Source organism: Hippocampus guttulatus, chromosome 7 (assembly GCF_054856545.1).
Source record: "Hippocampus guttulatus isolate MCC_2025c chromosome 7, RoL_Hgut_1.0, whole genome shotgun sequence".
Lineage (NCBI taxonomy): Eukaryota > Metazoa > Chordata > Actinopteri > Syngnathiformes > Syngnathidae > Hippocampus > Hippocampus guttulatus.
Window position 1 is genome coordinate 16,415,001 of NC_141267.1, and position 231,800 is coordinate 16,646,800.

Consider the following 231,800-nt stretch of genomic DNA (forward strand, 5'->3'; position numbering starts at 1 on the left):
AATGTACGGCTGCCTTGCTCAATTCTGCTGTAAGACATATATGCATTGGTGATTCAGTGGTAGAATTCTCGCCTGCCACGCGGGAGGCCTGGGTTCGATTCCCGGCCAATGCAAATACAGCTTTTTTTCCTCGTTCTTGAAGGGAAAAAAATTGCAAAATGCAATGCAGGCTGCTTGGTGACCAGATAACTACCAGTATGAAACAAAGCGTATGCATTGGTGGTTCAGTGGTAGAATTCTTGCCTGCCATGCGGGAGGCCCGGGTTTGATTCCCGGTCAATGCAAATATAGCCTTTTTTCCTCGTTCTTGCAAGGAAAAAAAAATTTGCAAATGCAATGCAGGCTACTTTGTGACCAGATAACTACCAGTGAGAATCAATGCGTATGCATTGGTGGTTCAGTGGTAGAATTCTTGCCTGCCACGCGGGAGGCCTGGGTTCGATTCCCGGCCAATGCAAATACAGCTTTTTTTCCTCGTTCTTGAAGGGAAAAAAATTGCAAAATGCAATGCAGGCTGCTTGGTGACCAGATAACTACCAGTGAGAATCAATGCGTATGCATTGGTGGTTCAGTGGTAGAATTCTCACCTGCCACGTGGGGGGCCCGTGTTTGATTCCCGGCCAATGCAAATGTAGCTTTTTCCTTTCTCCTTATTCAAACAGGGGGGTGGGGGGCGAATTCAAGCGTGACGCGGGCTACTTCATGACCAGATAACTACTGGTGTGAAACTAAGGGTAAGCATTGGTATTTCGGTGGTAGAATTCTCGCCTGCCAAGCTGGAGGCCTGGGTTCGATGGATGTATGTGGAAATTTTGCTAAATTTCAGGTTACAGAGTCAGCTGTGACACTCCGCTCACTCAGTCTCTATGTATTACGCTGCTCTGTGGCGAACCACCAGGAGCTGTCATGCTTAATTCTATCTTTCCTCACTCTCATGTGTGCTAGACTGAGCGTGTAAGCATTGGTGGTTCTGTGATAGAATTCTTACCAGCCATGCAGGAGGCCCGGGTTTCATTCCAAGCCAATGCATGTCCGACTTTAGCTTTCTGATTTAGCTCTGACACTCTCCTTTCTGGGTCGGTATATCTCAGCGTGCACATCGGAAGGAGCTAAATCTGGGGTGGAACTGATTATTGACATTCCATGTGTTTCAATGAAGTGAGTTGATTTGAGATACAAATTTGTCGGTAAGTATGGTTGTTTGTATATGTTTTTGGCTGGTGACCAGGTCACCTTGTCAATTGGGATTGGCTCCAGAAACCCTGTGGTCCTAATGAGGATAAACAGTACTGAAAACGGATGCATGGATAGATGGATGGAATAACTCCCCACCTTCGCACAAATTAAAAATGATGCGCGCACACATGCATATTTGGAAGAAGCAGGTGGGATCGTAGATGTATTCTTTTTTTTTAATGTATTTGATTCAGCTGATCTGGGGGCTGCAGGCAGAAATTTTTAAAAGTGCTGCTGCTGCTATTCCCAGAAATCCAACACCAGAGCCCCCACAACAACCCCTGCAACATTGGCAAAGAAGTCATAGAGAGAGGGAGGAGCTATTAATTGAGTGCTCCAGAATATACCAGTGAAAGTGATATTGCAATGGGGATGTGATGCTGTGAATTCTGAGAAGTTGGCAGGTTCCCAGCCCAGATTAGGGCAGCTTTACATGAGTGTGGCTAAAGCAGCGTGACGGCATCATTGCTGAAGCGACACTGATATCAAAAGGATGGATTGGACGCAGAGGCAGTCAGAGACAAACATACCGATTACCGTGACTGCTGCATACAGACTTACTGACTCATGGTTGGCCGTGAGGAGTAATATAAAAGACAGAGACTCAAGAAATATGTAAATAAGAGTAATATTGCCCAGATTTATACCTCTAAATTAGTTTTTTATGCCTGGCACATATTTTTTAAAAAATATGTAAAGCAATCATAATCATGACTTTTGCCGAAAGTATTTTTCGATTCATATAACTTGACTGAAAGGAGGCTTTCTATTTTCTGTAGAAAATTTCAATTTAATATCCTTTGAATTTTTTTAATTAGGCTTTTAGATTTGTGCCTATTGACCGGAACTACTGAATTAGCTAATTAATTAGAAATATTTAACATCATTGTTATATGTAGTCACTTTCTGTGTTTAGCAAACAGACATACAGTAGTTATATCGCGTTTTTTTGGTTGATATTTTGACGTTATAGCGTTATTAAAATGTGGATTAGATCGCCAAATACCCACCGAAGGCCCATGTCCAAAACTCACTGCCTGCCACTGATTCATTGGTTAGATAGATAGATAGATAGATGGATAGATGGATAGATAGATAATCTGATCTGTTTATCTTGAAAAATGACCACTCGTGTCCTACCTGTGTCACCCTGTTGCACACACGTTAGCCTCGCTGAACAAAAGTCAGGGCGGTCAGTCGACTGAGTATCAAACGACACGTTGACGGTTGAAATACTCCAAATCGTATTTCTCTACATTGACGCCCCATTCTTTCCAAACATATTCCATTGTATTCCATCGCTTGCTCAGAACACACCGCACGGCCCGGAAACACCAGCGTTCACCAGTTGCGGAAAGCATGCCTTTTTTTTTAAACCGGAACAAGTGACGTCCCTTCACGTCACTCAGCGCGAACTCCACTGCATAATCCAATGCCATGGACCACCCCCTTCTGATTAGAAATACTAAAAAGTTAAATAATAGCAACCAATCGTTGAAGCATTGGTGGTTCAGTGGTAGAATTCTCGCCTGCCACGCGGGAGGCCCGGGTTCGATTCCCGGCCAATGCAACGTTATCTTTTGCAACTTTTTGGTGTCAAACTCAGCTGCGAGACCCTTTGTATTTTCAACCTCTCAAGTGAGACTGTCCTACTCAAAATGCTATCATCGTTCTTGCAAAAAAATTGTTCTCACTTGCCCCGAGGGATGTCGGGATTCGATTCGCGGCCAATGCAGACGCAACATATGGTCGGTTTTCTCATGCTTGCACGAAAACGGCAGGCAGATTTATGACTACAAAACAGCTGATTAATACTTCCATGTATGCATTGGTGGTTCAGTGGTAGAATTCTCGCCTGCCACGCGGGAGGCCCGGGTTTGATTCCCGGCCAATGCATGTTCAATTTTTGCCTTTTTTCCTCGTTCTTGCAAAAGGAAGAAAAAAAAATCGAATGCGGGAGAGGCAACTTTGTGACCACATAACTACCAGTGCGAAACAATGTGTATGAACTGATGCTTTGGTGGTAGAATTCAGGTGTCCTGGGTTCGATTCCTGTTCTCTGCAAATGTTTTATTTTTGTTCATTTTAGCTGACCAAGTCAACTGTGAATCGTTTCTTTTTGGTGTATGTGTGGCCAAGACGTGCACGTCATAAGGAGAATAACTTGAGGCTGGTTTTCTTAACGAAAAAAAAAGTGGGGTTTTCTTCACGAAAAAAAGTGTTGTTTTTTTCCAGTGTGGTAGGACTTCTGCAAAAACTTGATTAAGGGCTGTGCATTATGGACCCTGGTGAAAGGGTTTCCATCCATCCATTTTCTAATCCGCTTATCCTCACACGGGTCAAAGGGGTGCTGGAGTCTAGCCCAGCTGTCTTCGGGCCGTAGGCTGGGTCCACCCTGAACTGGCTTGCCAGCCAATCTCAGTGAAAGGCTTTCCAATGGTTTTATGTGACAACTTGTGAGGCTTTCTTCAGGTTTTGTTTGGCGATCAATCCTTTGTTTATCCTTCATCCCGAGCAGAGGACGAAGTGAAAAGAAAAATAAGAAGCGAAACATGAATGATAGATTAGAACGTCTTTTCACAATGAGTGTTGTGTTGTTGCTGTTGTTGTTGTTGTCAGGATACCTATTAGAGTACAGGTGTCAAAGTGAAGGCCCGGGGGCCAGATCCGGCCCGCCACATCATTTTATGTGGCCCGCGGGAGCAAATCATGTGTGTCAACTTTCATGGTCCTTGTTGAAATCTGTACCGAAATGTCAAATTGTCATGGGCAAGAACTAACATGAGATTTTACATTGGCCCTCTACGGGAAGCCGTAACTCCGAAGTGGCCAGTGACAAAAAAATGAGTTTGACACCCCAGTATTAGAGTCTAATGAGATGAAATCGGTGATAGTAACAGCTGAGGACCAATCACCTCTTTGCTTTTCAGCGGACCCTTTATAAATAGTGTTCACAAATAGCGTCTTTCAGAAAGCAGATGAATAAATGCCAATTCTGTCCTCGAGGGCCATTTGTCCCACAACACACCTCAACCTGAAAGTCCTTTGAACAAATAAATAAACAAACACATTTTACAAATAACATAACTTCAATTCCAAAAAGAAAATATACGGCTCTTCCATTCCTTCCACCAAGCTAGCGGAAGAGCGATGCTCGGTAGCCTTGCCACCAGCCGACAAGCTTGTAAATAGAGGGTATGAAATTTAAAAAGGAAAAAAAAAAAAAGAAAAGGTAAACGCCGCTTTTGCCTCGCCTTCATAAGTGAGACCTCAACCTTAATCAGCAATTTCACGGCTCTGGCTCCTGGTGGCTTTAGCCAGCACTTTCACGGTCCGGGTACAAGTGCAGTAAACGTTCAAGACAAGCAATCGATGCTTTGGCAGAGTACCGCTGTGCATCCTGCTACTTTATTTGTCAAAATTGCTTTTTTTTTTATTTTTAAAACACAAACCTGTATAAATGAAGAAAAAAAAACAAGCTTTAAAAGAAAGCGGTGGCTGTTGAACACATGTTCTATTCCCTTGCTATAAATATTCACCCCCAAAGAAATTTGTTGTCTCCTTTGACACGAAAATGGCTGCTATTGCCGCAGTGTGAGATGGAAGAGGTTCATTCCTTAAAGCGATGTTTATGACCATTTTCAACCCCAAAACGTCTGATGAACATCATAGGAAAATTGTAGCCATTTTGCCTGTCGGTGTGAAAGACACTTTTCAAAGCCCTCACCTGAAGTCAAGATGGTAGTCTTCCCATTTGATAATTTCATGACGACACGTTATTCGACGCAGGAATTTAGTGGGAAATCATATAGTGAGCATTAGCGGCATTGGCCTCATTAGTCATTTCAGAGTCGATTGCTGCCCTTTTGTGGATTGGCTAATCAACTTGGTAATAGCTTGCTGCCATGCGTGGAAATCTACTCGAATCTGAATGGATGCGATTCGCTTCATCCCAACTCCCGTCGTTGCCACGGTAACGACAAACAATAGGCCCCATAAATCAGGGAGGATGGGTAAGTAATGAATGACTCATTTGCTTTTTAGCCGCCTACTTCATAGCCACAGATTGTTTGAAAGGATTTCGCTATTTTTAACACTTCCAAGTGTCCGGTGCATGCACCACATAGACAGATCCGCATGCTAAATTCATTCATTCATTCAAATTGTCCGTTTTAAATGAAGAGGAACGTGACGCTTCTTCAACGGTCCAAGACGGGCGGCAAATCACCAGCACTGAGGTGACAGCTAAGCGACAGCACTGAACGTTTGAAAGCTCACCAGCGATTTTATAAGAGCGTACGTGTCGGCTTGACATCTCAGTGCCCTCCCCAACAAAAAAGCGAACATTTAAATGTGAAATCTGATACTCTGAATGCCTGAAAGAAAGAAATCAGTTCAAAGAAACTCCTGACTACCATCTTTTGAGTTTTAGAAGGAGACTTCTAAAGGAAGTCTATTTCTGTCCTGGGCGTTAAGTGCTTGGAAAAATAGTGAATAGCCGTCAGAAAAAAAGGGGGAAAAAGGCACTTCATTAGGATGAGGGGCATTAAAGGAGTGAGTGGAAAATGAGATAAAAGACGGACATTAATGAGGAAAATGCGGACGCTTAGGCAGGGCATACGTTTGCTGACAAGGACAAAGGGAAATATGTTAATACCAGCTCATTATGGTCTCTTTCGGTGTCATAGCGCATCATAATTGTGTTGATTAAGTATTCAGTGGAGTTTGTTAATGTCACATCCAGCTCGCCTTGATGAAGCTTGAACTGAAAAATATACTTGGATATCATGGAGGATGTTTCTGCTTTAAAAGGGAACATATTGTTAAAAAAAACGGACCTTTTAATATCTTGTATACAAATAGCTGGGTCTGGGAAGTGCCTTCCCAAGTGTGAACTTATGCAATCTTTAATTTCAGGACCCCTGTGCTATGTGATTTAAAAGAAAATACACTGCCTGACTTGTAAAATAACAAGTCGGGCATCTTAACAGTCAATAATTTTGGTCAAATAAAGTCAACTTGATGTACTTCAAGTCTTAAAAGTAAGAGTATTTGTAATATATCCATCCATCCATTTTCCGAACTAGGGTCGCGGGGGGTGCTGGAGCCTATCCCAGCCGTCTTCGGGGACACCCTGAATCAGTTGCCAGCCAATCGCAGGGCACACAGAGACGAACAACCATTCACGCCCACACTCACACCTAGGGACAATTTAGAGCGTCCAATCAGCCTGCCATGCATGTTTTTGGAACGTGGGAGGAAACCGGAGCACCCGGAGAAAACCCACGCAGGCCCGGGGGGAACATGCAAACTCCACACAGGGAGGCCGGAGCTGGAATTGAACCCGGTACCTCTGCACTGTGAAGCCGACGTGCTAACCACTGGACTACCGGGCCGCCCTATTTGTAATATATATAGTATATATTTATTTTAATTTGATTTCTAATTGTAAAATAGGCTCCAGCACCCCCCACAACCCTTGTGCGGATAAAGCAGATCAGAAAATGGATGCATGGAATTGTAATTCGAAAGACTGGTGCATGAAGTCAAAAAGCACATCAATATTACTATTCACAATACGAATCTCAAAACAAGCTGTGTGCTGGAGTGGCTGATAACCATCAGAGCTTTTCCAGCACACGTTTTCATCTGCAAATGTCTCTGTCTTTGTCCTTTGTATTTGATAGGTTGACATGAAAGGAAAGCAGAATAGTGCCACTCTACATTTGGCCAGTAGATGGCAGTATTACAATTTATACATGTCTATCAAGACTAAATAAATATTGTGCAAAAGCAACGTAATTCTTGAGAAGTGACAAATCCGGGTCAAGATATCTTTCAAATTAAATTCTAATGTGGCCAAATGACACTGTTTGATCTCTGTAACTGAATTCATGACCTGTAGATATCTCAATCTGGAAATACCGATATTCTAATCGGTTGCAGTTCAGGCATTATGGCAACTATTTCATCTGATTTTATTTGCAGTAGCGAGTGAAGAAGATGGTTAAGCTATACATTGTACTCTGTTACCTTGCAAGACTGCTTTTGAATGAGGCAACGACTGCGTGTCTTTGTGTGTGTAATGCCCCGTGCCTCCAGCTGTGTCAGGGTGCAGGTGGATTACAAAAGAATCAGGATGGACCAGGAATAAGACAAAGAAGCAGCCAAGGGCTTTTAGATGCTCTCGTGAGAGCTCAGTGCAATGCCGATCAATCTATGTGAGGGGGACGGGGGCAGGGGGAAGACAAAATAACTCTTCGAATTCGATGCTTTGCTGTGTCTGGTGAAAAGTGAAGCAAATGTCTCAAGCCTTCAAAAATGAACTGGGGATGAAAAATAATACTCCTCTCCTCACTGCTATTCCCAATCCCCAAATCTGAATGAGATTTTTGAGGGCCAGATGATTCTCTGAGGAAAGACGCAATCTCACTAATCACATTTATTTCCCCATTAACCCGACCACAAAATCGGTACACCAGAAAACGGGAATGAAAAAGCTGAAAATACAATTGAACCTTCTCTTTTACTGGCCTGAGCAAAATCAAATAAAATAACATCGTAGGAGAAACATTTATTTGATAAACACTTCTTATACATTTGTCAGCCGACATACTTCTGATTTAAGATTAATCTGAAAATATATCAGAGAACCTTAAATCAAATCAATGAAGAGATTGCATTGCACTGCCCTATTTGAAAAAGAAATGAATTAAAAATATTTTAAAATGTGTGTGTGTATATACAGTATGTGTGTATATATACAGTATATACATATATATATATATATATATATATATACACACACGCACACACACGCACACACACATTAACGATGAATATGGATAGCATATGATGTGCAGCGGAACCTTCAAGAAAACCTGCGCAAACTATGCCAACAAGAGTAAAGTTCAGCAGGCAGCAAAAGAAATGATGAACTTTGCGTGAGTGTTTTGTTTTTTTCTCTTTTTTTTAATGGTTGCACTTACCCCAAGCCTGCCAGAGGCAACGTCGATCAGGTGTGTCGAGCATGTTAGCCGCTAGTGATAGCGCCAAGTTGGTTAAGACATGAGGAAGTTGTCCATGTGGCGGGGCTTATTTGTGACTGGCGGTATGTCCTTGTATGCGACACCGCCCTGTTCCAAACTTTCACTGTTGCGACAAAAAGTAACTGGGTAGCTTGGCGAAGAAATTCAGCCAATTTTTTCGTGCATGGTAAATGCACCCCTTTCATGCACCCCGTAACCTGATAACATGATAAGTTGTCACTGTAGTTACCACTGTCCCCTGAAAGGGTTAAAACAATGTCCATACTGTTTTCATGATAGAGGCAGTTAGAGGTTTTTTTCAACCTTTACGTCCATGTTTTTTTCCGATTCATGGATTCAACGACAGGTTAATCAATCATTAAAATCATCGCACTTTGCAGCCCTAGTTGACTCTTTAAACATTTTTGACAAAGAAATGAGGCAGCAATTGAGAAGAAAAATCATGGTCATAAGGGGAGGAGTCAATTTAAAAGAAGTCTTTGCCCAGGATAGAATATCTTGATTTCCTGCAGATAAATTTGTGTCCAGAAATAGATGCGAGTATGCATCATTATGGTGGCCTGCATTGCCATGAATTGATGATGACGCGGCAAAGGCAGGCAAAGCTGTTTCCTCTTAAAATACATCAACAATAGTGACAGGTGGCCTGTCGCCCAACCCTCTCGGGAAGCGTTCCACTTCAAGAGATCGTAAGGCACAGTTGTACTTTTGCGTGTACGAGTGTCTTCACAGAAGTAGATGGGTGATGAAGCTCAATAAACAGCAAAAAAAAAAATGTGATGGAAAGTGAGGGGATAAAAATAGAGATGAAACGCATCCCTGAAAGCTGTGGATGATCACACTCGACCGCAACGCATCATTGTGATAAAACAGTTGGGTATGGTCTTTGGGTGGCGAGGCAGGGGGCCTCAAAGACATCCAAGAGCCCTTAAAGGCGAGCAACGACAGGGTGGTGGCGGATAAGGTTGCCATTTAGAGAGGAAAGTGCAACGACAATACAGATAGACAGATAGATGCACTGTCGAGAGGCAATGATGCTTAGGAGAAGCCATGTGAGGGAAATGTCAAGAGGAAAAAAATGGGAGATAAAGTTAACAACCAGCATTGTGTATAAAATAAAATAAAATACTTCAGCTCATCGTTCGAATCTCACAACCGGCTAACAAGATGACCAGTCAGATAGGCACGGGCTGATAGATAGATGTCACCCATCTTAGTTTCTGAATGAATTCTTACGTTAATGATTGTGATGCGTCCAGAACCTGAGGAAGCAAAGCTGTCCCAAACCATATTTACTTTACAGTCACAAATGGGATGAGGTTGTGCGCCCCTTCCAAACTTCCTCCGTGGTTTCCTCCATTGTGCCCTCCAATGAAAGCTAAATGTTTTACCGATTGCGAATTTGACGCTTATGATCGCTCCTAGGGAGAGTAGCAGCAGATCTGCACTTTGTCCATCTACAGACAATCTGCCTTACCACAGACTGATGAATGGCACGTTTTTTTAAATGCGTTTGTGACAGTTCTTAATTGTAGTTATTTTGAGAGTTCATATTGGAATATATATGTGTGTGTGTGTGTGTGTGTGTGTGTGTGTGTGTGTGTGTGTGTGTGTGTGTGTGTGTGTGTGTGTGTGTGTGTGTGAGTGAGAGACCCCTTGTGGACAGCTGATAAGACCCCCCTAACCCGGTTCAGAGTCTTCACAGGAGAATCAATTTAAGTCACTTTTTACGTGCGCAGCTTTTAGAAGCTTCGTTTTCAGCTTCACCTATCAACATAGATAAGAGTGTACACGCACACACTCACACATGCGCACAGGCGCGCGCATACCCCCCACTCCACACACACAGACGTTTTTGTGCAAGTGTAGCGATAGTGAAGGGCTCAGGTGGTCTCGGCGAAGTTGATTTTTGGCGAGGGCCGGGCTGCCGGTGCACTCAATCATATGCTGATTGATGAGCGCAGCAGCCTGGATGAATTAATGAGGCATGGGGAGGATGAGGCGGAGGTGGCAAGAGGCAGCCAATCAGAGGGGCTTCTTAAGGGCCTCCTCAGCTGGCGACAAACTGTGACAAAGCGTCGCTCATCAATCACGCCAAAGATGCTCTCTGCCACGCGCATACCCCCACCCCCCTTCTCTGCCTTACCTCTCAGCCTCATCCACACTGGGTTCACGTGAGGTAGCGAGCTGACTTGTTTATCCCCACACTAGCCTTGTTGTCGTTCTCGTCTGGGTCGAAGACGGAATATTCCGCATCCAGAGAATGTTTCATTGTGTTCGACCCCGTAATAAGTCTAGATTTACACTGTAGGACAAAAGTACACAATTCCGATTGAACTGCCCGTCGACTTTCGACTTTAAGTTCAGCGTTAGCTTAAGGCTAACACATATTGGGAAATACCATAGAGATGGACTAATGAGGCATAACGGTGCAGCAACACTTGTGGACAGACGCTATAACGACACTCAGTGGGCATATATTCTTTAGCATTTGCGAAAGCAGGTACTAGTACTGCAGTTACTGAGTCACATACATACACATACAAATTACTACTTTCATGGTGAATAGTAGAGTAGTACTTGGCATCAAGGAAGTATGTTGAAGTGGTACATCACGACTTGTCCAAGAGCATTGTATGTAGGGGATTTTACAGTGATAAGAGTATGGGGCGGGGCCTCATGTTCTCTGAGTGAAGAGATTTTGATCCATTCTGAAAATGTACTCCCACTCTGGTGGCCGGGGAGGCGATTGTACTTCATAACGTTTAAATGGGATTCAATTAGAGGGGAAAAAAAATCTGACTGTGTAAAAATCACTCCACAAATTTTACTATGTAGGTGTATTTCTAGGTGTGTCAATGTGTAAGCGTGTGTTTGTGCTGTAGGTGTGCGGTCGAGTGTGTAGGTTTGTGCATGTGAGTGTATGTGTGTGTCGGTGTGAGTCAGTGTGTGTGCTTGTGTGTGTAGAGGTGAAGGGGTTGTGTCAGAAAATGAGATGTGTTAGAGAGAAGTGCTGAAGAGAATCGGTAGGCAGCGGGTAAAGAGCAACATGCAGCACGCAGGCATCGCAAGGCGATAAGAGAAGAGCCTGAATGACTGATGCGAGACAATTAGAGTGAAAGGACAAATGGGAGAATCATGAAAGAAGCCAGAATAAAAAAAAAAAGAAAAGAAAAAGGGGGGCAAGAGCGGGAGGTGGTGAAATGATCGAGCAGCAGCGGAGGCGGGAGAGAAGCTCAGATCTTAATCGTCATGATTGAAAAAGTAGCCAGAGAGAGCGGAGAGGGGAGGAAATCAAATCAGTTTGCTTCCTGTCGAGCACAGAAGCAAATGGAGGACATGTGCAGGACGCCAGATAGCGCTGCTATTCGGCTACTTGCGCCGAGGAAGCCATATTTTCATTTATGTGGGCGGGGTCTATGTGCCACAATTTTTAATATATGTTATGGTGCATAAGTCTTCGAGGACACCAGAGTCTTTCTGATACTAACACAGTCCAGGACACTTTGTGAACCGGCCTGTGAGCATCTAAGCGGCGTTCCCCAACCTTTATTGAACCAAGGCATATCTTTTTAAACTCGAAAAATCCCAACACAGAAATTGTCACCAAGAGTTTCAAAAGTGAAATAATGACAAAATCGTCTCAATTTTTCACTCACAAATTTAAATGGACAGTGTGTGAAAATGTGTTGATTCTTTCAATGTTCATGATTTCCAAAACCCACTTTTGACCCTTTCAGGGACAGCGGTTACGACAGTGGACAGTTTATCACGTTATCACTTAACAGGGTGCATGAAAGGGTTAATTTCAATAGTATGCAAAAAAAGATCCATCCATTATCTGATCTGCTTATCCTCATGAGGGCCGTGGGCGTGCTGGAGCCTATCCCAGCTATCTTTGGGGAGTAGGCAGGTTGAACTGGTTGCCATCCAATCGCAGGATGTTCACATCAATGTCACTTTTTTAAAAAATGTAAATGGAGGTGAAGTAATCGCAAATTATATTGCATAGGATGTCCCTCCCCTAGAGGAGGCTGCCATGTTTTGAGGCCATCTTTCTGCTATGGATACCTGAAGGAGACTAACGTAGCCAGCGTCATTCCTCAACATGAGGACGAGAGGATGTGTAACAAAGATCCACGATCCTCACCCAACAACAACAACAGGTTTTAAGCAAACAACAAAATAACTACGTACTGTGATTTCCCCCCCCCCCCCCCCAGTGCAAAGGGCACGCTTGCATAAAAACTACCATTCAAGGTTGACACAAAACTGCTTAACAAGAAACCAACATTAAGTGCAACAAGCCATTTTGTCCATTTTTCCCCCTGAAAAATCAACTCACTCAAAATGTGAATATTATTGCCGTACTATGTTTGTCCTGCATATAATTCCAAAAATTACCGAAAAGTATTTGGCCTACTCATGTTGTAGCATTGGGCAGTGGCCCCTTGTGGGCGATATTCATGCAAACAATAACCCCAGCTGCATGTTTAATGGTCAAACATGAGCTTGTACAACAGCGCTGAGACCCGTCATCAATAAACTTTAATGCATGTACAGACACAAGGAGCGAATTATGCGGACGTATTGGGTGTGCTTGCGCATTAACACTGAGGGAGATCAATCAACACTGGCGCACTGCATCAATAACTCGCGACAAATGCGCATTAAGGACATGAATTACACACACACACACAGTGTCAGTGATGATTTGCTGCGCTGCGATTAATGTGAGCATGTGTGTGTGCGTGTGTGGGTCGCAGCATGAATTATAGAGCTTGGAAGAAGCCTTGTGGCAGAGTGATGGCAAGGAACCATATCTGACAACCAAATGGACATCACAGAAGGAGTTATAAAGCAGTCTGGTTTGTCCCGGCCAATCAGTGAAGAGAGGTCATTCTAAAAATTGCAAAGCCCATCAATGCTGCTCTTCATTGTGGCCCTTTAGGATTTGTATCGAGTACCCTTGGTTTCTGAGTTCTAGCTTTCAACTTCAGTTTGAGCCTGTCATGATTCGGTTTAGGGACCAACAGGTGGCACTGTAGGGCTCCCCCGGCAGCTGCACACCTGTTGGTCATAACTAATTAGGGCTTTAAAAGGACTCCCAGCCCGAACACTCAGTGTCGGGTCATTGTTGCTTCTTGCTACTGTCATGTGTGTTGCTGTTTGCTCTTAGTTTCTGTTATGTTTAGTTCATTGTTATGTTTTAGCTTTAGTCATGGTTTTTGTTTGATACTTTGGACTTTGTTTGTTTTGGATGTAGTTTTCTTTGTTTTAAATACAATTCTTCAAATACACCCTGCTCCTCCCTCCTGCCTGCTTTTTGGGGTCCACCACCACCTCGCAAACGTGACAGAGCCTTCCTGTGTGAAGTTTGCATATCCTCTCTGCACTTCCTCCCATCATTCAAAAAAAGGTTTAGTGAAGACTCAAAATTGACCTTGAGGGTCATTTTGTGTCACGTCCCCTGTGATTGGCTGGTGGCCAGTACTTGGTGTCCAGACATTCACTAGGATAGCCTCCAGCTGCCATGTGAGCCCGAAAAGCAAAATGGGACAGACAGAAAGACAATGCTCCACACCTCTTGCGTGGAAGCCAGCGTGACGAGGCGACTGCCCGCTTCTGTTGTTCCCCTTTCACAGCGGGAGCTGGAAGAGTCCCTTTTGATATTTGCCAACACTGGCCACCTCCCCTCATGATTCACTCGCAGCCCCTCATCCACAACATCCGGCGTGTGCTGCTGCTGCTTTCATCGGCGTCTCCACCCCTCACTGAGCTCCAAGCTCCCCTGTGATTGCTGTGTCCTTGCAAGTCTCTGGCGCGCACGCATAGGCGCAACGCGCGCACACACAATGACGGACATGCTCTCCTATCACACAGCTGAGTGGAGGGATGAAGCTGCTCCCTTGCGGGTTGAATAAGGTGAGAATATTTGATCACAAGGATGGACACATGCAGCGGAGTACGTAGAGATCACAGCTGCGATGCTGGTGACATGTGGAGAACCGCCCACTGGTCTTCAGAGATGATCATTGATTGATTTTGGTTCATTAAATAAATGGATTTGAAGAAGCGGACTTGACGTTGGTGTGACGGTGGTTGACTTGCAAGGGGTTTAGCAAGAAACTATAAAGTGATTAAAATTAATTTTTTATTTTGGTCCTTTAACGCTGATGATGATAGATTATAAATCTTTTAGGTTTCTGCTTTTCTCCTGGTACTCCAGCTTGCTCCCTCATTCCAAATTGCACTGAAATATCGCAGATCACAAATGAAAGCAAAGTGTGGAGAGTCACTGTCTCAGTCAATAGGGCGATCACTTACTGTATTACTTCTTGACATATTTACACTCTCCTTATTTTTGCCCATTGACTGTTTATTTTTTGTGGACAATCCCTTTTTCCTTGACAATCACACCATGCTTCGATGTTTGTCCAATGGTGTGAATGTGTATGTCAATGGCTGTTTTCTTTCTTATGGGATAGATTCCAACAGGGCTATAGAAAATCGATGGATGGTTGCTCCTGCAATTTTCTGGCAACCAGTCCAGTGCGTACCTCGCCTCTCGCCCAAAATCAGCTGGGATAGGTTCCAGCTCACTGATGACCCTAATGAGGACAACCACTATAGAAAATAGATGAATTGATGGATGGCTTTGGAAAAGGAGTGTGCACGAATAGAATATTTTTTGAGGCATTAAACCCTACTAGCCCTCACATAAATGTGAACCATGTTAATTTTAAATACATAAATAAAGAAACAAAAAAATGATATTCTCTTGTTTTAATTCTACTTGGCAAGTCACAGTGTCAGTGGTGAGCTATTTTTAGAACAGAATGTGAGCTACTCATGTTGACCTTCGGGCTCACGATTTGCATCGTTTTTTTGTTGTTTTTTTAGAACACTGCATATTTATCAATCAATTTATCAAATCTCTCTTTTCCCTAACTTCCCTCCATCCCACCTCCTCTTCCCTGTGTAACTGCTCACCCCTCCCCTCTCTGCTCACCAAAAAAGTCACTACTAGTTAAAGACACTATTCCCAATTATTGTAATCTTGACTTTTAAAACGATGGTAAAACCTCAAACTGGTCATCAGCATGTATGACTCCAGTTTTACACCAAAGCATGGAAGTGTTTGAATGGTGATGTGTTTCATGTTTTTATTACCTTACGCTACGTTTATTTTTAGTCTAATGATAACGAGCGCTACAAAAAAAAAAATGCATGTAAGGCACATGGCCCTAATCCTTCGTAACATCATTCTGATGTAGGTCATGTTTAATTTTATTTTTAGAATATTAAAAGAAAAAAACGGGCCCCGGGGCCACTCTGCTGTGCAATGAAGTGTGCAGTGGTGTACAGCTGCTAAATGTTCAACCAACATATGCCCGCTTTTGGCTCCATCTGTTGACCCAGGTCCTAACCGAGGGGACTTCGACTCACCGATTTCGCAGCTCTCCCCGGTGAATCCCTGCGGGCAGTAGCAGCTATAGCCGTCGCCCTCCTGCAGGCAGCTCCCTCCGTGGAGGCATGGGTTGGTCTGGCACGGGTTGCTCTCAACTGCGAACGAAGAGAGTGCATAATTCATTCCATGACAAAGAAAGAGCATTACGGGAGCGCCCGGAAATGTTGACAAACTGCGACGGCAAATGAGGCGAAAGCCTGTCTCTTTTCCGACTGTCTGCCAGATGTTTGGCGCGTCACACCTCTTTTTATTGCAACGGATGCTCATCAAACTCCCGAGTGAGGTCACGTCTGACAAATGTGCCGAAGCCCTCGTAAAAGAGCTGATCACCACACATTCGTATATGCAGTATGTACTTCTTCTGACAGATTACTGCTGCGTGGGCAAGGTAATAAACATCATTTATGGAGATAAGTCCAGGCCCGTTTGGGGAAAAAGCCTTTTAATGGACGATGACATCGTAATTATTGCACTATTGAATATGGTGCAAATAAAGAGGTGATGATTCACAATTTGATTATGGTGGACGTTTTGCAGGTTGAGCAATAATGAAGATAATAATATATATATTTTTTTTTTAATCCACCCATTATCGGTTTGGTATATTCTTTCAGGTGATACTTGTGTAAAAGTATCTTTGTATCATAACAGAAAATAGCATTGTAGAATGTAGAGTCACCTTGTGGAATACAGTATTACTTGAGTATTGAGGTATCTCACACTAAGTGCATTTGAGTATTGGATTTAAAAGTATTTTAGAAAAGTGAATGGTTAACAGTGTTTAACTGTAGTTTTATTAATTTCAATAGTATTTTTATTTAGTTTAGCTTAGTTTCGTAGTGAGGTTCCGTGTTGGCTAATCAGCGACATTAGCTAGCACATGTTAGCATGGCCGTCACCTGAAATATGTGCCTCTAAAAATAGCATGTAAATCTGTAAGTTAACATTAGAAAAGAAAATACTGTATAAACATGAAACATAGAGTGAGGCGGCGGAGGTGCACGTGCCAAACATGTGGATTGAGAGGCTTTTTGATTGACAGTCGTCAGGCCCACAGTTAGCAAACAACCATCCCATATAGACTACGGCCAACACAATCAGCACTATTCTTCCACTTTGTATTCTGCCGTTTAGGCATTTATTCAAGACAAAATTTGATTTTATTTTGTAGTCCCTAATCGTGTCACAAAGACAGTGAGGAGACTTTCAAGATTCCCACCATAACCAACATTTTCCTTGATTTAACACATGCTGGTAAATGTAAGATCCATTCGAGTAAATGCAGATCCAATTTGACCTAGAACATATCCAGTAAAAAAAAAAAAAAAGAAGGAAAGTAAGGGGATTTTAATTGCTGTCAAATGTCAAAACGACTTAAATTTGACCCAAACAATACGGAGGAGTTAATAATAGAAGCCCTTGCAGTACACCACGAGGAGCGGAGTTCCCCTGAAAGCTTGCCTGCCATGAATGTTAATGGCAACCCACACACGGCCGCATGCACGCGCACACAGATTTTACAGCAGATTATGTTCAATTTCCTGCAAGACGACACGCGAGACTCCCGCGACAGGCTGCCAGCCTCTCGTTCTAGTGCATACTAGAGCGCGACGTAAGTCGCACGCTGAATGGCGGAGAGCATCATCCATCACTGGAAGGTTAATGACATATGTCGAGAGAAGACAGCGTGATCTTCCGCCGAGGGGCGTTAATGTCAGGTCATGGCGCTCGGGCCTCAAATGTTTCTCCAGTCAGGAACATTTTAGGGGCCCCTTCATCCCTCAAATTAGTGAGCGGGAATCGAAGGATGCTTTCCAAATCACAGAATCGACTCATGCTCGGGAGCCTTGGGGCGGACATGCGGAAAATGTTTCATTTGTCGGAGAAAGCTTAGTGACATCAAAATGCTTTTAATGCAGGTGCTTTTCTCTCCAATCCGGAGTTGCGAGCTCTTGCAGAGAAGATTAAAATTGCATGTGTGTAACTAAGTTTAAAAAAAACAAAACAATGGGAGCCAGCTGAATTAAACCGTTTTTCTCTCAAAGTACAACTAAACTGCTCCCCACCCCCATCCGAAAAAAATAAAATCACATAAAAAATATCCTTAAAGCAACCTGCAAGATTTCCAAGCACTTCCTGGCACAGTTATCTGCACTGCAGTGCTGTTAAAGATAAGTGGTTTATCTCAGCATGCTTGTACGGGAAAAGCTCCACAACACGTTTTAATCACAGCTCAAGTGGACACGCTATTTATCTGCATTCATCCAGCACATGCTGGAGACCTCACTTAACCACACGACACATTTAAAGCTATTAAAGCATTTGACAAGGACAGAAATAGCAGGTGTGTGCTTAATGTTTGTGATCAGTGTCTCGTTTCCCCCTTAATGTTGTGAGTAGGGTTGCAACTAATGATTATTTAAAAATTGATGAATTTGTTGATTAATCAATGAATTAAAAAAGATTTTTTTTTCAATTTCCATCCATTATTTCGAATGAAACAAACAAATTAATTATGTTTCCGTGACTGGTTTGGTCTGACAGGCAAAATCATTGATCATTGTTTTCCAAAGTAAAAGCAAATGTTTTCACCACAAAGGTAATTATTGTGCTGTCATGGAGGACAAGAAAATCTGGAGAACATTTACTGTTAAGAAGCGGAGATACCAAGGATTTGGACCATTAAAAAGAAAGTATCAAAATGATTAATTGATTATTTAAACTGGTTATCAATTATTTGTTGATAAATCACTTAATTGCTGCATCTCTAGTTGTGAGTGTATTTACATTGCAAGGACTTCTTGTCATCTAATTCAAGTCACTTCCTGTAGTGGTGTTGCAGCGCCACTTCAGGCCTGACATGTAACTACAGCTATGGAGCATTTTTATGGGCATGCGCCTAGTTTTTGAAACAATTCACTTTTGACAGGAAAGACTGTTTCCATGTGGTTGTGGCGATGTGAAATCCCTAAACTGAAGCCCTACAGAACATGAATTTTACCCTCCAGAGCAGATACTTTCGAGAACACCAAAAAGAACAAAAACAATTGCCATGATTCAGATATGCGGTGATTTTTAAACTAGATTCTACAAATTAAATTCACTGCCAGCCATTCTAAAGCATTTTGACTTTGTTAAGAGTCACATGATATGATGTTCAATGATTATATATAAACCGAATATGCAAAATGGTGCATCACTGCCATCTACTGGTGGTTGTGCATCAGTAAAGTGGTTTCCAAACTTGAAATTTACAGTGGAGCAGCATCACACACTCAGACCTATCCCAGTTGACATACATTATTGACAAGTACAATACTTGGGGGAAAGGTTTGCTAAGATGCAATGCAAACTTAACACAAGGAAGGCCTGAGTTGAGATTTGAACCCAGAACCTCAAAACTGTGAGGCCGAGTTGCTAGCCACCGACCACCATCCATCGTGCTGCTGAGTACAATAGAACCAGAAATGGAGCTAAGGGAATTTGAAAAGCATGTAAACGATCAGTACAATATGAGCAACACAATGAATTAAAAATCAATTACACACACAATGTGAAACAAATGCGATCCATAGCGAGGGGCGACAGAACGAGTCGCGCTTTGTGCGCCATTTGCCCATGCGTCATGCGTACATTCTCAAGGGCTGTGTTCTGTATTCTGCAGCGCACTTTTGTGTTTTTGTGGCTCGAATTAAGTGAGGAAATCGCAAGTCGAGAGATGCCAGCCAGGCGAGGGACAGTAAAGCCGTCGAGGGAGCCACGCAATCGTACATTTCTGCCTCGCTTAAAGCTTCTAGCTTATGATTAATTACACACTGCTCTTAAAATAGGACGGCCAGTCCATTGCTACTTTTCACTCTTGCTCTTTGCGGCGGGCAAAAATAGTGGGCTGGAAGCTGAAATATAAAGTGGACATATATTCCCACAACCTACGAAAGCAGTGTGTTCCACAGCTCGAAAGCTGTCGCCATCCCAGGTTTCTTCTAAGCCGTTCAGTGGGGAGATTAGCGACGAGTTGGCCTGCATATGGAAGCTAATGCATGAAATCGGGATTTAGAACCGACCGTGAAAGTGGATTGCCGGAGAAGGAATGCTGAGCAATGGATGTATATATAACGGAAAAGCAATGCGGATGTCGCATAAATGGAACACCCCACGAGTTGAACCAGGTGCCGTTTGAACGACGTTGTGGGGAAAATAAAATGCCTTAAAAGTCAAGCAATACCGACCATAATTGCGATGTCAAGAAATCTTTTTGTCTGTTTTTTATAGACGTCTTTCGATTGTGTTTTTAGTCTTGTGATGACAACCATGGAACAGGACATTGAAACTACATAGGAACGGGCCTGTCTGCTCAGAAAATACACTTTAACCCATTCCCGCACCCTGTAACCTGATAACATGATAAGCTGTCCACTGACGTAACCGCTGTCCCTGAAAGGGTTAATAATGATCCATTTCAGACACAAATTCATTTGAGCAAGCAGGGAAATTTAAGGAAAAATTCCAGCAGTATTGATAAGATGCCACTAGTGGTGGTATTTTTCAGCCAACACCCTCCTCTGGTCTTCAAAGGTAAGTAGTTTTACTGTATCTTAGTCTATTATAAGTCAGTTTACTGCTTTTGACACTCGTAGGACACTGAAAAATCATTAGCCTTGAATAGCACAACTGCCCAGGTCATGTAAACTTTGCAAAATATTTGATATTTGCAGCTCTAAACTCAATACAAATCAAAAACGCAGATCATGACACACGTGAGGAAAAAAAAATTGTAGATATTGTTTTAAACACAATGTTCTCAGATACCATTTTCCGTACATGCTTTTTGGTCGTTTTGTAGCGATATGTTTTTCTTTTCTTTTTTTTTTTTTGTTACTCGTGCTTATCAGGCACCATGTGGCTGTAGTCGTACTCAGTGAACCTTGTAATAGCTTTGCAGAGACTGAGATCATGACTTGGCCCATTCAAGAGTCCCCCCCTCCCCCTCCCGCTTGCCTCCTCTGTAGGTTAGACCCTGATAACCCGAGTCTGGCATTGAGAAGCTAATCCTGAAGTGCGATGCAGCAGAGCGCAGGGGGAACAATGCAGAGCCGCTGCCACTTTAATAGAGCCCTCATGGCCATCGTCATGGCCGCCACGATTCAGTGGGTGAAATATTGGTGAAGTCACATGCATGGCCGACATGTGTTTGTGCACTCGGGTTGACAGGAAAGCGATAGAGAGAGAGAGACAGAGGTGAGGATGAGTCGACGTAATACATCAGTGACGTGATGTGGGAAAATTAGTATTGCGGTGCCTTGAGGGTAGGGCCGAGAGCGATTTTGAAAAAAATAATTACGAATGAATGATTTTTCCCTCAATATTGCGATTGCGACTGAATATGCAATTATTTTTCTGTGGTCCTCTTGCAATTTATTTGGTATGTGATAAGTCAAATTACAACAATCTCAGCTCCCCAGTACAGCAGTAATGTTAGTCTTTCTTCATAGAAGATAAAGAATGTATGCCTGGGGGGGTATTGTTATATTATCTGTCTGCACATGTTGTTCCACTGTTTGTGTTCAACTAGGCGTTGTTTAAAGGGTGATAACATTGCGACGCAGATGCTATTTGTTAGCCTATCGACGGCATTTCCCATTATGTGTTCCCATTAAGCTATAGTAGAAGTGTAATGAGTGTGAATTTTCTCTCTTTGGTCCTGATCCCCCACAAGTAGCCAGGGTCTACGGTTATGTATTTGAAATGCAAACACATGAATTGAATTTTTAACTTCCAAGGCTCTTTTTGTCGGATTTCTGAGTCAAATTCTGATGAGAACGCAAGTGTTCTAGCAGGTTCGGCCACACAGTACAGGCTACAAATATTGTTGTTCGAGACGAGATGTCTCTGACAGGCTGGGAGTGATGAGCGCTGCAGGGGGAGACAGTTTCTATTTCTGTGTGTGTACGTGTGTGTGTGTGAGACGACAAACACACACCTGTTTGTGTGTGTTTGTTCAGGCGTAAAACAACAACATTGCGTGCAACATCCACAATCTCTTGGTCCACATCATAATACATTACAGGGCAAACACTGGAAAAATTGAAATGAATGCCAAATTCGCTGTTGACGGTGCTCATCACAGTTTACATTCACAGGTGAATGGTTGACTCATCTTGACACACAGTAATAATAAACGCAAAACATACAGTAAAAAAAAGAGGTTTCTGACAGCAGAAAGAAGAGATCTGTTGTTACACCTGACATGTCCCAGGTTTTCCTAACTCAATGGAATTATCTCGGTTTTCGCACCGCCAAGGATACATCTTAGCTCGTCATCACTCACATGCCGCCCGACTTGTTCTGCTTCTTCTTTCCTTGTGCCTTTTGCGCTCATTTCCAGGCTGTTTTATTTTTAATAATCTGACCATTTTCGGCACGCACGTCAGGAAGAAGGTTAAAAAAAGATCTGTGTGCGGATAAAAGTCCACCATGGGCCATCAACTATTCATAAGGGGGACTTATAGCAGGGAGCACGCATTGTTGCATGTCAAGTGTGATATTCAAAATAGAGTAGGCACTGTATGATGTGTTCATTTCATGTGACACGTAATGTGAGCATGTGTAGCGGTGGTGTACAACAGAGCACTGTTTCGAGTCACTTTTAAGAAGCGAGACAACGTGGCCACAAATGTACATACTGTACCATGGTGGAGCGACCGTCTTGTCAGTCTACTTAGTACACTACAATCTGGAGTCCATTTTTTTTCCTCATAGGTACACTTTTTTTTTTTTTGTGAATGGATAATGCGACTGCCAAATACTCATGTGTGGGTGTGGAAAGTTTTCATCACTGGGTTGGTTTTTAGCATTAAATGGATCAAATGCCATATACTGCCCATGGCACTAAGTTACCAACAGCAGGTATACAGATCTACTTAATGTTGTGGCCAATTGATCAACACGTTTTTGCCTTCCAACCGAAAAGCAGGGCAGCAAAATCTTTGCATAAACGGGAACAATTCAATTAACTGTGTCTGTATGTATTAACGTGGTCCAGCAGCGTTTGGATGATATCATCGTGTAAATGTAATGCATTTGTTTTGGCGAAGAAAATCATTTCCTCTGCAAACACAAAACGTCTTATCCGGCTTTTCGACGCATTTCCGCTGTTTATTTGCAGCCTCCACTTTCATAAGTGGGATTAACAAAGCCGCTTAAAGGGATGACATCATATGGAAGCAAAAATTCATCACCAAAGTTGTTCTTGTTCGTTTCATAGCTCCCAAACAAAAAGAACGCACGGACTCCTTGAACTTGTGCAAATGCATGTTTTCCCTTGATGCATTATAAAAAAAGAAAAAAAAAAAGAAAATACAGTCTTACATCTGAATAAGAAAGCACAGATTGGGGATTTCATAGTCCCTCGCCTGCCTGCATGCTTCCCCCTCTGTGGGTAAAAGAAAAATCAAGCATTTTCTCTGACAGGCAAACGGCATGAATAAGAGGAACAAGCTCGTGGGCATTTTGCTTGGAGACCTGCTTTAAAACTCGACAAAGAACTCCACACGACCTCTCACAGACCGCCGCCTTCCAGGAGAAACAACTTGCTTCTCGAAAGTCCCTTGAGGGTGCTGCCGCAATTTGCAAACATGTCTCTATTCTCACCGGGATGTAATTTATACCTTGGTGGCACACACCCCTCGAGACCTCACCTCCCGCTGGAGACTGATCAGGTGGGTGGGTGTCCCACGCGACCTGCATGAGGAGGGCCCTCGCCCATGCAGCGTGAGGCGCTGTGACGGATGCTCGGAGCCGAACGCCACCGCCAATGCTGCTGCATTGGGGCCCGGTGGGAAAAGCACAGCGGGATGCGTGTGTTCATCCCTCGGAAATCCGAGCTGCTAATCTCCGGAGCACGGGGACATGAATTTGAGTCAATTGTGCCTTAAAGTGTGACGTGTGTACATGTATTTGACAACAATAGATCATGACGGAGATGTTGCTTAAGAAGTCATCCATGCCACATTTCCACAAATAGTGGTGGGCCGTTTCTTTACTCAACCACAGATTAGGGGGAGGCATTTAAAAGACAGGAGGATTTTTCTATAGCCGCCAAACTTTCGAGTGATATAATGTGACATAAGTAGGGATGCATCGGAATGAAAATTCCTGAACAAAAGCGAAAACCGAAAGAGAGGAAACCAATGCCGAAAACTGAAACAAATTATATATCCATCCATCCATCCATTTTCTGATCAACTTTGCCCTCACAAGGGTCGCGGGGCAGTAGCCTATCCCAGCCATCTTCCGGCAGTAGGCGGGGGACACCCTGAACCGGTTGCCAGCCAATCGCAGGGCAAACACAGACGAACAGCCATCTGCACTCACACTCACACTGAGGGACAATTTAGAGTGTTCCATTAACCTACCATGCATGTTTTTGGAATGTGGGAGGAAACCTGAGTACCCGGAGAAAACCCACGCAGGCCCGGGGAGAACATGCAAACTCCTGCACCTCTGCACTGTGAGGTCGATGTGCTAACCGCTGGAGCACAGGGCCGCTCAAATTTATATATATATGCACACACACAAACAAGCGAAGGAAAAAAATACGCACCTGCTGTCATTCAATAAAATCCACAGTTTCGGTAATTCCTCGATATTTTTAGTTTGAATCTACACATTTCGAAGAAATTAGTCAAATATCTCGCCAAAACGTCAGCATTATTGTTGACGTGCCTCCGTAGGTGATGCTGTTTTGGCTAGCAAAGTAATTCAGCTGGGATTCTAGAAGACTGGGTCCACAATGATGTGCACATCCATATTTAGCTTTCAGAGGAGCAACGTAGTCTCGGAGGAACTGTTCTTAAAAGCTCCAAACCATGAAACTCATCAATGATTATCAAGCTTGCAAATTTGTTTGACGGTTGCATCATACTTTTTTTTTTCTTGAAAAGTATGCACCCTTGGAGGAAGGGGTTATTGTGCAAAGTTGGAAAAAGGAAACGCAAATGACTTCGCCGTAATGTTGAACAATATGTGAGCATGAGACCCACATTTCCAACAAGAGAAATACATAATTAAATGCTCTGTTGTGCGAGTGGGGGAAACAGCATGCAGCATCTGTTGTGTGACTGAATTCAACACAGTTTGTGTGCTCCCGAAAGATCTTTTTGAGAGCTGCGTGAGATGAAAAAGTCTCCATAAAAACACAACAACGGAAAAAAAATTGTTTTCCGTTTCAAGCGACGACGGGAGGGGAATGCGGGAGCAGTAAGGATCAGGAGAGTCAGTCATTAGTCTGCCTTAATAGGACATCTGGGTGGTTCCGTCTGCAAAGTAAAACACAACAGCTTGTGACGGGCCTCCAGAGGACCAATAATCAAGTTGTGTTGTGACAGCAGAGATAATAAGACACCTTTATAACATCATAAACATACTCGTTTGAGGCAGCTTTCCGATCGGCTTGCATCTGTATTTGTAAATTCACTTTTAGAGGCCGATTTGGCGTTTCCTAATACATGGCTGTTGAGTTTTTAATCGTCTCTTCAAGAATAAATTAACATTTTCTTTAACTGGAATGTCAATGAGGCCGCTGATTACACTTATTTATGCGGTTGAAAAGCCCTGACTGAATTATTTAGTGATCGTGTGGTTTTGCTTTTATCCTTTTATCGCACTTTTGCAAATATTTGCCTTGTAACAAATCCTGATGAGTTAGTTTAAGCAGAGGGAGTTAATTTCCTCCACAGATGACAGATGTTGCTGAAGTAACAGAAAAGTCAAGTGGGATCGGGATGGTTTGAAATGAAAGGGTATACAGTTTGATATAATCTGAACAATTTCATTTTTGCTGCATATATATATATATATATATATATACACACACACACACACACTGGGGCGGCCCGGTAGTCGAGTGGTTAGCACGTCGACTTCACAGAGCAGAGGCCTTCCTGTGTGGAGTTTGCATGTTCTCTCCGGGCCTGCGTGGGATTCCTCCGGGTCCTCCGGTTTCCTCCCACATTCCAAAAACATGCATGACAGGCTGATTGAACGCTCCATATTGTCCCTCGGTATGAGTCTGAGCGCGGATGTTTGTTTGTTTCTGTGTGCCCTGTGATTGGCTGGCAACCGGTTCAAGGTGTCCCCCGCCTACTGCCTGAAGACAGCTGGGATAGGCTCCAGCACCCCCCACGACCCTAGTGAGGATAAAGCGGTTCGGAAAATGAATGAATGAATGAATATATACACTGAAGCAAAGCTGCAGTGTGAGCACGGATGAGTGTTAGCTAACGGTGTTAGCTAATGATAAGTATTGATACGTATGAATAGCCAACTGCTGATGATGAAGTGCTGCATCCATGAGTGAAAATACAATGCATGACCCCCCCCACCCCCTCGTTGGTCCTGCATATTGATTTTGGAGCAAGTGCAGGATGGTGGCTCGGTGGCCCCCTCTCTCTCTCTCTCTCTACTTTTATTTATATACTATAGTACGATATATAAAGTGAGTGTGTTCAGCCAGTGAGGCAGTTTTAGAGGCCCATAAGAGTGAGTTCTCCTCTGTGCATTTAAGCGCCTCCTCGACACTCTTTTCCCGCCTCATTAATTCACGACTTCGTGCGTACAAAGAGTCAGTGCGCAGTCAGCACGGAAGAGTTTGCGCCTGTGCTTTATGCCTCTTGGCAAAGGACTTCCTTAAATAAGCAGTAATAGTGTTTGATATCGTTAGCCTAATAGCATAACTGCCGACCGGACTTTCTGTCTCGGTCTAAATGAAAAATACCAATGCGCTTGCCTGCATGGTAATTCTTTTTCTCTGTATGTCTGGGTAGATTCTCAATAATTCAGGTCAGGGTAATGCCCATAGGTTCAATCAAGGGAAATTGACTTCTTTTGGAAGGGGATGTGTTTAATATATATACAATTATTGTTTTAAACTGTTTCCATGCCGGTTGTCAACATGTCTGCATGAAAGTGAATCGCCCCCTGATCACCAGAGTGGCAGGTCAGCACCCTTTTTATGAACGGACCCTGTAGATCTATTCAAGTACAGTATTTTGGTTCAACTACTTTTATTGTATTTATGGCATACAGAATTGAAAGAAAAACATGCTTTCCGTTCTAAGCGTGCTATATTTCTCCTCATGGATTTCACTGACATTCACAAGTCTTCGGAAAATTCCATGTTCCGTGATTTTCAGCAAGACTCAGAATTAAATGAATCATAACTCTTTAGTGTTTGTGCATTTATTGCCAGGTCATGGTAGGTGTTTCTGGATGGAAGAATGCATATAGGTTTTGAGAGAAAAGTGGTCAAGCCCAGGTAAGTTTAAAAAAAAAAAAAAGGGGGGGGGGGGGCTTAAGCGCAAGCGGAAGAATACAGCCCATAAGGATTGACTGCTTTGAGTTGCAGCTGTGTTCAAGCGGCAGACCAAAACATGATCCACACCAAAAGACCCAAAGAGCAAAAAAAAAAAAAAAAGACACGGGGGTCATGGCCGATGAAAGTCGGCAGAAAAGAGAAAAATATGAGTGTCAGAAAGGGATGGGGGCAGACAAATCAATTGGCTTCTCTGAGCTGGCGGATAAACCCGAAACATCCATCCGCGGAAACACTGGTAATAAGCCACTCTGGCTTGCCCCTGATTCCATTTATCTTCACCCCTTCATGCCAAACCCCGGCACATTTCAACCTTTCTCTGCGCCTGAATTTAACTCGCCAATTTGTTTGAGGGCTATTGATGTAGCTGGGCGCCTGGTTCTTCTTGGAAAAGGACAAAAGTCTTGAAGGCTTCCACTGAAGCGGGATATAAGCAACTTCCGAGAACGCGTTGAGTTTTTATGTGTGCGTATGCTGGAGGTCAGACTGACAAGCAATGAGAAGGTAACCCCAAATTATGACGGAGGGCAAAAGCAGTGTAACAAAATCGCGGAAAGGAACACGAGTCAAGAAAGAAAGACGTGAAGACAGAAAGTGGCCCTTGGTTTCAACAAAACAAAACAAACAAACATAAGACAAGGCTACGATTATTGATTACTGTGAAGTTTAAATACGCCCACTTACAGTATAACCCCTTAGAGCACACACCAGCGGTAACCTCTCTCCTATTCACTTCTTTTTTTCCATCTCGAGCTGTCCTCCCCCGCTGCCCTTTTCTTCTTCTTCTTGTAATCTCCTCTGCGGTACACCTGACAACTACAAAAGGTTACCGCGACGCGAGGGGTTTTAGTCTTGGAATTGTCCGACGAGAGCCGTCTATTCAAATGTCCTCCTATCAGAGACGGGGAATTATACCAGGGAAGGTGCTGATGGAAAAATGTACCCAACTAGGTGTCAAAAATGAATCGATTAATCGACAACTAACGCATTGGCAATCGACAACTGCTTTAATAATTGAGGAATCATTTAAGGCCATTGTTGACCATGACATTTTCCAAATCTTCTGATTTCAGCCTCGTCAACATTTCTGATTTCTGTCGTCCTCCATTAAGCAGACTGATTATCGTTTGTGTTGAATCAAAGGTATGACATTTACAAGCCATGCCCCGCCTTCTCACAGTATTTTCTATTTTCATTTTATGCTTGCAAATTTTTTTTTCTTTTGCTGCTGAAATATGTTTACAATGTGTTTGAAAAGCGCGTTTTCATAAGGGAAAGTGAGCTGAAAACCATGTCACCTCTTTTGTATGTAATTGTATTCGCTTTCAAAAAGCAAGTAATGCTTTTTATTATTATGTCTTATGATGACGCCACATGTGATTTTGCCAAGCCAATCGACAAAGAACCCCCCCCCCCCCCCCAAAAACAGTCCAACGCGCCACGTAATGGCTTGAACTCAGAAAACAGTGGGCAGAAGGCAATGCTCCAAGAAATTTTCAATTAAAAACACATTGCGGCTGAAAATTACACAGACGGCGCCGTGAGAAATGATTTTAATTTTCTCTCTTTGCCGCCACGGTGGCGCGCCCATCAGCTATCAGCGAAATCAATGACAACATGCTGTGACAAACAAGCGCGACCGCCAGTGGGGCGAAAGATAGAGAGAGAGGGGCGGCCGATGTCTGTTTGGCGGGCGCTCAACAAAAGCGAGGGAATGAATGAAAAACAATTACAAACGGAGGCGGCGGTGCAGTCAATTATGAGGCCCATCTTGTAAGATTGTGTCTACATTGATTTGTTGGGGGGATCTTTTGTTTCGCCCACAGTCCACCTAATTGCACTCACGCCGACCTTCTAATTACTCGACTAAGACCTGGATGCTCCCACCTCACTGTCATCTGGACTGATTCAGACAAAAGGATTTGATTTAGCATCCATCATTTATTTTAGAAGCAGCACATTGGACTTGTCCGACTCGCAGTTCTGAGGTTTGAGGTTCGAATCTTGGCTTCGGCCTGCCTGTGTGGAGTTTGCTCGGTATTGCTATGATACAACATGACCTATTTTCTGGACAGCCAGTTACGAGATTGTCGAGCCACTACCATGTGGGTGACGTAAACCACTGTTGGTTGCTCGTTCATTGAGCAGATTTGCATCCAAAAGAACCCTTTCACACTGGCCGTCTTCAACTGGCATTTTTACAGTTTTTGTCCTGCGTGAACGATATACCGAGGTTGAAGTCGCCCCAGGATTATGTAAGCTTCCAACATAATATCAGGTGGAATATATAGCGGTACATTTAACATCGAGCCCGCAGTGGTGACAATTTAGTGCTCATTAGATCAAGACTGGTGGTTGACTGGTTCGTGCGTCGGACTCACAGTGCAGAGGTGCAGGGTTCGATTCCGGCTGTGGCCTCTCTGTGTGGAATTTTCATGTTCTCCACCTGCCTGCGTGGGTTTTGTCCGGGTACTCCGGTTTCCTCCAACATTCCATAAACATGCATGGCAGGCTGATTGAACACTAAATTGTCCTTAGGTGTGTTTGTGAGCGCAAATGGTTGTTCATCTATGTGTGCCCTATGATTGGCTGGCAACCAGTTCAGGGTGTCCCCTGCCTACTACCCGAAGACAGCTGGGATAGGCTCCAGCACCCTAGCGACCCTTGTGAGGATAAGCAGGTCCGAAAATGGATGGATGGATGTATAGATCAAGACTGAACTGCAAACCCAAGTGCCACCGGGACTCTTGTATGTTGCCTCAGAAAAGCAACTGTTTGTGACTCCCACTGAGCTGCAGACGATCGAACGAATCCTGACTGATTATTATAATCACTCGTAGGCATAATGACGACAACAAGCGTGAACATACCTGGCGGGACAAAAGCCCAGTTGGGTACCAGGACACCAAAAGGGTGTTTTGCGCCTTTGCTGTCTGTCACCGTCGGAGTCTTGTGGTCTTCAAACTTCGGACTGGATCCCTTGGAAGGTATCCAATGACTTCCAAACACAAAGGACTCTGACACTGCTAACCTGGACTCCACTTCTGTAACAGCATCTTTTGAGTCTGACACAGCACTCGTCAACTGACTGGCGGTTGTTGTTGAGAAGTTGCCTTCCGCGTTGCTCATGGTCTCCTCTATCCATGAGACAGAAATGGATGGCTCCTGCGCAGAGTAGCTTTTTGAGGAAAGCTCAGTGGTGACCGCTGCGGTTGCAGGGTCTGTGCTTGGAGTGTCTGTGGTTGTCAGAAAATGTGCCGTGGTGATCTCCGTGGTGGTTAGCACATCCATCAAGGACTCTGGTGTGGAAGTGACCAACTTGGCTGCGCCGCGACCAGGCTTTATTCCCGCACCTTTCCTTTGCTTCTTAATAACGGGAGTGAAGCCGCCATTAGAGCCGCTTTCTCCTCTTTGTGACAAAGAAGAAGCAGACGAGAGGTTGTCAGCAGGCCGGTGAACGTAGATGATCTCACCCCTGGCCTCCTCGGCTGTTTGAGGCAAGGTGGCGGTGGTTGGTTGCGCCACGAGCTGCCACCGGGATGACGTAGTGAGTTCGGCCACAGTCACAAGTTCACTCTGGCTTTGGTGCAGTGAAGGCTCGGATTCTGGACTGCTGGGAACGGTATTAGCAAAGTTACTAAGAAAACTATTCCCCTCACTGCTCCCCTCCACTTCCTTTTTCTGATCCGTCCCAGTTGCGGTGGTCGTTTGTGCCTGATCTCCAACTTGGTCCCTCCCCTCACCAGAATAATTTTCTACTGTGTCCTGGCGAAAAGAGTCAGGCAGGGTGATTATCTCAAGGAGTCCCGATTTGGCTTCCAGAGGATCCCAAGTGGGACTTCTGGCAACATTCCTTGGAAAGCCTACTCTGAAGCGCCGTAATGACTTGATGGGCCACGCTGGACCTCCTTTGGGAAACTTGACCCGTTCATTAGGACTTGTATGACTTTCAGGGTCCACTGCAGTTATCCCTATAGGGAACACAAAGTGAGAGTATTTAATTTGATTGCATTACCAGGGGGTGGGTAGTTGTGGGCTGCCTTTAATTTCATGGATGTGGAATTAGCAATTAAACCTTAAGACCGTCTTACACGGTCACTGAACAGTACAGGAAGCACAGCGTTTTTGTGTGAACTGCGATGCAATCACGATCTGGAGCAGTTTTTGTTACAGATGCCCAACAATCAAACCCCATTTGCCACCACAACCTTTGGGAAGTACATACACTTCAGATATTGATTGGTGTGTGATCAAGAGACTTCAGCAATTCAAATGGTGATAAAAGCAGCACAAGACAGCCTGAGGAAAGTGTCAATAATAAGCACCTGGAAAACACATTGGCTGAGGCGGGCGAATTGCTCGCGCCCAGAAGCAAATTTAAGAGATGTATATTTTAATCATCTCACACTTGCGCAGACTATCATTGTAACTATTGGAGGAAACGTGATTGCCATGTTTGCTAACTGCGAGCCAATCTTTTTCTTTTGCCTTGTCCTCCTCCTGTCCACTTTCCTCAATCGCTCTAATGTTGGACAAGAATGATAGTCCTGGTTCTAAAATGCGGCACAAGACAGACTGAGGAAAGCACACAAAAGCAGGGAGGCACACTGGCCGAGGCAGGCGAGTGGCTTGTGGCGAAGCAGACGATTCAGCTCCTGGCAAGCAACTGTCAAGGAGAACTCGCTCGCTCTTCCTCCTTCAAGATGTCCTATTGGGGAGCGAACAGACCTTACTGTTAAGCGGCAGGAAATGCTCAAAGTAGCAACATCTGTATACCCGGGAATAAACACAGAGGCTTTTGAAGCATATTTTAATCACATCAAACCGTCCATCCAAATTCTATAAAGCTTATCCTGTTCAGAGATGCGAGGAGCTGGAGCCTATCCAAGCTGACTAAGGACGAAAGGCAGACTACACCTTGGTGTGGCTGCCAGTTAGTCACAAGGTCCATATAGCGAGAGAGAGAGACAACCATTCGCTCTCACACTTTCACTGAGTGGCAACTGACTCCGCACCATTAGTGACCCTCACATAAAACGGACCTGAGAACTGAGAAATGCACGTGTGATCTCTAGCGACTCCCGTGCCTCCATGTTTTCCTGATTCCGGCTGTTTCTTCTTGAAAAGTAGTTGTCGATACAACAAAAAATGTTTGGCAATAAAACACTATATGCTCAATATCAACAATATGAAGTGGAGGCAGAGACGCATGTGTGAGTGTCAGCAACTCTACTACCTGGATTTTGACCCGATCCTAGCCCCTTTCCGCAATCAGGGCCAGAATGATATCGGCAGCTTCAAACTGTTTACTGCCAGTTGAAGTGTCAAAGTAAACATCAAACAAGGAGTGAATGTTGTGTATTTAAAAAAACTAAATACATAGGCCCTAATTTCAGTTTATCCTTTTGCTAAAAATGAAAAAAAATGGTTTAATACTTTTCATTCGATTTAATTTTGTTATCACTGTATGTTTTTATAAAGTACCGTATTATAAGGATTTTATTTGTATGGAAGATGAATCACAAGTGTGGACTGCAGGCAAACCTCCTGCCTTCATTTTGTACAAACCGCTTCCCTCAGTCTCTAACAGAACAATAGCACTAGTGCAAATAACAAAAACAGTTTTTTCAGTAAAACATGCGCCCAACTCAGCTCTAATGATGAGAAATGCAACCGTTCAAGCTCAGTCTACAGTATCAGAGGAAAGGCTCAGGTTTCTCACAGTAATAAAAGAGCTTCTAATGTACTGAGTCTCTCAAGTACTCTCTGTAGTCTTTAAACGTGGCTGCGCTGGAGCAGGACAAAACATTAGCATGCAACTGGGAGACATGTTTTTGTATATTTTCACCTAATTCACAAGCAGTAGGCAGGCATCGCTGGACACATTTTAGTGTACAATTTGGGGCCTTTGGTTCCCACATAAAATATATATTTATAAAGAAAAGCAACAGTGCAGAGGGGATGTATTCAAAGTCATTTCACACTTCTCGGTTTCTTTCTTCCGGATTGTTTACGTGAAACAACTTCTTGCGCTTTGCAGTTGTGGCAAGAGAAGCGATAAGTGAAACGTCTCAGTTCTCATTTATTGAGACCCAAGAGGTCCCCCAGTAGCTTATCTGCTCTTGGGCTTAAAGTAGACACTCGGTCATCAATAATTCATCCTGTCAGCATTTGTGACTCATGGCTGCTTTGTGTTTATTTAGGCCAGTTATGTTATTGAGAGGACCCGGTTAGGTCATCGCTTATCGAATGTGTAAACGTCTATAGAACAGATTACTACCAGAGGGAGAACATACACAAATACTGTACGCATGAAATATTAAAAGGTAAAATGTATTATTCAAACGCTGTTGCCTGACGCTTAAGCGAGGTCCGCGATCGTGGGAATCGTTTCCATAGGAGGCAGGCAAATCTAATTGCCGCTTATACTTTTACGACGCCCACGGATGTACAAAAAAACCCCGCACATTAATTAGGATTAATCATCCAGTAATAGTCCATGTCGTTCATTCAATGAAACGGTTACTATAACATGAGACCCACCAATATGACATTTTTTCTGCTATATGACTTTACATCCTTATTTTGTTGGACAATGACTATTAAAATGATACAAACCCTTAAAAAATTCTTCATGATGTTTTTCTTGATAAATGGTTATTGGTTAAATTTTAGCTGGAAATGACATGAGAATGAGGCTCCAAGAAGGGAAATATTTTGAGAAATATCCATTTGTGTTGTTTTTAGATAAGTAAAATGTTTTCATTTTACTTATCTAAAAACAACATCAAAATGGTCCATATTCTTAAACTTATGAGAGAATTTAGACGTGACGTACCCCTTTTGGACCATTTAGGTTCTGCTGAATTCGAGGTTAAAAGATTTTGACCAACTGTGAGGTGTACCTGGCAAACAAAAAACATTACTGGAAAATGCTGCAAAACAAACCCCCAGTGACTCCGCTTCAGTGGCACAAGAATCCCTTCCAGAGTCGGGCAGAGGTAATATTAAACTAGAGGGTGACAATCCGAGAGACAGACGGGAAAGAAGTTGTGCGGTGAACAACACCGCCACCCATCTGCAGGTATGACATTTCATAATAAATATATATACTGTATATATATAAATAAAGGTTAGGCGGGGAAGTTATTGCAAGGCTCTGTGAATCGTGTCAGGAGCATCTACGCTGCCTGTCAGCTCTTCTGTCACATCAATTTGGTTCTCCCGGTGGCCTTGCTGGAAACATCGCGAAGGGGGTACGTGTTTCTTTGACGGACGCTCAGGACTCCACTGCAGAGCTCAATTCAATTTGTTTATTTGCGCATTACATCTTACGTCTTTAAATCTGATGTTGTCCACTAAGTGCATGAAAACAGTCATAGTGGTCATGCATAGCCCGCATTTATGTTTTGTGTTTCAGTACCTTCTTCCGCACGATAAGGCACTTTGGAGTATAAGGCGCACCTTCTATGAATGGCCTATTTTAAAACTGTTTTCATGTATAGGGTGCACCGCATTATAAGGCGCACAGAATAGAAGCTACAATAGTGGCTGAGGTTGCATTATGCATCCACTAGATGGAGCTACGCTAAAGGGAATATAATACAATACAATACAGCTTTATCTAGCGCTTTCACAACCGCTGCAGCTGTAACAAAGCACTTTACAGAACATTTAAAATACTACGTCCAAGAAATCAGAATATTGAGCCATATGTATAAGTCGCACTGTCAGCTTTTGAGAAATGTGAATGTTTTCAGGTGTGCCTTACAGCATCACAATCACACTTTGAAAAAAAAAAAATCGGTAAATTTCTTTTTCAATGTTAAAAAAATATGATGGAAGAAACAAAAAACCTAAGTAGGACAGAGTCATGCACTGACGTCTTTCGTCCAAACTTGAAGTAAAGAAATTCAGTTTATCTGCAGTATCTAATTCCAGCAGAACACCTTCAATCAAAGACATACAGTAGAGGCAAATAAATAAAAAAGCTCTTACCATGATTGGCAAATTTGCCCTCCTGCTGTGTGGTGGACTCAATTTTCCTGCCGTTTTGGACTGCGGACAGTGCAGGAAAGAGCGGCATCTCCTCTTTCTCCTGCTCAGACAGACCATCCTCAGCGCTCTGTAATCCACTGGCATGGAGAAGCCTGGAGGGAGAATCGTGACTCCCGTGCTCCGTGATGGCGTTGTCGCTGCCGCCCTTGTTTTCACTGGCTTGTGAGCTCAAAGTCTGGCTCCTGTTGGAGATTTGGGCCATCCCGCTACCAGCCCAGTACTTGAAAGGCTTCATTAGCGTGTTAACAAAGTCAGTCAGCATGCTTTTACTGGTGTGAGGCTGAGAGGTGGTCGAGGCCGCTGATGGGAGAGTGTCAAAAGAAGCATCTACTTCCTCTTGGGCCGAACCTCCGTGGCTCTCCTGCTCCGTTGGAGCATTGCTGGTTTTCATTTCGTCGGGTTCAGCTGGGCGGGATCGACCGGTCGGGGCGCCGTCTTGTTGGTTATCCCAACCCTGCAAGGGACTCAAGTGGATGACGACGTGCTCGTCAGAGATGTCGGAGGAGTCTTTTGTGATAGCTTCGTTCAGGTCCGTCAGATCGGTCCGAATAGCCGTCTTGGGTAATGGGGCGCCCATTTGGGTACGGCTGAGTGGGGAGCCGGTCTGTGCAGCTGGGATTTTGGCGTGGAGGGGAGCAAGGGCCTCTGCGGCTTGTACATCTGCAGGCTGATGGGCTAAAAACACACAAGGACATTTTCAATCATAGAGTAGAAAGGTTTTCATTGAAATTGCATAGCTATTATTTTATACTGTATGAAGTGAGTTCGTGAGGCAGAGAACGGTATGCCTCACCTCATCTCACGTTTTTGTTAAATCTGCGGTTTATGCAATCAGCAAGACTAAATATGTAACACAAACATCAGCCTGACGAAATTTGGAGTGCAAAAGGCTGATAAAATGTCATTGGCAACATGAAAATATCATTTGTAGGAATGTGTGACAATTAAAAAATCATTATTAGTTAGTTGAATGGTTGTAATTGTTGTATTCTTTGACTTCATTTCTTGTCTCAATTTTAATTCCCTTCCTCTTGCGTATCATCACGCTGTTTCCATAGCGTTGTTCAGGGTAAAGTGTCAACAAGGGAGTTAGCCGCATAGCTTGGCCTGTGCCTGTAAAAACGCAGTCGGTTATTAAGGCCAAAATTGACATTTTCATCTCCTTTCAGCTTTCTGGAGAACATAATTTGTTTCAATCCTTCATATTGGAAAGATGATGATCTACGTGCTCGTGTTTGACAAATGTACTGCAGCTCTTTTCCCAAGCTGCTGTTGTTGTTTTTCACTTAAAATTAATTGTTATTCACAAGCCTTTTGATGTGACACCTTGGAATAGAAAGTGTCAATCATTCTTACTTGGTTGTGGAATTAAAAACAATCTCATAGAATGGTGCATTCGTATGCAAACGTGTTTTTTTTTCGTATGGCAAACAGCAAAAAGTTGCGCAAAATGACAAATGGATATACGTTTTGCCATTGTAAATATTAACCCTTTCATGCACCATGCACCCTGATAACATGATAAGCTGTCCACTGTCGTAACGGCTGTCGGGTTAAAAATATTTAGACACTTCTGATGGAAGAAAACGAACCAAGGCGATTAATTAAACAAAAAAACATAGTATGCATCATTTTATATAATTATAATTTTAATTAATTTGATTATTTTATTTTCTTTGATCAAATATTTCATTAATTTGATTAGGATCAAATTAAGAAAAATTAAACATTAGAATGCATTTTATCATTAAATTTAACTGTTTTGCATATTTGACAACCACATTTTATCTTTTGTTTTACTTGTTTTAACTTTATGCCCATCGGTGTGTTTTAAAAAATGCCCAACCACTGAATAGGGCCTTTTTTTTAGTGTGTCATTGAGAACATAGATAAGAATAATAATTTCACTGCACTAATTAATTGGTTGTTGTTACTGCAGACAACAAAGCCACTCGGTTTACAGGCATGTGGTGCTTGTCGAACGCAAGAGCCACAAGCCTCTTCCCTGTCGCTTAAGGTAAATCACACAGACACTGTGTGAATACCTTGGTAGCAGTAAGCGTCAAACATGGCCGTGGTGTCGGGGAAGCCGGTCCGATTAGGGTTGCTGTAGACCGTTCGCACGCCGGGCTCGTCCCCCCCGCAGTTCCTCCGTGGGACGTTGATGGGGTAGCGCACACTGCCGTCAGCCAGCCAGCCCGGGTCGCACTGGTCCAGACCGGCCTGCCAGGCCAGGTACAGCTGGCCCACAGTGGCCAGCTGGGCTCCCAGCGAATGGCAATGGGTGGAGGCCGTGGCTAGATTCAGTTTCTCTTCCACGGTGGAGTGGAACACTTCACCTGGGTGGGAGAAACAGACAGCTCAGTTTACTAATAGCAGAGTTTCATAAAGGGCTGGGGCTCGAAACGTGTGACGGTTCCATTTCATGAGGCATAATTCATATTTGTAATGTGGTGTATAGCTGGAGTTTACTGTCAAACTAAACATAAAACAAAAGAGAATGACACATTTTAAACAAAAATAACTGCCCATAATTCGGCAAGTACAAAGTATAATGAAGATGCAGCACAATTTCCATTGTAATGAAGCAAAAAATGCGACAAAAATGCTTGATTTCTTTCCATTTATTTACGGAATTGATTTATGGTTTTATTTAGTTCAATATTATCGAGTGCAATTTTCCTAAAAAAAAAAAATAAAACACATGACAAACTTTTTTTCCTGGGAGACTGGACTATCATTTTTCCATTGTTTTCAGTGAGAGACGAGTATTTTAAGTTATGAAAGTGGTGACGAAATCAATTAAACTTGTATGCCAAGGAACGACTGTAATATGAGTAAAGAGAGCCACTTGAAATAATTCACACAGTCAAAAAAATCTGCAGCACGCTTGACGATACCGCACAAAATCTAGACAGTAAAATTACTCAAATGTGATAATTCCTTGCAAGTTAATAATGATTACTAATACTACCACGTTGCATAACAGAAATAAATACAACATCGAAACAATCCGCAAAGTTAAGAAATTCGGCCTGAACAGGCTTATATGTGCATACATGTAATAGTCTTATTTTGTAGGTGATCACAGTGTTCGCCAGTTTAATGGTGATAATTGCAGCCACTGCACAATAGAAGTAAATAGAATGACTAGAAATGACCCAGAGTAAAAAAAAAATAGTCCGCAGCTCTCAAGGGCATATACGTGTGCACAATGTTGATGTCGCCACCACAGTGCACAACTGAAAAAAAACAGAGCCACTCGAAATAATCCACATAATCAGACCGGGCCAATGGGGACTAAAACTCAAAGGAAGGACCTTGTCTCTTCCAGGCTCCCACCTTGTAGCCGCTTGGCAAAGCAGTAGACATCAAACAGCTCGTCCGGGAACCTATTGCCATAGTTACGGATGCCGGGTGAGTCGTCACGATCGCCATAGCAACCAGGCCGAGGTGACTGGATTGGATACCTGCAGCACGCAGCAAGAGGTGGTTATACAAAACAGACAGTGAGGTCAATTCTTCAATTCCTGCTATGAACTGAAAATATTTGCATTGGCAAGTGACAGCGAATGAAGTGACAAAGAGAGTAAGATTAAATATTTCATAGTCGTTGAGTGTTGACACCACCAAACTATTGCACTTTTCACCAGGCTTTCATTTTATTTTGGTGAGTATACTTCCTTCAGTCTACTCTTTAGCATGTAAATTGTATGCTCCATAGGGTTTGAGTCTGGGGATTTACTCGGCCAGTCAAAAACTCTGGAGCCTATCCCAGCCGATTTGGGCAGTAGGCCGGGGACACCCTGAACCGGTTTGCCAGCCAATCGCAGGGCACACACAGAGACAAACAACCATCCGCGCTCACACTCACACCTGGGGACAATTTACAGTGTTCAATCAGCCTGCCATGCGTGTTTTTGGAATGTGGGAGGAAACCGGAGTACCTGTGGAAAACCCACGCAGGAGAACATGCAAATTACACACAGGAAGGCCGGTGCTGGAATCGAACCCGGTACCTCCAAACTGTGAGGTCAATGCGGCAACCAGTGGATCCCCTCGCTCTCAAGACTTGCCGATCAATATTTTGTTTGACTTGAAACATATTTTTTCAAATTATTCTGCTCTATTGAGGATTTCAATATTCGGAAAGAGTGTCTCCTTTCAGGATAAATTAATTTCATGTTCTCCTCGGACTTTAACCCTTTCAGGGACAGCGGTTACCACAGTGGACAGCTTATCATGTTATGAGGTTAGAGGGTGCATGAAAGGGTTAATCATATTTTATTTACTAATTAACGTAAGAAAGAAAATGAAATCTCCCTGTGGGGAAAAAAAAATCTCCCAATAGTGTTTCTAAACACAATTCAAACTCAAGGGAGGCGAATGTGGGAAGTCAGTGAGAGGTTAAAAGCATTCTCAATTCCTCCAGTGCTTTGGTTATCCATATTTGGGTGCCAGCATTAGCTGTTGTTTCACATGGGGATGATTAAAAGATTCTGCTTGAGCGCCGAAAATACATTACATGCGGTGCACACACGAGCACACACGACAGGACTTTTTCAAACACTAAGTTCTTGGGAGTCGTCTCCCTCCCCAGCCCCCTCCAGCTGATGAATCAATGGCAGCCTCGCTATTAATTGGACACTTGGCTGATGTTCACTTTGAGTCTCCTCAATGCGGACCAATTAGCCGTGTCCCCAGTGGAAACAAGGGAGTAAAAGGGAGGGCAGCGGAAGAAAAAAAAAAGAAAAAAAAGAAAACCCTGCCAGCGAGACAACCGCAGTAAAGTGTAATTAATACGAAAATATGAGCCCGGTCGACTTCGGACACATGTCATGCCGACCAGTTGGAATGACTGCCAGTGGGTACCGTTGCTCAAATGCACGTAACGCAAACACGCCATTAGATGCGATCATGGAGCATTTATATATTATTATATAAGAGACCCACCGTACGGTCTGGTCCGACAGCCACCCGGCGTCACAGTTCTCGTAGCCGTCGGCAAAGGCCGCCTGCAGCTGACCCGGCGTGGCGATGGCTGCCGAGTTCTCAGCGCACACCCTCTTGGCGTCAGCGAAAGACAGGGCGTAACGGTCGGGGGGAGCGCGGTAATGAAAGAGCACGCCTGGAGCGGAGGGAGACGAGAGAAGTCAACCTTGGAGCATTCAAACATGAGCACGTACAAGCAGTGTAAACATAAAGCCACATGGATGTCATCGTCACGCACCGACACGTCCATCTGTGCGGTCGCTGGAGAATATTTGCATCAGAAGGCGACTTCTGAAAACAAACAATTTCCCCTTCCAACAGGGTTCCACTCTCTTTTGTTTTTGTTTTTTTTCTCAAAATAAAGTAATAGCACAGTGTGGCCGATGCCCTCAATTTTTGCTCTGGACTAATAACATTTGTATTTGGAACGGAGAGACTTAACCAGATTAACCATACAGAGACAGTGGTTACGATAGCGGACATCTGAGTCTCAACTTTGTAAGATAAAAATGCAGAGTTTAAGTCTGGAGACTGACTTGACCCTGATGAACTGCCCTGTCGTTTTGGCAGTGTGTTTAGCGTCTGTCACAATCCATCCTGGATGCTCTCCGACTGTGGTGGAATTTTCCACTCTGCCACCTGGCCACACTTGAGCTCATTAGCCAACCAGCCACACCTGCAGCGCCCAGATGAAGGTTGTTATCCATCCAAAATCGTCTTCGTGTCATGTCTGACTTTACAGTGTTAGTTTCTGGACTGAGTACCCGGTTCCGACCTTGGTTGTTTTTGGTTATTGCCTCTGACCTTGTAAAAGACCTGCTTTCAGTTTGCCTTTACACTCCGGATCCATCTGGCCTGCTTTCTACCTGCCTTTGTCTTTGTCGGCTGGCTCGGAAAAAGCACTCCTGCCAGGGGACTAGATTATTGTTTGGGTGTTTGCCGTTGCATGGGAATCATGTGTGTGTATGTGTCTGTGTGTCTGTGTGCAACTAAATCTCCAATGGTGCCAAGCATTCTCGTTGAGATCTATTGGGACCTGCCGATCGCCATGAAAATGTGATTCTGCCAATTGGGCATGGTGAGCTAGTGGTTAGCACGTCTATCTGACGCTTTTGAGGTTCAGGATTCGAATCTCCTCCCACATTCCAAAAGCATATACAGTATTCAGGTTGACTTAAGGGGCGGCCCGGTGGTCCAGTGGTTAGCGCGTCGACTTCACAGTGCAGAGGTTGCCATTTGGTTAGTTTGTATTCAGTGGTTTAGAATTCTTTGAGTTCATATATTTTTTTCCAGGAACTCTTAAGTGGAGATGGTGTTTGCTCATTGTAATTAGGAACACAGTAAGTCTTAATTCCCGCAGCTGTGTATGCTAGCAAGCCGTACATTTCATTTAAATGAGAAAGAAATAGCTTTCCATCACCTCCGATATTTGCTTGCCACACACGCAGCTCTGCTCCCGTTACGATCGACATGAAACCAGTGGGTGACGGGTTACTAACACGACTACTTTATCGGGGAGAGTGACACAGATCCATGTGATACGGAGAGTTGGGTGCCGCCGAGTCCATTAGCACTCCATTCTGTGTCTGAAAGTGCTGTCCTTTTGCAGAAATATTGAGGCTGTCCAAACAGAGATACAATCCAACTGTGTGCTTGAGCCAGGGAAATTGCGCTCTCACACATCATCATATTCTTCTGGGAGAAGAAACAGCAAGGGGCCATTCCGGAGTAGAGCCACAGTGCACTATGAATGTCGACTGTGAACACTTCCTGGCCCTCCAGAGTAATAAAATATATTCTATACACTGTAGCTCTCATCGGGTTTATAACTTATGTCCCTCCATACACAATTATATTTTCAAGTGACTGTTTCTCCAGCATAATGGAATCTCTCCTGACAAAAATGTGGATCCACAGCCTGTAGAGTGAATTCCAAAGCAACATTGCCTCAAATTGTCGGTCTACTTTAGCATCAGAAGCCCAAGGGCAGTGGCAGAAGCTTCTCTAAAATATTTAAGGGGTGCTCTTAATGTTGCATGCAAATTCACGATAATTTTGAACCATGCATGGATTGGGCATAGAAATGAACATGTTACATGTCATTTAAACATGCATTGACTTTAACTGTTTAACTCTCAGTCAACATACACGCTAGCGCTCCACATTTTTTGTCAGAAACTAACTCCTATTTTGAAACAAAAAAGTGGAGAATCTCACAACTCATCATCATTGATTATGAAACAATAACGAGACGTCCGTTTCTGCCCTGCCCCACATAAACGCTGCCCTGTGCGGCTGCATGTACTGCACATAACAAAAACCGCTATGGAACTCACAGTTAAATGATCAAACTGCCAAGCAAGGGTCCTTGAAACATTTTCCTTAAACCTGTTCTAACAGACGTGTGCACAAAATTTCATATTGATCGACAACCCAGGTAACTGGAGGCATTTCTATTTATTTTATTTTTTTTTAATTTGGGGGGGGAAAAGTCATACATTTTCACTAGGATCCACACACATTCCATTTTTTTCACATTTGACAAGAAATTGAGACAAGAGATCAGCATTATTTCAGTATAGACACTTTTTGTGACATTTTGCTTTGATGCAGTGCTGTGAGAACATAAAATATGTGCCTTGGCTCAATAGAGGTTGGGAAACAATACCCCTGTCAATTAGAACACTATTTCAGTCAAGGCTGCCGATTCTCTGGTTAAACCAGTTCCCCTGCATCACCACGAGGGACTCAAACAATCAATAGCGCCATGTCTAAGAGACATACAATTGACTCGAAAATACGTGCACTGAGAATCTAAGCAGGAGATTGTGAGTAAGGCGGCCTATGAGAAATTAAAGAAGGACTATCAAAGGAAGGGAGTTCTATCATTTTGAATGGAATCTGGAGTAAGATCCTTGTGCGTTAATATGTTATCGATATAGCCAAGCGGTCTAAATAATGCCGAATGGTACATTTAAAAAAACAAGCGTTTAACTCGCGAAGAGTAGCCTGACGGCCATTTATGACCAATCCCCACAGACGGCAACTCTTCGCTCGCCATGTAATTGGCTTCCGTCTGAGTTACTGGTGCTCGAAGCTCGCTAATCAACTGTTCGACAGAGGTGGGATGTAAAAAGAGAACATTCTCATATTTCCTTAGCAACGTACGCAGCAGGTGACGCTCAGGAGAAAAGGGTGGCAAAGGAGGAAAAGAACGTTTAGGCCCTGAAAAAGATTGGCTACCAAAAGGTGAAAACCCAAACTTCAATCTCATAAGATTAAAACCCAAAAGTGAATTTGCCATAACTGGTACTTTATTCTTGAAAACAAGCAACTATTTAATTTCTGTGGTGTTTGTACAATGGGTGAAAATACCCAATATATTATATACTTTCCATGGCCCCAAAATAAATAAATAAATAAAGATGTGATGGAGTGGTGTCGCCGTAAGTGAAACGGGATGAAACAGGGCAAAATGTCGTTCATTTTTTGGCTGGTTTGTCCTGCAGACGTGATGATATTCGCTTCTCGCAATCTAAAACAGTCATGAGTGTAATTATGGTATTATGCGATTGCACAAATGTGAAATGATGCAATGTTTTCCTCCCATTAAGAAGACACCTCGCTTAGTCTACACTATTTGATAATAGCCTGGTCTCTGTTGGCTTTCAGTTTCATTTCATGCATGAACATGGTCGGCTCAAGGAATGATTTTTAATGGGTTCAAGTTCCCTCACCTTTATTTCCCTCATTGTGGTGCTATGCCGACCGTAAACAAGCTCGAGTGTAATGACCGGATTAGCACGACACGTCATTAATATTCATCGTGGCAGACCTCGGGTGCAAAAGGGGCAGGCGCACACAACCAAAGAGCAGAGTGTTAATTTGCAATAATAATTACTGGGGGCCAAAAAGCGGCGCACTTGAATGATGGTTAAATGATGTAATTACGGTGGACGTCACCGCTCATCATATCATAAACGGCATAAAACACAATGGAAGATCATAAAAAACAGGCCAGTGTGGCGGACTGTGTTTTAATACCGTCCCATTATGTGTTATATTTAAGACAGAGCCGTGATTAAATTGTAAAATCCCTGTTTCTACTCCATCAACTTTTCTCCTTAAATTTTACGTCCGTGGGTATGGCATTCCACAAATTCTGCCTAGCAACTGGCACATTCTGATAAATGCACCACATGCTATGAGTAATAATCCATTTCCTCCAGCATTTGTTGTAAAATGAATTATGGCTGAGCTGGAACCTATCCCAGCTAACTTTCGGCGAGTTGCAGGATACACCCTGGACTGCTTGCCAGCTAATGAATGTGCACACTCTTCCCATTTGCGTCCACCACTATGGGATGGGCCATTTTGAAATTTTACTGAACCTCAAATGCAAAGTCCTCACAGGAAGGCTGGAGCCGTGATTCAAACCTGGAACCTTAAAACTGTGAGGCCAACATCCTCCCCGTCATTCCACTGTGTTGTCGATCAATGGCATTGACAAATTCTACCAAGCAGATGCTAGCATAAATATCCCGTTGTCGGAGAACCTTGCCAGAAAACATTTGACCTTGAGTAATCGGGTACGAATTTCTGAAACAGGACACAATGGCATGAAAAAAGGAAATGAAATGACAATAAGCCCCACTGAAAGTACTCACCAGTCAGACGCATAATGACATCACAATAAATTATGTTTTATGTTCACCGGTTGTATGCCACTTTTACGTTTTTACATCACACTGACCTGTGACCTCCAGCGGGACAGTGTCTCGCTCATCGTTAATGCCCATCACAACTTCACAGCGGTACAGGCCGGAGTCACTGGATCGCAAGCCTGTCAGAGCCAGACTGGCATTGTATCGGTTATCGCTGTAACCAGGCAGCGATACCCGACCTTGAAAAGCCTTTTTCACCTGGCCGAGGAGAGATAATATGGATTAATCAAATCTCAAAATGCCGATTGGATCTTCTGTGTTAAGCATACCTTGACTACATTGTCTTTGGCCACCAGGATCGACTGCTCTTTCCGCGAGCCGTCCGAGCCTTGCTGACCCCACACCTTGGACCATTTGACGCGGGGAGGCTCGTGGGACGGAATGGCGCCAGGGCGCAGGGAGAAGAGGCAGGGGAGCACCACTGTCTTGGACATCTCCTCGCTGATGCTGTGATAGGTCACTTTATGCATGCTCACCAGAGGGTCGGCATCACTTAAGCCTGAGTAGGAGAAGAAAGATACCCTGCATTTACTCAACTACAAAATGGATGGCATCTATTAGAAGGGGGGACCACGTTTGCTCTGAATAAACTACATGAAAGGGGGCCACTTGTTGTGCGACCCCTTACGAAACAAAAATATTTGGCAATATATTGGAAGATATCACGCAATACATGAAGTAATATATTGTCAAATATGAGATTTTGTATTTATATTTTCTAAAATACTTCAACATATGCATAGACCATATATGTGTATATATATCGATAAATATATGAAAAAAGTGTTGCAATTGAGGCCAAAAAGGGCTCGATATTTATATTTGACAACATATTGCAATATATAATCATATATATATATATATATATATATATATATATATATATATATATATATATATACTGTATATATATATATACTGTATATATAAAACATAATCTGAAAGTAGGAAACATAAATGTTTTGAAGTGTATTTCTTTCCTTTTATTGTTCAATGTCTAGAGTTCTCATGCTAAAATAAATACAATAAGTGTATAAAATAGTGTATCCTTTGAAGAAAATACAATGATGACAAAAAAAATAGTATTACACAACACACACATTAATTTTGGGAGTCTACAAAATTGGCAAGTACTAAAACAGATATTTTCAATTCTCCACACTGGATCTTGGATATAACGCGTATTTTTGAGTTTAGGTAACTTGGAATGTTGACTTGAGGTACCGCGTATTTTTGACTTCAGGTAACTTGAAATGTTGAGTTTGTAACGTGTACGGGTAACGGGCTTTCCTACTTTTTCTCCCTTCCTTCCTCACCACCTAGCCACCAACCATATTGAGAAAAAACTGAAATGTTGAGAAGAAAAAACTTTCAGAGAGGATGATGGAAAAAGGCGAGAATAGCTCTTGTGAAATGGCAGACGGTGTGGTAAGAGTGACTTTGCGGCAAATTACTGTGCATGCGCACACACACACACACACACACGCACACATACGGACAAACACACACAGAAAGCACATCTTTAGGCGTCTATATCGCCCTGGCTGCTGTCTCTCTATTTGCTTCGAACCCCTTGAGGATGAGGCACTGATCTTTGTTTACCACACACTAACATTTGTACCCCCTTCCTCTTAAACACAGCCATCGACAAACGCGCAATAAAGAGCCGTCCTGGAAGATAGCAGATTTGGAGCCAACTCAGGAAACAAAGACAGGTGTATTCCTTTTCCAACTGAGCTGCATCAATAACCTTTAATTCTTCTGCCAGATGCTTGTCAGCTCTCACCTTATACTCACATAACTAACTTTGCGGGGAGCCAAACAAACTTTTCAATGTCACTCACATTCCACTTGTGCGCGCCATACGGATGTTTATCTCCAGCCTGGCAAGCTGTGAGCTGCACAGCCAAAATCCAATGAAATTAATTTGCAAATTCCCTCCAGAAATCAGTAAATTACATGGTGGGTGAGGAGAAAACAAAAAAAACGCGGCACTCTTCCTCAGCAGTGATTAACATAAACTAGCGGGGGTGCGTATTGCTAGTGTTATAAATCTGCATTTAGATGGAAAAGTTATCACGAGCCATAATGCCTCAAGAGACCGGCGTGTTGTCTCAGTGACAAAAGCAAGAAAAGGGCATAATTAGGAAAAAAAAATCTGTGTTACATTTTAAATGTTAACGGGAGCTCTTGCGACCCTTCAAATGCACCAGGATCGGCACGGTCAACGTGTGACTCAGCTGCTCTTAGTGTGGCGTAGCCGCATACTTCGGCGAGTCATCACCGGTGGACCCATCTGTCTCGGTGTTGGTCGTCTTTGGAATTATTAAGCGACGCGTAGGAGCCCTTACGTGTCTTGCGCAGACGCAAGGTCCAAATGGCATTTTAACAGCCGCGGGAGCGCAATTACACCCAATGTCTTGTTTTTCCCATCTGTGATTTTCACCCCAGAACAGCCAACTGCATCCTCTCCTTCTGTTTCAGATCTACACCAGGCCCGAAACTGTTTACATGCCATTCAATTCTGGAAATTTTTAGCTGCCTCGATGCTATTGGTGAATTGTCAGGAAATGACAGCCAATATGATAAAAACAAATGTGAATCTCAGACACATTATGTGGCACTTAATTGGGGTGTAATTTATTGGGTGCTTGAACTCACCATATCTATTTTAATATAATATAATACAATATTAATAGACAGATTGGCATTCATTCATTAATTTCAGAAGTCTTTTCTCACAGGAATTTTGGGGGATTTCTACAAAAAAAAAGATTTGATGTTATGCTACTATGTCTCTAGTTGGCTGCCGTCTGCAAAGTATGAGATGCAAGTGAAATTTGTACTTTGTCAAAAAATATATAATAATAATAATAATAATAATAATAATGCCATGTAAATCAAATTTAAAGACTTCAACAGTTTTTGCCACACTTTTTGCTGCAGTTAAATGGACATTGTGCTGCTCCTTCGGCTATATTATAAGTATGTGGAAATGGTCTCAGCTCCTCAGTAAGATGCAATAATATTAATCTTTCTTTGCAGAGGGTAAAGAATATAGTGTAAAGCTGTGAGTATTACTATTGTCTGTGTTGCTCCACCGTTAGTGTTCAAATATCCACCGATTAATGGGTTATAACGACACAACACCTTTGTTATTTGTTTGCCCGTCTGTAGCCTATTCCCATTGTATGTTAGCATTAAGATCGTGGACCTGTATAATGTAATGTCGTGTCTCGCTGCATTGCGGATGCTTTCGTCGCATGCACACATTGAACATAGACACGAGGCACGCCAACATCCAGATCGTCGGTGACCTAGCGTGAGTGCACATTCACATTGACATCGACATGCTCTGCAGGGTGGACGTCACGCAGGGCTTGGGTTAAAAAAAAGGATGCAGGCGTGACATTTTCTCATGTAAAAATAAAAATAAATAAATAAACGTTCGTTTCACCTCTCGCAACCTGCCAAGTAGCATACGTTCTCCGAGCATCTTTGGGAGCTTTTCAAGTCCCAGCCACAGACTGATTAAAAGGTCTGTCTGCAGCTCTCTTGAATGTTGGTGCATCGTAGCGACTCAAAGGGAGGTTGCTGCCACCGTTTGCGCCGTCTGAGGCGAGACGATGAAGTTCAAATCTTGTGCGGTGCGCAGTCAACACTTCAAAATCATAAACACGGATAAACATCCTAAACATGCCCTTGCAACCTCATTGCAAATTTGGAGTCACATTTCCTCCAAGCAGCACAGTTTGCAATGCTTTACCATCGCACCAGTTTTAGACCCACCCAAAATAAATAAATAAATAAATCATAAGAAGTGGATACAGAGGTTATTTATTTGATTCCTGTCATCTAGTGGAAGAACATTTAATCTTTCTGTCTGTTACTATTCCACTGGCATCGGTCGATAAACAAACATACATTGAAAGGGAAATCAAGTCAAACGTTTTCTTCACAATAATACGTTCAATGGAGTCTCACTCATCTAAACACGGCATTCTGATTAATATTTTTTTGGTGGAATATGAATTAAGCAGTAAAATCTACCTGGTTTTATTCACCTGTTTTCCGAGGTTTGTCATGTGACGTTGGCAAGCTGAGCCGTGATCGGTTGTTACCCTGAGCAACTGTGATGTCATTTTCGGTTGACAGCAAGTGGCAAAATAGCCACCCCTTGAGATGGATACAAACCGGTGCAGTTTACTGTTGAATTCATATTCCACAAATGCAATATGAATCAGAATGCCGTGTTTAGACGAGTGGAGGTGTGAAGAAAATGTTTGACTTCTGCTTTAAGCAAGAAATTACCCAGTAACCTTTCTTACATATCCCCGATTAGCATTTATGATTCTAAACCGTCCCCTGGCAAACTGAGCTGAGTGGAACAAATATTTGTGCCGCCATATCTGGCCTGAGCTGGGTTTCGTATGACGGCACAAGCACAACACAGCCAATTTTGCCAAGGATCTCAATATAATTCCAGAGACCCCTCACCCCAAAAATGAACAGAAAATAGTTCACTTGGCACATACGTCTCCTCTGTTTGTGTTACACCGTGTGCGGTGGCATATACCGAACCACCTGGCAGATTTAACCGGAGGCTTTCCAAGAGTTGTGTTCTCATCACCCCCTCTGCCCGGGACTCTGAGACTCGACTCTGAGTGCCAACAAGTCTGTTTCTTTTTCAATGCAAGCAAGGAAACAAACACATTGGAAGCCGTGGAGAGCACGGAGAAGTAAGGCAAACACCCAAAGCAGGTAGTGCAAGTAGACTAAAGCACGACTCTAAGGTAGGCTTTACAAAACATCGGGCGGGGCCATTTTGGGATAGTTTTTATTCTGTGTGTGTGTGTGTGTGATTGACAGAATTCAATACTGTTAACCACTCATTTATACAATCCCGAGATGACTATATTGTGGACATGCATTTTTTTTCTCAAGGTCCGACTGTAATTCCATGATATGTACGATACTGAAGTGGAAAGAGTCGATAAAGGCTACAATGGCATCCAAGGGCGTTGAAATGATTTCTGAGCTGCCGACCTGTGGCCATGAAAAGATGCAAAAGCTGTTAAATGCGAGGAAAGCAAAAATAAATAAATAAATAAAAATAAATGAAACATTAAAACTGTGTTGATTAATTGAGGAAAAGTGAAGTGATTGTTGTTTTTTTAATCAAGTATGAATTGAGGGAAAACAATTCAGTTCTTCACATTCTCAACAGAAAATGTAATAATACTGCCAAGCATGTAGAAAAAGAATTCATATTACTGCAGCTTACTGTGTCACTTAGTTGTGAATTTTATTATTGTTTATGTCAATATTACATTGGTGGCTGTGTCACGCACAATAGAAAGAGCACAATGTCAATCGGCATTGAAGCATGAAATCGGGGATGCACAAACTGTTTAGTTTTTTTCATTGTACTTAATTGTGTTATTCATGCGTTTTATACATTATCATGCTGTCCAGTGCTATTTTTCATATTTAATAAACATGTTGTTTTTTGGAGGGGTGTCTTTTTTAGGTAGCCTGAGTGCATTTATAGCATTTCTATTCATCACAATCAGGAAACTCGATTTGGGGATATGCATGACTTAAGTTCCCGCTGAATATGACAATTTTGCGACAAATAATGCAGTTTGTCAGTTTGTACTTTTCAAGTTTGGGTACTGAGCTGAAAAAAAGTTTGGTAATCTCTGCTGTGCATGATAAACGGATGCAAACAGACACGCAAGCTGACAGGCAGCAAAAATGATCCGACAGCTGAGATAAGCATTGCAACTCTAGCTTTATCAAGAGTAAAACAGTGTGCCACAGAAGCGCAAAAAAAAACCCCTCCTTCTTGAGTTGCTGACAAAATGAGCGGATTAAAATTGTACATTAAAAAAAAAAATCAAATCAAAGATTAAAAAGAAGGATGTGACCATGCTGCTTCTCTCTTTGAAGCTCTAAGCCGTCTAACTCGCAGGAAAAACCCCGTCTGAGCGGCGGGAAAGCCATGATGGGTTTTTATTATTGGAGCGAAATGGACCAGGAGACAGAAATGTCGAGATTAACTGCGGTTGTTTCCTTGACGCTAATTGTTAAGCCAACGACGGCAACCAGGCGATTACGACTGACGGGCTCTGTCGATGCCGTGACTGATGCTGGTTCGCGCGTGCAGCCAAGGCGGCTAATTCCTTGTTCCGAGATGGACACGACTCTGAGACAATGAACTGATTTGTTTGGGTGAATAAATGAAGGACGGAGTTATAAAATCACCATTATTATTATTATTTTAACCAAGAAATCATTATTGCTTGATCAATTGAGTGTGCCTCTGCCTTGGATGCAAATAAATGAATGTGAGACTCCGCAAACCTGTTTCTGTCATGTTCTCTGTGTGTTTGTTTTGTTTCAGCCCCAACTGGAGTGAAGGGCGTTTCCCTCCAGCAGGCACACCTGTTCCTTATTCTAATGAAGCCTGTTCAAGTATTTAAGGACTGCCATGCTCCCAAATCCTCGTCGGATTATTGTCCTTGCTCGCTCTACTGCTTCAAGTGTTTTTTTCTAGATCTTCTTGTTCATGTTTAGAATTTGGTTTTGTAAGTATTTTTGTGATGGCGATTTTTGCCGATTTTGGTTACGCCTGCTTGGACTCTTCTTTCCGGTTTTGTTGTTTTGCAAGTGCTTCCTGTTCATGATTCATTTTCCTGGATTTTTGGTGCCAGCCATTTTTGTTTTCACTTGACGGTCATTCCTTTTTCCTTAAATAAATATTTTTGGTTCCGTATTTTATTTGTGTCTACATAGGTGGGATCCCATCACCATTCAGTTTGTCCACAAACTGTGTCAGTTTTTCTTTTTATTTAGCTCGTTGCTTTTTTTAATCACACAGAAAGGTGTTGATATTACAGAAGTACGTTAATGCTCTGCATTTAAAAATGAAACGACAACCTATAGTATTAGTACCGGTACTTTTGCGCATTCAGCCAAAAAGATGTTACATGTGTGACTGCTTCAAGCTGTTTTAAGTCATTGCTGTAAAAAATATGGTGGATCTGCAGGTGGAAAGAGCCAGACAAGAGTGTACTTTCGTCAGCCACCATAGCCACAGTCTCTGCCGTCTGCAGTTTAATCCACAATATGTTCCAACTCCAAGTGGCAGTTGAAGCGCCAAAATGTTCATCAAATCCATCAGAGTTTGTGTTCCCCAACAAACTTCACAATCACGATTCCGTTGTTTTTTTTAATGCAACGATTGGAAAAAAAAATTGCATTTTTTTTTCAATGCGATTAAGTTGACTGATTCAAATATGAATGAATGTATGTCGCATGCTAACTTTAAAATGAAGTTTCCATTTTAAAGTGTTGACTTAATTCCTGATGGGTCAATTTGCTTATCTTGGATATTGCACACCTGTTCACTGTGTTATTTGATATTGTTTTACATTTGTTGTACTCTTGAGTAAAAAAAAAAAAAGTACTACTAATGCTCATCTTCGGATATATGATACGATGTGTGAAAAAAAAACCATTTTGTGTGGTTCAACAAAGTCGGAGTTGGGTGAAGTTGGATTTGTACTCACCGTGGCTGACAGCATGAAGAAGCAGCAGGAGGGCCAGCAAGTTCTGCAGTCCACACGGAGGCATCACGTCGCACGTCCTGCCAGGCCTGACGGCAGGAAAAGAAAGAAATGCGTGAGATCTACAGTCTTTGAACGTGTTGGCCCAAATGTCTCCGGAGTGACAGCTGTCACTTCATTTGTCATGGTGATTCACGGTTTCCTTGCTCAAGCGTACTTCGAAGCCCTTTTCAAGGCTCCGTTGGTTATTATGAGGCTTGAAAAGGAGGGGCAGCGAGAACAGACTCAGCTGGCTGCAACTGTCATGTTTCATCTCTCTCAAGTGTCACTGGAACTATAGGCCATTATCTTTATACTTCAGAGGACAAGTAGCTCCCATTTGGATAGTGACAGCTCACTCTTAACGACTTTTAAAGCCTCGTTTTGCTTTTGTCGTTCCCCATGTATTCCTAATCAGGACCAGTGGGTGGATGGAACATACTCAAGCATGCAGTATCTCCCTTATAATTATTATTATTATCTTAAACATGTAAGAAATATTTCATGCCCCAAGGCACGTACAAACGTTTTTAGCGTGGACATCAAACAACTGGCGGATTTTCGCTATTCACAGCAGGGATCAGCTCCTCTGCCTCGGAAATTAAGTTCAGTGCGTTATGAAATGTTGCAAAGGAAATAGTGAATTTGAACGTTTGCCTTGTGGTTTTGTTGCCTGGTGTTGATAGACGCGAGGAACACTCCGCAGGAATGCATATTTGGTGAGCAATGAGCCAACATGGGAAGGTTTGACGACTGAAATTTCTTTGGTGTCCAGATCATTGCGTCAAAACCAACAAGATAAAACCTGCGACATTTCTGAACAAAAACATGATTTACACAGCCGCAAGGCGGGTATCAGCAAGAGTAACAAGCAGATAAGGGCCCGGGAGGCAAATCCAACATGATGCGTGGGTGTGGATGTGTGTCAGAGTGTGCGCAGAGCAGCAAGCGCATATACTGTCACATTATACAGTAACACTACATGGCCACATACAGTAGCTATTTATCTGGCAGGCTGGCAGGAGCAGGCGGCGGTGAAGGCGCGGAGAAGTTAAGTAACTGTCAAATTGTGTTCAGGTCTGATGCACATGCACACACGCACGCGGTGACTCGGTGCATTGAAATACTTAAAAGGGCATGAAGGGTTTTATATGGAGCATAAAAATATGCTCAACGCCCCCAAACAACATGGAAGTTTGTATGCAAGACAAGCTCGGTGTGCATCTGAGGATGTGTTTTTCTTTGTCTTTTTTGGGTGATGGCACCAGAGGAGACGTGGCGGAAGTGGAATGGAATTTATCGTAATACAAGAAATGTGTGTGGATGCTAATTAAGCTGTCATTAAGGCCAGTGATTCACAACCACTTAGGTGAAATTGGATCATTTCCCATGGCGGAAAATTATCCGCCTTCAACTGATTGCTGCAATTGTTTCCTACAAACAACGTCTATATTTGTTCATCTATCCGTGATGTATAGTGACAGGCAGAACTGTGAGGCCACTAGATGGGAAATCGTACAACTCATCATAAATCATCTTTCCCCATTGAAATGAGTGGAAATGTCATTAATCCGTTGCAGCCTCCAAAACAAAACAACAAATATTGTTGTAGTGTTTTTTTGCATAAGAAAAATATCACTTTATAACATTGGATTTACATACAGTAATGACAATGTATGGAATTTATTAAACAGAATGTTTTGGCTGCCGCTGCTCAACCCGTATTGTTTTGTGTTTTTTGTTATTGTAAAGTGTCCTTGGGTGTCTTGAAAGGCGCTTATAAATAAAATCTATTATTATTATTATTATTAAAGAAATGAACCAGGTTTTACCACATTTTTGCATCACTTCTGTGGACATTGTGCTGCAGTGTATGAGACTTGGGACACAAGGGGGCAGTATACTACAGAAATGTTGATGTATTATACATGACGACTACCTCAACTGCTGAATAGGGAATGTTCTGGTAGTTGTATTTTATTGTCATTTTATTATTAGGGCCCAAGCGCAAAACTGGAATTTCTTCATTTCTCATGATTATTATTTTTACTACATTTAACAGTAGTTCGACAACAAAACTGTACTTAACAGACTCCAAAACTTACCGAATTCCACCAGCAGGCATATTCTAGAAAAATTACTTTGTTTATGGTTCACGGACCAAACCCTTCCAAAAGTCATTCAATATCTCTCCCACGATTGTCATACAATATTTAATTTGTTTATTTGCCACGGCTCATGTACAGTAAAAAAACAAAACAAAAAAAACCTCAAGAGCAAAGACGCTTTCTAGTAAATTATAGCGTTGTAGCTAACTTCCATACCAAATTAAGAAAGAAAATGATGAAAGCGTAGAAAAGCTGCATTAAAACACATTAGGAGTGGCAAACTGGTTACACATTTACAATATAGATGAAATTCACCCTTTCATGCACTAACAATGACAATTTGTAATCTGATGACATGATCCATTCACCCATAATCTGGTTTGTGTTATTATCAGGGGCTTCATTTTCTTTTACACTAGAATGAAAGAGAAGCTCAATTAACAAGATTTCTGTGCAGCAACGGTTCAGTTGATAAGGATTTTAGAGACAGTTTGATTGATTCATTCCCAAATTGGAACAACTCGCTTCACCGCGGTATCGACATACAGTTCTTCATCAATAAATTCTCCCCCGAGAAGTTTAAGGTCTCCCCTTAATCTTACGTTTGGATCAATCTGGTATGAAAGAATCCCATGTTCTTACTCATGAATCATCAAATAATCTCCTTGACACTGTGAAAAACGGTGTCGAAAATCAACCGAAAAGAATGGAGAGCCAACTCCATTTCCCCCTTCCTCTTTCATAACGATATCATCCATAGAATCAAATCATATCAAGGCACACATGGAATAGATATAAAGGGGCTCCAGCAATCTGGGTATCCATTGTGTATATAAGATGATATATGTGTCCCCAAAGCCACAGGACAGCGACCAAATGAGGTGAATGAAGTCAGGCCTGGACGGCCGAGGGGTCTCTGAGCATAAATAATGAATGTGGGCTCTCCGGGGAGATGCTTTGGGCCCGAGGGCGGGAGGAGAGAGAGTGAGGGCGGATTTGGCGCGTGGGACGGCGGCGAGACTGGACACTGATAGCCCGTGTCAGTTACAGCTGTGTAGGTCCGCTTACATGTGCATGTAAGGACGCAAATGCTGACTTCATCACGACTATCTGCGCAGGCCCCAGTGGAGCCATTGTCTATCCATAAGTATGTTCTATGCAGCCCCATTTGTCGAAACACCTCATTCTGATTAATATTCCATTGGTGGAATATTGAGTTGAGCATTAAAATCCACCCATTTTTGTTCATCTCAGGGGTCGGCCATTTTGCCACATGCTGTTGACTGAAAATGATATCACAGTTGCTCCGGGGCTCAAGTAACGATCAATCATGGATGAGCTTCAGAAAACAGGTGAGCCGTGATTGGTTGTTTCCTGAGCTATCAGCAACTCCATCCATTTATCTATCCATTTTCTGATCCGCTTTATCCTCACAAGGGTCACTGGGGTGCTGGAGCATATCCCAGCTGTCTTCGGGCAGTAGGCAGGGGACACCCTGAACCGGTTGCCAGCCAGTCGCAGGGCACAGAGAGACGAACAACCATCCGCGCTCACACTCGCACTTCGGGACAATTTGGAGTGTTCAATCAGCCTGCCATGCATAGATGGCCCGCGAGATGGCTAATAAGTGGCGGATTTTGGTGCTTCACTCATATTCCACACACATAACATGAATTCGAATACCGTGTTCATTTTAAAGTGAACATCTAAAGGCTCTGAGATGGCCTGGGAGGGAGTGCAGCATTCAGATTAAAACAAATTAATTTGGCATCAACCCCACCGCGGTGTTTGGAGGATGAAAAATGAGAGGATGACCCAAAGAAAATCATCCCCCCAGAGTCAATCTTGGAAGACATCCCATCGAGGAGACAAGGATCAACAGATCAGCGAGGAGCGACAAACGCTTGGAGAAATGAGATGGGCGTGTCCAAATGATATTCAAGCTGTTTGTTTTACGGTTAAATGACTACAAATTGCCCCTTAAATCCTTGAAAACTAAAATACAAACACTATAAGAAAACAATCAGGGAGCAGGATAAGCTGCTCTGCTGATTGTTAGGAAAGCTAATTATGTCATTATCCTGAAAGTTTTCTTTGAAGTGAAATAAGCAGAGCAATTTTACTGCTGGTGCTTTGGACTGTTGTTTCCACTATGCTTGATCATTGAGTTTGCACAGTGATGACATGTTTTGCCTCCTCGCCACAAACCCTCAAATCTCTCTGAAAACAAATGAGCTGCAACAAATGAACCTGCACTCCACTGCCACTTAATGATTACTTAAAGCCCCAGAGGATAATCAAAACTATTGTGCCTTCCATATAGGACTCGTGCACTTAAAAAAAAAAAAACTCTTATCTGTGTGGATTCCTGATAATAGCAATCTGTTTTGTTTTGCACTTTAGCCAAAGCCTCTGTTTAAAAAAAAATCCCAAACATTTTATTTGTACCTCACAAGTGAAAATACTGCAATTACAACCCAGTTTTACAACGCCAGTCAGAGGCCAAGTGGAGCAGCCTGCGCAACACCCACGTGCAAAATGATGCGTCTCGTCCATTAAGTATGAGCCCTGCCACAGTTTGGCTTCAGCCACCGGTGCTTCTACTCAACCGGCAGGGTAACGAGCTCGTATATAAGTCTAAAAACAAATACACAGCAGACTGTGAGAAGTGTCCTCGATCACCCACGCACTTATATCTGGTGTTAAATGGTTACCTGTCACCTAATTAATTACGCGGTGCCAGTCGCCGATCTCTTTAAGTTCCCGGTGGTCGTACCGAATGTTCACAGACCAAATGTTGCATAAATAAGTGATTAAATATGACGAAAAGAGAAGCGAAGAGGTTAGCTGTGGGCCAACGTACATAGTTGTGCCTGCTAGCATGAATGCGACGTGGCTATCATTAGCGGTACCATAATACGAAACCAAAGTACAAGACACAGACACTGCGATGCAAAAGCGTATATTTCGAGCTTTACATTTCGTGTGTGTGTGTGCGCGTCGGTTTATGCTTGTGTGAATGGACATACATTTGTTTATCATATGTAGAATGTAGGGGCAGCCTGGTGGCCGAGTGGTTAGCGTGTCGACCTCACAGTGCAGAGGTGCAGGGTTCGATTCCAGCTCTGGCCTTCTTGTGTGGAGTTTGCATGTTCTTGCATGAAATTTGGTTACATTGCGTGTGTGTACATGGACACAAATTTTAAGGCTGGGACATTTACTAATGTCAAAACTACAAACAGTGTTAGCACAATTCTTGTGATGTGAGAGCATGAACATTTTTGGGGCAGTACAGATCCCACAGAAGCATTGGGTATCGTCAACTTGGTTGGACAAGGTAATGACTTTTGTTCCATTTAAAACTGCGAGCTCCTGGAGGACACAGCCTTTGAATAGCAGAAGGTCATTTCCAGGACAATGCATTCCACGCAGGCAAGCGCTATCATTATTTTACGATTCGGTGCTGCTGTGATATCTCCAGTGAGAAAATGTCAAAAGATTCACAGGAGGTCAAAATCATTAGGAGGCGCGGGAATGTGTTGTTTATGATTGAATGCCAACAAGAGCAAAGCCAATTCCGGCTCCACTCACGCGCCCGCTCTTCAACGTCCATAATTTTTTGCCTCTCGTGATGTTTCGTCGCGTGTGCGCTTGGATGGGAAAACAAGGTCTTTTAGGCATTCAAATCAATTTCACTCTCACTCATTTTAGAAATCTACTTTTTATTTCTTTACTTTGCTTTTGAATGCCTTTAAATCTTTAGTTTGGATTCGTGTTTAATTAACTGTTGTCAGTGCACGCTGTTTTAATAATTGTTGCAAAGCTACTTTTGTTCTCTTTGCTTTGCATTTAAATGTCTTTATGTGTAAATGTTTTGAGGCCTTGTGCTTTTGGTTGTGTGAAGCACATTGAGTTGCCTTATGTATGAAATGTGCTTTATAAATAAAAACGCCTTGCCTTGCCTCGTCTTTCCTTGACACTAATTTGTCCCTTCTTGCTGTGTTGAAAGCAATCATCATGGTCCAGATGAAACTTTCATGCGGCGCACCAGAAAGAGGTCACAGTGTCAACTCCTAGGGTAGTTTCAGAGCCATAACAGAACATCAAACACGGGTTTGTATCACGTCTGTCGGTCTGTTTTGTTTTCAGCCCCAGCCGGAGTGAAGGGCGTTTCCCTCCGGCAGGCACACCTGTTCCGCTGCCTCGTCTCTTGTCGGATTATTGACCTTGCTCGCTCTTGTGCTGCAAGTGTTGTATTCTAAACCTCTCTATCTTTCATAGTCACTCTTGTTTTGTCAGTGAACTTTGTATTTTCATCATTCCTTTTTAGCCATCTTGATCTTTGGTTTCGCATTATTGGACTTGTGATATTTCGTTTGTGTGTTCTCATGTAGCTTGTCTTTGCAAGCGCTTTTATGTTTTTTCCTGGCATCCTTGTGACCAGGAATTTCGGTTTGTAAATTGTCGGTGCGCTTTTCTGTAATAAATATTTTGATCGCACTTTGTCTGAAGCTGCATTTTTGGAATCCAAAACACTATTTGGTTCGGTTAGGAACCTGACAGTGTGAGGGTACGACACTTACTCCTTCTACCCTATTGCATTGACAAGTATTTTGTACATCACTCCAAGATGGAGTTGACGCGGCAATTTTACAGAAGTATGATGACAATACTTGTTTGTAAGGATATGATATACAAGTGTAGTATATCAGCTGATACTCCTCTCACCCTGTTGTGTTGAAAGCACTGTCGTTTTCCAACCGTTATTTCATGTCACGATAACGTAACGTGGCGGAAATTGCTACTTTTGCTTGGTTTGTGTGAACGGCCCAGCAGACAAATGCAGGATCTCACAGCTCTAATGCAGCATTTTGTATGGAGTCGGTTTTAAAGAAGCTAATGACGCAGACGTTTGGATGGCTTTTGTGGATGTTTTCCATCAGCGTAACTGCATTGTATCGCTTTCCAAGATTAAGGATACGGGATTTGAATAGAAGTGGAAAGCTGCTGTTTGTTGCAATGAGCTGCCTCTCAGCCAAATGTGAAACCAGAAAAGGACGCGATGAAAGAGGACCACGCGATGCTGAGCGGGCTGCTTCCAACAAAAGCGACTTTGCCGTGCATCCAGAGCGCGGAATAAGTTGAAGTGCTGTGCGGAACTACAGAGAAAGCTATTACTTACAGTTGAATGCCACACAGGTCCGCTTTATTCATTCACACATGGCCCCGCGAGCCAGCCAGCGGCCAATGCTATTAAAGGAGGATCAGCCATTACTTTCTGTAAAACATATTACCTCGCTCATGTGTCCAGGAGAGGCAAGCTCACCCTATATGAGACAGGAAGAAGGTGGAGGGATGTGAATTGATGAAAGATGGGGCGGCAAAAGAGAAGGCTCGTGAAAAATGAGAGGAAGGCGGAAAGCTTTTTACATGGGGGGAGTGGGGCGCGGAAATGTACGGCCGGGTCAATTTTCACAAATGTCCAAGACTTCTCATTTCCATGGTGGCAAATGTTAAACTTGTTCGGGGGCACGTCAAGGTCGCCTTGACCAGCTGCTCGTTTTTCCACAGCAGAAGGAATACAAATGTGGCTACACATCAAGGGTCAAGGTAAGAAAATAGGGGCACCCACCTGTAAAATTAAAAGGCAAAAGATGGCGTGACACTAAAGTTGGAATTTATTCAAATGTGCCTTCCAGATAGAACTTGCCCAAGCAAACCATTTCTGGAACCGGAGTGCATGCCCATAGAGCTGCTGCAGCTTCACACGTTCAGATAATTCGACATGCACCAATGGGACGGCGGCAATTGCTTTCAACACAAAGGAGCGTGAGTCGCGAATCCCAGATGCTACATTTCACACTCTAGCCACAACTGCTGCGACACTGTTTGCCTGTGAAACTACATTTGAAGCTAATTTTGTCTGCCAATAACAGTTAGTACCTCACGCTACATTTTTGATCAATCAGAAATTTTGTGAATTCGGTTAATTTCTCGCTGCCCATATGTACACTCGTCATTGTTGATATAGGCGTGACCACTCCAAGACATACCAGCGGTGTCTCCGACACAGTTGGCCTCGTTTGAGGTGGTTCCCATGTACTCTAGCAAGGCATCAACATGCAGCCATTATCACTTCCACAGTCGTTCAAACACGTCTGCGCACAGGTGAGTGTTTCAACGGTGAGCGTGAGACGGATGTCATTTTCCGTTAGCTTTTTCGACTATCATCCTCTCTCTGAGTCTCTGTTTTCTATTCCGCCTGTGTCGACAGCATCCAGGGACATGTAATAAATCCTCCGTGTTGACGGCAGATCGTAAAGACTGAAGTGCTAATCTAATTCTGCGGCATGAGGGAGGAGGGGGTGGGGGAGGGTGGGGGCAGGCATCACATCACCTTAAGGGCCAAAGGTTTCAGAAGCAGTCGATCAACCCGCGGCGTCAAACCAGAGGGCTTTCTTCAGATCAGAAGAATAACAGATGTCTTGACCGGGAGCCACACAACATGAATTCAGTAAGAAGTCCTACGAAGCTATATCACATTCCAACTGGGCAGTCTGTCAGCGAGTCGTGCATTTTAGACAAAACCAAAGAGGAAACTGCTCATGGCAAAACTAAAAAGGAAACTTGTCGCCAAAAAGTGGGACAGTAATCCCCCCGGCAGTGAGACAAAGCAAAATATGCAAGCTGACTTTGTGGTATATGACACCCTGGACTGGTCGCCAGTCATTTCCATGAGCACATGTAGACAAATGACCATTCTTACTCACAATCACACACAAGTTCATCCATTATATTTTATATTATATTATATTTTTCTTTTGATTTCCAAGTAAAAATTTGAGCACGAGGGCCAAGTTTATCGCATCAAGCCAGTTGGTGGCTCGTTGGAGAAACATACTTAGCGGTCTACAGTAATGTTTTTTTTTTGTGAAACAGTGCAAACAGCTGTGACTGGAGACAGGAGACACCTGCCAAAATCAAGACCGGAACAACGGGTAACAAGAGGCAAAACTTCTGCTGAGTTATCCACACGATAGATTTTTGTCACATTTTGGGTCATTCTAGGTAAATGTAGAGAATCCACTAGAAAAACATAAAACAGCTCTGTCGGTTTTTCGGTGTTATCATTATTTGATTGATTTCCGTGATGACAATATCTGTGATCATGGACAGATGGGACATTCTCTCTTTTGGTTTTTTGTTTTCTGGAATATTGTACAGTTCCATAGATGTGATTTGGTCAGGGATTGCCCGTACACATGTTTTTAAGATGATTATGATTTGCTCTGTGAATTGACTTCTACGATGATTCAGAGGGTTTGTCCCACACTGTTGTCATATTCATGAATGAAACAGTACGACCTCCACCACACACGTCTGCGGAGCTCAGAGTATGTCTGCCAACAACTCCTTCAAATCCACTAAAATTGCGTTTGTAACACCACAACTTAGACCTGCTTTTAGCTGGTCTACATTCTAGTCTACTTTTTGTCATCAAATTGGCAGGTGCACGTAATAAAAAAAGCCCTTTGTCCACTAGAACGCCCAGCAAGGCCCAATGCGGTCTGGTAAATTCTCAAACACGTTAAACTGGACTTGTCTCGGCACAAAAATTACAATGTGGCAGTTTTTACCGCAAGCGCCTGTCTACCAAAATAAGGACCAAAGTCTCACTTTTTCCCATTTTATCTGCTTGCAATGGATCACATTTAAAAAAATGGCTGCTCACTTTCTGCAAGATATATTTCGTCATTAAACAGGTGCCGCTGCTGCAAGACAATCACTTCAAATAAATGAGCATCACAGAAGCCACCAATGACTTTCTTTCTACGTCTATCTTCATACGACGTGGAAATAAAAGCACTCGTTAATACGGGAGACAACTATTTGAATAGAGGGATGAGAGCCATTTTGACATGTAAAGACATCTTCCTCATGTGTTTCCTCGTGGAAGTTGAGAAGCACCTTGGAGGAGGACGCGTGACAGGCGGAAGGATGGCGATAGATGGATGGCATGGTTAAAATTGCACATTATAATAGGAACTACCCCAGGGAGGAGTGCCCAGTTGAGTGTGTGTGCGTGTTTTATTTTTTGACCTCTTTCGAGTACTTCCTCTTTGCCCAATGATTTTATATTAGTCATTAAATAATATGTGAGTGGCGCGTATGAGTGTGTGAGGCTTCAGTAAAGACCAGCGCCGGCGTAATCTGCCACTGTGATGTGCCGCTAAATCAGTCTGCATCTCATCACAATCCAAAGAGAAACCTACGACCGGAGGGCCAAATCACCAGCGGGATGAAGATGAACCGGTGTTGGTTTTAAAAGAGGCGGTGGGAGGGGGGTTAGAAAATACTTTGCATTTGTTTAGGCCCACTATGTGATTCCAAAAGCAAGTGAAACCTCACAGGAAGACAGAGGTGGGACAAAGTCGGTAGTCACAAATCATAAAGGGTCCCCTAACCAATTTTCTTTCATTTATTTGGTTTTTAATCAACTTTGATGTACTTTAATCGAGCTTGCAAGATAATTTGGGAATTTGGGTTAGGAAGCCATTTTCGTTAGTCGAAAATGTCTGTTATTTTGAACAGGCCATTTTCGCATTGATACTAAATTTGTAAATCAGCTTTGCCTGGGTTGCTGTTCTTCTTAATTTGACATGCTAAATAACTCTGATTGGGAGTTGCTGCTATGTGAGCATCTTGTGTACTCAACACCTATATTATGATCTAGATCTTAGTATTTGCACATGCTTTTGGCAATTTTCTTCAAATATGTATAATGTGTTGAGAAACAAATCTATGAATTAACTTGAAAGGCAATTTAAAAGGGGGCATAAAGTGCATCAAGATGGGTGAGAAAGTGAGACGTGGTGGTGACCAAACACCCGGCGGGAGGAATCGACATGTGAGGATGAATGACAAGGAAAGAAATCAAACGGAGAAACCGCCAAGAAAAGAAATGCCCAAGGGAGTAAAGCGGGGAGGGTGAATAAAAAGCAGCATCAAGAGAGCGGCACCTGCTTTCTTGTGCTTTGTGTTTATTAAATATTCCCACTTGAGTGGGGTGCACACATACTTTCTTTTCCGCTTGTGATCAAAGTTCATAGAAGAACTAATTATTGGACATCTCTGATAGCTTTTTCTCACTGATTATCCCATCGTGTATGGAGTACTAAGAGTGATTTTTTTCACTAGACTTTATGATTGGAACGTGAAACGGAAGGAACAGTTAGTACACAAGGAAGACTGCTATGTTAGCTTAGCTAACTGACAGATTAGCTGCCAGGTGCTTGTCACGTGGGATCATAAGGTACCATGTTAAAAGTCTGATTCGGCTTTAACGTTTTACTTAATACACATGGTTGATTTCATTCTTTACCCGACAATGGAGCCAAGCTCTTCTTTCCTGGCTTGTTTATTTCTGCAGTGCACACCAAACATGCGTCCTTGCTCTGAGACACAGCGGGATCCCCCCGGGGTGTATCGATTCTCGGGCATTCTCATTTGGGAGAAACACAATTTATGAGACCTGCCAGGGCCCAGGTTTATTTACTTATTCACCTAGTGCCTGCTCTGGGGCCTATATGGGCAAGCCACATCCAAGTAGGACCATTATTTAAGGGTGTGAGTTCACGTGACTTTCATTCAGAGGCTAAATTGATACTCACCAAGAGGGGCCTAAAATCATTGTGTTTGTCAGACTTTGGGTTTGGGTTGCTTCGAAGAAGCCGTCACAGATTGATTTGTGTTTCAACCCCCTGCTGCAAAGACAATGGTCGTGAAATTGCACCCTGAAAACATTTTAGCTCTAAAGTGACAATGGAGATTTCGAGAAGCATCTTCTCATTATGAAAAAGCCCTTAGATTTGAAATTGGATTTGACTGCTTTTACTTCCATGTCGCTATTCTGTTTGAACGGCAGAGACACGGAATCGGGCAATAAAGTTAACCGGGCAACTTTCTGCCGTCAGAGGTAGGATCGGAGCTGCAAGAGAGGTGGAACCAGAATTGTGCAATGCCTGCACTTAAGCAAGGTGTCTGAAAACAACTGAACGGGATCAATGTGAAAAAAATGACATTCACTGACTGAATTAAAAAATGAAATGTGTTTTCAGGGTCAGAAGCTGTTCTGCAAATCACATTTCAATCAGATCCAATTTGTCGCAAATGTTAAAATGTTAATCATTGTCAAATCTCATCGGGCTCCGCTTGCAATTTGCTGCTTTCATGTTTCACGAAATGTTGTCTCTTGATTAAATTTATGGATGGATGAGTATCTCCTTTTCATGGCTTCAGAGCTGTGATCATAGTACTTCACTCATTCATTTTTGCAGGGCATAAAATATTGAAGCCTTGGCAGAGGTTGGTGCTGTCTGACGATCATTGCTTTGTTTGTTGACTGATTTGTTTTACACAAAAATGCAAAAACATTCCCATGAATGTTCATGGAGGGGTGACACGTTTCAATTAGATGTCAGAAAAGGTTCACCTTCGGGACTACTTTTTTATTAGCTGCTCTCAGCACCATCATCATGTGTTGGATTGCCAGCAGAATTACACAAAAATTACAGAAAATAATAATATGGCAAATCCTTGTTGGGCAGGCAAGAACCCAAATATTGACGCACCCCCCCCCCCCCAAATGACTTTTGTTACCTCCTCCATGTCATTTAATTTAGGTAAAAATCTGGATTAAAAACAAAGGTAGAGGAATTTTGGAGCCACCATTGAATGCATGAAAAGTGCCTTGGACTGCTTAAATTGCCACTGGCCACAATGTTACTGTAGTTTACGAAAACTAACGAAATAACTACAACTGGAAAAAAAAATCCACATTTTCATTCATGAATTAAAATGGACAGACAAAGAGCCGACGTTCACTCCGACTTTTTACACAGACACAAATTTAGCGCCATATTGCTGCAGCTGCTGGTACTTTCGCACTGCCGACCCAGCTCGCCACAATCGGATAATTTTAGTCGTATTATTATCTTGGTTAATATCGTCCTATACAAAATAGAAAAAGAAGTTAGAGGCTGCATTTTTTTCACCGTTGAACCTTGATGGAGGGCCAAACTCGTGCTCGTCTAGTTTTCCAGTGTTTGAATTACCCTTAAAAAACAACCAGGGTGCTACTAAAGAGACCAAATGACACTTTGTCCCCCAAGTTTACAGCCATTCAATTATGCCTTGGCATCATCGAAGCCTTCTTTTTGCTGCAGTCCGGTCCCACAAGTCTTTCGACTTAAAAATAAATAAAATACAGAGGACGTCAATCGATCGCCACAGAGCGCAAACAAATGTGCGCGGCGTGTCGGATCAAAGGCGGAGCGTTGTTTTCTGATACGCGTGTGTGATAAGAAGGACCATAGTCAAGTGTGAAGCAGACCTCGCAGAAGAGCGTCAAACCACCCCGCAGCAAGCGCCTCACTCCCCTTCCTCCTGCTCCTCCTGATGCTGCCAGCCCCCGGAGGAAGGAAGGAAAACAGAGGCCAGACAACATCAGGCTGCACTTTGATCATCTCTTAGTAATTGACAGCGCTCCAATCCTCGATGCTTGTAGTGCGACACACACGCACACGCACGCACGCACGCACGCACGCACACACACACACACACACACACACACACGCACACACACACGCACGCACACACACACACACACACGCATGAACACAGAGTCACAGAAGGCCTGATTTACTCAAGCTTTGATGGCAATAAGGGCGCAAACATATTTGCCCAACACGCCAAATCGCAACATTCATTTGTTATGTTCTTTAAGGAGCATATATGCAAATGAGGTGATTTAGCACCAGCAATGTAATTTATCAAACCAGAGCCGAATAGAGATGGCTGGTTTTTACGTCTTAAATCACGAGTCAACAGGGCAGGTGCAAACCAAGTCGCGAAGCAACGCCGGCAAAGCGCAAGGAGCAAATTTGAGGAAGTTGGCAAGACCTTTTGCACTTGTGTAAATATTTTTGAAACGCCAACAAAAAAGATTCCAACATACAGTATCTATTCAGAAATGTAATTTTTGGTACTGTTGCACAATGGTACCCTTACATTACGAAAAGTCTTTCTATACTTAGATGTCATGTCTTTGTTTAACATAGTTGCTTGTTGTTGCAATACAAGTGCAGCCTATACTTCCGCAGACAAATTCCTTGTGTGTTTTACACACTTGGCCAATAACGATGATTCTGATTCTGATTCCGAACCAAGGAAAGCTGTTGATGGATGAATAGAAGGATAATGAGTGAAGAAGAAGAAGTTAAGTATTATATGTAAGACTGTCCTATCCTCTCCACAATTAAACATTTAACCTGATGGCAGACGCTGTAATCAATCATGACCAGTCTTACGGATGAGTCGGTCCCTATGTATTAATTGGTTCAAAACAGCGAGTCATTAGCATTGACACAGAGGGCCGGGATATATGACAGGTTAATGGCACTGCGCACCAACAATAAGAACCATTAGCCTCCGAGATCAGAACAGCAATTGAAGGGATTACGTGCGACCGACCGTAAGTAAGTCACAAAAAAAAAAACCCTTCCTTTTAATTTTCTATGTTGAGATTCGTCATTCCACAGCGGGGTGAAATACTAGAAATGCACAATCGCAGCCCACCTCCCCCCCTGCCATAAAGTGCGGTTAATTTGCTTCCAATTAAGCGGCTAAATCATTTTATTACTCCATATTCAAGGCTGGAGTGCCTTAATGTGGCTTTCCATGATGGTCGACGGTGATGGAAATGAATAAGCACCCACACGGCAGGCTGTAATATTTCCCCGGTCAAGCTTCAGGCTTGCAGGTACTTATCGCTTTCATTACGTTAACTCTAAAGTGTGTAGCGCTTCACTCAGGCTTTGCTGCATCTATTTTAGGTTCTCATTTTTTATTAATTCCAAGGTATTTAGTGTTAGAAATAATCTCCCTAGATATTATAGAAATTGGGACCATACAGGGCAATTGTCTAAAATGTCTTGAGAAGCCGAAGAAAGATTTTTTTTTCTCTACATTTTTACATTTTGCTGTTTTGCAGGAGTGCCATCAAGAGGCCTCCAGGGGCATCCAAATCAGGGATCACAACTAAATTAGAGTAAGGGGGGAAAAATTCAATCAGTGTGTGATAGTGAGAGTGATTAGCATCTATGTGGCAGTGTTGTTAGCCTCAAAACAAGACCTGTAGACAGATAATATAACGATATTCACAGGCATGTATTGTTTATCCTCTGCAAAGAATGTGTTCTGCAGAAGCTTAGAGAGGATCTGGGCCTTGAGTACACAATATACTGTACGTATGCCTGTCTTGTACTCCCTGTAGTGTAATGGGCCGTTAGGGCATGCTCTTGTAAACACTACACTTTTTTATTTTTATTTTTAGTATTTTTATTTTCAGTCGTGAACACTGCGAAAATGCACTCATACACAACCGTAAAATGCTCTCATATGCACAATTGAAACGCTCACAAAAACGTATTTCATTCATAAGTGTGAAAGCTAATCCTGAATTACGTCCCTAACCACCCCTCACACCCCAGGAAGGTAAAGTGTGCATACCAGAATGAGCAGCAGAATTTGCATTGGAGGAGAAAGTATGATAAAAATTGTTTTTGATTCTTCTGTATATAATGTTGTTATGAGCCTACTGTATGTAGTACATAGTATAATATTATAGTGGGTGGTTTTTCTCGTTTTTTATTGTTGTTTTGTGTGGGAGGCTGGAACGGATTAATGGCATTTCCATTCATTTTATTGGCAAAGAGTACCACTGTTGCCCTGCGATTGGCTGGCAACCGATTCAGGGTGTCCCCCGCCTACTGCCCGAAGACAGCTGGGATAGGCTCCAGCACCCCCCGCGACCCTAGTGAGGATCAAGCGGTTCGGAAAATGGATGGATGGATGGAGTACCACTGTATAGTTCAGTGCTCACTGGGCTGCCACTTCATTAGGTATACCGACCAGCATGTCTTGCACTGGATCTCATTCGACTGAATAAGATCCAGTGCAAGACCCGTGTCGAACATTTTGCCTGAAGCTAGCGCAGTAGGCTACATGCAGAACCTGGAGGCGGCTAAGGCGCCGCGCTGAAGAAGGTGCCCGCGTTAATGAATGAGCCAACCTTTTAGTTACATACGCCATCTATAATGAATGACGGCCAACATGAAAGCGCAGGCGACTCCCACGCCGTGAGTCACCGCGGATGCAGATAGACGAGCAGGCCGTGAGACGAATGAGTTGGTAGTGTGGGTGTTTTCTCAATCGGCTACAGTGACATCCACGACATTTGCTATTCTCTTCGAAGGAAGGGGTGTTACCCAAACCAATTGAACGCAATGAAAGAGTGTCTGTTGAAAGGGGAAAAGCAAACAGCTGGCATGCCATGAGAATCACGTACGCGGTTCCATCCAAATTACATTTCTCATCATCTGTCCATTTTCTCGAAAACTCGTACTCATCAGGGTCGTGGGTGCGCCGCAGCCTAGCCAAGCTGACTTTGGGCGAGCGGTGTTTGTGTCAAGACAGAAACAGGTGTGTATCACCATTATCTAAAGATAAAGAGTCATTTGCGATACATGCATAAAAAAAACGGATGTAGCTATGTGATACTCAGGCAAAAATTTCATAAAATGGTCAGTAGGAAGGTAGTAATTGGTATTTTGAAAGGTTTGGAAAAGGAGGCATACATGGTGGTGTCCCGCCATGTCCAACTGCATTAAAAAACTCCTTTTGGCTTAATGAAGCTCCTCAACTCACTTTAACATAGTTCCTTGGCATCAAGATGGTACCAAACCAATATTTTTATTGGTTTTGCATGAGTACAACAAGAGAAAATAGAGTAGAGTTTTTTAAGCTCTAAGTGAGGATAGGTATACAAAAAAATCGGCACACGAGTGAATCTGCAAATTATGAATAGTTTTCTTTATTCCGATATTGTATTTATTTATTATATTTACATTTATCTGAGGGGGGAATCTAATGCAAATGTTCCTTTCCATGCCAGGTCTTAGTCCCTATCCAGGGCCAATAGGTAGGGTTCAGTTCATTTGAATCTGGATTCCAAAATGTAATCGGCGCTTCCTTGATAATGGTTTCTATTCAAGTTAGTTTAAGTAAGACTTCACATTTCACATCAAAAGGCGATAGCATCGCCCTCAATGAAGATATAAGCAGCCAGCACAAATGAAGAGAAAAGGTTCATTTTAACGGAGGAGCAATCGCTTTGCAGTTGCATGAAGCACAGATGAGTTTTGTCTAATGGGCTAATACATCTCAAACTAATGGACCTTTAAAGGGCTGAGTGAGGCGGTACGCGTGCATCACACCGAAACTACCCCTCCCCCCAAGCCCCACATGCACCCTCACTTCTGAGATCGAGGCAGCCGGAGTGACCTTCGGAAAGGTGCCAAAGAAAAGCAAACATCTCATTTATCCGAACATCAGCGCAAAGAGCAGACGTGGGCAGGGGGCGAGGCGAGCTGGCAGGAGGCCCTCGACATCAGGCTGCTAGATTAGCGCTCGGACGTGGTGGCATGGGCTTTGCACACAGGTGGGCCGCTTTAAACACAAAGCACACACAATTGCGGTGGCACGGCAGACATTTTTCATACCAATTTGGACATATGCTTAAGCAGTCCGTCTCAAACTGGGGTCTGCAAGCCGTAGCTTGGGGGGACCAATGAAATATGCCCTATGATTTGAAAAAAAAAAAAGGTGCATTCTTACATATGCGAACAGTCAAGCCAATAAAACAAAAAACAAAATTATTACTATGATTGAGATGTATCACCCACCACATAAACTTGACATTCTTGCATTGCAGGAATAAAGTAACATAGTCATGTTTATGGAGAGTATCATATGATAAGAATAAAGTTGTAATTTAAAAATTTACTTGCGAAGATAAGCCTTTGTTTGCTTTTTAAATTTCAAATTCATCATTTCACAAATTATACGACTTAAATCTTTATTATAAAGATGACTTTTTTTCCCAACCAAAAACAATGACTCTCATAACATGACATAACGTGACAGCATTCGGTTTTTCTTTGGCATCTGGGGTACACGTGAGAATTTTGTTTAATTAAGATTACAAGAGGTACCTTGGAAAGGTATTCTCTTCTGTCAGGGGTTCTTAGGCTCTCTCGTTCATATTAGGAAGAATACTTTCACCAAGAGGCGTTTTATGATATAACGCCAGAGTGAATAAAACCTTGTATACCTGTCTGTCGGAAAACACAAACAAGCCAAAAAAAAAATCCCCCCCCCCCCAAAAACACTACACAAAGGAGTCAAATCCTTTAAGTGCTCACAAAGCTGAGGTCTCACAAGATTTGTTGGCATCTGGCGTGATGGATGATGCATCGAGCTGAAACGAGTTGTGAGTCATCCAGCTCTTAATTGCAGTCAAACAATCATGCGGTGCACTTATCTCATTTACTGTGTAGAAAAATACATTTGGAGGTCATCTGTATACAAGTGGTTTGAGATACATAAGAACTTGCTGAGAGGGAGCATGTACAGCAGAAAAAGGATGGGCCCTAAGATTGACCCTGGAAGAACACCTCAGCAAAGGGGGAAACATTCTTACTTAATAACCACCAAAAAAGATGTACTTGACAGATTGGCTGGTTATAATCATACCTTTCCCTCTTGCCATAACAGGTAAACTTCGCGAATCCGAACCTAATTACTAAATGCAGTTTCTTGGCCTACAAATTGGGTACAATGAAGTTGAGTCTATCAATGATCCACTGAGAATCTCCACTATCCACATGAAATCCACTTTCAGCTGCACTGCTGCTGCCTCAGCATTACAAGTGTGTGTAAAGCTTTAAATCTATACCTTCTAAAGCAGTGAACTAAAAGGTAGGTGGTTAGGAGATCCCCCCCCCCCCCCCCCCCGCCTCCATCTCTAATAAACTGCCAGGGAGCTTTTAAAAAAACAGAGTGAAGTGCAGTACAGCGTGGAGCATCCCTTTCTCAACTTCCTCTGGGAGCACTTGAAGCACACGTGGCTTAACTGCTAACATATAGTAACTGGACCTTACAGCAGGGCATAGTAAATTACTGTACTGTACTTCACGCAACCACTGCATAGCGGAGGTAGTCTTTACATTCTTTGACATTTGTTTTGTACTACAGCAAGGCACAAAAGCAACAAAAGAATTCTGAAAGTGGTGAGATCTGTAATATTTGTTGGGGGGGTTTTCCCTACAGCTGATTCATTAAAATGTATTTATTTGCTTTTATAATTGTTTTAACTCATTAAACAATCGGTTAACTGATTATTGTAAATAACAAAACTTGGCAAAATGTGGGTACAATAATCAAGACTGTCCAGGCACTTAATGCATTGGATAATTTGTCAACTAATTACAACGATATGAATTTCAAATGCAAATTTAAAAATGGATTGAAGCATTGAATTATCACCTTGTTTTTCAAAATAAACTATTTCACAATTTTTAATCCACATTTTATCGTATTTTTTTAAACCTCATTCATAAATTACTGGCCCGTGTTTCTGCTGTTAAAATCCAACATGGTCCCCATTTGGCTAATATGATCACAACATCACAACAAATTACAACCGATCTGATGAGATTGGACAGAGGTGATATGTGATCACAGACTTTGCTATTTCATCCACAGATGCATGTGAAATTGTCAATATGGTTAAGTATTATTGTAAAACACAATATGGGTACTGTATATACTGTATTTTTGTGACTTGGCGGGGGTTAACTGGCTTGCTTTCTTAAAACCAGGAAATGAGAGTAAGCAGTGAAGTTCTGCCGCGTCATTTGAAAAATTCAGCTACATCTGTCGGCTATTCAGATGAAGGTGACGTCATGAAGGGTCTGGGGAACGGTTACAGTGTCACCGCCCGAGCTGCAAACCCTGCATGTTGCCACTGTATTTTTCCTGATTGAATCAAAAACATAATCCTCGAATCCAAATGGAATCATCTTTGGAGCTCCCTCCGTGATACAAGTTTGCCAAGGTGGCCTCTGCACTCTAAAACTAATAACTTATCTTTGAAAAAACAAACACCACCTATATAATATTGAAAACGCAGATTTTCAATGTAAGCAGTATGACTTATAAAGTCATGTCGTATAGGTCAAAGTCAAGTCCTTCATAAGTTTTAACCAATGAAGTTGCAAGTCCTAAAATTGGTGACTCAAGTCCGGCTTCAGACATGTCATGTGACTCGAGCCCCACACTGCCACTGTGGTGCCCTGGTAAAGTTCAATGACATGAATATTAGTTAACAAGGAAGCCCCCCAAAAAATGGGGGCACAAAATTTAAGTCCAGGCCTTGGGGAAGGTAAATACGTTGAAGTGCACGTCTTCTCGCACTTCATCTTTAGCGCGTGCTAGCTCCAGCTTCCTGCCAGCTGAGCGTGTAGCATTGACATGAGCAGGAGAAAAATGAGCAGCAGCTCATCTTTTTGGCATCTCGCTCTAATTCACGCCACTCTGTCAAAACGATGAAGGTCACGCTAAGATGGGGCCAAATTAAGACGGGGCCTCAAATGTTCTGCCTGTAGCCTTCTCTTTCCCCTTGTTATGTGTGTGTTTGTCGATGTGGGACATGAAGGATTGCTTTTGCATGCTTTTTACTCGACAGTATGAAGGAATAAAGCACATGGGGGCAGGCGACAGATGTCCCGGCCCTACGATGACAGCGGAGTCCATCACTGAACCGCAGACCTCATTTCATTGAGCTGATGGGACGTTATTGTAGACGCCACATAAGGAGAGTGACGCACACATCAGGGTATGCTCTCCCTGGCTCGCATCAATCCATCACACTAAGCAATCTCGAAGCAATGTGAGCTCACATATGGATACTGTGGGGGGTGAAGAGTGATTCTGTCGGCAAAGGGTGGAAGGTTTTAGCTGTGTGCATTAATGAGTGAGACAACGGTAATCCCCTGCATATTCACGCTTTGCTATTCCCGATTTCACCAATTCGTGTTTTCTGTACTCGCTCTGAAGCACCCAAAGACACCACCAAAATCCCATCTCAGGGTGAATAAGTGTTAAGGAAGGAAGTTTGTTGACGTGATACGTCTCAACTGAGAGACAATCTTGGTATGTTGGAAAGGTACTAAATATAATAAAATGATATACTGAAATGCACGGGAAATCGCTTGATTTGTTAGGGAAACCCCAAGTGGCAATTTTTCGCTTCTAGAATCGCAGTCAAAAATGGCAACACTTTTACGCCAGCGACAATTCATTTCATTGAAATCAATGGTAATGCCAATTCCAGCCCTCTCATTTTGGTTATGTCATTTTAATAAGGATAGTAGCACTTTAATAGTGTACTTCATAAAAACATTTGGAAGAGCAATAACATCATTAAATAGAAAGTAAAGAATAAAGCAGTTCACGCATCATCATTGCAAGGTCCTTCTGGTGAGTGAGACTTTGCTAACGGGCATTATAATACAGTCATGCAGACACAAACAAAGACGAATTTGAGCACTGTTGTAAGTGACTCAATAAACTGCAGTTACAGTCATTTTCTCAGAGGTTAAAAAATATATGTCTGTGTATATTGTTTTGTCTGGCTACATGTGTTGCAGCACCACTAGTGATTAAATATTTATTGATTAAAGAGATATAAGACTGTCACCTGGACCTGATTCATTAGCCTTTCTAGGGACGTGTCCATTTTGCGTTAGCATTAAGCTAGCGGGTGTTAAGGCAAGGTAATGTGGTTGTTTTACATACACAACATAACAACATTGGATGAGAACTCCTGCCATACACCATTGATCCCCTGTATCACCATACAGGGGATCATTATTCTACCCATTTTCCCATTTTGCAACGGCTTTGTGAGCCAAATATCACTGAAGAGGCCCAAGAGCTTGTTGAGGGCTCCAGAAACCCCCAATTGAGAATTATTACCAGGACGCTAATTATAGCTGAACGACATCTATGTGGTTCAACTCAAAAAGGAAGTAAGAAAAAAAAGAAGTCAGACATAAACAGATTTTTTGGAAACAAAATTGTCATTTGCATTTCTGAATTTCCTTTCATTATACTGTGACAGTTAATTATAGAAGTGGTAAACCATCCCTGCGGTTCATGTGGAAATTGCTGGAGGAAAACAGAAGTCGAATTGTGATCAGAAAGTAAATTTTCTCCCAAAAGAATGCTCATTGTTCATGTTTCCTTTTCGGAACAGGTGACCTTCGTATTCAGCAGAGTCAATGGTGGCGGGGGTGTTTCCTCATTTGGAAAGCAAGCGGTTCCACGTCTTGCCTGGCATTGACAAAACTATTTAAAGGCCATTTGAATGGAAATAAGCCTTTCAAAATGCAATTTTCTTGTGAATGCCATGAAAGGCAAAAACAAAGTCTGTCCGAATAACTTGGAGCCTCAACGAAGTAACACCAGGTGCAGCTCAACTTCGCGCTTGCGTACCACTTGGCTGCAGATTTGGCAGTGCAGTTGGCTCTATTGGCAGGACATTTAACTGGCCTTCAGCCTTACAAATCTCCATCTTGAGATCTGTTTGGCATATTGGATAAAAAACAAGAGCAACAAGCAATCAAAATTCCTGTAAAACATATTTCACTGCTGTTGATCATAAAAGAGGCACGAAAGATGGTAGGAGAAACACATTGCCCTCAAAGTTTTGGGCTTAATGTCAATTCCTTTTGTTGTGTTATTTTATAAAGTACCATATTTTCCGCACCATAAGGCGCTTCGGAGTATAAGGGGCACCTTCAATGAAATGCCTGCTTTAAAACTGTTTTCATACAGAGGGCCAAATTGCAAAGCGCACAGAAGTGAAGCTACAATAATGGCTGCAGTTACGCTATGTATCCACTAGGTGAAGCTACGCTAAAGGGAATACAATACAATACAATACAGCTTTATTTATGTAGAGCTCTCACAACCGCTGCAGCTGAAACAAAGCGTTTTACAGAACATTTAATATACTACGTCCAAGAAATCTGAATATTGATCCATACGTGGCTCCTTCAGGATGTAGCATGAAGCACGACACGAAGTTGATAAAAACACAGGGTTTATTCCTTGGCAACCGGTGAGAACTGGTCACAAACACAGACATGAAACATCTAAATACAAATTACAAAACAATGAATTAAAGACAAAAGCTATGAAGACAATAGATTCAACTAAAAGGCACACAAAACTTGTGGGCTCACATCCACAAGGGGCTAAATATCCTTAGAAGTCTTGCTTGTCTCCTTCTTCTTTCGTTGAGTCAGTAGTTAACTATGCGTTTGGTGTTATCTTTGTTTCATAATGGCTGCGCAGAGCTCACAAATTAGTTGTCTGTTTGAGTGTGTGTTGGTGAATGCACATGTCAATTAGTGGCTTTGTAACACTTTATTATTGTTTCCATTATTTCCGAAAGGGAAAATGGGAGTGGGTTCAAACATTGGATATTCCACAATATTCATAATTTGCCCTCGAGTGAACCCACCAACCTTAAGCCTAATTGCATCCCAAATCGTTTTTCAATGCAAAATGAATCATTTCTTTCGTGTTGCATGCCTGCGGTGGATCCGCACAGAGACACAAGTCAATCATGTTTGCGGAGTGCATTGCTGCTTTTCATTGGCCATCTTACAAATGCAGTGGGGGGGGGGGGGGGGGGCATTGTTGTCATTGAAATTCTGAAAGCAAAGGTTGTGTAATGTCCGTTAAAGGGTAGCAGAGGCTACCTTAAGGTTACTGAGCTGTGAGACATCAAGTTTTACAGCATATCCAAAGCCGCCATCTATGTATTGAACGTGCGTCAGCACTTTGCTTCTGACTTTGACAGACAGGTTAATTGACCTAATGGGCGAATTCCTTCGACTGTCTCTCTGTGCCAGTGAAGGAGACACAAAGGCAAAGACGGCTTTTTTTTTTTTTTTAATCTTTGATTCATTCCAGGGGCATTACAGGTTGATGTATGCCGTCACACTTAATGAAAAGCCTGGTTTGGCAGTTTTGAATTTACATTTATATAACTTTATTTTAACCTCTGATCCTAAACATGGAAATACTGCTTTCTTTAGTCAGAAAGTCCAACAAAGCAGAAATCAATTAAGAATAAAGCAAGCAAATGCAATGGGATGTGAGATTTCGCGTGAGCAGGATTTCAACAGAAATTATATTCTTCAAGTCTCTATAATTTTTTTCCTCCCTGCATATTATTGCTTTTGGCAACAAGGATGCGTTCACACCTGGTTGGCCAATCGTTGGCTTTCTCCGGTCCAAATCAGTTTATGGCTTGTAAACAATGTCCATGTGCCTCCCTCGTTCGGGTCATGATCGCACAATAAAAAAATTCATGCACACTAAAATGCACAACAAGCCAGGTGCTTTCACTCTCTTCTTTAACTCGGTATAAGAATACAAATGGGAAGGTTGGATCAGGAGTGACAAACAAATTAAATACACGCCAAATGGATCAAAATAGTTTTTGTTTAGAACGTGGATTTTTAAAAGATGTGAACAGCACACCAGCAAATAGGCGAGTGCGCTTCAAAAGACTTTTGCAAAACTTAACATGGCAAAAAATAATGACCATCTATGAGGATGCCAACTGCTAACATGCTAAACCTAAGACATATCCTTTAACTCAGCCAAATAATCCGTTTACACGCGACCTTTCACTTATTGATGTACTCATTTTGTTTGTGTTCGGGTAATTTGACGGGAAAGTAGATTGACACTGTTTTTTTTGAACATTATACTGAGAATTTCACATTTGAGCAAAGAGTAATTTCTTCAGCTTTGTCCCGTAGAGAAATATAATAAAATATTTACAAAAATGTGAAAGGTGTGCTCACATTTGTGAGATGCTGAAAGTGTGTTTAGGAACCATTGATTTGCTCTGTTTACACCTGTACAAACGAAACTAGAGTTCCTTTCAAAAAAAGTGGTGTGAGTCTGACATACAGTAACTATGAGTATGATACATAGCCCAACTGTGTGAAAGTAGTCAGATAATATTGCTTACGGTAATTCACCCTTTTAGGGACAGCGGTTACTACAGTGGACAACATCTTATCATGTTATCAGGTTACAGGGTGCATGAAAGGGGTTTTTTTTGGGGGGGGGGGGTTTTGTGAGATTGCTTCACACGGGATGGGAAGACAAGAAAAAAAAAGAGCGGTCATAATTAACATGCACTAAGCAGCTCAGTAGTGTTTACATCTCCTGTGGAGTTACTTCAAAACATGTTCAGTCGCCGAAGCAAACCAAGAAAGGAGCATAGCGCCCCCAACAAAGAAAAACAAAACAAAACAGCAGCAGGATACCGGACAGCTGAATAGGAATACAAAGTACAACACCAAGCCCCTGTCCGTTGTCTGGCCCCTCCAATCACTGCTTGACTTTCATTAATTCAGCACACAAAACAGTTACCAGATGTCATTATTTATTTAGAGTATTTAATGGGCAAAATGCTTCCTTTGAATAATACATTTATAGGGTGGCTTTCGGGGTGGCGCGCGCGTGTGTGTGTGTGTGTGTGCGTGGAGGGGGCTCGCTTGATGAATATTCACATGCTGTAAAGGATGGAGGTGGGGAGGATATTTGGCTCAGCTGCACCACTCGTTCACTCGGCTCTTTTGGCGACAGCGGGATCAATATGGCCCGAGCCACGCGTGTACTGCGCCATTGGACGAGCTAAAGCCGCTCTGAGCCAGTTAGGCTCGTCTCCCTCTGCTGGGAGAGGGGCTGGACACTGAGCTGTCAATCAAGCGGATGGATAGACAGCGTCGTTTTGATTACGCCAATAAAATGGCCACGAGGTGATGAGTGGGGGGATATTTGTACGGCATTCAACACAGGACCCCCTCATCAGAAATTCCAATTCAACATGAACATCTTCGGGGTTGCAATTTGGTTGGGATTTTATACTTTTAATTATGGGAAGCTTTTCTTATGTTTGTATGGTAATTTACACATTGATGATGAGAAACAAGGCAAACTTCACGAACAACACCCTTTGTTTGATGATGTGTTAAAATTTAAGGGGGGGCTTGTCAGGTTTTGAGTTTTTCGCTCAGTATTATTGCGTTATCTATGTGTGGCCATCCACCAGGGATAATGTCACTGTCCTAATTGATAAAAACTCAATAAAAATAACTTTTACCTGTTCATGAAAATCTTTTCAAATCAGGTCGCAATTTGTCGTGATTTCTTGTTAGATTTGATGTGACAAAATCTGTCTGTGACTTATTTGATGGTAGAAAGGTGTTCTGTAAAGAAAAGATTGCATTGTGCTTGTATGGCAATCCACCTAAAGATAATGTCACTGAATTGTCAGAAATTTAAATACAACATGAACATCTTAGGTGTTCAGATATGCTGTGAAAATTCATAATGCAGTATAATCAACGGTTGCTTGTTGTTGCTCTTGTTCCACTTGATGTATTGGGAACTTGGCCATTTATTACCCAAAATCGCCATTGTAACACCCAGATATCTTGCGCGAGGTCTTCCATAATGAAAACCGCTCCACAATGACACAGAGTGGCCTCCTTTGTTGGATTTCAGCAAACTTTACTTACTTACTTTAGCTTCGGCTTTGGTAAAAATTGTTCTATTCGCACTTTCCCATTGCAGGTTTTAAAGAAAAATCTCTTCAGTTTCCATTCACGTGCTTACCTGTGACTCAAGTGTAAAATCGAATCCCCCCTTGTCTGTGTCCGGATTACGCTTCGCTCAGCCAGGCAGAACGTGGCAACATTGAAGAAAAAGGTGACAGCCGCAACCTCAAGAGAAGAGTAGATCACAATGCTAGACAGACTCAAGAAGAGGACGGAAAGGAAAGAAGAACAAGTCCTCTTGGGGTGTCACGACGACACCAAAATCGGCGATTACTCATCCGGAAAATATCGAAATGTTGGGAACCGGATGACACAAAGGAACAAATCTCAGGAAAACAATGACATAAAGAACAGAGCTTGTGATCCGCAACATGAATTGTAGCGCGACCAACTAAAATATGCATGAGGGCCGAAGAAGCAGGAGGCAATGATAGCAATGGGTCATTGTCACACAAAGGCCCCGCACATGGCCGCTCAAGCGGACACAATTCAAATGAAGTCCTGAGCAATGAGCCAGCTGATCTGGAGATACAGGCTTTGGTCATGAAGAAGGACACCGGGCAGGTACATTTAAAAACGTCACAACCCAGGAAGAAGGAAGGAATTCGTCTTCGGTAGCAAACAAACAAGCAAAAATGTTCAATATTTATATTATTTAAAAAAAAGATGAAACATGACCAACATGACTTGTTTGATAAAACAACTTATTGTGGATAGTGGATTGTGAATTTTTTTTTAGCAGCAATTAGGCACTTATAGCACACCGAAGGTGGGAGGAAGCACCTTATAAAACACACGTAAGCACGCAGACTCAGCTCCACACCTGAGGGGCTTGAGCTGAGATTTGAACCTTGAACCTCAGAACTGTGAGCAAAACATGCTAACCGCAAGCACAAAATACCTCATTTTGTAAATTCAGCAATGCATGACCAATGTTGCTAAGCGCAAACAGCTTTCCATTCTGTCACTAAGTCTCTTTCAGGCACCTTCAAAAGTTGAGTCATTTTACTTTATGGTATCTACCAAACGGTTGGTGCTCATTTTCTTTGTTGAAATGAATTGAAAAACGATGAAAGTTACACACACAATATCACACCGCATAATCCCTCAATGCCGAGTGTGAAAGGAATACTGTACACGTCTCACGTCTAAGTGACAGTGTGATAATGTGCCCCAACAACTTGATTCCAAAGAGCTCCTCTAACCAGTCAAATAATACCAAGAAACATTATAAAGCACATCGCACCTAAGGCTGGTTCATGTACAGACAACCAAAACAAATCAAATCAATCGCAATTAGTGTTGAAAAGTTCATGACGCTGAACGGAAATGCTATAGAATTAAGGGAACTGCAAAATATGAACAGTGGAAAAATAAGATAATGAGAATCGGTGAGGGCCGTGATGATGTCACATCATGGCCGTCCCGTATTGAAGTACTTATTTTGAAGACATTTTGAAGTTGGGATGCTTCGGATAAGCCAAGAAATGTGGAGGCAAAAGTTGGGAAAAGGTGAAACACTGAAAAATGGGAATGTTGCGAATGCGACTACAAATGTGAGGTGAATGAGCTCAACATTTCGAAGTTGGCCTGATTTGAATAATTGAATAAGGAGAGGAATACGGAAGCAGGAGATCAATTTGGAAAATAGTTACTTTCATTCTCGGTGGGGGTTTTTCATTCAATTTCAATATTGAGAACTGGGGATACCCTAATAAATAAAAAAAATACAGTCATATGAACGAGCTGGGTATTGACATTGGAATGGTTTGAATGAGAGAAATGTGGAAGGATTTGCCACAAAAAAATTGTCACAATAGTGATCATAACAACATCTGTGTTAGTTTTGGGGAATTTTGTTTCTGAAAAGGTGAAAAGTGACCTTCCACCATGTCTTGAATGAGCTGAACAGTTAAAGTTGGATGACAAAATAAGTGGAGAAATGTGCCGTTTGGGTATTGGAATGTTGAAGTTTTAGATGGACTAAAAAGTGTCATAATAATCAGAAAAAATAATTGGTGCAGAATAACAAGAATAAATGATCTTCACCCAATTATTGTACAATATATCATCAGGCGCATCCTCTACTGTATATTTTTTTTTTCTTTCCAAATTTCCAAGTGCAGCCAAAAGTCAGCATGCTTGAAAATCTCTCAGCATTAGAGGCAAACTCACCTTCCGGCAGAGGTGAGGTCCGGTCCAGAGGAATGCAGTGCGATGCTCGCGCAGCCTTCCCAGAGCCTTAGGATGTGATGCAAGTGGTAGTGAGCCACAGGGCATCCAAAAAAAAAAAAAAAAAAGTCGATAAAAACGTGTGTGGAAAAGAAAACACAGCCACACTCGCTGTTGGTCTTTATCCGTGAAAGAGGAGCGGCATCCGTGTGTGACTCCTGGAGGAGGAGGAGGAGAAAAGGAGGAAGAGTGAGTGAGTGGACGGTGGAGATGAGGAGCTCCGGAGCGGTGCTCACCTCTCCGGCAGCTGAGCGCAACTGAACAAAAGAGCGAGCTGCAGTATTCTAATGAGTGTTAGCGGCAGCAGGAAGAGGAGGAGCAGGCTGAGGAGATGGGGCGGCGTAGGGGTTCTTACAAGAAAAGGGGAGGAGGGGGTTATAGATCACAAGTTACTGCATGAAAGCTCAAATCATACAATTTGGACAATTCTTCCAGTTTCTTTATGTCTTGTACTAATGCAATTTGTTTGCCTGCTGTAATTTACGTGCGGTGGTGCCTCGACTCAGGAGTTTAATTTGTTCCATGGCCACACTCGCAATGCAAAACGCCTGCATCTCAAATCAGTTTTTCCTATTAAAATGAATGCAAAGACCATTAATTTGTTGCAGCCACACAAAAAACACCAATGAATATTTTTGATTTTGAATTAAAATAAAACACTCAGCACTTAACATTGTTGCACGTGCCATAGAAAACGTACAGTAACAACAAAATTAAACAGCATGTAAAGAAACAGTTTGTGCATCCAAAAAACACTTCCTGTCATATTTGTAAAAAAAATTGACAAACAAAAAAAAAACACCGCTGCAATGGAAAAACAACCAGAGATTGTTTTCACATTTAATATTTATCAAAAACTACTTGTCAAATCATAATAACTTTTTATTTTTAAACAAATATGACAAAAAGTGATCTACCTTTAAAATATTGCTAACTTTCCATCTAACGTCCATACTGCTGGCAACAAAAGTGAGTACAGTTACATGTTTGTCTGGGTTTTTTATGCTAGTGATTGTGCCTTATTCGGTTCTATCTTGTTCTGTCAGAGCACTTTGAAAACGTGTCGTTGTAGGTGCTAAATAAACAAAGTCACGATTATTTTTATCAGTAATAGTAGGAGTATTTTTTATTTCCAATGAACGTGCAGACCCTCACTAAAAATATGAACAGACGACTTGTTTCTCGTTAAAATGGAGAGAGAGGGAAGAGCGCTACAGTTAAAAGATCTGGCAGAAACGGCGTCGTCATACATACAGAACAAGGAGGCGCTTTGGAGCGTCGAAAGTATAATGATCCCCCAGGAGGGCACGCGTGCATGCATGCAGGCAAAGCAGGCAGGGGGTGGCTTGTGTTTCTCTCCCTTCAAGGCGATTTTGCTTTTATTGCGATATATCTTTTGTTAACAAAACGCTCTCATTGGAGACGTTGCTAACGCTCGTTTCAACATGGTGGCGGTTAGTCAAGCATCGGGAGCTGTCCGTGGTGCTGACTGAGTGAGCCCAAATAATTGGTCACTGAAAAAGTGGAAGGAGGACGATGAAAAAAAAATCATACAAATGTAAATACATTTAGCCAAGATCCTTTTGTACCATTTAATCTTCAATGTTAAGACCACGAAGCTATGTTTTAAAGCTTCGTTTTTATGTGTCCGCTCTTCTCGAAATGACCCGAACTACCAAACAATAGAGGAAATGCTGAAAGTAATCCCAACATTTTAAAAAGGCGTCTCTATTGACCCCATGACAACCCAGCTTGTTGTGTTTATTTTGTGTAGTTGCTACATCATACTCTTAAATGCATATTTGATGTGGCGGCTGGAGATTTTCAAACCCCACGCATTGCTTGGAAGCGTCCTTTGGCTGGAGTTTATTACATTTTCTGCATGACTTAATTAGACAAACACAGAGGCGAATTAATCCCAGGGAAAATGTCTTATTAAAAAAACACTGTACAGCCACCCCTGAATCCCACTGAAATAATTACTCATGTTTGCCCCTGAGAGGTTTTATTTTGAAGGGGGGATATAAAGTTATACTCCGAGTTACACCCGTTTGAGATGGCGGCTTTGTTTGCGCAGAGACAACATCCCGAAGGCGGAAAATAAATCCGCCTCTAGATCAGACAACAACAGGCATCAACCCAGACGTATTCCTGGTAAACACCCTGGAAACATCTTGAATGAACAATAAGATGACAACGCGTGTATCATTTTTCAAACGAATATGGTGCATCATTGCAGATAAGAAAGTGTGATCATAAATCATTGTAATCAACGACTACTCTGCCCACAAAGATGTGCAAAACCATCGCTAATAACAATTGTAATGTCCCTGCAAGTGATCAATGTGCGCATTCAATCACTTCACTGAACAAACAGGAAACAAACATGGAAACGCGTCTAAACACGAGTTGCTGACTCGCATCGAGTCACTCGCGCAGCCTGCCCAACGGGTTAGCAGGTTAACAGTGAATCAAAACTACACTCTCAGTCACTTATCCAGCCTAGGCCCCGCTTTTCAAGCCATGCACACCCAAAGTCACAGATAGTACAGTACCCCATTCAGAACGAAAATAATCCCTGCACCTCACCTGCACATCATTTTGTTTAATAATGCCAAATATTTTTAAAAATCCAATTAATTACTTAATTGATAATTGGCAGAGTATCAAGCCTAAGAATATTTGATAGCTACACTCCTGAATTTAAAAAGCGACCGTTATTTATTGTTTTCGGGGGGGGGGGGGGGCAACGAGTCGTTTATTCATCTAAGTCGTTTACAGTAATTAATTGTGCATTTCCACTGGAAAGATTTTACGCTATAACTTGACATTTTTTTTTAATCTTGTGTGCTTGGACTGTGGGATTTTTAAAAATTTTATTGCAGGGTAATTAATCAGAGATCAAAGAAAGACCTCACCAGTGGAGGGCTACTTTTTGAGAGGTCTTAAATCCTTTGGCCCGGCCGGCTCTGCAGCGCTGAACGTAAACTCCCTTCCAGAAGTATTTGAACAGGTCGGCTAATTGCTTTCCTCGCCACTCTTACACTCTCTGAAACTCACAACACATGAGCAACAATTACAGCCACAGGACAACAACAGTCGCACACCATCAGTGGGTCACAGGCAATTAGGATGTGCAATTATATGTTCTGATACTTTTCCATCTGAAAACTATTTCATGCACCCTGTAACCTGATAACATGATAAACTGTTCACTGTAGTAACCGCTGTCTCTGAAAGGGTTAATGCTCTCCCTCTGATTCAAATGTTAATACAGCAAAATCTCAAACGTTGATCTCTTCGGATATCAAACGCAACTATCTTCGGTCTGCAGGAAATGTTGTGGAATTAGCCACACTGATGCAACTTCGGAAAATCGGAAAATTCCAGGAAAAATTCCGGTTGATCTTTAGGCGGGAAACGTGGCCGACCTCGAATACCATTCATAAGCCAGAGGATCGTCACGAAAACAATGAATCAAACAGAGTCGTCTTTCCTTCACCGCATATAAGAACCTGCTTATCCATCGAAACGTGGCCACAATGGAAACAGCACAGACAGATGAGAGATGAGCTTGTGACTCCACGTGGCTTGCCTGCCGAGCACCAACAAGGACAATTAAAGAGCGGTAAAATCAAGTCAACCTTGAACGAAGGGGGCGATAAAACCCGGTTTGCGAAGACATGTCATTCGAATCAATTAAAGTGGATTACAAGTCAACATCAATGTAATTGTCATTGCGAGACTGTACCCCCGAAGGTGCGGGTTGAGTGGGCTAATTGGGCAAAAGGGCAGGGAAGGGATGCTCTCTTGGATAGTGGCAGCCATGTTTGATAAAATTGGCTGGTGGTTAGAAACACGGCGATAGGGACCGCAAAAGGAGTATGTGCGCTCGAGGGAGGTGGTTAAGTAAAAATAATGCGGTTGGAGGTTTTTGAGGTTAGAAGCGCTGATGGGGACTTCACAGCTGAGTGACCTGCATACGACAGACGCAAGCACTAAAAGGCAATCAGCAAAACACACTCAGTCATTTGTCATCCACCGCCTGATTGAAGGCGAGATTACCTGAATGTAGAGTGTGAGGGGTGTACAGGGCTAGTGGGGGGCAAAGGAAGTAGAGGGCAAGAGGGAGGTGCACAAAGGCAGGAGGAAAGGAATTATGGAGAATGCTAAAGGTATAGCAACGAAAAGTCTCAATAGAGGTGAGGAAGCGACAATGATACAAAAACTCCCCACACAATTAAGTTTTCAAATTTGATTGTGTTTTTTTTTCCATTTTTAACGTAAATATGAATCACCCAGAAAGCGTGTTCACCAGTCGAGCGATCGCTCACTCTGCTGATGTTTGCTTTGGACATTTACGAAGGATTATTAAAAGCTGACAAAAGCAAGCGTCCTTGGATCAGTTCTTTATAAAACCACTTCTGAGAGAGAACATGAACTAAAGAGGGCGAAAACGACAAGGACACAGTTAAAAGTTAAATGACCATCATTTTTATTCTTTACTCTATTCTTTGTTTTATGCACAAGCACAACTCTCATTAATTGGCAATAATCGAATTGTAACATGTATTTGCTATACATATGGATGCATTTTTATGCTTTAGAAAACATTTATGTCTGAATTTTGGAGGAGCTTGGAACAGATTCGGGCATTTACATGGAAAACGCGTCTCTGCTTACAAAATTTTCTCGTTAAGTAATTTCTTCCAGAACACAATTTCGTAAGTAGAGGTACCATTGAATAATAAATAAAAAATCACAAAATGCGGTGTCAACTTTCTTCGCAGGCCATGATAGTCAAAGGACAAGTAAAATCTCAGAGGAATGGTTCTGAAAACGTCTAAGCCATAAATGTTCCGAATAAATAATAATAAGCATTTGTTGAATCCCATTTTGTCATCAATTTTGTACGGCCCGGAGGAGGACTTGGGCCTCTGAGGGGACAAAGGGTCCCATCCCGGCTGAAAATGAGGATTTAATGATGGCGTGCAGGTGGGGGCAAGTGATCTATAATGAATGAAGCTGAGGAGGAGCTAAAAGGCTGTTGGGGGGCTATAGACGGAGAGGGGATTCTCTGTTTCTCTAATAAACACAGAACCCCAGTTTAAGGCTCTCTAACGGAGGCACAATGGCTTTATGTTTATTGATGTTTCCAACTCGAGTACAAGCGCAATACAAGCAGGAGTGTGGACAAAAGGCTTTTGCAGCAAAGAGTCCATTGTGCGTTTTTCTTTTTTGCTTTTAATCTCTCTTTTCAAACTAAATAATAGGCATAATGCATTGTGGCTTGTCTCCCAAACAAAAAGGACAAAGGGGGAGCTGGAACATCCAATTTTATTCCGATGAGATTTGGCGAACATAACCTGCTTCGAATCAAAGCTACAATACAGCTGATGAAATGGACTGACTTGACCTATCCACCTTTTACAATCATTTCCAAATCAACTACCAGTCCGAACTTGCTTGAGTCACTCACTACTAAACTCTCAGTTGAGATGTAACACTTCCTTGTCACCTAATAATTGTAAATTTCCCAAGTGTGGGACAAATAAAGGATATCTTATCTTAATTACCGTGCTACTTTACAACTTAGACAGGTCTTTGGCGGCATCTCTGGGCCAAGCACGTCGTCACTTCAAACTTAAGACTATCCATCAAGTACGTTGCAATCTTTGTTGGAACAGATTTAGCAGAAACAGCTCATGATGAGGAAAATATCGTCATTTTTGCCAGTTCCTCTGCAACATTCCATTGCAATGTTTTGCACCATCACTGGCATGTGTTTTTCCTGGCAACCCAAACGCTTCCTCCCTTTCCCGTCTGCCTTGGATACCGACCAAGCAGTGTGATGAAATAAAATCACACCCGCTGCACCGATAACGTCAAACACATTCAGCCGTGTTTTCCCCTGAATCAGATAACATGTTAAAATCTCCGTGGCCAAAGTGTTCCTCTGCTCTCGTTAACGTACTGAAATGTTAATTAGGCTTAATAGCAGTAAGTCACCTTGCAAGAAGAGGAAATGATTTTATCATCAACCCCTGATCATGATAAAAATGCATTCAATGAATTGATTAACAATAATTCAGAGGGTTCGCTGCTCGCCGATGTCATATTTATGAATGAAATACGAAGGCATCCACTTCGCATATCAGCAGGGCTCTGTCTGCCTGTGACACGAAAATTGCATTACATTCCCTGCACCATGACTTAGACCTGGTTTCACCTGTTCTAAAGTCTAGTTTACTTTACGTCACAGCTTTCTGGGCACGAAGTCTCAACTCCACCAGTTAATCCGTATATCCCGATAATACTGTCATCACTGTCCAGATAGTGCCATAATATCACATTTTGGTTACATATTTTATGCTAATTTGTCATCATAATTCGTAAGAACATGTATTTTGAGCAAATATTGGCTTATCGTCCTGTGCCATGCTCCTCCGCCCACTTCCGAGGGAAACGATGATAACTAATTAGCCATTGATGGATTAACTGCGTGGTGTTGAGCAAGCATCTCATTAAGGAAGTGCATGAAAATGACGGGGGGGGGGGGGGGGGGGACAGATGATGGGGAAATTAGGGAATGAGATGTTATGGTTTAGAAGATGGCCAGTAGTAATGTGACTTATACATGCTTTTAGAGTTAATATGATATATATATAGAAAAAAAAATAATAATTCTGGCAAAGATATTTTATGATATTGCAAAACACAATGTGGAGTATAAAACAAAGCTCACTTTTACTTTAGATATACTGTATGTCTTTTGCACATTCATCAATCATTGAACTGCTCCACTTGGGTGATTTTACATTTCGAACATACTAATACCCGAGTAACTTAGAAAAACCACTTGAATGCATCACGCAAGCAAAATACAACACTGGAGGAAAATGAGGGTCTCTTGTATTCGCTCTCAACCACGTAGGGAAGCTAATTGCAATGGGGGGGGGGGGGGGGGGAGACTGAGGGCAACAAGAAATGGGGCTGCTGCAGCAAATCAGACACTGGAGGATAATACTAACGTTAAGGGGTGCGTCTGTCAATCTGAGCTGGTAATGAAGTTCTTATGAATTGTGACAGTTTGAGCCCAACACCAATCACTTACAGTACTTTCCTACAGAAAATAGAAAAAAAAATGCTTTGAGCTCAGAACAATGTGGAAGTCGACCAGCATCACTTGACTGTTTGTGCTCCACTTTTTTCAATGTCAAAGCGATAATTCGAGGGAGTGACAGTATGTTGAGCCGTGTAGGTAAAAGGGATTAGTGATGCTGTCAACATACCACCAACAAGCACGACTGCCTCTATCCACACCCACTCTTCATTTCTTGAGAAACAGCGTTCTGTGTGTCTTGCAGTAAAATAATGGCGCAAGTGCCGGGACGAGGGCAGCAAAGTGATGACAGAAGGAGGCATTATGGATGTCCACAGCAGGCATTAATGCACTTAATGCACTGCGAGAGGCAGAAATGGACTTTGATGGATGACGCCGATGAAACAGAACAGAAGCCGTCTGTTACATCCAATCCCATTCCAACATCTTCCTCCTCCTTCTCTACTGAAAATGAGCTCGCTCCATTCTAGTTCTGACTCTGTTGGTGATGGCAGCTGAGCTGGATTACACACACACACACACACTTCCCCCCGCGCCCCCATTGTGATCTGTCTGACACCTCGCTCAGTCAGCCACAAGAAAAAGCGAATAGCCCACAAAAAGAATGTGGCACGTCATTGCTAGCTTGGGCTTTATCATACAGACAAACAGTTAACACAAACGGATGCCAGTGTTGGGAAGCCACAAGAGTTGGGATTGATGTTCGAATTGGTATTGACCCAGTGTGCATCAGTGGCTCTCTCCCTCGTATTTTCTGTATAGCACATTGGTCCCAAACCTTTTGGGTTCGGGGACCCTTTACAAGGCAGACGTGTTTTCAAGAATCCCTCCTCATAATCTTAATGCCAAATAACCTACCACCATCACAGGCTATACGAATCAAAACGTTGCTTATTTGAGTTTTTTTTGGGAGGGTTATTCATTTTAGAGTCGCCAGGCAGCAGCTTAAGCAAGGAAGCGCAAACTTCTTCCCCCCGACCACTTTGTCCTGTTCTTCCGTTGAGATCCATTTACGTCTCCAGAACCTTTTCCTTTCACATTAGCTGGTGCTCTTCTGTCACAGATCACCCTTAACGCCTCCACAAGCTTCATCCTGCCGGTACTCTCTTGCTCACATCTCTTCCACACCTCATTGTTCTGAACAATTGATCCCCAGTACTCCAACTCCAGCACCATCTGTTCTTTTGCTTCTTGTCATCTCACCATTTCACCATGTCTCCTGTTCATTCACGCACACGTGAATTCTGTCCTGCGACGACTTCCCTCCACCTGTCTATGTCCTCTTTCACCAACTCCCAACTCTCACGGCAGATTACAACATCATCTGCAAACATCATAGTCCGCGGAGACTCCCGTCTGACCTCACCTGTCAACCGGTCCATCAGTGTAAGCAAACAAGAAGGGGCTCCCAGCCCATCTTTCATGCAGTCTCACCTTCACCTTGTCATCCATCACTCCAGTAGCAGGCCTCACCAATGTCTTATTGCTCTCGTCTCACGAGTGACAGAATCCTTGTACCTTCAAAATCATCACTTTTTCAGGAGACCCCAAAAACGTCTCTGTATGAAAGAGGCTTTAAATTCCACAGAAGCCAATTTGTTTTATTTGCCTTCATTTATTTGATCCTTTGCAAGACACATTTGAGCTAGAATGGATGCTAAGTGCCCTGTTTTCGTACCCAGCGCCGGTCTGGCATAAATCGCAATCTAACGGTGCGCATGGATGGAGTTTTCTTTCTTTTGGTATTTTGCTAGTCTAGCACAAATCGAAGAAGGTGTTTGCGCCGATGTGCGCCGTTGTCGGAAGGATCGCAAAGTGCATTTACACTCGAAAGAACTGCAAGAAGATCTCCACTTGAAGGTGATGCGAAGTTATCATCCAGCAGTGCACCACGCAGTCCCAAGCACAGTAAACTAGACTTTCCCCAGCACGAAAATGAAGATGCGCCCGCCTGTCTCCAAAAATAGGCCTCTAAGTTTCCATCTGTTTCAGTAACTTCAGAAGTCCATGACATAATGAACCATTAAACGTCCTTGAAAACCCGTATCTTGCCTGTGGGCACGTGCTATGACACATTTACTGTGTTTTCATGGAGAGAGAGATAAATCTCCCTCATGCCTCTGCTGTGATGAATTCAGATGTTCAAATGAGCTGCTTTTGGGCAACTGGAGCGAATGGGTTCTCGGATGTCGAAACGTCTTCAAAGAAATAATGTATTATGTTTTATGATGGAAGCATCCATCGTTCTTTGGGCCTTGATGTGTCTTCTAGACACAGTTATTCAAAAGTCAATGTATTTTCAAGTGTGCGTTCGTCATGTTTCATGGCTTTAGAATTGTGTCTAGTACATACACTCATCTTTGTCAACACATCAAGTGGTTTATTTAAATTATGGAGCGAGCCGAACAGCCGTGTTGTCCATATGGTCGCCTCCAGCTTTTCCCACTCTAATGATGTCATTGGAGAATAAATGTCAGGACTCGCAGGGGAGAGAAGAGTCTCAAGGAGCTTTGCACTTTCTTTGGGGATTTTTTTTCTCCAGTTCCGCAGCTTCTTCCAATATCATCAATAAACTAGTCAAAGTAAATGTAACAAAGCATGATGGGAAGCTACTAATTTTCTGCTTTGCGTAATGAAGGGAATTATTCATAATACTTCCAATGATGCTATGTTCCAGGCAATTGGGGATGCTGGAAAATTCCAACCTCCGACTCAGCGCAAGTACATTTGAAAGCCACCCAAATCGCAATTCCCACCGGGGTCATGTCCATTCACAGAGATGAAGACGTCTTGACGCCACGTATTGACTCCATCTATCGCAAACATCCTCCATGCATGTTCCTTATGGAAAGCGAAGTTGTTTGTTTACATTCAAACTTCAGTGACGGATGCAAGGGTTGTCATGCACACTGTGACCCGAGATTGAAGAATCATCTTTTAGTTTTGAGACGAGCTTTAAAAATGAGCAGCGATGGGGCTTGCCGGACCTCCAGTGGGAGGTCATTTCAAAGAGAGGGACCAGCAATGGAAAAGGCTCGATCCCCACTGAGCTTCTGCTTAGTTCTTGGTACCGCTAATAGTGTCAGGTGTGTCGGGGCGGAAGAGCTCAGAGAGGTAAGGTGGAAAGAAGCCATTTAAAGATTTGAAAACAAATACTAAGATCTTCAAAAGAACACTAACATGTTTAGGGAGTCAGTAAAGGGATGCCAGAGTAGGAGTTATGTGCCTACCAGTCAAGAGGCAAGCAGCAGCATTTTGGACCAACTGGCGACGCTTAATGGAGGATTGGCTAACTCCAAAGTAAAGCGCTTTGCAGTAATCCAGCCGGGATGTGACGAAGGCATGAATTACTGTTTCAAAGTGCTCATGAGGAAGGAGAGGTTTTACTTTAGCACACGAATTCTGCAATTGCCTTTGTGAAAGTAGATGTTTTATATCCTAAAAGGGACTGTGTGTGCAACTTTCATTAAATAACCCGTCTTTTGAAGCTACAAGAGGATTTGACAACAAAAGAGGCCGTCCTTCTACTTTCTAAACTTTATACTGAATACTCAGAGGACATTCAAGTGTTTTTCTGGCACTTGTGGACAAGACTGTAAAGTTTAAAGCTGATATAAGAGCACCCGGCTTGATTTCACCAAATGTCTAATACTCAGAGGAACCTCTTGCCTCGCTCCTCAAGTCAAACACCGTTACCTCAAACAGCATTGAACTGAATAAGCCATAGTTTTTTTGTTTTAATGCGCATTGCTCTCTTGCCCTCTCCAAACGTTTCTTCCAGTGTGCAGGTGCTTTCCTCCAAACTCAATTACTGCCGAAGTTGCACGGGAGTGTTCGCCGCCCAAGTAATATATCAATGTCGCAACGGCGGCCATATCTACTGGCGGAATATGATTTCCTCATGTTCTCTTCAAATAAGTTCCCAAACAGGTAAAATGAAAACAAACTGCTATTTCTGCCAGCCACGGACCATTTAACAGGTGCTGAATAGGAACACAGACTGAAACTAAGAAGAGGGGGGGAAGAAAAAATAAATAACGTGATGCAATGCCCAACTGAGGAGATAGATGAAGTGAAAGTGATTTCTCCATTTCTCTGCCAAACATCGATTCACCCATGATCTATACCGCTTATTCTGTTCAGGGATACAGGGAGGTGAAGCCGATCCCAGCTGACTTTGGGCAAAAAGGCAGGTTGCACCCAGGACTGGTCGCCAGCCAATCACAGGGCACATAGCAACAGACAGACAAGTATTCACACACACTGACACCTTCAGTGATGGGGAATCGAAGTGCACCAGACAGTTAAGATAAAATTCCAATTCCAAAATCAGATTTTCAATTGACTAGTTTGATAATTGACTATTTGTCGAGTCATTGCTGCACCTCAAGGCTACCTGATCAGTATCCTGAAGACTTGAACGTTCTGTCAAATTCTACCTCATGCTTTGTGAGTTAAATGCGGCAATTGAGTGCATCATAGTACTCTTTGTGCAACTGCAAATTGCCCATCACTTCCCACACGGAGATTCACGTGACGGCTCTCTCTCTCTTGCACAAAGTTACGACTAGGCTGGTAGCCTCTTACTTAAGCATATTTTTTGTGCATCCAGAAGAACCAACCGTGCACTTCGAACTGAATGTCTGTCGGCAAAAGGGAATTTAGCTTTGCTGGTGCTTCAGCCTGGAATGAGCTACAAAAGGACCTGGAATTGCCATCGTTTGGAACGAGGATTTAATCTCGGTGTTACTCACCTGGTTCAATACATGATTTCATTGGGTTGAGTGGTTGCTTGATTGATTGCTTGGGTGATTGATTGACAATTTACATTACATTTCCTGTTACTGTACTTGGAACATACAGTATAGTTAAAAAAACAAAAGAAAAAACCTCCACATTGCTGCTGTCTCATGTCAAATCTCAGCATTTAATTCCGAGCGTGAGCAACGAGCTCCCTCACTACCTCTTGAAAGTAATAAATGAGACAAGGAGGGATGCCTACGGACACGTTTTCCTGCCAGAAAAGAGGGTTATTCTCGCTGTGCTGTAAGACTAATGGACTTCTGGCAAACTTTACAGTGCGGCGGCTGCCACGTTGTGTAAATGTATGGTAATGACAGTGAGCGGGACCGCTCTAATGAGCCTTTATCCCCACCCTGTGCCACCTTTCGCTGATTAATTGGCTCCCAGGAAAAAAAAAAAAGCACCTGACAGCCCCACAGTCTATTCATAGTGATAGACTTCTTTTCAAGTGAATAACTTCCAACCTTGGAGAGATTTTTGTCTCTACTTAAAATCTCCACATGAAAGCTAGCTAGAAACCAGGTTTCCCTTTCGACTCACAGAAGGGATTTTTCAATTGCCGAACCTGCTATATTCCCTGCTCCTGAAAGCTACAAATGTAGGATCCGTGTACTGAAATGAGGCAGGAAGGATAAAAAGCATTGGCGCATAAACAACATATTCTTTGGCTCATTTTAACGCGGCGGGGCAAACACCTCACGCCAGGCCGTTATCCGACCTGCCCCCGACCCCCAAAAATCTGCTCAATGGGGTGAAACACCATGTGAAGAGGGGCCTCGAGTGCGTGTGCGATTAAAACAATGTTGATTTGACACAAACTGCCGGGAGGGTGTCTGGAGTTAACAAGGCGGCAGACGTATACATGCGCATGCATATCCCCCCCCCCCCCACTGTACTGGACTACAAAGAACAGTGGTGGTCCCGCATGAATTGCGGATTTGTCTCTGCCAACTTTGTCCATCTTTTTGCCTTTCACCTTTCCCTCTTCTTCCCCAAACCAAATCCCTTATGACCTACTCCTTTTTTTCTTTTCTTTTTTTTGGGGGGGGGGCCTGTCAGCCTTCCCCGGGCTTTGTCTTATCTTCTTATCTCATCTGACTCCTTTTGTTGGATTCCTTTGCCAATCATGAGAGGACTCGGTTAAGTCTGTAAGATGACAGTAAGAATAAATGAAAGGCTTCTTTTCATTTTAATACGCCCCCCCACCCCCACCCCATTTGGGGAAACTAGTGAAAAAGGTTTGGTTACGATGACGAAACAAATTTGAGCAATATATTTTCAATGGAAATCAGCCATCCATTTCATCATTACTGTCACCATTTTAAAAGATTTGTGGCAATGATATTACAATGATGATATATCATACCAGTATAAGCACATTCACTGGTATCGTTTGGTGCAATATGGTAAAATGTAGTAAAGCACAGGATGGTATAGTATGGTTTTGGTATGTATCTGTCTTTCATTTAGCTGATCATCATGCGGCGCTCATATGAAATCATTTGTGGTCTCATAGACTCTTGAACCGGCTTCCTTTTTGAAGCGCTAGCTTTAACATGAAAAGGTTGGCATGAGGCAGGCTAAGGGTGCACGTGGGGGTTTGTCCAGTGTCTGTTGGGCTAACTCAATCCCAGAGAACACAATGAAGCCCCAGGCTGATTTCCAAAAGGCAAATTGTCATTCCGAGTGGCGCGGCACCTGTCTGCTGCTGGAGTTCATCTCCTGTGCAGTGTTCTCAAAGGTGGTAGGGGGAAATGGGGAGGGGGGGCGGGGGCTGCATCAGAAGACCATATAACGATGGTGGGCTGCACAATGAGGACGAAATGAAAGCGAAATATGATTGAAATGGAAAATCCAGAAAGCTGTTACGGCTGTCATTCAGACAGCCAGTCAATATATACCCTGATTCTGGGGGAGGGGTATGGGCATTGGGGCAACCCTGTCAGCCTGTATGGCATCGAGATTTTGACAGAAGAGCTGAACTTCATCCACTGTTGCCTTTTACTCAGAACCCAGCAAATACAGAATAATGTGTCCTTTTACATGCCCTTGCGATCATATTAATTAGATGACGTCAGCAATGGTGTCTGGTGTGATATATTAAATACCCGTCAGACAGTGAAAATTGCTTTCAACACAAAGAGTGAAAAATATACCCTTTCTGGGACAATTGCGTTACTACACAGTATACAGTATCATGTTATCAGGTTACTGGGTGTATAAAAGGGTTAACTTGCATTTTCTCAAATTTTGGGAGCAAAATGTCACCGTTTAGGGGCAGGCTGGAGCCCTGTTATCGTTTGTTACCTTTAAAAAATGAAGCGTAGGAAGAACAGCCCCTTTCACACCAACTGTAAAAGCTTGCATTTTCCCTTTTCTTTCCTCATGTGTCAGGTAGTCGACTAGTCGATGAAATAGACTTCACTCTTTCACGTTTTTGGCATCTCGTCTCACCAGCAGCCAATTAACCCTTCCTGGGACAGCGGTTACGACAGTGGGCAGCTTATCATGTGATCAGGTTACATAGTGCATGAAAGCGTTAACTTACTGGAAATAGCATTCATCCATCTACTGCTGTTGGCGGACTATAACGCTCTGTCAAGCAGCAAAATAACCCGCCAGCAAAACGACCCAGTCTTAAATCTGTGGGGGCCAGAGAGTACGTAAATAAGATGGCAGTGAATGTGAACAGCAGTCGGCCTTGTAAGCTCGGGACAGGTGTTGAGAAACCAGGGCAGCGGCATTAAGTAAAGCTCCGTCTGACACCGGTATAGCCAGACGTATGGCTGCTGCATGCGTTTTTACACAGAATGCAGGAAAGGTGGCATCTCTGCCAGCGTTTGGTGTGATGCCGTCCCGTCTTTCCACAGTTTAGGTTTTTACAGGTGAAGAACTGTACTTAAAGGGCTAAAGCTGCTTCTCCAGATGCATCCTCAGCCCAGCCCCACTTTCTCCTGATGGCTGTGCTATCAGGTGCAGCTTCCACCCTTCAAGAAGCGGTCCAATTACAAAGCTGTCGACACAGATTAAAGAGGCAGCCCATCTGACGGGAGCTCAACACACCAGTGTGCAGTACATCAAGAATGCTTGTATAGAAAGCAACCAACCTGACACACAGGTACCTCTGCACAGCTGTTAGCGCGACTTGACCCGATCAGCCCCCGGGCACGCTGTCTGTCAACGCGAGGGGCAAGCCAACAAAAAAGCCATTGAGAGGAAAAAAAAAACCCTGTTCTCTTTTTAATTGCAGCGTCGAAGCATGTCAGATTCCATGGGGTGGAAATGAATCGTGCAACCCTTGATGTCATTCATTTCGTTCAAAGCGGAGGTGATTCTGAAAGTTGTCTTGTCTCTGTTTGCGTTGTGTCACTCCAACTCAAAGCTTCCATCTGGAAATTTTGTGATACAAATCTTTGCCCAAGATGTTTGTGTTTGATAACGAATTTGTTTGAAATATGACGCCAAAACAACTAGACTTATAGGGCTTATATAGATGCAATTTTATGGTTGAATGTTTATTTTTTTTGCTTATATTGGGTGTACCGCTGACATTTCCAACTCTGACCCGCCCACCATCGCCTACTCCATTGTTGTACCACGGCTAATTTGGGTGATTTGAACGCACGAAAAATTAAGATGCACCATTGATTTAATGCCTGAGTGCACATGCACTTTCTTCGAAAATAGAGCCCTTGAAGTAAAAAATCCAATCCATGTTGTTTTACTTCTGTCTTGATCACAACAAACTCTGGAGGGAAACATCTGCCTCTTTAGCTGCTAAATGTTCACCAGTTAGTCACTAATATAGTCAACATCTGCCTGCTGCAGCTGCACATGGATACTGTAACGATGGCTAATTTAATACGGTTGTTAATGACGTACTTTTGTTTGACCGTACAGATTATTGTTACTGGAATTTTCTCCATCATATCCAGAAGAACATGACCTGCAGCTCAAACCCCCCCACCCCAAAAAAACAAAATCTGTGACATCATCGACTCTGACTCGACTGTCGACGACAAAAAAAAAAAAAGTTCGTTGAGCAAATGCCAGTCGGGATGCAACTCGACCTGCTTGATATATGATGTTTTAACATTGCACTTGCTTGAAACTTAAGGTAAAGATTTTAGACTAACAATTGACATGCACATTCAGTATGTGACTTACTCTCACCTCTGCTTCTGTTCTTTAAATTCATACATTTTAAAACCTTTTGGGGGGGTTATTGTTTATTGAACATATAAACATGTACAGTCATAAATTGGCAGAAAGTAACGGTAAGTCAAATTGTAAAAGACGAAAAGAAAACTAAAATGTATCCCAAATACTTTTAGCGGTCTTATGTCAAGTTCCTCCACTCCAGTCTTACACATGCATGCCTTCGACGGACCTTGAGTTCAGTCATGCTGGAACCAAAAAAAGTACCCTTCCAAAAAAGAATTCCGTGAGTGTCGGTGGTTTAACGCCATGGTGGCATCCCTCGCCACCGTTTACAAGGCGAGAAGAAAGTGAGCTCCGAGACAATCACATCCCTCCCTCATGGTGAGTGAATAAATTACAAGCGATCGCGCTTTGTAATGAATGCAGCGGTGCATATTGTGCAAACGCGCTGCTTTTTAATGATTTAATTAAAGAACCTCGCTCAAACTGGAGCGGAAAATTTCAACACGGAGCCGAGAGAGAAAGAGAGAGACACACAATTCCATGTTAATTTCTGCAGCCATTTGGCAGATGTGCTTCACTTTTTTTTCTCTCCCCATTTCCTGCTTTTCCCACTCGACAATTGGCATGTTTACAACCATCGGGATGCATGATGTCCTTCTAATTCGCCCACATCCACTTTCGAGCAGATGCCATCTGTGTCTTTAGGCAGCTGAGCTTGTGCGTAATCATTAGACAGATTGCCTAAATCCAATTTAAATATGCAAAGTTGTGTTCCAAACAGCAATCCTGAAATTAAACGTCTTTTTTCGGTCCATCATACTACTTTTTTTAAAACAAAAAACTGTTGTTGTTGAAACGGTTGCCTGGCAACCTACTGACTGGGGTCATGATTTTCCGTTTTATGGGGCATTAAAAATAAAAAAGAAGAAATGATTTTATTGAGAAGACTGCACATACAAGCTCATCTTAGAACTATTAATGGTCCTCGCCGTGAAACACACACGCAGACCTGAGCCAGCAGAGCCACTAGAATGCATTAATGCGAGCTCATCATGAGGCAGCGCTCAATAAGTAAGCCAGCAGCCTCACGCGCACACATAGCACTAAAGACATTAGTGCTGCTCTAAATCAAACTGGATGTGCTACTACTTGACATAAGAACCTGCATTTCAGCCTGCTGTGAGCAGCCATATTGGTATGACAAAAAACAGGCATTTCACAGCAAGTCTCAGTATACAGTTAACCTCCTTCAATTTGCGTTCCACCACTCATTTCTTTTGTATGGAACTTCACAAACAACTTTTGGCTTAAAAACACATATACTCGCACTTATCTATTTGGTTCTCTTTTTATAATGGCTAAAGATTCGCCTAAATTCGTCAAAAGTACATTTTGAATGGCCTTTTCAGTCAATGAAACAGTTTTTTATATAGCACTTTTCTAATAAAAAGCAACACGTGCTTCACGAAATATGTGAAAAGACAAAAACAATCACTCACATCAGCCTCTGAAGCCCAGCCATCCAATGAGCCTATTTTGACAAAGGAATAGAAAGGTCAAATATAATTTTCAAATGTAGCGAGTAAAAGTCGGCAACCAATTAAATGCTAAAGTACTCATACTTTCAAAATCTTCACAGTAGCAGAGTGTCCCATACTTCATTACTTCCAGTTCCCACTGTGGTTCATTCCCAAAGGTTTTACGACTTAGCTTATCGAAGCCATTTTGCTTCATATTTTCCACCGTCTTTCAGGAGAGGACCAAAAAAATTGCTTCCTTAAAATTCTACCGTTAAACTTTTTACTTATCAAACTACAGTATTGAGAAGGTTTTTCCAGAATTGTTTTTATGACGGCACCTGGGACCCATCTAGCGGCAGCTAATTGTAACGGCAAGCGACGATGACTGTCGTAAAAATTAGCGCGACAGAGAACCGCTTGACGATAGAATGTGCCACAATCAACATGGGCGAATCTTTGATATGCGGCGATACACAATACAGGTAGGAAAAGAAAACCTCGCGTACGTATTTGAAAAGTATGAAGATGGGGAAAGAAACGTGAAACTAGGCTACTTTGCAGGGTGAGCTCAGTCCTAAAGAGGGATGTGAAGCAGTTTGGGAAGAAGTTCATGTTTGACAGCAACGAGGAGACATGCTGGAACTCAGACCAGGCAAGTTATTCGAGCAACCTGATGATCGGTGTCGGTCCCTATGTGTTTATCGGTCATTACAGGCGTGTTGATGAATGTTTGTATTTTGTCTAGGGTGACTGTCAGTGGTTGATTTTGGATTTCCCCCAGTCGGTTAACGTGTCCGAGTTAAAAGTTCAGTTCCAGGGAGGCTTTTCCGCCAAAACATGCAGGCTGGAAGGTACAAGTAATTAAGATATCCTTTATTTGTCCCACACTGGGGAAATTTACAGTCAGAGTTCAGAAAGGAAACCACAAGGGAGGGAGAGGGGAAAAAAACCATGCTAGAACTATCCTCTTCTGAGGATAATTATAGTTCTAGGAGAAAAACAATAGCGACATGTTCATAATTTTAGGTTTAATCGTCATTTATTTAATATGTATATACAGTAGGCACTACAGTATATGTACTTTATTTTCTGTTGTTCCTCGAGCATCTTTTCTTTATATACCTTCGTTTCTGCACCCCCCCCACCCCCGCCACCCTCCCTACCATCTTTCACATCTGTTTTTTTTTTTTTTTAATTCATGATTATGCTTTAATTTGGCAACACAAAAACTGCTTTGAACCCCTATCTGGGAACCCTGACTCTGGTTTCTCTTTATACATTTTCTGACTTCCACCCTCTTGCTGAAACATACTCTCCTGCCATGCTTTTCCCCGAGCCTGACTAACCTCCTTTTGTTCCCCATTTCTCTCACACCAATTTATTTCTGACTTTTCTGCCTTCCTTCATTCCCTCCTTTCTTTCGTTACCTCCTCACCTTAGACCTGCTTTCTTCTTCCCTTCCCTCTATCTTCCTCTCTGCGTTTTCACCTTTCTCTCTTCAGACCCACTTTTTATTCTTGCATCCTTCCTTACCCTAACTACTTTTCTACCTTTCTTCCTTCCTCCCTATCCAGGATCGATCAAAATCTGCTTTAGAATCCAATTTTTGTTCTTGAAATAAATAATTTTCCACAATTTATTAATGGAACCTGTAAAAACGTTATTTTTAACAAATTTTAAGTGTAAACAGTACCAACCTTTGACTCGGCATGTATCGAGATTCTCTTTCCTGTTTATCCCTGCAGGTTGTTCAGGAGATGGAGATTTCACTGTGATCAGTCATTTTTACCCTGAGGACAACAACTCTCTTCAGATATCCTTCATTATTTTTGTCAGTGTCAAATTAAAAGTATTTTAGTTTACTTAAAAATAAATAAATAGAACATATTTGGGGGGGGGGGTCGGCGGTGGCAACTTGTTACATCCTGGACTAGTTGCCAGGCTATTACGCACAGTTATGAAGTGCCCAATAATATTGTTACTGAGTGTGTTTGTCATCGCCAGTGATATTTTCATGACTGAAACCTAAAGACTGCCTTAACTGCACACCCACTGCTTTCCCATACAGGAGGCGGCCGCCGTGGACAGAGTAAAAATAACATTTGAGAAGAGCACAGACTTTTTTGGGAGAATTATTGTTTATACTTTGGACATCCTGGGGGAGAAATCCTTATGACCCATACTCTGAATATGAGAGAAATACGCAGGACATCAGAGATGTGGGATGTCTTTGCTGCCACCATATGAATGGATTGGAATGCTGCTTTTGGATGGACATTGCAATGGGCAAATGTGCTAATGATTCACATCTCAGAAGACCACGACAACAGTTCAGAAATGTTCTGCACAATACTACATTCTATGCGCCCCCACAGTATTATGATTAATGTTGTGTTTGTAGAATAGGAATTAAACTGAAAAACAACTTGATGTTGACTTGAAAATTACATCACACATGTAGTGTTGAATCAAAAAATAAATCTAATTGTACTTTGGAAAACAGTGATCAACATTTTCCAGCCAGAGTCAATCAATGGAATTTTAGTCAAATGCCACCTTGTAAAAATGATTGACGATTCTGTCAGCACACTATAAAAAAATACATTTATTACATCTTGTTTACGTTCAGTGTTGCTGGTCTATAGACAAACTAAACTATCTTCCTGCACAGTTGGCAAATATTATTTGTTATACTGCCTTGCATAAAAATGAAATAAAACAAAACAAAAAAAAGCACTTTCTCAGTGTCAGTGTAATTTATCGGCATGCTGGCTTGTAGAGTCTGAGAATATGGTCCTCCAACACCTTCTGAACTACAACACAGAAAAAAAAAGGAAATACTGTATGGATAGCGTTCAAGGCTGTCTCGTTGAAAGATGATAATTACTTTTTTTGTATCCCAGGGCAACAGCCAAGGCCATTGCACTGTAGCCAGAATCAGACTCTGTGGTTATGTCCGCTCCTTTGGCTACGAAAGAACACAATGATCAATTCGTATAGCAATCGGACATCTGTCGTATATGCATACAATGTACAGTAAATGAATGTACCCAAGAGCGCCTCAACACATTTAACATGGTTTCCTCGAACAGCATACAGAAGCGGAGTCCCTCCATTCTGCAATCAAAACATCAGATTTTAGTATGACTTTATTTTGTTTACAATGATTTCGTCGCTGTTGGGCGGAATCCTCACATCGCAAAAATGACTACCGTACTTATCAGGGGAAAAAAAGCCACCTTCCTTGAGTTAACAAACACCACATCGTCCAAGTGAGTATCATATCTTTTAGTGCTATGATATATCGTTCTGCACCAACTTCAAAACAACACCACCTCATGGTCTATTGTTAATTTGACGACTTGTGGTTACATCATTGTCCCAAACTCTTTTACAAAGGTCTTAGCGCCATGAATGATGCCACAAATAAAATCTTGAGGTGACATAATGCCGCCCGGCTCCTGCAGCATTTACATTTCTCAGACTATAGTTAGCCATTTTTGGTTTCTGCCCAACGGTGACAATTTGAAGCTCCTACGCAAGTGTACCCAGTCAAAGGCGTTGACATCAACCCCACATCTGAGGAGAACCTCGATGATGTCCACATAGCCTCCGGAACTGGCTAGCGTCAGCGCACTTTCACGGTCCTTTGCAACTATTTTGGGGTCTGCGCCCTGGCACATGAATCAAAACAGCGTCAGTGAGTGATTGCCCTGATAAGACTTCTTCCTCCTGCCGTCCAACCTTTTCCAAGAGCAAGTCCACCACTGTTTTCTCTCCAAACGCCGACGCCCACATAAGAGGAGTGAAGCCCCGTTCGTCCTGTTTGCTCAGCAATGATACGTCTGCAAAACAAGCAAACATTACAATCCGGAAGTAACAAATTCAAATTTTGTGACTCTAGGGACTCTTTACAGGGCAGACATTTTTTGAAAAACACCAACATAATTCTAATTAAACATAACTGCCATGTTTGTACTTTACCGAAGCAATTCAAAAGTTGGCAATTTTTGAGGAAAAAAATTGCATTGTTATAACAAAAATGATTTTACATTATTTATTCGTGCAGATTATATTGTGGACAACCAAGCTACACTCCATGGAGCGCAGTTTGACAGCCCCTTTGTCGGATAATATGCAAATCATATTATGTCAGTTCAGTCACACCCAAATGCCCAAATTACCTTTACTTAGTCGCACCGCCACTTGTAAAACCTCACCCTGGGCAGCCAGCTGATGTATGGACAGAGCTTATAATGGGAAAGATAAATAAATACATGTATACAGTCAAGCACTAACGAAAAGAAAAATAAATTAAATGATCATAAAAACTCACAGTCTAAGTTCGCTGGCCGTGCATTAACTTCATTGCCACGTTGCCTGTTGGTGAGTGTGTCTGAATGGTTGAAGAGACCCTCTTCGTCCACATCGGCAATCTCTAAAGACACAAAGCCGTTCATGTGGAACACATGCACAACGTTTTGAAAAATAGCTAATGCTAAAATAAGAGAGGGACATTTGACGAAAACTATGTGGAAAACTAACAATTGACTCAATGTTTTGGGTGATGGGAAAATCTCTCTGAATGTTCTGAACTCCTGTTGACACTGATTGCAGCCAGTATAATTCTAATTATCTTTGTAACACTGTGAAGAAGCGGTGTGCAAATCTGCCACACAGTTCTGAGATTCAAGGTTAAAATGTCGAATCTGGCCTTCCTGGGTGGAGTTTGCATGTTATCATAACCCTTGCTTGCTTGGATTCTTTATTTCTTTCTAAATTACAAAAACAGGCACGCAATGCAAGTGGTTTTAATGCGACTGTGAATGGTTGTTTGTCAACATGTGCCCTGCGACTGACTGGCAACCACTTCGGAGTGTATCTCTGCCCAAAGTAAATCATTTGAGGGAGGTGAAATATCAGCAACACCACTCATTGCAAACTACAGCCACAATAATCAGCACATTCTTAGAAAAATAATTCTAAGAAATATATCTATTTGTATCAATTGTAAGTACTGTATATTAAGCACTCAAGAATTTGTTTTAAAACGAAGTCTACATCCTGTGAGACACATGCTTTGTTCCTCTCACCTCTGTGCTCAAACGATTTTGCACTTGATGCGTGATTATTTTGGTCCTCCTCTCCTCCTGCATCCATTATCACCACTGCGAGGAAAAGTGAAGACGTTAAGTGCATACAAGTGTTAAAAGTAGAAATTCAGTCACGATGTCGTCGTCTTACCACATTAAGTCTTGGGTGCCTAATTTGCACCAACTTCCTTGTGGCAGAAGTGAAAGTAGGTTAATTTCACCTGTCGCGACAGTCGACGATGAGCCACAAAATACATATCATATTATCAAACGAAACATTAATTATCGAAATACGTGAAATCAAATCATGGTAGGCTTGAATAAATCCCGTGTTCGAGAGCTTTAATGTTTTGCGAGGGCAGATTTTGGTGGACTTGTGTTTTGATTTCCTATCCGGAGCCCTGAAGCGTTGCACACCATCATTCAAAACACGGAAGTAGTGCCTAGCGGGAAAGTCAATAGTCGCGTTTTCCCGTATTTATTTATTTATATGTGGATGTAATTTTCATCTTTTATCATGGATGACCAAGAGATGCAACTCAAAGTCAGACGAGGTAAGTGTCACATATTTTATTCGTTTTTCATGGAGGTTAGCGAGATGGCTAACTCAAGTTAGCCACTGAGTCAGTGTAATTTGACTTCAAGTGTTGCGCTACCATTTTAATTTCTGTTATTCATCTGACTTTATTTTATTATTTATTATTGTTTTGTCTACAGTGAGTGACAAGTTCACGGAGAGCATGTACGTCCTGGCTAACGAACCGTCCGTGGCGCTGTACAGACTGCAGGAGCACGTTCGGAGATCCCTGCCAGAGCTGGTGCAGCATAAGGTACTGTATAAATCCAGCCCAACATACACTTAACGACAATTAAATGATCCTCAGACACTTAATTAGATACAAACGCCGATGTCATACAAGAGCTGTATTTGTAATTTTAGACTTTTCTGTAATAACTTTATTGCCAATGTCACAGAGGTTTCAAATTTACCGGTAACTGTGTGTTTTTGTGGCGTAAACTGCAATTGCAATTTTTTCCAAGTGTTTTGACCCTCTCTTGGTGATAAATAATGTACTAAAAGGGTCTTGGGGCAGAAAAGCAGAGTAGTGGAGGTGGGTGGATAAGTCTGATTTGATTTGACAGTCAGCTTGTGGACCATGGTTTCGGTCTAGCGTGGCCACTTTAGAGCGCCTCGTTATCCGCCGTGAGTACAGGTGTAAGATAAGGCGTCATACCCAGTGGACAGTTGAAGTGAATATATGTTTTCATATCAAGCATGCAATTATTTGTCAACATAAGAAAAAAGTTAGATGAATTAGCATCCGTTTTTCCAGGCTGTAGAAGTCATGACTGATAGTGAAGCATGGTGTGGTTTCAATGCATTCATCGGACATATCCACAGCTTTCAAAAGTGGAGAGAAGCTTCATTTTTGAAGCCTGGTTTTATATACTTGGGAGTCAGTTTGCCAGGGTCGTTAACAACTTCTCTGCGGTGTGTAAAATGTAAAAGACATTCATTTTCACTTCCGTGACTTTAATGTTCCTGTGCAAACTGAGATAATTGTACTTACTACCGGAGCTGTCTCTTCTCTTAAGTGGGTAATGCACAAGGTGACAAGTTAGGGCCTGGCATCATGACTAGTGCCACTAACATTGATCCATATTTCTGTCTTACTTGCCATTATTTCTCCCATAGACAGATATGCAGAGCTGGGAGGAACAAAGTCAAGGAGCCATCTACTCAGTCGAATATGCATGCAGGTTTGTCATGATGATGGATAGACCTGTATGCATCTTAGTGGCTCCCCTCCATGCTTCTTGACCCCTCTCCTGATCTTTTGTTGTGGTTTCTACAGTGCCGTAAGAAGCATGGCCAACAGCAGCGTGTATTTCAAAAACATTGACAGCCTCCTGCGACAAGCCATCAGCATGAAGGAGCAAATCAGCAGCTCTCAAGGACGCAGGTAAGAAAACAATGATGCATGGTGATGTATCTGTAACCATTATGTCTTCTTTGAAATTATCACCCAATCATTTGTTCTTTTTTGTTGGGTTTTTTTGTATGGCATTTTCCTGAGTTTTTTTTGTTTGTGTCCGCCCTGCCCCCCACCTGCGTTAACTTTGCATGATGCCAACCCTTCTCCCAGTCCCCTTGTTGCTGCTTCACATGCCTCATCCACTTCGTCCTCCTCATGACAGAGCTATGTCCAAGGTCAGTACCTAATGGCACACAAGTACAACAAGGGTCTCCTGAGAAACGATGATTTTGGAGGGAGAAGAATTTCGCCCGACGCAGCAATATACTGAAATTATGACGATCTCATCATAATTTACTGACAAATACACGATTACTGTGTCAAATTTGGGCCTGTTTATTTGATGACAAATATATTTTTCTGTTGTGTGAATGGCAATGGCTATACACTGGTTGATTGTCCCAATCCACCATTTAGAGGAAGAGCAGTTATTTATTCTGTCTGTCACTATACGTTGCTGTCATAGACGCACAAACAAAAACATATTTGCAGTAAATAAATCATTTTCAGGCAAATTAAGTGAATTGAATAATTTCCTGTGGCATATCAAATAATTTCTCATAGCACACGAGGTGGGCGATCATTGTATTGTTGTATAAAACAATTTACAGAGTAGATTATCACAATTTATAGAGTCAAAAGGGTGGATTTTTTTGTTCAGTTTCCAGATGGTCTGGAATCATTGAAGCTATTACATATCAGTAGTATATCCATGCTGACTTATTGAAATCCTCCTCTTCATCAGCCTTTTGTCACACAAGGGTCGAGTCTTTTGCCGAAATCCCGGACTTGCGTGCCAGGACACTCCTCATCTCGTTGTTGACGCCATTCCAGGGTTTAGCCTTTAGCAAAACCGAGTCTGAAGATAAGCTCCTGTGTGAGCGAGGACAGCTGCCGCCTCCACTGTAGCTGTCCACATTGCCAGAGTGACCGCGCGACTCTTCTCCAACAGGGGGGTACTCCTCCTGCGGGTGGTGCCGCTGCTGGTGTCTGGGGCTGCTGGAAGGTGTGAACGACATGTGATGCTGGAGGTGGGACGGTCTGCGGGGCACCCGCAGTTTGTCCACACCAATTTTTAGCTCACAGGGCCAAGACACGGGACTGTTGTTGCTGCTTCTGTGCTCGTTGCGAAAGAGAGTTTCGAGGTGGTCTTCTCGGCCGCGTTTAGCCACTTGGGAAACCTTGACAAGAGAATGGATCACCACTACCAGAAGGATCAAGATGCCGGAGGCCAGGACGGAGGCGCTGGCAATTCCCGTCTCCGCCTCAAATATGAGCAGCATAAAAATAGACATAGCTGAAAGACATGAGGGTAGTTACTTCAACGACTTTGTGATTAATCGTGCAAAAACATGAGTAATTGTTTCCTATATTAGTAGTTTAAACCGTAAGTATAATCCAAACTAAGATCAGTTGAACCCTTTCGGGGACAGCGGTTACTACAGTGGACAGTTTATCATGTTATCAGGTTACGGTGTGCATGAAAGGGTTAATATCATTTCAAAGTCATCAAATATTTCATTCAAAATAAAAGAGATAATTTGATTGTGAAAAATTCCACCAGAAGTGTATATGTGGCAAAAATTCAACGAACAACCCAGGCTAAATTTACAGAATTTTCCTAACCGTAAGCTGTAAGAGAATGAGTTCAGAAAATGGATAATTAGAGCATGGACTGGAACTCAAAATCCCCGTTAAACAGTGTAATACAAATATTTGGCAGGGTTTTTTTGGGGGGGTGGAATAAATAGATGGCATTTTTGTTTGTATCACTGAAAAGAAAATCTTTTCTATTTAGTGTAGTATAATACCCATAGTTGGTTTTCTTTGGAGCCAATGGATTACTGGTAAATGGATTGTTTTATGTGATGCTAAATGTTCATATCCATTTTGGACAGTTGGACCTGAAACATAAGGGTGAAATTGAAGTGCCTTACACTTTTTTTTGGTCTTATTTTATCTGCAGAAAAAGGACGGTGGATCATGTTATGCCAAGGGATGCCGGAGAGAAGCGCAGCTCTGGAATGTGATAACCCTTCCCAGCATTTAATCATTTTGTGGTGCTTGATTGAAGTGCAGTGGGAAAGGTCCTAATCCCCTTCACCCTCTAGCCCTGCCCCTCCAAGCACAAGCTGCTCAGTGGAACAGAGTAGACCAGCGCTGCCAGGTTCGGCTTTAAAAAAAAAAAAAAAAAAAAAACCCCACTTAAGTCATGGACGCCGCTCAAAGAGTGCATTGTTCTCTTGAGCTCGTGGGACAAGAACAACAGTGCTCTTTGCTCGCTCTGCTGTTGACTTCCCTGCCGACATTTTGCACATTAGTTGGAAAGGACATCCCCTGCTCTTGTTGTTGTTTTTCGATCACAGTTTGATGCACACGTCAGTGCGACACAATATTGATATTTTGAAGTACTATTACCGCTTGCTGTATGGTATCAAAACATCAGCATCAAATATCACTTGCAGCAATGTGTCATTAGCACTACGGCACAGTGTTGGTGCACCGTTGAAATGTATCAGTACTCGGGTTGAATGATTTTTAAAAATCTAAAAAAAAAAGTAAATCAATTAATAGTGCGCTTTAATATTTGCTTTTTTTTTTCAAGGTCCTCTTCCCATGTTGTTTTTGTCAAACAAGCAAATTATTCTGTATTACACATATACATAAATGTTTTGGTCTCAGTATGTTAGGCTTGTGCTAAAATAAAAGCAAATTGACCAGGAATTAATATGAAAGACTGTTTATTTACCCACTTGAATTAGTTGTTAATTTACTCAACATTTTGACTTGCTCCCTTTTCAGCAATCACTCTGACAACTTCACAAAATTCAAATTTCAGGTGCGGTCCGGAGCCCTGTTTGATGTACAGGTAGTCTGCCATTATTGCTTGCGTTGCCCTTGTAATGCCCACACATAGCAATATTGTTTCGCTATCACTACACAAGCAAGCATAAAATACCAATTTTGCCGCAGTCTTGACACTTCAAATATTCATTTCGAATTAGGAAGCTGCCTTCCTTCTAGTCTATTTTTTTCTGATTTATCGTTTATCGCACAAGACGTGGTATCATGATACTGGGATACTCTCTATACTCTCTAATATGGTGACTGTAAATGTGTGAGATTCCCACCCTTTGTTTATACCTGCTAAATAGACCGAAACTCCAAGGCAGAACAATCCGATGGCCACATGTCGCACTGCTCGGCTGTCCAACAGGAACCAGTCTGCTCTGTGGAGACAATACAGGTACTGTACATTCACTTTTTTTTTTTTGTGCGTACAAACTAGCTTCTACATTGCATGTGTGCAGTATGTGTCAACAAATGTAGAAGCTCATTACTATTCAGACTGTTTCACACGTTCCAGAGGAAGGGGGCACTGGATTTGTAAGCCGACGTAGGAAAGGGCGAGCAAGAGGCCGTGCTCTGACTGTAGAATGAAAAGGTGACTGTTTTAACGGGCTTATTGGAATTGAGAGGCAGGAACAAAGGGGGCTTGGCCTTGTAGGATAGTGTGAACCTTCATTCACAGCTTTGAATTTTGCTCAATTACAATTTATGGATGTTGGCCTTGATTAAAATGCAATGCTGTCCATGAGTAGGATCAAAACAGTTTTATTAATTGTACAGACAGATTTTACTCTGATAAATGCAATCAGACCTCAATTTTAATTGAAGATACCTACATTAGATTAACGACACACATACTGGATGTGATTTACTAGGTCCTTAATTCACACATGGTGATGAGTCTTAATGCGGGTGAAATGGTAAATTATATTAAATATTGATTAAGTGTGGAGATTATTCATTTGCTAGAAAATCTCAAGGATTGGAAAGTCAATATCTTGCTCAGGAAATGAGAATGTTTTCTCCAATCCACACTTTTCGCTCGATGGTGATATCAAATTCTTTGCAGGACCCCAAACGACTAAACGCGCGTATGAATACAGTATATTAATTGACTATCATGCGGTCACAGGTGTGGTACACCATTAAACGTGACGCGGTTTGTTAAACCTGACTGGAACTATTTTTTTTGTCAACTTAAACAGTGGGAACGTCCAATGCTGCGAGACGTACAGTAGTCTGTATTTCACCGGTGATTTTATACAACTATTACCTTTCGGTGTCCAGTTCTCCTCGACACACCTCGGTGGAAAAGTAGCCATGTAGGAGACAGACCACCACCGAGCTCAGGTTAAGGGTGAGCGACAGAGCCGAGAGCACCGTCGACACTGGCAACAAGAAGGCCCGAACGTTAGGGGGTACGACCGAGGGAGCGTATTCCTTTATGGTCGTGTGTTGGGGCTGCAGCTGGAAGATCAGAATGACCGACAAAACCGACATAATGGCCGATAGAATCCCCAGTAGAGACAGGACAACCACGGACCGCTGACTGTAAAAGTGTGTCATCTTTTTTTATCGAATTAAAAAGGTAAAAAGTTGTCTTCGGTTGAAGTAGTCCATTAAAAAAAGTGTGCCTAAATGAGAAGTGTGCTGTTTCCGAGTGTGCGTGAACGTCCCTCCTCCTCAATATGCCGTCTGCCCATGTGATGTGCGTCCAATCCTCAGATTACTAATTACCCATTACAATGGATTTTTACACAGTAATTTAATGCCCGTTTACCTTCTCCCAATATACATGTAGAAAATGTCAAATGTTGGATATGTGTATTCAAAACACACATCCATTGCTGTTGGATATGTCTATTCAAACGTTTAGTAAATGTCAAATTAAAATGTCCACGGCTAGTTGCAACAGAGAGACTGGTAGAGGCACACAAAGGCACAGAAGTTGACAGCCTTGCAAAGGTATTGGTTGAATCATGAAGCATGCCAAAGCCAAAAGGTAAGCAGAGCTGCGGAGTTGGCACATCTTAGAAAAAAAAACCTACGCAGGCTGTTTGAGTGTTGTGCCTTGAGCGCATGCTGTAGCTTGCCAAAAGCAGAAGTGAGAGGTTTCAGGAAAGTGGCAGGAAGACCTCATGAGCACCTTTTGAACTCTTTAAATGGCTCTGGCATCAAGTAGAAGTAGACAGAAAACAAGATATTTATTTGGTTTTGATAACACCGCCACATAGATGCTCTTCGTTCACCCTTTTATGGCATTTTGTTTAGAATTAAGGTAGCAGACAAAATAAGTTTTGTAGTTGTTTTAAATCACAAGTGAAGTGCAGTCTGTCCAAGTGAAAATCTTTTGTGTTGTTTAGTTTGTCAGTAAGTTTCAATGTGAACACTTTTTTTTTTCGCCACAAGGCTCAAAATAACTTTTTTTTCCAAAGCAGTTTTGCAAATCAGTGACTTCATCCACGGGGCAACTTTCTATTTTGTGGAGCAACTTCTTGCAAATTAATCACACTGCTGTGAAGCGAGAATTTTTTTTTTTTTAAAGGAATGAAAAATTGCTGCAAAAACTTTTCTGTTTAATATTTATATAGTTCTGAATAGATGGCATGGTCTTTTAGGTGTAAGGTGACACGGGGTGTTTTTCCTGTCCTTACTTTACCTTACAATGTTTAGAGTGAAGCACGAATAAGACACGCAGAAACCTCAGTGAGTCACAACAACGTCCCCTAGCTTGCCGGGAGTCAAGGTGCACAATCCCTTGGACATCGTTTGTTGCTAACTATTGCATCAGCATAGATTTTTTTTGGTTGTTGTTGAGATGCGGATGAGGATGATGTTTTGTGAGTCGGCTTCCGACGTAAGCGTGCGTGTCATCTGACTGTGTACATTTCTTATTTTTAGTGTGTTGCATTGTCGCGTTCTTAAAATAACATTCAATCATCTGGCTGGCAGTGACACTTGTATCCTATTGACTTTTCATTTGGTTCCATAGTTGTCTATTTTCTCTGTGAAGGCTGTCACTGACAATGGGTCAAATTGAACCGGAATACATGGCAGACCTCAAAATGTAATTAATAACACAGCAGTTTGATGGCGACATCCTGCTTTCGTACCAGTTGAGAAGTTCTGGTTTACTACGGATGTGTGGTCTTTTTTTTTTTTCCCATTATGTCGGCCTATGATATGCAGTTTTTCAGATGTAAAAGGGAAGTCAACCCCCCCAAATTTTTAAAGCAAGAATACATTGAATATGTCAACACTAGCCAAAACGGGGTACTCCGATTTATATCGTTTATGGAATAAGAATTAAACACAATCATTAAAGTGAAGTGACAGAAGCTACAGTAGGTACAGTGGGCCATTGACCTATGCTGGCTGACAGATTGCAGAGGACGATGGATTTAACGAACGGATCTGTACTGCTGAAATAGAAAATATACACCGGTCATGAAATAGGAAGTGTAGGAAAGTGTTAAGAAAGCATTGGACATCAAGTGCCTTTGTGCTATATTGTCTGTCTGCAAGTGTTGCTCCATCGTTTGTGTTCGTATATCCATTGCTGAAAGGCTGCAAACATTGATGCTGGTTTTGTTCGTCGGTCTACGCGTGTTTTTCCCATGTGCATTTGTAAGTGAGCAGACTATCGTTCATTGTGTTTTGATTAAATACACAGTGTTTAATCCCCTTCGTTTTGCTGGCTGTGGTAATAAACAGCTTGACGTCGGCACTTGGCTCTTGTTTGAAAAATTGCCACTAGTTAGCGCTCCAAACTCAAATCTTTGCTAGTAACCTAAGACAAAAATTTGTGCGAGCGGCGGCTTATATCTCAAAACTCAAATTTGGGCCACTTAGCCTATTTAAATGAAACATTCGATTAATTCTTAATTTCATCAATTTTTTTCAAATAAACAATTTTAATACACATTTGACTTTTACAATGACCTTGCCTTATGTCAGTTTAAAAAAATATCTAATGTGGCCCTTGCGCACAAACGTTTGCCCACTTCAGATCTCAATTGCACTTAAAAAAAAATATTCCACCAAGGAGCGTGTTATTAACTGTAACTTGTCTTCCGTGTGTTCCTACTAGATGGACCATTGATGCATAAATGGCGAAAAGGAAGTCTGTGTTGAATTTGCTTGCAAGCATGGTGACAGAAGGAGGAGGAGGAGGGTGGATACAGTCAGCCAGCTGTGTGAGGGCAGTGCTCTTGTTATACATCAGGTTGACACACTCGCACTACCACACACACTTCCTCCTCTGGACCGGACCTCTCCTGTGCGTTCATTGATGTGCAAGCGCCTTCGAGTGTAAACGGAGAGAGGTGAGATTTCAGCATATTTCATTTGTGCGACCAAATGACTAGTTGCTGTGCAATAAGCCATGTCTTTATTAATAAAAAGAGATGCTCGGCAACTCCATGCTATTCTTAAACCGACGTCAGCGGGGTCAACGGGTTAATTTGTGCGTGGAAATCTTTTTTTAAAACTTACATGGAAGCGCGGCGCCAACTTTTTGTTGTGAAAATTGCATCCTCATCCAGATGGATTCATAGGGAGGCAGATTTGGTTCTGTTGCCATGCTGACATGATCAAAAATACCAGGGCAATTCAATTATCTCCTGTTAAAATTAGACAAATATTTCCTGCACATTATTGCACTTGGCGAAGGCCCGTTGTTGAACCGCTTGGCCCCACTCGCATGTGCAATGATGAAGTAATCCGGCAAATGTTTCTATCTTTATAGCTGCCCTAATAACGCTCAGTCTGAGAGGGGGTTCATTTTTATTTTAATTATTCTGCTTGTCCTGTGCACTGAGACTGCAACCACAATCACAAACAAGAGCTTTTCCGGTCATTTCCGTGTTCGTCAAGAGCCATTATGGTCTTTATGTTTGTATCTGCATGACACCTTTAATTTGTTTGCGACTGATATTTATTTAATTGTATGGCTCATATTGTTTGGATCAGCCAGACCCTTTGCGCTAGGTTGCACGAAGTTCAATTTTCAGTCCTGTGGTGATCATTCCACTTTTTTTGTCTTTTGCCATTCTGCTACTTTGTCCTGGTGACGTCACAAAAAAAAAAGGCAAATTCATTTAAAAGCACTTGTGGAGTTATTGTAGTAGACCACTGGCGATTCTTAAAATGCAGTGCCGCTCCTGGTACAAAAAAAGGAATTGCTGTATAAGAGGAATTCGGTTATATTTAACATGTAAGTTGATCGCATTTAATCTTTAAGAGCAGTTTGATTTTCGATTTGTATTTCGGTACAAATCATCAAATAATTTTTTTAATGCATTGGTCTTCTTCTCTCTATTGATGCGCTATGATGTTGATCATACTGTGCATCTTAATGTTACAGTGGCTTTTTTTTTTAATATAACCTTTTTTGTACTGCATTTCACTACTTGCTATGATAGCAGTACTTTGAGAACAAAGTATTTTTTTAGGTGGCACCGGGTGTAAATAATTTTGGGGGTGGGGGGGGGCTCTCCAGTTAAGTATCACTGAAATTGTTGGAGTCACACATGATGAGGATTTCAACTCCAAACTGAACTTTTACTTTTAATGCACATTTTTCCAGGACGAATCAAACTATTCCTTTTTTGGGGGGTTGTTTTTTATATGGGCTACATTAATACATGTCACAATCACGTCAATGAAATGACTCCCAATTAACATCTGCCCTGGCCATCGATCAGACTTGATATGAATATGATTATCTCAGCACTTTATAAGGTAATATGCCAGGCATTTCCTCACTAAATGCCCAAGATGCCTGTGTACGCAGCACACGTCAGGGGTCATGGGAAACGTTGCCGCCATATCCGCCAAGGCATCATCAGCAGTGGGGGACAAGTCTCCAAAAATAGAAATACATGTGCATTATTGAAGGGGGGCGGGAAAACCAGTGGAAACTCCTCTGGATGAGACAGACAGGTCAAGGGTTCAGACGTGCGGTACTCGACAGACTGCAGACGTCTGCACAGTTCCGAGGTTCTCGGTTGGCGCTGGCCTTCCGGCGTGGAGTTTGCGCGATCTCCCCGTATTTGTGTGGATTTTCTCCAGGTACGCAGCATTGTTGTCACATTCCAAAAAGGATGCCTTCGCGCCATTTGAAGACTAAATCCTTCGGAGGTGTGAATGCGAGTTTGGATGCTTGTTTGTTTTGATGTGCTCTGTGATTTATGCCCAAAGTCACCTAAGATAGGCTCCAGTTGTAACGTTCATGAGGACATAAGTGAATGGATGGATGGATGTACAGCCATTTTACTTTTTGAACTTTAGAATTCAAGGATAAAATGAAATAGACCCCTTTAAAACACATCTCGGAAAATAGGTTTTTGACTAGATTTCTGTGGTAAAAAGGAACAATGGGGAATCAGTTCTTCACATTTCATTTCAGACATTATAGTTAAGAGGATGGGAGAAAACCCGCAGCGGCTCCTCTTGCAAACAAATCGGCCGGTTTTGAAATGGCTTATAACAGCCGATTAAATCGGATGGCCAATTTCTCTGCCGGGCCCCAACATTCTATGGACAGAATTCTTCAAATAGACTTATGTACTATCACGTTCTACTTGAATGCATTTCTACATTTCTACTGTTTTTATCATGTATTCATCTCTTATGGGAAAACAGCATTAATTCATTGCAAGTTTCTCAAGTCCCCGTGGTAAGAGCCTGGTGTATTTTTACCCCCATGAGGCGATGCAAGCTAAAGTTAGCGTGGCCCCTGAAGTCCACACAGTCTAACACCCACACTGTCTGGCTTACCGGGCCGGGTCGGGCTGGCAGCAGTGCACGACCGCGTTGCTCGTCCCCAAGAGACCTGGTTAAAAATACTGTATAGAACGGATTTTTTTTTTTTTTTTAAACAAAGGTTGTTTGGCCAATAGTGAGAGGCTTGCAGTTGAAGGAAAGTTGTGAACCTATACGAGCCGCCCACTCTTCTCTCATGCGTGGCCTTGAGAAGCCCTGATGAGAACTGAAGAGGGTCAGCATACGTGAGGACATGGGTGGATTGCGGTGCGCGCGATGACGTCCATTCGTCCAAGCCACGGCCATTTTTTATTTATTTTTTTGGTCCCCCAAAAAAGCCTCAGCAGAGGCAGTCGGCTTGAAACCATGCAGTCATTTGTGCGACGGAAATGTTCAGTGTTATGTTGAAGTCTGTGCAATATGGCCTTACAAATCAGATTTTTGATTTTAATAGCGTCACCCACCCCTTCGCTTATCGGGAAAAAACACATTACGTTTTGCTCGATGTTTATTTCTTTCTGGGAAGCGCTTTTTTTCCCCCCTCCTGGTACTAAACAAGCTTTGAAACAGTTCACACTTCAAAAAAAAAGTCTATCAAAGTTGCAGGCAAAAGATGAAGGCCAGTACTTGACATTGTAACTAACAGTTCGAGTAAAATTGCGACCAATAAATCTATGGCGACTATTTGAATCTACACCTGAAAATTTTTTGAAAAATACATTTCGCTTGTGTTTTGCTTTTTCTCTCACACGCTAACCTGTTTTCACATCGGTTTCTAACCAGAGGAAAAATGGGAAGAAAGAAAATACAGATTTCTCGCATTGTGGACCAGAGAAACCGACAGGTGAGCCGAATGCAAATGATTTATTTTTATTATTACTGAGAATTATTCCCAAACCCAGAGGAAATTTGTCAATTTCACTGAATTGCTCTCGAAATTATTTGAAACAAAAATTGGATCAATTTGTCTGTGCCAATGAATGTAGAGTGAGAGGCAGAATAATTACATCCTCTTCCACTCAATGGCACAAGGTACAATTAACATTTTTGTCGGGTGATGGTGAGCTGTGCTTTTTTTTTTTTTTTTAACTGGATTGCAGGTGACATTCACCAAGCGCAAATTCGGCTTGATGAAGAAGGCGTATGAGCTGAGCGTGCTGTGCGACTGCGAGATCGCCCTCATCATTTTCAACAGCACCAACCGACTTTTTCAGTATGCCAGCACCGACATCGACAAGGTTCTGCTCAAGTACACGGAGTACAGCGAGCCGCACGAGAGTCGCACCAACACTGACATCTTGGAGGTTGAGAGATTTCACCAACTTTCGTTTGAAATTTTTGCGGCTTTAGGGGGTTGGTCCATTCTTGGTTCTTATTTTGTGTTTGCTGTCAGACTCTGAGGAGGAAAGGCCTCGATCTGGACACCTCGGAGCTTGACGGCGAGGAGAGCATGCAGGTGACGGGCCATAAATATCAAAATGGCGGCGGGGTGGATGTGTCTGCGGGTTGCCAGCGGATCTATGTCAGTACACACCCACACACAACTCACGCACGCATACAGTCGATGCTGGAAAGTAACAAAGTACAAATACTTAAGTAGATTTTTCAGGTATCGCTACTTGGAGTTTTTTTTGCTGACAATTTTTTTTTTTTTTTACTTTTACACCCTACATTTGTGAGTGACATCTGAACTTTCTATTCATACTTTTGTCATAAAATAAATTTCAACCCCCAGATTACAAGAGTTTAAAAAAAATGTGGATGGATCGTAAAATAAATTTCATCCTCCAGATTACAGAAGGGTTTAAAAAAAATTGTGGATCATTACTTATTGGCTGGAAGATCCACCTCGTTGCGTTTTTTGTGCTCTTCCTATGACACTTTAAGATGCCTTAAACCTGTCTAAACGAAAAGTAGTACTGTACTGTAGTTGGGGTCAAGGAAGTATGTTGAAGTGATGCATTTGGACTGAGAAGCTTTGATCTCTGTATTTTGGGGAGGAGCTAATTTTAGCCTGAGTTGTTGGTGGAAGTTACAGAGTCTTGACCGTGTGTAAACATTTATGCACGCTTCGGATTCATTTTTTTCAAACTCAAATTACAGTATCTGTAAGCTATTCATTTTTGAGTGGAGTGTTATAAGAGAAATTTGAAATCATGTTACTTTTTTGGGGGGAGCGTTGTTTATATTTACTTTTTGAAATATTGTGATTACCGTTAAATATTTTGGGGCAAGGTCTTCATTAGTTGTGCGTTGTTTTTTTTTTTTTTGCTTTTTGCTATTCATGAGAAGGCTCAGTTCTTCCCCCAAAATAGTGGCAAACTGTGTCTAATGAAGTGACTTGTGAGTGTATATGATCATCACATCACTCTCCAGGCTCCATCCCTGCGCTCCACGGAAGCGCCGTTCCCGGTGTCGGAGAACAGCTTCCCAGTCTCCTCCGGACCCGGCACGGCCCCCCACAGACTCCCGGCATTTAAATGCGCCAGCCCGGTTCCTGCAACGGCTCACGGCTCCTTCATGCCACCGCACTCAGGTATAGAAGAAGCGTCCACACGCATCAAGATTTTCATTCGTCTGCTGTCTGTGTGGCGGTCTATCCTCACACAAGTTGTTCCCATAGTCTTGAAACAGTGTGTGCAGCTGTCCGTCACCTCAAAGGAAGTGAGTCGCGCAAGTGCATTGGGTGTATTTTATGAAACTTGATTTTTTTTTTTTCCCACCGCTGTGGCCACCTTCGGTTTCTGTCTGCAGTTGTTGTCACACCTGTTTTTGTGATGATGTCATTAAAAGTGACTCCACTGTGATACTTTAAGCAGTTTACAGTACAGATATAAAGAGCAAGTGATAATGACATTCATTAATTTTTTTTTTTTTTGCCTCAATGAATTTTATTTTTCCCCAATACCAAACAAGCTATGAAACCATTTTTTTCCCTCAGGCATTTTTTCCCCTAGCATTAGCTTCCTTCAACTTTGACATAATCATAATATTAATTGAAAAAATGGTAATTCAGTTAAAATTGTGAATATATTGCATGTATCCTAATAATTAGTTCACATTCTTTTGTTAAGAAAAATGAAAATTATATTTTTGATGTGAATATCTCCATTCCGGCTTAGCGTGTTTTATCAAGATATAAACATTCAAGACAGTATCGAAAATTAAAACGATATCAGTTAACTCGATGAATCGTTTGATACAGAGGTCACTCTGCTATGTGTATGTACCGTATTGAACAATATATATATATGAATATACTGTATATATTTTTTGTGACAATAAGCTCTGCAACAGACTGTTTCCACAATTCTCTGTGAATTTGTTGTAAAATCGGCAAAGAAAACACACCGATGGCAATCCTGACTACACATCCATCATCTGGGCCCATCATATGATGCAGATATTTGTTGTAATACCAAATGCATGCCGCTCCATTTGGCGCCATCGTTTTCTTTGATTATAATCGGAAAAAGTCCAAATGGGAAATCTCCATCCAATTTTGATTAACTGCCCAGCGCTCAAAGAAAGTTAGTCAGCGAAGTCAAATTTCAGCCTCAACTGTTGTGTTTCCTTCCATCCTGTCTGCAAAAAATGCAAGAGAAAGAAGAAGTGTGAAGGTATCACAGTTGCTCGCATCATCTTTTTCACTTCCCTCCGCAGGTATCGGCTACTCCGTCTTCTCCCACATGAGCCGAGGGCTCCACCCGAAGACACCTCCTCCTCCGTCCCCTCTGACCCTCCCAATAGACGGGGCCCATCAGGGCTCACGCACCGGGCCGAACGCCGCCGTGAGCCGCGGGCTCCTTTACCAGACGGGCCTGCATGGCGCCATGGGCAAAGCCGGACTGCTGGGCCACACTCTGGCTGGTTACGGCCTCGCCTCTCCTGGACCTTCGGGTAGCTTACACTTTATTTTCTTCCTCTTATCATTTCATCGTGTATGACTTTCGGATTTGTCTATTTTTCTATCAGAGTACAGCCAACCAAGTTTCTATCACTCTGTGAATCTGCAGCGAGGAGCTGTGAACTCCTGGCAAACAACGCAGCCTTCACACCAGCTCCAGGGGCCTCATGTAAATCAAGGGTAAGGATGCATTCGAGTGGGGGTACGCTCACCAGCCACACTAACCTGATAACTCCCTTTTGTTGTTCCCAGGATGTCCACCAGTGTCTGCTCTTTCTCCTCCACCTTGACGCATACTCCCTGCCTCGGCGGCATCCACATCAAATCTGAGCGCAGCTCTCCTGAGCAGCACGTGGCCTCTCCCGCCACCTCCCCTCTACACGGCCTCGGGCAAGAGCATTCACCCATGAGCAGGCCCAGCTCGGACCTCCACAGCCCCCCGGTACCAGAGCCCGAGACATACTTGCCCGACGGAGGGGATGGAGGAATGCTGAGACAGTCGCACATGTGTGAGGGATGGCAGAGATAGCTGTGCATTTAATGGACATTATTAGGTACATATGCACAAGCTGATGAAATCCAGAGTGAGAACTTGACCAAAAATAAAATCAGCTATTACTCAAAGCGCATGGTTGCCTTTAATACACCAAGTTTTGATGGTCACTGTAAATTAATGTCATTAGCACATTTGTAAAAACTCAATACATTTGATAGCTCTTGTGTTGGGTGCCATCGGATTGCCTATGTGTACCTAATTAACTGTCCAGTCTTCTCAGTCAGAGCTGGTCTCTGCTGGGTGTTGTCTATTGGTGTTGTTTTCAGCCCCTCACACGTCACTTGATTGTTCGCATTACAAAGACGCACACACGTTTGGTGGTTTGATTTGTTTGGCACGATCATAAAATGAAAATGTTCATGTAAATCCCATGAATAAAAACCAATTTAAAAGTCTGTCCAGTTCCATTATAACAAGGGTAACCACCATTAAAAATTACAAATGACAAGAATGTTCTCCAGATGTATTTGGTAAAAAAGAGAACGGAATGGACAACATTGCATCAGGCAACTAAATGTAGATCATATTAGAATGCAAAACAAATGGTTAAAGTATATTTTTAATGAGGGATGGACATTAGAAAACAATATCTCAACACATATACACGAGAGTCAACGACATGATCGAAACAACCCAGTCCGGTCTAGAACTTCTTCCCTTTACGCAATTTGTTGTGGCGCCAAATGTTTTCCTTTCGAAGACGCTTCCAGTAATCCCAGCTGTCCTCCTCCAGCTCGTGAAGCATGTACGGTGCCTCCAGGTTTAACTGGAAGAGCCTAAAATAGTAAAATACCCATTTTACATGGACGGAAGAAAGCTGTTATTAAACTGGGGTGTGCATGGGGGAAAAAAACATGACTTCTGACATGTGTTTATTGTAGAGGAATGTAGTATTCAAGGTCTACAAATGAGCTGCCTCATTAGTTCAACAAAGCTACATGCTGCATCACCAAGGCTTAGGCTTTTTTTTAATGTAGCCAAGCGCATTTGCCAAAATGATTTTCACTGAATTTCGCCATGCGCCAGTGTAATTACATTTAATGACACAAAAACCTAACAACCTGTGTCCTTTATTTGCAGTTATATTGATGTTATTTGCCAAGTACGGCAATAATACGAATGTATCTCAAAATGGAAGGAAGAAATGTTCTTACCAATCTGGATATTCCTTAACGGGTTTAAGTTTGGGGTCTTCTCCCTCTTTGTAGATGTTGACCCCGACTGCATAAGAAGTCAGTCTTGCTGGATCTTTGCACACCTCTGGTCCTTTCAGCTCCTCTTTAACCATCCCCTTGCCTTTGCCTTTAGCGGCTGGAGGAGCGAGCAAAATGTAATTGTTATTAAAAACATGTCGCCCTTGTTAAGGACAGGAAATTAACATTTACTGAAAAACGACTTTACTCACCCACTTTTTTCGCATACCCACACGCCTGTAACTTGTTTAACGCGTTAGTCCTGCGTATGGTGAGTAGTGGTGCATTGTTTGCGATGTGTCTGGTAAACAATGCGACGCTAAATAAAGCGGGGCTGGTCATTTCTGCAGTGTGTGATTTACTCCGGACGACATTAGCGCACCATGCTATAACTTGACATTCACTCTTCTACTTCCGCCCACTCTGTTGTGACACTGCTTGTAAAATCTGCACTGCCCTTCTGTGGATGAAAACCTGCACTACATGCTATTTTGCGAGCCTGTGTCTGAAATTCATCTCCTTCGGATCCATATCGATCTAAGATATTATTACATTTAAAAGAAGTATGTCCGAGCGTTTTAAATGCGGAGTTAGCTTCGCCACTGTAGTTTTGACGTTTGATATTCTTCTTCTGGGCCTTCGTTCCTTTTGGACGGAAATACAAACTCCATACTATTTTACCAATTATTTTATTCCTGGGGCGGCACGGTGACAGACTGGTTTGCACGTCCGCCTCACAGTGTAGAGGTGTAGGGTTTGTTTCCTTATTGTGTGGATTTTGCATCTTCTCCCCGTGCTTGCGTGGGTTTTCTCCGGCACTACGGTTTCCTCCCACATTCCCGAAACATGCATGGCAGGCTGATTGAACACTCCAAATTGTCCCTAGGTGTGAGTGTGGACGCGGATGGTTGTTCGTCTCTGTGTGCTCTGCGATTGGCTGGCAACCGGTGGTCCCCGCCAACTGCCGAAGAGAGCTGGGATAGACTCCCCACGCCCGCGACTCTCGTCTGGTTAAGCATATTAGAAAATGGATGAATGTATTTTATTTCTGACCTGAATATCTCCATGTTAAACGTGAATGTATCTAGATTTAGATTGGCTACTTTATAACAAAGCCGTTTTTAATTGTCGATTGCTTGTCGTCCTGTCATCCGCCTCCTGATGGCGCGACGCAGCTCTAATGCTTCTTTGCCAATCTTTCGTTAATACCAAAGAAGAAGAAGAAGAAGCACTGCCAGCTTTCAGGAAAACATGTCGGAATATCAACATGTCCAGAAAAGTGCCCTGAAAATTAAGGGCGTGGGAAGCATTTCGTCTGGGAAAAAGTAAGTAAAACGCACAGGTTAGTTAGTTAATGGCCATTTTAACGTTTCCCTGGCAGAGGTGGTCTATTTATTAGCTTTCAATTCACGTCGCTCGAATGTTACCCTTCGTGCTAACAATAGCGTTAGCTCAGTTATTTTGGTGAATCGTTCACTCTGAAGTCTGGGGTCAACAAACAAAAACATTAAGTGAAAACACCCACCACTTGACCTTAGATACGATTGAACAAAAAAATAATAATACAACAACAACCTAGACACCTCCAAGATTCTCTTGGCTACACCATAACGCCAGCTTTAACACTTTCTGTTATTTCACACTGCCTATCACTGAGATTGCATTTAATGTCGGTAGTGTGGATCAGCACTGCTTCCTACTGAGAGCTTATAGGGACATATTGAGGACACTGACATCACAATACGTGTCGTATTTTACACCTGAAAATAGTCTTTTTCTGTTTTTCCAATTCATGCACAATATCAGAATCAGAATCGCCTTTATTGTCATAACAAAATGTAGGAGAGAACGTTTATATTGCAGACATCCAGTGGGAAAGTATTTCCCACAACGCATGAGCGTTTACTGTAATGCAGCTATTATAAATCCCATATCCGTCAAAACCGAATGTTGATGACTTTGTTCCAGGAAGAAGAAGAAGGACAAGGAGAGCAAGCATCGCATGGAACAGGTGGCGACCAATCAAAACGATGAGGAGTTGAAAGCCAAACGGGCATACATGGACAAAAGGACGCCTGCGCAAATAGCCTTTGACAAAATGCAGGAAAAGAGGGTATGTATATTCTGGGGTACGGTGGGAGATATTTTCCTGATTAGGTGAGGTAATGAGAAAAAAAAAGTTTAAATCTCAGTATATTATAATATTGTATTTTTCAAGGTTTTTTTTCTTCAAGTTAATGTGTGATCCAAGAGTGAGGTAGATGAGTTGCATGTTGTTTTTTTCATAGCACCCACCATTGCTGAATTTTACACAGGCATCAAACTGCTCTTCTGAGGGTTTTCCTTCACTTCTACCTTGTAAAATCACAACTTTATTGTCAACGGATGAAGCCATTTTTCTTTCAGAAAATACAAATTTGTTCTGGTGGCATGATATGGAAATATATATTTGTTTTTAAATATTCCAACTATTTTTTTTGTTCTTGGAGAAGTAGCCTTTTGTGTTAAGTTCTTCAAAGAATGTTTTTGTTGTTGTTCAATACCAAAAGAAATCCCAAATAACCTTTCTGCCTTTTCGGGAAGATTTTGCTTGAAAACACAAGTTTATTTTAAAATTCAACATTAAAAAAAACTATTAATTTGTCTTAACAAATGTTTCCTCTTATCTTGAAAAATATAAATATGCTGCCTTTTCTTAAACCTTTTTCATTAAAGTTTTTTTTTAAAACTACAACTCATAAAAAATTATTTCAAATGATGATCAATTCTTTCTTTTTCCCATTTTTGTAAAAGTGGCTGCTCTAGAAAAGTAAGGACCTTCGCTGTTGCAAAAAATAGGAATTTCATAAATGGTTTTCATAAAAAAAATTATGATTTTACTTAAACTGACTAAAATGTCTTCAAAAAGTATTTTGTTGATGGAAAAAAATACATTTTGGTTGAGGAAAAAAATGCTCTGGTTGGGGGGAAAAAAATTCTTGAAAAATACATATTGTTAAACAGTTTTTTTCTTGAAGAAAAATACTAGTTATCCTGAAAAAAATATTGAGAGATTTACTTTTTTTTGTAAAAATTAGTATTTTTCTTTGAAAAATATCTTTCTTGGAAAAAATAGGATTTTTCTTCGGAAACACTTTGAAGAAAAGTTTCCTTGAAGAAAAGTTTCCTTGAATAAAGTTCGAGCTGTAAAATATCCAAGTAAGTCCTTTAGACTGATTTGAACTCTTTTCCCGACAGCAAATGGAGAGAATTTTGAACAAAGCCTCCAAAACGCACAAGCATAGAGTGGAGGTATGTCCTCACACACATTTGACTTTTTGGAATCCTGTTTCTTTTCTTTCAGCCAAATATGTTCTATTTGATGTGAAACGGCATTGAATTTAACTTTTTGTTTTTCCTGCAGGACTTCAATCGCCACCTGGACAACCTGACAGAACATTATGATATTCCGAAAGTCAGCTGGACTAAATAAAGTTTCCATTTTTGTTTTTTGAAAGTTACGTCATGCCATTTTTATGTATTTACAATTAAAAGTTACTCATGGTCACATTTGGTCGTTTCCTGTCTTAAGTCACAAGTGTCTTGTGTGCTGTTTTGACTGAGAATCATGTGATGATCCTGCTTTGGAATTTCATCAAGGATCACACTGGAAAGTGTTACTTTTGTGCAGTAAGTTAAAAAAAAAATCCTGGAGTAAAAAAAAAAGTGTCTTAAAATATGACCTCGGAAGTATAACCTTTTTTTGTCAGAAAAAAATACTTTTTTAAAAAGGGTGGGGGGGAAACGTTACTCTAAATTAATTATTGAAGAAATATCACTGTCACACTGAAGCTATATACAAACTAGAACTAAAATTTAAAATTAAAAAAATATGGATGATAGAAAAACTTGGAAGGAATAATTACTGTATATATAATTCTCCAAAAAGTGCACATTTTCCCACTCCCCAAAATAAAACTTTCCGGTATTAGAAAGAAAAAAAACGTATTTTCTACTCTGAAAAAAATGCAGCTTCTTCAGTCATGAATTTCTAGTGCATTAAAAGAAAAAAAAATCTAAATATACTGAAGTCTTGCTTTTTATTCATACATATCAACCACGGTGTCAACCACAGCCCATTCGTAAACAATTAGCATGGCACATGATGTAAAAATCCAATTTAGCTGTCCATTACTTTTCCGTACTGTGACATTGCAACATTCAATTGCCCTTCAGTACAGCCACGTGATTCCCGTGTATTAAATTAAGCGTGCGCGATAAACTTTGATCAGGTTCACTTGGGTCCCAGCATTTCTCTGGGCTTGACCCAGCGATCGAACTCTTCCTCGGTGAGGTAGCCCAGCTCCACGGCCACCTTCTTGAGCGTGGATCCCTTCTTGTGCGCCGTCTTGGCAATGGCAGCCGCCTTGTCGTAGCCAATGTGCGGATTGAGCGCCGTCACCAGCATAAGCGACTCGTTCATCAGCTTCTCGATCCTCTCCGTGTTGGCCCGGATGCCCAACACGCAGTTGGCGCTGAAGGAGACGGTGGCGTCGCCCAGCAGGCGCGCCGAGTTCAGCACGTTTTTGGCTATCATGGGCTTGAAGACGTTGAGCTCAAAGTGGCCGTTGCTTCCGCCCACCGTCACTGCCACGTGGTTGCCCATCACCTGGGCGGCCACCATGGTCATGGCCTCGCATTGCGTGGGGTTGACCTTGCCGGGCATGATGCTGCTGCCCGGCTCGTTCTCGGGCAGGATAAGCTCACCCAGGCCCGAGCGTGGGCCCGAGCCCAAAAAGCGCACGTCGTTGGCGATCTTCATCATGCTCACCGCCACCGTGTTGAGAGCGCCGCTCAGCTCTACCAGGGCGTCGTGCGCCGCCAGTGCCTCAAACTTGTTGGGCGCCGTCACGAAGGGCAGCCCGGTCAGGGCGCAGACTGTGGACGCCATTTTCTCGGCGAAGCCCACGCGCGTGTTGAGGCCCGTACCCACGGCCGTGCCACCGGCCGCCAGCTCGTACACCCGCGGCATGGCCGCCTTCACCCGCGCAATGCTGTACTTGACCTGTTGTACATACCCGCTGAACTCCTGGCCCAGCGACAGTGGCACGGCGTCCTGCGTGTGCGTGCGACCAATCTTGATAATGTCCTGGAACTCCTCGGCCTTGGGGGGGGGAAAAACAGTCAGATTCAAGTCGGGATTGTAAAATACTGTTTTTTGTTGTTGTTTTTAGGGGGGGGGGTGAGAGGGAATTTTTTTTTTTTTATGAAAACAATTTTAAGGACAAAAAGATGTATTTATTACAATTTAAAAAAAATCATATTTACAGATCAGAAAATACAGAGTTTAATGGAAAAAAAATCTTATTTTAGATGGGGGGGGGAAGGCTCTTTGGAGAACAGTCTCAAAATTTGCTTCATGAATCGGTCATATTTTTTGACTCTCTCAATGGCACTGTTGGCTTAAATAAAAGGGTTTAAGAAAGAGAAAGTCAGTGCACTTTCAGCTCAATGCTGAACAATTTTACAAGTCGTTTTCTTTTTTTTAAACAAATTTTTGAGTGAAAAGTTGTGTATTTTTTATTTTTTTTAAAACAATTCTCAAAAACACTGGACTTTTAATTTTTAAAAGTTATAACGTGATCATTTTCACTTCTGAACCTGGCAAAACTAAACTAAACAACTCCTTCCAGTTCAGGTCACTAGTAAATCCCTATTTGGGAATGTGCATCTGTTTTTTTGTATTTTCTGAATCAAAGTTGTAGCTACGTAACACCAATACTGTAAAATAATAATGCCTTTAAAACATTTAAGATTTAAAAGTAAGACAAACACACACCTACCGGTCCATCAGACTTTCTTTTGTTTTGTCAAACGTGAAAGTAAAACCTGTTACGTTCAAAGGTAAATGTATCATGTTAAAACGGGGAATTTACCTGGTTGAAACATTACATTTATCACATTAAAACGTGAAAGTTTCCACGTTAAAACAAAAAAATATTTCTTACATCAAAACATTTATCATTGCATAACATGAAATTAGTCACGTTAAAACATGAAATCGTGTTAAAACGTGGAAGTTATGTTCAAATGTGAAATTGATAACGGTTTTATCAAGTGAATTTCAATTTAATTTTTATTGAACTTATTTTCCGGTATGGCGGTTCGATTGTGCACCTGTACTTGTTATTCCGGTGTGGAGTAAGTTCAATAACTGTTTAATAGTTGTGTTGTATGAGCTGACAAACGAGATTGCTATGAGAATTTGCGGTATAAGATTGTGCTGTGCCATTGCGCGCAGTCGCATTGGCGTGTTGGCCTTTAAGTCTGCGGCTTTTCTAGCTCCCCACTGCATTTGTTTTGTTTGCAAACCGATTCTAAAGTACACTTGGGCGTTACAAAGTAGACTATTCCTGTAAAAAAAAAAAAAACCACAGGAGAAGCACCCACTGTATTGATTCTACGTCAATATTTTAGTTGTTTATGACAACGGGGGGGGGGGGGGGGGGGGGGGTCCTCTGGTGGCCACCAGAGTGAAATGCGCGGTAAATGCATGGCATCGTGATATATATTTTTTAATTATTTACAGTCTGTTGCTTCCGAATGTATATAGAGAGTAAAATGCTGCGGGATTGTGGTTGTCAAAACGTGGTACGTGCCTTGGTTGCCAGTGCGTCGTGCAAAGTCTGCAGGCCCGGGATGAGAACCTGGTGGACCTCTGTGGCTGCGGCGATGTGCATGGCCGTGGGGAAGGTGTCGTTGGAGCTTTGGCTCTTGTTGACATGGTCGTTGGGGTGGACCGGATCCTTGGAGCCCAGTTGTCCTCCCAAGATCTCGATAGCTCGGTTGCTTATCACCTCGTTGACGTTCATGTTGGTTTGGGTTCCGGAGCCGGTCTGCCACACCACCAGAGGGAAATGATCGTCCAACTTCCCGATAGCCACCTCGTCCGCCGCCTGACAGATAGCGTCCGCGATCTTGGGGTCCAGACCGTAGTCTTTATTGACCTGGGCCGCCGCTTTCTTCAAGATTCCGAAGGCATGGATGATCTGGAGCGGCATTCGCTCGGAAGGTCCCCCAATCTTGAAGTTCATGGTGGATCTGACGGTCTGGGCGCCGTAGTATTTGTCCGACGGGACCTTGAGCTCGCCGAAGGTGTCCCGCTCGATCCTGAAATCCGAACTGGCCATCCTGCATGGGTTTATGACGATCTTACAGTCGGCGCGGACACTCGGCAAAGTCTGCAAGTTGCTCTTTAGCTGCTGGACACGTCGGAAAGAGCGCAACATGGCTGTACCTTAGAGGTGAACCCAGCTAGGAGGTCACGCTGGCGACACAGAGTTTCGCATTGGGGGGCTGCTATTGGGCGATTGGAAACACGAGTCCGCGACAGCCAATCGATATTCAGTTGGGGGCGCCGTTTCCGTCGTTTGAGGCCAATCAGAGGATGAGGTCGGAATCAATCTGTGAAGTTTTTTATAATACGGAACTAGTATGTCCAGTTCAACGCGGAACCGAAACATCATGAAAACAATAAACGTCACTGTCACTAATATTAAAACGGTTTCAACGTATTTTAAGATTTTTCAAAAGAAAACATATCGTGCCAAAGATTTGTAGTGATTTAAGCACAGAAGCCAAATAATTATTCGTATCGTAACTAATGATTTTTAGTTCTGTATTTAAAAGAACAAAAGAAAAACACTTGACTTGTATGGGCAAAGACTTGTGTGTACAATATCATTAGCATTTTCCATATATTTAGATACCGTGTTTTATATTTAATGTTTTCCATTATTCCATCTAATGAACATTATTATTAATTCTGCATGTCTGCTTTGCCTCGTGTTGTTAATTTCCTTTGTGAATGCATTATCTATCTTTAGCTAGCTAGCTGTTCTTGGGGGGGGGGGGTATTTTTCATGTTTTACAATCTTACTTTTTTCATTTATAATTATTCATCTTTATCACAAAATATACTTTCTCTGGAAGATGTAAAATGTTTGTCCTCCCAGTTTAAAACGGCCTACCTTTGATTAAGGCCTTATAAACGTTTTTTTTTAAATGTTATGCAGGTAGTATGGTCTTGTCGCTGTAACATTCACAAAGTGTAGGGCAGTTCTGTACTGACTGGACACACCTGCCCACACTGTAACACCGCCACCACCAAAAGCTCATCTGGTGACAACACTGGCTGATGCAGAGCGCTCTCCTTGACGTCTCCAACAACGTTGGTGGCCAACATTTCTGCTCAATGTGAATGAATTTTCATCAGAGAACAACACTGAGGCCCATCGCGTAAATGGCCCATGCATATATCTATCTATCTATCTATCTATCTATCTATCTATCTATCTATCTATCTATCTAGGTTTTTTTTCATAAGAGCGGGGCTTTCCCCTGAAAGCACATTTTTAATTAAAAATATGCATTTACATCCCTAACAGGATATCCTTTATTCTGAAGGTATCAGTAGAATCCTCACGCGGAAGTCGACACTGATATTTGGGCTTGTGTGTTCTCGCGGTAACGCTTAGCTTCGTACACCATTAGCTTCCCTTAGCTATCGCTGTCGTTTTTCGGCTTTACGTGTCGACCTGGCCAACGCGAACCGGGAGAGACAAGCCGAAGGCCCATCGGCTGTTATTCCTACTTTTGTCACCTGGCCGCCGAAGGGAGCGGGACCATGCCGCACAACTTCCAGCCCGGAGACCTGGTCTTCGCTAAAATGAAGGGCTACCCCCATTGGCCAGCCAGGGTAAGGAGTAAGCTAACACTGGCGGCAGGGGGAGGAGGCGAAGGGGGAGTGGAGGCGAATACATCCTTGCAGCCGTGCGACCTGGACACGCATACAATGTCACCATTATCGAGCTTTACATTTTCCACTTGGCCTCTCTGTGGGCATGCACGACAAGTCCGGTTTGCATGCGAAGATATCGGCCTCGTCTCCATACATTACGAGCGAAGCGAACGTTATTTTCCTTCGGACTACAAACGACGCAACTGTTCTGCCCCAAACTCCTCGTCACCTCAACGCAAAAATTATTGGCATCGGCTGCAGTGAACTAGCCTAGCAAATTATGTTGATATTGGGATGGTTGATGCTGTACTTTTCTTTTTATTCATTAGATTGAAGACGTGGCTGATGGTGCAGTGAAGCCTCCACCTAATAAAATTCCAATTTTTTTCTTTGGTACTCATGAAACGTAAGTACGGCACTGTTTTGCAAAAAATACCGATACCTGTAGATTAAGTATGCGACTGTCCAATGTGACACTTTACATTTGTGGCAGTTACGCCAATGACAGGTCTGTTTGTGTTGTTTTGAAGTTATTCATAGGTCGTTTTCTTCCAATACATTGATTTTCATACAATCACTGTTTCGCGATGTTGGCGGTATCTGTGGCACAGTGAAGCTTCTACTTGGTAATATTCCAATTTTCATGTTTGGGACTCATGAGATTTAAGTTTGTGACAGGTTTAGCAGATATAAATGTCCCTTTTATGCTCAAAAAAAGGCAGCCGTTTTTTCTTGATACTCGTGCATTTAATTTTAATGTCATTCATATGTTCTTCTCTGGGACTCCCAAAATGATAGGACAGAACTGTTTTGCATAGAATACAGATATTTGTGTCACTACTGTCCAACGCTAGAAGTAATTATTATCCCATGCGCTGCTTAACCATTATCATGGACGTTTTTCTTCATATGCATTGTTTACTACGAAAGTGGTGTATCGTTATACTGTCTGTATGAGTGGATTAACAACCTGACCACTTAAAACAGTTCAATAAAAATTTCCTGAGAGACAAACAAAATGAAAGTACTATTTTCACACATGTTCCCTATATGTAGGAACTATTGAAACTATTGCATATCACATCGATGGTAGTTGCAAGGTGGACAGATCAAGCTCTCACCATCGGGGGGAAAAAATAACGTATTAATTGTAATAACAGTAAAAAAAATTATCTGCTTAACGGAAAACTTTGTTGAACTGTGATGTAGCATAGAATTACTCTGTTATCATCATTGCAGTTTATGGTTATATGCTGGAGAACCCAAAATTCTCTGACTGGCCGCGTTGGCTTCATAAGTATGTTTCTTTTAATTAGTTGTATTTTTTATTACAATGTCGTTGTGCAGGGCATTTCTGGCAGCCAAGGACCTTTTTGCCTATGAAAAGTATAGCGATCGCTATGGAAAGCCCAACAAAAGGAAAGGCTTCAATGAAGGCTTATGGGAGATCCAGAACAATCCACATGCCTCCTACAGTGCTCCACCTGTGGTAAGCCGCACCTAGTACCCTCTCTCCTGGGAGTATGCTAAATAGAAGAACCAAGCTCTGAAGCGAAGGGCAAAAAATTGAGAGTAATTTATAATCCCCCTTAAAAATGTTTTTAATCGTCTATAATTTAACCATACCACAAACTATGATCCCCAAACACTGAAATATAATTTCAAATTCATTTTAGATTATCCTTTCAAAATAAATTGCTTGCAGAAGATTCCATTTGGGGAAAATAAATGCACTGCAAGTGTGGGTGTATTTTGCCTTTGCAATCAGTATAAATAGCAATTGTCAAGGAATAGCAAGACTTTCATCGTTTTGTTAGCTTGAGGTTTTTATAGCCACTCAAGAGAGCGGAAACATACACATGCGGTGAATTCTGTCACATCTGCTAACAAGCCAGGCTAAACTTAGCTATTAGCTACTTAATTTATCCAAAAGGGTAATTCACATAGTTGAGATTCAATTTCCATAAGCCACTCGAGATGTATCACTTCAGTACACTGAGGATAGGTTGCACAAGAAAAACGCAGAAAGGTGAATTTGTGAGTAGAGAGAGCTGAAGTAGGATGGGGTTCACTATGATTACATTTTAGGTTTCACAACGTTGCTGACTTGTTTTCTCTTTTTTTTTTTTTTTTTTTTTGTCCTTAGCCCGCCAGCTCATCCGACAGCGAGGGCAACAATGCTGGCGGAGGAAGCGACGAAGACGAGGATGAAGATGAAGAAGCTCTCGTGCCGAGGAAGGCGGAGTCGGCAAGCGAGGCGGATTCTGATTCCGCCAGTCAAGACAGAGGAAGGGGACGAGGAGGAGGAGGAGGAGGCGGAGGGGGGAAGAGGAAGCCACCGGCATCTAAAGTACACATCGTCAGGATTAATGAATTTATTTATTAAACTTTCTGAGTTTTCTCCACTGTAAGTACATTAAAATAATTGATTTGCAATTAACTTTTGTCCTTTGTGTTGGTGTCCCCTCTTAGCGTCCGCCTCCCCAAAAAAAGACTCGACGTTCATCCAGTGACCGAGATGAAGAAAGCGGATCCCTGTCAGAGTCAGAAGCCACCCCATCGGAGTCGGAATCTGGCAAGAACAGCGACCAGGTCATTAGACATAAACACACTTAAGAAGAAAAAGACCCCCCAGCATAGTGTCATGCCATGATTCGTGTTTTTCAGGATTTTACTCCGGAGAAGAAACCAGTTGGACGAGGTGGAAAGAAAGCAGCAACAGCAGGCAGAGGGAAAAAAAAGGTAGATGATAACCCTTTATTCCAATTTTTTTCCCCTCATATTTTTTACCTCTAATAGCACCTATCAATCATGAATATAAAACACATAAACGCAACATTTTATTTGGACTGCATTTCAGTGAATAGTTGAAAAAAAAATCATGTTTTTGTTGTTTCATTTTTTTATCGCGCGTGTCCTCATTAGGCTCGCAGGTGTGCTGCAGCCTATCCTAGCTGAGTTTGGATGAGAGACGATGCCCAACCTGGACTGTTCGCCATCCTGTCACAGGGCACATATGGACAATCAGTCATTCACATTCAAACCCGTGTACAATTTGGTCTTCAATGAAACATATTTTGGGGATGTGGGAGAGAGCCAGAGCACCCGGAGAAAACCCACGCAAGCATGGGGCATTCATGCTAAGTCTAAAAGGCAGGACCCACTTTGGAAAACGCAAACCTCGGAACTGTGTGGCAAACATACGAACCAATCATCCACTGTGCTGTGCTACCCATCTAAATATTTCAGTTCATAAAAATGATTCTAATTAGACGCTTGGTTGTTTTTTCCTGATTTAATTATAACCCAGAGCGTAATGAAATACCTTTTTCTGGATCCTTGCAGAAAGATTCATCCAACTCAGATTCAGACTCAGAATCGAGATCTGAGAAGAAAGCGGCAGACAGCGACTCAGAGGATGAAAAGCCCCGACCGGCTGTGTCCGGTTCCGACTCTCAGTCCGGCTCTAAGTCTGACTCGGAATCTGATCCGCCTCCACGGAAGGCTCCGCCAGCACGCAAAAAAGCTGCGGGCAAGTTTGGAAGTTTGACTCTAGTTGCTGCCCCCCCCCCCCCCTTTTATACTCACTTCCGATGTTGCCCTCCACAGAGAAACCAGCACCAAAGCCCCGTGCACGGAAACCCAAAGCTCCGCCTCCAAAGCGGGCAGCATCATCGTCATCAGACAGCGACAGGTCAGACTTCTTCCCGAATCATATGTGCAGACGTTCTACATCGGCGTAAGCGTCAGGCCCTGCGTCCCTACAGCGACAGCGAGCCGGACCGTATCAGCGAGTGGAAGAAACGAGACGAGGAGCGGCGGAGGGAACTGGAGGAGCGGCGGAAAAGGGAGGAGGCGGAGGAGCTTCGCCGGTTACGGGAGCGCGAAAAGGAGGAGGAGGAGAAGCGGAAAAGAGAGAAGGAGATGAAAAAGGACAGCGAGAGCAGCAGCTCGGATGAAGGCGTCGACGATCACCCGCTGAAGAGGTCCAAGAAACCCCCTCCGCCCCCGATTCCGGCGCCATCTGACTCCGACTCTCCGCCACCCGCAGAGGTAAAAGGAGCCCCGATTCTTCGGGCGCACTCACGCGAGGACTGCGATTCCCAAAATTGATTGGGAATTGAAGTCACATCGTTTACATGAGAAAAATCTCACGGGGCGCCATCGTCGGTTTAATTTGTTTTGTGACCGCACCCTTCAGTCAAAACACGTGTGGTTCTATTAATTATCCATCCATCCATTTTCTGATCCGCTTTATGCTCACAAGGGTAACGGGGGGGGGGGGGTGCTGGAGCTTATCCCAGCTGTCTTTGGGCAGTAGGCGGGGGACACCCTGAACCAGTTGTCAGCCACTCGCAGGGCACACAGAGACGAACAACCAATTTAGAGTGTTCAATCAGTCTGCCATGTTCTTTGCAATGTGGGAGGAAACCGGAGTACCCGGAGAAAACCCACGCAGGCACCGGGGAACATGCAAACTCCACACCGGATGCCCGGAGCTGGAATCGAACCCGGTACCTCTGCACTGTGAGGTCGATGCGCTAACCACTCGACCCATCGCCCTCTCTTAATTATTTATCGTAAAATTGAATCATGCTTGAGTACCAACTTGAGACTTAAAATGTGGCTGGGGGGTGAGTGCTCACAGACACACTCAAGAGCGCTGCGCTTCCCTTTTTCTGGTACGCTTGTGGTATGTAGACTTCAACGTTTCAGGAATCACTTTCATATAATGATCGCTTCAACTGTTCACATTAGAAATGATCAATTTGTTATTGGAAAACATGAACAAACTCACTGGCCCGTGTTTATTTCCCAAACACTCATTCATAGGACCGCGCTCATCTTTGCTCCTTGCTTACCTTGACGACCACCACCCACAATCCCCCTTCCCCGGTTCTCTTAATCTATTTGTTCCCAAAGTCCGCACTACTTTTGCTCGATTCTGCGTTTCAGTTTTCTGCCCTAAACGACTAGAAGACTCTCTAACAAATAATTAAAATTCACCTAATTCATCCCAATGTCAGTGTTTAAAAAGTTGGTGAGGGACGCTGGACAGAATTGCTCCATATGTTTTTGTCGTATCCTAAACTGCAATGTATGCAACGATGTCACATTGTCCAGTCCGTCGTGTTTGCATTTGCCTTCGGTTTGCGTTGTTTTAGGCAAGGCATGGAAAGGCAGATTTATTTGTGTTGTGGATTTCACGCAAGGTCACTCAATGTGCTTCAGGTAGTTGCACAACCTTTAAAGGAAAATTACAACATTTAAAGGCAAAAGAACATACGCTATTTAAATAAACAAGAATTTAAGACACTCAAGAGCAAAGTAGAAAAATAAAACCCAGTTAACAAAATTTACTCAAAGAACGTGCAAAGCAAGAGTATGAATTTGGAAAAACTGATGATAGAAATGCTTTGAAAGTGCTGAATCATCGGTATTGACTCTGCTATCTGCAGCCTTGTTGGTATTGCAAATGAGAATCTGTTCTCGATTCTTTTGCTTGGATAAATAACGGCTAAATAAATCAACATTGCGAATGACGCAATGGAAAAACAGAGGTGCTCGAAATAGTCCACAGTCATCCTTGAACAATCATTTCTGAATTTTCCAATGTTTGCTTGTATCCATCAAAGATGAAGAAACCAGCCAAAAAGTCGGACAACCAAAACAAAGGCCGACTAAAGAAGGCAAAGGAGAGAAAGGAGAAGGAGCTCAAAGAGAAGAAAGCCAAACGGTCTGAGGAGAAGTCCAGAGCCAGGTGAGCCCCCCCCCCCCCACACACACACACACACACACACCTTTTGACAGGACAACTCACGTGCACTCTAACGATACTACTCCATGAATGAATGAATGAGTGTCTTTTCTCTCCTTGAGGTTCAAGCCCGAAAAATCGAAACACAAACCAGAGAGGCCTCCACAGAAGAAAGTAGAAAAGAAAAAGGGTAAGGAATGTCTCTTGCTGAGTGGCAATCAGGCAGCACACGCTGAAGGGAAATTTCCGGCAGAAGGCTGGAATTGGAAAATGAATGTAAATGCTCGTTCTGTCCATCCCATGTCAGAACCGTCACCGGAGGAAAAACTTCAGAAACTCCACACAGACATCAAGTTTGCCCTCAAAGTCGACAACCCTGTAAGTGGCCCCATTCATTATTTGTGATTTATTACAATGAGAATTATTTGGCAGTCATTGTCGCAAATTTCCCACTCACCTAGTGACTATTTTTCAAAAAAACAAAAATGATGTCCAGGGAAGCCAACACATCAAGTATTATATAAAATGATAAGATTTGTTCAAGAAAGAAAAAAAAAAACATGGAGCGACACCGTTCACAGATCTGTCAAGGGAGCCCCCTCCCCCGCATCTTGCGCTGTCGTTTTTGGGAGGGGCGAAGGTCAGCACAATCAGCATTTTGAGCAGCTACACAGAATGCAGACTAGTGCATGAGCAGGCAACTTATCTGCAAAATAACTGGTCAGCATTCAAAGGTTTGAACAGTTACTTATGTTTTGCCCTGTTAGATGTCAAATTCGCATGACAATTCCCCTCTTTTGATCCTAAGGAAAAAAAACTCGGTATGCAAAGAGAGAGGTGCCCAAAATTAGCATCAGACCGAAGAGACATTAATCCGTGCGAAGAAACAGACAACGTGAGCGGAATCGTTTTCGCCTCGTTTTGCACCTCACAAAAGACGAGTCCAGTGGAAGACAATCGCAGAGTCAGTTCCGCTCGACATTGCCAAAGGCGTGCGGCCGAACGTGACTTAGACAATCGCGAACAAATTACACTTGGCGATTGAACACGTCAATCAAGTGGGCGGATCATTTGCAGTGTCTCGCATCCTGAAAAAGTGCGGGCACCCCGGGCGGAAGTGAATTTTGTTGCTCTGTGCGGTCTGTGCACGTGCGATGACAATGAAAATTCAATCAATCGTCTGCGTGTGCCATGCAGGACATCGAGCGGTGTCTGCAAGCCCTGGAAGAGCTGGAAGGTGTGCCCGTCACCAGCCAGATCCTCCACAAGAACGCCGACGTCATTGCCACGCTGAAAAAGGTGCGTTCCCCCCCCCTCCGACTGTGACCCTTACGATAGAAATTCATCTGCAGGGTCCTGTGTGTGTGTGTGTGTGTGTGTGTTGCCTTCGGTGTTCTCCAATGCCTGTATCCCTCTTTGCAGATTCGGCGGTATAAAGCCAGCTCTGCCGTCATGGAGAAGGCCAGTGAGGTGTACAATAAGTTAAAACTTCGCTTTGTCGGCAAAGCAGAAACGGCAGCTAAACCCAAAGCAGAGAAGGAAGGAGAGGACAATGCCAAGGAGACACAAGGCACAGGTAATAAATAAATGAATTATCCGGGTTACGAACAATTTGACAGCACGAAGGTTGTGTAACGGGCGGCCCATCGGTCGACTGGTTAGCGCGTCGGCCTCAACGGTGCAGAGGTGCAGCGTTCAATTCCGGCTGCGGCCTCCCAGAGTGGAGTTTGGATGTTCTCCCCATGCCTGCGTGGGTTTTCTCCGGGTACTCCGGTTTCCTCCCACATTCCAAAAACATGCGTGGCAGGTTAACGGAACACTCTAAATTGTCCCTAGGTGTGAGCGCGGATGGTTGTTTGTCTCTGTGTGCCCTGCGATTGGCTGGCAACCAGTTCAGGGTGTGCCCCGCCTGCTGCCCAAAGACACTTGGGATAGGCTCCAGCACGCCCCGCGACTCTTGAGGATAAAACGCATCAGAAAACGGATGGATGGATGAAGGCATGCACAGGGATGCGATAAAAATAAAAAGCTTTGTTTCGCCAGACACCACTGCTGTGAACGGAGAGTCACAAGAGAAAAAAGACGAAGACGGCGAGGAAAAAACTGCCGAAGCCGACAGCAACGACCACGCCGATTCAAGTCCAATCAGGTGAATGTGATGCACTTGTTTTGGTTTTTGAATTTATTTGTCAGGGATTCAGGGTAAATTCTCAAGCAGGAGTTGCTCGGAATTCTTGAGTAGAAAAGGGGGGGAAGAATCTATACACGCGTTGTTCATGAGAAAAAGGTTTCCCTTGAAAAAAATAGGACTTTACACTTGTAAGACCGCCACTCATTTTCCCCCCAAAATTGCAGTTTTAAGGGTACATTTTCCACAAAACATGACTATGCTCATAGGATTACTGCTTCTTTTTCGTTGGAAAAATGTGACTTTATTCTTGTAAGAACTATATTTTGAAAATTAGAAAAACTTCATTCTCATTTTCTTGGAAAAGTATGAATATTCTGGAAAGATTATGACCTTTTTTTTCTGACAAAATATGACCTTAATACCCTGATTACTTTTTTAAATCTAGCAATTTATTCTCCTAGATCATTTCTCCCTGCAAAAATACAAAAGATTTCTACTTTTTTTTTCAGCTTTATTCTTCTTAAATGACTTATTTCTCCCCCCTGCCCCCATCCCACCCAAAAAAATACTGAAATATTGTAAGATATCAATATGAATATTTACAGAAGATGACTACTTTTTCCATGTATTAATACAACAATCTTGTAAGATCACCAATTTGTTGTTTAAAATCTTTCGTCACATAATTTCTTTGACTTGATAAAAAAGGCATTTTAAAACTAGAGTAATATTGCAAAAAATAGTTGTAGAGTTAGGCCAATAAAGTCGAGAAATAATGGGGGATAAACCATGAAAATTGGAGGGGGAAAAAAAATGTAGCAGATTTAATGACCGAAACAAAACTGAATTGCAATCATGATTCCGTTGAATACTTTGTGCACAGGCGGAGCCCGGATAGCCCACAGCAGACTGACGAATACACCCAAGCAAACAACAACAACATTTCTGTAGAGATGGAAGCATCCCCTGCTGAAAGTTAAACAAAAGATGCCCTCCAAACAACTATAGCAGTGGACCAAGCGCTAAAGATGGAAGACAACACTGAGACACAATCGACATCGCTCGCTCTACATCGGTGTCCTTGCTGCGGACATTTTCAACTTTTCACACTCTCGGTAGATTATTTTTTATTTTCTTTTTTGTCCATTTTGTCAGTGCAGAAAGGAAATCTTAATAATGTGATAGTTTATGCTGCACGTGTCACATGTTTAAGTTGCAAAAATGTCTTCTTTCATGACTGTTTTTTAAAAAATAAATAAACCTGCCTGTCATACTGTACACATATAGGTTTAATACGTGCACTTGTGAACTCAATTTGGGCTGACAAAGGTATGCTTTCTGAATTTTGAAACTTGATGAATTTTTCACCTAGATGCCCGGATGTCTGTCGGCTTCCTTCCGTATTTTTTTTGTTTTGTTTTTAATAATATATAAATGCTACAAAAACATCACAAAGAGCACCCGTTGTTTGTATTTGACATTTTGAGAGTGGTGAACTTGTCTTTAAGTTTGTGTTTTTTGTTTTTTTTAATGTGTAAGGCAATGAGTTAACAGGTCCGCTGACTTTTTATAGCTTTGTTTTCATATATTTGCAAAAAAAAAAAAAAAAGGGTCTTACACACACGCATTGTTTCGCTGTAATGTTTGCTTCTGATAAATTTGCGTGTTGATGTAATAATTGCGCTCCAAAAAGTGTGGAGATCTCATGTAGCTGCAGACTTCAATGAAATCCCTCAAGAATAAACAGTACAAACGGCAGGTGGTGAACGGTAGCATTTTATCCTTTTCTTAGTCGAGACTGTAATAAAAAGCCTCTTGTGTGAATTTGCATATTGCATAGTTATTTGCCCATGTTAACAATGGCGATGCAAATATGTTCTGTTCCAAACTAAAAATGAAAAGATGACTCGACTCCAAAGTTAAAAATTAGGTGTGGCCTTGTGGCCACAATTAGTTGGTTTAGTTCTTTAATTTGTATGAAAACAAAATTATTCAGTACTGCCAAATACAATATATAAGTAATATTATTCAAATAAAAGCTTTTACATGTACATTTAGTAAAGAGGAAAGGTATATTGGTAAAATTAACAATATGACAGAGATAAAAATATTAATTGGTAAATCAAGTTAAATTCTGATAGACATTGTCTATCATACACTAGGTAAACAACTATTACTATCTTATTAAAACGTTTTTAAAGAAAACAAAATACATAGAGTGACCATGATTTCTGTTATTAAAATTCACAAAAAAAACATTTACGGTAATCAAATTAGCATTTCTTAAAATGTCATTCAAAAACTGGTATATTGACATGAATACTGGAAAATAAATTATGAATAAAATTTATTAGCATTTTTATGAAAACAAACACATGAAATAAAACAAGTAGATAATTTAATATTCCTGCACAAAATAATTGGTTGATTATAATTCAATGAAATATAAAATAACCACAAAAATTAGCGTGATATATTTATGGTAAAAGAAAATGTATAATAATACAGTAAACACAATGGCATATAAATTTTATTTTTGTATTTTATCACTTTATAATCTTAATGACTTATTAAAACAAAAACTTACATATTTCTTCCCTACTTTTGGTCTGTCGTGCTTTAAAAAAAAAAGTCAAACGTGGCTCCCTGGAACACAAAGGTTTGCCCACCTGTGCACGAGATCGATTTTGTTTTGTGTGTGTGCGTAGACCTTTAATTCCCACATCTCGCATAATACTCCAGTCAGCTGACTTGCAGACGCCATTTTGTCAGCCATTTCCTCCATTGAGCCACTGCCAGCTAGGCGTCTGTGCGCACGCAGAAGCCCAGGACGCTGCGTCTCTCTCCGGCCTTCCAGCAACTCCCTTGCCCCCCTCCCCAACCCGGGACCCAAGGAAACAACCCCGGCGGCAGTGGCAGCATCAGCAGCAACAACAACAACCCCCAGGTGGATGAGATACAGTCCCTAGGCTCGGTCGACACCCACCGGTACCAGTGACACCGCCGTCAAGAACCGAGCATGGCTTTGAAGATTGTCAAGGGGAGCATCGATCGGATGTTCGATAAAAACCTTCAAGATTTAGTACGTGGCATCAGGAACCACAAGGATGATGAGGTAACAGAAACTAAACAAAAAAACGTAACCAGCGTTACAACCTCACGTCACACCCCCTCCCCTTCCCTGCGATAATGACCGTTACGTTTGGCGACTCGTGTCAGCTGAATTAACATCAAAAGGCAGCCTGGCTAAAATGCTAGCCTCACCGCTAACTGTCATATTAGCCGCTTAGCTCCCTCAGTCCCCTAACAAGACCTTCTGCTTCTTGCAGAATATTTGCTGCATACGAATAGGAATATTAAGCAACCTGAAACGTTTAACCCCAGGGCGCTTTTTAAACGAAACAAAAACAAAATTAACGCTTAATGATTGGAGTGGTAAAGTTAGCTAGCTATTGTACAGCTAGCTCCAAAAAGGATGATTATGGTTAGTTAATAGGAATAATAGCATTCGTATCCTGTTTTGTTTTGGTCTTACACTGACTAATTTTAACCATCCCAGTATGTGCAGTGTGTAGCACAAGAAAAAAAAAGAGTCGTTTGGATGAAAAGGACCCTCAATCAGTGTTTCAACATGAGCCTAGTCACAGATTACATTTAGTGTCTCCCTGTACACCACCCAATAAAAACATCTCAAAAAGTGGATATGGTTATCTTGCTGAAATAATGGCTGATGACATTTTTTTAATATGATTTTTCTTATCATTCATCACCTCATCAGCTGTCTAGATAAACTCATTTAAGGTTGTGTCCACACACATACAGTTTTGGGTCAGGTGTAAAATTCAGTAACATTTTCAGAATCTCACAAGAGCAGGTCGAAAATGTCCTCGATTGTCTGAAGAGAAGCGACTGTCGTTGCTGTGTTTTGTGTCAGCTCACCAGCGCTTGACGTTGCGATCCGGCCGGTGCTCATCTGTTTTGTTTCATATATTTTTTTGTCAATGGTAACCCAACCTTGCAGGGCCCGGATAAGGTGATGGTTGCCCAGCCAACAGATTGTTAAATTATTAATGCTTGCGTATACTGTATGTGTGAAGGCATCTCAAAGTTCCTCTGATAGTCGGGCACAGGTGTCACACTGGTCCTCAAGGGCCACTATCGTGCATGTTTTAGATGCGCCCCCCGCCCCCAAGACCTGGTTCAACTGATCAGCTCTTCAGCAAGTTCTGCAGGAGCCTGATAATAATCCCGCTTGTTTGAATCAGGTGTGTTGGAGGAGGGAAACATCTAAAACATGCAGGATTGTATCCATTGAGGACGGGAGTAACAGCTGTGTAGTCGGACAACCTCCAAAATCAACATTCCAAAACACCAATTTTGTTTACAACAATGCTTCTTCTTGGGAAAAATGTCCCCTATAATCAAAACATGTTATGTAAACACAATTTTAATTGTGCAATATTAGGGGAATATACGAAAATGAGTACACCAGAGGTATTAGCTGTGTGTGTATATCTTACAACTTTTTTTGCTATGTTCATTCATTCCCGTCATACATTTTTAGGACAATTGAAAGTCATTTTTGTAAAGTGTGACAGCTATTTCACTTATTTAAATTGGTTCTGAATGGACTATTATAGCGGTGGGGGACGTGGAAGCATGGTTTAGGTCTGCTGATAGTTTTGTCGGTGTGTGTGTTGAAACAACACGCACTCACATACACGCCTGTCACTGTGCTGTCTCATGACTGCGCACACGTGACCGGCGCCCACTCTCACTCTCTTCGGAGCTTTGAGTATTTGTGAAGGGCTGCTCTCGCTTGGGCTTCTCCCACCGAATGTAGATGGAATGTTGGGCCAGTGGTGTCACTTTTTAATTGCGAGGCTCCGGGCAGTGCGTTTCCTTGCTGAATGTGGGGGAGGTGGTGAATAGCCAATCTGCTGCAATTACTGTTTTGCCCGAGGCACACTTATACTTTTTTGTTTGTTTTAGGGAAAAAATAAACAAATCAAAATGTGGTAATGCTTGCTTTTTGTTGGCTATTGATGTACAGTAATATATATAGACGTGAGCCAGTAACAGATTCTTATGACATGTTAACCGCGAGAATATCACCATCTTGAAATTGCAGCTCTAAAATGTATGACTTTGAAATGTTTGGGTATTCAACTTTTTCTCCATTCAATCTGCTTTGAAATGGAAAAAAATGGTAGCTACTTCTCTGCTCTTCTCCGTTTTGTGACATAATGTCGGAAACGAACTGATGCTAGCATGCTAGTTTTGCTTCCTATGGAGTCTTAAGTTTCTCCAATTTCAGTTTATGGTTTTGGTTTGATTTATTTCCGCAGCTATAGACACGGCAACTCTCATAGGCGGTTGTGAATGTTCATTTCAAGACAGTTTTATGGTAATATTTTAATGTTACCTAGAATTAATTGTCAAAGAAGGTAAACGGACAAAAAATATATCTAAATACAGTACTGAACCTGTTTTAATGAACAACAGCATGTTGGAATATACAGTATTTTTTTTAATTGATGTATCAGTATTTGTGTCAACGTGATAGTAGTGTAAAACGCACAACGAATCAAATAAAGCCCTCTCTCCAACAAATATCTTATTTTAATCTACACCTGGCGCTCTTTGCAGTTGCGTTTGCTGTTCCAAATCTCAAATCGTGTTAACCTTTCCAATTGTCAGCCCTTGCCATTTCCCGAACAAATCGGGAAGAAAAAAAATCACTCTCAAGACACCCCACACAATGATATAATCCCTCAGGATCATTCTTTCGAAACCCCGCTAATCTGTTTTTTTGCTGATGATCAGTTGCAAAAAAAAAAAAGTGAATGTGGTTCAATAAATACGTCATGTATACCTGCTTTAGAGGACAAATACAGCATTAAAATTGTTTTCTGATTTGCTCTTGTTAGCCCCGTGGCAAAAACTACATCATTTCACCTAATCTGATCTGGTGCCTGCCCTTTTGGTCTGCCCTCAGGCCAAGTACATCTCCACTTGCATTGATGAGATCAAACAGGAGCTCAAGCAGGACAACATCGCCGTCAAAGCCAATGCTGTGTGCAAGCTCACCTACGTAAGTACACTTTGGTGAAGTAGTCACGAGCCAGCAAGGGTATCTGTAATCGACTTGAAAAGTTTTTTTTCTGACCGCTTCACTTTCACCCTTACAATCATGATTGACGTGATTTGAGATCCCAGCTGTTTAAGATGTTTGAGTGAAAGTGAGCGAACCGTTGGGATGTCAGGATGCAGTTTTGTGAACCAAAGCAAAGTTGCTTTGAAAAAAAAAAAAAATTTGTTGGTGAACTGAGGTTCTCCAAAGAGGTTCCACCTTCATTTGTGCTTTTTTTTTCTTTTCACTTGTGATGTGGAGACCCTCAAACTCTAGTTTTGATTTATTTCCTCAATTTTACAACTGAAATTACCAAGCGATTTTTTTTGTCAAAGTTAATTGGCGTAATAAATGATTCCATTATTTTGAGAACATTTAAATAGCTTTCATTACAGAAGTCTACGCAAATGAGTAATGTTGTCTTTTACTGTTGTGCGTTTTTTGCTTTCATGACAGTGTTTGTTTACATGGTTCAAACCATGAGATCAAATTTAGCTTTAAAAAAAAATCGAATGAAAGTTGTACATTTTTTTTGGGTTCTTGATATTCGTGTTATTTAAATGGGTTCCTTCCATAAGGTGTTCCTGAAGTACATACATTTGAGGTAATATTAGACATGTATTTTCATGTGACAAACAAACAGCAAAGAAAAAAATATCTCATAAATCAAGCTCAGCTAAATTTAGCTATTTTCAATTAGATTTGTTCCTGCTTAGATTATGATTATGTTGGGCAAAGTGTGTGTGTGTGTGTGTTTTATTTCATGCAACCTCGACCGCGGATGTTCCCCTCTGTAATATTAGATATGAATAATGAAACCTCCCTTCTCTGCGAAACAGCTTCAGATGCTGGGCTACGATGTCAGCTGGGCCGCGTTCAACATCGTCGAAGTCATGAGCTCCTCCAAGTTCACCTACAAGGTAAAAAGCGGCGGCGTCTCTGTTTGCGATGATCGCCCCTGTACTGACGAGTCGGTGAAACGCGGCAGCGCAATGTCTTAAGTGCTATTCTGCTCCCTGCGCAGAGGATCGGCTATTTGGCAGCCTCGCAATGCTTCCACGAGAGCACAGATGTCATCATGCTAACCACAAATCAGATTCGAAAGGTAAGCGGCCTGCGCTGCTTTCGTGCTTGCCTCGTCGTCACTGCGCAATGCCGTGTGCCCCCAGTGGGGGGTTGTCAAAACATTATGGGGTCGTGCTTCCCCTTACAGGGCAACATTTTGTACTTTTCCTTTGCATATTTTCTGACAGTGTGTACCAATACTTAACATTGTCATTCCTTCTGGCACTCGTGATGACAATGTGTTTTTGTTTGATCACGTCTTGTTCAAATACCCAAACAATTTTGAGATTGACAGCGCTCACTCAATTTTGGCACGATGGAGTAACACCATGTCCTCGCAACACCAATAGAATAAATCCCATTGCGCAAAACGCTGCTTGCGTAAATATGAATAAACGCGAGCAAGTGTTAATTAACCAAAAATAATGTTGAAACAAACTACAAACTACCACAGATGCATGGAGATGCTTTTGTCACAATTTCCTCTGCATCGTAAATGAACAAATGCAAATGAATTCAAAAAGTATCAGATGTGTCAGATTTATTTGATGCATCACTACCATGTCAGATCTTCTAACAGTACCGGTTAAGTACCTCTACGTTTGTTTTATTAGTGTACTGGATCTTTTTATTTCGGTTTGCACTTCATTAAAATGATACAATGTAATCATCGATTGCAAATTAGCTTGCGGACGCCCAAGTTGGATCTTGCAGATGTCTAATTTGGCAATCGCTGATCAACAGTATTGCTCTCGTCCACGCAGGACCTGAGCAGTCCCAATCAGTACGACACAGGCGTTGCCCTCACAGGCCTGTCTTGCTTCGTTACCCCCGATCTGGCTCGCGATCTGGCCAACGACATCATGACACTGGTGAGCCACAAAGATCACAACTTACGATGTCATTTTTTTTTGTTTGTTTGTTTGTTTTTCCCATTCTGTACTGTTGCACTCTTTCATTTGCATATGTAAGATGAAGCTAAACACGCTGCTCTCTGTTGATTGGTCGAGAATTGCCACTTGGCATGTAACGATTGAAGATATAAGATAAAGCACTAAAATGATGTTTAGGAGTTCTGCAATTTACCGCAACATGTCGTCTTTTTATTTTTTTTGTGCAAGGTGGCACATAATTACCAGGCAAGGACCAATCATCTTGTGCGTGCTTGTCTGTGTTGTATTCATCTTGAACACATGTCATACCTTGATATACTCTTTCCGTAGCCGACATATCGACCGCCATCCACCGACACACCCCTACAGTGGAAGTGTGACTTATTTTGGTCGTCATTTCCTCTGCTCTAGATGTCTCATACTAAACCCTACATCAGGAAGAAAGCGGTGCTGATCATGTACAAGGTGTTTCTCAAGTACCCGGAGTCCCTCCGTCCTGCTTTCCCCAGACTCAAGGAGAAACTTGAAGACCCAGATCCAGGTACCACCATATTCTAGCTTCCCCGGTTGTCATGAAGAACCTGGAGAAAGTCATTACATAGCGTTAAACCTTTTGTGGCGGCCATAACGGCGATTTAAAGGAGGGTCTATCACTGATTCTAGGCGTGCAGTCGGCGGCGGTCAACGTGATCTGTGAGCTGGCGCGCAGGAATCCCAAAAACTATCTTTCTCTGGCACCGCTCTTCTTCAAGCTCATGACCTCCTCCACGAACAACTGGGTCCTTATTAAGATTATTAAATTGGTGAGTCAACAGGACGCAGATATCCGAACACACACAATCCACTGACTGACCTGAAACTTGTGCTACATAACATCTGGGCTGACAACTTTGACCATTGTGACCTACTCCTGTTTCTCCTCTTGCTGCCTTTGCCATACGCAACACTTTTTACATCTGTATGTGTGATTCTGATTGGTTCTGCGTTTACAGTTCGGTGCGCTCACTCCTCTGGAGCCCCGCTTGGGAAAAAAGCTGATTGAACCTCTCACAAACCTAATTCACAGGTGAGATCAACCCAAATGCTCCCCTCCATTGTAACGTAGCCTAAAATGGTCACTCGCACATTTATAATCCGTGCTCTCCTTCTAATTTGCAGTACATCTGCCATGTCTTTGCTGTACGAGTGTGTGAACACGGTTATTGCAGGTCAGTACTTCTAATGCATATATAAAACAGAAGGATCTTGTTTGACACTCAAAATCACTTTTGTTGATTAGTTAAAATGTACCGTACCCCAATTTAAATGCCATTGATTTTCAATTAAAAAATGCCATTACGCCTTAGTTTCACAGTCGAACGTATGCAGAAAGTCTGATTGCCGCTGCGTTCTGTTTTGCAGTGTTAATTTCCTTGTCGTCTGGAATGCCCAACCACAGTGCTAGTATCCAGGTACGCTTCTTAGGTCCACTGCCTTCGCTCCCTTTCCAGTCCAGTTTATGCACAGTGCATGATTTGACTGTTTTTTTTCCCCTCCTTTCTCAGTCACAACAGTTTTTAAGTCAACTCACATTTATCTGTTCACTATTCGGTTCATCCTGTTATTGTTTACCTTGAAAGTGTCTGTTGATCATTGCGTCCCGATTTTGGCATCACACTTTCTCTCTGTCTTCCAGCTCTGTGTACAGAAACTGCGAATCCTGATTGAAGACTCTGACCAGAACTGTGAGCCCTCTGTCAATGCCTGCAGTGTGTCATTTTCTCATTGTCTGCGTGTTTCTCACTCCACAAGTCCAGCCCCCCGCCCCTTTTTAGAGGATTCCACAGAGCCTCCACCCGAGTCTCGATAACTCGAACTGCATAACCTTTTTTTTTTTACTCGTATTGATTTGAATCGCATTCACCCTGCAGAAAAGGGGCTTGTTGACATTCCTCATCGGACGACATGTACGCCTTTCCTCACATTGCGGAACCATTCGAGTTATCTGGACCGACCCCCACGTAGAGATAGTTGTGTCTAGAGTAGATTGTCAACTGATGGTGTGGGCTGCACTGGGTGATCCTCACAAAGCGCTGAGTTGTCTTTAAAAAGAACCTCTTCTTTGTGGTACTCACCAGTCTTACCATTTACACCCCCAATTTGTTGCTTTTTGTACCATATTTCCTCAAATACGCGTCCTCTAATTTGGACCGGTATGGATGCAGCGTGTTAATGCAAGTAATTGCCTCCTTCATATTCACGTCCACAGTTAACTGTTGAGTCGGTTTGAACTCAGTTGCTCACCAAAACTGAAGACGGTACTTTGTCCATACATATGAACGTGACTGTCAATCCTTGTTTATTTGTGGTGACCAGTCCAGTATGTAGCCCGCCTCACTCAATCTCAGCTGGTACAGGCTCCACCTCACCCGTAACATGTATGATGACAAGCGCTGTAGAAAATAAATGAATGGCCCATTTTAATATTTTCCCAACAATAAATTTGACTAAATTAAGACCTCACCCCACCCCATCTCTGGCCGCTATTTGCGGGAATATGGTACATCAGAAAACTTATTTCAGAGGGTGTAACTCCTGGGATCAAATATCCAATCGGTCCAACCCGGAAGCCCTGGTGTGAATAGAGTAGATTGTGAACCTGTGCTTGAAGATGTTTATTTATCTGTGCCTCGGAATTATTAAGCTAAAAACTAAATGAAAGAGGGACCTATTTCCACAATTAAAGGAATACAGTGAACGAGAATAGATGCAGAATTGAATTGGTTGGGAATCGCTGGTCTTGAGAGTTTATGGTAAAGTTGTGTCTTCCCCCGATTTAAAATGAATTACACAAAGCTTTTTGTCACTGTTTTCGCCATCTCTTTCACAGTCCAAGGTACTTTTGACGTGGTCGGAGTCATATGCAGCCGCACGGAGGCCGCACTCATCATGGCTGTAATGTATTCACTGCAGCCAAAATTACCGCCACGCTTATTGATTAGAATGTGAGAGGCCTTTGTCTCTGGCGAGTGAGAACACCACAATTTCGTGACTCGGCAGCTTTCACATGGCCAAATGTGTGTTTTGTCTTGCATGTGTATACGTGTTTGTGCGTCCTTTCCATTGTTCTTTGTGTTTTAATAATCTTTTTCTTCGGGATATTTACATATAACTATCACATAGATAAATATAGCTACAGCTAACCGTATTACCGGTCGATAATATAAGATAAGATAAGATAATATGAGTGCGATATTAGCATTGAAATAACTCAGGCATTGATAGTGGTACATTTCTAAACATGGCATGGCAGTATTCTGTCTACTCAGTTGACTCAGCAAGTTTATATGTGCGAATATGTTCCTTCAGTGAAATATCTGGGCCTTTTGGCTATGTCCAAAATCCTGAAGACCCACCCTAAGTCAGTGCAGAGCCACAAGGACCTCATCCTGCAGTGTTTGGATGACAAGGATGAGTCCATCCGTCTCAGAGCTTTGGACCTACTCTACGGCATGGTATGTGCTCCTTTTCAATACAGCGGTAAATTGATTTAGGAGTTTTAATTTGTTCCTTGACCACGACCATAACTCAAATCATCTCAAGCCATTTCACTCCCATATCGCACTCCCTCTGGTGTGTGCTACCAATGTACTCAAAGATGCTCACAACTGCTCAGTAAGCCGCAGTAATATTAATTGTCTTTCGTAGCGGATCATAAATGTGTGCCTGTGAGTATTGTTTTGGTCTGTCTACATGTGTTACTTCACCATTTTTCCAATTATCCATTGCTTAAAGGGTTAGAAAATCTTCATCACAAATAAATTCAGGAGAGGTTAGTTGTTAGTATGTGATGACGCATTCTGACTCGAATGGTAACATTTTGGTTCAACAGCAGCCAATTCACTACTTGATTCGACATACCGACGATTCGGGCACAGCCTACTACTCTGTATTCCTTTGCAGGTCTCCAAAAAGAACTTGATGGAAATTGTGAAGAAACTGATGCTACATGTGGATAAAGCGGAGGGAACCACATACAGGGATGAACTGCTCACCAAGATCATTGACATTTGTAGCCAGAGCAACTACCAGTACATCACCAACTTTGAGTGGTTCGTCTCCCTCAACGCAGTCGCCTACACAATCAATTTTTGACATGATTTCGAGCTGTATTTTTCTCCCATGTGTCCTTGACAGGTACATCAGTATCCTTGTGGAGCTGACCCGATTAGAGGGCACCAGGCACGGTCACCTCATCGCCTCTCAGATGCTGGATGTCGCTATCCGGGTTAAGGCCATCCGGGTGTTCGCCGTGGCCCAGATGGCCACGCTGCTGGACAACGCTCACCTTTTGACCGGGAACATGCAGAGAAACGGCATATGTGAAGTTTTGTACGCAGCAGCCTGGATCTGCGGCGAGTTCTCGGAGTATGTCGCGTTCTCTTTTGTCATGCCTTGAAGTTAAAAATCACGTGTTTCACACATTGCCGCATGGTGTTATGTTTGTTTTTGGAACACGTAAATGTAACCCTGGATTACATAAAGTCTTAGAGCCGCACTAAAAAGAAAAAAAAAGGAATATTCTTATGTGACAAATTTAGAATACAAACAGTAACTTGAGTCATCATCTTTAGACACCTGGAGAACCCGTTGCAGACGCTCGAAGCCATGCTGCGGCCGAAGGTGGCTACTTTGCCGGGCCACATCCAGGCCGTGTACGTGCAGAACGCCGCCAAGTTGTTCGCCACAGTGCTACAGAGCCAAAAGGACAACACGGATGGCACAACTGTCCAAGAAACCAGCCAGCTAATGATAGACCGCCTGCCGCTTTTTGTCCAGAGCGCCAACCTGGAAGTGCAGGAAAGGGTAAAAGGACTGTGGAAATGTCTCTCAAATCCAAAGTTCTTCTAATGGTGACCTGTTGATGACGATTCAGATTAAAAAAAAAAAAAAATTGGTTCTCCTATGCTAACTACACTCCACAGGCATCTTGCATCCTGCAGCTGGTAAAGTACATCCAGAAACTGCAGCAGAAGGAAGTCGAGGTAGCGGAGGAAGTCATTGCGCTGTTTGCCGGAGAACTCAATCCTGTAGCTCCAAAGGCACAAAAGAAAGTGCCTATCCCTGAGGGGTGAGTATCAGAGCGTTTTCACATGAGGACGAGTCCATTTAAACTGTGCTTGAGCCAACTTGACTCCAAACGTCCAGTAGCTTTTATTAGTGTGAGTGCTCAGATGCATACTCAGGATATAATTGTAGTAAGTGTTGTGAGTGACCCTGAAGTTGTGTATATGATTTTATGTTGTGTTTTGTGCTTAGTTTACGAATCGTACTATATCACAGTATATTGTTTTTATTTTTAGTATAGGGACAATGTGTAGAGACATGAATCATCAAAAAACATGAAGCGCTTCTTGCGCCAGATTTACCGGTAGCTGAAATGGCATAGCTTTTTTTCTCCATGATTGGTGGAAAAAAACAAGGGCAGATTTATTTTATTTATTTATTCGTTAAGTCTCGATCTGGATGCCTGGATCAACGAGCCTCCATCTGAGAGCGAGTCCGAGGACGAGCAGCCCAAAGCTATTTTTACAAAGGAGGAGCCCAAACATTCCCGGCCCAGACACACAGAGGTGGACGAGAAGGAGCTGGCGAGGGTGCGACCATCAACTATTCAATAAGCACCTTCATTCTATAGCTCTTTCACCACCAATAAAATAACCAAAGTACATGTGACCTTTTTCTTTTTACCTGCACAGAGAAGAGAAGCCAGGAAACAAGAGCAAGCCAACAACCCATTTTACATCAAGGCCTCGCCATCCTCGCAAAAGGTCTTTTTTTTTTCTCTCCCCGGTCACTTTGTTTCTTCAGTATCTCTTTGTATCGGTTGATTTATTAGATTATGTGTCTGTCTACAAGTAGATAAAATAGATTCATAGGTATCACAAAGTTATTTTTATTACTAACAGGTCTACCAGGACACCCCTGGAGTGGAGCACATCCCAGTTGTTCAGATTGATCTGAGTGTGCCTCTTAAAGTACCAGGTAAGACGTCCTTTGTTGTTTTCATCATCAAAACAAAAAGGGGCACTTTGATTGAAAAATAATTTTATTACAAGAAACACAGTGCACTTGTGTATGAACTTTTCATAAACGTTGAAGTGTGTACGTGTATGCGCGTCTTGATCAAGGATGGCGATGGACTTTGTCTTCTTTTTGATTTGAAAAAGCTCTGCAGTGTTAGCTGCCGGTATTTATCCATGTTCTCACCACCACACTGCTTTTGCACGTTGGTTTGCCGTGCTGGATGCTCACCCACTCACACAGTGATTTATCAGATTGAAATTATACCCGAGCCTTGATACTTGCTGAGGAGCTGCGCGAAGCCCTTTATTATTATTTTTTTTCTAAATAAAATGTTACGTTTTGGCACAAAAATGAGTTAAAAGCCACACATACATCTCATTTACATTTTATCTTGCACTGGACAAAAACTCTATTTTAAAAAAATTACTAAAACTAATGAAAACTTTTGAAAAAAATTAAACTGGAAAAACCTGCTTTAAAAACAAATTTAAACTAACTGAATTGGGAAAATAAAAGTCAAAAGGAAATAAAAACTAGGAGTTATCGATCAATTATAGCCCCGGTGGGGACATAGTTTGAATTATGAAAAAAATAAATGTATTATCCTGACATATAAATTCATCATTTGTCATCCCAGCACTACCTTACTCCAATGATCAGAAGCTTGATATAATCTGAAAATGAATCCATTTTTTCTTCCCCATTTGTATTTGAGAATGAAATAATGTCTTTCAAATCCTCCTCCTCGCCTCAGGCCTGCCTATGTCCGACCAGTACGTAAAGCTGGAGGAGGAGCGTCGGCAGAAGGAGAGAGCCGACAAGAAAAAAAAGGAGAAAAAGAAAAAGAAAGAAAAGCGCAGTGGACGGGGAAAGAAACACGACTCTGGTCCGGAGAGTGAGGAAGACATTACGCCGGCGCACATGGTCGACATCGTCACAGAGGAAATGCCAGAGGTGACAGTGTCACTATTTGATCTTGAGCTGGGGGTCCGAGGCTTGAAACATTCCAACGGATGGCGATGTCGGGCTTTTTCACAAAATACAGATTTTCACATTTAAATTTTTTCACTCATCAAATTCACCACATATCTTCAATCATAAGAAATGTATCTGTACTTGCTGCATTCATAGTTCTACAGCAAAAAAAAAAAAGCCCTGGAACAAAATATTCATTATTATATTCATTATTATAATGAATATAATGATGAATATAATAATGAATATAATTATATATTATATTCATTATTATATTCATCTTAAGTCTTAATATTAAAAATATTAAGACTTAAGATGACTCTTAATCCTTGCTTGGAAGCACCTACCTCAGGTCAAAAGTTTCCAACATGTTAATGAATCAGTAGTGCTTTAGCAATATATAAATGGAAACTGAAAAACCTGCTTTAAAAACACATTAAAACTACCTGGGCAATGTTTGGTGTGATTTACTCTGTGATTAATTATACGTGTATGTTGTCTCTTTCTTTGCAGTAATTAGAGTGGTTAGTCGCTTTTTGGAAAATAAAGTAAAGTGGTCAGAAAAGTCGCAAAATATAGCAGTCAAATTGGCTCACTGGGTGACTGCCGTAACCTGGGAACACGCTATGCATTTACAACCTGTATCATTTGTAAGACCGAGCGGAAAATTCTCAGTCATCAACTGAATCCTTCTTGTATTGATTGATCTCCCTCCAGAATGCCTTACCCAGTGATGAGGATGACAAAGATCCTAATGACCCTCACAAAGCCCTGGACATCGACCTGGACAAGTGAGTCAACGTTTGCTGAGGCCAAATATAGCTTAACTTAAATAATATCTTCAATTGAAGATGAATCTGTTCTAATAAATCCATTTTAGCGTGTCTTGGGCATTCCCGGTCACGGCTTCATCGCCGATGTGACTTGCGTGGCCTTTTTGCCCCTCCTTCCTCCTTCTTGACTTTTTGCTTCCTCTCTTCTATGCATACACACACCCCCATTACTGCCCACTTTGCACGGGCAGCTTGGTGGAAATGGCAGGGCGCAGGTGAGTAGCACCTCCAGCCACGTGACCTGCCGCTCCAAAATGCATCTTCTATCCCGTTTGCTGTGTTTCCAATTAGCTGGCTTGCTAACATTGCTTCTCTAACTGATTTTTAGTGCTCAGCATTTTTTTTTCCTTTTCTGTATTGACTGGATGTAACATTTGACTCGGTATTGATATTCAAAGTGCCCTTCTCAGGCCTGGTAAAATCAGCATTATTCCCTGAATGACTTCTATGACTTTTCCCACAATAGTGACTTTTGAGGAAAATCCCCCTTAAACAGCTGCCGCTGTTGTGAAAGCGCTATATAAATCGGCATGTATTGTATTGTATTAAAATAAGAAACACTGCACGTTGAATCACTAATAGGGTGCTGCTGACGCTCTCAGGCTTTGGTTCCCTTGTAGTGGCATCTAAAATAATCTGCCTGATTGGGCCTGTAGGAAACTGCCCTGCCGCTCAATAGATTATGAATGCTGCCAAACTCTTACGAGTCCAATGAGTGAGCGCTGCGTTGGCGGAGATAACAAGTGCATGCGCATTTTCACTAGTGATAGTTCAAGCTGTAGCTGGGCTGTCTTCTATGGACTTTGAGCTGAAAGAAAAATCCACTTCTGCTACATCTGAAAAGAGTTGTAGAAACTTAGTTGACGTCAGGCCCAGGCCAGAACAATCGGTTGCTTTATGTCTATTAGATATGGCCGTTGCACTTCTGGATTGTGTTTTTACGTTGTAATGTATTCTATTGTTTTATCCAGGCCTCTTGCAGACAGCGAGAAGCTACCAGTCAGGTCTCACCGTCCAACAGAAGTTCCGAAAAGCCCAGATGGAGATGCCGAAAGCACTTTGCAGGAAGCCAAGAGGACCAGCAAAGAGAAGAAGGAGAAAAAGAAAGACAAAGAGAGGGACAGGAAGGTAAGGTTCGCTTTTAAATGTCACCTTCTTTCAAACAAGATAAGCGCACGCTACGCCTCGAGCATGACTACGACATCACATTTAAAAGTTTTCAATGATTCATATCTTTCATTTGCATTTGGCAGAAGAGCAAAGAAGAGAAGAAGAAGAAAAAACACAAACGTGAAGAAAAGGGGGTGGATCTTCTCGGGCATCAGTCAGACGAGCCCGCCGTCCAATCAGAAGGACCCAGTGAGATGGTGGCCCCTCCCACTTCCACAACTCCTGAGGTATGACCTTTTGAGAAACACAGCGGGTAGCAACCGTGTGTTTTATTTTACATTTTGCCGAAGCATTCCGTAAGTATTGTGGGGCCCCTTGAAAGGCTTTATAAACCGTTATTTCGGAATCGGAGTGATTGTTCACAATAATGTCAAATTTCAGGGAGCTCAGAAATTCGAGAGTGTGGTTTCCTTTGCATGTAGGCAAATCATTGTATTAATAAAGACAAAAAATAGAGTATCCTTAGATGTATCCAATGGTAGTAAGCTACAGAGTGCGTTTGGCCCTCCCCGCTCTCAACTCCTCGCCCTCCTGTCCCTCCTCTCCCTCCCTTGCTCTTCTAGGTTTCAGATCTGGATTTCTGGCTCTCAAAGGCTCCAGTGCCCTCTTACGCCCAGGTTGAGTCGCACCCCTCGTCTCCCCCCCCCCCCCCCCCTCACTCATCGCTTAGTTGTACTCATCCACCCTTCTCATAATTCCATTTTTTTTCCCTCCTCGTCATCCACGCGTCAGCTTCCTCTCTTTCACAGGTCGCACAACACATTCATTCCCCCTTTGTACGCATGAGTGACTTTAATGTATGTCGTAGTGTTCCTCTTCCTGTTTCCTTTTGTTCCGTGAAAGTGGTTCGTCAACGTTTGTGGATGTTGTCATTATTACTTAGTGACGACGATAAGAGCATGGCTGTCCAACAGGAATCTGGCCTGGAGTCAGTTCCTTTGCTTCCTGATGCCGCGGCAAGATTGTGTTATTTTTCCATCTCTTTCTTGGACCACTTAATGTGCTGTAATAATTCGGGGCGGGGGACACACACATCAAACTTAGTGTTTTGTAATTCTGTTGCCATCAGTGCCATCAAAGGATGACAGCGGTTCCTTAAGAAGTTTTGGAGTTCCTTTAAAAGTGCAAATATTGTGTACTTAGTAAACGTGACACCCCACATAGAAGTATCGAAAATGATTAAAAATTGGTGCTAAAACATAACTCCATGTATGAACCAAGAAAATATATTCACTTCAAGTGTTCTGTGGCTTAAAGCGACAGTGAGGAACTCCTTCTAAAATAACCACGCCAGCTCTTCTACTCTCTCTGTTACGTGCACGCACTCAGGGCTGAGGGCTTCACAACAAGGCGTTCTAAAGAGTCACTCCAAAGGATTATTTGAAGGAAATACTGTATGCATTTTATTTTGATATGTTGTCATTCGTCAGACTTGAGGTAGCGACTGCTCTGACCTCAACCCGTCACTTTTCCGGTGCATGCCTTCATGTGTCTTTTTTTTTAGGATTTTTGGGGTAGTGGTCTTGCAAGAATGATAGCTAACCTCAAGCCCGTCTGGGCTTTTCTGATGAAGAATTGTTCACACAATTACACTCTTGACTTCTGCTGTTTCTTGTTGGTTCATTTGGCTTTTCTTGTCGCAGTTTGGTCTCAAAACGTATTGTGGCTGATCCCTTTTTTTTTTGAGTTCACGAGCTTAATTTTTGTTGACACGGAATTGGTAGACAGTGCAATATGTTTGGGTTTTTTTGCCTCCTGCTAATTAATATTTGTGTGTTTGGTTACAGGAAGCAGCAACAGTAGAAGGAGAAGCAGCCTCCGTGCCAGACGCAGCATCCGGCACGACACCAAACTCTGATCCCGATGAGACCAAGGACTTGGAGATGGAGGAGTCTGTGAGTCACCGCCTATGATGTCATCGTTTCCTGGAAAGAAAAAAAGAAGAGATGATGTCTGCTGTGGTGGCTGTTGAATACGCTTTCTCTCGCTCTCGTATCCTCACGATGTGAAGAAATCATCCAAGCACAAGAAGAAGAAGCAGAAAAAGGAGAAGGAAGAGAAGGACAAGAAAAAGAAGAAGAAGCACCATCATCATCACCACCACCACAGCGATGGAGGCGGAGAGGGGACTGTGCACAACGGCACGGTGGAGGAGGAAGAACCTCTACCGGTAAGTGAAATCAAAAAGTTTTCACTAATGGTAGTGATTATAAAAACTATTTCCTGATCTCAACGCTACAGTGGAACGTCACTCTTCCGAAACTTGTTTGTTGCATCAGCTGTGCCGATCCAGTTGCTCTGTTTGTGTACGGCGCTAGGCAGAGAATGTCGAAACCTCACCTGAACCCATTTTTCATTTCAGCCCATGTCCAATTACTGCCTCCTCGCAGAGAACGCTTATATCAAAATGGTGAGTCATCGGGAATCGGGGATACTACCAAATCGGGATGAAACGTTTGTGCGATAGCGAAGATTAAATGAGTGATCGAGTCTTTCGAGGCAGCTGTCTAAATAAGTCTCATTGTCAAATCTCCCTTTCTTTTAAGATGATGGAAGATGCCGATCAGGTACTCGTCAAAGTTCTGTGACAGCCAGAACTTATTGAAACTTCTGTCCTAGATGTGTTTTTTGTTTTGTTTTTCTTCTGCATCGATTGGCTTCCCGTGCCACAGAGCTGCTTTCTTTTCGCAGATTCTTTCTGTCCTTGCTGCCTTGTTCTCGTATTGTTTTCGCCGAAAGAGCGCGCGCGTGATTGATGCTGTGTGCGACAAATTACACAGTGTAACCTCCAAGGTTGATCGCAGTCTCGCAGTTGATCTGAGAGTTAAAACTGACCGATTTTGAAAAACAGCTTGACAGTCACCATTCAATGTTTCAATTAAAGACACACTACAATGCAATAAATGTTGCGTTGCTGTGGTTGCATTATGCGTCCACTAGATGGAGCTACGCTAAGGGAATACAATACAATACGGCTTTATATAAAGCATTCACAACTGCTGCAGCTGTAACAAAGCGCTTTACAGAACATTTAAAATACTACGGCCAGGAAATCTGAATGTTGATCCATATATAAGGTGCATCGGCTTATAAGGCGCACTGTCGGCTTTTGAGAAAATTGAATTCTATTAGTGTGCCTTGTCGTGCGGAAAATATGGTACTTTTTTTTTTTTTTTTGGAAAGTTGTGCTTTTGTTTCATGCGTACACATTTGAATGCTATTACAAGCGAGCAAGCACTGCAGTGTTGCCAGACAGCATTTTGACCCAAAACTAAGAACAAATGTTATTTATTTTGCCACATTGCAGAAAATCACAAATAGGTGTTTTTCCTTAAAAAAAAAAAATCAGGAAAGGATTTGGAGACATTTCCAGTTTTGACTCTAAATTGTTCGTCTTTGGTGGTGTTTGACTTTGGAGGTTAAACTGTGCAACTTAATCTCTCCCCCCCACCCTCTGATAAATCTACAGGAATCTGACACGTTTAGTTTTCTTCTTCTCAGGTGTATGACATCCAGGGGAACCTGCAAGATGGCAGTCAGGTGGTGGTGTCGGTCATCTTTGAGAACAAATGTGATAGCTTCCTGAAATCCATGGAGTTCAACGTGCTGGACTCTCTCAACTCCAAGCTGCAGAGGCCGGAGGGGGCGAGTGCGCACGACGGCCTCACCGTCCCCTTTCACCTCCCGCCTGGTCAGTTGCGCTCCGCAATGCGCCCGCCAGGAATTTCCTGTTTGTTATGCAATCTGGGAGCTTTTCCCAAACCAACATGTATCAAATTATCACAAATTTTGAGACTTTTTCAAACATTTGCATTTATTTATTTTGGCCTCTATTCTTTGATCGGGCCCACCGAGCATGTACATTGCCAATAGCCCTGTAATATTGGTTGCATTAATGTAGCCATCTTTTAAATTTGAATTTTATATATATATTTTTTTTTTGTAACTGCATCTCTTAATGCCATGGTTGAAAAAAGAAATGTGGCAACACAGATGTCGTAACCATGCAGAGGTTTGAATAATCTGAAATTGAAGATGTTCTACCAAAACTAACAAACCGTTCTCTCGTATTCGCAGGGGTGTCCAATGAAGCTCGCTTTGTGTTCACTGTGCAGAGCATCGTGATGCCACAGAAACTCAAGGGAACGCTCACTTTCATTGTCAAGGTTAGAAAACCAAGCTCAGTATTGTCAAATTACGGCAACAACCTGAATGGGGGAAATTCATCATGCAAACAGATTGATGTACAGTAAAAGTTATTTCCCCGAATCAGAATGAAGACTCTTCAACTCACGAGAAACTGGACTTCAAACTGCACTTTACTTGTACCTCCTACCTAATCACCACTCCATGCTACAGGTGAGGACCTGCAAAAATTTCAGTCTGAGGATAAAGAACACTGTTCATGTCTGTATTGTTAGTTTCGATCTACATGTGCTGCTCCACCATTTGTCTTAACGCTAACCATTTCATTATGAATTCAAATAGTGTGATCAAACATCATGGTCATTTAAAATAAGTGGTTAGAAAAAAAAGTTGAGTTAACTTTTTGTTATCGCAAGAATTTATTGCTTTGTGGTTGTTGCTTTGGCTAGCGATGCATTTGCAAAGCTGTTGGAATCTGGGGACCTGAAGGGCAGCTCTGTCAAACTGGAAGGCATCATCATGCCCTTTCACCACCTTCTGGCCAGGATCTGCTTCCGTCACCACTTCTCCGGTACGTAGACACAACTTGATCCATTTCATGGGTCTCAGTTGCTCAATCACAAACATTCAATGAAACACAACAACCTAGCATAACAAAATCCATCCGTCCACTAATCCGCTTATCCTCACGAGTCACGGTCATGCTGCCTATCCCAGCTGTCTTCGGGCAGTAGGTGGTGTACACACTGAACTGGTCGCCAGCCAATTGCAGTGCACACATAGAAAAACAACCATTTGTGCTCACACCCAAGGACAATTTAAGAGTGTTCCATGAACCTCCCATGCATGTTTTTGATCATGGGAGGTACCCAGAGAAAACCCACAACAAAATCAACGCCCCCCAAAAAACATAATTCTCAATGCATATTGGCATACATGCGAGAAGTATAGTACAGGGATACCTTTACTTACGTCCATACGAAATTTTCCAATTACGAAACATCTTAACAGGAAAATATTGCCTCTTGTTACAAAACAAATTCAACATACGAAAAATAAAAATACAGGGGTTTGGAACGAATTATGGCATTTACACGGAAAACGTGTCTCTACTTACAAATTTTCTAGTTAAGGAATTTCTTTCAGAACCAATTAATTTAGTAAGTAGAGGTACCACTGTACTGTATTAAGTTATGGTCAGAAGTTCACTCACAATAAATCATTAGAAAGTCCGAAATAGGGCATTCATGCCCACAAAGTGTACCTGCATATTTGCGCAAAAGATTATCATGCGTGAATACTTTGTACTGTACTAAAGAATTGTTGTCATTTTCAACCAGTTGTGGAGAGGGTCGACTCCTGCGCCTCTATGTACAGCAGGTCTATCCAGGGTCACCATGTTTGTCTGCTCGTCAAAACCGTGAGTCAAACTTTTTCCTGCCTAACCCTTTCGTTCCTTTATTCGCCCGAGACGCATTCCAAAAACTGCAGGGGGAAAATTACAATGGTATTTTCTCAAGTACAGGCTCTGCATCAAATTGAATTTCCAAACACACCCTGTGTTGATGGCAGCTAACAAGTTTCGGTTGGACAAAACTTAGCGTTTCCAACTATGGGAAATTATTTCTTGAGTTTAAAATGGCCTACCTTAACTCGCTTTGCCAAAAGAAATATTGGCAAATTCAAACATTCTTGACAGAAATAAGTTGTGAAAATGTTCTCCGTGGTTTGAATGCGTGAAATACCACCATCTGGTGGGCAAATATAGTCATTAAAATGGTAACGCTAGTCCAAATTGAAATTTTTAAAAATTGGCTTTTTGTTCTCATTTTTCATTCATAGGAAATGGGATTTGTATGTGTAGCTTTGTCATTTTGGGAAGATAATTATCCAAGAACACATTTGGCTTATTTCATTCAACACAGCCAAAATGGCCTAAAAAATAAAATTGTCAGGTTACTAAAAATGCCTTGTGTTGAGTGACACTTTGATCTTCCTTGTCTTGCAGTCCAACCAGACGGTGTCCATCGACGCCAAATGTGACGAACCCGCCCTGCTCGGGAACGTGCTGGATGAGATCAAACAGACCTTCTCTGAGTGCTGATTGTGTCCATGGTTAGCCCAACCTCCTCCCTCCTAGCTAAAACGCATCATGATCACATTCAAAACACTGCGGCCGGCAATGCCGCCTTCGCCCTATTTATTTATCTGCTCTCCTCATCCTCTTCTTTGCTCTTCCTGCCCCCTACACTCTTGAGCACATTCACTTGACATCGTTTTACAGACTGGCGGTGTACTCGCTCCATGTTCTCCTGCGACGCACTTTTCAATTTCCTCTCTGAGCTCTTGGATGTCCCTCCTCCTCTGCTTCTTCCTCTTCTCCTCCACTGTCACATGGCGCCATTTTGACACCTGGACTTTTGCTGTTGATGGTTGAATTGTGTTTTTACTGGTTTTGAACTATGCTGTCATTAATGTGCCGTTTTATTTTTGTTTTTGTTTTTTTTGTCTGTCTGAACGCCTGTTCGCGCCTTCTATGTGTGTGTGTGTGTGTAAACATCCGACTGCTGTTTCAGCCTTGAAAGCAAGTGACTGTCTCTTTCTCAAAATTAAAAAAAAAAAAAAAAAGAGAGGAACTCGTACTCCCTACCTAATCTCTTCTGACCCCGAGGCCTGCAGTAGATGAGACCTTAGAGCGACTTGCACTACTCACAAAATGTTCAGGATATTGGGCTGTTAGGAAGAACCTAAAATGCATCAGTCTATTACCTTAGTGAACTTAATTTGACTTTTTGTGAACCTGTTGTGAGTAGTGCACAGTGCAGTAACCAATCTTGGGATATCCAATCCCTCCTGCCCTGCCTGCTTTTCCCCCAACGGACCAAAATGGAGAGACACTTGAACACGAGTACCACCAGCCAACACCAATCAGATTCACAAATTTATTTAGTTGCATCACTGTTACATTTGATTACCTCAAAAGGTGACCATGTGTGACATACAAATAAATGCCTCCCTCTTCCCATCAGGAAAAAAAACCCAGCAACTGTAAACTGTCTCACTTGATAGATGCTATTGTTCACACAGACACTTATTAACTACCAAGTCCATTTGCTAACCAAAAGACGAGCGAGCACCTACTAAGCTCTTAACTGGTCTTTAGCATCGCAGTAGGCATTTATTTGCCTGTGCCTTTTATACCGAACTTAATAGAAGTGGGACACTTTCAGCCATTTTGCATTCACGCATTCAGGTAATGTGATGAGTGGCAAGGAAAAAACAACTAACACAAAATTGGTGTGGATGGTGAGGCTCCATATTCATATTCGATTCTGTCTGTGAGAAGTTGATAAATTCGCTGGTCAAACATTATTGATAGAGGCCAGAAAACCCCATACTTTACAGTATATTCCACAACTTGACCGCTGAGCCTATTTAAGATCCATTGCTAACCAAAAGAGCAGCACCTATCAAGCATGTAAATGATCCCGTCGTGTTCAAAGTTTGCAGGCTTACTACGAGTCACGCTACAATGCCGTGTGCCGTCCCACTTGCATTTATATTTGTCCAAAATTGAGTTCGTCGTCCAGTTTCAATTGCGACCATCTGCAGTTAAGGTCTCCGGATTTTTTGTAGAAATGTGAATCACATACTTTTAGGTACAGTAATCAGGACGGAACCCTGCTGCCAATGTGAGTAATTGATGAGCCCCCAAATTTCTTCGTTTCTATAAATAGTTAAAACTGTAAATAAACCATAAACTATGATGCCCCTAAAATTTTTGATATTTTCAAACTCACGTTACGGCAGCATGAGACGTCTCCATGCAAAAACGCTCCATAACCTTCACCAACAACCCAGGCTAAACTTAACGACGGACATGCGGTGATGATTCTCTCGTGACTTCCACCATTAACTACCCAGGCTAACATCGGTTCCTCCCTGACATATGAACTTTGTCTCTGTCGAGATTTCACTTCAACATAGTTCCTTGGCACCAAGATGGCACCAAAGCCCTGTCTAAAAGAACAGTGACAATACATTTCTATAAGATGGGAATTTGTGTGTTCAAAATAGATGGAGGGTTTTTTTCCAGCAAAGGACAGGCTCAAAATAAAATTTACCAGTAGCAACCCACGAATGGGCAAGGGAATAGTAGACACATTTGAGGTGCCTATGGTGGCCCATGTGTCCCAAATGGCATCCGTGATTCATCACGAACACTATTTTACCAAGGTCTCACAACACAATTATCAGTATTAGGCGCCACAGCATCTGTCCTTACATGCACCTGTTGTCGCTTTTGCTTTTCCATCACGGCAGGCCAAAGCGCTCTCAAACCTAACTTTCTGAAGTAGCAAGCTCAAGACTAACCGTTAGCATCTCTTATGTTTGTTTGTCCGCCATTGCGTGAAAACATTCCTTCACAAGACTGACTACGAGTGTGGTCAGCTGTAAATTTGCAGGAATGTCCATCGAAAACATGTTCCCGACAATGACCTATCCGTAGAGTTTCTCCCATATTGATTGTCACCTATTTCGGATCATTATATTATTGCATTACAACTTGTATATTGCATGATTTAGGAATGTACACTTTTTTATTACCTTTTTTTCCCCCTTCCATGGACATTTTCACCTGAATTGTCATTCCATTTTCTCCTGTTATTTTCTCTATACCGTTTTTTTTTTAAATCAAGTATATACAGTACTTGGACAATGATGGTTGTTTTTATGCATTCTAAGTTTTGGAGGGGGAATAAATTCGATAGTTGAATGATTTAAATTATTAAAACGAAGGCAAGGATCAAGTGGGGGGTGTTTAAAAGAAATCAGGATGAAGAGGGCATTGAGGGCTCCCAGTTAAGAACAGGGCAGCACTGAGGGACTACCTGTCTTAATTCCCTCTCGGTTCGTCCGTCGTGTTCTTTTTGTAACATTCTTAGCTCGTGACATTGAAAGTATACTCTCCACACCACAGATTTCCAAAAGTACTGTCGTCTTGTTTCTCCATACTCTCCAGCTGTACAATGTCATATGTTTCAAAAGGGGGGGACGTGAATGATCTTCACTCCCTGTAAAGATTACCCCACTTAAAAGTAAAAATAAAAACTATAAGATGCTACTGTGTATGCCTTTTATTTATCCATACTCTGATCTGAATTGAAAAAGGCAACGTTTAATGTACATAACTGGTAGTAAATATGGATGTGTAGTTTACTTTGCCCCCGCCCCCACACACTAGATTATAATGCTCAGTTTTTATGGTTAGTAATTTTTCTGTGTATCATAGTCGTTTACAGCCAAGTGTGGCTCCCTTATGTAGCAACACACAAATGAGATACATTGCATGAATTGGTAATTGAAAGATTGAAACTAAGTGTATTTTTTTTCAATTGTTCTATCAAGTTCAATTCAATAGTTCACATTCTTTTAATCTGCAAAGGCTTGTACTCATGAAAACTCCAGTCTGGTGCCTTGCCCATGTAATGAAGTCCTCAAAGTAACGTAAATTTACATTTTTAAATTGTCATACAAGTTTTAAAGACGATGTTGCTCATAGTCATTATTTTTACATTTTAAGGGAATGCGTTCCTAACTAAACAAAACTACAATTCCCATAATACCTTGCCCGTGTTTGACAGGCAGAATAAACTCCGTCCGTTTGACCATTTAAAAAGATTCACATGTCTTCATACATTTGTAATTGTTATTGTTTTGTGACCGCGAACGGCTGTACCTCACGCTAAATTCGGAAAACAACTTCCTTTCAGACTTCCAAAATAAGAGACTTGTAAGCACAACTATGTGAATAAAATAAGTCGTCGAACCTACCGACTTCGAATTGCATTTCATTGGGGAAAAAAATCACGACAATTCGAAAGAGCATAAAAATCCTAATGTGGCACTTGAACGCGTTTTACACCGCGTTACGAGTCGTCCTTCGTTTGGGCATACGGCCGTGACGCGTGTTTTTGACAAAGGCGTCACGCCAAATGAGAGCTCTCTTACGCACGAAACAGCTCCCGATTGTCACTTTTGTAACCTGGTTTCATATTTGTTTGCAATTGTAACCTCCCAGAAATCTTTTACATCGAAAACCCGCTAGCGGAAGTTTGTGCGACTATATAAACACTTGAGTAGGAGGTTCGGACCGCGGCGTTTGGATGGTCTTGTTAGAGAAAATACAAGGCTGCTTTTCTCCAGTAAAGCCGTTTCGATTCTACGTCTCCTCACACAAGAACACAGAACCATTCTCTTGTCCAGGAGTGCCTCTTCAATTTTGGGGGGTTTGGCTGTCGGCAATTTTTTTGTCGTTTCGCTGGGGCGGCTTCACACGACTTGTCCAAGTCGTTTGTTTGTTTGTTTGTTTATTTGTAATATGGCTCAGCATGGAAATCCTGTGGCCAGTTCACAGAAAGCACTCATGCTGGAGATGAAAAGTCTCCAGGACGAGCCCGTGGAAGGCTTCAAAATCACACTGGTGAACGAGTCGGACATGTACAACTGGGAAGTGGCGATATTTGGTCCGCCGAATACGCACTACGAGGGCGGTTATTTTAAGGTGAGTGGCTAACCTTACCTCGCACTACAGCAACCTTTTGTTATTTTCCCAACTTTCAAACGATTTTTTTCCTTTCCTGACTTTTAAAACTGCTAACGTGTACAACGTCTCTTTGACAATGACAAAGTCTCCTTGCGATACGAGTTTAAAACTCTCGTGCTGTATATGCCCGTTTTGGGGCCTTCTATGTTTTTAACCCTCATAGTCGACCGTTTACGTTAAATGCAAAATTATGTCTTTGACTCAAAGGCAAAGGCATTCGGAAAAACACGAGAGAGCTGAAACGTAAAGGGGGGGTTCTAAAATGGCCGAAATTTCATGACGTCACCGGCTGATAATTCTCAAGCATTGCAGCAAAAATAAAAGGTTTTGATTCCGTAATTTTTACAATTTACTTATTTTGCACCACAGAGACCCATTATAATTCATATTTTTGAATGCATCGTAAACCTAATGTGTAAACATGCATTTCACGCGATTTTTTACGTCAATCGCTTTGTTTTCGCTTGGACAGACGTATGCATGCCACATTGTTGGGTTGAGGTCATTCCAATTTTGCAACTTTAGGTGGCGCCAGAGGATCGCAAATAAGTTTGCCTTTTTGCAGGAGGCTTCAAACCGATGCATTTTACATGAACAATTCCGGTCGGGATTGTTAGTAGGGCTTGGTTGGGACCTCCAGACACAATTATTTTTTCCTTTTGCAAAAAATAAAGTTATGTTGGGGCGGCCTGGTAGTCCAGTGGTTAGCACGTCGGCTTCACAGTGCGGAGGTACCGGGTTCGATTCCAGCTCCGGCCTCCCTGTGTGGAGTTTGCATGTTCTCCCCGGGCCTGCGTGGGTTTTCTCCGGGTGCTCCGGTTTCCTCCCACATTCCAAAAACATGCATGTCAGGCTGATTGGACGCTCTAAATTGTCACTAGGTGTGAGTGTGGGCGTGGATGGTTGTTCGTCTCTGTGTGCCCTGCGATTGGCTGGCAACTGATTCAGGGTGTCCCCCGCCTACTGCCCGGAGATGGCTGGGATAGGCTCCAGCACCCCCCGCGACCCTAGTGAGGATCAAGCGGTTCGGAAAATGGATGGATGGAAAGTTATGTTGGGTACCCAGCGGCTGGGTGCGCCGGCGCCGGCGCTGCCGGCCTTGCGGGGCATTTTTGCATGAACAATTCCGGTCGGGATCGTTAGTAGGGCTTGGTTGGGACCTCCAGACACAACCTTGTTTTTCTTTTGCAAAAAAATAAAGTTATGTTCGGTCCGCGGCGGCTGGGTGCACGTCAGGCCGCGGGACGGGCGCTGTGGGTCGGGGCGAGGGGGTAGGAAACCGGCCAATGACCGGCGCCGTAGCCCGTCGTCACGCCACGCCCCACGCCTCTCCCAGCAGCCGCCATCGCGGGGCGAGCGCTGTGGGCCAGGGCGGAGGGGGGTAGGAAACCGGCCAATGACCGGCACCGTACCCCACCCCCTACGCCTCTCCCCGCGGGCGCCGGTGCACACAGCCGCCGAGTACCCAACATAACTTTATTTTTTGCAAAAGAAAAAAAAAGCCGCATTCGACCGCCGCCGCTCGCCGAATTCGAGGCGCCAGCAGCCGCCTTGGACGCCGCTAGCAGCCGCCTTGGAGGCCGCTGGCAGCCGCCTTGAACGCCGCTGGCAGCCGCCTCCCCCGCCTCCAAGCTTGAGGTTTACACCGGCAAGCCTCCATGCGGCGCCGGGGCGCATGGACTCGCCGGAAGGGCACACAGTAACAACGGACAATTTCTTTACCTCCATACCGTTTTGTGTTTGGGACTTTCCTTCGCAAACTATATATGTATGGATAGCTCTGATGCCACTGAACATTTTGTGTTGTTGAAAGTAAAAAAATATTCATAAATGACTTAGTTATCACACCTCAAAACATTTACTAGAAATTGTACATATTCATGAAAACGGCACTTCCACAAAAAGAATTTTCATCCAGAATTTTTTTTTTTGGATAATTCTTTGACATTATGAAGGCTCTACTTGTGTGATATGACATCTTCCAATTCAGGTTTTATTTTAATAGATTTATTTGAAGTGTCATAGCACAGTACTGCCTTTATTGTCCATAAAGGGCAAAAAAAATCCCAAAGAACTAATAAAAACGATATATATGCTATATATATATATATATATATATATATGCCTCTGAACATTTTGAGTGTTTGAAAAAAAAATGTTTGTATAACACAACATACATCATTTACAAAATTGTAAAACGTGTAACTTCATTTTTTTTTTTTGAAGGACCCAAGGGTTAATGTATTAAATCATTGGGGAAAAATACTACACAGATGAAATTTCACATAGGATGTTAAAACATGTCAAAGTTCAAAATGGCACCTTGCCATACGAGTAGAATTTGTCCTGTGACCACGCATCTCAAATCCATCCATCCATCCACTTTCTGATAACCGGTTGCCAACCAATTGCAGGGCACACAGACTAACAACCATCCACACTGTCACTCACACCTACAGACAATTTAGAGTGTTCCATTAAACCTGCCATGCATGTTTTCGGAATATGGGAGGAAACTGGAGAACCCGGAGAAAACCCACGCAGGCACTGGGAGAACATGTAATATTTACACAGCCAGATCAAAATCGAACCCTACACGTCTGCACTGTGAGGCTGACGGGCTAACCCGTTGACCGCCATGTCTCCAATCATCTTTCCCAATTGAAGTAAATAAAAGTGCCATTAATCCGTTCGAGCCTCCTTAAAAAAAATCGAACGTGATTATTAAGGAAATGAGCACATTATAATATTGTACTTGATGCAAACACAAAGGGCGGCCCGGTGGGCCAGTGGATAGCGTGTCGACCTCACAGTGCAGAGGTACTGGGTTCAATTCATTTTCATTTTTTTTTAATGTACGGTACATTGCTACACTCTTTGTACAATATTTTTACCTTATCCATTGCGCTTGCTCTCTAATTGTATTAAAATATTTAGAAATGTGTATTGTCCTCCGGCCAAATCCCAGGAGCTTTGATTGCACTATTTATGCCCCCGCTGCATCTCCACGGCCTGCGGAGTTTCATGAGCACACCCCTGGATTCCACCGCAGCTTACGAAAATGCGCAGCCTGGCTGCGAAATCCACTATGTGGCTGTGACTCATTCTGCTCCTGGTTGCCATCGAACCCGTTTGCCCGATTCTTCTCTAGAGGGGAAACAACAGAACATGACGCCTTTAAGGCACGTGGTGTGAAACCTGCCAGTTTGACTCGGCGGTTTTGTTTTGGCGTCACTCAAATTGATGTCTCTTGGGAAGTGTCAACTTGGCCTCTCCAGATACACTCGAGTCAAAAGTTGTCTGACTTCCTTGACTGGAGGGTCAGCGTGTCAGGCTCGTTGTCCTCCTGGTTCTTCCGCCCTGGTTTTGTTCCCACGGGCTTTACTAGTATCAACTTTGTGAACAAATGCATCTGAGAGGTCAAAATTAAACTATCGATCATCTAATTTATCGAAATCTGTTTTGATACTTGATGAATGGTCTTGAGCCATTATTTACTTAAAATTCTCCAACCATGAGGGTGAAAAAAAACAACAGTTAAATCCCTGACGAAAAAAAAGAATTATTTGCAATCATAGTATGAATAACCTGCAGTTGACACATAAGCACAGGAGTTTATATAACCCCCGTGCATTAATTGTGACATCATCTGAACCATAGGGGGGACAAACTGGGGATCGAGAGACCCCTGGATTTTCACGAGACATAATTGGGGTTGGGGGTCCACAAAATAAGAAGCAAAAAAAACGGTCACATCATTAAAAAAAAAAAATGTATTCCTGGGAAAATGTAAGAACGCAATTTCTCCCAACCAATGAAAAGCTAGTAATGATCCGATTCGGGATTTACGCTGCCCATTCCAAAAACGATGGCATGATTGAGATGAGCCGATTGCGACACAATCAACAAAATCGATCCCTCTTGAAAAAAAGTTTTCCCAGGCCCCAAAAGATTTGAGAACCTCTCAACTCTCCAATCTTGTGTGACCCTCCAACATTGGATTTTATTGGACTGTAAGGGTTAATCAATCCCTTGACGTTTGCCAAACTAAAAGTCTCGTGTTGTCAGCTTTTGGTCTCGCAAGAAATTGCAAAGTCACGAGGGCGGGTCAAATCGCGCCTTTTGTAATCGCTGGTATCCGCTGGTGCTATATTGAATGTATTGCAAGCCTTGAGAATAAAGAGGTTTCATTTAAATATATTGAAAAGCAAAACTGAACGGTCATTTTATGTGGCTCAAAATTAGCTCTTGGGAGTTAGCATCGTCGACCCGCCGATTGGTTGGAAACACCAAACTGTGCTTGTTTTTTTTTTTTTATTACTTCCTGGACCTGGATTTGACACCTCCTGGTCTTCGCTATTTCCCGAGTTTGATGTTTCAACCCGTGTGTCTCGTGCTGAGTCTTTCAGCCCTCCCTACCTTTTGCCACGTGTCCAACCAGTGAACCCCTCGTACACTTTGTATTCCTCTGCACTCCATGTAGGTTGACTATAGTGAGCAAGAAGCCTCATTATTTGATGTAAAATCCCCCAGCGAGGCTTCCACTGCCAGCTCGCCGCCCAGCCCCCACCTCTAAGGCAGAGGTGGGCAAACTACGGCCCGCGGGCCAAATCCGACCCGTTGATCTTTTTAATCCGGCCCGCCGAAGGTTGGTACACAATTAAGGTTCGATGTCAACGACTGCATTCATTTCATTTGGACTTGTAATGACAGGCATTTCAACGCCAGGTGGCACAGTTACTTGAAGTTGCAGAGCATAGGGAGGAAGGGGGAGACGATACGGAAGCCCGCAGTAGCGCCAAGTCAAGCAAATCCCGTTCGATACGACGGAATAATGTACTCTTAAAGTCTGAAAAACGTGCCAAAAAATGCAAAATACTGCTTTTTAAATAAAGAAACCCAATTAATATTATGTCAAATTTAGTTCACCTTTTTGATCCGGCCCTCCATAATATTTTCTGGTTCTCATGTGGCCCTATGCAAAAAATAATTGCCCACCCCTGCTCTAAGGAGTTGTGGCGATGACCAGCCGACCGTGCCCAATCAGTAAATATTGCCTCATACGTGTAACGGGTTCCTCAGCACAGGTTTTCATTCCATGAACGAGGTGTACGCTTATCCAGGAGGGCTCCCTGACGCACTGTTCGTGCTCACTTTCATAAATGATTACAACAGCATGAGGGATGAAGCGCTGGATCGTCTTGGCCTGCAAGGGACAGTTTTCAAAACTACACGACACCCCGCAACACCCATCCAGCTCTACACACTGCGGTGTCTTCACACTCATTTACTCCTCGCCCTCACCCTCGTTCCATTTTCAGCACAATCTGAACTCGAGAGGGAGTAAAATGCGCTGAAAGAATCGATGTCATTGATGCATATCGAGAGCTACGCTGATGTATTGTTCCACTGCCTGTCCTAACGCCCGATTTGATTCATCGCAGGCCCTGCTCAAATTCCCCGTGGACTACCCCTACTCGCCGCCGTCTTTCCGCTTCCTCACCAAAATGTGGCATCCCAACATTTACGAGGTTGACTTTGTCGATCCGAGTGATGTCCATCCAATTTGAATCGCACGTGAGCATTTTTTTTTGTCCTCCCACCGCGCGCCGTCGGCTAGAACGGCGAAGTGTGCATTTCGATCCTTCACCCGCCGGTGGACGACCCCCATAGCGGCGAGCTGCCTTCAGAGCGGTGGAACCCCACGCAGAATGTCAGGTAAGACGTTTGGCCACGCCCCCCCCCCCCCCCCCCGCTCATGCTCATGCTCGTCCCAAGCTGGAGGATGAGCGATAGGTTCACGTCATTACGTAATTAGCCACTGAATGAAACAAAAGTGACATCATTGATAAACGTGTGTGAGAAACTGAGGAACTATTCATCTCCCCCAAATTCCCCTCCCATACCTTGTGGATCATCTTTTTTGGCAGGTAGAACATCGACAATCTCCTTGTAGGCTATCCTCGTTACCGACAGGGATTTTGACATCAAAGATGAACGGTTCTGGATTTGAACAGATTTGTTTGGCGCTTAATACAGTGGTACTTATATTCAGGAAATGAATTGGTTGCGGAAGAAATTTCTTTACTATAAAATGTAAGTAGAGAGTTGTAAGTAGATGTTTTCCCTGTAAATGACCTAATCCGTTCCAAGCCCCCCCCAAAATTCAGACAAATGTTTTCTAAAGCATCAAAATATGTAACAGATACATGTTACAATGACATGATTGCAAAAATAAATGACAATTGTGTGTAATGTAAAGAATAAAAATGGTAATTTACCTTTTTACTGCATCCCCATCGTTTTTTTGCCCTCTTTATTTCATGTTCTCTCTCAAGTGATTTTTGTCAGGCGCTTTGTAAAGAACCGATCCGAGGATGTTTGCTTTTGTCAGCTTTTAATAATCCTTGGAAAATGTCCAAGGCAAACATCAGCATAGTGAGCGATCGCCCGATTGGTGAACACGCTTTCTGGGTGATTCGCATTTACGTAAAACTATCGGAGTGCCTCATGGCCCGAGGGACGCATATCTTATCTACTCATGTGGGCACATATGATAAATGTCTCTCTTAGCCAATGGGATGCCAGGATGGTGCTCGGTAATAGCCAATGGCAGAGCAGCTATAACTATGTTGCGTTCAGGAAACTCCAAGCTGTGAGTAGCAGACCAGGCTGTATTCGAACCTTTCGCATCTTGAAAATTCTTTTGGAACAAGAGGCAATCTTTTCATGTTGAGGCGTTTCGTAACTTGAAATGTTTATATGAAGAGACGTTCATAAGTAGAGTTACTACTGTACTTTCATCTGCCCGTAGGGGCTTGAGGTCTTTTTCCCTCAAGTCCTGCCCTTCCGTCACCCCCCCCCCACCCCTCAGTGCCTTTTGTCTCGCCTTTTGATTTTTCTCTCTCGCCGCTCAGGACCATCCTGCTCAGCGTCATCTCCCTGCTCAACGAGCCCAACACCTTCTCCCCCGCCAACGTGGATGCCTCCGTCATGTACCGCAGGTGGAGGGAAAGCAAGGGTGAGGACCAGGAGTACATTGAGATCATCAGGTACCGCAGTTTTAAAAAAGAAAAATCATTCTCTCTGTGTCACATAACAATGCTTTCAAGGACTTTGGTCCACGTCCATTTTTCTTTTTTGTGACAAGCTGAACAATTAAATGCTCTTCGACCAGATGTCAAAGAGCTCATCGTTATTGCAGTATGTCAAATTTTTGTGAGGTTTTTTTTTTTTGGGTCACCCTTTGAAGCCGTTAAGTTTGACAAAAATATAGAAAAAACATAGATAAGCTGTCATTTAGGTATAAAGTCCATTTTCATGAGTAAATTTAAAACACGTTGGGTTTAAAAATGGACGGCCTCCCTCAAATGGCCTCTTTCGTGTCTGTGCACGATTCGAGATTCAGCTTTGAAAGTTTTGTTAGTACGTCTTTTTCTGTCCTGTATGGAAATGTCACTGCGCACAGTAAATATTGCACTCAAGCTTGAATTTAATTCAAATGGCTGTCAGAAAATTCGCAAAATCGCTCAAGGCCTTCGCGCCGTTTCTCTCTTCTTGCTTTCTTTCACAGGAAGCAGGTGCAGGCCACCAAAAGCGAAGCGGACCTGGACGGCGTCAAGGTTCCCGTCACACTGGAGGAGTACTGCATTCGCACCAAAGTCCCGCCCACGGACGACGGCTCCAACCTGCTTTACGACGACGACTTTGACAATAACTTGGACGAAAACGGCATGGAGTACAGGAACTTCACGGACGACGGCTCCAATCTGCTTTACGACGATGACGACTTCGATTATAACTCTGCCGACGAAGGCATGGCGGACAGCTACCAGGACATTCGCTATAACTCACACGACAACCTCACAGAAGATGAATTTTATTGAGGTCGTTCTCTTTCCTTTTGTTTTGGGGATGCATCAGTGGAGTTCAAATCATTTTCACTTTTTTTTTTTTTTTAAGTCTGCCATATCAAGTGAAACACAAACTATGATAGGATTGAGCCAAATGTAATTGTGTGTCAGAAGCCCTGTCGTGTTTTGGAGCAAAATCCCTCCCTCGTTCCTTCGACAAGATGGCGGCCGTCCGTGTTATCCTTGGAAGCTGTTCGTATTTGGAGCAAACGTCTGACGGACGCTTTCATGGCAGCGTCTTCCGGCACATTTTCGCTGTGACGTATTGTCCTTTTTCTAAAATTGCCAAGCTTACTAAAAAAATATATATACAGTATGCACAACACCATGATATACTGTTGGATGAGCAATAGCATACCATTTGAGCAACGTACTTTGGGAAACACTGATGTTTTTTTCTTTTTTTTTTTTAAGGAGAGGTTTTGCTATTTCAGTGCAATTTTTTTCCCCGTTTGATGTTTTGACTCGTTTTCCTTTTCTCTGACCATCCCATTGAGCAGCGACACCACAAGCGCAAACAAAAAATTAACAGTGTCTGCTATTTAATGTGTTAATACAAATAGCCTAAAAAATGCAATTTTAATAACTCGGGGGGGGGGGGGCAAGACATTCTGGCTCACTTTCAATCTTGCTGGACCTTTACAATCTACCCGGATATTCACGCGGATAGTTTTATTTTTTTTTCTTATAGTTTGTGTACTTAAAAACAAATAAAGATCTTTATTAAGGTTCAGCTATTGTTTGAAGCAGTTGCTGTAAGCAGAAAGGTAACAAGCATTCATGTTTTTCAGGTATTGAGTGGATTCCATGAGCAGTCAAGGGACCCAATTAGCTTTCTGGTGAAATTTTCAGGAACCAAAAAATGCAGAAAACCTTCATTTAAGGGTCTCGGCTGAAATCCATATCCTTTTTTTTTTTTTTTTTTTTTTACTGTACAACTTTAGGCACGTCATGTTTTTGAGCCATAAAATGTTCATGGATGTGCACATTTCTGCCTTTCTGTAACTTAGTCTACCAGTCACACTGTTGCGTTCGTCATTTTGGTCTTACGATGTCACAATGAACAGCATGAAGAACAGTTTTAAAAAATACAAATACTTGGTAGATATTTTTTTACAACAATGTTACTTAGCCACAAGATGGCACCATCACAATATTTTATTTTTTTTCTACTCGACGTGGCTTTTGAGACCATAAGTATATTTTTCAACCCAGGTTCATTGCACTACTTGTTTCGTTGAGAAGGAAGTGGTTGCGGACATAGATGAAAAGTCCAAGGCTGGAAAGAAAGTACACGGAGTAAAAATGGTTTCTCATGGAATGAGAGAGACATGGCAGATTCCATTTCTAGGCTGGCCACATTACTGTCGTTCATTTCCGCGTCGACCCGACTTCCACCCAGCCCGCGGCTTATACTGTATTTGTGTTGCCGTGGCGACGTCTCCATTCCAGACCTTTATGTCCAACCTCCTCGATTCTTTCTTCTTGTTGCTCTGCTGTGACCCAGATGACCCGGTTCGATCCTCTCACCCAGGAGCTTCCAATCGTGGAACATCTGATTCATTGCGGCTCTCCTCAGTCACCCTTTGGTACTTGACGAGATGAAGATGTTCCCGAAAGCCAACCTAGCAACTCATTAGAGTAGATTTTTTCCGGTTTATCTTTCAATCACCGTTGATGATGACAGAAAAGTCGTAAATAGAGCTAAAGTCAACGGTGGTTGACATCTTGATTGAGATCTTTGGGTCATTTCAAAAACAGTAAATACGCAATATGATGATGGAAAAAAAATCCAGTATCATCATCCTTAAAAAAATTGGGTTGTTCTTCTGGAAAGTTTATTGGAAACCTGTTTAATATCTTGGACCGTGTGGCCTGCTGTGTTTCTGTTGACTGCTTGGACTTCAGGAGGAGAGCGAGCGAGTGGAGGCCCGAGACCTTTCCATCCGTGTCGTCAGTTGTTACACAATTGATGAATCGGCCTTTTGTAATTCCACAGGTGACTCCGAACAAAACCTTTCCTGCCGAAGTCAAGAGTTTTGTTCCCCACCCCCCACCTTTTTTTTGTTTTTTGTTTTTTTTTACCCATGGCAGGTGTAAGTGTTGCCATAGCGAAGTCTCCAGGGAAACAGCACTTTAAACCCGACACGCCAAAGAAGAGAGGAAGGTGGGGAGGAGAAAAAAAATGTGCGCAAATTGAAATTAGACAGCAGGTGCTTGTGCGCTTATTCCAATGATACGGTCACAGGATGCTTGATATTCATTTCACAATATGTTTATTATTCGGCTTGGAGTTTACACTGACTTTGTCTCATGTATATACAGTTATGAAATGTGACACCTGGTTTTCTTTTCCCTCATTCAATTTAATGGTTTTAATTTTATTTAAATATTCTGTAGATATACTGTATGTCCATGCATCCATCGCTTTATCCTGACGAGGGTCGCTGGTGTGCTGGAGCCTCTCCCAGCTGTCTTGGAGCAGTTAGGCGGGGTACACCCTGAACAGGTTGCCAACGCAGATGTAGAAGAATCATACCTAGGGACAATTTCTAGTGTTCCATTATTATTTTTTATTATATAATATTTATTAATATGATTTATACTCAAGATTTTCTCGCGTGTTCGCGGAGCAGAAGCTGACTTGAATTCAAGCAAAGTTGCTTTCATTTATTATACTGTATATGGAAACGCTTTCCCCTCCTGTACAGTAGGTGGCGGTATGCGCCAATGAACTTTTTAGAAGGAGAAGAAGACAATGCACATTTAAAGACGAGATATTTTTCGTATTTTTTTTATACATGAATAAAATGTAGCTCTCTCATTTTGTCGTACTCACCACCAAAACGCCTGGACACTCTTCAAACGCTCTCACACTCACACTCTTGTTGCAGTATTACAAGCTCTCACACGAATCGGAAACTGTTTTCCCAAACTAGTAAAAATCTCTCGCACACTACTGGACTTTTTTTTTTTTTTTTAATGCTACTGGAACACCCCACTGGAATTGCGCTCACAATATGTCGATAAGATTACCAACGTAGCATAATGTACTGAAATGCAGAATTCTATGTTGTGTGAAAGTGAAATATCGTTTAGCGTCTTTGGGTCCTTTGAAAGGTTGGAATAGGATAAGATAGGAAATTCGTTGTTGTTATTTTCCATTTCAATCGAAATGTGTGCATCACTGATGCAATCATCAACGCTGTCAATGTGTTGTGCGCAGGAAGCAAATACTTGACATGCATACAAGCGTGCGTGTGTATCTGTGTGTGTGTGTGTGTGTGTGTGTGTGTGTGTGTGTGTGTGTGTGTGTGTGTGTGTGTGCGTGTGTCACACGGCTCAAGCTCATTGGTCACTCCGACTGTTGTGTTGCACATATAAACCTCCCACCCGAGGTGCTGCACCGCACCGCGAAAAGTACTCCTCATTTCGCACACGACAAACAAGTGAACACCTGTGGCTGCGAGAAGCGAGACGCGTCGGAGCGAAAACCCGTCTTTTATCCTCCTCCAACACTGTAAGTATATCAACAGTTTTTTGTTGTTGCAGCGGCAGCTCCCCTTTTACGGAGTCTGTGCACACCTGACGTTGAATGGTGACAAACTTCACTTTTCCGGCTTTTGAAAGCCTCATGGTCATTTTTTAGTGCGCAAAAAAGAAAAGAAAAAAACAATCCAGCCGTGCCCACTGAACTAGTTTCTCATAAGTGTGACGCAGTAACTCATGTTTCATCGCCGTTTGACTTGTCCCATGAACATGCCGAGTGATTTGTCTTTTCACGGAAGATCAGAGACCAGAACATTCGGTACACCTGCAGTCCCTCATGACATCCAAATGCAAAAGTGACAAACTAAGTCAATGCTAGCTTTTAGACATTAATGACATAGAGATGGTGAATAGAATAACCAAAGTATAAGCAACAGCCCTCGCTATTATAAACTTTAAATCTTTTTAAACGTGATTAGATCGAATACTGTTTTAAAAAGTGCTCTTTATTTTTTTTTCAATTCTTAAAAATACGTAATATGATGCAATTCAGTTTTACAAATAGTAAACAGATGACTAGTTATTTGATAGTCAATTAAAACTGAGCCTGATGATCTTTTTCAAGGCGAGCCTTTTTGACCAAGGTCTTGTATTGGCTCTTTACTACATTGTGCAAGTCGAGCTGAAATTGATTTCGCATGCGTACTGTGAAGTTAAACTCCCCAGAGTAAGCCTACATGCCACTAAATGTGCCAAAGAACGAAGCACTTGTTAAAAGTACGCTTCTTATTCAATATTCATAGTCTGTGCACTTACCTAGAAGGCTGGTTAAAGTACAAGTACCGTTTCAACTCCCGTACTTAAATATACAAGGACAGATGCTGAAATGTACCTGAATGCAAAAGGTTTTTTTTTTCTTCCTCCCATTCAGCAATACCAGTGGCAAAAGTACTCCATGGCTAAAAAAAAAAAGCAGGTAGAAGTCCAAGTACTTATTCAACTCATGACAGGATAGACTCTGAAATGTAAAAAAAAAAAAAGTACAAATGAATTTTGAATGGCTCGTTGTATACATTACAGTTTTCAGAACTTGGTGCAATGGTAAAAAATAAATGCACCAAAAAATAATTTTCTTTGATCAGCTTCTAATCGGCATATGCGAGGACCTTGGCTTGGCTAAACCCGTGACCTGACTGACAAACAAATTCTTTTAAATAAGGCCAAGGCTGGGGGATATTTTGCTTTGAGAATTTGTTGCGTCAGAGTTATTAATGCTCCCTGATTCATAAGCCCCATAAATCTCAATCAAGGTCTGAATCTCATTTAACTTTGCCTCTCTCTTGTTGCATCTTTTTCAACGTCGGCGCTTCAGGAAATAAATTTCCAAGGCTTAAACGATATTTGATGTCGAACGTAGGGAGCAAAAGTCATCCGAGTACGCGGTCGTGTTACTTTTCACCGCCATTGCCATCTTGCACTTGGAAAAGTGATTTGTCATTCAAGCTAATAACCAGAAAACAAAGCCGGTGTTATTTTTGTCCGCGCTCCCGACGGACTCCTGATTGACATCCCCTTCGCTTCTCCTTTTTGCATTATTAGCTGCACTTCCACCTGACTGCGCGGCCGCCCTCACGCCCACGCGGCCCGTCATCCGCGGGGGGAGGGTGCGGGGGCACCATGTGGGTTTTGGATAAGATCCGTGGCTCGGTGGAGACGGGTGTGCTGCGGCACGGGGAGAACGGCGACAAGAAAGGCGCGGCGCCGCCCTACACCAACGTCCTCACGCCGGACAAGATCCCGGATTTCTTCATCCCGCCCAAGTTGGTCAGCTGCCCTCCTGAAGCCGAGGCGGTGAAACCCAAGGAGGGCTTGCAGCCTTCGACGTCGGAGCAAACCATCGGCGGCGGGAGGAAAATCGGCGGCCCCAAAAGCCCCCGTCTGGTGGCCAAGCTGGCGGGGGACACGAAGAGCCTGCTGAAGGCGGCCAACCGTCACATCATCCAGATCGAGAGCGCGGACGACGCCGGCGGCGACACCAACGCCGACCCCCAGTCGCAGACCGCCATGTCCCTCCCCTACGTCCCCAAGACCCAAACCTCTTACGGCTTCACCACCTTGAAGGAGAGCCCCCACACTCGTCGCAAGGAGTCTCTCTTCCACTGTGACATCGGCAGTCCCATGACCTCCCCCAACAGCCAGAGGAAGACCCCCGGCAAAGGCGACGGAGGCGGCAACCACCTGAACCCAGCCGACTTCAACGCCTCCCACATGAACCCGTACCGCTATTTCAGCGGCGGCGAGAGCGACACCTGCTCGTCGGCCGAGTCGTCGCCCTTCAGTTCGCCGCTGCTGTCCCGCTCCGCCTCGCTGCTCAAGATCTTCACGCACGAGACGCAGGCCAAGGTGGTGAAGGCCAAGCGCTCCTTGGCCCGCCACAGCTCCCTCTCCACCGACGAGTGCAGCTCGGCCGAGCCCAGCCCCAGCGTCCAGCGCCGGCCGCGCATCCCGTCCTTCCACTGCGCGAGCGCGCCGTCCCCGGAGCTCGGCTCCCGGCGGGAGCACACGGTCAACCTGCACAAGGGCGGCAGCGTCCGCATCAGCGCCCACTACGACGCCGGCACCTCCCGCCTGCGCGTGCGCGTCCTGGCCGCCGAGAGCCTTTACGACAAACACTTTGACATCAAGAGCATCAACTGCTGCGTGTCCGTCTACCTGAACCCTGGCAAGTTGCAGAAGCAACGCAGCAACATCATCAAGAACAGTCGCAACCCCGTCTTCAACGAGGACTTCTTCTTCGACGCCGTCGGCCCACTCCAGGTCAAGAACCTGTCGCTCAAGTTCAAGGTGGTCAACAAAGGCACCAGTCTCAAACGGAACACTCTGCTGGGGGAGCGGGAGGTCCTCCTGAGCAAGCTGCTCTCGGGGGTCTAGAGTCCGAAGAGCAACCAGAAACCAAGGCCGCGAACGGACCTTTTTTACAAGTTCTTTGCACTGCTCCGCCGCTTTGTGTCGTATTGTTAGGACGCGTTTCCACCGGGCCGTACGCTTTGTTCCAAGACGCTTTGGAACGGTCGGACCCTTTGTGAACCAGAAGTTCTCAGTCTTTTGGGGTTCCAGAGACACCATAAGAGGGAGATATTTTACCCAGAAATGCATCAAAAGATAAACCGCAGACTTAGAGATGCGATCCACAGAAATAAAACCGGAGATACAACAGTGCCATGGTGGAAGAACACTGTACAGTGCTACCTTGACTTCGAAATTTAATGTTTCCATGACGAAGCTCGGTTTACTCACCGACTCAAAAAAAAATCTTTCTTATTGAAATGAATCGAAATGCCATTAAATCGTTCAAGGTCCCCAATTGCTATTGTGATTTTTGAGAGATATTTTCGTCGCGACTTAAAATGAAATCTTTCATGGCTGATGGCGTCTCCAAGCAAACTAGGCAGATATGTTTGTGTTTAAATTTGGTGAGCATATTATCTGCTTTCCATTATACCTGAAAGACACTATTTTCTGAACCTAATTTGGTCCTGGCTTCTTGGGCTGGAGTTGCTCTTAAGCCACGTCTGCCATCTAGTGGTATACACTGTCATCACAACGTAAAATGATCATCAATAGGCAACATTTTAATGTTCTAAAAAACAATCAAGGAGTATCCCAAATATGGGTATGTGCCAGTTGCCCATCCCTGCTTTTGCTGCACACAAATGGTGAAGCAACGCAGGCATATATTCTTTATCCTCGGTCAAAAAGAAACTCTTATTATTGCATCATATTGAGTCGCTGAGGATAGTGGTGAGTCTTTGTTTGTGTCAGTAGGACTGTATTGTACTGCTGCCCGGTGGCCAAGTTGGGCATACCAGAAATGTACTGAATTGAACAATCAAATCATGCTGTACAAACGGAGTTCTAAATGCTATTGCAACATGTTTTTATAAAGACTTTAGTAGATCTCTACTTTCCTTATTAAATAAAACTCATTCCAAAAATTGTGTTGGGGCCGGAGTGGATTCATGCCACTTTCATTTATTACAATGGAGAAAGATGATTTGTGATCTAAGCCTGGTCAGGCAACAAATTTAAGTCCTATCTCAAGGCATCACTGTACATCGCTGGCATAGATAAATGAAGTAAAATCATTATTTGTATGACATAAATTTGGGACCAAGTATGTGAAATTGGTGGAATACTTGACTTCAGTGCTGCTCAGTTCAAGGATTCTTCATCAGTAGCAGGTTCCGATGTCTCCTGGTTCTCAAACCTCCCTGTAGCCAATGTTACGTCTCCCCAAGTAAATGTGAATGCAACATATGGACTTTGCACCGCTCCCCCTCCACCATGCACGCGCGTCACCAGATGTGTCGCATGCTGTGCTTATGATTGTAATGTGACGCCTTGGCCACAAGCCGCGCGAGTCCGTGCACAAAGGTGCTTTTGTGAACCCCTTCCCCACCCCCGCCACTGCTTTGACGTCCTGATGTGCAAATGATGCTTTGATCCCACGGGAGGGAAAAAAAAAACATTTGAACGACAATGCAAGTGCAGCGTGTTGCATGGCATGAACGTGTGTTCGAAATATTGCGTGAAACCCTAAAGCCTTACAGACTGTACCGGACACTACATTAAGTACACTTGTAGCAACACCTAGCCAGGAATGTTCTGGTAAGAATGCTTTGGACTTTGACCAATGATTTGGGCCAACCATTCACACTCCCTCTTTTGGAGAGGGAGAGAGATTCACTTATTCTGCAAGAAAAGCCTTCCATTTTTTCCCAACCTTCATGGGGAGGTTCTTGTCACTCATAGCCATTACTTGCCAGCAGTTCCTGCATCTCCTTTTATTGTAGACCTCTTCACACCCTGTTTGACTAATTTTCTGTCACCAACCTCCCATGGTTGTGATGTGATTGTGATATTAGTCCCAGGTGACTTTGGCAGAGAAGTAGGGTAAACCCTGGGTTGGTCGTCTGTCAATCGCAGGGCACATATAGAGAAATAACACTTAGATTCTCATAGACCGACAGACATATAGATTGATTTTATTTGTGAGACATCCTTTTCGTTTTGTCACTCTTACCCCGATAGCCCAAATGTGAAGACTACAGGGAAGGTTGTTGTCACACACGGGACTCAACCAATACTCGCCAGCAATTCCTCCAGATCCTTTGGTGTTGCTTCTAGCTCTGACATACTTCGCAGCCTTCTTAACCAGGTCCGTTAAGCAGAAAGTAAAAGTGTGATCAAGCCTGACAGCAGCGTCCAACAGAAAAGCATGAAAAAGTGGAATTTGAACCCTAAAGTTCGCAAATGTGCTAACCACTAGACCATGCTGTCTGGAAGTCTACCTAAAACGAGTTAATTGTAGTCTGATAAGGCACAATTACGAATTGCTACTGCAAGTGTACCTCATGTTTTTGCCACCAAGTAAGTGTGTGCGTGTGTGAGATGAGCAAGACGTGCAAATGTTTGCATGTTTTTTAGATTTATTTTATTTGTTTGATTTTATAAACAAAAGTGTGTACCGTTTTTCTCAACATGTGTTAGTGATGCACTGGCATGGCGACATCATCATGGCCTCACTTGCATGTGGTGTCATCCCTAAGTGTTTTGGACTGAAGAAAAATAAATAAAGACATCAAACTTCAATAGAATTCCTCTGCTCTGTATACATTATAAACTGTTGATGTGACTGTCTTGCGTACAAATTGCCTCAAATTTGGGTGTGTCAACCAGGCAGAATGCTAGGCGGGTAGCCTGCAGTGGCGTTGGTGTCGTCTGCCGTGAGCTCTGATGTGTACGTTTGCCCCCAATGTCGGGTTCGCGCCACTTACGTGATTTTTAAGTGAACTTCTGTTTGACAAGTGATTGGTGTAGTTGTTGTCATGTAGCAAAAGAAAACGTGAGCAGTTTGATGAATAAAATAAATCAATTGACCAACCTGAAGCGGACGTGTTGGCTTCGTTTATTTCTGGGAGTCACATTACGTAATTAAAGACGCAAGCGGAAATAACGGGGCCCTCGCGTCCCGTTTTTCAGAATCAGAAGGTTAACCATCTTTTCACGGGTATTGAATATATATTTTTTTTAATTCTTGAAAAAAAATGCAACTTCGTTCGGATAGAAATTATTTTTCTTGTAGACTATTTGAACTATTTTACACCTATTGTATCAAATTTGAATACATTTCCATTTGGTTTCCTACAATGTAGCCTTGTGATCCAACTTTTTTTCCTTTAAAAATGAAACTTGGCAATGTAATATTTTCACACTCGTGCATGATTCAAATACATTTTTAAACTTCTTAATTGATGTGATATTAGTTTTCCTCTCCCCCCAAAATGCATAAATGTGCTTGTAAATTAGGACTTTATTCCTGTACTATTTCAACTTTGTGCACACCGAACACAAACATTTTTTTTTGTTAAACTCAGAGATGTAAAACTTATTCCTATGTACACAAAGTACACGTTTCTATTAAAAACTTAAAAACCTTTCTAAATTTGTGTTCAACACTTCAATCCATCCTTCTCACAAGTGCGCCACATCAAGAGTGTGCCTTTGTGTATATGTGTGTGTGCGTGTGTGTGTGTGTGTGTATTTGTGCGCACCAGCTCATTCAAAGGTTTTTTTTTTCCACAGAAGAATATTCATGTTTGAAGATGATTCATGGCGAACCATCAAACCAGTGAGCTCCAGAAAAGCTGCCTGACTACAGATGACTTTTACAAGGTAAACACTCAGCTCACTTGGCCCACGCACACAAATACACACAAAAAGTACTTTTTTTGTTTTTTTGTTTGTTTGTTTCTGACATGAAGTTAAGAAACAAAGACGTGTTTCACCAATAGGCACCACGGTTTATTTCCGTTCTCTTTTCCCAGCATGCAGATTGATTTGTAATTTTGTCATCTGGCGCGCTTGGCCAAACGGCCATCTGAGATGTGGCGCTGACGAAATGAAAAGCTATACACCAGAGGGAAAATTTGATTGGGGCAATTTGTATCCCCGGCTTTCTTGGCAACGCAGAGGCTGTTATTGGCTTTGGGATCGCTATGGCAACCGGGGAGCAGAGTGTCTGCTGAGTAAAGGAATGAAATAAGTGTGTGCGGGTGTGTTTGCGGGAGGTTCGGTATTGCTGTTTAAATTGCCAGCCAGTATAATTGCACTAAAGTGTTTTATTTTCTCCTTCCGGCATTAACCCTGCAACACTGTGACCACTTCCAGCTATCAAGGTACTGAACGCGGTTTAGGATTCCGTTTGGAATTCACCCAGGACTGGTCGCCTGTCAATCACAGGGCACATAAAGGGGATATTGTTGTCACCACATAAAACATAGCCATTACTTGCCAACAGTTCCTGTGGCTTCTTTAATGTTGCTCTTGGCCTCTTAACAGCCTCCCTTTCCAATTTTCTTTCCCCTGACCATGGCTGTGATGTGATTGGTCAATTTCTATACCACTTATCCTGATTCGTCGTGGGTCAGATGGAGCCTATCCCAGTTGACTTTGTCAATCGCAGAGCCCCTGTAGACAAATGATACTCACAAAGAAAGATTGATAGATTGACATCATTTATGAGAAAATGATTCTGTTTTGTTACCCCAACCAAAATGCAAAGAATGCTGGGCAGTTTGGTCTTCCGCAAAGTTACATAACCAGTACATGCCAGCAATTCCTGCAAATCCTTGAGTGTTCCTTTTGGCTTTGACATACATTGCAACCTCCCTGATCAGGTGAGTGAAGCCCAGAGTGAGAGCGTGACGAACCTTTACAAGAGCGCTGCACAAAAGCCTGAAAAAGAAGCATGTACGAAGAGATCACTGAAGCATCTGCCACTGTGACGGCTCGATGGGAGCTGGCGACCGCAGGTAACTATCCTGCGTGGGTTGCTGTGGCAACACACGGGTGAACCTTTAACATGGGCGAGGGGGTGGGGCGGAAGACTTAAATACAGACTGAAAAAGGGATTGATAGAACTTGAAACTAATGAGACACTAATTGTGACCAATTTTTGCGTGGGGCTTTTTTTAACAAATCAACCTGAGTGATGGAGATTAAATCGTGCGGCATTTGGGCAATGAAATAAATAATTGGATTCTTCACTCAGATTTGTATTTGCCCATTTCTGTAGCACATGTTACATTGCAGTTTTTTCGTTCTTTTCTTTTTTTTATCGTGAAAAAAATTAAGTGGCCATCGTGAAATAAAAGCAAGTTGATCAACATCATGCGGACTGTTTTCCCCTCTCTGGCCTCTCATCATATTAGGCTCCTGGGTGCTTACTGTTGTCAAATTAAATTATTCAGGTCTTGCAAGGAAGAAATGCATGCTGACATGATGTTCTGTTCAACAAACAAATCCTTCTAAAAATGTCCTCTTTTACATAATGAACATAACTTAGATTTTTTTTGATTCCACAAGGAATGTGGAGGCTCTTTGTGGACAGGAGAATAGACACAAGCTCTTCACAGGGTAATTAATACTCGGGGCTAGTACTCTCCACTGGTTGCTTTGTGTTTCTGTCTCATCATGCTAGTGCTAGTATTCCTAGTCATTTTCTAAAAGTAGCTGGCGTGTGTAAAGTATAGAGCCCGTGCTAACTTGTGTAGTTGGTGTCTGTTCATTTCTCTCTTTGTTGGTTAAGTTGTGTAGTTAGCAATTTTTCATTTGACTCTATTCGGTGTTAGCTACCTCGTGTAGTTGGCGTCTTTTCATTTCGCTCTGTCATTTGCTGACTAGCTTTAGTAGTTAGCATATTTTTATTTGTCTCTGTCCTTTGTTTGCTAACTTGCATAGTTAGCTTCTGTTTCTTCACGTACAATGAGATGTATGACATTTAATCGTATGATGCGTCTGCGTGTCTGTGTAGTATTCGTTGTTGTTGTGTTTATTTCTTACAATGCTGAAAAAATAATGAGTCATTTGGAGGACTTTTCAATCCCTTTCATGATCAATCCTTCATTTGCAATGAGTGAGGTTAGACCCCCCCCCCCCCCCGTTGAAGTGGACTCAGCTTCGCGTAGCCCCAGCATGGGAAGCAATATTTACTCAGATTAATCAATCCCGATAAAATAGGGGCGGAAATGCGTGTGTGTTTCGGATTAAATGGCATACCTTCAGGTTGCTATGGTGACAGGCAGGGGAGCAGACACCTGTGAATTAACATCAGCTCCGCGGAAACAGGATCTTAATTAGCCGCGCACGGGAACGAGCGTCCATTCAAGGCGTGAAAATCAAAGAGTTGGTGTTCAAAAGACAGCTGTACGTCTGTCTGACGCGATTGGAGTTGGAGAGATGGAAAAGCTCTTTTTTTCTCCCCACATCTAAGCAAACTGTGGATACTTGACATGCAACACTTGCATTGATCTTGACTCACTAAGTAGCGATTGTCCATATACTTAAAAAAAAAAGGTCTTAAAATCCAACCACTACTGCGTTGATTGATAATGATACTTGAACTGAAATGTGAACACAAATGGTACAGCCAAGACCAAAGGACCTCACAGCCATATATTCTTCATCCTCTGTGAGGAGCTGAAACAACCCCTTCGTTTATTTGCTGAGTTTGGTCATGTGACATTCACATGAGACATGATTGGTTGTTATATGAGCCCTGACCAACTGTGATGTCATTTTCAGTCGACGACAGCAAGTGACAAAATGGCCACCCTCTAACACGGATGAAAGCGAATGGATTTTGCTGCTTAATTCATATTCCGCAAATGCAAAATTAATCAGATACTACATTTAGACCAAGGTTATTATGGTTCATTAAAACTAATGAAGTAACTAAAATTGAAAAAACCCCAAAACATTTTCATTAAAATAAAAACCAAAACAAACTGACACAAGATCCTATTATTGTGAAAACGTCCTTCTTTTTCATCTTTCTCAATTAATATCTTACATGAGGGTTAATTTTAAATGTATTCCGGTATTGCTGTATGTCCGTTCAGAAGAAGTCAAGTCACACAGGCAATTCGAAACATTTTTGGGCGAACACATGTTCACCATTTCGGATTCACGGTATCTTACTGAGACGTAGGTACAGCGTGTGAATATCTCCGAGATACACAAAGTTGTCTTGACCTCATTCCTCATACCTTGTATTCATCCATTCATGCGCTTGCTTCGATTGAAATGATATGACATCCTAACAATTTGTTCTCCTTCTGCTTGATTTTTTATTTTTTCAAAAAGTCCTCACAGGAAGTCAAAACAATTTAAAAAAAATCTCATTTGGATCCTTCGCCTCAGGATGAAACAAGGACACAGTGCCCCTGATGAGCTTCGGATACACGAGGAGCTATTTTGTGTGGTTTTGATTCTCTTTCTGCTCTGCATGGATGCCTGTTGTATTGTAGGTCACGTTTTTCTTTCAGCCAGTAGTCCTGCTGATGCCTCGATTGATCGCAGCCACTCAAATGGATTTCCTTTTTTGCGCCACTAAAAGGGTTAGAGCCGTTTGCGAAAAGAACACACTCTCCGAGAACGCTTTATGTGGAGGAAGTCAGTGTCTCCCAACGTGAGAATTCAAAAATGTGTCTGAATAGTACAGCGGTTATAAAAAGTCAACAGACACCCTCAAATTTCAGGTTTTGTGATATATAAAACATGACAGCAAGATAAGCCATTTCAAAACCACTCCCGCTATAAACTTAACTTATCATCTGCACAACTCAATTTGAAAAAAAAACCCAACAAAAAAACATGTCGAGGGTGGAAATAAAAATAAGCAACTGCAGAAATGAGGTTGCCTGAATGTTCAATGGGAGTCACCACACAACTGTCGCCATTTAAAGTGCCTCTGATTAGCCCCAAATGTATTTCAGATGTTCTAGAAGGCTTTTTATGACTTTGTTGGTTGCTATCGAGCAGAAGCCAGCCAGGTTGAGATTTAACTCTGCCTACGATATGGGGACAGTTCATTATTCACTCTACTTCAAAGTGGCACGGTGGTCGACTGCATAGTATGTTGACCTCACAGTGCAGAGGTTGTGTGTTCGATTTGGGCCTTCCTGTGTGGAGGTTTGTTGTTTTTCCCGTGCCTATGTGGATTTTCTCCGATAGGCTTCTGCACGCCCACAACACCATGTGGAGATATGCGATTGGACGGATGGATGCATTTCAGATGTTCTAGTATGCTTTTTGGACTTTTTTTGGTTTTGTTTTTGCTTTCGAGAAGAAGCCAGAAGATTTTGTGCAAACCCTGACTGCTCTATGGACTGGTTCATAATTGACTCCACTCCAAAGTGTGTCTGATTAATCCCAAATAAATATCTGATGTTCTGTTTTTTTGTGTTTTTTTTTTCGTTCGCTTTGACCAACTCTCCGACCCAAAGTAGGAGAGACCATCGAAGAAGTGCCCACACAGGTGCGTCAATCAAGCGGGTGCATTTAGGACCAATGCCAAATCTGGCTTCGCTTTGTTAATGTTGGATTTACCTGGGGCTTTGTAATGGGGCGGGGCTTCCACTGATAGGTGTCCATTCGCTTGCCGTCTATTAAAAAAAAAAAAGTTTCGCAAGTTGGTTCAGTCGGAATTCACTCATTTCGTCGCCATCATAACTCCAATGGTGAGCTACGTTTTGTCATATCCGCTTTTCTTTGTCAGATGTGTAGAATTACAGTATCTTTTGGATTCAATCACGCTTGCTTGCTTTCTTTGTCTGCTTGAATTTGTGTCCGTGGCGCTTTATGTTTACTGCATCGCTTAACGTTACTTGCTGTTCGCAATCGGCAGTGCAAACACTCGCGGGAGTAGCGCTCAAACGACGTGGGCAAAAGTTAAGACTTGTAATTGCAGTGGTGTCCATGATTATTTCTGTTTTGTTGGAGTGTTGCCACGTCATGTTTGTCTGGCTGCAGTGGTTGCCATGATTATTTGTGTTTTGTTGGAGTGTTTCCACGTTATGTTTGTCTGGCTGCATTGGAAAGTTTTGAATGATTTTTTGTTTTAGTTTGAGTTAGAAGTGACAGGGGCTTTGCTTCCGGGGTTGACCGCTGGGATTTGTAGTCCTTTTGTTCGGTTCGACTTGTATGGTTTCTCATTATGTTTTGACTATGAATCTTGATGACATTGGAAATTATTTTGCCTACATTTTTTAAAAACATTACGAAAAATAATGCTTCAATGTTTTTATCGTTGACCAAATAATTGTTAAGATGAAGGTATTAAGTTAATGAACTCATGTCTATTATTTACATTGTGATGGATAAAGATAGGTAATTTTTTTTGTTGTATTTATGCTTACTTTTAGGCTATTACCTGCTGTGTGCCTCAATAAATAATCAAAGAGTACATCGCTATTCAGAGGACCATGAAAAATTGAGATAACTGAACAGTTAAACTATGAAGAGTCGCTTCAGTGCAACGCTTCCAAAAAGATAATACTGTATTGTGCAAAGCAGGTGGCATGGCAACCCTACAGCATGCCAAACGTCACTGTCGTATTCGGGTGAGTGAAATGATAAAATACTGTACGCCCATTGTCAACACTGATGCATGTAATAACTAAAAGCTGGGTCAACTCTGATGCAAATAACCGGATAACATTTGCACATGTACAATATTTTCTCAACCCAGCAAGACACACAAAAAAGTGATTTTATTCATGATACATTTTATTAGTTATTTGAATTTTACTCCGCCAAATATCGGAATCTGCATTTGCCCTAAAAGAATCCATATTGGGTTGAGCCCCAGTGTAGGCGTTAATGTTGAGACAAGCTGCATCTTTTAACATGGACAGAAAGACCCTCTATTGCCAGGTTGATGAACTGACCAAATGTGGGCTGCTGCTACCGATGATGATAATAGCAGGGCTGGACCTGAGTGGCGTGATTACCACAACAAAGACGATGAACGGAAACGTTGAGTAAAGAAAAAAACACACACACACACACAGAACCACAGGCGCACACGCACGCTGACAGTCATTAAGACAGCATATTGTTTTTGATTGCCTCTTAATAAAGACTACATGGACCCACAAGCCAAGTTCCTTGAGTGTGATTGTGCAAACTGTGAGGCAAATAATACCATACGTTTAAGTAGAGCCACATGTGAAATCAGTGAGTGATTGAATACAAAAGCTATAAATAGTATACACTTAAAATAACATGTGCTGATTGCGCTCACCTCAAAAATCAATCTCTCACTCACTCACTCACTCAAAGAAAAATAATCACTTGTGGTGCACCAAAAACCTCTCACCTACACAGGAAAAATACAGCTCCCACACGCCTACTCCAATTGACCTAAAATTTGATATCTTGTGTTTTGCCGTCCTTATCAACAATTACACAGATTCATTCAAATTAAAACCTGCTTGGTTACATTTTTCATTTTATTGTGGGGTCAGGGGGTTGGGATGGAATGACCCATCACACACCCAAAAAAACATTTAGCAAAATACCTCAGCAACATGCACAAAAAACTCACAAACCTCCCAAAAAAATCCCGACATACACCCCACCCACACATCAAAAAAAATCACACATGCACACGTACACTAAAAACCTCTCACACATACCCACCAAAAACTTTCACTTTACCCCCCCAAAAACTCTCTCACTAACTAAAACTCACAGTACCAGCAAAAACTGTCATTGAAGGCAAAGCAATTATCACTCCCAACAAAAAACTCTTACAATAAAAATTCTCACATTTTCACCTTTCAGTGACCCCACAAAACTCACTCGGACCAAAAAACCTTGCAGGCTCACCAAAGTCCTTTTACATACAGCAAAAAAAAAAAAAAAAAAAGTCACTGACACCCCCAAAAACGCTCACACAAATAACAAGCAATCTTTTTTAGTCCTACTGAAACGATTTAAGGTTTAGTTTTTAAGACGGTGTCAGGGTTGCAAAGTAGGGTTAGGTTTCAAATCGGGTTTATAAGCATTTGTCCCTAATACTGCCAGCAAACAGGCACACGGTCTTAAGAGCCCTTGGAGGAAGTCACGAGGCAACTGAATTGTGCGGTATGACAGGCTGCATACTTGCCGGTCATGCTGTGAGAAAATACCCGACTGCCATTAGAACCTTTCAACTCGCCAAGGAATGTCTTTTCCAAGACGAGCTGCTTTTACAGTTGCACAACAGGTTGCTGTCAAAGGGGCTGAGAAGGCCTCCGTCCACTCATCGTGCTTTCAGCAGGTGCGCGCGGCGTACGGCAAGAGCCAATTAGTTTAGCCGGAGCTGAGATCAGGGTGGACGGCTCTTTATTGATCCGTGGCTTCAAAGTAACGAGGCAGAGGTCTCACGCTCTCGCTCGGGTGCCAGCCGGGCCGTGATGAGACAGAGTAAACAAGGTGCCGATATCTTCCTCCTCTAATTCACTTGTGCACTTTACACTGAATTATAAGCGTCTCTCAAAACATTAATCAAAATTGGGGTGATCGCGATGCGTGTCTTGGAAGAATTGCCAGGACCTGGTAATCGATTCTTCTCAGCTATGTGCGGTGCACGCTTGGGGAAAACGCTTATTTGAAATCCCCAAAGCTCTCCCTCATTTTAAATTGGCTTTCTGCGACGAAAAATAAGAAATCAGGGCTCAGAAAAAATTATGAGCGTCTTTTGGTCTCTTATTGGGAATGTGTTGCACTCCACAAATGGTGCAATTACAAAAAGGTCCAGATGATCACAACCTCAAGTAGCATCACAATCGCACCTTGGGACAATATAAAGCACGGGTGTCAAAGTCAAGGCCTGGGGGCCAGATCTAGCCCACCACATCATTGTATGTGGCCCTCGAAAGCATGTCAAGTTCCATGATGCGTGCTAAAGTCTGAACCAAAATTTCGAAGTGTCATATGTCATCCACAAGAACAGTTATTATTCTTGACTTCTGATTTTAAAGCTAGTTCATTCATCAATTTGTTGTGCGCTGTGTATGTAATAGGTGGGTGGGATTAAACATTGATCGTTTCCCAAAATTCATAACGGCCCTCCAAGGGAAACCGTAACTACAATGTGGCCTGCGACAAAAATGAGTTTGACACCCCTGATATAAAGCGTTCAATCAACCTATCATGCATGTTTTGGGAACGTGGGAGGAAACCGGAGTACTCGGCGAAAACCCACAAAGGCGCAAGGGGAACATGGACACTCCACTCTGAAAGGTCGGAGCCCAGAACTGAACCCCAAACCGCTATGCTGTGAGGTAGACGTGCCGCCTAGCAAGGAACAAAGAAATATCATTAGCTTTCTATGCTATGTGTCGCTCATTGACTTCCTGTTATCTAAACAACCTACAGAACTCTGAAGGCACAAAATTAACATGACATATTGCAAATGTAATGTGTGTGTTGAACAGACTATCACGACAACAGTTCTTGAACTTGTTTGGGGAATCTTGTAATAAACAAGGAGAAAAGACATTTGCAAGAAGCAGCAGCAGCAACAACACCTGTTGGGAATAATAATGAGAAAATAAAAGTGACGGTGACGGCAACTACAACTGTCAGATGAGGGAATCCTGGGTCTAAACAAGAAGAAAAATTTGAACAAAGAAGTAAGCAGTTGGAAGAAAAGTCGAAACCTGTTGAAAGCTCGGTTGGGAAGGCACCAACAACGATACACTTTTCAATCTGCTTGGGGAGCCTGGCTGAGCAGAGTGACAGGAGGATTAGCTTCAGATGTTTCTTTATTTATTTATTTTTGGTCAGCAGGCCTGAGAGCTGTGCAATTCCTTAAAGCAGACAAACAAGCCAGTATATATACTCCGTTGGCTTGAGGGCTTAATAAAGTCTGCCTCCGTTACCAGGCTGGGCTTTATATGACAACACAGCCGCTACAGTGGTACCTCTACTTTCCAAATTAATTGGTTCTGGAAGAAATTTCCGAACTAGAAAATTTTGTAAAAAGAGACGCGTTTTCCATGTAAATGCCCTAATCCGTTCCAAGCTCCCCAAAATCCAGACAGAAATGTTTTCTAAAGCATCAAAATGCATCAAATTATGTAACAAATACATTTTACACACGGATTATTGCACAATCGATGAGAGTTGGACATAATGTAAAAAAAACAAAGAAAAGAGTAAAGAATAAAAATTATGATTTATTTAACTTTTAACTGCATCCTCATCGGTTTTTGCCCTCTTTAGTCCATGTTCTCTCTCAGAAGTGGTTTTTTTCCTGGCGTTTTGGAAAAGAAGTGATCCAGGGACGTTTGCCCTTGTCGGCTTTTAACAATCCTTGGAAAATGTCCAAGGCAAACATCAGCATAGTGAGCGATCGCCCGACTGGTGAACACTTTTTCTGGATGATTCGCATTTACGTAAAACTACCGGAACACCTCATGGCCCGAGGGGCGAATGACGAGGACGCTGCATAGACGCATATCTATCTATCTACACGAATAGACACATCTGGTCGAGGTCCCTCTTAGCCAATGGGATGTCAGGAAAATGCTTGGTAATAGCCAATGGCAGAGCAGCTATGTTGCGTTCAGGAAACTCGCAGATGCGAGTAGCAGCCCAGAATGTATTTTTACCTTTCGTATCTTGAAATTTCTTTGGTAACGAGGTAATATTTCCTTCTCGAGACGTTTCGGAACTAGAACATTTCGTATGAAGAGACGTTCGTCAGTAGAGGTACCACTGTACTTCCGAAAGACAAAAAAAAAAAGGTGATTCTTACCAAATGACAAACAACACCTCTAAACAACGAGTTACACAGATCAACTCGGCACTTTTTAGAGGAGGATTTGAATTCCGTACTTACTCTGAAAAGAAGCTCATTACAGGTCTTCACAATATCATCTGGCAAAGGTCACATTTCGGGACGCTAATTACAATCATCCAAAATGAAGAGTGGCTAAATGTCTCCGCATTTGAGATCGACGCCCCCTTGGATAAACGAGCTTTTAGTGCAGTCATTTAATTAACATTCATTTGACAAGCCGCAACACTTTAAATGAGAAATGGGGCACAATTTGCGTGCTCTTGATCAAGCTTATCTGGTGGTAGTAAAGAGAGAGAGAAAGAGAAGGGCTGTACAAATATGGAAGGAATCATAATCACTATTATTTTGATTGAGATTGAAATCACGACTAATAAAATGAGTAGGGTAGTCATCAACTTCAAAACTTAGTCTGTATTCAACTACGAAAACTCACCCACTCAAAACGATCATCACAACCTCATGTTCATGCTTCGCCGCACGTTGACCACTTTACTCTTGAACTTTCTATTGCCGTTGTCAAGTACTAAATGACCTTGTAAATTCTAATGTGAAGTCCAAGCCTCTTTGTATTTTCATTCTGCTAAATCCACGTTGTGTACACAATCAAACCGCAAATAAACATATCGCTGATGCCTTCATCATATCGATTTCGTCTGATGTTGTTTATTTTCACAATTCTTAGTGGTTTAAGGTGAGACTTAGACGATCGTATTTCGTGCCATATCAAGCGGAAATTTGTGTTGGTATGATAACCGAAAGCCCTCGGATCTTTGCAGCCTTGAATTTTGAAGAAAGCAAAATTCCTTGAATCCTTCAAAACTCACCTTTAAATATAACTTGAAAGGGGAACAAGAAAATAAATTTGCAAGAACGTAAAATATGAAGTCACTGAAATAATAGGAATTAAAACAAAACAAACAATAAAGATAAATACTGGCTGCTCTTGCCTACGTTGGCCTCTTAGGGGCAGTGTGGTGTGCATGAAAGGAGTGCACACAAAGAGATCAGTAGAAAGTTGCCATTGGACTCTATTATTAATAAAACTTGTTTTTCCCCCAATTAGGAAGAATTTGTGCCTCTGAGTTGTGTTATCTTACCAGTGTGTATGTGTTTCCATGCTGTTTGTGTAGTAAAATTCATGATTTGAAGAAATATCGCTCTCAAAGAAAATGCTAATTCCCCGTTAGCACACCGATGAGCTTTTACATTGACTTTAGCGTTAGCATTATCGAAGCATGTCTTGTTTTTAATTGCAGTATACGATGTGTGTAATTCTTTTGATGTGTTTAGCTTTAAACTAAAGTTTGTCTCTGTCATATTGCTTTCGTTTTGCCAACTAGTACCCTGTAACAGCTCGCTTCTCCAAGGAAACGTTTCAAGTCACTCAGGTTATTTTCTAATAAAGTTACTGGCAACTTTTTGCTCTGTTAGATAATTGGATGACTCCAGACGGTGACCTCCCTGACCGCCTCGCTCACTTGCTCTGTTGTTCCCTTCCTTGGTTTTGCCAGCTCGTGTGGGCGAATATGTCCTGACCTCACAGGAAAATCCAACTCGCCCTTGTCACCGTATTTGAGGGCGCTCCATTGAGTCAGCAGGGGACTTGTATCCTCAATGACAGAGGAAGCAAGCAAAGGACCTAATGAGAATATGTGGACTCACTTGCGTCCGACCCAATAACAGAACCTCCAACAAAGAATTTGGGTGACAGAGAAAAGCAATTTAGTGAGATTAAAGGAGTAATCTGGGACACATCCTTTGTCACTGTTCTTTCAAATCAAAATTGGCTAATCATCTAGCTGTGTTTTCTTTGAAACACTTCCAACCATTTTGAAATAACTCCAGCTTTGAATTTGAACAGTATTCATCTGGCCTTATTTATATTGGTGGAAACAGCAAGGATGTTTTCAGGGGTTTCTCCCTCTTTTTGTCTGCTGGACGGCAATTAACAATGACATTTTTAATTTCGACCTTAATACATTGACACTTTTGAAAACTGCATTGAACACGAGCATGAATGTTGGTGCTTAGCAAAAATACCAGCTACTAATTTCCTATTAGCCACTGTATTAAAGTCAAATCTCTCGGTGACAGGAAATTACTACAAAGACCTGAGCAGTGGGTTAATATGGTTGTATTTTATTTTATTCTTGTCAGAATTCGAGCGCTGTACCTAAGGAGAAGCATCCATCATGCTTTGGGGCCTGAGACAAGATGTAAGAAATTATGAGTTACAAAAAGCAGGACAGAGTTAGCATAAAAGCTTTGGGCATTTGACAGAAAAGAAAAAAAAAATGTCAGGAAAAGCCCGCTGGAACATCAGATTTTTATTTTAGGTTCATCAGAGGCACATTAAATAGAGGCAGGTGTATGATGACACCCTACTTAACGTGACTTGGGTCATGATTGGTCGATTCTGAACACAGCCAAATCTTCAGTTACGAGAGGGTGTGCGCACTTGTGCAACCACATTATCTCAATTGTTTGTTTTTATTTCCTATCTTTAAATTGGTGGAAATGGTTCAAAGGATTTTAAAATGAATGATTCATCATGGCTGAATTTATTTTTTCTACATCACTGCAATGTGGCATTTGATTTTGAACAGGGGTGTCTGGACTTATCCACTGCATATCTCCAATTACTCTGGTGTTCACATCTGGGGTGTATCTAACTGTGTCCTGTTGAAATTGACATCATACTTTCATTTGGTCTGCATATGCCACATAATGAATATTTGCAAGAGCTGAGTCTATTTTAATAAAATATGAAGCTTAGGGCAAAGAGGCTTCACCGAAGTAATGAAGGTTGCAGTCCAAGATGTGCAATCATTATTCTCCTTTATGTTACACTTGGGTTTTTTTTCTGGTTTGGCACAGCATAGGCTGTTTATTTTGACGAAGTAGATTGTAGCAACTTGGAACAAACCATTGCATCATTGTTGTTTAAACACGTTCACTGTGTGCTTTTTATAAAGTCAAAAAGTTTGGTGGGGTGTTGCAAATTGTTGCAGAATTAACACGCTTTCTGGAGGAACGCTGAATGAGACCTGATCTGCATTGTTGACTCACATTTTGAGCGATGAAAAATAATACAATATGTAAAGCATTTTATTTTGACATATCGAATCACAATAATCTTACGATTTACAACTACAATTAAACAAACGAACAAAAAAATAAAATACTTTGTTCAGATATTATGCAGTTTTGGTGTCGCCGGACATTCTGCGCATGCCGCCTGTCGAATCTGATTTGCTGCCTGCTGACAAGTGCTCGCGAATGCCTCTGAAAGAAGGCGAATGGGAAGGCTGATCACCGAAATTGCACATGGTCTGAAGAAAGAAGTTGTGGTGTCGCGAGGCAAAATTAACAAGGTCAGAGTGTTGCCAAAAACTCTATTTTCTCATCAGGCATTTTTACAGTACAACAGTAGTTCGTTCAACTCACGAAAGTCGCCGTTACCTCTCCAACCTTTTTCAACTCAATAGCATTTAGATAGCAATAAACACTGCCCCCTAATGGGCAGTCAGAGAACACAACAGAAGTGATACACGTTTGTGAGACAAATAACACACTTCCATCGGGCATTTTAAATTTATTTTCCAAAGCCATTCTGTAAACCCGAGTGGTTTACAGCGTTGCCATTGTAGTCTTGTGATGACTAAATATTTTTGCTGGTTGCTACACGCGTGTCTACTGTAAAGCACGGCCAGAGAAAACATACATGGCCATTAGAATAAGTTCTTGCTCAATGGGGTTGTGGTGGGTGGTTTAGATTCCCGCCACCACTTCTGCACACCACTGAAAATATTACAGACACTTTTTTTAAGACCTGCGAAAACAATTTTAATATGTTGAACCCCCCCCAACATTACAGCTTCTATTATGCCTTCGCAAGAGTGATCATGAGTTGAGTTTTACTGCCTTTACTACTGTAACTCCTGAATAGATATTCAGCATTCCATAATGTTTATTATCAGACCCAAGGCACCAAATAGCCTTTTTTTTTTTTTTTAATACAGCGCCAGAGCCTTAAATTCAGCCCCTTGGCGTCACTTCACTGGTCTCCCTGCATTTCACAGCCTTTGCTCCCTTGCCGTTGTCTTCAGTGCAGACATCTTTATGCTTCAATGCGCATCTGATAAGAGCCAGAGAGACGGGGAGAAGCAGGTGGGGGTAGACAAGGAGGGGTTGGTGGGGGAGGCGCTGGATGGGTGGAAGGGGTGAGGGAGACTGGTCGTTGCAGGCAAATGGAAAAAAATGCTCAGCTTGAGAGGAGTCATTCAGGCAGGCAAGAGAGGTTTAGAAGTCCCTCATTCCCAATTTTAGCACTTATGGAAGCCAGCTGAGCATGTATTCGCTATGCCTAATGCATGGATGGATCCATCGAAAGGTCCATGGACCAGTTAGCTTTTTGCCCTCACTTAGTAAGACAAATTCAGCCCACCGTTGGAATGTCGAGGGCGCACTTGTAGGACAAATGTCTTAAAAATAGTACCTGAGCAATATGGATTCAAAAAATACATAGAATTTTTTTAAGGCCAAGGGTAATTCCAATATTTGGTTGGAGAAAATTCTGATGACCGATTAATTGGCAGACTAAATAAAAATATACCTAATGAATAAAATAACTTATGGTTCTTAAGGCTTGCAGCAATAAAGATATGAACAGGCAGAATATTTGACTGTTTTACAATACTTTGTTCTTTAGGATTGAACTTTACAACAGACTCCGACCTTTTTTTTGTTTTTCCATCTATCCATCCATGATCTAAAATGCTTTATCCCCACGAGGGTCATGGGCATGCTGGAGCCGATCTCAGCTGACTTTGGGCAGTAGGCGGAGTACAATCTGAACTGATTGCCAGTCAATCGCAGTGATGGTCTTTTTTTTTTTTTTTTTTTTTTTTTTTTTTTTTTTTTTTTTTAGGGCAATGTTTGATTGCCATTATTGTTGTATTATGTTGTAATGTGCTAAAGTGGAAGTCAACCCAATTTTATGTATGTATGTATTTAATAATATGTTCTACGCGGCCCTTTCTTGTCTAAACACGGCATTCTGATTAATTTTGCACTTGTGGAATACAAACTGAGCAGTAAAATTCACCCATTTTTGTCCATCTCAGGGGGGCAAACATTTTGCCACCTGTTGTCGACTGACAATGACATCACAGTTGCTCAGGACCAATCATGGCTCAGCTTCAGAAAACCTGACAAATAAACTTGAATTATCAATGAAATCTAGTATTTGCCTCTCACCTCAGATTGATGTATCACTTTTTTTCAGTTAAGTATCTCCACATGATAGAAATCCCAAAAGATATGTTCTGGCTGGACAGTAGTATCTTGTCTTAGTATTGTAGCATTTTTATGAGTACAAGTCAGAGTCAGAGTACAGATGTACACTATAAGCACCGATGTCTGGAGTGGTTTCAGTGTTGTTTTATGCCTAAAAACTCACTCTTTGAAGTTGTCTTGACAGACATGAAATGGACAGGATCCAGGAGGATGTCTGCGGGGCATGGTTGTTACTATTCTATTTGATGAAATAGTTTCCCCTCTGATTGAGTGTGACAGAAAACAAATTTTTACCACTGAAGAAGTCACAATTTTCATCTCACCGACTAAGTCTGCATTCAATGACTGACTCGGACAGCTCAGTAAGCTAAGGTTGAAGTTGTTTTGATGAAAAGAAAACAAATAAAAAACATACTTTCCCCGGGCAGCTTTGTCCATGGATTCTTAGTACTGCTATGAAGGCTTTCTTTATGATGATAAACTGCTCCCTGATCCCCCAAAAATATTGTGAAAGACTGTCAAGCCCCCCAAAAATTGAACACAAAACAAAACAAAAGCAGTTTTGAAGTCCTGCCGCAGTAATAGATCACAGCTATGATTGTATGCAATATCCCCTTATTTTTTCTGGTTTTGTAAAACCTTAACAAGTCCTTCACCTCCACAACACCAAACAGTACACATCAGGCATGTGGTGTCGCTGCCTTAATTGGCCCTTAGAGGTTATACGTAGCTGCGGTTCTGATGGGTCGACAGCACGCAGAGCCAAATATCTGCTGGTCCTCCAGCCAAAGCAGACCCAGCATGCTCCGAGCCACGATCAGTGTTGGATGGCTTACGGGTGAGTTGGCAGGGGGTGGGGAGCCACGTTTTGATTTTTAATGGTTGCACTCCAAACTGTCTTAAGGCTTTAGATTTTCTGTCTCCCTGGGTGGATTTTTCACAGCGCCTCAGGCTAGAATTTCCCATTTCGCTACAACAACAAGCCCCAAAAAGTACAACACGGTGAACTCCCACCTATCTGCCGAATTTTCATCCTCAGCTATTCGGTTGAAGAAATTTCAACACTGCTCAAAGAGGCCACGAAATGACACCAAAACTCTGGCTCAGAGGAAAGTAATATTTTGCCGTCAAGAACACATCTCGATTGGAAGACTACTTTGTATGTTGGAGAGGAGCTAAGAATAGCCTGGGTTGTTCGTGGAAGTTGCAGACATGCACCTCAAATTATCTGTAGGACATTTATCTTAAAGGCCAGTTGTTAGGTGAATTGGAAATACAATTTGTTTTTTTGGGGGATCACAGGTTATGGTATAGACTGGTACCTTTTGGGAATTAATTCATTGATTCCACACTCATAACTCAAAACATTCAAATCCTCTTTCCCAATTGAAATGAATGGAAGTGCCATTAATCCGTTCAAACACCCACCCAAAAACAAAAAAGCAAAACACAACAGAATGTAAAGAATTATACACTTTGTACATCAAGATGAATTCATTACGGCTCTTTCTGGTGAGTGTGATTTTTGGCCACTGGCCGGTAGTATAATACAGTCATTGGCTCGTTCCATGCCAAATCAGCCAGGACTCATTCCTTGATCCGCTTACAAATACCGTGGCCGGGGGTTAGCCAAAGCCTGACCACCGGAGCTCGTTATTTATTATTTCTAAACTCAGAAAGGTTGGGCTGTGTCATTATTGATCACCTCAGGACCTTACCTACCCCCGCCCCACTCTCTCGTCAATTAAATTATACGGCTCATAATAGCTTGGGCCACCAAGGCTGAGGTGACATTAGTTGGTCATTATCATGAAATTGAAATGAGCAATCAAATATGTCTCCTGCCTGACAAGTAAACACATCACATGGTTGATGGAAATTATGTTGCGCCGTAGCGTACAACACTTGCCAGTGTTTTTTTTTCTTTTGCCATAATGTGATTACACAATCTAAATGAATATCAGCAAAGCTTTTGCCGTGAGCTCACACCAATATTCCAGCCAGAGCCCGCACTATATGATTAGTTCGGTACAGGTAAGTGCTCCGTAATGTTTTGAAAGGTCTCCTCACGATTTATCGGTACTCTCACAGCGTCCCCACACGTCTCTCTTGTGAGGGTGGCAAAAGCAGTCACACTTCCTGAGACTCGTGTCAAAGTCGACGTTCTGATTCAACTATTTTAGTACATGAGGTGAGACCTTTTTTGTATTTTGACACAAAAAGAGCATGAATCTTGAGCTTGTTACCTTACAGGCACGTATACCTCCGCCTATAGATGGAAAAGGTCACACAGCGCAACCAAGCATCCATCATTCCGTCACCTTATGCAAATATGGATCACCCGCCCCAATGCACTCGGGTTACAGCTCCTCATTCACAACCTTGTAATTTAGCTACACGCGTACACAATCACACTTGGTGTTCATCTATTTTTGTGATTAGACACCCAGCATCCGGCCTGTGATGTACCACTAAGTGGAGAACCGCTGATTAGCTAATCATGTTGACTAGAACTTGCAATAAATTATTTTTATTAACAGAAAACATAATAAAGACACTCAAAGCAGTCGCAGATTGAAAGCTACTGCACTCAAAGGATACCACAGGCGAAAACAATTCCATCTTTAAAAAAAAAAAAAAAAAATTCTGATTAAATTTTCAGATAATTTTGTGTTGCGTTTTTTTATGTGCCGATAATATAAAAAACTGAAAAACACCAGATTTTTTTCACATTTCAATTTCAGGCTCAAATGCAAAGTACAATATGAAAAACAAACAAACCAGGGGACCATATTTGATTTTAACATCCAGTTGGGTTTGCATGACACGGAGGTTTGGGAAGGGGCATTCAAAAAGACATGTTTATCTTGTTAGCCACCACAATCACTTCTGACCACGGCCCATCAAATGATGCGTCGGCCAAATTATATCAAGAACATGCGTGTATAGCGGATCCCTGCTATTCGCGGGGTGATGGGAACTGGGTGAAAATCTGCGTATAATTGACGGCCATTTTAAATGGTTTGGGGGCGGGGGGAAAGTAAAATTGTTAAAAATAGGGGAACTAAATGACAACACGCGTATTTCGCAAAAAATTGGGCTTGGCATCCCCAGTATGTTCACGGTTGGCTTTTTGATCGTTGTTTGATGACACAACACATTCACGACAGTAAGAAGATGGAGATGCTAAGGACGCCCTCGCGAAAAAGATGGACGAGCAAGAAGAAATCAAATGTGGAACAAAAGAAATCCAGACAAAAGCGAAGTGCCAGAAAGAGAAATAATTGCTGTGAAAATGGTGCAGCTGTTCCGCCGAGACCCAATTAGAGCTCCATTATAAAATCGCCATAATGGCTCATCATTTAACATGCGGTACCTCGGCTCACGCTGGTGATTTTGTACGCGGCCGCCATGCCATTTATCCAAAACGGCTTTCCCGCTTCTCTCTACCGTTAGACAAAAAGGGAAAAGAACAAAGAATCCGGCGGTAAAACTTTGATTTCCCTGAAGGCGGTGGCGGAGGCGAGAAACACCGGAAAGACCACACACACACAAAAAAAGAAAACCCCACGGATAAATATATCTCATGAGATTAACTTTATCTCGAGCACATTCTGATATTACTGCCTGCGCGCCTTGTAAAATCTATTCATAGAAAGAAAGATGCGGTGAACTCAGTTGTAAGAAAATCCCGGCCCGCTTCCTATTCTGTGTTAGCATTAGCATCAAGCCATCGGACCAAAGTAGGTGTTTGTCCCGATGGGTGGCGGCCATCTGAAAAGCTAAAAATATACTTTTGAGAAACGGAAGACAACGAACCGGCAGAAGCTAGTTATTATGCGGAGATAACACTTCCCGTGACTTCATATACAAGGTTATAAAAATGAGATGTCGGACTAGCTTCTTAAATTGAACAACAAGGTAAACTACTTTGAACTGATAACGTTTCTTTTCTTGCTCTCTGTGTGAGACGCGTAGCAGATAGAAATGTTTTGTTGGACTTTAGCAAAGCTTTAGCATTAGCGACTGGGAAAGGGGGCGGAAATACAAACTCCATACTATTTTACCAATTATTATATTCCTGGGGCGGCACGGTGACAGACTGGTTTGCACGTCCGCCTCACAGTGTAGAGGTGTAGGGTTTGTTTCCTTATTGTGTGGAGTTTGCATGTTCTCCCCGGGCCTGTGCGGGTTTTCTCCGGTTTCCTCCCGCATTCCAGAAACGTGCATGGCAAGATGATTGAACACTCTAAATTGTCCCTAGATGTGATTCTGAGTGTGAATGATCATTCGGTTATGTGTGCGCTGCGATTGGCTGGCAACCGGTTCAGGGTGTCCCCCGCCTACTGCCCGAAGACGGCTGGGATAGGCTTCGGCATCCCCCGCGACCCTTGTGAGGATAAAGCAGATCGGAAAATGGATGGATGGATGGATATTGTCATATATTTTACTTTTTACTATAGGTTATCATCTACTTATTTTTAACTTTGCCGTCTTGCTTCTTTGCTTATTAAATATCTTTAATATCACTTGACACTATTTTTGTCATTAAAGACTTTATTGATTTTCAATAAATTGACAGTTGATCCCAAACCATCGGACCTGCCGTTTCGAATCCTGTAAGTTACTTTGGCTCAAAATTAGAGTGAAACGAGTCCTTGCGATCATACCAATGATAGCTACAAAAATACCCGGGTCTTAACAAATGCAACAAATCATTTCGGAAGAGGAGCTGCTGTGAAAAGGGCGTGATCAGATTGATTTCTTCTTCCTGCTAAAGGTTGTTCAATAGATAAGAAATAAGAAGTCAGACCCCGGGTGTCTCTTCTTCCGTACCGGCTTCAAATAAATCTTCGTCCCCTACCAAGTTCACATTACTGTGGAGGTTTGAACCCAGCATAGTATAATAATCAAAATGATTTAATTTTGCACGTGTCTCTGCGGCTTGCAGGCAGCGAACTGTTTTGTGCTCGAAAACATAAGCAAGCGTAGAGATGCCATCTGGGTGGGCTATCATTGTCATTATGTCCTTCTGGAAGGAAACATTCATTCGGAAGCCTCCCAGCAAGCGCCGGGGGCTGAATGAGCATTCACACACTGGGAGCTGGCTTCAATAATAGAGGAAATAATGGATTAGTTCTTTTGCAGCTGCCCTTCTTCTCTTATTTGTTCTTATCCAAAGCTTTTCCGAATACTTGAGGGATTCTTTTGAAGGTGCAATGTTAACTTATATATATATATATATATATATCAATTTCTTTTTTTTTGGAGCTCAAATAACTGTCCGTGGATCAGGATTGCACAGTGAAGACAAAGTGTCAAAATAACCTGGTCCCCCAGATAGCTAATAAATTACAGGCAAATCCTTCGATTGATTAAAGGAGACATGTTTTGGGGGCGGAAATACTGAAATAAGACATCAGTTAAAACAAAAAAGAGCTTCTATTTTAACGTTCAAAAGCCTCTTCCTACACAAGTATGAATAGAAGAGTGTGTGTAACAGTGTGTCCACAGGTATCCTCAGCTTTAGTTAACCTTTAAAAAAAAAAAAAAACCTCAAGGAAATCAAGATATTCTTAGCAATATACTGTATACGAGCGGTCCCCAACCTTTTTTGCCCCACGGATTAATTAAATGTCAGACAATATTTTCAGGGAGCGGCCTTCAAGGTGTAACGGATAAATAATGCAACATAATATGATATGACCTGCATGAAAACTGTGGTATTTTCAAAACATAATAATAAACACGAATCATGACACGAGGAACGTCCAAATTGGCTGTAACACTCTCTGGTTGCTATGGTAACGTTTAGACGTGCTTTCAAAATAAGATACGCCGCAAATACAAAGTGCATGAAAAATGCGACTCACCATCGCCGCATGTTATACAGAATGGTCTTGGTGTGTGGGAATCTCCCGTTGACATAAATCCTTATTTTAAGTCGGACTCCTGATACTGTCTCTTGGATGTAGCCTTCTTTTTCTTGAAAGTTGTAGGCTCCTCTTCCGTCTCCTGGCTCTGCCTTTTCCCCTTCCCAAAGAAACTTTCCAAAACCGTTTTTATAATGTTGTACTCATTTTGCTAGCTCCCGGGTTTTATTTTAGCGGTGACCGAGAAGCGCGCCTTGACCTGCAGACGGATGTAACAGAGGATCTGGTAATTTTTCAAAATAAAATATCTTTCAGAGTCTGGATTAAATAAAACGGAAGTAATGTAAATTTATTTATTTATTTTTATTTATTGAGAATAATTTCATTATTTTGAAATGCAAAACAAGACTCAATCGTCCCATGACGAGACCATCAATGAAGAGTACCTTCGTCTAAAAGTAAAAAAATAAAATTTAAAAATAGCTGGCTACCTGTGGTATCTTTTGGCATTTACAAACCTTTTGGGCTGGGCGTCAGCTACTATATTCACTGCCGTCGTAATAATAGTAGCCTACTAGTTGCAAATGTGTGCCTTTTACCCCCACAAAAAGCAGCAGCCTGGCTCTTAGTAGTTCAAGTGCTTCTGATGGTGAAAATCAAGCAATTTTCAGCTTCATCAGCTAAAAGCAAAGTGACAGTGGCTTAATTGGGCTAATTATCTCTAATGAATATGATGGCACACAGCGTATCTGGAAGTGTTTGAATGAAAGGAGGAGTAATAGCAGATATTCAAGACAGCGATGAGCATCACCCGGCTATTTAACGAAGAGGAAATGTCACTCGTGGCATGGATGTCATTTGGTCCAAAACGGGCATCCCACCCTATGATACCACAAGTGCTTATTTATTTTCGAGCAGCTCACCGCGCGATGCGTGCGACATCCGTCACCACATCGTAATTGTCAGCGACACACGGGCAAAGCCGTTGCCGGTGGATAATTGTGTCAGCGAGGCAGCGCTACCTGCGTTTCCGACATGCTCGACTGAATGCTATAATTACTTTTATCACAAGCCACTCAGTCCTGGAGAGCTTTCGCTTCTCAACCGCTTTGCCTTTTCAGACACACGCGCGCACAAGCGCACAAAAGACACGCGTAAATGCCCAAAAAAAAATAAAATAAAGGGTATTGAGTGGAAGCTCTGAAGTCGAGCACAATCTATATGCTGTTATTTAACAACAAATGGCAAACAGTGCAAAGTGAATTGAAGAACAAAATCCCATTTCGGAATCCGTTCCAACCTCCCTACAAAAAAATAAAAGCAAACACTGGAAGTTTGGAAAAAAAAACACCCCCCCCCCCCCACATATACAATGGTAACTCTACTTACAAAATTCTCTCTCTCTCTCGATACAGTACACATTTTTTTTCAAACTGTATGTATAACATGTAGTACGAATTGTACGCAATCGCCCTATTGATTGCATTTCCACCAACCCAACCAAAATGTCCTGATTAAAAATTGCATAGCAACCATCGCTAAGCACAGCATCCTGACACCTGTTGAAGTGTTGATTCAGCGTCCGTCCGTCCATCCATCCATCCGTTTTCCAATCCTCCTTTCCTCATGAGGGTCACGGACATGCTGGAGCCTATCCCAGCCGTCATCGGGGCAGTAGGTGGGGTGTACACCCTGAACCGGTTGCGTCACAGAAGGATAACACGTTAGCTGTGTTTCATCATAAACCGCACATTCTCCCTTCAGCCAGCGCAGCACGCTAGCATACGCTGCTGTGTTTTCCATCGTCGCCTTATCTTTTTCTCGGTCCAATCTGACGTTTGCATCTCACAAGCGATGTCGACGCTCGGTGTGTTTATTTGGCTGTTTAAGATGGACTTCAGTGGTCAAGGGGCGATAATTGCGTGAACAGCGAGGAGCTCGCCGAGTCTCTGGTCGGAAAAATTTGTTTTTTCCAACTTTGTGTTGAGTGCTTGAATGTGTGAGCTGCTTCCAAGCAAGGGATCTCCGACTTTTTTGATCCAGGGATCCTCTTGCAGGGATGTAATGTATTCCCATGGGTATCAAACTCAAGGCCCGGGGCCCAGATCTGGCCTGAAACTTGATTTTATGTGGCCCACAAAGGCAACTCCTGTGTGTCAACTTCATGTTCCTTGCAAAATACTTGAACAATTTTTTTACTGGCTTCTGATTTCAAAAAGAGCTCTCCGTCAGTTTGTTGTGTGTATGTGATCATGTAAGGCGAGTTTTACATTACATGTGGCGATTGGCGAGTTTTACATTTTGATGGATTCACAGTCACGAGGTCCCTCCCAGGGAAACTATTGCCACAATGTGACTCGCCACAAAAAATGAATTTGACAACCCTGATTTATTCCAAGAATCCACTTGTGCTGACAGTTAAGCATGAATATTATGTTCACCCCTAAATTCCTGAGGAAAGATTTTTACCTGGATGTTTGTTTGTATCCGTGTTATACTATTAATAATTTATATCTGACAGAACACGGAGTGTTGCTCACGACACTGGCAAATGTGAATTTAAAAAAAAAATTATATATCAAATGAGGCTTTGAAATCCTGAAAAATAAGCCGTTCCTTCAGCTCTCAAGCGCCGTGGCCATGTCCAATGAATGTTTCAACTGACAATCAAATACCACTGCTGCAACCTGGAAAAATCAATGCAACTTTAGCCAGCAACTTTCTTATGCCTACACATTACCAATTCCTGTGGCTGGAACATCTCCCGCTAGGCCGGCGCAGGGCTTTTCCATGCTGTGCAACGAGGCGCTCTAAAGCAGCCACGTCGGCTTGAAGCCCTGGTAACTCGCTCTGGCTGTTATACGATGCAAAGTGAGATCACTTTCACAACAGATGCAACTGTAACAAAGCGCTTTGTCGAACATTTAACAGAAAATAAGAATCGTACAACCGAAGACAAAACAAAAAACATCAACAACAATACAACTACCATATTGCTACGTACGTTTTGTCGTTTTAAGCGGATGTGGATGAGAGAATCAAAGTCTCTTTTCACCAGCGGTTCAAAGACATTATTTTGTCATATGACCCCGTCCCCCCCAAGTTACAGCGCAAGGTCCTCAGTTTGAGGACCGCCGCTTTAAAGATGATCCATAATGCGCCACGAGTTGCATTATGCATGTCCAGCGGCGCCCCCTAAGTGTGCATTGTCGCAAATGTTCTCCTCCCTCCTGGCTGGCTTTGTGCTACTGGTAAACATGCTTTGGCAAGCTGAGCTCTCGCGAAGAGCCGCCGTCGACGCTTAATGACCTGTCTCCGAGGCCCAAATTTTTTTATTTTTTTTGAAACATGAGAAAGTGCCACTGCCGCAACGGGGGAACCTGGCTCCCGCAATTCATCTTCCATTTTAATTGGGAACATTTTGTTTTGCGCTCTCTCTCTCTCGCACCCTCCACGGTAATAAACCAAGGCTTCCGGAGCCATTTTTCAGAAACTCATTAATGCACAAGGCGTAGTATGAGGCTAGCAGGTGTAAAGCCAGCAGCAAGAAAACCACAACATAGAGTGGAAATGAATTACTTCCTCTTTGTCTTTTTATCCATCATCTATCTAGGCATAGCAATATAATGGGCAGGCTAGTCTTTTTTTTTTTTCTTTTTGTGGCCGGCTTACCTTCTTACCACACATCAACTCTGCTTCCGTGCCAGAGATCACACAAGCTGGCCTTTAACGGATGGCCGGCGTTTATCAGAGCACCCGCAGCATGGGTATTTGACGGAGAAGTCGTCAGAGATTCCCGAAAACCAAACACATCATTATCAGTAAAGGGGCAGACTCCCACCCGTTGTCCGCCCCTTATCGCCTTTGGCCAGAGTGAGCCTTATTTGTTGTCATTTTTAACATTCATCGCGCGGCCAGCTCTTTCTTTCGATGACTCACTGAGCCGCTGGAGGATAATTTCAAATTTCAAGGTAGTATTATCCCACCGCGAGATCGGCTGGTGACCAAACGACCAAAAAAAAAAAAAAACCCCCAAAAAATGTATTGTGTATTTTAACGAGGTAAAATAGCACTCCATCATGTTGTCATTTCTAACAAGATATAGTTATCATATAAGAAGACGCGGCAGAGAAGTACCCCAAATCCACCTGAGCTCCAGTGAGATTTGCAGTCGCCACAGAGCAGAAACAATATATGCCTGTGAGTCATGTTTTATGCACTACTTCTACGTGTTGATGCTCGAGTGCAAAACACAATGTCACCCTCCACCATATTTCGCAATTGGGATGAGGTTTTGATGGGTGTATGCTTTTTTTTTTTTTTTTTTAATGTAGTGTGCTGTGAGATTGTCTAATGTGCCGTGGTGCAATTTTGGTGGGGAAACGCTGACTTGGATGAGATCGGATCAGATTTTGCGAGCAATTGCTGCAGAAATCCAGGTCATGATAAATGACATCACTTCCTGTTGTGGATCTAAAAATATTGGTAGTTCAAAGATATCACAAGAAAATGTACAAAGCCTTTAGGGAGATTTCTTTTTAATCAAGTCTCACCACTGTTATAAATCCACTCGATCTCTTGTAGGCATGTAAGATGACAGACTTCCAACTGTCCAAAAAGAGCAAATATTATCTTCACATGCTCACCAGTTTTTAATATTAGCGCCCCCTCCTTCATTTCACCAAAATCTGCTGACAAACGAGTGACTCCTCACGGTGTGATTGAGTAAAAGACGACATCGTTCAACAGGGTGACACAAAAAAAAAATAGTCGATCAATAAACAATATAGACACATTTGTGAAGCTAATGAGGAGCTCCCACTTTTCAAACCTTCTCAAATATGTCATAAATAATTCATAATTAAGAACACGCTGATATTATTTGAACATCGCTCACCCTGAATCACCGGTGTCATCACTTTAGCTGGGCAAAGTGCGTTTATTGTTTTTAGCTTTTACTAAAAAGTGATCAACATCATCGGCGAATGTCTTGATGAAGAAGCATGTGGCTCATTGCCTTTTGTTAGTTTGGTTTGCCCTGTTCCAAAGAATTGGAAACAATTGAACGTTGTCTTTAGTGTAAGTGGGACAGTAGCCCCCTCTTGCAAATTGTGTCACGGAGCTATGTTGAAGTGATAACATTTCCATGAAGACGTTGATCTTTATATGTCTGATCGGAGCTGTGTTTAGCCTGGGTTGTTAGCGGAAATTCTGGGATCATAGTTTGTGAGATATTTCAGTTTAAACCATGACTATAAACAATCAGAAACCATTGGAGGGGGCAATTTTCATTTTCCCTGGCCCCCATCTTCAGATTAAGTAGATAGCTGCCATCACACTGTTAATTAACCCTTTCATGCACCCTGTCACCGGATAACTCGATAAGCTGTCCACTGTAGTAACCGCTTTCCCTGAAAGGGTTAAATGCTGAGCCACCTCGTAATTACACACCTATAATTGTTGACAGTGACTTCGAACAGGGCGATATTCACTTCAAAAAAAGATTGGTTCCAAGTTAAGGAAGCATTTTTATGTGACTATTTTGTGTGAAGATCTTTTTAAAAAAAAACAAAAATGGCTTTCAACGATAATAACTTTGGAATGGATTCAGTGTATTGCCATTGTTTCCTACGGTGCAAATTGTGTTTGCGCTCGGAGTTGCCGCTGTCACACAAATTTGCGTTTTCTGCTCGGAAAGCCGTTTGAACTCTGAAAGTGCTGCTCCCCCGGGTGTGAACTTTCACGCTGAATGTACTGTAGATGAACAGGACAATGTCACCGCAGATGGAGCGGTGATAGTACTTAATGCTAGATCTATGTACAAGGCGTAGTAGTCAATATAAAACACTGTGCAACGTGTTGGATCATTTACTTTCGTCGGGTCTTGTAGAAAATTTACAATTTGGGCTACCTGAAGGAACTTTCCAATGAAATCCATGTGACCCAAACCTGACCACGACACACACAAACGAGAATGCAAATGGTTGTTCGTCTATACAGTATGTGCACTCTGATTGGCTGGCGACCAAAGTCAGCTGTTGATAGGTTCCATCTCACCCGCAACCCTAGCGGGACCCGCGTTTTCGGAAATGGATGGATGCTTGTCTGTCTATAAGCCAGTGGCCTGTCCGTGTCCGCCTCCTTTACTTGTGCAAGAAAAACTGGTCTTCATTCTCACCGTCCTTCTCCAGATAGTCTCACAAACAGTCATCCAAAGTGCTGTTTCCAATGTTCAGAAGATACCGTACTCTCGCAGAGACCTGAGCAGCACCGTGTCCTTAATGTCGCTGAACACCTTGCGGATGTTGTCCGTGTCTGTGGCGCAGGTGTGATGCAGGTAGAGGCTTTTTCCTTCCTCCTTGCTATCTGGGTTACTGGTCTGCTGCCGGTATAGCTTTTGGATGTATTTTTTGGCCTCCTCCGCGTCCTGTCTGCGACCTGGATGGAAGAGCACAGAGAAGGGGCTTGTGTCTAAAAACACATGGAAATGCATTGGATGTGAAACGAGACTCTTTATGTATACTAACTCGTTGAACACCGTTAATGGCGATTGCTGTGAATGGGGATCCTAACAAGGAGCGTCATCGACATCAGTTACCATCAGATTTTCTTAGGGGAAAAAAGTCTTGGAGAGATTTCAGATACGCTTTATCCTCACAAGGGTCGCAGAGGGTGCTTGAGGCTGTCTTTGGGGCAGTAGGCGGGGGACAACACCCTGAACCGGTTGCCAGCCAATCGCAGGGCACACAGAGACGAAACAACCATCCACGCTCACACTCACACCAAGGGGACAATTTTGAGTGTTCCATTAACCTACCATGCATGTTTTTGGAATGTGGGAGGAAACCTGAGTACCCGGAGAAAACCCACGCTTGCCCGGGGAGAACATGCAAACTCCACATAGGGGAGCCGGAGCCGAACCCACAACATCTGCACCCTGAGGTTGACGCGCTAACCCCTTGACCACCGGGCTGCCCTCTTTGCGAAATGACTACGGCTAGCAGATGACAGCACTAGTTCTCTTTTGGATGAGAATATCAAAGCAGTACAGTAACCATACAGCATGGAAATAATTGGGGAGAACATGCAAACTCCACACAGGAAGGCCCAAAATTGAACCCATAACTTCTGCACTGTCAGGTGGACATGCTCACCAGTCGCAGGAAGTAATTCCTTTTAAATGCTTATGGCTTGACTAAATGAAGCTACTCTCACCCTTCAACTCTGTTCCTTGACCTCAAGATGGCGCCAGTGAAGCAAATACTGTGGATTCGTTTTATCACCCCCCCCCCAAAAAAAATTAATGCCCAACTGCGAATATGTGTGGGTTCCCCGTGTAAGAGGTGAAGTTAATATGACCTTCTTTAAAGTTTTTAATGCAAATAATATTTTAACACAATTTCCAGTTCTTTAACAAGCAGTTCAACAGTACAATTGACAAACAAGTGAATAGGGCGAATGCATGTCCTGACTGAGTTCAAATTATTTAAACAGTCTCTACAGCATGCAGTTCACATTTGACTTGATGAGACCAAGACGACACCTCACAACTGATCAGCAGTACTTCACCATTGCGAGGCTTCAGACAGGAAATTTTCAAGGGGGAAGTGAGCACTGAGTTTCGAGTGTCATCAGCGGTTGCGACAAAGATACGGAGAGATGGAAAGAGTCTTAGAAAGGCATAGAAGTTGACATCCTTGCAATGCTGGCCATATGTGTGGGCATCATTTGTTTTCTCTTTTTTTCCCCCTTGTTGTTTGAACCATTTTAACTTTGCCGATGTACTTTGTTGATGCAAATGTCATGAAACTTCCGATGGGTGGTCTGATTTGATCATTTCCAACATCGGCCCTTTACATCTATTTATAATATACTGTTTACGTCAAATTATACATTCTGTTTTTTAATGGAAGTCTGATCATCTGATCATGAGATTCTCCCATACCGTTTTAAATATATACATTTTTTAAATCATCGATCCATCCATTTTCAACACCGCTTATCCTAAACAGGGCCATGGGTTAAAATAACATTTAAATAAATAAAAACCAATGACTCAATCATTTTATGTGTTAATTGGACGTACAACGGTCACAACCCCTCCCTACGGACACAACACACGTTATGGGATTTGGGGCGGGAGGTCGATCCGTGGTTGCCATGGGCGACAGGAGGATGAGGGGCTGATGCTTGAGGTGGAAGATGGGAAGTGTCAAGGCAGTGCTCTGCGTGAAAACGTTTACACCGGCAGCAGAGGCCATATGTGAAATATATGTATGCAATAAAAGTAAAAAAAATCACCTGCAGGAAGTGAGTCATGTGAAGGCAAATTATAGAATGGACAAAAGAGCCCCTAATTATGGTTCACTTTGGTGATGAAGAAAAGGAATCTGAAGCAGGGGGGGGGGGGGGGAGTGGCGGAAGCCACTTTGCAAATGACTTTTGTGACTGGGTACATGAGTCACACAATGAAGAGGGGAAAAAAATTGGATGGACAACCTGTAATTCGGTGCCATTTGTCATTTATCAACCCAAATTGAAATAAAGTGCACAAGATCGGGGGTTCTCGATTAAAAGTGAGAGAAGTTCTGTTCAAGAAAATGTCCTCAAAGTGAGGTCATGATTTACAGGATCGCACACACGCACATAATTTTATACTACGTTTGCTTTTTAAAATGGACACATTGGCAAACTCATTCAAAGATGAGAGAGAGAATAGTAATTAACAGTACAACAGTAAATAATAATTCAAAAATATGTTCTTTAAAAAAAGTTAATAATAAAATAATAATTTGTTCTTACTTTTAGATTATATTAGTTAAAAATCTGCAAAACACGGAGACCGTAAAAAGTGAATCGCAATATGGCAAGGGATGACTGTGTATCTAGCCTTTGTTGACAGTTTCGTTGAGTTGGTGGTGTGCCATGTGATTTCCCAATATAAAATACGCGCTTTGGCTCACTCATGGTTGAGAAACACTGCGGTTAAAAGAAAATTGGCATTTAATTGTCGGCCTGAGCAAACTGGGCTTACCTGTGAAACCGGGGAAGTATTTCTTCAGGTCAGAGGTTAGTATTTTGTCAGCCAGGATGTCAGTTTTGTTGAGGAAGAGGATGATGGAGGTGTTGTGGAACCACGGTGAATGGATGGTGGTGTAGAACAAAGCCAGGCTCTCCTCCATGCGGTTCTGAGACACACACGTACACACACACACACACACACACACACACAGACACACTGTCAGTGCAAGAGAAATGAGAGCGAGTGTATGGGTGGGGGTATGAGGGAGAGGGGGGTTTATAAGCCACTTGAAATACGACCTGTTTTGACAGCATAAAAAATACCCGGAATATATAATTTTTTCTTTTTCATCCTTACTTAAAGTGACCCGACATATACACCCCCGCCCCCCCTAAAAAGATGATTTTTCAAAATACCATTCTTCAGCAAAAGTGATACAAAGTTTGTCGACACAGAGGCTGTATGGGGTAAAAAAAATGCGTGTGTGTGTGTTTTAATGGGACAATGGAAATTGTTTACAGTTTGGTGTAATTGGAAACAGCGCAATGAACTGTTTTAACCACGTTTGCATGGGAAATGAAATGTGAGAGCGCAATGGACGCCTTCGTGTTCAAAAGGGTTTCTTGTGTTCGAGTGACATCTGCTGGCAGATAAGCAAAGTGATATTGAGAGGAACGTGAGGTGCGTACGAAGTGCGAGGTTGTTATTGTTCATGAACACGACCGAAATAACTAAAACGAAAATAAAATGTAAAACAATTCCATCAATGAAATAAAACAAAAACCAGTGCGTTTCTTACAAAAGGAACACTAACTAAAATTACATTTATCAATTTTAACACAAACTAAAATCAACTGTAATATAGCAGAGTTGTGTTTTAGTTTTCGTCAATTTGTTTTATAGAAGGTTTATTTTCAATGCATTTATGTCAGTATTACTATTTGGCCATACAGAAGAAAGAAGGTCGTTTACGGATTTTTTTTTTTTTTTACTTTACTACATAATCACCTCGAGTACACCCGACACTCTATGTGCAAAATTGGTTAAGATCTTCAAAATTGGTGTTCTTGTAGCCGCTTTACTCAGCGATGACACTTACAATGGTGTTCCTCTCCTCCAGGACTTGGTCGTACTCGCTGAGGGAGGCCAGGAAGATGAGCGAGGTGACGTTCTCAAAGCAGTGGATCCATTTCCGACGCTCTGACTTCTGACCGCCTACATCCACAATCCTACAGGCGGGGCATGAGAGGACGAGAAAAAAAGTGAGGAAAATTCTTTTTAGATAACTGATTATTCAAGATGAGCAGGACAGAGTGAGGTGTTCCCCCGCTATTTGTCCTCCTGTAAAATCCACAAGTGAATCCACAGTTAATGGCTTTCCACCTATCAAGTCAAGTCAAGTCAACAGTATTTATAGAGCACTTTCAAACAGCCATCGCTGCATACAAAGTGCTGTACATGGAGCAATTTAACATGCACAATAAACAGTAAGACAAATCGGTAATAAAGGCGGTAGAAAGCACCAAACAGTAAAACCAAGAACAAATCTAAGTCATGCTGAGTCGAATGCCAAAGAATACAAGTGAGTTTTGACGAGGGTTTTGAAGATGGGCAGCGAGGAGGCTTGCCGAATGTTTAGTGGGAGGTCATTCCAGAGAGAGGGACCAGCAACAGAAAAGGCTTGATCCCCTCTGAGCCTCAGTTTAGTTCTTGGTACTTCTAATAAAGTCTGGTCCACAGACCTGAGGCGCCGGGCAGGTGTGTAGGGGCGGATGAGCTCAGAGAGGTAAGGTGGCGCGAGATTATTCAGAGATTTGAAAACAAATAAGAGGATCTTGAAAATAACTCTAAAATGAATGGGGAGCCAGTGAAGGGATGCCAGAGTAGGAGTTATGTGCTCCCTCTTACGAGTACCAGTCAAGAGGCGAGCGGCGGCATTCTGGACCAGCTGAAGGCGCTTAATGGAGGACTGGCTGACTCCAAAGTAAAGGGCATTGCAGTAATCGAGCCGGGATGTGACAAAGGCATGAATTACCATCTCAAAGTGTTCATGTGAGAGGAGAGGTACCAACGGCACCAATTTGCCGATCGAGTTTGAAATCACTGTCCAGTTTAAGGCCCAAGTTTGAGACTGTTGACTTAAGATAAGGAGACAGGGGGCCCAAGTCTACAGGATGGAATGTACAAGGGCCACTGGGACCTATGGCGGAAAAACACTACCAACGTAGCTCCTCTACTCCATTAAACATGGCTCTTGAGCCACAAGATGCCACGAAATAAATAAGATGTTTTATACGTCTCCCCGCTCTAACACACCTGATAAAAACAGTCAGGTTCGTTTGAATGACATCCGTTCAGCTTAATGCTAACAAGCAATGCAAAATACCATAGACGGGCTAACAAATAGCATCTGTGTCGTGCGCGTTAGAATCCTTTAAACAATGGCGATTTGAACACAAACTATGGAGCAACATATGTAGACAGACAACAAAATGGCTATATTCGTTGGCCTATGTGAAAAAATATAGATTCATATAACTGCGGCTTACTGAGTCAGTTGTGAAACTGTTCTTATGTGTGTCTGCCCCCAGGTGGCCAAGGCTCACACACCAGACAAAGCCCAATAAATTCTTTACATTCTACCTCATGATGTTATTACTGTATGTTAATATAAATATAAAGTACCATATTATTGTGATCTTTTTCTTATGTTAAAAAAAATGGGGGATGGCAGGGGGTTGGCTGGAATGGATTAATGTTATTCCCAATCATTTAAATGGAGAACAATTATTTGAGATATGAAATGTTTTGATTTACGAACATTGTCATGGAATGAATTAAACTGTAATTGGATTGTTGTCAATGGGGAACTGTGGCTGGAAGGCACCTGAGCGTAATCTTGCTGATGGTGAAGGAGTAGTCGTGGATACCCGTGGTGGGGAATCGGACCCTCAGCACGTCCTGTTCCGTGGGGATGTAGTCTGGCTCTGCGATGCGGTCCAATTGGTTCATGTAGCTGAAAGCACACAGACAGACATTATAAAAAAAAAAAGAAAAAAATATATATCTGTAAAAACCAGGAAACTGCCTCCCACCTGTGTGCAAAACAAACACCAGAGACGACGCATCCGTGATAAATTAGCTGTTATTAAAAAAGACAAGAAGAGAGCCAAGGCACTGTGTACCGATGAGGTCTTTATGGCCCCTGTTTGAGGCGCATACACGCTCACACTCACATTGCTCAGTAAACAGAGGAATACGGGAGACGAACTGTGACTTTGTGTTTGATCGACGTTTCCATTAGAAAAACCCCAAAGCCGCTTCATCGGTCCGTATTACATTGTTTTCTTTTCATTAGTGACTGAACGTAGGCAGTGGGAATGAGTCTGTCATTTCCCTCTACCGGATGGATTCTAAAATATGAACAGACAGGAACCTGCTCCCGAGTTATTATTTTATGAAGTGACGAGTCAACGTAATGGTTGGTAAGAAAATAAAACGAGATCTTCTGGAAGTTCCTCCTCAATGCAAGTCGAATAATCGAGTGGCACACAAGCAGAGAATATATGGGCGCATCCCAATGATTTGGAACAGGCACGTCAAACTCATTTTCGTCACGGGCCACATTGTAGTTATGGTTATAAATGTATGCATCATTATCACATAAGCACAAGAAATTGATGGAGACTCACCAGTGAGGATAAGCGGATTAAAAAAAATGGATGGATGGATTGATTGGATTAAAAAAAAAAAGCTCAACTATTTTTCTGTTATTTTCAAGGGCTATTGGGAACAAAAAAATGCTCCATCTCCAAAAAGTAAAGACAATTTGCAATTTGGGTATTTGAGCAAGAAACCTGAAGTCTTGACTTCGTAGACCACATAAAATTAAGTAGAGGGCCAAATTTGGCCCCCGGGCCTTGAGTTTGACAACAGTGATCTAGACTACTGTGAATCCAGTGAGTTTATTTCAGTAGTTCAACTGAAAAAGTGAAACTCATGTAGACTCTTGAAAATATTTTTCAGAAGGCCAATTCCTATGTCATTTAAACATTTTGATTGTTGGTTATTTTTATTCCTACTTTTTTACATCTTATTTTAAAAATCAATTCATTGCCAATTATTTTGGCAATAAATCGATGACTCATATAAGATGCGAAATGACAGAGTTTTAATCCGCATCACTTTATTCAAAAATAAGACATTATTTTTACTGCACTCACTACTCCGTGGAGTCCAGGAGCTGGTACTCGCAGCGTCGGCTGTAGCAGACCCGAATGCCGGAGTCGGCCCAGAGGCGACGGATGGCGTCCACGTAATCTCGCTCCAGCTTGGTGATATGCAACGTGTTGACGTTCTCCACTTTACTGGCGTAGAACTGCGGGATGGTGTGGTTGAGAAGCGCAGCGATGGGAAGGACAAAAACAACGAACCTTCGCTATTCCTCCTGCCGCAAACACCGAAAATCACCCCTCAAAAAAAAAAATTGTAACTGCCTATAGATGTCACAAGAGAGTGGCGTGGCAAAGCAACCCTTATGTCTACATTAAAAGAAAAAATCAACATACAACCGGTGCCTTGAAATATGAATTCAATTCACTCCATGACCATGCTTGTAAAAGAAAACAATCTTGTCTCAAATCATCGTTCCCCACTGAAATGAATGGAAATGGCGTGAATCAATTTTCGCCCCCCCCCCCCCGATTGTTTTTTAAGAAAAACAGAACTTACAATGCATATTTAAGTAGAATGTAAAGAAATGTAACAGTTTTTGCCAAAATCTTTTTTGTTTCAATTCAAAGTAGAGTACATTGTCATGCTCCTTTTGGTGTGCACGCTTTGGCCATCTGGGTACAGTAGAAGACAGATACACGGAGCTATTTTACCTCCTTGTTAAGACACAGTAATTGTTGTTCATCACAGAGGATAAATAATCCATGTCTTTGCCTATTGTGAAATTTCTGTCCACAAGTGTTGATCCATGGTTTGTGTTCAAACATCTGCGGCTTAATGGCTAATAACACTGACATGACACAGATGCTATTCGTTAGCCCATCAATGGCGTTTCCCATTAAGTATAAGCATTAAGGTAGCAGAATATAAGGCAAATTTATGTGATTGTTTTAAATTCACAATGTGTAATTATCTTTGTTTTATGTTGCTTGAAGCTTGAAAAATTGTTTAGAAAAATTGTCATCCTCGCGCTTGTTGTTAAGTGAATTGAGTTCACTGCCACTGCACAATGCTCATTGCAAAAGCAAAAAGTCAAAGCAAAAAAAAATCGAACAAACAATGGCTCTTATCTTGAAAAACTTGTCAGGCGGGTCATTCTTATCTCAAGGTACGGTTGTATATCCTTGACCCAAAGATAACACCAGACCGTGCAAGCATACTGTTATTTCTTGAGCCCGGGTACTAAAACTGCAAATAGGTGAGTTTTCAGAAGACAAAAGAGGATAGGGTTCAGGAAAGCATCCTATAACTAAAATACATAATTATTCTTTCGACTGATTTTTCAAACATTTGTTCTTAGTTTTAGTATTTATTTTTCTGACAACTTTTTACTTCATCAGATTACATCAGACTGGTTGCAAACGGCTGTGCCCAAAATTGACGTTTTTTGCATCTTCAGTATTTTGAGACCAGAGAGGGCCGGGTGGGCCTACATGCAGCAAGTGTTTGTGTGTGATGGTGAATGTACCTCGTTATCTGGGTTGGAGTAGGGAATTTTGAGCATGTTCATCGCTCCTGTCATGGCCTTTATGGCCGTGAAGATGTTCTGGAAGATGCATTTCGCAAATTCTTTCCTGTCTTCCTCTGAGAAGCCCCGCCCGTGGATGATCCTCATCTGGCGGATGAAGGTGGTTTTGCCACTCTCACCAGTTCCTGAGAAAGCAACCAAAAAAAAAACGTCATAATATATTTTGTTTGCTGGTCCTAAATACAAGTATGAAGGAACTCTGAATTGACCAAAGGCGTGAGTTTGTGCGTTATGCTTAATCTCAGTTTGGGTTTTTGATTAAAACTTTGATTATTTTTTATTTATTTATATATATTTTTTACAAGACCATATGAAGAGCTATTCGAGGCAAATTAAAATGAGAAAATATAGAGTATATCAACTAATTACAAGAATAATGTTGGATTTTTGCTGATAAAAAGATTTAGGAAAATTTAGTTTTTAAGTAAGAGGTAAAAAGTAATGACTTAACTTTTACCTAGTTGAATTTTTATTTGAATCTCTCTAAACTCTGTCAGAAAAAATGAATTTTAATAAAAAAAAAAAACAGACTATTTTTTTCGTCATATTAGGACTATTTTTCTTGAGAAAATACAACTTTTCTGCACAGGAAACACAACTTCACTCTTGTAATGTTTCAACTTTTTAATTACATATATCGATATCAAGACTTTTTCGTTTAAACAAATTACCGTACTAGTAATACAATTGTTTTTTAAAATTAGTCTGTTGAATTTAGCGCCACCTAGTGATGAACTAATAGAATGCAACGACCTCGGTTCGAAGCGTGTGCATTTTGAAACATGGGTACTACGGTGAATCGGAGAGACCACACTTCGCAAAATTGCCAAAAATGCAGAGGGGCAAACAATTGTTATCCCAAACGGCTTTGTTACACATGCTTCAGACTTGATGTTGCGCAACTATGTTCGCTAAGTTTGCCCCCCTTCGGGTATCCAAAGCAGAAAGATGGCGGCCACAACATGGCAGCCTCCGATAAGGAAGGCTCGCCGTATGTACGATACCGTAACGAGAAATTATTTCACCTACAGTTACATTTAAAAAATATGTTGAGGTGAAAGAACATACATATTATTGAAATGAATAGTGCTTTTTAAAAATATTGAATATTAAAATCAAAAATATATTTTTATATTCATAGAATTACGACATTAAAAAATGCTAACAAAAACACACTTTACTGTCGTAAATATTACAACTGTTTCCTAAACTAACAACGAGCTTGGAAAATGTGACTTTTTTTTTCTCCATAATATTATGACTTCTTTTATTATATAAAAAAAGGTTTGGATTATAAGGTTACATTTTTCTCTTGCCCTACGACTCAAATCAACAAAAAAAAAACTGAAGGTTGTACCCAGTAGACCAATCCCTGTGAAAATTGGAATGTGATGTTGCATTTGTGCCAGGGTGTGTCGTTTCCCGAAAACATCGTGTGGTGTGAATGTTTCAATTAACATCAGCTCTCCAAACACGACATCACTATCATTGTTGCGCACACATTACAAGCAAAACAAAGTTGTGCATCAACTTAAATCCTTTCAGTGTAAATAATATTGCAGATGAACAAGTCATACAAGTCGGACTGACATCATGCAAACCTTTGTCAAAAGCTTGTTGAGGTACGGTGGCCCTTAAAGGTAAAAAAAGACAAAACAAAACAAATGAAATGACGATCTCGCGAGGTGCCCACTTAGGGTCAAGACGAATAAAATGCTGCTTTGTTAAACACAATGCCAAGCCTAAACAATCCGACATACTGTACATAACAAAACTAGCTATAGCAAAAAATACAAGCACAAATATTGACTATTGTATTATACCCACGATGATGCTAAGGCTGAACAATCAATCATCAATTGGCGGAATTCTGTGTTGACAAGTAATAAAGTTGATTAGAGGAAATGTATTGGAGTAAAAAGTTTGATCTGAGTTGGGAAATCATTGTGGAACTTGAAGTGAAAGTTGCCAGAAATACAAATGACAAAGTAAAAGACAGATCTACTACAGTTTTACTCGCAGTAAAGTGCAGTAACAAAGCAGTTGTATGTTGTTACATTGCAAGATCGGTTTTAAATCTTACTTTATAATAATACCGTAGTTGATTATATATGAATACATTAACTTCGAAACTTGATTTTTTTAATGAGCAAAGTGGGGTGGGGGTGTGGCATTGAAAATGATTTTTGTGGGGAAAAAAGGGTTCAAGCCTTCAGTAAAACATTGCCTGTCAAGATAGCATGTTTTGTAATGCTAACCATGCAACAGATTAATTAGACGATCTGAAGTTCTTAATCATCAATGCACGATGCCCGCTCATTTTGTATGACAGTATAACAGTAAACCTTATTAATCATTATAAGATCTAATCAACGTCACCGTTGATTCCATAATAGTGTTAAAGAGCAGGCCCGTCGTCGAACGTGCAGAATTTATGGCCAAGCGGGCAAACATGCGTCTGTTCATTTGTGCCTTATCTGCAGCCCCGCTGTCAAGCCATCAGTCAATTTTGAAAAGAGGCCTGTAGGTTTGTGGGACTGTCCTCTCCAGTCTGGTGACTTTTACTTCACAAGCGATTGCAATCTGGACCATTCTTCACATACTGGCACGTGGGCACATGCTTGGCATACTTCCCGATCCTGTTGGGCCAGCAAACAGGCCGGGCTATGCAACCTACTGTAACACAGGGGTGTCAAACTTGTTTTCATCACAGGCCACATGGAGGCTGGTTAGAAAACAGCAGAAACTATGTGAACGGATCATTGCTAAAGGTGTTGAAACAGTAGGCCCAAAGAAATCACAAGTGTAACTTGACGTAAAAGTTGGAGCGCTGAGAAAACTGACACGGAGCCCTGCCGTGAATATCAAAAAAAAGAAAAGAAAATAAAAAATTGATGAGCCCCCCCCCCCCCCCAAAAAAAAAACAAAAAACGTTTTTTAACGTCTTAGGCCTGACCGATTAATTGGCGGGAGATTATGCCCCTTCAAACAAAGGCCCAGAAACCATTTACAGAAGTTGTACACAAGTAACAATGGTCTTATTATCTAGTACACTAAAATTTTATACAAACAATTTTGTGTCCTTAAATATATGTCATGAACTCTCTGGATAAGTTCATTCAAAAAAAGTGCATCTTAATTTTTCCAAGCTATGAGCAGGCAATCCAAGTTATGCAAGGGATTGACCTGGGTGTCACTATTTTACACACCAACAAAAGCCACAGTTAAAAAAATAAAATTAAAAAAAAAAGACAAAATGTTAAATGTGACACGCAAACACTTCTTCATTATAACTTCGTTAATGAACCGTTTTTTTTTCTGCCACTGAATATTTGCGTTTCCATTGTGTTTTTATATTTATTTTTAGGTCATTTTATTGTGCGTTCCATACCAAAAAATTTTTTTTATGAACAACTGGAAAAAGATAACAGAAAATTGTCACTCATTTTATGCAATTTTAAAGAACAATAAAGTCGCTGATGGTGTAGTGGTACTGACGTCCTACTCAGTGACAATATGAACGTGGGGGTGAATGGTTGTTTGTGTCTATGTGTGCCCTGCGACTGACTGGTGACCAGTTCAGGGTGCAGTCCGCCTTCCGCCCGGAGTCAGCTGGAATAGGCTCCAGCACCCTCAAGCGACCCTGTCCATGACAAGCGGTGTTGAAAATGGATGGATGGATTGGTTTTCATTAACGATAATAACCTCGGTCCTATCAAATGCGACAAATCAGCTCGTTGAAGTTGGCGGGCACTCTGCGTTCATCCGGCTTGAGTCCCAAATGTTGTAACCCGTACGGCCGCTGTGTCATCGAGGTTTGTAACGAATTCCATTTGTGCCACTCAACTTTCTACAATTGTACAACCACAGCCGTTGAAAAAGCTTTGAGTACGCTAATTCAGTCTTTCTCTCTGCTTCTCCGCTGTTCATACCAGCTATCTCCTTTTGTGTGTGTGTGTGTGTGTGTGTTTGGGGGGGGCAACAACTATTGAATGTCAGTTTCATTCATTTCAAGCGGAGGGAGCTGCTTTGAGATATGAGTGTTCTGAGATACGAACATGGACGTGCTGAACGAATTCAACTCTTATCTGAAGACGCCACTGTACTTTCCCATTCGCCAGGGCTTTGGCGCCATCATACAGATGAAAAGATGAATTTGCGAATAGCAAATGCGTGTTAGGATTACTCAGAAAGTTTGTATCATGCCCAGGGTGAACTGCGCTTTTTGCACAAAGTCACCAGGGATAGGCCCAAACTTATCTGTCATCTGTAATGAGGAAAAGCACATTTGATCATCATTGTTACGTCTCGTTTCAAATGACGCAAGATTTTGCAGGCCACGCGTTTTAAATTTTGTTTTTTAACTTCTAGGTCAAAAGTAACTCTAATTGTGGTGGATCCAAAAGGGACCAAGCCAACGCTGTGTTATTTATACCCAGCACATTGCATTGAAACTAAAAACTACCCATACTGATAAGTTATAAGCTACCAAGAAATGGGTTACCAGGTTATTAGCGGAGCTGCGGTTAAAACAAAATTAATACAAATATTATTACCAACATTTTCTCAGAAGAAGAAGAAGAAGTAGCAACTTTCCATTTTCAGGGAACGCCACAGCAAGTCGCTCACATGACACATTCAGCACAGTTTTCACACCAAATGCCCTTCTGACACAAAACGGCCATTTTCCATGGGTGGGCCTCCTGTCCCAACCGGGGTTGGCCACTGAGCCATTCAGTCTCCAAAAACATTATCTAAGAATGTTATGGAATAATGACTTCAAATTCAATACACAACCAAAATGGTGACCAGCTTTCAGCTGTTCAGCCCGCCCAAATCCAATCTTCAACCCACTCTGCAGGTTCAAAATAATTAACCCAACCAAGGGTAAGTACCGGTAACTCAATATGCTCAAACACCACAGCTACCCAGCAAGTGGGTTAGGAAAACAACCCGGCATTTTTCAGCGGGCATAAAATAATGTCGGCAGGCCACAGATTGACACAGAAAAGGTGGTTGGCATCACTCACCCAACAGGAGAATTTTGACCTCCTGCCGCTCCATCCGCTTCTGCTTCTTGAGTTGCTTCTTGATCTCGTTGTCCACGGCGATGGACCTCTGCTCCTCCTCTGAGAGGCAGCACACGCAAGTGCGCCGGCAAAGATCCCAGTAGCCCGCCATGGCCCGAACACACCTGATATCAAATCACCGACATCGCGGCGTTAGTCACGGAAGTTTATTTGTACATATACTGTATATATATATATATATATATATTTTTTTTTTTTTCCCCCAAAGGATTTCATGAATATTCTATCAAACCTCTACTGGTTGTATCATAATCCTTTTCATATTTGTGGCAAGGCCTCATCTCAATAGGAACTGGTGTCAAGAAAGTATGTTGAAGTGACATATTTTGACGGAAGATATTTGGACTATGTGATGGAAGTCACTAAGTTCAGCCTGTGTTGTTAGTGGGAACTATCAAGAGTCTTTGGCCAAAATTACAAACATCTATAATCAATTTAGTTTCACAGGTAAAACGAATTTGAAATGACATCAAGGAGTTTTAGAATCATAATTTGTGGTATATCGACATTTTTAACGATTCCTATTGGAGATTAAAGACATATTGGGAGGTGGGCGGGGCATAGATTACATATATCAGAGCTCTATCGCTATCTGCAGAGGTATTCATGCTCTTAATAGTGTAAATAGGCATTGGCCACTGTCTAATAAACCTCAGCTCAAGTCAAACTTCTGATCCTTGGCCACTGAGACTTTATTCTTTCGTCTCCGTGCTATTTAAATTTGTTAGAACCAATTGACTTGACTACACACCAAAAACACTGCCTTGTTATGTTCTGTTCTTTTGCCCTCTTCTCAACTGGTCATATCCCTTCCATTCTACATAATTCAGCTCCAATGAAAAGTTACTGTTGTCCAACTGCAGTTTCAATAAATATCCAACATGTATTAAATGTCAATTCAAATAATTACACAAAGAGTGTTTCAAACGTGCTTGTTACGCAGCAAAACAGCTCCGGCATAAAAAGATAGAGTGCTACCAGACTGACATAACATATGACCATAAAACTGTTAACATAGGCACAGCCAAAATATGTAAACAACAATAAAAAAAGATTCGACATCTTTCTGCAACGTGCTTTCTTAAGTTTTATTTTTTCTGAAATTTGCACATGTTTGAGCAGACGCAGTAAGAAAACTTTTTTTTGTACACTTGAAATGAAAACATTGGTTTATTGTGAGGCCTGGTGTATTCTTCGTCCCATGTTGGTATACAGTATCTTCCACTTATTTGGAAATTAATATATACTTCATTGAAATGAACAGACAAGACCGTGCGCGCTCATGTAACTGCTTGGCTCGGTTTGATTGGTGAAATTACATTGAGCGGCGCTCAAGCAGGAAACCAAGCAGGAAAACCACAGCAAAAAAATCGATCAATAGATAAAAATAAACGCAGTGAGCAGAACTGAGCTGAAAGTAAAGGAGTAAAAGTATCGTTTCTTATTCACATAAATACTCAAGTAAAAGGTATATCTTGCATCAAATCTACTCTGGGGGGTACAATTTATCCTCAAATTTACTGGAGTAAATGTAACAGAGTAAATGTAGCACGTTACGAGCCACCGCTGGGGGGCAAACCTTGTGTGAACGACCATCGTCACACATGCACTCCAAAATAGGAGTTACTGGATTTTTATGTGGCAAAATGACACATGCTACACTACACAACATTGTAGGAAAAATGAATGAAGGTTAATAACTCAAGCACTTTCCCCCAATTTTTTTTGGGGGGGGGGGGGGTATAAGGGGTTATATTGTTTTCTTTTAAACTTACTGTAAGTATACGTTCCCTGATTCCAGAGTCTGTACTTTTATATATTTGCCTATGTAAAAGGAGAGGAATCGATGTTTATTTTTTTACCAGGGTCATTCAAAACAAAACAAAACACAAGAATCTGTACTTCAGCAAAATCACAGAATGTGAGCCGGCCAATCTTTGCTACCTGTGAGTGCATACCTCTCTTATGAGAGTGAATGACCTAACTTTAACTAAAGTTTAAGCTCAAACGTGATGAACGAAACGAAAACAGTCCAGTACCTCTTCAAGTGAGCTCAGTCCGTCACTGTCCCCGTACCGCCGCCTCCTTCACGCGGTCCATGTCCCGTCAGATGCCCGGTTGGATGCACCTGCGGCTGAAGAGGCCCAAAGGTGTCATTTATTTTGTCACGAACCAACCTGCTGCTCGGGTAAGTCCACCTCGCACCTCGCCTACGCAGGAATGTTCCGTGTCCACGCTCCGCTTTGCGATTGGAATGCGCTCGAGGCGACGGCGCGGCAAGAGCGCGACAGGAACGCGGCAGGGCGACCGCAGCGGCGCCGGAAAAGACGCGACGGAGGTGGGAAACCTTCAAAATAACAGTATCGTTGAAACGGGACATTTCATCCGTTTATCCATTATCCGAGCCGCTTATACAGAGATGGCTCAAGTACTCCCTCTGTACTGAAGTAGAAATTAGATACATTTCTAACAAAATGACTCCCTTACAAGCAGTTCTGATTAGAGTCCTTCTCATGCCAGGCAAGGCAACTTTATATATATAGCGCATTTCATCATCACGCAGTGCTGAACTGGCGAAGATTTGAAATGTACTTACTCAGTGGGACGTCTGAGCCCGTTTAGTTGAGCACAAAATTGCGATTCTATTAAACTTATATCATACCTGTCAACTTTTCGGAGCGCCAACCTGTATAAACTACCAAAAAAATCCTTATAAAGAGCAAAAAATCCTTATAACATACCAAAGCATTTTATATGTCAAAATAACGCCCCCCCCCCACGAAATTTTCAATGATATTTATGGTAGATCTCCATAATACAATGTCTGGTTAATGTCTAATCATCATTCTACTTAGTGGCATTACTGTGTTCAGAGTTTTATTCCTTCGTTACTTTTTTCACCAACTCCAAATGCTGACCCATCGGCTCGAAGTTACAGCATCCATTCATATTTACTTTGGAAATGAAAGCATTCGAGTAGACTAGCACCATTCTGGGCAAAAGCAAACGGAACTACCTGTTAGGGGGGAACGGAAATTGTCAGAATCCGTATGATTTGTGCGATACGGCCATATAGTAAGATTCACCACAAAATCCGTATGAACTATGGCTAAACCATATGAGTTGACAGGTATGTTATATCACAATGTCAAAAGGTGGAGAAACACATTAATTTTACATTTTGCCATCTCGGGGAAGAGCGTTGCATTGTTCTGCCTGCCGCTATATATCGCCGGCATAGATAGATGAGCAACAATCAATTATTTTTAATAAATAAATTAGAGTATTAGGATTAATTATATGCAATAACTCCCAACAGCACATCGAATGATCTCTCATAGTATCATTTGCCAGCCTTTCTGGGACAAGTACTATTTAAAAAATGCATGGAATGATGTTCCTGCATGGCCATTTCAGAATTCTGCATCCATATAAAAGTGGCAGAAAAATCACTGATAACAAAAATTTCACCAAGGTGTGGTGGTGGCCACAAAGTGACAAGTGGTGGCCATGGCCACCCCTGGCTATCCCGTAGCTCCGCCGCTGGTGACATACTGTATAGATAAACAATTAAACGTGTTAAATGTGTGGTTTTAGAATGTGGGAGAAGGAACATGCGTAACAAAGTACTGTACCGTAAATTATAAAACTCACACACCAGACATCTTATCACGTGTCTTCTGTCATCATTCTTTGTTACATGCCTTTTGAATAAGGTTGCGACTGCTGGGAAGTCGAGACGCTTCTCTGTCTGCAGTTTCAAAATAACGTATGAGGAAAAACATATGAACAGGTTTATTAAAAAAAATCCCCTTTTAAATTGTGTTCCAGCTATTGCTTAAGGGAAAGTTCTATCATATTGACCCAATACTAGGCAACGTGCGTTGACTCCTGGCCCACTTGAAATTTCAAGGCTTTGTTACTTATCATATTTATATACTTCTGTATTTAGTTGAACTACTTCTTGGCCTGTTTGACTGCCGCTTCTGTTCTCTCTCTCCTCCTCCCTCTTTTCGGCTTGGCGAGGGGATTAGGTGACGATGACCAAATTGGATTCAGCAGCAATTGACCAGTACAAGATCGGAGGTTGACCACATCCTCAGAGGCGCTGCTAAGACGGATTCTGCATTGGCCAACTGGGCCGGGACCCACTTCAGGATATTTCAACTAACATCCTAGACCAACATATGTGTAAAATCTACCTCACTCGGCATCCATTGCAGCCTGGTCATCCCGGAAGGGGGATTCCCCCATCTGCGGCCACTTCCTCAGGTTTCCACAGATGTTTTTTTTTTTTTTTTTTACTGTCCTCGTGGGGGTTAAGGGGATGTCATTAATATGTGACATCTGAGGTCATGTAATGCCCTTTGAGACCTTTCTTTGATTTAGGGCTGTATAATTAAATTTGACTTAACTTGACCTAAGGTGTTGTTATAGCATCCCAACGTAGGCGTTACTTAGCATTAGCATTAAGCTAGCAGACTGAAAGACAAAGCTATGTGTGTGGTTTTTTTTTAATATGCATTGTGTAACTGTCTTTATTTTATGTTTAGTTTGGCATTCAACACCCAGAAGCCTTTTTTTAAGAAATGTTGACTATTTCATAAAGTTGCTGATCATGAAGTAAGCAGAGGGTTTTTTTTTTAACAAACAGTTTGAAAGGCGAGTCACTCCTATCTCAATGCATTACAATATATTATTTTAGTCATGTCTCATTTAGGCCTTGAACAAAAAAAAAAGTCTTGAGGAAACCCTGTGAACTCAACTAAGCGCCCGTGCAGAAATCATGATGAAATCTGGGACTCTGTTTATTTTGTGAGTCATCTGGTACAATGTTTTGAGAGCACTACAGGCAAGCATTTTGTCACTCCTCCCTCCTCGCAATGCTGGTCTGCTTATTTGGATGTCAATCTTTTGTCTTCTTTGTCCCTGCAAGACCGGTCTGTCCGGGCCTTTGTAGACTCACATGTACAGAGATCACCTAAGCGCTCGGTTGCTATGGAAACAATGTGAGGTAAACATGTAAGAAAGTAAGTAAAAGAGAGTACAGTGCATCCAACTGGAACACACAACAGATTGAATTTCTTCACAAAACTGTGATACACTCACCAAGGCTTAAGGGATCCATCCTGGCACATAACTCATCTGTACAATATTGAAATAGATGATTATATTCCTTAATGTGAGGACAATTGATGTTTGAAACGAAGTACACATCCCGGAATAGGAGGGTGCGGCTTTCATTGAACAGAGAAAAAGAGCGCAAAGTGGAAAAAGGGAAGGAAAATGCAATGGGGAATTACAACACAGTGAGTGGGTGTGGGTTCCACTACGGGAGGAAATGATCCGCCTCATCCTCCCAACATGCATTGGGGCGGTCGGTGTCTCGCGTTCTTCCTCCGATGTGATTCAGGAGCCTCTCCTGCCTTATCGTTCTCTGATGAATCTTTACAGCTGTCCCACAGTGGCTGGCGGTAACAAGAGTGTTTAAGAGAGGAGACTTTGTCCCCTGTGGGCTGGCTGCTGTGGGAAACGGGCCGTGATCAATGATTAAACCGAATGGACTGATAAAATAAAACATCATACGCTCCGCTGGGGCATAATTATTTTAAGATTGCATCTTTTTGATTTGACACACTTGAAGTTGGGACTATTGAGACAGCTCGGTTCCGAAATATTTGCACAGTGAGAATGGGTTTGCGTCGCTTCAATAAAAGGCCATTTGATACATGGCTACGATACGATATGAGGAACATCAAACTGATTTATAGAGATTTATAACTTTTTGCTTCATAACAGGTTCAAGCTATATTGAGACCAATTTGTTACTTTGTATACCAGTATACATACATTATACATATATGTACATTGTAAAGTGTAACAATTGGATCGAGTTTGTTTCAATCCAAATCAATTTTCTGATTCAAATCCCTTTTCGTTACACTTGTGGCTTTGATGACTTTTCCCTTTATGTACCACAATTGATTTAAAGAAAAAAAAAGGAAAGTATTTTACTTGTACAAAAATAGTTTGGACTCTGCCATGCCTGCCAACTGTGAAAAGTGTGAAATTAAACTAAACAAGTAAATCGTATGTTGTTTGCCTATTTCTGAAAAATGGCTAAATAGCTCAAACCGGCCAATTTCACCATGGCAAGAAACAGGCTGTAAAAATACCGACACTACTTCCAAAATGTGAGCGATATTGGTCTTTCGGGTGAAATAACAAGATGAACCTAAAATCCAATGTAACAATTACAGGTGAACTGAATTTGACCTTCTCGAATGTTCAATACACACCGGGCAGAGGGCAGACGAAGGTTTTCCCGACTTTATGCTCACTAAACTCCACTCAGCTTCCCCTTCATCATACCCCTTCATAAACAATCCGCCCCGTCTGTCCCACCCATTGAACTAAGGTATTAAGTGTTTTTTGTTCTTTGTGTTATGCTCCCGACATAACACAATGAAGAAAACAAAACATTTTGCAAGTTAGTGTCGCCCATCCCCGTGGGACATACTCCAGTTGAGAGTGTCGTGTCACAATATCGCTTATCTGTCTGGTATAGGGCATTTGCTTTCAATGTAGTAATAATCAAACTAATTTATTCGGACAAAGTTGTCTTTG

The 231,800-nt window shown here is 42.3% G+C and overlaps 14 protein-coding genes, 2 long non-coding RNA genes and 6 other non-coding genes across 33 annotated transcripts in view; 15 read left to right on the forward strand and 7 right to left on the reverse strand.

Moving 5' to 3' along the window:
• The window catches only part of ncanb (neurocan b), a 103,980-nt gene extending 22,461 nt beyond the window's left edge, over positions 1-81,519 (reverse strand). The window contains exons 1-10 of the mRNA XM_086115960.1: positions 81,409-81,519; positions 52,476-52,561; positions 45,171-45,400; positions 44,931-45,099; positions 40,139-40,313; positions 38,528-38,655; positions 37,231-37,524; positions 35,126-35,860; positions 29,998-31,098; positions 15,735-15,851 (exon numbers count right to left, since the gene is read on the reverse strand). Of these exons, the coding sequence (XP_085972086.1) occupies positions 15,735-15,851; positions 29,998-31,098; positions 35,126-35,860; positions 37,231-37,524; positions 38,528-38,655; positions 40,139-40,313; positions 44,931-45,099; positions 45,171-45,400; positions 52,476-52,539 (3,013 nt within the window). The 5' untranslated portion in view covers positions 52,540-52,561; positions 81,409-81,519. The remainder of the gene's footprint in view (positions 1-15,734; positions 15,852-29,997; positions 31,099-35,125; positions 35,861-37,230; positions 37,525-38,527; positions 38,656-40,138; positions 40,314-44,930; positions 45,100-45,170; positions 45,401-52,475; positions 52,562-81,408) is intronic.
• trnag-gcc (transfer RNA glycine (anticodon GCC)) lies at positions 43-113 on the forward strand. The gene has a single exon. It is a non-coding gene; the product is annotated as a tRNA-Gly (tRNA).
• trnag-gcc (transfer RNA glycine (anticodon GCC)) lies at positions 214-284 on the forward strand. Its single transcript has one exon. It is a non-coding gene; the product is annotated as a tRNA-Gly (tRNA).
• trnag-gcc (transfer RNA glycine (anticodon GCC)) lies at positions 387-457 on the forward strand. The gene has a single exon. It is a non-coding gene; the product is annotated as a tRNA-Gly (tRNA).
• trnag-gcc (transfer RNA glycine (anticodon GCC)) lies at positions 558-628 on the forward strand. Its single transcript has one exon. It is a non-coding gene; the product is annotated as a tRNA-Gly (tRNA).
• Positions 2,736-2,806, forward strand: trnag-gcc (transfer RNA glycine (anticodon GCC)). The gene has a single exon. It is a non-coding gene; the product is annotated as a tRNA-Gly (tRNA).
• Positions 3,062-3,132, forward strand: trnag-gcc (transfer RNA glycine (anticodon GCC)). The gene has a single exon. It is a non-coding gene; the product is annotated as a tRNA-Gly (tRNA).
• A 17,985-nt stretch (positions 81,520-99,504) lies between the features above and the next one.
• Positions 99,505-101,811, forward strand: nr2c2ap (nuclear receptor 2C2-associated protein). The gene is made up of 5 exons (XM_086115878.1): positions 99,505-99,557; positions 99,637-99,727; positions 99,821-99,926; positions 100,821-100,888; positions 101,129-101,811. The coding sequence occupies exons 1-5, from the start codon at positions 99,520-99,522 to the stop codon at positions 101,249-101,251; spliced, it is 426 nt and encodes a 141-aa protein (XP_085972004.1). The 5' UTR covers positions 99,505-99,519; the 3' UTR covers positions 101,252-101,811.
• rfxank (regulatory factor X-associated ankyrin-containing protein) lies at positions 101,663-104,560 on the reverse strand. The gene is made up of 9 exons (XM_086115876.1): positions 104,320-104,560; positions 104,169-104,243; positions 103,412-103,513; positions 103,260-103,325; positions 102,820-102,920; positions 102,624-102,749; positions 102,126-102,192; positions 101,963-102,043; positions 101,663-101,888 (listed from the first exon to the last, which is right to left on the reverse strand). Exons 2-9 carry the CDS (start codon positions 104,233-104,235, stop codon positions 101,833-101,835), a joined length of 666 nt encoding a protein of 221 aa, XP_085972002.1. The 5' UTR covers positions 104,236-104,243; positions 104,320-104,560; the 3' UTR covers positions 101,663-101,832.
• Positions 104,548-108,928, forward strand: borcs8 (BLOC-1 related complex subunit 8). 4 transcript variants are annotated; one of them, XM_086115882.1, is made up of 6 exons: positions 104,548-104,722; positions 104,886-104,998; positions 105,865-105,966; positions 106,076-106,132; positions 106,316-106,380; positions 108,171-108,928. In XM_086115882.1, the coding sequence occupies exons 1-6, from the start codon at positions 104,686-104,688 to the stop codon at positions 108,232-108,234; spliced, it is 438 nt and encodes a 145-aa protein (XP_085972008.1). In that variant the 5' UTR covers positions 104,548-104,685; the 3' UTR covers positions 108,235-108,928. The 4 variants fall into 4 exon arrangements, with proteins under 4 accessions (XP_085972008.1, XP_085972005.1, XP_085972006.1 ...); XM_086115879.1 differs by having other exon boundaries at positions 104,556-104,722; positions 105,865-105,929; positions 106,025-106,132; positions 106,368-106,380; XM_086115881.1 differs by having other exon boundaries at positions 104,560-104,722; positions 105,865-105,929; positions 106,025-106,132.
• tmem221 (transmembrane protein 221) lies at positions 106,773-110,720 on the reverse strand. The gene is made up of 3 exons (XM_086115875.1): positions 110,328-110,720; positions 109,349-109,434; positions 106,773-107,501 (listed from the first exon to the last, which is right to left on the reverse strand). The coding sequence occupies exons 1-3, from the start codon at positions 110,618-110,620 to the stop codon at positions 106,957-106,959; spliced, it is 924 nt and encodes a 307-aa protein (XP_085972001.1). The 5' UTR covers positions 110,621-110,720; the 3' UTR covers positions 106,773-106,956.
• Positions 110,721-113,162: 2,442 nt separating this feature from the next.
• mef2b (myocyte enhancer factor 2b) lies at positions 113,163-120,593 on the forward strand. 2 transcript variants are annotated; one of them, XM_086115019.1, is made up of 8 exons: positions 113,163-113,379; positions 116,603-116,663; positions 116,920-117,123; positions 117,213-117,341; positions 118,196-118,355; positions 119,483-119,719; positions 119,795-119,906; positions 119,979-120,593. In XM_086115019.1, exons 2-8 carry the CDS (start codon positions 116,610-116,612, stop codon positions 120,253-120,255), a joined length of 1,173 nt encoding a protein of 390 aa, XP_085971145.1. In that variant the 5' UTR covers positions 113,163-113,379; positions 116,603-116,609; the 3' UTR covers positions 120,256-120,593. The 2 variants fall into 2 exon arrangements, with proteins under 2 accessions (XP_085971145.1, XP_085971146.1); XM_086115020.1 differs by having other exon boundaries at positions 117,213-117,275.
• A 230-nt stretch (positions 120,594-120,823) lies between these two features.
• mrpl54 (mitochondrial ribosomal protein L54) lies at positions 120,824-121,894 on the reverse strand. Its single transcript, XM_086115021.1, has 3 exons — positions 121,688-121,894; positions 121,437-121,593; positions 120,824-121,058 (listed from the first exon to the last, which is right to left on the reverse strand). The coding sequence occupies exons 1-3, from the start codon at positions 121,815-121,817 to the stop codon at positions 120,926-120,928; spliced, it is 420 nt and encodes a 139-aa protein (XP_085971147.1). The 5' UTR covers positions 121,818-121,894; the 3' UTR covers positions 120,824-120,925.
• A 759-nt stretch (positions 121,895-122,653) lies between these two features.
• On the forward strand, positions 122,654-125,024 carry fam32a (family with sequence similarity 32 member A). The gene is made up of 4 exons (XM_086115022.1): positions 122,654-122,800; positions 123,444-123,588; positions 124,713-124,766; positions 124,879-125,024. The coding sequence occupies exons 1-4, from the start codon at positions 122,727-122,729 to the stop codon at positions 124,945-124,947; spliced, it is 342 nt and encodes a 113-aa protein (XP_085971148.1). The 5' UTR covers positions 122,654-122,726; the 3' UTR covers positions 124,948-125,024.
• Positions 125,025-125,535: 511 nt separating this feature from the next.
• Positions 125,536-128,970, reverse strand: fh (fumarate hydratase). Its single transcript, XM_086115018.1, has 2 exons — positions 128,114-128,970; positions 125,536-126,618 (listed from the first exon to the last, which is right to left on the reverse strand). The coding sequence occupies exons 1-2, from the start codon at positions 128,741-128,743 to the stop codon at positions 125,749-125,751; spliced, it is 1,500 nt and encodes a 499-aa protein (XP_085971144.1). The 5' UTR covers positions 128,744-128,970; the 3' UTR covers positions 125,536-125,748.
• A 945-nt stretch (positions 128,971-129,915) lies between these two features.
• Positions 129,916-139,967, forward strand: hdgfl2 (HDGF like 2). Its single transcript, XM_086115017.1, has 16 exons — positions 129,916-130,212; positions 130,584-130,660; positions 131,602-131,743; positions 132,401-132,604; positions 132,727-132,846; positions 132,922-132,996; positions 133,600-133,786; positions 133,864-133,948; positions 134,022-134,307; positions 135,891-136,015; positions 136,135-136,202; positions 136,320-136,390; positions 137,210-137,311; positions 137,435-137,588; positions 138,056-138,161; positions 139,027-139,967. Exons 1-16 carry the CDS (start codon positions 130,141-130,143, stop codon positions 139,121-139,123), a joined length of 1,971 nt encoding a protein of 656 aa, XP_085971143.1. The 5' UTR covers positions 129,916-130,140; the 3' UTR covers positions 139,124-139,967.
• Positions 139,968-140,912: 945 nt separating this feature from the next.
• ap3d1 (adaptor related protein complex 3 subunit delta 1) lies at positions 140,913-164,549 on the forward strand. 5 transcript variants are annotated; one of them, XM_086115458.1, is made up of 35 exons: positions 140,913-141,258; positions 144,142-144,237; positions 145,116-145,196; positions 145,301-145,381; positions 146,106-146,213; positions 146,646-146,775; positions 146,898-147,037; positions 147,227-147,300; positions 147,393-147,442; positions 147,636-147,685; positions 147,910-147,958; positions 149,583-149,728; positions 150,177-150,325; positions 150,411-150,641; positions 150,848-151,079; positions 151,199-151,344; positions 151,729-151,870; positions 151,973-152,044; positions 152,183-152,258; positions 153,055-153,254; positions 153,993-154,066; positions 154,300-154,323; positions 155,080-155,236; positions 155,362-155,505; positions 155,842-155,895; positions 157,066-157,173; positions 157,290-157,448; positions 157,641-157,688; positions 157,825-157,845; positions 158,780-158,969; positions 159,356-159,444; positions 159,552-159,637; positions 159,874-159,995; positions 160,765-160,844; positions 161,433-164,549. In XM_086115458.1, exons 1-35 carry the CDS (start codon positions 141,163-141,165, stop codon positions 161,526-161,528), a joined length of 3,801 nt encoding a protein of 1,266 aa, XP_085971584.1. In that variant the 5' UTR covers positions 140,913-141,162; the 3' UTR covers positions 161,529-164,549. The 5 variants fall into 5 exon arrangements, with proteins under 5 accessions (XP_085971584.1, XP_085971585.1, XP_085971587.1 ...); XM_086115459.1 differs by lacking the exon at positions 157,825-157,845; XM_086115461.1 differs by lacking the exon at positions 155,842-155,895.
• A 1,001-nt stretch (positions 164,550-165,550) lies between these two features.
• cdc34a (cell division cycle 34 homolog (S. cerevisiae) a) lies at positions 165,551-174,677 on the forward strand. Its single transcript, XM_086115702.1, has 5 exons — positions 165,551-165,989; positions 171,476-171,562; positions 171,652-171,749; positions 172,949-173,083; positions 173,605-174,677. Exons 1-5 carry the CDS (start codon positions 165,807-165,809, stop codon positions 173,915-173,917), a joined length of 816 nt encoding a protein of 271 aa, XP_085971828.1. The 5' UTR covers positions 165,551-165,806; the 3' UTR covers positions 173,918-174,677.
• Positions 174,678-177,358: 2,681 nt separating this feature from the next.
• Positions 177,359-190,434, forward strand: LOC147202657 (C2 calcium-dependent domain-containing protein 4C). Of its 3 annotated transcripts, XR_015101396.1 has the most exons (4): positions 177,362-177,464; positions 184,079-184,168; positions 185,173-185,307; positions 188,782-190,434. XR_015101396.1 is itself a non-coding variant. In XM_086115809.1 (2 exons), exon 2 carries the CDS (start codon positions 179,111-179,113, stop codon positions 180,362-180,364), a length of 1,254 nt encoding a protein of 417 aa, XP_085971935.1. In that variant the 5' UTR covers positions 177,359-177,464; positions 179,033-179,110; the 3' UTR covers positions 180,365-183,382. The 3 variants fall into 3 exon arrangements, 1 of the variants encoding a protein (XP_085971935.1); XR_015101395.1 differs by lacking the exon at positions 188,782-190,434 and having other exon boundaries at positions 185,173-188,732; XM_086115809.1 differs by lacking the exons at positions 184,079-184,168; positions 185,173-185,307; positions 188,782-190,434 and adding an exon at positions 179,033-183,382 and having other exon boundaries at positions 177,359-177,464.
• Positions 190,435-209,821: 19,387 nt separating this feature from the next.
• LOC147202658 (guanine nucleotide-binding protein subunit alpha-14-like) lies at positions 209,822-227,533 on the reverse strand. Its single transcript, XM_086116651.1, has 9 exons — positions 227,379-227,533; positions 227,213-227,307; positions 225,114-225,277; positions 220,024-220,208; positions 218,546-218,700; positions 217,210-217,338; positions 215,422-215,551; positions 214,335-214,488; positions 209,822-211,738 (listed from the first exon to the last, which is right to left on the reverse strand). The coding sequence occupies exons 3-9, from the start codon at positions 225,262-225,264 to the stop codon at positions 211,533-211,535; spliced, it is 1,110 nt and encodes a 369-aa protein (XP_085972777.1). The 5' UTR covers positions 225,265-225,277; positions 227,213-227,307; positions 227,379-227,533; the 3' UTR covers positions 209,822-211,532.
• On the forward strand, positions 215,457-231,266 carry LOC147202659 (uncharacterized). 2 transcript variants are annotated; one of them, XR_015101479.1, is made up of 2 exons: positions 215,457-215,584; positions 229,208-231,266. It is a non-coding gene; the product is annotated as an uncharacterized LOC147202659 (long non-coding RNA). The 2 variants fall into 2 exon arrangements; XR_015101480.1 differs by lacking the exon at positions 215,457-215,584 and adding an exon at positions 227,428-227,511.
• LOC147202660 (uncharacterized) lies at positions 229,958-231,094 on the reverse strand. Its single transcript, XR_015101478.1, has 2 exons — positions 230,283-231,094; positions 229,958-230,169 (listed from the first exon to the last, which is right to left on the reverse strand). It is a non-coding gene; the product is annotated as an uncharacterized LOC147202660 (long non-coding RNA).
• Positions 231,267-231,800: the final 534 nt, after the last annotated feature.

Excerpts from the sequence above, each read along its gene's own strand:
- nr2c2ap (XM_086115878.1), top strand. The coding sequence starts at position 99,520 with ATGGGCGAATCTTTGATATGCGGCGATACACAATACAG. Across the intron at positions 99,558-99,636 it reads TGCGGCGATACACAATACAG|GGTGAGCTCAGTCCTAAAGA; the intron begins GTAGGAAAAGAA and ends GCTACTTTGCAG. Across the intron at positions 99,728-99,820 it reads CATGCTGGAACTCAGACCAG|GGTGACTGTCAGTGGTTGAT; the intron begins GCAAGTTATTCG and ends TATTTTGTCTAG.
- rfxank (XM_086115876.1), bottom strand. The coding sequence starts at position 104,235 with ATGGATGCAGGAGGAGAGGAGGACCAAAATAATCACGCATCAAGTGCA. Across the intron at positions 103,326-103,411 it reads ACGGCCAGCGAACTTAGACT|CTCTGTCCATACATCAGCTG; the intron begins GTGAGTTTTTAT and ends TCCCATTATAAG. Across the intron at positions 102,921-103,259 it reads GGCGGTGCGACTAAGTAAAG|ACGTATCATTGCTGAGCAAA; the intron begins GTAATTTGGGCA and ends CTTGTTTTGCAG.
- borcs8 (XM_086115882.1), top strand. The coding sequence starts at position 104,686 with ATGGATGACCAAGAGATGCAACTCAAAGTCAGACGAG. Across the intron at positions 105,967-106,075 it reads ATAGACCTGTATGCATCTTA|CCTCCTGCGACAAGCCATCA; the intron begins GTGGCTCCCCTC and ends AAACATTGACAG. Across the intron at positions 106,381-108,170 it reads ATGACAGAGCTATGTCCAAG|AAAAAGGACGGTGGATCATG; the intron begins GTCAGTACCTAA and ends TTTTATCTGCAG.
- tmem221 (XM_086115875.1), bottom strand. The coding sequence starts at position 110,620 with ATGACACACTTTTACAGTCAGCGGTCCGTGGTTGTCCTGTCTCTACTG. Across the intron at positions 109,435-110,327 it reads GGAGAACTGGACACCGAAAG|AGCAGACTGGTTCCTGTTGG; the intron begins GTAATAGTTGTA and ends TTGTCTCCACAG. Across the intron at positions 107,502-109,348 it reads AGTTTCGGTCTATTTAGCAG|CTATGTCTATTTTTATGCTG; the intron begins GTATAAACAAAG and ends CATGTCTTTCAG.
- mef2b (XM_086115019.1), top strand. The coding sequence starts at position 116,610 with ATGGGAAGAAAGAAAATACAGATTTCTCGCATTGTGGACCAGAGAAAC. Across the intron at positions 117,342-118,195 it reads CGGGTTGCCAGCGGATCTAT|GCTCCATCCCTGCGCTCCAC; the intron begins GTCAGTACACAC and ends ATCACTCTCCAG. Across the intron at positions 119,907-119,978 it reads GGGCCTCATGTAAATCAAGG|GATGTCCACCAGTGTCTGCT; the intron begins GTAAGGATGCAT and ends TGTTGTTCCCAG.
- mrpl54 (XM_086115021.1), bottom strand. The coding sequence starts at position 121,817 with ATGACCAGCCCCGCTTTATTTAGCGTCGCATTGTTTACCAGACACATC. Across the intron at positions 121,594-121,687 it reads TGGGTATGCGAAAAAAGTGG|CCGCTAAAGGCAAAGGCAAG; the intron begins GTGAGTAAAGTC and ends TCGCTCCTCCAG. Across the intron at positions 121,059-121,436 it reads GTTAAGGAATATCCAGATTG|GCTCTTCCAGTTAAACCTGG; the intron begins GTAAGAACATTT and ends TTACTATTTTAG.
- fam32a (XM_086115022.1), top strand. The coding sequence starts at position 122,727 with ATGTCGGAATATCAACATGTCCAGAAAAGTGCCCTGAAAATTAAGGGC. Across the intron at positions 122,801-123,443 it reads AGCATTTCGTCTGGGAAAAA|GAAGAAGAAGAAGGACAAGG; the intron begins GTAAGTAAAACG and ends ACTTTGTTCCAG. Across the intron at positions 124,767-124,878 it reads CGCACAAGCATAGAGTGGAG|GACTTCAATCGCCACCTGGA; the intron begins GTATGTCCTCAC and ends TTTTTCCTGCAG.
- fh (XM_086115018.1), bottom strand. The coding sequence starts at position 128,743 with ATGTTGCGCTCTTTCCGACGTGTCCAGCAGCTAAAGAGCAACTTGCAG. Across the intron at positions 126,619-128,113 it reads ACGACGCACTGGCAACCAAG|GCCGAGGAGTTCCAGGACAT; the intron begins GCACGTACCACG and ends CCCCCCCCCAAG.
- hdgfl2 (XM_086115017.1), top strand. The coding sequence starts at position 130,141 with ATGCCGCACAACTTCCAGCCCGGAGACCTGGTCTTCGCTAAAATGAAG. Across the intron at positions 136,391-137,209 it reads CCCTCAAAGTCGACAACCCT|GACATCGAGCGGTGTCTGCA; the intron begins GTAAGTGGCCCC and ends TGTGCCATGCAG. Across the intron at positions 137,589-138,055 it reads CAAGGAGACACAAGGCACAG|ACACCACTGCTGTGAACGGA; the intron begins GTAATAAATAAA and ends TTGTTTCGCCAG.
- ap3d1 (XM_086115458.1), top strand. The coding sequence starts at position 141,163 with ATGGCTTTGAAGATTGTCAAGGGGAGCATCGATCGGATGTTCGATAAA. Across the intron at positions 145,197-145,300 it reads CCTCCAAGTTCACCTACAAG|AGGATCGGCTATTTGGCAGC; the intron begins GTAAAAAGCGGC and ends CTCCCTGCGCAG. Across the intron at positions 154,067-154,299 it reads CTGGACATCGACCTGGACAA|CTTGGTGGAAATGGCAGGGC; the intron begins GTGAGTCAACGT and ends TTGCACGGGCAG.
- cdc34a (XM_086115702.1), top strand. The coding sequence starts at position 165,807 with ATGGCTCAGCATGGAAATCCTGTGGCCAGTTCACAGAAAGCACTCATG. Across the intron at positions 171,563-171,651 it reads GGCATCCCAACATTTACGAG|AACGGCGAAGTGTGCATTTC; the intron begins GTTGACTTTGTC and ends GCCGTCGGCTAG. Across the intron at positions 171,750-172,948 it reads AACCCCACGCAGAATGTCAG|GACCATCCTGCTCAGCGTCA; the intron begins GTAAGACGTTTG and ends CTCGCCGCTCAG.
- LOC147202657 (XM_086115809.1), top strand. The coding sequence starts at position 179,111 with ATGTGGGTTTTGGATAAGATCCGTGGCTCGGTGGAGACGGGTGTGCTG.
- LOC147202658 (XM_086116651.1), bottom strand. The coding sequence starts at position 225,264 with ATGGCGGGCTACTGGGATCTTTGCCGGCGCACTTGCGTGTGCTGCCTC. Across the intron at positions 215,552-217,209 it reads ATCAGCAAGATTACGCTCAG|GATTGTGGATGTAGGCGGTC; the intron begins GTGCCTTCCAGC and ends CCCCGCCTGTAG. Across the intron at positions 214,489-215,421 it reads TGGAGGAGAGGAACACCATT|AACCGCATGGAGGAGAGCCT; the intron begins GTAAGTGTCATC and ends TGTGTGTCTCAG.